Below are 288,358 nucleotides of genomic sequence, written 5' to 3' on the forward strand. Positions count from 1 at the left end.
ACCTTTAAAAACATAAAAACTCTGCACATTTGAATTTCAAAACTCTCGAAAATTTCATTTCAAATTTTTACAAATTTTTTCAATTTTTTTAAATATTTAGAATTCAAAAATTGTTGAATTTTGAATCCAAAAACATCTCAAATCCCCTCTAAAACACCCCACAAGCACACCAATCACAATTTTCCTTTCACTTTATGTTCATATTTATAATTTTTTTTTTCATATGAAATAGGAGGAAATAGAACAAGATAGAGACAGAAAAACTAGGAAATAAGACGAGAAATGAATTCTTTTTTTTTCGTAGAAACTCTAACATTAATAATTAATTCAATATTATGTGTGTATGTGTGTGTTTTTTTCTGTGTAATTACAATTAATTAAATATTATCAATAATATTAATATTATTATGTACTTAATGATGGAACGAAAAAAATTACAGTCTTTGGATATATTTTTTCTTTATATATTATTATTTCTTATTATATTATTTACTAATGAATAACATTAATTGCATTTCGATTAGAAAGATGGAATGATGATGTCGACAAGCGATTATTTTTTTGTTAATTGATAGACTTTTTTTTTTGCTTCTTTTTCGTCGTTTTGTAGTGGATGGGGGACTTGATTAGGGGTCTTTATATCTTTTCAATTGTAGCTTTTTTTTTGAATTGTTTGAAGATTTTTTGGATATTTGAAGATGTTGCAAATTGAAAATTTATTTTCTTAATGAATTGAAATTCTATTAAATTTAAAAAATTGAAGATTTTCAAACTTTGAAAATTCAAAAATTCTTCAATATTTAATTTAAAAATTTAAAAATCTTTAAAATTTCAAACATTTTTAAAATTTTAAAATTTAAAATTTCAAAACCTTTTTAAATTTTTAAAAGTAAATCTCTTAAATTTTCAAATTTTAAAAAATTCAAATATTTGAATTTAAAGTTCTTAAAAATTTAATTTTGAAAATTTCTTAAATTTAAAAATTTGAAATCCTTGAAAGTTTGAAAATTTAATGTTCGTCAACATTTGAAAATTATAAGATCTTAACTTTTTAAAAATATGAAAATTCAAATTTTGGTTAAATTTGAAAATTTTTAAATTTCAAAATTTCAAATTTGAAGTTATTTTAAACTTATAAATTCAAAGATTTTTAATTTTAAAAATTTAAAGTTTTTCAAATTTTGAAAAGTTAAAAAAATTTAAAAATCTCTTAATTTCAAAAGAAATAACTACAAAATTTGCAAAATCTACAAGAACCCCCAACAATCTACCCCAACCACTTCATAGTCACTTCCGACATCATCAAAACCTTCCACATTTTTGCCTTTCGTTTTTTTTTTCTTCATTTTTTTGTCATTATATTCATCTTATTAATAAAAATTAGATTAATTAGTTTCATATTTATTTTATTATTTATTTTCTTAATCATTTTTTCCTCTTTTATTTTGTGTCTGATTTTATGATTTTTTTTTTGCAACGTCAAAAAAGTTGTCACTTATGCATTTTTAGGTCATTTTTTTCACTTAATAATTTAAAGATTTCACCAATTAAATACAATGAATAAACATCGCGCAATTAGTTTTTTGTTTTGTTAAATTTATATCATTTTTCACTAGAAATGCCATTAAAAACTTTTACAATTAATTATAATTAATTAAATTAGTTTGATCGTAAAAAAGTTTCATTTTTTTTTTGTTTATTATTTTTCCTTATTTTTTTTTCATGACTAAAAATTTGATTTAATCTTTCTGTAAAATTTTCGCTAATTGTTCGATTTATCAATTAGATTTTTTTTAAGTTGTTGACGATTAATTTTATTTTATTTTTTTTTTTACTTAATTTAGCGATCGATGAATTGAGAAAGTTTTTCTTGTGGCTGTGAATTGTTTTTTTTTTTTAATTGGAATTTTTAATATTTTTTAAATATTTATGTTTTGTGAATTTTTTTGGACTTAAAATTTTACTTTTTTATGGGAATTTGGGTTGTGGACCGAGAAACACAGAATGATCAGATGACGCGACAGTGTTGCTCGGAGTTGGATTAATGAATTGAGATTTTTGTTGGGATTTGAGGATCTTTAACTGTTGCCTGATGTGCTCAAATATACGTTATGACTATTTAAAGGTCTAGTTGATGACTAGTTCTAGCCAGAGCTTGAAATGGACTCGAATTTTATTTGAAAAAGTCGACTCGACTTCATGCTCTGATTCTAACGATTTTTGGTCAACTAGGGCTGATTTTTGCGTTTTTTTGAAGAATTTGAAAATATTTCTTGACATTTTGGATTTATGAAGCTTTTCTAGATGATCCCCAAGCCCTCCTAACCCCCTTCTTTGAGGCAACTCTCAATTACCCTCAAACAACTGTCAAGAGATCGCCTAAGCTCAACCATATCACACCTTAGTGTCTGCATCATGTCACTAACGTCTCATACTCAAATATAGTCATTATTAAGACATTACACCATACTTAGTGACAAAATTCATCAAACATTCTCACCCAGCATGAATATTTCTATAATTAAACCCATTAATGAAGACATCCTCAGTCAACAAGTCCTTAAATCCTCAACATCTTCTTCAAAAATAAATTTCCTTTTAATTTAGAAAATTTTCTTATGTAAAGCATCCTTCAGATCTAAATTCTCAATTCGATACCTTCATCTAAAGCATCTCTAGAATTTCAACCTTAATTTACCAAACCACCCGTGCCGAAATGTCAAGTACGAGGATTCCTATGCAAAAATTTCGCAGTAAATTGATCGTTCAATTCCTCAACAAAAATCTCCTTATTCCTTCTTGCCTTCACACTCTCTCAACTCACGTAATTATCGCCATCACAAATTGACTAATAATTAATTTAATTTTTTTTTCCTTTTTAATCTCTTAATTTTTGTGTTGAGCGAACAATTAAGTATGTAATTAATTATCGTTATGTGAGGGACTTTTGAATGAAAAAAATTCATCGCAAACAGTAACAACAATTATAGCTTAATTTTTCATTCTAGTCATGTAGATTGGCAGGCTGAGTGATGTGGAATTGTGGGTTGATAGCAGAGCTTGAGGTTGAGTTGGATTTTGGATGGAAAATGTCGATTTAAGTTGAATCGAATCCTTCGATGAATTGACTTGAGTCGACTTTTGCATACAAATTCAAGTTGAATTGGAACTTTGCTTGACATGAAACATTGTAGCTGATTTTGTAGATGTCATCCAAAGAAGTCTTGGATAGAGACAGTTGAAAGAGTCATCAATTCATTTGGTATTGGTGATTGGCAAAGGTTAGGCATCGATAGAGTCAGTTTTAGGCACCATCTAAGGGAGTGTAGCGACCAATGGTCTATATGCGCATAATTAATGCTTTATACACTACAACTGACGTCAGAGAGCTCGGGAGCTTGTGATTATGCATCTTACTGCAATCGTAGTGAAAGTATTTCCTTTTCTATCAACTGTAAATGCCAACAATTTATACAAGCTAATGATTGCTGCTTGCTTCTTTCATAGTAGTCAACGAGCATGCTCTCACGAACAGAATAAGCTGAGAGCAACGCTCACGAGGATGCTTATTTAGTGTATTAAAGGAAAACAAGCTCTCAAGAACATTTGCGCCTGCTAGGGCTTGCTAAAATTCAAAAATCAGCGAAACGCTGGTCTGCTTCATATTGACTCTAGTGCAACCTAACGGCGAGATATTCACAGTATATGGACGCTACAGGGAATCATGGATTACAATTGATTTAAACAGCCAGCGAAGTAAGTAAATCAAGTGCGATTTGACGTCCAAGTAGCTTAAATTATTAATAGGCTATTTTGACAATTTAATTTTCAAAGCTTCAAGGACCTAAAATCCTTACAAATGTCACAAAATGATCACGGTTTATGACTCAATAGGCTTTCTCCTCGTTCTCCTCTATATTCCTCAATTCCACATCACTCAGATTGTCAATTAATCTCCTCTCCAATAATTTTCTTTTTTTGTCGCTCAAAAATGAACAATTCAGACTTTTTATCTATCAAGTGAGAGAGATGGAAAGTCAAGAAAAGAAAAAACTTTTGCGTCTTTTTTTGGGAAATACTTAAATTCTTCGTATGATAATAGTGAAATGTATAAGTATTATGGGATTAGCATGTAAAAAGAATTAATGGAGGTAATTAGTATAATTAAAAAGTCATGTCTTTTTTTGTTCTTGTTCTTAAATGCAATTCATGCAAATTTCTTTGTAGCTTTTTTTCCTTACGATTTAAAAGCGAGTGAATCTCAATGGATTCTTGACGTTCCTGTCTTTCAGTTCGAAATGGCTGAAAGGAGACAAAAATAACTTTCTCGTGGGAACTTTACCTCATTCATGCTTTAACATTTTTGCACTTTTGGAACTTAATATCATAAATGTTAATTCACATTGTTAATATCATATGATGATGATGATATTTGAGTACATTTATATGCAAAAAAAGGATAAAGGTACAGCACTCTTTTTTCTTTTGAAAGATTCAAAAATGAATCGGATGTAGACATGCATCAGAGCGTTGAAAAAACTTTAAAACAATATATATTAATGAGATCTTCAATGATGTCCATGCAATGGACTTTTTATGTGACTAATTTTTTTGGATATTAAGGGTGATTTTGAAGAGTGGGTTAGTGCTCGGATTATGGGGTTAGAGCAGAGAATAAAGTCAGTTTGGGGTTCTTATGAATATGTCGAGTTAAGTCAACTTGGCTTCATATGAAATTTGGATTGACTTTGAACTTAGTTTTGAGAGATGATGTGGGGGTTTGAGACAAGTTCAAACCATTTTATGAAAAATTGTTAAAATTGGGATTTTTTGCACAATTTTTCTAGTCAGAATTGCAATTTTCATGATTTTTTGACAGTTTCTTAGGGATTCTGGAACCCTAAAAAATTTGGAAAAAATTGAGATTTTTGGGGAAATTTTGACAATCTAAATCGTCAATTTTCTTTAGGCTGACTTAAATCTTTAAGTCTCAAATCTTATGATCAAAATGAGTGAAAATTCATTGCAAATCTCGAATTCGACTCAAATTTCATCCGTAGCAGAATAGACTTGCCCACACAAAAGTGTAAGTCGACTCTAACTTCTATTAAGAATTCTTCAATTTTCTTCTCATTTTTAAGAAGAATTTCATTGCCAGCATGCAACCATAAAACTCTTTAATTGAAATATTCTTATTCAACTTTCCCAACATACCCCTCAATGACCCTCAACATTTTAGAGGAAATTCCTTTAAAGAAAGTTTCATTTTTGCTTCTTTTTTTCTTCATTTTCTTTTAGACATTTTTTGTGTTCGGTGGTTGTGTTTTTTGTTAGTATTTTTTATGCATTTCTTCGTTCTTTTTGGTATCAAATCTTGTTCGCTTTTACAATAACAAATTTCTTCTTTGTATTAAATAAAGAAAAGAAATACTGGTAATAAGAGAATGGTTGCCCTCAAGATGATTTTGTGGGATAATTTTTTGAAAATACTGGGGAAGATTTTTAAGTTTTTTGGAGAAAAATTTAAAAGATTTTGTGAGGTTGAAGCATTTTGTTTCTGTTGGAGCAGTTCTGGGTTGCTTTAAAAGTTTATCTAGTTTGGTCTGATCTGATTTGGACAATCTTGTTCCAAATCGTTTAAAAATGCTTCATGAACCTTTGATCTTGTTCTAAAAGACTTTATTTTAGTTCCAACCCTTTCAAGCTCTTCAATAATGCTTCCAAAAACATTTGGTTTGCCCAATATAATTCTAATTGGTTCAAAAATGCTTCTTGGATTATCTTATACGTCCACTCTAGTTCTAATTTGTTTAAATTCATTAAGAATCCATCCTAAATCATCTGATTTGACTAATCTAGTTTCAAATGGGCCAAATAGTACTAAAATGCATCATCTAAGTCATTTGACTTGACTAATCTACTCACAAATGAATATAAATTCAAATTTGTTCCTTTTCTCAAGCCAAAAATCCCAAAATACGATTCTATCTCAGATTTCAAACCACTTTTTCCCCCATTAAGGTAATATACATAAAATACTCATTATGTCATCCCAATAAAGTCCCACAAAATCATCCTAATGACACCCACAGAATCAAGACCGAGAAAAAGAGCATCGAAAGACGTTTCACTAATTAAAAACTAATTAATTAAAATTTCTCCCTCGATGCATTCTTCTCCGACTTAAAAAAAATCTTTGATTTTGTATAAACGAACAAGTTTTTCCTTTTTGTGTGTCTTCAACATCTTTTTTTACATATTCATTGCCATGAGGAATTAAATCGTGTTCTTTTATAGTAGACAGAACAAAATTAAATTAGAGAGCATTAAAAAAAGTAGGAAAATTAATTTCTAAGAATATATATTTTTGTAAGAAAATGAGAACTGACGTCATCAAGAGGAAGATAATAAATTTCTACATGTCTGCTCATACGTACGCGACACAAAAAAAAACTTTTGTGGCGTCTTCAAACTTTTCTTCTTTAAATCATGACTTTAGAAAAAAAATAAAGCGGAAGAATTATTTTCGATATTTTTCCTCCTTTCGAGACTCATTTATGTTCTCAATTTCAATTCGTGCTCATCACTTGAGGGACTGTTTGGTGGAAATTGTGTGGGTTTTGAATTTTAAGCAATATTTTTTATTGGAAGCTCTTACTTCATACTTGATTTATTTCATTCAAATTTGGAGAATTTTGTGCTTTTTTTTTGAGCCTCAACTTTCAAGCTCAATATTGAATTTCAAATATGGAACTAAAATAGCCCACACAATTTCCAAGCCAAACGCCCTCACCTATACTTAAGAATCTCACTTCATTTTCAATTTTTTTTTATATTTTTTATAAAGCAAGTAAATAAAATTATTAATTTTTTATCGTAAGTGACTAAAAAATTCTTTGTCTTTCCTTTTTTTTATCTTTTCTTTTTGAATGCACATAAGTTTAGTTTTAACTTTATCTTATTTGATGATTGAAACGTATATATGATGATATAAAAAGCTTTTTTTTTTGTTCTACTTCACCATTCAACTACTTTATGCGAATTTATAATGCATCGAGATCTGTATGCTCACGCTCTGGACCATACATGTTGGCGAGTTTGTCAAATCGTGGACCCCATTGATTAAGGTATTCGTAGTCGTGTGCTTCGTCATCAGTGCCTGTTGGGTGTGGAGGAGAAAAAAGGGAAATTGATTAGATTTTGGTCAATAATTGTCTTAATTTTGTCATTAATCCCTCAAATTTGATCAAAATTCCTGAAATTTTTGTCATTTTCTCTTAACTTGTATCAAAATACTCATAAATTCAATCATAATTCCCATCAATTTAGTAATTAATCTCTACAATTTGATCATTATTCCCTTAATTTGGATCAAAATTCTTCTAAATTTCGACATAATTCCCTTAATTTTAGTCATCATTATTCCCTCAATTTGATCATTATTTGCTCAATTTTGATTGAAAATTTCCAGAGTTGTACTAAAATTTAATTAACAATCCCACAAATTTGATTAAAGTCCCCTCAATTTGATCATTGTTTCCTCAATTTCGATATGAATTCCCTCAAATTTGATCAAAATTCCTTACAAAATCCTTGAACTTTGATCATTTTTCTCTCAATTTTAATCAAAACTTTCAAAATTTAGACAAAAATCTCTCAAATTTTATTCAAAAAACCCACAATTTTTGCTATGAATCCCTCAGTACCCTCAAATTGATCCTAATTCTTTAAAATTTAGTCATTAATCCTTTCAATTTCGATCAATATTTCCTCAATTTTGGACAAAATTCTCCAAATTCCCTTGAATTTTGATCACAATTCCTTCAATTTCGACTAAACTCCCTCAATTTTAACTCCAATTCTATCAATTTGCTCATCATAATCCCCCTCAATAATGACTATACCAAAACCAATAATAATTCAATAATCCCCATGCTCAAACTCACCTGACTGTAAAGAGCTCAATGATCCAGCAGTTGAGCCGCCACCTTCATAAGCATAATTTCTTAAATCATCAAATGGTGGTGCATTTGGATCCGCATCGGCACGCTTTTTATGCTCTTCAATAAATAAGCCAACATTTGGCTCACCAGCTCCCATTGTCATCACAGGATCTGTAATGTAATTCAATTAAGAATAATTATTCAATTAATTACACACGAAAAAAGGAAGAATAAAATTTGCCAGGTGATTTTGTGGCAATAATTCACATGATAATGTAGTTGTCGATGAGTATAATGATGATGAGAATGGTTGTGGCTATCATAAAAAATTGACTAATTAATGACAATTTACTTCGACTCGTCTACATGTGCCATGGACCAGTAATATCGACGAGACTGTCATTTTGCTATAAAATAGCCATCAGCATCGACATCATCATTGTGTCGATGATCGATAAAAAATTAATTGAATTCAAATGGATGGACTATAAATTTAAAAAAAAAAAATGGCAATTGCTTTATTTGGTTACGTGTGTGTGTATTTGTATGAGAACAGCTGCTTTTGACTACCGAAACGATTATTGATTTCATCATTGCCATTAGTGTGCATTTCACATACATTTTATTGTCACCGATAAATTTTCTCTCTTTTTTCTCTTGTGTCCTTGTTTTGGGGATGAAAAAAAAGCAGTGTAAATGAGAAACGAGTGGATAATGAAATTTTTTTGTCTTCGTAATTGGTCGCGCTCGATTTTAATGATAATTGTCACGTAACTTCTATTGATACAATATTCACAAGAATTCAATATAAAAAGTATCATTTATTTGGAAAATGGATTTTTTTGGTGATGTGGATGTGCAATGAACCCAGTTAGGAATTCTTTTCGTGACTTTTGGGGAGTTTCTTGATTTGTCAAGTTATTGATGTAAATGATAGCTAATATGGTCAATTTTGAACAGAAAAGGAACTAGGCTCATAAGTAGGGCGGCCATCTGCTGTATTTTTGCCGGGACGCTGCTGTACTTTTAAACCTTGCTGCTGTGTCCTGTCGAAACCTCAAAATATCCCAGAACAATGCAACGAGCCTCATTGTTGGCTGTAAAAGTGGCTCGAAATCAGCCGTCGTGGATTCGTCGGTTCAACTTTGTGTTTTGTCGTTAAGACGGCAAAGGAGCAGCGCCGTAGCCACCTTTAAATAGAAAACCTTCGAATACACTCCTGATGGAAGCAAATGCGATGTGCTGTTCAAAATTGATTGAACATTCTTATCAACACGCTTATTTATGTAAGTATTGAGGATGTTCATTGTCTGTAAGACTCAGGCACATTGCTAGGAAGACGTAAGCATCTTGATCCTCCAAAAACCCCAGATCTTGGGCGAATTCAAAGGTTCGTTCAAAAGCTGCAAGCTCTGTAGAGTATATCCAACTTCTGTAGGCATATAAACCTTGAAAACATTCAAATTCCTCATGAATCTGACTAAAAATCAATTGAATTTCCATAAAAAACCTTCAACACAATTTAATTGACACCTCAAAAATTGACCTTCCCCACAAAATTATCACATGATTCACAACATAACAGCCTCAAAAAATTATACCCAATTGTCCTCTCCCAATAAAAATCCATTATCGTAAACCAAATAAATAAGTCGATAAAACGAGCTTATTAAAATTGTATCAACAACACAATGAATTTAAAACCGACATAATTAATAGTTTCCAATAAAACTATTAAAACTATCCAAAACCACATTCTCCCCATCCCGATAAGTGAGAGGTGTAGACACGGAACCAGAAAAAAATTTTTTTAATTTCCTCCTGGGGCAGATTTTTTTTAAATTATTTAAATTGTTTTTACATATTCGACATAAAAAATAACATATATTATGTGCATTGGCAATGAGGCACAATTGAAAATAAGCTATTCCAATTTTCGGCAATTTTGACAATTACTATTGCGAATGGTTGCCTGTAAATTATCCATTTTATGCGTAGTAGCTGCAATTATTATATTCGTGCGACGATCACAGAATGGAATGACAATAAAAAAAAGCACATTTTTTGTGTCTATGGTTCAGTGGTGGGCAAACTGTGTGCTGCGGCACTTTAAGAATGCCATGAACTGTATGCTGGTTGAGGCTTACTACCAAGGTGTGCCGTGACACAAAAACGAAGTTGCTAAAACAGTCGGCGCAACTTGTGTGTCGCGATACACTAGAAAATGCCATGAACCTTATGTCGTGTGTGGTTTTGGTCGATGCTTCCTCCCAAGATGTGCCGTCACACAAAAGAGATTGCCAATACAGTGATGAGCAGCTTGTTTGCCACAAAACACTAGAAAATGCCATAAACCGCATAATTTGCGATTTCAGTCGAGGCTTCCTCCAAAGATGTGCCGTCACACAACAAAGGTTACCCACCACTGGTCCATAACATGAGTAAGAAGATTGGCAACTGTTAAATATTTATTTTTATTAAAATTAATGTCCTCACAAAATGATTTTCCTTTTACAACATGCGACTCATGTCATTTAAAGCCCCTCCACACTTGACTGTGATTTAAATTTTAAATATTCAAATTACACCATTGTGAAGCAAATTCCTTTGCATGCCAGAAGGAAAAGAGAGAGAGAGTAAAAAAAATAATTTAATGATAAAATATGGCATGCAGTTTTCCCAAAGTAGCTTTAACATCGATTTATTGCCAACAAAGATTTTTCAAACCAGAATAACCACAATTTATGGTCCAACAAGTTTCAATGAAAAGGAATTTTTTTATTTTTATGCTGTTGGATAACATGGGGAGGAAGTGAATCTGACCAAAAAGTGTTTTTTATAGTCATCATCGTCGTTATAGCTGTCGTCAGTTTGTTTTTTTGAGAAAGCAGGGGTAAAGTTTTGTGAAATGTTTGAAGTTGGATAACAATTGGTATGGAAAAATCGGAAGAAGTCAGATTCACCTTTGTCTAATAGTCATTGAGGACAGTTAGGCGTAATGCTAGGTTGAATGTCTGATTTGTGCTTGAATCAAGCCATAAGCTGGTCAATTTGAACACTGACATCTTGATTCTGATTAGTTTATCTAGTTGATCTAACAGAACTAAGATAATTCTGAAGAATGGATCCCGAATGGACTCAAACCCACGTTTTCTGATTTCTAGTCGCATTCTCTTATCACTGAGCTATCGGACGCTATGGAACGTTATTCGACTATATTACAAAGTGCCATATTTAAGCTATACATCTTGTGTATCCTCTGTAACTTCAATACTTCCAATGATACACTGCGTTTACAGGCCATAACAGGAATTCTATTACAATATATTAATTCTGATCAGTTCCACACCCTTGATTCCATTTCACAAAATCAATCATCATTATACTCATCATCATAATCATCATCAACATTTTCATATAAAATTCATCAACATAAAAATCATCATCTACTTACACATGAGTGGTGGCATCTTGCACTGCGTCAACTCTGGCATCGGACCACCAATTGGAATTTGTAACGGTGTAATATCGAAAGCTGTCATATCATCCTCACCGCCACCTTCATCATCATAGTTGATGATATTTTCTCGCACGTCATCATCTGGTCCTGGATATTTAATGTGCGTATCACGACGACGACTGTATACAACAAACACTAGGACCAATACTGTTGTTTTTAAACAAAAAATTAATGAGAATAATATTAGAGATTTGTTATCACATGAACAGGCATAAGAGAGGCAAAATCAATCGCCGTTGACTTGAAATGTCGTTATTTTATTTATTGCTACTTTTCTTTCATTTCAGTGGATATAAATTTACTTTCCCATTCCCCATTCTATCGCATCCTACCTGATGGATGTGACTTTTTGTTGCATAAATTTTCATTTCGCTTTAAGTGTATTTTGGCTTAAAGCTATCGCTAGGAATATTGGGTATATTATGATAGAATCAAAAAAGGTTCTCGGAATTAATGATTTGTGTGCGCATTTGCTGTATGTATAGCACCATTGAAAAACATTTTGAATTCATATTTTTAGACTACTCTGTAGGATATTTTGGATTATTTGTTTATAAAACTATTCAAATAAAATTCATTTGGGGTTTTATTAAAAGCCAGTATGAAGGCTTTGATTTGTATTCATAGGCATCGTACGTATTCAACAAATTATGGATTTATTTAATTGTGATTTTGATGAAATGTGGACACAAAAGAATAAAAATCACGTCAAATAGAAATTTTTGAATTTTCAATATTCAGAAGTCATATTGGGAATAATGTTTATTGACAAAGGAGTCAATGTACAGTCCCTGAATGCATATGATGAAGAATTGATGTAATAACTTGAGTCAGATTGACGTTACTCGTGACTAGAATTAGATTCATGTTTGGTTCTTAAGGCCAGATTCGTGAAAATCCAGGTTAAGGCTAGGTTCACGCTTTTTAAGGGTCAGGTTCATGAAAATCTAGGTTAAAGCCAGTTTTAAGCTGCCTTGGGGCCAGATTCAGTAAAATCAGTTCTTAAACCAAACTTACTTCATCCTGGCTTAGATTTTTGTCCTTTATTCTGTCGTGTACCTTCTAAATAATCATTTCAAGGGAAACAAAGATTATTTTGGAAGTCTCATGGAGTTAGACCTCTTCCTACTTTTTGTAGCTCGTCTATGTACTCAAAATATTGTAACATGAACTAAATTCCATATCTAGAATTGAAAAAATAAAGCAAATTCAGCTCTAAAGTTTGAATTTCGAAATTATGGAAAGGATTAAACAGCTTAATTCAACTTGTAGTTCCTTTCAGAATTAAATTCAGTCTAACTCACATTAAATCTATTCATCGATAATCTAATACCCGAGAATATTCAGAAAATCTGCATCAACTTCCCTCAAAATTCTCAATAAACAGCTAAACACCTTCCATCCCGTCCCATTCCCCTCAAATATAATTCTATTTATCCCTTAGTACTTCAAAAGGTACGAAAGGAAAAAAAAAAAATTGATGAGAATCAAATCTGCCAGGCAATGAAATTGAGGAAGAAAGGAAAATTTATGTAAAATTACTTTTTCGAAAAGATACAAAGAATATTGAAGGTACGAGCATGCTTATCACTTCCTAATCTAAAATGAATTATACATTCAATTTCGCTGTTCAATATTAAATTTCCAATATTTTTTTCTTGCTGTTCTCTTTTTTGGATGTAATGAAAAAAATGAGACAGTTTTGAAGGATGCTTGGGATTGTCGTGAACTGTCTTTTAATAGGGATTTATTGATGCATCATTAAAGATGATTTTAGTTGAGGAAAGGAGCTAAGGGAGCTCAATTTCGAAACTAAGACTTCCAGGACTCGATTTCGAGATTTGTGGAGATCGAGACTCTGTTACTGTCTCGACTTTGGTGTCAAAAATTGGTTGAATCTGAATTCTCGGTCCAGTCTCGATTTCGTCGAATTTTGAGACCTTGGAATTAATTCGAGCAACACAATGCAGTCGCTAGGACATCATCATGTAGTTTCGTTGACAGCAAGACATAACAGCGCCCTCACTGCAATGTGACAGCAATTTTAAAAAATGCATAAAATTCTCATCAATTTAGAACTAAAATTTTTGTAATCTCTTTCATGCATATTTAATATCCATACTAATTTAAAGTCTATTACATTTAAATCCTTTTTAACATTGTCATTATTATAAACAATATTTTATAGCTTAAAATATTCACATTAAAAATAAATTGTAAGTGCATTTTAATGCAAATGTTTGAGGTAGTTTGGAATAATTTTTTTGTGCCATAAAACCATATACGTGTCCTATATAATAGTTGGATAGAAAATTTCAAATTAATTTGAAATAATGGTTTTGGAATTTGAAAATTTAGGAATTTTTTGAATTATTTTTCAATTTATATTGTATGAATTTATTAAATTTAGAATTAAATTGAATTTAGTTTAAATTTAAATGTTTAAACTATCAATTCTGCATTAATATCCTAAATAAGCAATCTTGAGAATTCTTAGACAGTTTAATTAAATATGCTCCATTTTTGGACCATAATCATGAACATGCTCTTCATCCGTTATGAATTGTATTTGATTCTCCAGTCCAAAATATCAAAATCGGTTGATTGATTTAGAATCGAGCACCAAACCTGTGTGACTCACTGTGTTCTGAAGCAGGATTCAATTTAAATCAGGAATCATTCCTGAATCACACCAGAATCACGCCACGGGAGTAGTCTCGAGTAGAAAATTTGTTAATCCACTTTGAGCCCAGGGAATTATTTTAGAATATTTCCTGATCTAATTGACTCAAATGAAGTAAAATTTGAACAAAATCCATTAGTAACTTTTAGTTACTAAGTTATGCTTAGATTCACTTCCCTACACAGAATAGAATATCCATTAGATTATATTTCGAAGTATTATTCCCCGAATTACTTGAAAAATCCTTTTTGTTAGCCTTTTTATAATCCTTTCTAATAACCTGGATGTAGTTGACGTATGTAGCTGAAGAATATCTAATGAACCTAAAAGCTTTTTGGCTTCTATTAAGTAAAATCCGATTTATGGTCGAGTACTTTATAATTGAAAGTGCTTTTCAATATATACCTCAATTCCCTATGCGATAACGTCACAAATATATCAATAGATTTTTTTTAAAATAATAAGAAAAATTACTCGGAAGGCACATGACGTGAAATGGCTGTCCTCACGGTCACTTGACTCTGGTTTGTGGCTGGATCACATTTCATTGAATCTGAGTGACATGAATGCATATAAAATTCAATGAAATCAAATTCAGACTCAGACTAGAGTCAAGTCGGCCTGAGGCTGAATTTTCGGACATTTCACCATGTACCTTCCGGGTTTAAAGCAATAAATTTCATGAAAAGTAACAAAAAATTGAATTATTGTGGATGACATTCAATCTAAAGTGCAAATTTTAAATAAAATGAAATTTTATATCTAAATCAGTCAATTGTTTATGCACGACTGTGTGAAATCTAATAATATCCCACCAGTAAATGCTTCATCTCAATTAACTCTAGTAACGGAACATTGCATAACATTTAAAATTCAATTAAAAAAAACTACACGATGTAAAATTAATTTAATTTTAAATAAAAAATAGTGGAAGGAAGTAGAAGTAAATTTCCATACTTACAAATGAGTGTACTGGCACAAGCAATTAATGTAATAATAAATGTAAATGATGGCACAAGAATAAATGAAGCTGAAAGTTCCAATTCACAATGCATTCCGGTGAATCCAAATGGACATATACATTCGTATCGTCGTGGCGGATGGTGATCACGACATCGTCCGCCATTTTGACATGGATGATGTAGACATTCATTATCATTTACACAACCATTTCGCTCTTGATTGCGTTTAAAACCAAGTGGACATCTACATGATGATTAATTTTTTGTGTATTTACAGCAATTCAATGTACCAATTTATAATTTTATATTATTGAATGAATTGTGCATGGATGAAAAATTTAAAATGATAATTGGATTTTTTTTGGTCATTTGAAAAAAAAAAAAGAAAAAAAAACATATAAATAAATACTGTGACATAATAGTTGTACTCACCAAGCACTGAGTTGATTAACAAAATACAATGAGATTTTTTTTTCATAAATTATGGACCAAAAAGGGGGGGAAATGACGACTTTATGTAAACAAAACTATTTTTTCGTGCTATTTAAACTTTTTTCCTTTTAAGGATATTGGATGTGAAAAGGGAAAATAATAACGATGAGAAGATACAATGTAAGGATATCGAATTATTGGTATGGAGTTGCTTTGGGGGTTCTTGAGGTGATTAGATTCTTTCTCCGGAAGGCACAGCGAGGAGAATTTGTCGAAAATCCAGTATAAGGCCAACATGACTCTGGTTTCAGGTCAGGCTTGAAGAAATTCAGCCTCAAATCAGTGTCAAGTCGTACTGAAGCTGGATTTTTGCTATTTTCTACGCCGAATACTTTCCAGGTTCATTTTTAGAGCTTCTAACAAACTTTTGATGTTAACTCCTTGACTCCCGAACTTGTCCCGAAAAGTACGAATTAGTAAATCGATCAAAAATCCTGCCACAGCCTAGCGTGACTCATGGGTGATGCCAGATTTGGTTTAAATCCGACTCGACATTATGCAAGAGTCACTGCAGCTCAAAGTTGGATTTCTGATCGATTAATCGACTTGTAGTATTCGGATGTGCAGATCAGGTTAGACAGGAGTAGTCAAAACATCCGATTTAATTTACACTGAGTGGAAATGACCAGAAATTCAACTTCCGACTTCTAACTCTGTGCTGAGGCCGAATTCAAAAGAATTTGATCAAAAACTAGAGTCATCCTGGCCTGAAACTGGATTTGTTGCCATTTTCACGCCTTGTCCTTTCCAAGCAAAACATTCTTAACCACCTTAGAACCCCCAAAGGCAAAACACATCCAACCAAGTATAAAAATATCCTCATATTTACTTACTTACAAATTACCGTACACACAAATATATATAAACATATATTGACGCAGGAGATACGAGAGAAAGGCAACGAGCAATATGAATGAAAGTGGATCATCATTATCACACACCATTTAAGATTAAATGGATCATTAATATTGGAGACGAAATTCACATAATAAATCCACGGATATAGCCTCCCCGAAGTTCACATTTCACATGAGAGAAGCTTCTGCTTCATTACAATGATACTTACAGATATGTGTGTAACGTGTGCGTTTATGTCTACTTTTTCCCATAACAGATATCCCGTGTATATAAATATAAATTTCATTGAATTGAAGCCTCTGTGACTGACAATAAAGTCAAATGTATACATAAACATGAAGCAAAGAATTTTTTTTTATTAGTGCCATAAAAAAAGGAGTTTCCATTTCTGTTGATGTTTATGAACGACAGATAATGAGAAAAGAAACAAGTTATTAATTTGTTGAAAAGAAATGAGGAAAAAGGGACGAAAAAGAAGGAACGACAAAGATGAAAAGTCTCATTAAAATTCAATAAAAGAAAAGTGTGTCTTGCGACAAATTGGTAAGGAAGAAGCAAGATTGGGTGGGTGAGGGGATGGTCGGAAGTTACGTGACGATTAGAGTTGCGGACCAGCCACTCCCACCTTCCCAGGTCTTCAATTTTGTCACAGAGTTCTAATGATTTTGTTATAATGCGTTACAGTGACAGGAGAGGGTTACGTAATTGCCGTACGCTCCCTAATTAGATAAAAAGGAATATTCAATTGTTTATGCTGAAATTAAATTGAATTTGGGGAAAATTGAGGCATCTTCTCTTTTCTATGAGACACGACAAATGTTTCAAATTTTAATGACTTCTTCTTGGAATTTTGTCATTATTTATTTGAGAATTGAACATTTTACGCGTGGGCTTTTTTAAGGTTTTAACATTAAATTTAGTTGTTGGGAAATTGTTAAGGTTGCAATTTTCATGGAAGAGCAATTAACGGTTTTAAATGATAGAAATGTGAATTTTGGGTGCTATTGCTGTTTCCGGGGCATGTATTGGGTCAAATAGCAACTGAAATTATTTGTTTAGGATTGATGTCTGGTAAGTTGTCATCTGAAGAATGAATGAAGTGAAGTCATGGCAATTTTTTGATAAATATCTTCGTCTTATACTTTCTTAATGGCTTTTAAATTGGAATTTAGTGTTCCTAGCTTTAATATTAAGGTTGGTGGACTGTTTGGATATTGGAACTTAGCATGGCTTTGCTAAAAGCAATTTCAAGTAACTTCTTGTAGTCACAAGAATGTCAGGATGTAAAACACAAGCTTAAACAGCACACAATGTTCGCTAAGCACTGCTACGTCGACTTATTTACAAATAGACTCAAAGTTGCTCTGACGGAACTTCAATGATGGATTTTAATTGTTTAAAATAAGTCAAAATCAGCAGTCAATGTGTCTTCAGGGCAATTTTGAATCTAACCGTTAATACAGCGACGTATAGATGCTCTAGCGAACTAACTGTGCTGTTCGGATGTATAATCAATTCCTTTCCTCAACTAAACCTAAATATCCTTCCCCTAAACATCCCCAATATTAACTTCATAAATTTAAAATTTTTCCCTTTCAACTTCAATATCCGTTACAACAGCCATCATAATCATTACGGTGAAATGTAGCAGAAATTACAAAAAATATATGAAAATTCAATTTCTTTAAAGCTCGTTGCTCCTCGTTTTATCGATCATGCGACAATTCAAAAAATATTGAGTGTATCGTAATCCTCTGTTGTTCTTCTCAATGCTTAAAGAATAAGACAACAAAAAAAGGGAAATCTTTTGGCATGCATAAAAGGAAGACAGGATGATAGGAATTTATTGATATTATTAGAAAAGATAGTTAATGTAAATATAAATGTATGTGCACAAATGCGTACCCAAAAAAAAAAAGAACTAGATAGATAGATGAAAAATTTTCATGCTTTAGTGAATATTTATCGATGGCACTAATCTATAGGCATGCATGCAGACTATTTTATTTTTTTGTTGCGTACGACTCAGTCGTGCTTGATATATTTTCGACATACATGCAAAAACCAAAAAAAATACCAAAAAACCAACATGCAAGCATAAATACAGACACAACACACACATATAGAGTGAGTGGAGCGCAAAGATAATAAATTTCAATAAAATTATATTAGAACTATTGTACTGTTAGTAAGACCGTAAGCAAATAATTCATTCAGGACAGTCAAAACAATGAATGAGATTGTATGGGATAGACTATAAAAAAATATACCATAAGAAACTACCTAAGCTGTAAGCCTTCCTGCATAAATATTTGTACTTGTGATTATGGTACATTGACATATATGCAGCAGTAGGCAGAACTCAAAACTATCCCCTTTAGTGACATTCCTTTTTGTTTGGCTTTCCTTAATTATGAATTACAGATGTAGACGAATAAATTTGAATATAAATTGACATTATTTATGAATTGTACCCTCAAGTTTTGTATTGTGAATGGTTTTAATGGACTTTAATTAGTTTAATGACTTTGGGTTGTTTGACCGAGTGATGGAGATGAAGATAAGTCTGGCTTGGAGCTGTAACAGGCAAAGACTGGTTTTAGGTACCTTAATATGCCAAAAAAGCATTTTTTTTTGCCAGTTCGGGTGGTTTTCAAGTTCCTCGACGATACAATCTAATGAAAGCAGGCATTTAAGGCTCATTTGACACATTAGGCATTCTCACGGATGTGCCATCCTTTTGATTTTAATAAAATTAACTTTCGAGCCTTGACGGAGACTTAATGGAGACTTTGTCACTTATGTCGCTCGGTGGGTAAGTCATTTTACGATTTTTCAAGTTTGTAAGGCTCCACTAAAGCTTTTTCAAATGATAGGCGTCTCCATAAGACAACCAAATGACTACCATATGATAAATGGCTGTCATGTGGGTTCTACATGAAGATGGTTTCTATTTAGTGCTAATAAGAGCTCAAAGTCGACTCGGAATTTGATTAGAAAAGTCAATTCGACTCCATACAAATTTCAAGTCGACTTCGAGCTCTAGTGTTAGTAAAAGAGCTTTAGTTGAGCCTTAAAAGCTCCTTGATAGACCCTTCTTCATTTATGTCACTTGGTATAACTTCCCAAAGAAATTGCCATTTACCAAGCAAATTTGACTTGTATCAACAAAAACTTCAACATCAAATCTCAAATATTTTTTCAAAAAAATATTATTCAGCATAATTTTTCCATCCCCAATCTTCAGTCTTTTTTCTATTAATTCCATTAAAAAACTTTGCATATGAATCAATTTAAACTGAAAATATTCATACAAGAAGTCTTTCATTCTTCACAAAAAATAAATACTTCCGTTTGCTTTCTGACTTTTTTTTTCCCATTATAACATAAGAATCCTTCAATCTACTCCAAAAAAAAAAAGTTTTTTAGATTCCCATGGTACACAATAAATGATTTTATATAAAAAATTCACTTAAAATGGAAATTTTTTTTTTTCATCCATTAGAAATTGAAAAGATGTAGCAATAAATTCCGACATTTCAAATAATTTTTGTAGATAAGAAAAAAAAATTGATGCTCACTTAAAATGATTAAAAGGCAAACGAGAATGGCAGCAAGAGCTCCCATTGAGAATTTGAGCACTTGACCCTCCTGAATGAGTTCACAATTTTCACCCCAATAGCCATCGGGACAGATGCAATGATACCGCAAACGCGGCTCCTTATTGACACATGTACCGCCATTTAGGCATGGCAAGTCGAGGCATTCATTACGATCCATACAACCTTTATTGTCTGGTGATGTTATTTGACCTTCGCCGCATCTAATTAGTAAAATTTTTGTTAATTTTAATTAAAAAAATGGTTTAAATTTTATACAATTTGTCAGCAATTCCAAAATATGTTCAATATTGTTAGGTCATTAATTTTAATTAAAATGTAAATTTTATTTCAATTAGCGTCATGTCTATTCATCAATTTTATGTCCAAATTGTGTAATTATGATATATGTTCAGCATAAAAAAGCTCTTCAACATATCGATAACAGAATTGCGATTTTCATTTTATTTTTCTGTGTTGTTAAATGTTATTTTTTATATAAATTTTGAAAATAGTGGTGTGAAGTGTTTATGGCAGTGAAAATTGTAGGTTTTTTCTCACCGCACATGTTCGTGTTTTATGTTTGATATGAAAAAATATATATTTTTTTACTCAAAAATCATGTTAGTGTTGTTGAATAATAAATTTAATTTAATGCACGGTATACAAATCATGTATTTGTGAGATGAATGGAGGTGTGAAGGAAAATTTTCATATTTTTCTCAATTTGTATGTTTTAGAAAAAGTTTTTTTTTAAAAATTTGAATTTATTTGAATTTTCTGATTTTTAAATGAATTTTTCAAGTGAACTGTTTTTGAATTCTTTAATTAAAATCACAAAATATTAATTTTATTAATTTCAAAATACTTTTTCAAACTTCAAATTTAAAATTTAATTCAATATTTAATTCATTTGAAATTTTAAATATTTTCAAATTACCACTTTTGTCTTCTTTTAATGATTAGAATCTCATTCAAAATTCAAAATGTCATCAAAAGTTTTAAACAATTTATTAATTTAATTCAATTTTTATTTTCCAACAACCTCCATTCATCACTTTGTAGATAAATGTAATTAGTGTCACTGATTATTGTCATTTGTTAGAGTAATTAAAGCAAAAATTGTACACAAAATATAATTCAAATCTACAAAATAAGCCACAAAAACCCAAAATAATAAATATTGTTAGTTAAAAATGATTAAAATAAATTCAATTTTTCTCACAAAATTGTCAAAAAACTTTTAAGAATTTCGAAGCAAATTCAAAAAATTTGTAAAATCCAAAAATTGGTCTTAAAAGTTGTTAAAATTTAATTCAAAGTTTGAAGTTAACTTAAATTTTATATGAAAAAGTAAACTAGAATCAATTTAATTTCATACAAAATTCAAGTATACTTTGAGTCAGAGTCGGATAATGTCGTGAAAATTGGTTAAAAATTTTAAATTTTACAGTTTTTTCAATTCAAAAATTGTTAAACTTTTGATTAAAATTGGATTTTTGATTTGAATAAAAATTGTATAGATTTAAATCTTTTTGGCAAATTTGATTAAAATCATAATTTTTCCAAATTTTGTGAAAGTGTCTGACCTTGACTTTAAACTTTGAATTAAAATTTAAGAAAAATCTCAAAAAAGTTTCGTAAAAATTTTGTAGAAATTCAAAAAAGTCTCAAAAAATCTTTAAAAAAATCTCAAAAATTATCAAAAAATCTCAAAAAATCTTCAAAAAAATCAAAATCAACAAAACAAAAGTTACAAGAAATTCCAACACAGGACCCAAAAACACCCTCAGTTAAATATACACAAAACCCAAAAGCAAAAGCATCAATAGAATTGAAAATCAACCGTACACAATAAAAATAAGAATATTTTAGATAGTTATAAGGATAAGAAAAACAGGATGAGAATGAAAATTAAGGATCTATTCTGTTTATATTCACAAAAATTGTTCAAGTGTTCCTTACAACAAATAGTTTGTAGATGTAGTAAATAAATTTTTATATTTTTTTCATGTTTAAGTTTTGTTGTTTTTCATGTTGGTTCTGTTCACTCAGTGCTTGTATATATATTTGGAATGTATTTTGATAATGTATGTCAGATAAGCATTTGTTGGTATTCTCATGAGTGTGAAAGGAAGATATTTATGCTAGTTGGGTGAAAAAAATGCGGAACAAGAAGAATTCACACTGGATGGACATGATGGAAATATTTTATGATGATGATAAAAAAAATTGTTTGGAAATTAAGAATTTAAAGTCAGCTAGCTTTTCAGGATTTTCATTTGACCAAATGGATGTTAAATAGAGGCTAGAAGTGTAGTTTTTGAGGTTATCTGGTGGGATTTAGCTTTTTTTAAGGTTATGTCCTAATTCATACGTCCTCAGTTGATTTAATTGCCGAAAATTTTGTATTTTGCAGTCATATTAGATCTAAAAATAGCCGCCGCAGCATGTTAGAGGCAACTTAATACCTGAATAGCACAAATCTTTTAATCGATCAAAAATCCGGGTTTAGGTAAGCGTAACTTTGACTTCATGCCAGATTTGAATCGAATCCAGTATCATTCCAGAGTCATGCTCATCTGTTGCAAAATTATGGATCGATTATTCGACTTATGCGATTCGGGACATCACTTGTCGACAAAATGATGACACATAGATGTCTAATCGACTATTTAGTGCCACTAAGGATTAATTAAGCATGTTAAACTAGATGTATGACAATATTAAGGACACAAGGACATGGTTCTTTTCTTGGGAAAATCCTTACTCACTTGAGATACAAGCTTTTGTGTCTATACAATACCCTAGAACATTAAATTGACTTTAGTGCTTTGAATCAGCTCTTAAATATATCAGGATAACTATCAAAGTTCATTAAGTTTGTAAGAATTGCTTTGAAGCATGGCTAGGATCATGGTTCCAGAAAGTAAGTGAGTAATGACTAGTTGTGGAACAAGTAAACCCAAAATCATGAATCTGACTTGAATTTACACTTGTTAAATAATAGAAAATTGTCCCAAAAATTCTAGAATTTATTTAAAGCTAAACCACAGCCAAATTACTTCCTCAACTCACATCAGGTCACATAAAGCTTCACTTTCAATGCTCTACAGCTTAAATTCTGAAGATTCTATCCAAAAGCTATCAGAAAAGTGACACAAGAAATTCCCACAAATGTCTCTTAAAATTCAAATCGAAAATTATTCAACTATCCAGCATTAACCACAACACCTTCTAAATATCCTGTCCATATGCTTCATAAATATCTCTATAACCCACAGTTTTATTAACTAGCACAACAATCTTCCTTCTATTCTCATAAAATAATTTGTAACATCATGTTTACAGGTCTATTCAGTCCTTTTACCGGATACAATAAGAAGTGCTTATCTGTTCTGCATATATATATGTATATGGACACACAAATATCGACCAAAAAAAGTAAAATAGTTCTTGTTCTACTTACGTGCACTCATATTCATTCCATAGATCGACACATTCGAATGGATCCGGGCAAATAACATTTGCACAAGGCTTGTTCGATGGACAATTACGTTCTAAATTACGAGCCATCGTTGCTTGTCCCCATTGTGTTCCATTCATTGCTGGCGGTAACGGTAAATGTTTTCCTTCCAATCTATTTAATGAAAAAAAATAAGAAGATATGATTGTGTATATGTATAGATATTTGCAGGTAGATGTAAAAAAAAAATTGGACATAGATGAGGACGACGAGGCGGAAAGTGAAAGTAGGCAGCATGATATATAAAAAATGTTAAATTGAAATGAAATTGAAAGGTACGATTTTTTTTTGACAAGGGTTTTTACTTGCTTGTAAATGGGAGAAAGGCGACTTAAGGGATGCAGCCTTATGAAGATGTTTTGGAAGTATTTTGAGTTAAGGCTTGATTCTTTTGAGCTATATCATCGTATTGATGAAAGGATATTGTGAAAAAGTAATGAGGATGCATCACTGAGGGGATGTTTTATTGGAACTGATTGAAATCTGGTCAGAGGGGGTAATTAGGTGATGTGTCTAGTTGCTGTCTAGTTATAAAGAGGACTGAACGAATTTGGATGACCAGATTTGATAAAACTAGACATAAACTTGCCGCCATCGCATTTTAGGGACTCTGAAGGACACACTGAGTAGGAAATGACTGACCCAAGGCTGAATTTCCCCAAATCCCCGTCCTCATGCCAGACAGACACAGGATTCATTGCCATTTCTATGATATGTACCTTCTGGTGTTTCCTTCAACTTACAATTTAATTTCGCTACTTCCGCCTCAAAACCTGCTTTATATTCTTTAAAAACCCATACAAAACCCAAAAACTCACCTTATATCATCCAAACAACTCTTTTGATAATCAGCATAAACTTCAAATGTCCTCACACCAGTATATTCAGCTTTACCACCAGCATAAACACCCTCTTGCTTATCAACCAATAACCATTGATGTCCATCGAATGTAAATGTCTCATTATATCTACGTCCTTCACCACCATCAAGCTCAAGCGTTGCTGCTGATCCGTGACGATTCACTCGTACTACGTGCCATTGTCCATCATCAACTGCAATTGCATTCAACCAAATGTCTCGTTCTTCTGTTCGTAGTGAATTGAGATTGTAACGGAAGCGAAGTCTTGCATCCTTAATTTCAAGTATTCCATATTCACGATTGTGTTGATCACTGACTCTGAACAATTCACCATGCTGCTCACGTGTTCTAAATCTGAGTTGAATTGTTGTACTGAATCTGTCAGGTTCAAAGCTGAGTGCATATTTGACATAACTTTGTTGCTTGAAGGTTGTTGGAGTTGTTGCGACATTACATGATGGACCTGTCCAGCCTGGTCGGCATTGACATCTAGCTTCGGAGAAGCTACCAACACAGTTGCCATGTTCCCAACATCTTGATGTTGATTCCGTTGATGTACAGACATCATCAGTTTGTGGACATCCAGCTGCGCTGTTTCTTGACAATCCAGGATGAGCAAGGTCATATAGCTTACTATTGTGGATCAAATTTTTAATACATCCATCAAATCCTTTACCCATTGGAACATATTGCCAATGGTATGCGACTGGATCGAATGGTTCACGATAAAAGCCACCGACTTGAAGTGGTGCATTGACATTAAGGTACTCATTAAATGGTGGAATAATTCCTTGAGCTTGACATGTTGTGTCATCAAATTCAACAGGTGATCCGTCCTCAAGTTCTGATACTTCAGCCGACTTACAGTAGTCAACGACCATACGTACATTTTCTGTATTCCAGAAGATATCAATTCTGTGCCATTCACCATCATCAAGTGTCTTTTTAGTCTTTACTCGTAGTTCCAATGTACCGGAACCAAAATCAATCAATAATCTTGGAAATCCTCGCTCAATTTCAAGTGATATAAAATCAGATATCAACATTTCGTCACTTTCTGGCGGAACTATGGGACCATTGTAGATCAACAGACCGTCTGACTTCCTTGTTATAAATTCTAAACTTAAATGTGAATCATCGCACATGTCAAGTGGCGGATACCAAGCCCATCCATTTCCACGGAAGCTTCTCGTTGTCTGTTGACATCTTGGACCTGTATAGCCTGACGGACATGAACATGATAATCCATAACGTGTCTCTGTACAGCGTCCACCATTGTGACATGGATTATTCCTACAACTTTCAGCCTTACTAAAGTTTCTGGCACCGCATGTACATTCAGCTAAAACATCGACACGAACACCAACAAGTGCTGTTTTATTGGCATTAACCATATATGGAAGTGAGCTTATATCCAATGTATTTGTACATGAACCTTCACAATTCTGATTCTCATACATGCACTCGTCAATTCCGACCATTGTAATGTTAATTCCAACAGTATTCTCAATATCCTCACGATGCATCAACACAATTCCATTCAGCCGAACAGGCTTATAATATGGTGAGCCATGTGCTGAAAATCGAATGTCTGTTAGTGGCGGATGCTTGCGCCTTAACTGGACACTAAACACGTCAATGTTTTCACGATCCGTTCCAAGCAGGTCAGACAGTTTGTCCTTAAACTTCTCTAGCTTACTATTTTGTAAGCTTTGTGTCTTATAATTCCATACTCGTATAAAGTCTTCATCAGTTATGCCTGACACTCGAATACTACCCGAGTTGATAATTGCTTCATTTGGTATTTCACGTACAGTTACTGTAACATTTGCTGGCACATCCGTTTGTGTATGCTTACGATCATAAACTTTAAATCTTAGATGATATTTGCCTTCACGTGTGCCTTGTCGCATTGTAACCATGCCTGTATCCTCGTCAAGCTTAAATCTTGGATGTTCTGAGCCTTCCCAATAGAACTTCTTATCAGGCAAGTCCCAATCGTCAAGATCGTAGACATAAACACGTCCAATTTGTGTATCTGGTGCTTGTCCTGCATAATTGTATACAAATATGTCTTTTGAGCCTGGCTGCATTTTATTGTCATTGACATCACCAATAACGACTGTAAGTGTACTTGTACCGGTCATAGCTGGATTTCCATGATCCTTAATGACAATTGGAATCAAATATTCCTTCTGTTGTTCACGATCAAATGACCTTAATGATGATACAATAGCCATACCGTCACCATTAGCACCTTTCTGATCCTGTTCGACTTTGAATGATGCACGAATAATATCATCAGCACCTGGATCAAGACGGAATTGGAATGGTGGTCCGTTGCTCTTTGATCGGTCATCATCGTCAGTGGCAAGAATCTCAACAACTTTACGTGGTGGAACATGTTCAGGTAAGACTGGTCGGTAGTCCTTCAAGAATTTCGGTGCATTGTCATTAATATCCTGTACAATAACTGTAAGTGTAGCTGTTGCTGTCTTTTGTGGAATTCCATCATCAATTGCAAGAATTTTGACTTGATGACGTGGTGTGACTTCACGATCCAATGATCGTTGAATTGCGACTGTTCCTTCTTGTGTGATTGAAAATTGTCGTTGTCTGTCGGATGTTCTGTCAATTGCGTATGAAACGCGACTCTTTCCGCCTTGATCTGGATCTGTGGCTTTGAATGTTTCGAGGGTCTTTCCAACATCAGCATTTTCGTAGACTGAGACTTCGATGTTTGGTCGTTCGAATTGTGGCTGTGGAAGGGATAGGGAAGATTGAGGTTAGAATTAAAATTTTTAAAAGCCGTTAAATTTTGAATTTTTGAAAACCGTTAAAATTTAAATATTTAGGAGTTGTTGAGATTTGAAATTTTTAAAGCCGTTAAAATTAAAATTCTGAAAATCGTTAAAATTTGAATAATTTGGAGTTGTTGAGATTTAAATTTTTCAATACCGTTAAAATTTGAATCATCTAAATCCGTTAAATTTAAGATATTTTATTTTTAACTCTTTTTAAGGACTTTAACCCCATAAAATTCTACATTTAGAGTTCCAACCAATTTTTTCCATCACATGAAATTTTATTCTGAATTTATTATGCTTTAAAATATTTTTATTTCCAGTTCATTAATTCCCTCCTCCACAACAACGTCATAAATATCTTGATAGACTCCATTAAATACAAATATGTGCTTCACATGTGACTTTATCTCAAAAAATATAAATTTATACATCATAACCCCTTACTGAATAATATCTCATATATTTTTTTTGTAGCTCCCACAGTGTCATTAAAAAGAACTTTCTCAACCATTAATTTGCTATTTTAGTCAAAATAAATAAAATCTCACCTTATTATCGTTAATATCGCGCAGCTTGACAACAACCCATGAGTATGCAACATGATATTTGTCATTGTCATTATCTTCACCCTTGTCATTCACCTGAATACGGAAACGGAAACCATTGCTCTGCAGTGTATCCTCATAATCAAGTGGCTGTACAATTTTTAAGCTACCCGTTCCGTCATTATTACGGACCATTGTAAATTTATCAGCACCATAACCACTGTTATCGATGACTTTATATTGAAATTTATTTGTCTCATCCTCATCATGTACAGTCACAGTTAAAATTGGCATTTCAGGTAGATTTGTTCCATCTGTTTCGTCAACTTCGGTAAACCATTCATCCTTTGTAAATGCCGGCGGCATATCATTGATATCCTTTACACGAATTGATGCCGTACCCGTACCTTTCAATCCACCGCCATCCATTGCAACAACTTGTATTGAATAATCCGGTGTACGTTCACGATCAAGACAGCATACGGCTGTTTTAATGACACCAGTTTCAGGCTCAATTTCAAATATTGGAGATCCAGTTTCTTCTTCAATGACATTCTTTTCAATGGAATATATAAGTTTTGCATTTGTGCCTTCATTTGGATCATCATAATCCACGGCTGTCATTGTCATGACAACCATACCAGCAGTTCCATTTTCAGTAACATTACCATAGTAGACGCCTTGAGGGAATATTGGTGCATTGTCGTTGATATCTTTGAGGTTAACTTGAACGTCAGCATAACCGACAAGTCCTTCGCCACCCTCATCCTGTGCAAAAACAGTAAAACGCCATTGTGGACGTCCGTTTGGTTGATCACGATCCAATGGCTGGAATATAGGAAAGGAATATTAAATAAACATTAATTTCCGAGTGTATTTTTACAATTTTTTTTGCAATTTAAGCAAATGGTTGTGAATGTAAGTAAAGTGAATTTATCTGTCAGCAGATTTGTTTGCATGCTGAAATAACTACAATTTTTTATTATTGTTTGTTGCTTTATATCGTCCTACTATACAAAAAACAATGAGGAAATGGAAAATCTGTTGCACGCTTTTTTAGTCATTTGACAAACAATCCAATTAAAAATGAATCAACTGCAGGAACTGGAATGATATTTTCTCTCTTATTTCAATGTTGTTAAGTGTTTAGTTGATGCAATCGTAGCACATTTTTGATGGATTTTTCATCTTCCTTGCTGCTGCTGCTGTATTTCGATCATCATTCGGGATTGGTAAGTAATAGGATTTCTAGATACCAGGAAGTCTGATGATATAACGAAATATAGAAGAAGAAAAAAATATTTCAAATCCGTAGAATTAGTCACGTACATGACTCGATACATGATCACAAATTTCTCTTTCTTGTGCAGTTCAAATAAAAAAAAAATTGGAAATTCGTTTTCATTTGGCGAATTAAATTGAATGTTCATGTTTGAGGAAATAAAAAAACTGGATGGGGATTTGGAATATAGCAATTGAAGAGGTTCTTGGATGTAGAGTTTTGAAATTTACCAAAGGCAAGGAAAGTAGGAGTTTGAGGGTCAATTCTATAACATCATTTAAGTATTCCAAAAAGTCATAAACTATAACTTGTGTTTATCAGGTCAATGTCACTCTAGGGACTCTTTTCTTTGACATGACCAATTTCAGAATTTGAATAGTTTATTGAATGACCAGAATTACGTGTATTAAGGATACTGTGGGTAAAGATACAGTCGAATATTAACAGAATTCATCCTTAATTCGGAAAGAAATTGAATTGAAATTTGATCGATCCATGAGGCACTCTTAACAGACATTTGGTGTACTTGGGATAGTTTAGGGATTTATATAGTGAAAGAGGGGGTTAGGGGATCAACCTTTTATCTCTCTGTTGGGTACAATTCTTCAATTTTCGTTTTATATGGCTCTGGTACCATATAAAGCATATTGTACCTTTAAAAGCGACACATCTTACAAAATGAGTCAAATCCCTGACCATGCCATACATATCTTGACTTTATAATCATCTAAGAGACCGCAATGGTCTTTCTGTTCCAAGAAAGCACCCTCTGTCATGTCTGTTAGAATATTCTACATGTTTTATACTTCCTAACTCAACTATCATCAAAAACATCTGAATTAATTCAAGTTGAAGCACCCAAAATGCAATCTAAATGCTGATGACACAGAAATATCATCCAAATCACATCCCTGCTACCACAAAATCCACTAAAACTGTATAAAATATCATAAAAAATTACATCAAATTGATTAAACTCGGAAGATAAATTAATAACCCCAAATTCAATTCACTTTAATTTCCTTCGTTAAGCACTTTTGTGTAAGCTTATTTTATCAATTTCCCTTGTACACGAAATGACGATAAAGCAATTTTTCAAAATACAAAAAAAAATCCTCGATGGTGGCAAAATTCATTTCCTGAATTGACGATACAAGCTAGATAGATTATTCTATACTATATATTCCAGCCAATACAAATTAAATTGATTGAAAAGGATTTAAATTTAATTTTATTTCCACTTCTCTTGACTCTTTTTTTATATTATATGTTATTGCATATATGGAGATTGAGGACATGATGCACACTAACGGATGGTTAATTGACCTTATAAATGCATATTAATTGCTTTTTACATTGAATAATCATCAAAATGCATATTCAGCTATGGCTTCATTATTCAGTACAACTACATACAATACTATGTCCATGAAAAATGTTATGCAATTTATAGATGCAGTTCCGTATAGACAGCAAATTAGAGCAAGATGATGAAAAAGAAAAAAAAAATTTTACATTGGAATTTTAATGGAAATTTTATGCAGCTGATGGAGATGAGATGATGATAATATTTTAAAAATATATATTTATTCACTTCCTTTATCAAAGTAATTTGCATTATTTGAAAAAAAAATTTCATGGTTGTTCAATGCTTTGTGAGTTAGATTGAGTTAAATGAAGGATAAATTTGAAATTTTGAAATGTTTTTCAATGTTTTACAGTGTTTTCTAATGCTTTAAATTGAAAAATTTGTGAAATTCAAGTTGAATGAACGAGAAATTTGAATTTTTTCAATGTTTTACAATGTTAAGCTATGTTTTTTAATGTTTTGCAATGTTTTCTAATGCTTTAAGCTGAAATATTTGACGAATTTATGTTGAATTGAGTTAAATTAAGGAAAATTTTTGAAATTTCCAATGTTTTTCAATGTTTTTCAATGTTTTTCAATGTTTTTCAATGTTTTTTCAATGCTTTTCAATGTTTTATTTCACTTTAAGCTGAAATTTTTGCGAAAATTAAGTTAAATTGAGTTAAATGGAAGAAACATTCGAAATATTCGCGATATTATCATAGAAGCTATAAATCTAAGACTAGTATTGTGTGTCAATCCACCCTCTTCCTACCTCTTCTTGAGAATTCGTAAAAAAAATTCTCAGAATTGCTACAATAATTAAGATTTTTGTTTCCTCAAATTCAAAAACTCCTTTTTCTCATCATTAATGCTATCATAGCCTCCACTTCCCCATCTTAAAGGATAACACAATCTCCATAAAATCTCATTAAACTCAAACAAAAAATTTTATCTTTTTTCAAACTATTTAAATATTTACAAAAATCAAAAGACTTCCTCCTCGTCGTCTCCAGAAGGCATTTTTCCTTAAGATTTATTTAAACTCTTTTCCTCGCACCACCAGCATTCTTGTCAATTACTCAAGATTGTCGAGATAATTAGTTTAATTATAAATTTAATTTTCAAGATATAGACACAGACGTGAGGCAATAATGAGTAAAAACTCCTTCAATTAAGCGATTATTTTTCTACTCTAGTGCCATAAATTCTTTTAGTGCCATTGAAACGTGCTTGAATGTTTGAATTTGTTCCTTTCATTTTGACAAGTTTTTTAAAAAAAATTAACTTTTATTCTGCAAATGACAAAAATTTCTCATTTCGACGAGGAAGCGAAATTCGAAATGAAAATGAGAGAAAAAAATTTTGTGTGTTGGAAGTCAATATTCCTCATGGACATTTTATCGAATGAATAAATAATATAAATTTCAACTCGGCACGTTTCAAAATGAGAAAAAAGAGAATTGCCGCTTGTGGGCTTCTTTGTAGCGCGCTAGCTTTTTATGATGATTTTTTTTTCTTTACTTAAAGCAATGACGGATTTATGTCGCGTATTAAATTCGATTTAAAGATGATTTAAGGAAAAGGAAATTTAAAGAATTTTGATGGAATTTTTTAAAGGGTTTGGATGGGATGTAGGAGGGATTGATGATGTCTTTTGGGGTATGTAGTGACATAAATCCAAAAAAGTCACATTTGGCTGAGTTATGCTGCTTTAAAGCGGTTTCAACCTGCTCAATCAGTTACAGGATCAAAAATCCGGCATCAGGCCGTCGTGACTTTAGCATGGCGCATGATTTAAGCCCAATACAGCGACCCAGAGTCACTCCAGTCTAAGCCGAAGCTAAAACTAAGTCAAAGCCACTCTAGGCTACTTGGAGGTGCTTTTGATTGAACTAAACCTGAACAAAAAAGGTTAGAATCAATTCCAAGAATTAAAATCGCTTAAAAATCAGTTCCTTACATTCACAACCTTAATATTCATCATAATATATCAAAACTAATTCCAAAAACTCACCTTCAGCACAAATATCTCTCCGGTTGTCCTATTAATGTCGAACTTACTATTCGATGGATTATCTGGATCAATACCCTGTCCGGTAAGGAAATAAACAATATTTTGTGGTCTATCCTTATCACCATCCGTTGCCGTCACCTGTATTTCAAACGTATATTATTCCCCAAAAAATATATACGAATGCGAATAAAAATAGAACGAAAATAAACATTAAAATTTTTGTTATGATTGAAAAATGTTTATTGAGCAGAAACATAAAAAAAAAAAAAAATGAAAAATTGGGTGGTAAAGCTTCATGCATAATTCATATTGCTAAATTGGTAAAAATTTGTTATTGTTAAGTGTATTTGTATGTAGTTTTTGGTGTGTTATGTGAGAAATAATAAAAAAATATTGCATGCAGAAAATAGAAACTATTTTTGTTGTTGAAAGATTGGAGGATTAGTCTGGCTGGATTTTAAAATAATCTTTGAATTTTTTGGATAGTTTTAAGATTTTTACTCATTAATGTGTTCTAAAATTGATCAGAAATCTTCAAATTTAAAAAAAAAAAAACCATCAAAAATTGATCAAAATTCATTAAAAATTTAAAATTCGTCTAAAATTAATCAAAAATCATCAACAAATAACCAAAAATTATAAAAAATTTAAAAAATTTGATTAATAAATTCCTCATCTTTCATTTTAAAGCATAAATATAGAATCAATACTGTAATAAAAATACCTTTAAAGTGAAATTTTCATACAATTCCTTTAAAAATTGAATTATTTTTTCACCGAAAAGTTATAAATAAGATTGATCCCCTATATCTCTTTGTAAACATCCTTAAGAACTTAGATTTCTGTATCGCTTGATTTATTGTTATATATGAAACCCAAAATGAGACAATTTGTTCAAATTGTCAACAATCTGGCTGTCTGAGGAGTTACTGAATAGCACATACAAGTTATTTGATCCAAAATTCGACTTCAGTTGGCGTGACTCTGACTTGATCACAAAATCCGGTTTAGATGTCAAAATCACGGTCATCTAGTTTCGGATTTTGGATTGATCATCAAATTTGTGTTACGTGGGTTTTACTTAATAATTTTTAAATTTAATTAACAAGAAGATAGACTAAATAAGCACAAAACCCGCCAAATTATGGTTTCAGCATGTAATCGCTGCAAGATCAGTCACAACCAACTCTAATTTCCAATAAACGATAGCAATTCCCAACAAAAAAGCTAGTCAATCCAACAGGAATCCCAAAAATTGCGCTCCATACCCAAACAACCCAAAAATTCCATCCCATTCCTTACTGACTTCAAAAATAACTCACATAGGAACAAAACAACATGAAAAAAAAATCCCGTACATATTTGTTTCGAAACATGAATGAATAAATAAAAAATCTAAAAATTGGAAGTATTAAGCCGGCATTTTTCTGTGATTTGTGCGAATAAAAAAATTCTCAAAAAATCGGATGCAAAAAAAGTTTAAGAGACAGAAAAATTTTATTATTTTGCCATGTTTTCGATAATGCTTACAATTCTATTAAAATTTCTTGCGGCTATATGCATGTGCAAACAAATTTTATGCACGGACATGAAAAAAAATTTCATTTATGCAACGAGCATCAAAATTATTTTCAAAAACTGAATAAATAATGCACAAAAAAAAAAATTTTAATTGAAAATTCGCTTCGTGCTTTTCGGACGGATTACGATGAGACCGCTTGAAAGGCACTCGACATTATTATTATTGGATATGCTAGAAAAAAGTCATATTGAGAATTTTTTTAATTAAATCACCAATCAATTGTGATTGTGGCAAGTTCCAATTACATAATTTCATCATAAAACTAAAATTTTCAATTATAAGTAATTGAATCAGCTTTCTGGGAACTACAAGACATTTAGATTTCAATAGAATTCACGAAGTCAAATTTGTAAATTTATCAATGAGCAAACAATGACGTCGATGATACTGTGGATTCAATGAATTTACACAAAAAAGTACTGAAAATTGAATATTTTTGTTTCTACTTTAAAAACCTCTTTTTTTGCTCAATTTAAATGTTTGCGTAGCTGCTTATCGTCATTCTCGGCCGCCATTGACGGTCTCGTAGATTTTGCCACATTTTGGCTTGACTTCACTATCTTTAAACAGCTTCATTGAGAGTTTTAATGAAATCAGACTTGAGTCCAGATTTGACCCAGAGCCAGGTTGCCCTAGGGCTCGATTTCGGCTATTTCTAACCCATGTCCTTAACGTGATTCTCATAATCGTTGCCTTTAGCATACCCTTTCACTGACTTTCCTATTCATCTTTCCCTCACTTAATTCAAAACCCTTTATTTCCCATCTACCTTACTTTCTTCAATTTAATTCAATAAAATTGATTGAATCTAGTAGAAATGTATAAAAAATGCACAACTTTAAGACAGATAAAATAATCTCAAACAGCCATTTATTTCATTTTTATCTTAACTATTTCAATCTTCTATGCTGCAACCTTCTTAAAAGATATTCTCACTTTTTATTAGCAAACATAAGTCAGCAAATAAGAAAAAATGCTTCAAAGAAGATTTGGAAATTCTTTTTCTGATGTGGCAGCACAAAAGGCACAAAAATAGAAAGTGGAAATAAGAAATTTGTGCCAAAAATGCTGCCTTGGGTTTTAAATATTGGGAATTTCTTGTGTTAAGAATGCTGAAAGGGTTGGAATGTTGGGGATTAAAGGGGGTTGATTCAAAATGATGTATAAGGAGATCTAGATGTGAAATTCTTGATCTTGGTCACTGTCTTGGAAGTATTTCAGGGTTGAGACTACTGGGAAGTTAAGGTACTACGATACTAATTTAATGGCAAGTCGTGAGGCATGGGTGCAGTCATAAAAGCGTCAAAACTCCATTTTTTGGACAAACACCTTCAATTTGGAAGCCCTGACGGCTGATGGAATTTGCAGCAACGTGTTGTTTGGGGTATCAGTGTGTTGGATTCAGTTTGTAGGAACAAACAACACTTGACTAGACCTATTCAATTACCTCGCCAATTTATATCAAAAATCACTTTTCCGCCCCCAAAAAAATATGAATTTCACCATTTATTTCCATTTTTCCTATGAATTTTCTAACAATCATTCAAAATAACAACCTCAGCCTATGCTAGCCAAACCAAGTATTCACAAAGCTTGCAGAATCTCATTAAAAATTCAAGCCATACTCAACAAGGTCAAATCTGATTCACGTTAATTGAAATTAAATCAACAATTCTTCTTACAGACTGTTTAGGAAATTTACAAGACTTTATCAAAGTTCGTCGAGTTCTTCTTTGCATTAAGATTAACGCAGCAAATTTACAAATTTTAATTTATGTTGCGTAAATATTTATTGAATTTTTCGAAAAGCCAAAAAGTTTTTGCGATTCTTCTTTGACCTTTTTTTTCGTGAATGAACAGCACACAAAAAGATCAGATTCACGTAAATTTAAATAATATAAAATGTCAAAAATTTTGTTGGAAAAAAGGACGAAAAAAAGGTTAATTTTATTGTAGTCTTCAAAAGAGGAAGCTGAACGTACGTTGAGATTGAATTGTTGTGATTTTCATTAGTTTTATTAAATTTCGATGTCAAATGTGAGTTCAAAGGGGACAGTCAGGTGTTAGGTAACGAGAAAAATCAACTTATTGACCCCCCTAACCTCTCTTTGTAACAAATTGGATAGAATGTCTTACAATGTATGATAATTAATGTCAAAAATCCCAATCAACCCTGCAACCCCTTGTAATAGTTGAACGACCCCAAGAACAAAATTGACTTTCCACCAATGCATTCAACTACAAATTCCATCGATTTCAAAATACAGGAAGCACTGCACGTGCTACATTTGTCATTGAATTACCTCTAATCTCACTTGATGTGAAGTCTTTGAAGGAATTTCAAGCTTAAAAATAAAATAAATACTTCTTTTGGATTTCATATCCACGTGTAGAGTTACTGAAAGGAGGATTATCACATATTTGCGCAATTTGCCCAGAAATTCAAAAGAATGTCTTAATTTGAAGGAGTAAAAATGCTTTGAAATCCTCAAAAAATAAGGAAGAGATTCTCGGAAGGAAAGTCGAGGCTGTCATTCAATGTCTTATCAATTTTAACAGATTCAAGTACCTGTAAAATACACAGCACGTGTGTGCTGTTTAGCTTCTTTTTGTTGAGTTTCTAATTAAATTCTTTTTTTTTTTGTGATTCCACACATGTATGCAAGGCGGTTGTGATGTGAAGAAGCAGAGAAAATGATGAGCTTGAGGCTTTAAATTGTGTGAAATTATAGAACGTTTGCTTGATGAATTAAAGGGAATTTTTGAAATTGTGTAACTAACTAGGATGTGTTTCTTTTTGGTAATAGCTTTTGCTCGTAGATTGCTCGTAGAGTAAAAGTCAAAGCTTAGACTTTCAGCTGCAGAGCTTGAAGTTGACAGGAATTTTGTATGGAAAATTCGGATTGAATCGACTGTCTGAAAGGTTTATGGCATCAAATAGTCATAAACTTGTGTTTTAGGTCGACATGACTCTGTTTTAGTATCAGATTCATCAAAATCAGTCTCAAGCTAGAGTCATGCATGTCAAGGGAGCGTATTGTACATTTTAAAGTCGAAAATCAGGAACCAGGCTGACGTCAGATCAGTTTGAAGTCATAATTTGGCATTAAACCAGCACTAAGTCAGCACAACGCTGCCAAAATGTCTCATTTGCTACGATAAAATTGAATTTGGTCCCAACTTCCTTTGGAGTGTCAAAAATCGAACAATGGTTGATATAATGAAACATATCACAATAATATAGCCATTTATAGCAACAAACTCTTCAAATACCCCCAAAAAAAGTTAATTAAATTATTTTTCCACACCACAATAAACTCAATTTAAAAGCCACAATGTTCCCTCCAATTTCAAAAGACTCAAAGTTAAAAACAAAGTTAAAACTTGAAAAGTCATTCAAAAAACAACTCCAATATTCTCAATTGACTGCTCCTTGGTATAAATTCATGAACGTGCCTCTCATTTTTGTTCCGCTTAGTTCCACATCCACCCTTAGCTTCTTTTTCCAATTTTCTCTGTTTCAAGTGGTAACATGAGAAAGAAAAACATTTAAATATTCAATTATCAAGGAAATTTTTGTGTCTACATCTCCCAACCATTCCACTTAGATTTGTGAGAATTATTCTTGTATTTTTGAGATGGAGGCAATGAATAGATTTGAATTCTACGAATAAAATGCTTTACTTTTTGTAAATATAAAAGGCGGTTTTACACAATTGTTGATCGAAAGTAAGAAGCAATGAAAAAATAAAACCAACAATTACCTTAGGAACTTAACATTTGAATTATTTTACAATTTTTGACGTCAATTCGGTGTAGAAAATGTTAAGCTTAAAGTGTTTTATTGTTTTCTGGGGATTTTAAATTGGAGGTTTTGATTGAAGACGTTGATGGAGTGTTCTATGAATTGGAACTTGACATTTGAGGACTTGTTTGAACCTTCTACGAGCAGTCAACCAGTTGCTAGTGATAAAATTGACGTTTATGGAAAGCGTCCTGGTTTAACAAGTTTAAAGCTAAAAATACGGTCGATTAATCGCAATTTTGGTCGAATTTTGATAAACATTGAGCCAGGGCTTAATTCAGAGCAGTTACATCCTAAATAAAATGTTTAAATATCTAAACTGAATTGAATCCTGATTTAAAAGTCATAATTTAAAAGTATTCGTGACCAAACAGGTGTTAAGTCAGATAAAAATCAAATTTAACAGTTAACTAGTGACCAAGCTGGCGCAAAATTGTCCTTAAGTCATGTTTTGTCTGATTTCAATCTGATATTCTCAATATCAACCCCATTCAGCCATCAAGCCTATTTTTCAAAGCCTCATTTCGACATCAGCAGCACTTTTGTGCTCCATTTATTCAAAGAAGTCAAATAATTTTGACAAACACCATATTTCATATTCTAACAAATTAATTTAAATTACCATAATTATAATCCTCATCAAATATTATTCATAACTAATTTCATAATGACTTTCTAATTAGTTTTCATAATTAAATCATTTTAATGAAACCCATAAATCTCTAATTCTTCTTACTATCTGACATTTAAGATTTTAATGGTTTTCTTTTGTCATACATTAATCGGATGTAATTTCTCATGACTAGGAAGCTTTATGTTAGCCACGGGAATGGCATTAGTTGGTTAATTGATCCAAAATCTGGCACCAGGTTGGGTTGACTTTAGTATGTTGGGGGATTTAAGCCGAATCCGGTCCTATGCCAGAGTTACGGTTTAAATCCCCCGCATGTTAGATTCACGGAGACCTGGTTTCAGATTTGGGATCAATCAATCAACTTGTGCTCTTCAGACCTCATATTGAGGTGTGTTCGGCGGAATTAGCTAGTCAATATGGAAAATTCCGCGAATTTTCAGATTTTTTCCCATTTTTATCCTAGATGACCTAATAAATAAATCACTATAATCCAGCATCCACTTCATTAAAATCTCCCATATTCCTCTAAACGAACTCAAATCTTCCATATTGTCATTATTCATTCAAGTTCTCTTCATCCAGGCAAAAGAGCAAGGATGAACGTGCAGAAAATAAATGAAAAAAGAAATTCGCGTCTCATCATTATGAAGAAGAAATGTGATTTTTTGTTACAGAAGGGAAATGATGGCACGACGGAACGAAAAGAATCAATTATTCAAGCTTCCTGCATTTTTTGGGAAGCTTGAATCATTTTTAGAATGTTAAAAAATTTATGTGATTTTTCAATTAGAACTTGATTCTTTTTATAATTTTTTAATTGAATATTGAGGCATTGAATTGCCTTAAACCTGGAATCAGCCTCCATACCAACCAAAAATAGTTCACTGCCACCATTCAGCAGCACAGAAAAATATGAAAATAACTACGCAATATTGATCGCAATACTTATGATTGAGATGGAGGTAAAAGTCAAAGCTTTGATTAATTCTCATTAATTTTGTGCTTTATGTATTGAATGCGAGCAAAAAAACTAGAGCGTGGCAAAATTGGGGATAAATTGTATTGAGTTGACATATTGCGAGCTATTTATCTTTACGTGAAAAGCCTTTCTGTTGGCTTTTTGTATTGATTATTGATTAAAATTGATTTTGATATTCTGTTGTGGGGTAATTTTGTTTATAGGCACGTGGTGGTGCTGTAGAGCAGAGATAGAGGGTACTATAAGTGCTATAGGGCAGAGCTAGTAGCTAACTAGAGTTTAAGACTAAAAGCCACAGTTTTTGACTTATTATACAATTTTAAATCATCTATTAAAGCTCCATTCCAACTCAAAATCATGAAAAATTGAAAACAATCTGTCACATTCAGTCTACCTCATTCTCAAGAGTTAAAAGTTATAATAAAGTCACAACTGCCACCAAGGTCGATCAAAAAATAGAACTACTCAACAAAGATTATTGCTGCATATTTCTTCATAAAGAATTAAAAGTAAATGTCACAGAAAATGAAACTTTGTTGACAATTGACGTCATGTTGATTACTATAGCAACCTGCTACTTGTTTTTGTCAACAACTTTATTTAAAAATATAGCACTGATAGTTTAGTTCATTCATAAGAAGTAAAAGTTGAGTAAAAGTAAGTAGACATGAGATTAGAATTTGAATTTCATTGGAAATTGCTGAATTTGTTGATAATTTGTTAGGGACTGGTGCTTATATTGGTACAGAATAACGTCATAACACCATTTGATGATGACGTCGTCTTAAGACATTGATCAAATAGCATCATGACGCCATGAAGCATTTAAACCGTCATTGACAAGATGTGTCGCTTGAGTCTTGTAGCAAATTCTGCTGACATATCAAGCAAACTTGAGGATATTATGAGAATCCCATGTGCTTCAGAGATGCGATGAAGACACCCAAAACCCCATCTTGACCAACCCCATCCATCAACCTGATGAAGACACCCAACTTCTTCCTAAATTCGATACATTCCCAATAATTTACCATAAAATACATTCAGATCAAAGCAATTTCAATACATCTCTGTCACCAGCTACAATAGTAATTTAATCAGATAATTTTGCATCTAATTTTTGTTAAACAATTGTTAATAACAGTCTGTACAACATATAAGATGAGATTATACATGAACATTAATTAATTCATGGAGGAGGAACATGAAGAGAAAATTGTTGTAAATTTTAGAAGCGACTAGGAACAAAACATGATAAAATTTTTGTGATTATTTCTTAGTAATTGATTCAAGCATGTTCAATATGTAGTTAACAAAATGCACAATATTGAATAACAAGTCAGACGACATCTAATTATGCTGAAAATGTACATCTATCTACATACAATTCCCCAGTCACCATAAATATTAGTTTAAGTTTTTTTTGCTATAAATATCAAATTAAAACAACCTGCATCATCATATATGGAGCATCCATTTCCTCATTTAATGTTTTCTCATATGACGTTTCAGGAAATGTTGGCGGTAAGTCGTTTACGTCTTTTATATTAATAACGATTGTCGTATGATTTTCATTTAAACTATCCGATGCAACCAATGTAAGTATGTACTAAAAATAAATTAAAAAAAATGGAAAAAAAATCATAAAATAATAATAAAAAATAATAATAAAAAATTCAAGTGAAATTTGATTCATTTTTGATGATAAAAATAATGCAGAATCGAATATCAAAAAATGAATTGTATTTTTGCTGGAAAATAAAAGTATAATTGAAGAGATATTTGAAGATATAAAATAAAATTGAAATTAAATTAATATCGTATAATTAAATACAAGGATGTGTACTTGATATTTATAGAGAATATAATAATGTATAAAGAATTAAGATTCATATAGATACGATAATTGGATGTATAAAAGTGTCTGACACTCTAAATTCTGTTCGAACAGCTTATAAGTAGTTATAAACTAGCTTGGGTAGGTGACAGTACCCGATTAAAAGCATTTTGTAACTAGTTAAAGATATTTTTTTGTCCGGAAAGCATACGGAGTAAAAATGACCAAAAATCCAAACTCAGACAAGCATGACTCTAGGTATTGTCCAGATTCAATGAAATCCAGGTTAAGACTAGAGTCAAATCGTCCTAGGATCAGATTTTTGGCCATTATAACGCCGTGTACTCTCCGGAATTGTAATTATGTAATTATGAGAGCTTTAGTATTGATCAGAGCGCGAAGTTGACTCAAATTTAGGATATAAAAGACCCCAAGTTGACAAAAATACGTTGTAACTAATTAATGGTAAGTTAATGTCCAATTGACGACTAGTTTTGACGTATTTTTGTCAATTTGGAGTAGATTTTATTCCCTATAAAATTCGAATCATCTTCCAGCACTGGTAGAATACATTCTGGGCGACATTAATGAAGAACGTTCCGCTACGGAGCTATAAAGGTTCCGTTAAACCTCTTTAATCATTACCAAATGGATGCAGTCTAATTTTAACGTCCATATGACTGATAAATGAGGTATCCTTGTTTAAGGATGTAATAAAATTGGCAGCATCATTTGAATAAGTTTAAAATACCTTTAAACCGATTCTGTAAGTTACAATTAACAATTTCCAACAATTATTCAGCTTATTCTGCCCGAAACCATCCGAAAAAATTGTTTCATCACCAAAAATATTCCCCTTTAATCTACAAACTGCAATTTTCGAATTGCTATAAAAAATTAATAAAATTAAATAACATAAAATATTTAAAATATCGAGTTGAAAGCACCCCAAAGGCATGTTGTTCAATTAAATTCATATTTTAACAACGTAACTAGCACTTGAAAAACTTTTTTTTTGTGTGTGTTGCACATTCATTGTTGGCTTTTTAATTTAATTTATATATGTATTTATTTATTTATTTATTTATGTGTTACTATTCTTCTTTTCATTATCTTTCACAGTGCCAAGTGCAAAATTTAATTCTCGTGGGATTTTTGTTTCCATTTTTCTGCTGAATACTTGAGGGTACAATGATAATGCTATTAATTTATTGTGAATTATTATCATTTTTTTTTTGTGTGCTAAAAAAAATATTTTACATTTAAATTAAAATGTTGAAGATTTTGAGGATTTTTTTTTATTGAGGTGCAGATGCTTTAGGAAAATAAATTACATCAAACGTTTAGAATGAGGAATTTTGAGGCTTAAATTGTGGAAAATGCTTTTTAGTATTTATGAGTAAAATGAAATATTTTTGACTATTTTTGAGTGAAAAATTGAAGAAAAATGCTTTCAGTTTGGGTGAAAAATTCTATAAACAAGAGTTAGACACATGCCGTAGTTATTGAAGCTTTCTGGCTTCATGACAATACTTGAAGCTTTATCTAGGAAAGCACACAATGTAGAACTAGCCGAAAATCCGTCCCAAACTGACTAGACTCTGACCTGAGATCGAATTTCATTTCATCGAACCTGGTCTAGGGTTAGAGTCACTTTAGACTGAGACCAGATTCACGCAGGCCTAAAGCTAGAGTCAGACAGGATTGATATTAAAGTCACGCTTATTTCTACACCATCTGCCTTCCGGATATCAAATATCAATTACATATTTCTGTCTTAATTACGTCTCATCATGTAAACTGAATGAAAGCCTCATCAAAGCTATCATCTTTCCTAGAATTTGTACTATATTAAGCCATAATAAGCCTCCACGTGGCAGATAAAATAATTATTGTCATAGTACGAACTACGATACGCATGTAGTTCGAAGTGTTTCCATGGAAATTAAATATTTGTGATTAAAGCTGTTGTTAAATTAATTATAAAATTAACCGCAAAATATGACGCTACTGAAGTTAGTTAGAGGGTGTTTAAGAGGAATTTTGTGATTTTGTGTATCAGCACTTGATGAACTTGTTCTTGAATGCCACATAATGTAGTAAAAATTAGGAAACGCTTGGATATTAAGAAACGGTTAATACATCATTTTTAGATCTTCCCACTTGAACGTAAAGCTTTGTAACAGAATCAGAAACCTAAATTTTGACTCTGTAGCAAAGTTGTGATCTTCTCCTGCCCTTCCTTCTTCCTCAACGTTAAGTAATTTCCTATTTGATTGCTAAAATTGCTTTATTTGGTCCCAATTCAGGCTCTATCTATACGTTCATAAAACTTAGAAGGGGAGGTGGAAGAAAGGGGGAATTGAGGCAGTCGAGAGGGGGATGATAAGGAGAAGAGAGGCGAAAAGAGGATGAATAAGTAGGGCTGATATAATTTTCAGAGTTCAAATTTGGGTTCAAGACTTCAAACTCAAATTTACTCTTGAAATTCCAAGTATTCCAAGTCGCAAAATATATTAATATTTTTCCTCATAAAACATAACATTTTTCACACGTAAATGAATTCACAAAAAAAAAGAAACCACAAAACATTATTTTGTAAAAAACCAATTTAAAAGAATTCCACGAACTCCACATGCATCTCAAATAAAATAAAAAACGCAAAGATAAAGAAAAAAATTGGTTTAATTTGTTCATGTGTAAGTGTTTTGGCATATTTGTTTGTAAAATAAAATTTGTGGCATAAAGCCACAGCAAACAAAAAACAAAAGCTCAGAAAAAAGGCATTAATTGATGGATATTTGACAAAGACCTGCAAAACACGTTTTGGTAAATTTCTATCATCTTCCTCTGTGATTTGTGTTCGATACGTTGGACGTTCAAAGACGGGTGGATTATCGTTGACGTCTTTAACATGAATAACGACTGTGGTGTAGTTTTCTTTCAAGTTATCAGATGCTGCCAAACGTAGTTCGTACTACGTATTTTTATTTTATTTTTTCGTGAGCATTAATTTAGTTTTTTTTTTTGGGGAAAAATAGAAATTTATTGATACATTTTGTTACCTTATTTGTGTCACACAGTTATATAAGTTAGAGATTATTTCATTTAGTCAATAAACAACTCAAAAATAAATCTATAAAATTATTGATGTTTTCAACATATATATTGTGTTGACTAGAATAGCACAAGTCGGTTAATTGATCCGAAATTCAGGTCGGCGTGACTCTGACTTGGTGTCGGATTTGGTTTAAAGTCCAGCATCATGTCAGAGTTACGTAGGCTCATAAATTAACCGATTAATGCTATTTAAGTAAGTAGTTTTCTGCCATGAAATAAATAAAAAGACTTCGAATTTTGCTTAGAATGCTGTAAAATATTGAGGTGTTACCCTCAACTCATCTCCCCATTTTGGGCAAAGGCTTCAATATTCTGAGGTTCTATGCAAGATTCAGCTAAGAATCGTTGTCCTGCAGCTTTTGATTGTACCTTATAGTTCATCTAAGGCTGTAAACCTGGAATTTAGAACAAACTCTAGGCTTTTTGTGAACAACCTCGACTCGAGCGTATACAGAGGGTGTAGGAGGATCAGGGTCTCTCTGTCCTGTCTCATTCACTATACCAAATATTCCTCGATCATATCCACTTATGCATTACTCCCAAAGAATGATACTTTCCATATTAATCGAATTAAGAATCATTCCATGAACAATATTTGAAATTAAATCCATGCTTTCTCCCAATTTCAATTGTTATCAATTCTTGTTGATCTTCCATTTGCAATATATTTTCCTCCTACCCATCTCACTTCTTCTACTCCATTCATATTTTCATTAAATAAAAAAATCCATAAAGTTGCTGCTGCAGTGGGAATTGCAGCACAAGACAATGCACATTATGAATCATCTAATCGACTTTCAGTATCGCTTCCTTTTTTTTGTGCTTCATAAAGTTCTTTTCAAGATTTCATGTATTTTGTTGCTCATTTTTTTGTCGGTTCTTTTTGTTTAAATATTTGAAAAATCAAGTTTCAATTTCAAGTCAATGGAATGTTCAATTCAATATTTGTATTTGCTTAAAAATCAATTTTTAAAGGAACGAGAACCGAAAAGAAAAAAATTCTTACGACTTTATTTTCCATCTGAATTAATCCTTATATGAAACTTGTATGAAAGACGCCAAGGCTAAAGCCAGCTAGTATCATAATCATATATCACATACCATATAGTTGAAATAAATGAAAGAAGGAAGTTTGAAAAGGGGAAATTGAAGAGATGGAAGTGGATTTGATGCGCTTTTTAAGGGATGTAGGCATTGTTTTGAGGATTTGATGCCAATTTAGGAACTTATTGACAGCTTGGCATTTCAAATGACCGGTTCTAGGATCTCAAGTTGCCTAATTCTTAGTTCACGTCATTTAAATGCTACTGGTATTTGAGCCCGAGAGTTCAACATCCACCCTAAGTTTTATGATCCACAAGGCTAAGCCCGAGCAACATAACTGAAGAAGGAAGCAGGAAAAGCCTTCAAGACTCAGTTAAAGCTTCTTTATCAACACTAAATGGAAGCGGCCTCTTTGTAGATCCCAAACGGAAGCCATATGAATGGATGGATCCTCGCCAGAGCCTATTTCATTTGGTTCACCCGGTCAGTGACCCACCAAGGCGCTTTTACTTCCCCAAAAAGCAACAAAAAGTTGATCATAATGTACTTTATTTTTGGCCTTCTTCTTCATCTCCTTCCCATTCTCACATCTCACTTAGTTCACCATCTAATTTACGAGATTAAAGGAAATATTTCACTTTTTTTCTCTTTCTCTATGAGACAGCAAGAAGCTGCTTTGAGCGAGCTTTATTCTTTTTTTGGCTTAAAAATTTTTTTTATTCTATCCTCTTTCATTAGGTGCCATTAATTAAAGCAGCAGCACAACTTTTTTTTTGTTCATATGTTTTATACATTTTTTTTTATCGCCCTTCGGCCATAAACTTGCTTAACATAGAGCAACGGAGAGTTTGTTCTTTGTGCTTCATGAAAAACATTTTCAGTGAAATAGTTTTTTATAGAGTTTTTTTGATAATATAGAATGGAAGTGGGGTGATAAGGGGTTGAAGATCTAGGTTAGTATGGACTTATTTTGAGCTGTATTCAATATAGTAGATGAATTGTGGACTGTTAAGTGCTGAATCTGGCATTTTTTCATTAGGATCGATCAAATGTGATCTCAAGATGACAGTTTGGCTTATGACTAAACATAGGTCTAGATGATGCCCAAGCCACAGAAAAAGCTTTTATGGCACTGCAAGTGACCTTTCTCAAAGAGTCTCAATTTGCCAAGCAACAGACAGCGAATGAGCAAATCACTGTCGAATCTATCTAGAGTCTTCATAAACTCCAAACACAAGTATGTCTCTAAATGTGCTAACTTCAATCTAAAATGAGAACCAAGCACTCGAACAGTACATAGTATTTGCTAGGGAGCCGAAGTATTGGCGGATCAACGTTTAGTTGTCCTGACAGCACCATGACGGCTGAATCGACACATTTTTAAGGCAATGAATACAGTTTACCACATTATGCTGCTAGTTACAGTCTTTTCCAAGCCCTAAACTCTTATATCCCTCATAAACGCAGTACAGCAGAACACTAACTTCATTAAAAGTCATCGTGCAACATTGCAATATTCTACTGCATGTAGATTTCCACTCAACACATTCCTCAGAATTTACAGCATCAATGTCCCAAAAAAATAGCCTTCAGCATTAGCAAAAGCACGCAAAAACATTTCAATACTCTTAATAGAAATGAACAAAAAAAAAATTCTTTTTATTTTCGTTACTTTCATGGCAGAAACTTTTTTACGACGATGTATATATGTTGTTAGCATAGTAAAAACGTAAAGACAATGTTACTTAATAATTGAATGGAAAAAGAAACTAAAAAAAAACTAGTGTATCGGGTAGAAACCCAATGCGGATATATTCACACCGTCCCATAAAAAGTCTCGCGGATAGGCCAAGCTTCGCTTGGCAAATGTTTGAGGGATCAAGCTCCAGCGGGTATCGCTTGGCGAATGTTTGAGGGATCAGGCTCCAGAACGTAGGCCAAGCTTCGCTTGGCGAATGTTTGAGGAATCAGGCTCCAGCGGGTAGGCCAAGCCTTGGCGAATGTTTGAGAATCAGGCTCCGGCGGATAGGCCAATCCTTGGCGAATGTTTGAAATCAGGCTCCAGCGGGTAGGCCAGGCGAATGTTTGAGGGTTCAGGCTCCAGCGGATAGGCCAAGCTTCGCTTGGCGAATGTTTGAGGGATCAAGCTCCAGCGGGTAGGCCAAGCTTCGCTTGGCGAATGTTTGAGGGTTCAGGCTTCAGCGGGTAGGCCAAGCTTCGCTTGCGAATGTTTTCAGGCTCCAGCGGGTAGGCAGCTTCGCTTGGCGAATGTTTGAGGGATCAAGCTCCAGCGGGTAGGCCAAGCTTCGCTTGGCGAATGTTTGAGGGTTCAGGCTTCAGCGGGTAGGCCAAGCTTCGCTTGGCGAATGTTTGAGGGATCAGGCTCCAGCGGGTAGGCCAAGCTTCGCTTGGCGAATGTTTGAGGGATCAGGCTCCAGCGGATAGGCCAAGCTTCGCTTCGAATGTTTGAGGGATCAAGCTCCAGCGGGTAGGCAAGCTTCGCTTGGCGAATGATTGAGGGATCAGGCTCCAGCGGGTAGGCCAAGCTTCGCTTGGCGAATGTTTGAGGGATCAGGCTCCAGCGGATAGGCCAAGCTTCGCTTGGCGAATGTTTGAGGGATCAAGCTCCAATAGGAAGCTTCGCTTGGCGAATGAGGGATCAGGCTCCAGCGGGTAGGCCAAGCTTCGCTTGGCGAATGTTTGAGGGATCAGGCTCCAAGGCCAAGCTTCGCTTGGCGAATGTTTGAGGGATTCCAGTGGATTGCTTCGCTTGGCGAATGTTTGAGGGATCAGGCTCCAGCGGATATTTCCAAGCTTCGCTTGGCGAATGTTTGAGGGATCAGGCTCCAGCGGATAGGCCAAGCTTCGCTTGGCGAATGTTTGAGGGATCAAGCTCCAGCGGGTAGGCCAAGCTTCGCTTGGCGAATGTTTGACAGGCTCCAGCTTGGTTACCAAGCTTCGCTTGGCGAATGTTTGAGGAATCAGGCTCCAGCGGGTAGGCCAAGCTTCGCTTGGCGAATGTTTGAGGATCAGGCTCCAAGGCCAAGCTTCGCTTGGCGAATGTTTGAGAGATCAGGCTTGCTTCGCTTGGCAAATGTTTGAGGAATCAGGCTCCAGCGGGTAGGCTGCTTCGCTTGGCGAATGTTTGAGGGATCAGGCTCCAGCGGGTAGGCCAAGCTTCGCTTGGCGAATGTTTGAGGAATCAGGCTCCAGCGGGTAGGCCAAGCTTCGCTTGGCGAATGTTTGAGGGATCAGGCTCCAGCGGATAGGCCGCTTCGCTTGGCGAATGTTTGAAATCAGGAGCAAGCTTCGCTTGGCGAATGTTTGAGAGATCAGGCTCCGGCGGATAGGCCAAGCTTCGCTTGGCGAATGTTTGAGGAATCAGGCTCCAGCGGGTAGGCCAAGCTTCGCTTGGCGAATGTTTGAGGGTTCAGGCTCCAGCGGATAGGCCAAGCTTCGCTTGGCGAATGTTTGAGGGATCAGACTCCAGCGGATAGGCCAAGCTTCGCTTGGCGAATGTTTGAGGGATCAAGCTCCAGCGGGTAGGCCAAGCTTCGCTTGGCGAATGTTTGAGGGTTCAGGCTTCAGCGGGTAGGCCAAGCTTCGCTTGGCGAATGTTTGAGGGATCAGGCTCCAGGTAGGCCAATTCGCTTGGCGAATGTTTGAGGGATCAAGCTCCAGCGGGTAGGCCAAGCAGAATGGCGAATGTTTGAGGGTTCAGGCTTCAGCGGGTAGGCCAAGCTTCGCTTGGCGAATGTTTGAGGGATCAGGCTCCAGCGGGTAGGCCAAGCTTCGCTTGGCGAATGATTGAGGGATCAGGCTCCAGCGGGTAGGCCAAGCTTCGCTTGGCGAATGTTTGAGGGATCAGGCTCCAGCGGATAGGCCAAGCTTCGCTTGGCGAATGTTTGAGGGATCAAGCTCCAGCGGGTAGGCCAAGCTTCGCTTGGCGAATGTTTGAGGGAATCCAGCGGGTAGGCCAAGCTTCGCTTGGCGAATGTTTGAGGGATCAGGCTCCAGCGGGTAGGCTGCTTCGCTTGGCGAATGTTTGAGGGATCAGGCTCCAGTGGATAGGCAAGCTTCGCTTGGCGAATGTTTGAGGGATCAGGCTCCAATGATAGGCAAGCTTCGCTTGGCGAATGTTTGAGGGATCAGGCTCCAGCGGATAGGCAAGCTTCGCTTGGCGAATGTTTGAGGGATCAAGCTCCAACAAGCTTCGCTTGGCGAATGTTTGAGGGATCAGGCTCCAGCGGGTAGGCCAAGCTTCGCTTGGCGAATGTTTGAGGGATCAGGCTCCAGCGGATAGGCCAAGCTTCGCTTGGCGAATGTTTGAGGGATCAAGCTCCAGCGGGTAGGCCAAGCTTCGCTTGGCGAATGTTTGAGGGATCAAGCTCCAGCGGGTAGGCCAAGCTTCGCTTGGCGAATGTTTGAGGGATCAGGCTCCAGCAAATATTTGAGGGATCAAAGTTGCAAAAAATCATAGAAAACATTGATTTTGAAATTTTGTATGAAACCGAAAGTTTTTTGCTTTTTTAGAAGCATTGGCTGTTCCTGCCATGCCCAAAATCTAATCAGTTCTTCCTTGGAATGGCACCTATCGATTGCAAAAAAGAAGTCTCTACGATGTCTAGTTTTTGAGTTATCGTGTACATTAACTTGCTTGCTTGCTTGCTTGCTTGCTTACAGAAAGCGAATTTTTCGATTTTCTCAGCAATGCCTTAACCAATTTCAAATCTGTTTTTTGCATATGATGTGGAATTCCAGGCACAAACTTTTTGCGATAGAACATAACTTGCCATTGTGCTTAGTTTTGCTGAAAAATCCAAAAAACTGATTTTTCAATCTGAACAAATTCAATACATTCACACGTGAAAACGGTGTGAATATAAAAAACTTTTCTTTCTTGTTTCTGGAAAAATGAAATTGAATTAGATTCGTTCTTCCTTCACTCACACTGACTGCTTCTAACTGCACACGGTTCAAATGAAAATTTAATTTTATGTGTTATGTTCTACAAGCCATCGTTTCCCTCTTTTTACTAAAAAATAAAGGAATTTTCTACTCTCTATCAACATTTAGTTGTGTGTTTTATGCATCATAGAGAATAGCGACGAGGATGTGCTGAAATGCTTTAGCATGATGATGATAGTCGGAGAGTAAAAATAAAGTTTTTTTTTTCACAAATTTTTATGTATTTTGCTGTTATATTTCTTTTTAGTATAGTACATAATAACAGCAGTTGATGAGGGTACATGAAGGTCAGAATGAAAATTCTTTGAGAATCTCTTGTTTCTTACTTTATTGAGTGGGAGAATGCAACAAAAGAATGAGAAGGAATTTTATGATCTGTCTTTGAGGATTTGTTAAAGTTATAGGAATTTTTTGTTGCATTTTTTGATGGATGGCTTGTTATGACTTTAGAAATTATGGTTTATGACACAGGAAAGCACATCATTTATAGGCAGAGGCCTAAATTTTGGAATTATGGTCCTTGATCGAGTCTATAATCGAGTTTTTGGAATCTGTACGACCAGCGAAGTAAATAAGTAAGTAAGCCGAAAATTTGATGAAATTCGGTTCCAAACTTGACTAACGCAAGCCTATAGTCCAGTTTTTATCCATATGTCTGCCGTGTGCTTTCCTGGGACTGTTTTAACAGTGGAAAATTAAATTTTTGTTGAGAATGAATGTAAATGATTCTAAAAGTCAAATCAAATTCCAGGAATTGACAATTTTTCAATTAAATTGAAAGTCATTTAGCATCCTCGAAGACATCCAACAAATTGTAAGCAAATTGCACAAATTCTCATCAAAAATGCACGAAAAATTGTGAAAAATGACACAAGAACATTCTATATTTAGCAACAATTTTCAAACTTGCAAAAAAAGCATGAATTTTCCTTCCTCTTTTAGAACTTTAAAAAACGGAACCGAAAAAATGAATTTTCCTTCCACTCATTATTTATTAATTTTTACTCTTTATTTAACGTCAAAAAAGACGGCAAACAGTAAAACGAAAAGAATGAAAAATTACGACGAAAAAAAGTTTGTTATTTTTTTACTGCTCCGAAATAAGAAATTTTCATCATCGCCAAAATGCTTCCTTTGGGTGAGATTTTTTTCAATAATTCATAACGAAAAGTTTATATTTTTATCATCAACTTTTTGTAAAAAATTACACAGTGCAAAAGCCAATTTTTACATTTGTCCGTGGCAAAAATTAATGTCAGCAGCAGCGAAGGAGCGAGGATTTCCAAAATAAAGTTTTTATCATCTATAAAATAAAAATTCAAACAAGAAATAATCAGAACTTGTACTTACTCGTTTACGGGTCTCATAATCCAATGCTCCAGCAACGTAAATGGCGCCAGTCATATTTTTTACAGCAAACGCACCTCCTATGTTACCGCTCGTGATCTCATATCGAATGCGAGACGCTATTTTGAGAAGAAAAAAAAAATAAGAAAAAACATGAGGAAAAATTGCTTTAACATAAATTTCAATTCTTATGCTCATTTTAACTCGACATGAGAATCAACAGAAGATTCTTCGTTCCTTTTTGTGTGTGTGGCAAAAAATGGACATCAATCATAGTTTATGTTCTTTTAGTATATATTATTTGTGTGGCACTTTAAAAAATGTATTTTTTTATCTCTGACAACATCATATAGGAAGATGTGGATGATTGAGGGTTCAAGGGATGGTAAAGGATGGTTGTAAGGATTTTGGAATGATTTAAGGAATTGAATGTGATTAACTTTATGATTTAATTCTGGTGAATTGTTCCCAAAACTTGGACTGAAAATTCTGGCAAATTTTCGTTAAAGTCAGGCGAATTTTGATAAATTATTGGCAAATTCTGGTTGATTTTTGATAAAATTTGCTAAAATTTGACGAATTCTTCCAAAGGTTCGATAATTTCCGACAAGAACATTACAAAATTTGTCAAAAATCTGATAAAATCAGACAATTTTTGTCAAAATTTGGGCAAATTCTTCTAATTTTCTTACAAACTTTGTGAAAATCTCACAAGATCTGCCTGAATTCTGACAAAACTACCCAAATTTAGACAATATCTACCAAAGTCTAGCAAAATTTGCCAAAAGTTTGAAATATTAATCTGAAAGTCTGATCAGTTCTGCCAAAGTGACAATTTTGCCTCAAAATTTATCAATTTTATGTCAAAAATGTAGCAGTTCATTCCACATCCATTATTAATGCCCAAAAATTTGATACACTTTACTCAAACATTTTAAAACAAACATCTCCATTTACCGCCTTTAGATGTCGAAATTCAATCCATTTACACGAATTAATCAACATAATTTTGAAACTTAAATAAACAATTGCTCCAAAAAAAAAAAAGAAATCCTTAATTAAACACCTCAAAGGCTAACAATACAATAAAGGTACGAAATATCAACAAATGTAACTTCAAACATAAATTTATATCCATGATGAAAACTATCAAATTTAGAAAATAAACAAATCATTAAATGAATTGAATCTGTTTTTTAGCCGAAAGGATGTAGATTAAAGGGGAATTGAGTTGTAAAGTTTACATAGGAAACCATAAAGTTGATTGTGATAGAAACATAAACGACACTTATGTGCTATTTTTATGCAAAACTAGTGTCGTTCTTTTTATTGACAATATAAATTTTCAAATGATGTAGAGTTTAGTTTATGAACATGAAAGAAGCATTATAAAATATGAGGGTTGTTGGATGTTGTATAGATGCTTTTAGGTTTATAGCAGAGCCTGAAGATGACTCCAATTTTGTATCAAGTCAAGCTGACTTTTCCATTCAAAATGCAAGTCGATTTCAAGCTCTGGTTTGAAGTTGAAGTCATTAGACAGTCGTCTAGATGCTGTTAAGGCACATTCACGCTATTTGAGTATATTGCCGTGTACACATCTACCTAACGTTGTCTAAACTACTATAAAGTCTCGCTTGAGCATTGCAGCATTAAATTATATCAAATTCATAAATTCACCATGGTTCCCATTCAGTTTAATCAATTCTAATCAATAGCTGACAACCCCTTTTCTTAAAATTTAATTCATCAAATCTCAGATGTAATCGATATCCTTCTGAAACACTCCTTAAGCCCTACAGGTTGTAAGTTAAGGATTTTATAAATTAATTAGTAAAATCTCTTCACAAATCCAAACCATCCTTCACAGAAAATCCAGATAAAGTCAAAACAGTCAGTTTAACCCAGGGTTTTACCTTGAATTCTTAAGAATTTAATCCAAGAAGTCCAAAAGCCTTCAATTAACCTTTCTCAGCATACTTCTTGGAATTTTTAATTCTCTAATCCTTAAGTCAGTAAAGTTCAATCCCATTCACATCAATTTCAGTTCCTGAATTCCAATTCTTTTGATTTCGGTTCCTAAAATCCATTTCCTTTCTATTTCAGTTCCAAAACTCCAATTCTGCTGATTTCGGTTCTTAAAATTCATTTTCTTTATATTTCAGTTCCTAAAATCCATTTCCCTTCTATTTCAGTTCCTAAATTCCATTCCTTTCAACTTCAGTTCCTCAATTCCATTCCAACTTCTATTTCAGTTCCTAAATTCCAGTAAATCTCAACAAAAAAACGCCCAATCTTTCCCCTCCAACATCATTATCAATAAATTACATCTCGAGCATGAGAAACCATAGACAATATACGAGACACAAACAATGTGGAGAAAAATTTAAGGAACGACAACACAAGCTAAAAAGTATAAAGGCAGCAGAAAAAAACTGATTTCAAGCCTCATTGTTCACAATTTTTATTAGCGTAACTTTTGTTGTTTACTCGCGTTGCTGGAAAAAATAAAGGAAAAACAAAAAATAATGACAGCATGAGGAGGAACATTCATATCTCAGAAAAAAGGAACAAAGAAAAAATTCTTATATTGAGAAATGAATTTGCGTGTACGAGACACGTACTTTTTTATGTGAAACTCAAACCCAACTCGTTGCTTCATCTCATGTTATCACTGGAATAATTTATGATATAAAAAGAAGCACTCAGCAATACATCTGCTTGTTGTTTTTTTTTTCTTTACATGTTCTTGTTATTGCTTCTTCTTCTTTTTTTACGCTTTGATGGATGAAGAAGAAGTGCTTTGGTATATTCGGTTTGGGTTTATTGGGTTATAATTGATATGGAACTGTTGGGCTTTGAGACTTTCGTTTTGTTGGAGGCTTTTTTTGATAAAATTGTGGGATTTTTAAAAATGAGAATGATTCAGGCATGTGTAGACTTGAAGTTGATTTGAAAATTGTGTACATTTTACAGTTTAATGGATGAGTTGATGTTTAATGCTGTGTATTCTTTGAAATTTTAGGTAATATTATGACTGTGTCATGCATTTGGATAAGAATATGAGTTAAGCTAGCTTGGAAGGCAGCTTTGGCAGCTCCATGTCCCAGGCTGACTTGATTCTGGCCAAAATTAAATTACACAAATGGAAAAATTTGGGATCTATGTCAATGTAATGCCGGATTGGACTTAAACCGACACCAAATCGACGCCTAACTGTCTTAAAATCACATGTTCAGCTTTTTAAGTGATATTTGCTGTCCACAATTGGATTATGAAGGCATTAGTTGTTCTTAGAGTTCTCCTCAATTCATTCTCAATTGTCAAACCTTACACAAAGTCAAGAAACTTCAAACCAACCCCAAAAATGCGCTCAAATCCCATCACAACCTGTCTTCCTTCATTTCCCCTTTCATTCTTCATATAAAACTGCTTACAACAAAGCACAATTCACTTGAACAACATCACACAAGCACGCTATACGCGTAAAAATTTAAGAACAATGAAGAAGAAAAACACCAGCACAAATACAAACAGATATGCTTTATTATGCGATGGTTATAGAAAGTAAGAATTGGTTGACGATGGCAATATTTTATGTCAAAAAAGCCGCGGCAAGCAAAACAAATTTGCCTCATTGTTGTGGAGCCAATTTTTTTTTTATGCTCTCACTTTAGATTGTCATTCGTCTGATAACGCATATTTTACGTTGTTATGTCCTTCAATTTCTATTGCTTGTTGTTGTTGTGATTTTGGCAGATTTTTGAGTTACTTTTTTCAATATTTTCAAGTCATTTTGCTTTTGTTTACGTTATGAATTATTAATTTTTAATAAATTTTCTTTGTCAATTTGAATGAATAAATATTTGGAGTTTGGAGATTAAAATGTGGGATGAGATTGTGGATGAAGGGAGTTTATTGGATTTGTTGAAATTTATGGTACTGTGAATAAAGTTGCAGATTTGGTTAAAGTAGCCCGGAAAGCATACGGCATAGAAATTGACGAAAATTCGACTTCAGTCAGATTTGACTCTGGTTTGAGGCCAGGTCTCATCGAATCTGGTTTGGCGATAGAGTAAAGCTTACTAGGAGCTCAATTGCGGATTTCGCCGTGTGTATTTCGGGTCGACAATCGTTAGCAGCACTTACTTTGACAATTGACAATGTTGAATTGCTTAACAACTACGCAACATTCGACCGAGTGACATAAATGACCATATGACAGCCAAATAGAAGCTTTTTTCAATTTAATGCTAACAAAAGAGCTCTAGCGGTGCCTCAATATCTCCTTGACAGAGCATTACAAGCTCCCCATCGAAGCCACCTTCATTTGCATCCCTCGGGTATTCATAACATAATTTCCACTCATCATAAATGCATAATGCATTCAACGCATTCAACATCAATTCAAATTCACGAATGCATTTTAAAAATCATTCCATCATTCGCAAACGCATAAAAGAGTTTCAAAGCTCTTGAAGAATATCAAACAGAAAAATCATCTCTTTTTTTACCCGCGATGCAAATATTCTTCAACACTTTTTTTTAAGTAAAGAACTAAATTGCAACATAAAAGCTTGTGTGAAATGTTTACATCATACTTAGTGTTATCATCGTCAAGGTTTTTTTTTATGCTGCATCTTTTTTTTTTGTGTGCTTCAAATGCTTTCAACTTTTAAATGGATATATTCTGTGTTGGATTTCTATTTATAGATCATTTTTTCTTTTGTTGCATTTTACTGCATTTATTTCAATTGAAATGCAAACATTGAAGGATGTTGGAGTGAATCCGAGTAGCATTAGTCGGTTAGTCGATCCAAATGCCGGTCTCAGGTCGATATGACTCTGACTTGGTGTTAGATTCGGTTTCGATTCGGTATCATGCTGGGGTTACGCCTGGAACCAGTTTTTGGATCGATTGACTATCAAGACATACTCATACCGGCACTGAGTCCGATTTTGGATCAATTAACCGACATGTGCTATTCGGAAATCATGCTGCAAGCATTGAAATATAGCTACTGATCTGGATCACTCCTGCTACCGCTTTAAGGTTTTTAACTTATTTGTTCAAGATTTCTCCAATTTTAGCTCAGACTCCGTACTAAGTTGTCTCAATCAATTCAACCATACCCCCCGATACAACCACATTTATTACCAAAACCCAATGCATCACATAAACTCGCAAACATTTCATAATTTCATGGATATATGAACATTGGTTTCTGTAAAATATGACATTTTTGTTTGATGCTGTTTGAATTTTTATGAATTTTTTTTTATTTATTTATTTTCTCATTTTGACTGAGAGCTTTTTTATGTATGTGCGATGGGTGTGTGAGAGCTAGCATGCTGTGTAGGATACACAGAGACAAAACAAAAATAAAAAATATTAATGGAAAATTCGTGATGTAATTTGATAAGCTGCTTGTGCAATTCTATGCAGTTTTTTTTTTTTGTGGAAATGGGGAGATAAAAATGTGGTTTTATGGCGGATAAATTATGGAGTTTGATATGGAAATTATAATGATTTTTTAAAGAGATTAAGGGGTTTATTATTCTGAGTGCATTTATTAATTCATTGTTGTGCATTTTAGATGAATTTTGGGGAAGGGAATTATTGCTGTCATGTTTATGGTTTGGTTGATTAAATTTTAAATTATTGGCATTATGTAAAAATAATCTGAGCTCATTAGTCAATTTATCTAAGCTTCGATTGGTTTTGATCGTTTTCGGCCAGTTTTGCTCATTCTCGATCAGTTTTGCTTATTATAGGCCAGTTTTGCTCTTTTTTTGGGCAGTTTTTTGAACATTTTTGGTCTGTTTTGTTCATTTCCGTTTAGTTTTGGTCAATTTTGTTCATTTTCGGTCAATTTTGCTCATTTTTGGTCAATTTTGCTCAATTTTCGGTCAGTTTAGTTTATTTTCGACCAGTTTTCTTCAACTTAGTTCATTTTCGGACAGTTTTGTAAGCCTTTGATCAAATTTGTTCATTTTTGGCAAGTTTTGTTCATTTTCGATCAGATTTGTCCAGTTTTGGCCAGTTTTACTCATTTTCGACTAGATGACTCAACCCTTTATTTTATACTTTCAGTCCCACAAACAACCTCTCTCAAAAATTTCAAATAGACCCTCAAACGCAATAATAAATCATGAAGGTAATAATGATGATCATGAGAAATTATCATTTGAATTTATTGTGTCAAATTGACTGCGATATTATAATCATTTATGTACATCCATCTCATACATATGTATGTAAATGTATTTTCATGAGATAAAAAAAGAGTAAAATTTCACATTAAAAATGTCTAATAAATTTATTTTTCCAACATTTGTCGCGTAAAAAAAACGGTGAAACTTTTACTCATGCTTGATAAATTGTTGAATAACTCTTTCATGATAGCGGAAACATTGTGTCGCGTATAAATTTTGATTATCGGTAGAAGCATCCGGAATGGAATTCAAATTCATCGCTTTTCCAGCTATGAAAAACCGCACATGCCATAGGGTAGATAGCGGAAGGGATATATGAACAGAACACAAAAAATAGTATTTATTATTTCATGAAATAACTCATTTGCAACATCATAATTGATTATTATCTCATCTACTATGTTTCATGTCTGTCTATCCACTCTACACTCTGTTTATGGTAAAACTCATTGAAATTTTTGCTTAGGGGCAGAAGATCTCCTTTTTTATTATTTTATTGCGTATGTGAGTTCACATAATTAGTTTTTATTTGTGAGGACATTCGCTTCTGATTGAGTGCAATGTTGATAAAATGAAAACATTATAGAACTAGATGACTAGCTTGATGGATTGGTTGAGAGTTGGCTTGACATTCATGATGTTGGTGACTTGTTTGAGATGTGGAAGCTTATCAGGGAAGCAGATGGGGTTGATATGGCTGAAATCTTGGTCTAGAGCGACTTGACTTTGGTCTGCAGTCTCTGGTTTGAACTTTATTGAATCTGGCTTATGACTAAGGTCATGCTGGACTGAAATTGGATTTACTGCCATTTTTACGACGCTGTGTGTCTTCCCGTGAGTTTTTTTAATCCAAAAAATTCAAATTTTAGTACATTTAGTAGCACAAACCCCAACAAATCATGTGACTTCTCCCTCTACCCCAGAACAACATCAAGCAATCTTCACACAAGTCTCCCCAATAAATAACTATTTTTTTCCTTATATCGTCACATACAGCACTAAAATTTCATAACATTTGAATTTTATTCACTGCTCCAATTTGCATAAATATAAATTATCATGAAATTTTGTATTTTTGAATTAATTTTTCCCTCGTTTTTGTTGCGTTTAATTAAATTGCAACTAATTGTGAAATTTTCTCGAGATGTGCAGTAGGAAATTTTGTCTGTTTGTGATTTTTGTTGAGTATTTTAATCAGGAACAATGAAAAGAAGTTGTAGAATTTTGGAAATTGGAGTTTTTAATCATTTTTTGGGGAATATTGATAGAATGAACTCAAATAATGTCAAAAGAAAGTCTAAATTTATTCAAAACTTATTATGCTTGAATTATACACTTGACTATACACTAGACTATGCATTGATGAAGTTCAATTGATAAATATTGCAAATTGAAAGTATTTTCATATTCATAGCGACAGTTTGGTTGAATAAACGTGCATATATGCTGAATTGATTGAAATTAATGATTCAGGTGTCAAGTATTTTGGTATGGCATTTATGTGACATATTTATTGATTATTTTGAAGAACTCTTAGCAGTCAATAGAGATTATTAGTGTCTAATTTTGCAATTATTGCTAAAAAAATGCATCAAAATCAGGTTCATCCACACAAAATCTTCATTTCCCGTAACAAAATTTGAAAAATCTCTCAAAAAATACACAAAATGCAGAATACTTCCAAAAAAGCATTGATTGGCTTATAGAATTAAATTGTAATGAAGTCTCCGAAAAATTTTGCTGATTCAAAAGGAGAAAATTTTAATTAGAAAACTTTTGATGACTTTACAAAAAAGACTTTTTTTTGTCATACAAAAGACTTGTTAGCTCAAAAACGGAAGCTTATGTGATATACTGCCACGGGTAATGACTTTACAGATACATCAAACATCGGAATATGATGTCAGATTCTTTTAAGGAAAATAAAAAGGGATCAGCTATACTTTCTGTAACAAATGAACTCTTTTTTGATGTTTTTTGAGATTATTTTAATTAAAATTATGGAACTGCGACGTTTGAGGTTCATAGGAACTGATTATTTGAAGATTTTAGAATTTTTAAAGATGTTAACCTCAAAAATCAAATAATTTTTTTATAAATCCATACAAAATTGTTTCAAAATTTGCAACTTAATTCAATTTTAGTTCCAAAAACTACATCCATCCCAAATTTGCCACACATCCTGCCACTTAATAATTAAATTATAAAATTATTCCATTGTACTCACATTCATCGTGATCCTTGGCTGTAACAGTCAAGACTGTATGTTGAATATCCTCATTTTCATCAACCTCTGCCTCATACAATGCTTTGTCGAAATACGGTGGATTGTCGTTCTTATCGGCAATTCCAATACGAATGAATTTTGTGACTGTAAAATGAAGAAGGAAATTGAAAAATTATTAAATTATTATTAATTGTATGAAAAATTAATTAAATATTTAAATAGGAAGTTCAACTGTGCAGCTTTTGTGTCTCATGGAGGTTTCGGAGGTTGTGTTGCGGTGTTCTAGGCTGAAATAAAATTATTCGAAGAGAATTCAGTCAAGATAGGAATTTACATTTGAGGTCCATTTTCTTCGTAGCTTAATTAATCATCCGTAAATATCCTGAATAGCAAAAATTGGTTAATTAGTTAGAAATTTGACCCTAGAGTGGCGTGGCTATGACTTGATGCCTGATTTGGTTTGAATCCAGCCTCAAGTTGACATGACTCTGAATTAATACATCATGATGGATTACCTCTGACTTGATACCCAATACTGGAACAGCTCAAACTTGATGCAACTCTTTTTCGGTTCAAATCCGTCACCAGACTGCCGTAGCTTTGATATGAAGCCAGATTTCCTTTAAATCCGACATCAAACTTGCATAATTCTTACATAGTCCCGGATTTTGAGCCAATACTCGACTTGCGCTACTCAGAACACATTAAACTCATCTATAATGTCTCCCTAAAAGCTCTACCTTAATTACCAACATAGAAATTTCTCCAAAATTCTCACAAACTCCAAAACATTTATTTTCCATTCATCTTAATCAGTATTTTGATACAATTTTAACTAAATTTTACAGACGCAAAGCTTTTGTGCTCGCTTCTCATTTAAAATTCTTTTCACTTCACAATTAAATTTAATTCCCTTATTTTCTGTTGTATCTTCATCATCTCGTACTTCCATTCCAGTTTTCCCTTAAAAAAACTTTTTGTCGATTCGTTACAAAATTTTTTTCCCTTTTGTATGAGCTGCATGATGCCGTCAGTTCTTGTGGAATACAACATACAAGAAGTACAAGACATGAAAAGGAAATCGCTAGAAGGATCTTGAAGAGCAACAGAGAATAAATAAACATTTTTTTATATTTCATGTGAAAGACAAGTCAGCAGGAGTGATGAGAAGACGAGAAGAATTATTTTAAAATGAAATGAAATTATAACAAATTAAATTGCAATTTTTTAAGAATGAAACAGAATGGAATTGAGTCATGTAAGATGGATGGAAAATTATGTGAAGTGCTTTGAGGGGCTTGTGATGAATTTTTTGGGTTCATGTTTTTGTGAATTTCAACATTTATTGAGTTTAAAGTTGAATGAAATTTATTGGGAAATTGCTGAGAAGTTTTTTGAGCTTTTTGGAGGATTTTTGGGAATGTTCATTTAGTGTGTGACTTTATGGAGAGCTGCTGTTGATGGATACAGCATAGAATTTGGTATTGGTAACTGACAGGCGGAAGCCAGCGATATTGTCAGCTTAAAGAGACGTCTAAGGATGGTTATGGATCGAAATTGACCTGTGAGACCAGCAAAGTAAGAAAATAAGCAAGTATGTGACTTCAGACGCACTACAGCATCAGAATCGCTTCTAATTCTTGATATTTCCGATCCAAGTCACTGTTTCCTACAATATGTGTTGATTTAGCAAGTCATCATCCATAATATTAAGTCAATAACCCAAAATCAACTATAAATCGTGTCATATTAATCACTATAAAGTCAATGACTCAATCAAGTTCCTTTAAGGACATCAATTTCCCAACAAATTTCCCTCTCATTTCATTGATCAACACAACAAATTTCAATTTCATTAAAAATAATCAACTTACGAATAGAACTATTAAAAGTGTACTTTTAACTTTATAGATGAAGGTGTCAAATGCAGTCACTATAGTTGAAAGTTTTAAGACTTGTTCAATTAAAAACTTTTCTTTTTCTGTATGAAATTAGTTTCATGAGAGCTTGTGGAAATTGTTTCAAGTTGATTATTATGACATACAAAGTTTTTCGTCGATTGATTTTTGTGACGTGATGTTCATGAGCAGGTGATGAGGAATTGAATGTTGGGGAGGTTTTGTTGTGAGAATGATGATGATTTGATTGGATGGAAGAGGTTAATGACTTTTTGTTGGTAAAATACAGTCTCGATAGGAGTCAAATTAGGCGAAATCGGGCTCCAAGACAGAGTCATGACGGTCTAAAAATGGATATGGAGTGCCTAAAGCTGGGATTGCTGTCACTAAGGTGCATTTGGAAGCGAAACTTCCTGTATTATGGTACCATTTCAATTTACCAAGACACCACCAAGAACTAAGCATATCAAGCCATAACCAAGAATGTCTAAGCATATCCAACAATAGCACCTATTTATAGACAGCTCAGACAACCCCCAAACATTCAATTGTATCCATTTCTTTTTAATAATTGTCAAAAAAAGGTTTAAGAATAAGACAAGATTGTTTACTTAATCTGACTAAATAAAGGCCATGTCTAACAAAAAAAGCCCTTCTGGGAAATTCTGCATTTTACTTGACAACTGTGAATTAAATCAGTTGCTGCAATTCAATGGAAGAGATTGTCATTTGATACTAAATGCTTCGTTTTCTTGACATAGCTTAAAGGTCAGCGTAGAATTTGTTCAATTCTAATGTAAATATTGCTTTTTACTGATTTGTACAATTATTCTTGAGTGGGTTTTTCATGATTTGATGAGATTTTATGGAAAGTTATTGTTATGGTTGTGTCTGGGATTGAGAATTTGAATTAAAGTATGGTAAATTGACCAAATTCTTAGTAATTTTGTGATTTGAGGGTAGAATGGTCATGCAATTAGGGATATAAATCATAAAATCGACATTAGTTGACTTCAGAGCTCTTTATGGAGTCGAGTCGACTTTATCATTCAAAATCTGAGTCGACTTCGAGCTCAGGTTGGCATTAATCGTCCTTAGAGCATGCTTTACAGTAAATCAAATTAAATCCTAGCTTCTGATGCTAAAGAACTGTTCTTAAGATTGCTTCATGCATCAGGCCAGCTGCCAACATCAGTTGACCTCTACATTCTGTTAATTCAACGTCCATCTGTGTCACAAGCCAAAAGAAAAGTCTTTTCTCAATGAGCTTTAAATAGAATGTCCTTTCGTGCTGACTGAATATTTCCTCTCCTTTAATTAAATTTACTTCCATCCATTAAGAAATCTTATAATTTTTTTCCATTCAACTCCAACAGAACAGAAGTAAAATCTGAAAGCTTTCATCTCAAAACGCGCTCCAATTTTTTTCGTTCAAAATGAAAACTTTTTCAGCATTAAACATTCTCTATCTTTATCATGTCTAACTCGTCCCTTTACGGTTGATGAATTTTCAACAGTTTTTTTTTATTTTTTTCGTGTAGAATTGCGAATGAGAATGAGAAAATGAAGCCATTGAAACAGCAACAAACGAGATTCTCACAACATCATCACTCACATAAAAATAACTTTACAGAATCGTTGATAAGAAGAAGTAAGATTCACAAAAAGTAAATAAAGAAATTCTTCAGCGTAACTGATAAAGTAATTCATGAGGTGAACAACCACGAAATAAGACATCACCAACTGATATTGTGACAGTGTGGGAACATTTCTATTTATTATACATTAGAAATGAGTGATAGATAACAATGGTAAACAGCCACAAAAAGCCATTTACGACAGGAATATCATCCATTAGCATCAGTCATTCGTTTTTACGTTAATTTTTTGGGCATTTAGTCAAATAATCATCTAATTGAGATGAGTACAAATGATGTCTGGGGATGTGTAATTTTATGATAAATTATGGCTGATATTTGGAGTTGAGGAAGCATGAATGGATGTGATGAGGCTTGGAAAGTATTTTTGGATTGACTTTTGTGGGCTGTGGATTGATTTTGATGGAAATTTTAGGAAAGTAAATTATTATGTTAATTAATTTTGAATTGTTTTGAAGGACATTGGACTGTAGATGGAGGAAGTCATTGCTGGAATAGATAATTTTGTTCCCCAAGGTTCATGGTGCAGAAATAACTGAAAATCCAGCAAAAGACCATCGTGACACTCATGTCAAGTCTACTTTTGGTCAGATTTTAGGCCATTCCAACGTCGTAGCTAAGCATAGAAGACCCTTTAGGTATCATCTAGGTTAGGTCATTGTTATCAAGAGTCAAACAGACGATCAGCAAGCCCTAAACTGCATTCAATCCCTTAGCACATCATCAACAATTACATAATTCCTTTCCCAACCAACTTCAATCCTTACCACTTATGCACGAGTTCAGATGCTCTCCATTATGTCCTAAAATACATCATCCACACATCAATCGACATGACAAAACTGCTTTATTGAAGAATATTTCTTATTCATCATTATTGTTGCTATTATTTCCCTTCATCCACAATTTACAAAAAAACACACACATAGGAACTTGTAGAGAATATAGTAAGTGGAATGCACTGAGTGATGAAGATGTGCGATAATAAAATATGAGATGATGTATCGTTAAGGTGGTTTATTAATATGAGGATATAAGTTGAGTAGCGTGTTATGAGGAAAATTGTGATAGATGATATGTTGATGGTTCTATCATATGCTTTAATGCATGATATCGATTTATTGATAATTTGTTAGTTGTTGAACAGCATATTAAGCTTTAAAACATTTTTTATGATAGAAAACTTGAGATTTATCGAGGCTTCACATCCAGAGCATTTAGAAGGTCTGTTGAGTTGTTATGGAAATTTAAGGTTTAGAATACATATTCACCTTCTCAGAAATTTCATTAAATAATACATATGATTTTGCCATACTTCCAAGAAATTCTTAAATATCATGTGTACCTTCCCATATTTAACAAGGTATGATTTATTGCTTGCCAAACTCAATTTTGCCTTTCTTCAAGGTTAAACTCAGTTTCATGAATGAAATGTAATTTTTTTCTGTTGCCACTTGAATCTATAATTCAATTCCTCAATTTAGGAACGGAAATAAGAAGAATTTCGAGCAGAGTTGCAAAACAGGCAAAAATCGTACAAATTCTTGATAATTTGTATAGTTTTGTAGGAAAAATTCTATAATTATCAAGAATTGGTACGGTTTTTGCCTGTACAAGAGTCCTGGATGCTTATTATGAAGATTGAGGGGAATAGTGATTTGATTTTGCAGTTGGTCGAGTCAGTTAAAGACAAGAACTTGAATTCTAGTCGGATTTTGTATGGAAAAGTCGACTCGACTCGATTCAAAGTTCAAGGCGACTTCCAGCTCCAGAAAAAGCTTAGTTCCTAACTTTTACAATAAGGTAACAAAGTAAAATAGCTCACAAATGAGTATGTTGCCAACCAGCCCTTCCTATTGAGCTCAAACTCATCAAAATTGAAACTTTCATCCATTTTTTACACTTTCAAAACACATCCAATAAAACCCCGAAGAAGTCAAAATTAAATTTGAAACTTTAACAATTTTACAACATACAACAACGACCGTAATTAAGGATCTGGCCGTGAAATTGAATTACATAATAATCCAGCCAAAACATTCAACGATAACATTGAAAATAAATTTTCAAAAAAATCCAAAAAAAACTTCGTGGAAAATTGTTTAACTTTGTCTTTTATGTCAAACGGAAGCCTTCACTTGATTTTATTGACTTGAAAATGTAGATAAAATTTAATAAAAAAATAAAAATTTTGTTCCTAGAAAATTGAGGCTAACTTTTTTGAACTCTTCTTGCTGTTTGTGTAAACAAAAAGGCAAACATATTTCATTATAAATTATTATTTTTTTCTTTCTTAGTTATTGTTAAATATTTCACAGACAAGAAAGTTTGTTTCTTCTTGCAACAATAGAGAATTGCTTCTTCGTTTCATAATTTATCTTTGAGAAATGGGTTAGCAACAATTTGTGGAACAAAATTGTTAGAATTGTTTTGGGGAAATTGTTGGAACATTGTTGATGATTTTGGACCTTGAGTGCACAATCCACTCCCCCATCCTCATCAAATTTCAAGCTACTTCCTGATGTGATACAATACAAATAAATTTTATCATAAAATGCTGTAAAATTGTTAAATATCCAGAAGCATTTGGTCCAATATTTACTATTGGAGAGGAAGTGATTGTCTCTATGAATCTCGATTGTCTCGACTTCGTACAGACTTACTTGCTTGCTTCTTTGGCTCTGAGGTGCACTAGGGCCCATTGCCGAGCGTAGGGAATGTCTAAAAACAGCTCTTAAGATGTTAAACTTCGTACAAAGATTGATTTAATTCAGAAGATCAAGACTAATGAAGAGACATTGCCAGAATATCACAATCTTGATCCCAACATGATATACCTTGATAATATTCCTCATTTTAGCACTATACTATGCAATATGAGTTGCTATACTTAACAAGTTAGGCGCATGGATGACGAACCTCATGCGACGCACCTTTAGAATTGATTGACGCCTTATAAGAGCCTCAACAAGCATCCAACTAGCAAATAAGCCCTAAATTACCAAAAACTGCGCTTACATTCCCAATCCCCAAATCTAATCCCTTACTCACCACTCACAACAATAGAAAATAAATAAATAAGGAAAGAAGAATAGAGAAGAAATCTTCTGAAAGTGATGTTAAGTCATTATTAACCCAAACATGAGAAATATGATTATGTTCAATAAATAAACACTCTGGCACTACCAGCAACATCAGCAGTGGAACTTTCTTTCTCTCTTAAACTTTCTTTTTTTTATTGAATTTATCGACACGAAAAATTGAAAATGAAAATGTTTTTTTTTTGTTGTTGTTGCTTCATATTCTATATCAGTTCCTTTTCTCATCTTTACGCCTTCAACATACGTCTTACTCACATCTTCTTTTTATTATATCAAATAACAATAAGGAAAATGGCTAAGTGAGTGATTCAATTCCACATATATTCCCTAATATATATATATATGGCTTTTGTGGTGGAATGAGCAGCAACAACAGAACATAAAATATTTTTTGTGTATGAGTTATTGATACTTTTGAGTGCGAGGATGGATGACAGTTGTGTCTTGTCATTGTCGATAATATAAGTTTATTTGAGTTTATTACATTTGGAAAAATGTCGTGGGAAATATTTTAACTGGAATATTGCGATTCTGGTGTTCTTGGAAGAGTGATTGGGGCATTTTTTAAGATTTTACTTGAATTGGACTCATACTGAGTGGTATAAGACACTGGTGCGTGATACAAGATGTTAGGGTGGCTTACAAAGTCGTTGCTGGAAATTTAGGGGGAGTTTTTGGAATTTCTACTCGAAAAACCATAAAAAATTGAAGAATTTGACCCATAAAGTGGAGTTATGACCCCCATCCCACTTAATACGTCCCTGACTTCATTAGTTTAGCTTCAGGCAACCAAAAGAAGGTCATGGATCACTTTTAATCTGTCCTGTCATCAAAATAAGAGTCTGGAAGTCAACCATAGCATTCAATTGCTCATCAGATACTCATTCCTTCAATTAAAGAGCACAAAGCTTCAAGAACGTCATCTAAATTGCAAAATACAGCAACAAAAGTCAATATTAACTCACAATACAACTCAATTCCCTAAATAAACATCTCAATAGCTTGAAATCTCCCCAAAAAATGATTTTCAGTCCACAAAACTTTGTCCGCAATTTTAAATTGAAATGGAAAAACTTGCAGAATTTTCAGAAAACTAATGTCATTGCAATTCAATCTACCGAATAAAGATAAACTAAATATCACTGCAATAACTTTATATCAAGCTACCAAAAAGTATTCTTAACAATTTATTTACATAAATTCTGCTAAACAATCTGGATTTCAAGCGAAAAAAAAAATAAAAAATTACAACGAACTTTGTCCATATTTTAAAATTCATAAATCCACATTGTAAAGTTGAAAATCAACTGTGTAAACTTTTTACTTTATTCCATTTTTATCAATTTCTTTAATGCTGCAACAAAAGCTGTTCTGTTCTTAGTGTGAAGAGAAATTTCTCTCAATTTATTTTGATTATATTGAACATTTTTCCAATTTTCTTTTAGTTTTTACAAAAAATTATGGGAAAGATATGAGGTAGAAATAAAAAGAGATACTGACTGCAACTGCATTGAAGTGAAGATACACGAGACATTACTGCACAATATTTCAATGAGATTTGAAGAAGAACTAGATTAGGGGTTGTTGAAATGCCGAAAGAAAAGTTAGAAATTCAAATAAAATTTCGTAATTTAGCATCAAATTTAAAAGTTAAAACTCAATTTAAGAAATCAAAATTTTTGAAAATTTGAAAAACTTTAAAAATTTGAAGGAATTCAAAAATTTGAAGAAATTCAAAAATTTGAAGAAATTCAAAAATTTGAAGAAGTTCAAATATTTAAAGAAATTCAAAGATTTGAAGAAATTTGAAGAAATTCAAAAGTTTCAAGAAATTCAAAAATTTGAAGAAATTCAAAAATTTGAAGAAATTCAAAAATTCGAAGAAATTCAAAAATTTGAACAAATTCAAAAATTTTAAGAAATTTAAAAATTTAAAAAAACTCAAAAATTTAAAATTTTGAAAAAATTTAAAAATTTGAAGATTTTAAAATTCTTAATTCGATCCACAACAACCCCCAAACTAAATACATTAGCAATGATATATGTGGTATAAAAAAGAGCAAGTAAATAAAATAATGGAAATGTCACATTTATTTTACTTCCTTTTATTTCTAACAAAAGCAAAAGAACAAATAAATACAATATTTTTTACCTAGATACGAGCTGTTTGTTAGTATCCAGAAAACTTTTAATGGATCGACCATTACTATCTTAACACATGTGTCATTTATAATTCGATTGCATTCGTGCACTTCCACTGCCAAGTTTTATCCATTTTTATCATATCACTTGCTGTACTCCAATATTCGATACTTTTTGTGGCTTACCTACACCGATACACAATTTGTGCACACGCACGTCTCAAAATTTTTTGCCAATAATCTCTTTTATAGTTCACAGGATTTTATGCCGATGTGATGCACTTGCACAAAATTTTTTTTGATATCTCAAAATGAGCTTGAAATAAATATTTAAGTTTACATGCATATTTGGCAGGCATTGTGGTGTTTAAATATTTGATTTCCAACTTGATGGTAATACAGGTCAACATAATGCCAGTGAAATGAGAGAAAATTCAGGGCATGTTGAAATTTAGTAAATACTGGAGAATATTATTTAACAAATAAATGTATTGATGTTGATTGGAATTGAATGAAATTGCAAGGGATGCATAGGTTGTGGATAGGAGACTATTTAGAGGGTTTTTTTGGAAATTTGTTGAAAATTAAGAAGATTGATTAAGTAGAATTGAGTTCTAAAATAGCACAAGTCGGTTAACTGAGCTCAAACCCTGCATCACCCTCTAAATACGTTCCTGTCGAAGAGATTCTGGGAAAATGAGACAGCCAAAGTCTGATTCCGATTAATACACCGCTGATTATCGAGTCATGTGCCGCGATAAGCACGTTAAATGATAAATTCTGAAGTGAGGCAGCCCGACAGTCAGATTAGGGATGGTAAGGCCTAGAACAGACCATTTTCGGAATCAACTTGTCCTAAGAAAGGATCTTAAGAGTAAGATGGCTCTGATATGGTGTCGAATCAGACACCAAGCCTGAGTTTCAACGACCTAAATCCTGATTCTTTGTCGATTTTCCAATTTGTGCTATTTGAGGTTACAACTTAATGAAATTAAATTTAAATCCAAATAAATAACTTCACAAATTGTTGAAAATTCTTCAATTGAAATTCACTTAAACCTCACCCAAATGTATATCAAAATATCTTAACACTAAAAACTTTCCTTACAAAAAAATCCATTAAACCTTTTTTCCATGTGGTATTATAAATCTCCACAAAATTTAGTATTAATACGAAATGAACATGTAAGGTAAAGTTGAAATTTAGTCCATATTTGCATTTAACAATACGAAAAACTTCTAAAAGCTTGCAAGTGACAGTCATTTTGGAATGGAAACATGAAGCAATTAAAACTTTGTGTATGAAAATATAAATCTGCAAAATTAGTAGGAATTAATGTAGAGTGAATTTTTGAAAAAAAGTTGAAATTTTCAACTGGTTTTTGAGTTTACTGGGGAAAATTTTTAATTGTTGCTACTATAGACTGTTATTACTGTCGAGTGTTGTTGAGAATTTTATACATAAGGGTGTTATAAAGTTTGAGTATTTATTATTGTAATGTGTTGAATAAATGGACTGAATTATTCAGGATTTTGAAGTAAAGTTGATTTTATAAAATTTGAAAAATAATAAAAATTATTAAAAATTTTTATCCTTTGAAAAATTTAGAAATTTTAATAAATTTTGAAAAATATTTATTCAACTTTTGAATAATTCGAGAATTTTTAAATTTTAAACAATTTTAAAAATTAATTTTTCGGAAATTTAATTTTTTTTTAAATTTTTTTCAAAAGTTTAAAATTGTTGAAACTTATTTCTAGACTAAAAAAAGATTAATTATTTAAATTGATTTTTTTTTTCAATTTTTAAATTTTTACTTTTAAAGAAAATAAAAAAATTTTAAAAAATTCTTAAAAATTTTAAAAATTTCTTAAAAATTTAAAAATGTTCTTAAAAATTGAATTTTTCTTTAATTTTGAAAATTCAAGTTTTTTAAAATCTTTTGAAGAAACTTAAGAATCATTTTTAAAAAAATTTAAAATAATATTTCCAGATACTCGAATTTATGTTTCCAGATACTCGAATTTACAAAATTATTAATTGTTGACTTCATTGTAAAATAAAACAAAATTCAATAAAAATACAACAATAAAGGCTTCCCACCCATTGCAATGGATTGCAATTTTATCAAAACTCAAATATTAATGACTTTTCTATGATTATAATTTTATTGATATTGCGTGCCATATGCCTCCTGCTATTATTATTATATAAACTCATCCATTATTCAGAGCAATTCACAATAATTTCAGTTTTCACCACTGAATAAATATTTCCTTTAATTGATACAATATTAAATTTCAATTGCCAATAAAAATTCATGCTTCATTTGATATTCAATAATAAAAAAACATAAAATTATGTAATTTACTCAATTAGAATTTATATTTTATCTTCTCACATCCAGCAAAAAAAAAAAAGTTAATCACAAGTGCAGGCAATTGTACACGTGCGCGAGATATAAAATTAACTGAGCTGGAATAAGGAAATCTCTCTCTGTGCATAAAATTTGTCCCCCAAAACGATGCATATGCATGTGTATACAGCATTTATGCTGAACAATTGCCCGCAATCGTCAACACTTCGTCATGAAGGCAAAAGTCTCTCAAAAAAAAATTTCTTTTGTTTCATTTCATTTTCATTTCTTTTTTACGCTAATCACAGTTAAAGAGATTTCCATAGGAATTGTTGGAACTAAACATAAAGTTTTACTTTTTTTTATCAATTCTGTTTTGAGTTACGAAATTTGTTCCTTTTGATCTTTTTCATGTGTATGCGTATTCATGCGCATTTTATGCAGTCAAAATAAATGCAATTCTTCATGCAAACTTATTTTTCTAAAGTTGTGATAAGAAAAACCGGCTAAAATGTGAGATGAGTTCTGTGTTTGGAGACTTTTTTGGGTTCGGGATGTGAGAGAACGATGAGTATTGAGTGGTGGGGATGCACGAAGGGATGTGACTCTCTTTAGCATGAGATAAAGCTCTTTTAGTCTCTTATGTTTGGGTATTTAGTCTCTTTTAAGAGTTGAATGCTCAATGTTGATGAAGAGTTGCTAAAATTCAAAAGTTTGCATAGTTTTGTCTCATTTTTTGGAGGAATGTGAGCAGTTTTACTCAAAAATAGTGAATTTTCTGCTAAAAAAGCTTTGCTGGAAATTACGAGAGCATTGAAATGAGCTTCTGCACTCTCTAGCTTATGCTAAAGAGCTAAATCTAGTCATAGAATAGTGCTTAAACTCTCAATTGTCGATCAAACCTTTGTATTTCTCTAGAATACTAAGAGCAACTTTATTAGCATGATTTAGCATGTTTCAGGGCATGTTTTAAATTATTAGAGCTTCAAATCGCGTCTTCATATCAAACATTCATGCATTAAAGGATATTTGGATTCAGACTTTGGAGTCTGACTACTGGAGTCCTACCACCCCTTCATAAAGGTATCCTCATGTCATTTAAATGCCTGAAAACTTACAGAGTGCCATGGAAAAAGCCTTGGTCTCTCAAATGACTGTGTTGTGTCAAGAAAATGCAACAAAGTCATCAATCCTTACTAATAATGTAAATCATTCCAAAAATCTAGATTTATTCTTCATTTTTGCATCAAAACAATCATCCATGCTTAAATATCTTCTCAATTGCACCATAAAGTCCTTAGTTCTACTCAAGCTCTACTCTCAAAAGCTCCAATTTCCCTACCAAATCTCTCAATTTTCCGATTTTCGAAAATCCCTTTCATTCTCATTTTTCAAACTCTCAAAAGCTCATTGCAATTCTCTCACAACATCCACAGCTCACCATTTCATCATAACAATTCACAATCTTTATTACTATACATTTTTTTTATCATCATCTCCCTCTACACCATCTCAATCAATGAACTTTATTGTCACATTTATATCATACCTTGAATGCCTTATTTTCCTTCTACTTCAATAACACATTTTACATCCATTGTCAGCATGTCGTCATGCATAAATTGCTTCTCGATTTGCATGTAAATTTACTTCCCAGCCCGAGATTGTAAAAAAAAAAAGTTTCATTTCGATGGTTTATTGCTAGACTCAGACAAATGACTTTGTTATTGCTATTGTGACTTTATGATTTGTGATGCTGACACATATACATGGAAATGAGCGCGAAGCTTTTGCTGGTTTTTATGGGAATTGAAAAATACGCGCGAAAGGATCTTTTGTTGATATTGAAAAAACAAGAGTTTATGTCCATGGTAATTTTAGTGCTTTGATACACGCAGGCAGACATGATGATCATTTTTTATGAGTTGATTGGAATTGGTGATGGATAAGAATGTGTTTTGATTAGTGGAGTGGTTTTTGGCGGTTTATGAATATTATGTGATCAGAAATTGACGACTTGGAAGCCATACTGCATAGAATTAGACTAAAATCCGGCATTTGGATCGGATTCCATCAAATTTGGCTTTAAGTCACAGTCCCGCTTGTCTGATGTTGGATTTTCTGCCATTTCTACGATGTGTGCTTTCATTGAACCGGAACTGTGTCAATTTCTGAAGTCAAATAAGACTTTAGTAAGGATTAGTCTAAGTTACAAGCAGAAAAGCAGATTATAGGACCCTAATTTAATACTATCATCGCTCGATCGTTGGTTTAGAAGTGTTTTCGACCATTTAAGCTGTATTGTATCCAATTCTATCCCTAAACATAAGCTTACACTTGATTAAACCCATAAAATTCCATAATATGTTCTAAACCCCCAAAAACACAGCCAATACCAATAAAATCCTCAATCTTTGACCTTAAAATATTCACAAAATAATCCTACAAGCAACAATCCCTCAAATATTTCTCGAAAAAGTCTCACAAAAAGCAAAACTTTTTCACCCTCATTTGAGAAAAAAAAAAAACTAAGCAAATAAATCAATCTTAAAGATGCAAGCATGAAGCCTACATCAAAGCTTGAATCTGTCAAAAGAAGCTTAGTGTTGAAAAATGATCTCGAAAAGTGTAATTTGTTGTGTTTCAGTGACCTGAATAGTCTTCAGAGAATTCCAAAAATATTCTCGAAAATGTCGTCCTTTAAATATTCATGAAAATTGCCTGTCTTAAAGATTCTTTGCAGCCAACACAAATTGAGTGATCGATAAAATGTTGATGTTTCATTGACGCACATAAAGTTGTAATTTTTTATGATTTTTGTGTCCACTTGGTGTACATTAAATCTATTTATTGTATTATATCATACTACGCCTATTTTGTAATGCTATTCATCCATCATATCCATCACCACTACTTTTGTTACTTCGACATTAATCTCAACATCTCAACTTTCATTATCATTATTCTTATTTGTGGTTTAGTTTTGTGGTTTGGATGAGGATAGGAAGCTAGTTATAGGGCAGTGTGATGAATGATTTGATGATGGATTTGGTTAAGATCCGGTAACAGAAGACGGACAACTCACATGACAAAGTTTGAGACTTTTGTCGCATTTTTGTAACGTTTTGTCGCCCAAGAAGGCACATGGCGTAGAAATGGTCAAAAATTATACTCAAGATTGACTTAACTCAGACTTTAGACTGGATTTCATCGAATCTGACCTGAAATCAGACCTAATCTGGCCAAAAAGAGCATTTCGGCGATTTCCACGACGTGTACTGCAAAGGCACTTGTCATCTAAGTTGTTTAGCTCTGATCAAGCACTATCTTAAAGTCACGTCAGTCTGTTGCCGTATTTTTGATCAAATACCCAACTTGTGCTAATAAGCTAATAGAAATCCATCATAATTGACCCCTACAATTCGCAATAACCCAGCATCCCATCCTTAATACCCCCACTATTTACTCTAATTCATCACCCAAAGAACACGTCAAATTGGAACTAAAAATCCCCTCATTAAAACACATCTTCAACATAACAATAAAGACGACGAAAAAAATATAAACGAAAAGCAATAAAAAAAAAAGATAACAAAAGCAACCAGCAAATTATCACCATTTCACATACACGCGCACATATATTGCCTTTATGTATTCCTTTTTTTGAAGAAACAAGAAGTAACAAAATTTTTATGTTCGAAGAATACCATCAAATTGAATCAGAAATGAAAGAATCGTAAATGTTTAAGCTTACAATAAAAATCAATGCAACAGGAACTGCTTTCCATTACATGTTTATTCGATGCTGTTTTTCTTCATCTTATTATTGTGTTGTTATTCGTCTTTTTTTTGAAATGTAACAGACGGTGGTTTAATGGATATTTTACTTGGTGGAGGGGAGGAAATATTGAAAGATGTTGGATAGGACTTGATTGTAGAAAAATCTAGGGGTTGAGATTGAGTTGAGTTTTTGAGTTTTGTGAGGCAGATGGCGTGGTTGTTAATAAGGATGTTTGTCTGATTTTGACAATATAATGTGCACAATAAGTCTTCTAGTTCGCATAATTGTCAATCTATAGAGATAGAGCCAGTTTCAGGAGCCGACTGAGGGAGGCCATGGATCACACTTGATCTGTAAGGCCTGCGAAGTAAGTAAGTATAAGTCTTCAAGTTCACAATAGAAGCTGAAGACATTTTGTATCTTCACTAAGAATTGTCAATTCAGCATTTAATTTCACTCGGGTATAAGTCTCATGATGCATTAGATACAAACAGAGTCGCAATGCATTCAGCTCCTTACTTCTTGTAAGAGAACATCGCTTAGCAGGAACGCTTCTTCCTTATGATTATAAGTATCGCAATATTTAGAAATGAGCATAGACTAATGCTTGTAATACAAACGTATAAAATGCAACACTAAGGAATAGTCTTTATTTCTTTCTACATTATAAGCAGCTGCACAATATTAGCATTGACACACAATTCACCCCTCTTATAAAACTCATTTTTTATACTGCTTATTGCCAACACCCTTGCTTTATACGATTTTGTGTTTCTGTGATGAAATTTCATGAGTTTTCCTAGCTGTGGCACTTTACTTTTCTGAAGGAACATTTTTAGTACTCAAGAACTTGTGTTCATGATTTTGTACTAGATCAAATATTTCACATCAATTTGTGTCTCAAATAAGCATTCCAACTGAGTAATATATAGAAAAAACTAATTCTCTTGTGATTCTAATCCAAATTTCTTATGAAAACCATAGGAAAGTATCCATATAACACTATAATTGTCATCAAAATCATTTAATGAATGAGAAAAGGCTTATTGTCTTACATATTCACAGTTTGACAGCTGTTCAACTAAATAATTACTAATATTAGTGTGAATAAGAGCAATTATCCCAATAGTTTCTAGGTTTTAGTGTTAAAATTGTCTTAATTTTTCAATTTTGAGGGAATTCTTTAGGAACTGATGACATGCCGTAGTGGCATTTAGCCATTCCAGATTAAAAACATCCATTCTTGCTCAAAACAATTCATTATTTGCAAATTAATAATCCCGCATTCAACCAAACAAAAGCTCAAAAATCCAATTCCAAAATAGCTTCAAATACTAACTCAAAATTCACAATAATGCATAAATATCTTCAAGCCATAGCTTAATGTGCTACTTTTAATCATTAAAATTCACAAATACAGTCGATTGTGTGCGGTATAAATAATAGTGCCAATTGATGTGCCTATAAGTATTTTAAAAAAAGTACTAAAATTAACACTTGATTATCAAATCATGCAGGCAGAGCCGCAAAATGCTGAATTTCCATTAATAATGAATAATAAAGAATCAACTCGGAGATTCGGTCTGTGCATTATGCAAAGTTATGGAAAATAAATCATATCATTGAAAGCTATAAAGCACTAATTTTTCATCAAAAGTGATAATTGATGTTGGCTCATTTATTCACTGCCATTTTTCTATCCCGTATACATCCTGTAGTCAGCTACAGAAACACATAAATAAATTATGAAGAATCGCCGATATTCGAATATAAATAACGATGTGTTTTATCATTTTTAATTAACTTTATATCAGGGATGCTTCCTTACGTCCACAAAGACGCAAATATTGGTCAAATGAGATTCAACAGCACAAATTACTTTATGATTAATCGACGCATAATTAAGGCAGAGATACTTAAAATATTTTTCCCACAAAGCCGCCTTTTACGATCGTTTGTGGATCATAAAAAAATTTTTCCCACCCCTCAACTGCCGCAGTTAAGCAAAAAAGAGATAATGTTCATCCCTTACCCCAAAACAATCAAAATTTTCCACTCACTGAATATTTTTGTATAACAATAAAAATAATATTTTTTTTGAATGAATTATCTCTAAATCTCGTGTTTTATCCATAGCCACAAAATTATTATATGCCATTAAAAAATTATATATATTTCAAATAAATTGTATTTATATCACTCGGCATATCTTTCCCTTTTTTATTTAGGATTTATGACATTTTAATTTTTATACATCAATTTTTAGTGATTTTAATGTTGAGTAATAAAGTTTAAAAATTGTTAAAATTATGAATTTTTTAATGGATTTTAGTGATTAAGGTGCTTGTGATTATTTGAAAAAGTTTTATGATGATAAAATTGTTGTCGAATTTTTTTAAGTTTTATGGGGAGATAATTTTGTAAGAAATTTTTATTGTTATGTTTTAGGGGGTTTTAGGCTTTTTATGGGGATTTGAAGTGTTTTGAGTATTAAGATTTTGAAATTATTGAAGAGAATCTGTAGATAGTCGCAAGGGCAAAGCTATTTTAAAGGGGATTTTGGGAGTTTTGTCATGGAAAGCATCCCTTCATCCCTTCATCCCTTCATCCCTTCATCCCTTCATCCCTTCATCCCTTCATCCCTTCATCCCTTCATGAGACATTGGACATCCCTTGATGCTTATTCAGACAGGCTTCATCCCTATCAAGGGATCAAGTCGATGATCTGACCCAAAATCTCCCTGAATGTGTCCCTATCCAGTGCTAATTTGAATTTACCTTCCAAAAAGACATTTATATTTATTTTCCATCACAATGAACCAGAATTGCCATTAAATAGAATTAATACATCAACCTTAAAAACTGACTTTTTAATTGTTTGCTCACTAGAGCCAGTAAACTCTCCAAAGAGAGCTTCCAGCAAAGCCTTACTTACAAAAAGTCTTCCAAATAACAAAAATTTCTCATTACTTAAGGGCCTTTCGTGTCTATAAATCCATAAAACAACAGAAAATGCAGAAGACACAAAAAATTTTTTATGACAAAATTTTTGTTTATCTTCAGGTGAGAAGACAAAATGTCTTTTTCGTCATGTCCTTGGGTGTAAAAATGAAAAAATTTCTCATCAATTTCTATTTTGTGTATAAAATATGAGAATATTAACTTGAGGCATTTAATGCACATTTTGTATTCATAATAAAATTTTTGAGAAATTTTGTGTGTAGTTGACGTAATTTTGTTGGAAATATTTTGATTTGAGAATTTTGTAGGAAACTGCTGAGCATGAAATTTTGAGGTTTTTGAGATATTTTCGACATTTTTCTCAGAATTGAACAAAGAAAAGATTCTTGAAAATCTCAATTTTTGAGCTTCAAATTGAGGATAGGCACTTGGGTGTTTTGTCATTGCCAACACTCCAAGAAGTCTCAAATTAGACTGCCTGATAAGTCATAATCTTCAATAATTAGCAAAATTTGAAGTCGACTCGGATTTTGTATGAAAAAGTTGATTTGATACGACTTAACTGGACTCAAATCGACTAAAATTGACTCAAATCGGCTCAATTCTATTCGACTCGACCCTACTCAACTCCATACAAGCTTCAAGTCGAATTCAAGCTCTGATACTCAGCAAAGAACCACTTAACATAGGATGGCCAGCCATTTTTTGAAAAATTGGGACATTTTGCGGCTTTGTCGGAACATAGCAGCAAGGTAGAACACGACTAATTCAACACGACTTTCCGGACGCATCCCTCTCTTCTAGTATGTCCAAATATTTACAATTTTTAAAAAATATGACTCATCAACCGTCAAGCCTCAACACTCATCAATACCACCTCCCCAATAACAATAACAACATCTCTCCCATCTTGTATCATAGATGAAAAGTCATAAAATATCGCGCGATAACCAAACGAGTGGGATGAACAGAGACAGTCCCGTAAAATTTTTTTTGTATGTTAGTCACATGTGTTGTGCTAATGAAAATGAAATGTTCCTTAAAATATATAGATCTATAATACTGGATCATCATCATCATCATCATCATAATCATTGCCAAGCTACGCATATTTTTTTTTATTATTCAAAGAAAGTCAAACAAGAAAGGAGATGCCTTGAAGTCGCCCAAAGGGACATAAAAGTAATAACAATATCATGGGGAAGTGCTCAAAAAAAATTAAATTGGATAATATTTTCTTTAAATTTCTCTGTGCACACCGGAAGTTCCATCATCCAATCATCTGAACCAAAAAAAATTATAAATGTTGAAAAAACATTCAAGACGAGGCAGGCATAAAACAATGAATGTGCATAATAATCCATAAAAACATTTCTTGCAGATCATCATAAAAGATATTTTTTTTTTGTTCCTTTATCCTCCATCTGTTTGCATTTGTCTTACAGTTGTTTACTTTCTTACATTAACATTATGGCATTTAATGGGGAGTGTGAGGAGGAACTAGAACACAAAGGAACAGAAAATATCCAGCACACAAAGAAAATGCCATTGGGTAAGCAATTGAATGAATGCCATCATCACTAATCCAGTTGATTGCGATAAAAATGAATTATTTATTACGAATTGATCATTTTTCACATCTTCCTTAATGCTTTCTGGATTGATTCTCGGAAATCGATATATGCGAGTATGAGTCAATGATGCGATGATATGAGTCTATTGATATGCGAATGGTATTTTATTGAAAGTTTATTATGTTGAGTTTAACGACATTAGTTCCTGGAAGTTTTTGTCTGATGGTAATTTATGGGGAATGTTTTGAATTGTTGGGAAGAGATGGGAAGGGGTCGTTGAAGGATACAGAGCAGATATGGCTGAAAATCTGGTTCAAGGCTGACTTGACTCTCGCCTGAGGCCGGAATCTATCGAATCTGAGTTTCGGGACGACTGCATTTAACCTTTTATACGTCGTATAGCTTCCAGGGGAGGGAGAGATGGTTAGAGGACTTTGGAGAGATCTGTCTAGAGTTTAGGAACTCCATGAACAGCAAAACTCACTTTTCCACCCTAAATCTACCAAAATTCCCAAACTTAAATGACATTACACCCAAAACAGCCAAGAACCCCCAATATATTCCACAATTAATGCCAAAACACATGAAAATATTCCCAAAAAACTCCAAAAGCCAAACTTCACTGTATACTGTGTTCGTGTGTAGGATGAAAATTTCATTCCAAATAAATAATCATTTTTATTGTCGATATGTCAGCCTAAGTCTAAGTGCGAAGACTAAATAGCGTGAGAAGTAATAATAATCTCATTTGTCTTTATCGAATCATCATTTAAGGAATTTTATTTATGAAGTGAATGATGTTGATGTGTTTATGAGACGGCGTGTAGATTTAAGGATATTGATGGTTGAGGGTAACATATGAGTAAGTAAAAATTGTGATTGATTGTACATTTTGACTATTTGAAATCTATCATTTTGCGTTGTACGCATTGCAGACAAAATATTTATTGTAATTTAGATCTGTTATAACCCACCATAAAGGATTGTTAATGCCTTCTTCATCATCTTCCATTTTTCCGCTTGATCCCTTTTTTTTGCTTCATTCGATGATGAAATGTATGAAGATGGATTTTTATGTTTTTTCTCATTCTCATCATACTTAAGCCTCAATAAAAATTGTGTTATTTTTGTGTGCTGGATATTGTGAGATGTTGGGGGATGCTGGAGGTTGTTTGTCTTATTTGGGGCTGTAAGGGGGGTATTTAGGGGTCAAGCGTTTAGGCAGAGACTCTTAAGATTAAGCTAAGATCCTGAATAAGCCAGGAGCATGCCAATGACGTACACGATCATTTAGGTGAGTATGCCCATTGTCTGTTAGGAAATTTAGTCAGAAACCTGACAAAACTCATCAAAACTATCCCAAAAATGCGCCCTAAACTCTTCCAAAAAAATCAACTTCCTTCCAACTCAAAAATTTCATGTTCAAAAATCTCCATTTCTGTCTATTTTCCCATCATTGAGCGTATTTTTTTATGTACAGCTGCAAGACATGAGGGATGAGGAAATATTATAAATAAAAAAACAATTCGGCAATAAAATAGAAAAAAATTTTGTTACCACAATACGCGACGACTTAGTGGCGTGGACAATAAATTATGTGATTTACTTGAAGTCATCAAGAATTTTTCGATTATTTTGCTTTGTTGCTGTGAGGATTTATTGGAGAATTGTGTTGTAAAATGGGTGATTTCTTAGTTATTGGAAGCATGGTTCGATTTGGAGCTTAGGTTGCTTCAAAAGTGCTTCCGTTTGACTCTATTGCTGGCAACATGAGCGCCCCATGCTGTCCCGTGCGCCCCAGCCAAGGAAGTAAGTAAGTAAATGCTGATTGATCAACAAGACTCAATTTTGAATGATTTTGATCATGAAAAGCCTCTAAAGACGCTCAAAAATCCTTGAAAAGTCAAAAATATCATTTTGACCATCATTTTTCAACAATTCCCATCATCCATAACCCAATTCCTATTTTTTCATCAACTAAAAAATTCCAATTTACGAGTCCATCAACAATGTATTTTTTTCTGTTCAATTTCAAACAAATTCCAATTCAAATTCCCATCTCATATGTTACGAAACAAGGCAAATCAATATACCAGAAGGTCATTACTCACTATTATGTAGAACATGTTATACGACTACATGAAAATTATTACCATTATTGCCATTTTTGACAAAGAAAAATATTTGACGTAAAAAATATTGAAATTTTGATTCCTTGTGATGTGACGTAAAAGCTTATGGCTGACAATTTTTCAACATTATTGCTGTGTTTGGATTTGTTGTGAATTATGATGGAATTACAGTTACATTTTTTTTTCTCCCATCAATATTGTTCATACATCAATATGTTATTCGATATATTACAAGGACTTAACTAGAAATGGATGGAAATGCCATAAATATTCCTCAATACATGAATGACTTTTTACATCAAACCTCTTTAATTCAATAAGACTATTATCCAAAAAAGAAGGATTTATAAGTGATCATTTCAATTACATTTAAAATCTCAATTTCCATAGCCATCGAGAAATTATTCTACCATTTTTAAATTGTAAAAAGGTTCGATCAAGACGATGGTAAAAGTTTCGTACACAAAACACACAAAAATACTTGAGAAAGCTTTTTTTTGTTAAAATTCAAGAATCAAAGGCTTTTAAGATCTTTAAATAAAATTATGTGAATGAAATGAACAAGACATTGAAGATTACTTGAAGATTTTTTATGTTCGTTAGCATCTAGTAGTTCTGTTGGGTATACAGTACTTAATAAGATGAAAAATAAGAAGATTTTCGATTTTCGAAGTGTTCTTAAAATGGAGTAAAATGGAAGGAATTGTAAGTTTTGACTAGGGATGGGAAGTATTTGAAGATTTTGATGTCGATTTTTGGAGAGATTTGGTTTATTTTTAGGGAAAATTGATAGAATTTCGATGAATTTTGATTAATTTTTTGAATTTTGTTTGAATTTTGTTCAATTAAATGAAATTCAATTTGAATAGCACGAGTTGGTTGGTTAATCCGGCTCGAGCTGGCGTAATTCTGGCATAATGTCGGATTTAAATCGACCAAGTTAGAGTCAAACCAGCCTAGAGCCTAGAGAGCCGGATTTTGAATCAATTAATTGACTTGTGTTACTCGAGTAATGACCTGACTAGAGTTTTGAGTGCTTATGATGCATTTTCTCAGTCTTACAATCTCACAACTTCAAGAATATGACTTGCAATGTACAATTTGGCTAGATCATTGCTCACTTTAATGACATTATGTCTCTATCTTGTAAATTTGAATTGTTTGTTCAATTTTGTTTAATTTTTCGATATTCTAAATTATTTTGACTAACTATTGACTGTTTACTCAATATAATGAGATGCTTACATGCTCATCGTGATATTACAACAATTTTAGACAATCTCTACCCAATCAAATCAAATTAACCACAACATTACACCTATTTCCACCATAGAACTACAAATGAACCAGACTAAAACCACATGACATCACTTTTAACTCAGAATAACCCAAAGAAGTCACCAAATCTTCCCAAAAACAACATTCCAATCCCACAAGAAGAAGGAACCAAAAAAATATATTCAAAATTATTCAACTCACATCGAATAACATCAAGTGCCATTGCAAAAAATTTCCATAACGATAGTTTTCAAGTACTTCCAATTTTCACACATGTGAAAATTTCCGAAAATGACTGTGTTTGTTAGAAAATATTTTTTTGCATCTGTTTACACGCTTTTAAATATCCAAAAAGGCGTGAAAAAGAAGAAAGCTCACAAATTTAGCTCGCACATATTTCAAACAACAGCAAAAACGTATCGCACTCAACAATGGCCATGTATGAGCCATTTTCATTGTTGAAAAACAGAATGCAAAAGCAAAAAAAAAAACTTTTAAGCGTGTATTGTGAAATAATAAAGCAGATGGCAATCAACAAGCAATTTTTCAGAATAAGGTATAGTCGGTAGTGGCAGCAACAAACCATTTAATGTGAATAGTGAATAATAAGGACATGTGTTCATATTGCGGACGAAACAGAACAAATTTTTGTAGTCTATAGAAAACTACAAAAATGCATTATGCATGAAAAGCTATGCTGGAACACACACTAAATGTTTGCTTAATTATTTACCAAAAAAAGCTGTTTTTTTTTCGGTACCAAATGGCACTGCTGCATCGCCAACTTTACAGACGAAAAAAAAAGAAAAAGTTTTTCGTGGAAATTAGACTCATGCGAATAAATGGCAGGGGAGGGGATGGGGGTTCATTATATATGTGTACGGGTATCTTCATCAAAGGAAGTTTATTAAAAATTATAAAAGCAACAGTATCAAGTATCGTCATCAGCAAGCTACCATAAATATTCCACTGAATATATTAAAAGAGCACCATGCGAATGAAATTTTTTTTTTATAAATTGACTGCAATTAGCATTCAATTACAACGCTATAAAATTTTTTTCGGTAGACATTGAATAATGAATGGTTTTTGAGCATGAACGGTAAGAATAGCATCAGTATGGGGAGTGAGAATGAGGTATTGATGGCCATTTAAAATCATTATCATATGCAAACAAGTACAAACATAAATTTCTTTCAAGCTGTTGATGGTTAATTTTATGTCGATATTCAAATTTATTGGGATGTATGTAGGAAAATTTTATTTTGAGTCAGGGATGGGGAACTTGTGTGTCGTGACGCGATGATGGTACTTTTTAGGACTTTCATTAAATGAAGTCGAAAAACAAACGTCACGCAAAGTTGACTGTGTATGGAAGCCGTAAATCATCGAATCTGACTATGAACCAGAGTCACGATGGCTTATAACTTGCTTATCGGTCATTTCAACGCCGTGAGCCTTCAGGGATTGTTACCCAATTGACACAAATGAAGAAGGCTCCACCACGGATTCGATTGTTAACATTAACAATAAGTTGCCCCTTTGGGAGAGCTAAGGGCTTTAATTTGATGCTAATAAATGTTTTCAGGGCGGATCCTTATTGATTTTAGCCGTTCGAGACTGTTATGTCTTAAACTTTAATTAGAAAAATCCACAATCACTCTTACTGTATTTTCACGAAGATATTCTATCAATATTGAATGAATTTATTTTGTTGCTTCAATATTCACGCACATAAGCTTACGTACCGACTTTTTATACCAAAAAAAAAAGTTTCAAAAAAACGTAGAAAATTGAAAAAGTTGAAAAAAGTATTCTTTAATAAAAAAATGAAAGTTCATGAGCTCTGTAAGATTATTTTGCCTTCTTTTTGCTTGCCTCGTTAAATTTGAAATGTATTTTCCTGTTCTATTGGACATGATTGATGAAATGAGAATTTAAAAAAAGTTTATCAGAAAAAAGTAACTTTAAGATGAAAAAAAATCCTCTTTTGGTATCAATAAGGAACACGTTCTAAGTTGGCAGGTATCTATTTCCATTGCATACAAAGTTTTGGCATTTTTCGTGTCTTAAAACTTTTAATATTGTGAATGAAATTAAAGGAATTTGATATTTTAAGAAGATTAAAGTTTGATGGAGTTTCGATGATTTCATTTGCATTAATTAATGCTTAAATTGGCTTATTTTAAGAGGTTTTTCAGATAATCTGATGGGTTAATGAACTGAGATTTGTAGAGACCGAGACTTTGAGGAATTCTTATTCAGTCTCATTATATTCTCTTTGTATCCAAATTGGTCTCATTCACGAGGCTTCGAAATAAGCTTAGAGCTTGAATCAGACATTTCCATACAAAATCTGAGTCGAGATCGAGCTCTGGGAGGTGAAATAAATTCGTATCTAGGGCTTTGAAACTATTTTGTATGCGTGATGTCTGAGTAAAGCTGAATCTAGAGTGTAGATCCATAAATAGGCCATTGAACCAGTTCGAGAGTAATGCAGCAGTTCCTGAGTGGCTCTTAATCAAATCAGATATCCATATAACAGTACAATTTCCAAAAATGAGGAAGATTGATCCCACACCATTGAAACAATCAAATAAGCCCCTGAAATGAGACTTCCAATGACAATAAATAACTCAATACATCAACTCAATCCCAAATTCTACGTAAAATCCTCATCTAAAATTAATAAAAAAACTTTCTTACAGTAATTTCATTCGATTGAGTTACACAAGTCCCATTTCCAAAAAAAATATTTTATTACTATTACTATTCAATATCAGCTCCAATGGCATGTAAATAATTCATTTCTGTGTCTTACACAAGAAAATGAGAAGGAAAAAAGAAAGTTCTCACAGGATAAAGCGGAGGTGAAATTTCTATGACAACAAATCATTTTCTACCTCAACATGAGAAATATTTTTTGGAATATATGTAACTTAATGTTCAATAGAATAAAGGAACAACTTTCTTTTTTCTGTTGTTTCACTCCAAATAGCATTGCCAATTTTCTCACGGCATTTGTCGTAAACTTTATCGTTCGACATTTACATGAGCTGAATAAACAGCACAACCCATAGAAGCACATGAAAATGTGTTTTAGGATATAGATGAAATAGTAACGAGAAGTCTCATAAATACAAAGCATGACAACTGTAGTAACACAATAAATCTGATCCTCGAAATTGAGTGACTTTTTACGCTACTTAAATATTTTTTTTTCCTACATTTTCATTGTTATGCTGACGAATTTTTTTGTTCTTTCCCGTCATGCAGTTCGTAAAGACAGTTGATTTGATTAAATTGTTGCCATGAGCAGCCGGGTTTATTGATTTTCTGATTATTTAGCTGTAACAGCGACTTTTTTGCGATGTTAAGCTGCTTTTGTTCACTTTTTTGGAGTTTGAATTGTTTGGGTAGGGAGAATGCAAGCTTTGGCGTCATTAGGAGGGCAGGGGTGAAGCCATAAGAATGTCATTTTGAAGTTTGACTCTGACTTGGTACCGAATTTGGTTTAAATGTTGATACAGCACTATTACAGAGCCACATCAGCTTGGTACTGGATTATGGATCGATTTCCCGACTTATGCTATTCAGGGATGTCTTTTAGAGCTTCATAGTCACCCAACATCCTTGCTGCATTAAAATTTAAATGCTCAATGCTTGAAAATCTTATGAATTTTGATTCTAAAGTGTCAAATCCCTGAAATCAATGAGCATACTCACTTAAATGAGCGTATTCATAAACATGCTGTTCGTCACATCCCTGTCTGTAAGGAAAATGCGCCCTAAAACTCTATCTAATTAAATTAACTTCCTATCTTGGATTTTCATCATCAACTCTTTCCCTTATTTTTTTGCTCAAAAAAAAACTTGATTAAATTTATTAGCTTGCCAATATTTTATCAAGCAACAGCGATTTCTGACATAAGAAGACGACAGCACACAAAAAAAAATGCATAACAAAAAAATTCTACGCTAGATTGCTAGTCATCGCATATCTTATGTATTATTTAATATAATCAACTACAATTTCTGATCATTAAATTTCAATTTTCATACAAGATTGGTTGCTCATAGTTATGAAGGAATGAATAAGATGAGAGGGAATGAGAAAAAAAAGGCAAAAGAAGATTGAGAAAATTTTACTCATTATGAAAGTTGAGTTTTGTGCTTACACTGCAATCTTTAAGCTTTGACATTTATGATGTCTTCTTCTTTTTGCTTCCTTTGAGTCTTTTTTATGTTTGAATAAATATTAAGTTATAACTAACTAACTAGTTGGTAATATTAATATTGTGACCTTATTGATTTTAATTTGAGCGCAGATTTCGCATTTTAATGGATAAATGGATGAAATTGGAATTAATAAATTTACTTCCGAGTATTTTAATTAAGCATGGCCAACAGAAAAGCTGGTTTACTGAAAGCTAATTTCTTGGAAAAATTATTAATCATTTTCATTAATGAAATGCTTCTCAGGGGTAGGGTGGCCAGAGGATTTTTGCAAAATATCGGAACACATTTGGAAAAAATCGGGAAATTACTAATTTTGGCACTTTTGGGATTCTTTTTAACAATTTTGAATATTGATATTCAAAGAACTATCTAAATTAGGTAAGAAACTTAGAAAATAAGTGCAGAAAATCATTGAAATTCTGATTGGTCACATCATCAGGTGATCGCATCGAGTAGTTTTAAGGCTAATGCTAGAAAATTGAACAATTTTTCCCAAAAAGCGGTCTATTCCCCTCAATACGACATCTGATGCACATTATAGTCAATTTAAAATCATCTACCTTTCCTCAGAAGTCTGTTAATCATGAAATATATTGAAGCCCGAGCGGTACAATTGAAAATGCTCCATTACAGAGCTTTAAAGGCTTCACTTAAGTTTATTTGCTAACAAAACTGAAAACCGCCTTCATGTGGATGCCATGAGGTAGCCATTTGAAAACCACACGGATACAGCTTATAATTTGGCTGCAATATGGCAGCCATTTGACCTATGGTGACAATATGGATGCCACATGGGTGATCTAGTGATGAGTATGCTCAATTTAGATCTGTATGTTCTTTGTCTGTTAAGTATAGAGACGGCTCTAATTTAGTATTAATAAAAGAGTCTAAGTAGAGCCTTACAAGCTCCATCCCTTAACAGCACTATTGCGGATCCCACTTCATTTACATCCCTCGGGAAGTCTTTCAAATAAAACAAAAAGGTAAACACATCAAAGGACTTGTGACAATAATCAAAAAAAATGAGAATCAATGCAAAAATTTTTTTCACCATTATCATTTCCATTTATTCAATAGCCATAAAATATGTAATGAGAGAAATGGAAATTTCAATAGAATAAAGAGAAAAAAAAACTGTTCGATAAAAAAAAGGAGGAAAGGAAAATTATTCATGAGAAAATCACCCTCAATAAGATCCTCATTACCACACAATTTTCTTTCCTTTTTTTTATCCCCATAATCAATGACATTTTACGGTTACGATCTTTACTGTCTCTCATTTTCTTCTTACTAAATATTATCATTTCGATTTTATTCAAAAAAAAAATCAGACACACATCCACAACTGTTGGTAAGAGAGAGGAAATACTTTAATTCGATTCTATTAAATGCTTATGGTACTATTCATCGAGTAGATAACGGCAGACATTCAACTATCGTTTTTCATTTCCCTTTTTTTTTGTGCTGTATGCCATCGAGTACGTTTGTGTTTGTTATAAGGCTTTGCGTCATGCCATCACCCCACCCATGAATATATATGCTATTGAGAAACGAATTGCCTCCCGAAAATGTCATCATTAGAATCTTGTTATGGGCGATAGTTTATCGTTACTTCCCTTCCGCCAATTTCATGCTGAGATTTTTTTTCTATGTCTTCAATCTTGTTATTTTTTTCTTTGGTTAAGTAATGATAAAGAAGAGGTTTCGGACACAAAAACAGAAAGTTTTCCTCGATTTTATTCTTCTTGTTGTCTTTACAAGAACGAGCTTTTTTTCGTGGAATGCATGTTGTTGGTATTATGACTATTTGTACTTCTGATTGTTCCTCTTTTTTGAGTGTGACTACATGAACATCTTTGGAATCTCTTAGTTCAGTGAACTCTTTGTCTGTTACTTTTGCGGATGTACTTCTTATTACTTTTAAGGATATTCAAATTCAGATTGTATATTCTGTATATTTTGCACGTGTGCTGGCAAATTTATGGGATGTGTTTTTTGGGTAGCAGAACTGGATTACTATCAAAAGTCTTATTTTTTTGTGTGAAGATCCTAACATTGAGTCATTCACGAGGTAACCCCCGAGGAGTTTAAGCGTTAGCATTTTTAAGAATTATTTAAGTCAAAAATTGGTCGGTAAATTAGCTTTAAGCAATAATATAGCCATTTTTGGTTACTGAGCTTATTGCCAACCTAAAGGTATCTTGACTGGCAATGCTCCTTTCAGCACCTTTTTAAGCATTCCTTAAACCCTAATCCTTAATTTTCAGGTGGTCAAACTGTGTGCAAAACATAATGTAATCGCTACAGAAGCATAAGTTGCCACTGGGAAAGACTACATCGGAAGGATACAAATGACCTTCAACCTCCCTCATTCATTGCCAACTAAACCAGACCTTCAAATAAATCTCAATCCATACGCTAAATCCAATTTAACATATCCAAAAATGCGCCCATAACAAACTCACTACAACAACAGTTTTCCAAACCTTTTTTATCCATCCATACGCTCAAAATCCATTATGGGAACAACGACGGTATCCTTAACCATCAAGGCATTCATTCATTTTGGATATCGGTAAACAAGCCTATAATTTTCCAAATTTATCGGTAATTTATACCTCAATATCAAGACAATATGGAGATGCAGTCATTGATTTCAGTGGTAAGGATAAACGTGGGGATGATGAAGTAAAAGAATAAGTAAAGAAAAGTCCGAAAAGAAGGAATGGATGGAGGTAAGGATGAGGCTAAAATTTACAAATCATTAACCATTATTGACTGTTTCTTGTGCTTTTCTATTTTATCATTTAGTCCTCACATAATGTGAGTTTTTATGCTGGTTAGTTACTTTTCGTGCATGTTCGACCTTTCCTTGATAAAACAACAGAGTCCAAGATGAAAAACCATTTGGACATTAATGTTATTTTGATTTTCAGATAAATTTTTCAATAAAATGCTTCCACATCTTTTATTTGTGCATGTATAGTGATCAAAATAAGCATGGAAATTTCCACAATTTTCCACTCATCCCTACCATCCTCATTTATGGAAGTGATAAGAATTATTCCAATTATTGGAATTTGGATGTGCGCATTGCAATGGAAATTCAAGCTTTTTTTTGTGCCTTCCCAAAAAGCTGGAAAAATGGAAGTAAAATTTAAAACATTTTCTTTTTTTGGCATTTAAAACTTTAATTTTTTTTTGTCTCGCACTCACTTCCTCGTTCTTCCTTCTTGTGTGTATAAATTTTTTCATTAAAATGTCAATGCCATTTTGCTGTGACCGTAGATATGAGTGCAGCACATATATAATTTTTTTTATTTCATTTCATTGTTGCTGCATGTTTTTATTGAATATTCAAATTACGTTATTGAAAAATAAAAAAAATTCTTTTTTTCCTGTTAACATTTTTTACCATATTAAAATAACATATATTCACACACATGACACATATTCTTGTGCATATATATCCACTCTTGCGTTCATTAATAATCAGTCAATTTAAAAATATATATATACAAGAATTTCTGCAGTTTGGAGTTGAATGAGGATGAGTGGTTGATTGGTGGTTGATTGTTTGACTTTATAAGGTTATTGTTTGTATGACTGGATTGATATGTGATTGTTTAAAGTATTAGACTGTAATAACAGGTGTCTGGGGTAATTTTAGAGATGTTAAGGAACATTCTATTTGCCTATGAATTTCTAATGATGTGTAACTTTGGACTTTTGGGAGATATCTGAAGAGCTATGGAGTAGCTAAGGAAGAGTTTTTGAGGCTAATACTCAATTTTAACAGAACGAGAAACTTAAAGACTGAATTTAGCACTCCAGACGTCTCTAAGGACAACATCCTTCCTATATTCATCACAAACTCTCCCAACTCCCATTCCAAACAACAGTAAGCATCGAAACTGCACTTCCCACCCTCATTTCCTCAATCTACTTCATCATCCACCCTTTATTTCCTCCTCAAACCCACATCCACCCTTCAATCAAATCTCCATCGACCACTTATATTAATTCCGGCAGGTCTTGTTTGTTTTCATTTGTCTGAGGTCGGTTAAATTGCTCACATTTTCTCTCACTGATTATTGATTGATTGATTGATTGACGAAAAAAAAAATAATAATATTATTTCTCTTAATATGACTTTTGCAATCTCTCACTGTATTTATTCATAGTCATTTATATCCCTTCCGGATGTTGATTGAACGACCGCACCAAATATTTTGCGGTGATTTGGTTATTAATAACCGGTACCCGCAATATCAATTATTCATATTCATTTGCGATATAAAAGTTGTGAAATTCTTTTTTCACACATCGTCATCATATTGCAGGTTTTTTGTGTATATCCTTACTCGTTGCAATTTGCAATAACGAGAAATTATTTTCTTTTTTTTTTTGCATCACAATAATTACTAATTTATAATAATTGAGGAAGGTAGTGAACAATCACACATGTGCTTGCACAATTTTTTTCCAACGTCATGAGACTTTCTCTTCATTACCGCAGAGACCGCACAATGACAATTAAAATTGTGACTGCGATTTTTATTTTTTTTTTGCAGTGTTCTGTGTCGTTTCTTTCTATAATTCTCGTTTTCTCGTATGTGTCATTATGGAGTGGTAAGAATGGTAGTATGGATGGGAAGTGGTGGTGAGTTGGAAGCGCATTTTTGGGGGTTATTGTACTGATGGGGATACTGTAATGGTCTATAATTTGTATATATATCATTGTGATACATAGAAAATGTATGATTTTTGCAGGACATTATTCAATATAGTCGAATATCCTCCGATGCCTCAATACATTAGAGCATGTGACCAGAAATCGTAGGAACAAAGATTCGAGTCCCACTCGTGAGCCGTTGTTTGAAATTTATACTTTTTCTATTTGATCATCAGATTTTGTGATATTTAAATTGACATTTGGATGGATTTTCATGGAAATATCAAGTTACAGAGTTGAATTGGAGCATCAACAATGTCTCTTTGACTTAATCGTCAACGATCTAGTCATGTCATTGATACTTGCTCGTAATTTTAGTATTGAGTGTGAGTTTCAGTTTTAAATTCGTATTAAGATCCGACATACTTGTCTAAGAGCCAGTTTTGATCAGAAACTGAAATAAACTGGCATTTGCGCTAACTAATCTACACAAAATCTTAATATACTCCAAATTCTGATTCCAACTCAGCTTCCCAGCCACTCAATAAGCTAATCTAATGCTTATCAGCTCATTTCAATCCACTCTTAAGTTCCTAACCCAAAAAACCACCAAACTCAAGTAAAAAACATAAAAACCTCTTTAATACCTCGAGGTTAGCAACAAAATAAGCTTTAAAATATATTAATATAAAAAATTACAAAAGTCCTCGTGTTATTGATCGAGGGACTTAAGCGCATTTTTGTCCCAGCGATCAGTAATTGATTAATAAGTCACTTCCAGACCTTAAAAACAAGATCCAGTAGGATTCTAGTCACTTCCTAGCCCACGAAATGAGATCCAGTAGGATTCAGTTCACTTCCAGACCTAAAACACAAGATCCAATAAGATCCAGATCACTTCTAGACCTAAAAAACAAGATCCAGTAAGATCCAATTCACTTTCAGACCTAAAACACAAGATCCAGTAAGATCCAGGTCACTTCCAGAACTAAAAACCAAGATCCAGTAAGATCCAGGTCACTTCCAGACCTAAAAACCAAGATCCAGTAAGATCCAGGTCACTTCTAGACCTAAAAACCAAGATCCAGTAAGATCCAGGTCACTTCCAGATCTTAAAAACAAGATCCATATAAAACTTCCACAAATTTAAGAACTTTATTTAACGAATTTTTCATAATTCAAACCTCATAACGGTCAAAAAAAATTCAAACATTGTTCAGTAAACACTGTGAAAACATCGACAAACATTGAAAAACACTGTAAAACAATGAAAAAACGTGTTGTTGTTTTTGTTGTTGTTGTATATGAAAATGAAAAACTGTTAATTATAGTATTTATGCGTTGATTTGAAACTTCTAAATGACCGATAACCCAATAACTTGATAGAACGAAGCTATTAAAACAAACCAGAGCTCTCTACGATGTCTAATTTTCGAGATCTCGCGTTCCAGCCGAACAGCCGAACAGCCGAACGAACGAACAAAGTGCATTATTAAGCTCCCTTTTGTAAACAAGTTTACAAAAATGCGCTAAAAAGTAGCAGAAAAATGTGAAAAATGACTTACGTTAATTACTCTTCAGCATTTTTATTGTCCCTATGCACTCATTTGTCGAGAAGAAAAAAAAGCATTCTCATATACAATATACTTGTACGTTGAGATGAGACACCGCACAGTTGAGGAACAATAAGAGTAATAAAAAAAAAGTTGAAACTCACCTATAAAGAGAAAAAAGAAAGAAAATTAAATAAATGGAAAGGAAATGAGAATGAAAATTGAAAATCATAAATTTCATTTTTTTTTTGTTTATGAGATTTAAGATTCGTTTATTTTGGTCAGAACTACTGCAATGAGGTTGTTCTGTAAATATTTCTTGAGAACTTTGCAGTTGTGGATACGGAAGTAAAATATGAACATTTTTATATTTATTCAATGTTTTCGATCAATAATTCATTTGATTGATGTACAGCTTTTAAACTGAACAGTTTTTCGAGAAATTTGTCTGGCAAACTTGATTTTGATGTGATGTTTAATATGAAATTTGGTAAAGAATGTAGAAGTTTTTTAAAATTTTAACACAATTATGCTATAAATTCAGGAATAAGTAGAGCATCTTTAGTAAAATCAATCAAAAATCGGAGTCGATTCAAAATTCTATGTGGAACATAGCCGAGATACACAAATGAAGCTTTAAGGCTCCATTAGATCTCTTTTATTAGTCACAAATGAAAGTCGGCTGAATTTGGCATCCATATGAATCCATTTTGTGTCAATAAGAAGCCCTGCGAAGCCTTCAAAGCATTTCTCAACTCCGTCGTCTTCAAGCGCTGCTATATAGGTCAGTGACGGAGCCTTTTTCAGTTATGCCACTCGGAACAGCTATTGCATACATAATCCAATCCTTCTTCAAACTCTTCAACTCATTGACTTTTCAAATTCTTTAAATCTCTCTTCTTACCATTCTAAATAAATTTTATAAATACGTAAATCGACAATCAAAAAAGTAAACAAATATGAAGTAATGCTTAAAGGCAATTGATTTCTTAATCTTTCCTTATAATTCCTTCTTCGAATTCTTAAATATATGATATTAATCCTGTTTAAGAGTTCTTAGAAGGATTTACAAGTGATCTCGTGTATGGAGGCAGTTTATAGAGACATACACTGTTGTTATAGCTAATTGACAAGGAGTAGGCAGCTTCACGTGTAATCAAATGGATCACAATTGATTTGTATAGTCAGAAAAGTTTGTAAATATTTACAAAATTTCGACAAAAACACCTTCAAGACAAGTTAAAGCTTCAAATTTTCGGAATTTTAGATTATTTAAGATGTGAACTGTTTCAAAAACTCAGCATGACTCAAGTATGCATCCGGATTTGCTCTAACCTAATCCATCTCGAAGCCAGAGTTCAATGACATCCTTAAATATTAATATGGTTCCATTTTGTCCAGCTATAATTCACATATTTTGACTAATAAGGTGATGATTAGACAGAATCTTAGAGGTTGACCTGAATCATCCATCATATCAAGTACCGTCATTTGTATTAATGTTTTCTTCATCACAGCCCGAAGCATAGTCTGAAGCATGTGACAAATGTACCTTTCAGAATATACTCAGTATTTCAACCTTGCATTTTCAGCCTTAAATTCATCAAAATAAAATTCTGTTTAATTTAAAAATTCACAAAACCTCTCCGAGCATGACATTCATAAGAAATTTGACCTTAAAACATTTTCAAGCATAAAAAAATTCTCAGAAAAGTCATCAAGATTTCTCGAACATCTTCTCATGCATATTAACCAATTTAGTCATCAACCCATAATAAAATTAAGAGCGATTCCTTCCTCAAGTTCTATTTTTGACATTAATTACTCTCAACAAATTGCAAGATGTACACAAACCATCCTTATTTTCCGTAATAAATTAGGCCAATTCATGCTTCTCTGGAATGACACTTGAATATCATAAATATAAAAAAAGAAGTAAACATTGAAGATCAAGTAATAATATCCATCGCAATAAAAATCTCCCCACAAAAAATAACAAACTTAATTGCCGTATAAGCGAGGATGTTTCATCAAAAAATAATAAAAATGAATGAAACAAGCATGCAGTACGAATAGGAAAAAGAAGCAAGTGTGAGTGTTTATGTAAGGTAAGAATAAAAATGTTATCGAAATCATTAAAATCACATCATTTTCAGCATCATTGCTTCTGTTGCCATGTGCAGTTAAGTACACAACATACATTCAATGAGTTTTATTAGGCTTTATTTCATTTCGGTTGGTCTATGTGGAGATTGTTGTCAGATTTCAAGGTTATTGTGGTGAATTTCGGTTGTTGGTGGTTGAGGACTGCAGGTTGTAGATGTTAGTGCTCGGAATTTGGTGTATAAGGTAGGTTTGGGTAGGATGTCAGTGGAATTCTGGCGAGAATTGTATTTTGGAATCAGATTAAACATTTAACAGCATCCAAATGCCCCAAAACTACATAATCCTCAACAGACTCTCAAATGATGACATCCACAGCCCTCTCATCTCCAACTATCAAGTGTATGACCTCACAAAAGCCAACAACCAACAAATCCAAAATCATTCTGACATTTGATATGATGATTTTATATTGTATTTGATCACACGAGAAGAAAAAAAGGTATTTACAGCAGCCAAAAGTTGCTTCCTTTTTTTATTACCATCAAATGCCGAGGCCAAACAATCTTTTTTTTCCTTCCTTTCGCAATCCTCAACATGAAATGCTTTTACTCATTTGTTCAGTTTTATTGCTTTCTGATCGTAAATTACATAACGACCACAGCAATATAACATTACTATGTGCTTGCTCTTTTCATGTTTCAGCAAACTAGACACTTGTCTCACTCACTCACTGGGATGCGTACTTGAATATAAAAAAAAATTGGAGATGGTATTTTATAGGAAAATCGATTGTCTGACGTAGATATATGCGGCAATGAGGCACAAAAAATTATTTTTTTGACTTTTATTTTGTTTCTTCTTTTATTATTAGAATTGGTGGGATTAACAGCTAGGCAATGATGGGAAGATGAAAGGGGTTTTGGCATTGAGGAGGTTTTAAGTGGAACGGTGACTTAATTGCTAGGATTTTGTGTAATTTTGAGATTATTTTTGGAAATTTTGATAAAAAAAATTTGAAAATTCAATTTAAACATTTTGAAAATTCTTGGAAAAATCTAAAAATCCATCAAAATTCATCAAAGATGTCCCCAACAGCACAACAGCGCTCAATATTTTATGTTCTTCAACGATTTGCGGCAGAAACGTGACGTTCGATGTAATTCCCTCTTGTTATTATTTGCTGAATATTTAGACATATTTCCGGCATAATTTAATGACAAAAAAGTCAAATGGCATGTAAAGAACTGGAGACAATGAAGTATAGTGACTTAAAAAAGCGTAAAAATTTCAATTTTTTTACAAACAACATCCTCAATTTCATCAATATTCCATACTGTATACACAGAATTGTAAAGTCAAATAGATTCAAATTTCCATTACTGCTCTATTCGCATTCTATTTATCATAATGTACTTTCTACACTCTATAAAGTGCTGCATGCAATTCCAAACAAAGTGCATAAAAACGAAGTGATATTAATGCTCTTCCCGACTAAAATATTAACATCCTACACGAACCACGCTATGCATATACACAATATATTGTATGGAACAATTTTTCAAACCACCGAAGAACGTTTAGTGCTCCTTTTTTTTTGTTACTGAATATTTCATGAATTTATGAACGACGGTGAATGAGAAATAATAAAAATGTAAACTGAATGAACAAAAAAAGCAAAAAAAAATCCCTTATGATTATGAAATTGAATGAAGTTTTTTTTTCTCGCGTTGAAAGAGAAATTTTGAGTTTAACTTTTTATTAAGGAGGGGACGTGAGATTGAATTAGAAAGTTTAAGAAGCTTTTTTTTTTGGAGAATTTAATTTTGGGCGAGGAAATTTTTGAATTTTTGCTTTAATTTGACTTTTGTTATTTTATTTTCTTAAAGTCTTAAGCAGTCTTTAGTTGTGTTGTCGAACAGCACAATTCAGTTAATTCATCTAAAATTAAGTATGCTGCACCATCCGAGAAGAACGCTTGAGACAAACATGACTCAAACATGATGCCAGATTCGATTTGAATCCAATTAAGAGTCAAACTGGTTTAAGACTGAATTTTTAATTGATAAATTGATTTTTTCTATTCAGAATTAACTGAAATTGGCACTTAAGGTTCTTTAGACATGATTAAGGCTGAGATGTAAAATTTGTCAAAGTCGAGGCATCAAAAAACCCTCAATCGTCGCTTTGATGCCTCAAATTTGAAGTAAATTGCCATTTTAGAGTAAAAACCTATCCAAAAGACCTTGTCTGAAGGATGACAACCTCACAATCAAGCTAGAGATGGTAAGGCTCACGAATTTTGATAGTTGAGCAGATACTCGATCCCCCTCTAACATTGTTACGTGACAAACAACTCAAAATCATCACTCATTTCAGCTCACAATTCTCATTTCCATTTCTCTTAAAACCTCCACCAACTTCCTGTTCTAGACAAAAAAAAATCCACCAACTATATTTACACAAATAAAAAAGGGATAAAAAAGAGGAAACATTCTCAAATAAAAGAAGAAAAAAAATGTAAATATTTGCATGAAATGAACATCTTGGCAAAAAACGGCTGGTTATGACTCCTCAGATGTGATGTAGTTAAAAGTAGAATTTTTTTGCACTCTATTTGCATGAGAAGAAAAGGCATCCATAGACAAGAAGTAAAATCTTGTGCAACTAGATATTGAAGATGTTAAAATCACTATTTGTAATTCTGAAATTTACCTTCGTAATCCGCTCTATTGAAATGTAAATTTACACAATTGCATTGCTGTTGGGAAAACGACTTCGTTTTTGTATGTGAGACAGATAAGGAAAAGGAACTAAGGTTTCTGGAGGATGAACATTTTGAGGATTTTAGTTTTCAATTGTTTGACTTTACAAAAGAAAAGTTTTTTGTTGAATTTTGAGCAGAGATGAATTTGGGTGAGTTGTAGACTTTTTTTGGGGGATTTATGGTGATTGTTGATGAAAAATTGATGATTTTTTGAGGTTGTAGTGATTTTTGGGGGTTGTAATTGATTGACTAGAGAGCGAATTGTGTCGTTTGTTGTAAAATGGATCAATTCACCCAATTTCAAGTGCGGGCATGCAGCCGGTGTAAGGATATTGACTATAGAAGTTTTGGATGCGTCGCATAGGGGTAGAGGAGGGATGGGACCGGTTCATGACCTTGTAACAAAGAATTCCGGTGGGTTAAGCTGTTTTGAATGTTACACAATTGCTTAACGTTCCCCTAGAAGCTTGTGAACCTAGTCATATTAATGAATTCACAATCAAATGGATTAAAACCGATTAAAAGTAATTTAAATAGCGAACTTCATTCAAACGCTAACAAATTCCTACAATTTAAGCAATTTCACGGATCACAAAATTCACTAAAAATCAAATCAACCTCATTTATAGCCACTTCCGTCTGTAATAACATCGAAATCTCATTAAAAAATAAAAACCTATCAAATCATTTCAAACATTTTTCCTTCAATTTAATTTTTCAATCCTCAAGCTTCAATTTGTACAAGAAAACTCAAACAGAATAGAAAGCAGAGCATCTGCAAATATCAATGTGATATCAAGCTTCACTTCCTCGATGACATAAACTTAAAAATGAGAAAAAGCGAAGAGAAAATTTAATTTTCATTAAAAATTTAAAATTTTTCAATTTTTTACTATAAAAATTAATTATTCTCATTTTGAGCATTGAGGAAAAACTTTTTAATTGCCTTAATGGAGCTTTTCATTTTCCTTTTTATGTCATTCTATTTTGTTCCTCTTTATTTGATGTTGAATTGCATAATAATATCAGTAAAATACTTTTTATTTGACTTTTTTCTGTGCCATTTTTTGGATGTTTTTGTATTTTATTTTGAATGGGGGAATTGGACGTTTGTAAAGGGAGGACCCGAGCGGCACAGAACGTCAAACGACGCTTTTGCAATTCGCAAGAATGGGACGAAATCAGCCGTCCTGGCGTCACTAGGCAACTTCGCGTATAGCTGTTAATATACGGCTTTTTACAGGCAACATAGCGATGCCCAAAAGAACAAACTGTGCTGCTCGGGTTAAAACAATTAGCAATGAAATCGAAAGACTCTTTCCAGTCCAAAAACATAGCAATTCTTTTAAATTTCTTCAATATTTGTCTCTAACTTAAATTTATTCTTCTAGATCTTATTAATGATTGCATCACAACTTATTAAATCCTATTTATAATTTCCAAATAGCACAATTTAAATTGTGCATTGAGCACCTACCTCCTACAAGGAAGCTCTACTTTTATATTTACATATGTAAGACGTTGTCATGGACTCGAGGAAGTATCAAGCTTGCTATTTTTAGCAATCATTCTGACATAATTTATGCGCATATGCGTAGCTGCTGTTTTTTTCCAAATGATTCAATTTCGCTTATTAAATTTGAATTTATAAAAAAGTTAACTCTGTGAAATTTGTTTTATTTTATTTTTGAAGTAAATGACTGAACATTTGATGTTATTAATGATGAAATTGATGTGAATTGAGGTGTAAATAGAATTTTCTTATAATTTGATCATGGAAGTTTGTAGCTTAGCTACAACTCCCGAGTGATACTAATGAGGAAGGCTTCGTCATGGAGCTATTAGGGCTTCACAAAAGCTGTTTTATTGACAAAAAATGGAAGCTGTCTATTTTGAGTGGATAACAAAGCGTTATAACTAGTTAAAGGCAAGTAAATGACTAGTTAGTGACTAGTTCTGACGATTTTTTGTCTTATCGAGAATATTAGACAGCAACATGACTGCCAAATTGAACCGACCTTCATATGAAATCCATAAAGGACCTTTTACAGAGCCCTTAAACCTCTGGCATCGCTCGGGATATGCACAAGCAAATCCCACAAATTAAAACTTCATCCTCAAAATTTTCTCAATAAAATTATGAATTTACTTCCATAATGATGTAAGTTTGATTAGTTTTTATGACTAAATTTAATTCATCTTTAACTACTCAAGTTAAAGAACAAGTTGAGGAACATGAATGGATGTTAGTTTTGAAATTATGAGTAAATTTTAACTTATTCTATGATGTAAAATAGTAAAATCATTTTGAAACTTTGGATATTCAACAATTATTGACTTTTAGAACCAATTATTGATCATTACACAAACTTTTCAGACTCAAAAAATTGATTTTAAATTTTTGTGATGTTGTGAGTGTTGAGTAGATCGTTGTCATATCGACAGGACTCTATTTAATGATTGAGAGTCCAGGTTCTAGTGGGAGTCGAACCCAAGTACGAGTAAGAGTACTAAAAGTAGCCAGTGTGCTGCCTTACAATTCGGCCACAGAGACCTAACTCTCGCACTGGCAGATTCGCCTATATACGACTCAATACTCCAGATTCTACTGATGAATCCATAACCTTCAAAAGGTCCCCATGACATTATAAAAACAATAAATTTTCCGCAGTCCACAAATGAGTTCTCAAGAAATTTTCTTTCAATTTCATCAAAATAAAAATTAAATTATTTTGCTCACCTGAATTTGGTTGACCGTTGCTATTGGGACGAGCTGATGGTGCACCGTCACGTGCCTCAACTTCTAAAGCATAAGCACCTTGCTTCTCACGATCAAAAACAATTTTTGTGAAAATTTCTCCGCTTTGTAAATTAATTTCGAAGAAATCTTTGCCTTCGTTGCGTGGTGAGTCGACAACATAGTAATAGACCTAAATTTATGTGAAATTTTGATGTTAAAGCTGTGGATTTTCTTGGATGTTGAATTTAATTTCTTACCCTGTGGATGAATTAGAAAATTTGTGATTAGTCAAATAAATTCAAATTTATTAAAAATCAACAAAAAACTCACTGATTATTAGGGAACGTTCCATCCTTATCAATAGCATTAACTTGTGTAACTTTCGTGCCAATTGGTTCACCTTCCAAGACTGTTTCCTGTTCACGTTCAGTAAATAATGGAATTTCATCATTCACATCTTCAAGCATAATATAAACTGTAGCTTCTGATGCAAGTTGTTGTGCTCCGTTATTCTATGTGTAAAAATTTCAATATATTAATTTTTTCTGAAAATATTCTTAAAGATGCTTTAATTCGTTCTCTTTTTGCGGTGATGTATTGACTGAAATAAAATTCAACTGAGCATGACGCTTCGCTTTTTATTGACAATCGTCGCGACTTTGATATGGAATGAAAAGGTCTAAGTATGACAGGGAAGGAGGCAGGAGATATGGTTCAAATTTGTATCGAAATTTAGAGGAATTTTGTAAGTTTTTTTTACGAGCAAAACTGAAAAATTGAAGAATTTTGTCGATAACGAGTGTTATGATTCCTTCAATCCAACCCCTCCCTCCCCTTTTCCCTAGAATCCCTAAATACACCCCAGAAACCATGAACAATACAAAATTTATTTATAGAACTAAAAGTCGTTGTAATTGAAATAAAGAATATGGAAGCAGAAACAATGACAGGATGATAACAAAAAAAAGTGAAATTCGAAAGTGTCATCATGATAATCCATAAGCTTCATCATACAATTTTTTTCTTCCTATATTGTCTCTTATTTCTACACCATTCATACATCATTTGAGTGGTTCTTGTTATCTTCATCTATCTTTTATGATAGCGAAAAATTGTGTTTTTATTCTAGCTTTTTTATTATTAAATATGGATATTTGATGTCTATTGGAAGGCTGTTGGTAGTTTTGTTGTTGATATTCTCGTGATTTGACTGATTTATAGGGGAAGTTAAGCTGATTTTACTTTAAAATGCTAGCATTCAAAGAGGGTACTCTTAAGAACAGGATAAGGTGTAAGCAGCGTTCATGAGCATTCTCGTCTGGGATATTAAAGGCGAGCAATTGTCGAAAGCATGCTCTTTGTCTGTTAGGCAAAGTTCCTTCATCTGACAGTTTTTTCATTATTTAAATCAACTTTAAAAGGCGGAAATCTGCCCGAATATCATAAATCTCTTAATCGTTCGAATATCCAGTTTCAGGAAGTCATGACTCTGACTTGGTTTGAATCAGATTGGATTCTAATTCGCGGAATTAGAATTTGATTTAAATCAGTCACAATTTGTAAACACTTCAGTAAAAAGCTTCAAGAAATCCATCTTTAAATTGTATAAACTATCTAGTTTCATATTCAACTATTTACAGTCTTATTGGTTGATTATCATCGATAAATTAAAACATTGATATGAATAGAAATGAGATGAAGATTGGCAATGAATGAAAGAATTCCATTCAAGAGATGATTATTGCATATTTTTGATGAATTATGATGCTTGAATTGTTGATTTTAATTAAAAATTCTTCATCAAGCATTGACTAAAGGAATGCTTTGCATTACAAACAAAACTGGATGAATTCAAGCTGTATGTCTTAAAAGATATTAATTAATCATTTTGGAATCCTCTAAAAATGGCAAAATAAATCATCCTTAACAAAAGTTTTTCGACCTTTTTTAGATCTTGGCTTAGACTCAAATTGAGCCAACGGTAATCAAATTAAACTTTTATAAAATTAATTAATAAAATAATTTTAATTCAATAAAATTAACTTTTTCCTTTTTCACATCCAACTTAATTTTCTCGAATTTCCACAAAAGTAAATAATTTTCAATTCAAAAGGTATCGCTACCTAACTGACGTTTGCTGGCTTGCCTTCATAATAAAGTACTTCCTTCCGTTGTAAATTTTTTCCTTTATTGTCGACGAGCAAAAGCTTTTGGTAAAATGCCCAAAATGGATGGTAGTCTTCATTTATTAAGGTAGAAATTAAGCTTCTTATGATGTTTTTTTATAGAAACGGACATGAATGCCAAATGTTGTGCATTAAGTATTATTAATTACAACTTTTTGGAAAGGTAATATTGTTTAAGATTTGAAGTATTTAGGGATTTTTTGGGAATTTTAATGGAAATTTTGAGATTTTTTGGTAATTTTTTGAGAACTTTAATTGAAATTTTCGGTTTTTTGACTTAATTTTTGACGGAATTTTGGATTTTTTGGGAGAAAACACACAACAGACCCTTAAATACCATCAAAATGCATCTCCAAAAGTCAAAAGAAAATCCTCAACAATTTCTCAAATTGAAACAATTTCTTCTCCCATAATTAGCAACACAAACTCATCATCATGATGAAAAACATTTTAATTTATCATAGTCTTAACTTTACATTATAAAATCATACAATACCTCTGCTTTTTCCCATTCATTTCTATTTTTATTACAGAAAAAAAAATTATTGTTTCTGTTGAGTTATTGTCGGATTTCTTAATTATTATTGCAATAGTAATGAAAGGAACAGACTTTAAGGAAATATTTTACTTTTTATTATTTATGAAAGGAAATAATTTATGAAATGATTCGGCTTCTTTAAAATCTCTCACACTAAATAATTAATCAATCTCAGTTAATGTAATTGAGGATTTTTTTTATCCAAAAGTATGTGCTGTATTACATGGAATGATATAATTAGAATTGGAGAGATGGTGATGGAAGTACAGTAGCGTCCAAAAATTTGCGGACAAGAAATATTTTTTCTTATTTTGATTATAAAATCCGTTTAAATGCATGAAATTGAATGCGGTTTTCAGTGTTTAATTCTTCTTTAAAAACTACATTAGAAAAAACATACATTTAGTCGGAAACATTTGTTAATTATACTATAAAAATTTTTTTGTATTAAATGTGACGGTCAAAAATTTGCGGACAAAGCTTTTTGTTGTGATATTTTTAACAGTTCTTATCAGATCAACAAGTTTTGATTCTTTTCTTGATCTTTGTTGATTGCTTTTAAAAAAAGGAAATCACTTTTCCGAATTGAGCATGCTGCATTCCAGCTACGGACCTTAAAATATTTTATGGTTAGGCCACGAGTTTTTCTCAAAAATTTTCACTTTTCTTGCAATTAAAATAAATGTTTTTATACTCATTTAATAGCATTTTTAATGCACTTTCTAACAATATACAACACATAAGGCTTTTGAGACATCAAATTATCATATGTGAAAAAAGCAAGATGGCGGCACATAATTATTCAATGATTAGGACTTTTTGTGTAGTTTTCTGAGTTTTAATCTTTAGATTAGAGCTGTTTCAACTTAAAACAATAAATTTCACTGGCGTTTTCCAGCTTTTCAAAGGGAAATAGGTCGTTCGAAAATGTCACATATAGAACTTTCAAAGGAGAAAAAAAAAATATTTTTAAGTTTATGCTTTAAGTTAATATCTGTTAAGCATTTATTTGTTATATTTTGAATGTTTAATGAAAAAAATCCATTTTGACCATCTTCAATAGTCTAAATAAGAAAAACTACAATTTTCTCTCCTTTGAAAGTTCTATATGTGACATTTTCGAACGAATTTCCCTTTGAAAAGCTGGAAAACGCCAGTGAAATTTATTGTTTTAAGTTGAAACAGCTCTAATCTAAAGATTAAAACTCAGAAAACTACACAAAAAGTCCTAATCATTGAATAATTTAAACTTTTGTAATCTTTGATGAGCCGCCATCTTGCTTTTTTCACATATTTTCTTTGAATTTGATGTCTGTTTTCAAGGAAGCCTTATGTGTTGTATATTGTTAGAAAGTGCATTAAAAATGCTATTAAATGAGTATAAAAACATTTATTTTAATTGCAAGAAAAGTGAAAATTTTTGAGAAAAACTCGTGGCCTAACCATAAAATATTTTAAGGTCCCAGAAAAGTGATTTCCTTTTTTTCAATCAACAAAGATCAAGGAATAGGAGATCTGATAAGAACTGTTAAAAATATCACAACAAAAAGCTTTGTCCGCAAATTTTTGACCGTCTAATTCACAAATGTTTCCACTAAATGTATGTTTTTTCTAATGTAGTTTTTAAAGAAGAATTAAACACTGAAAACCGCATTCAATTTCATGCATTTAAGCGGATTTTATAATCAAAATAAGAAAAAATATTTCTTGTCCGCAAATTTTTGGACGCTACTGTAGGGAGATTTGGGGTTTAAGGTGTGAATTTTGAAGCATTTTTTGGGAGATAGGTGCTTAGCAGGGACGTGATTAAGGGAATTAGGGCTGATTCATTAGAAATTGTCTTTGAGTTTTGATCCAAAAAAGACCCTTTCTCTATACAATGTAATGCGTCTAGCCACAATTTCTGAGTCTCGAGATGATAGCAATGATTTAATGAACTTTTGAGGAGACCCACACTTCATCACTTGACCACGGCTTATAAAGCCTCTACAATTCTCCAGCCAGAAACTCCTCTAAAAACCTTCAAAATTAAGAAAAAATCATCCCCATCCCCCCAATCCAATGTGATTTGTTGCAAAGTCATTTATGCGGAAAAATCTTCTCGTCTGTTTTCCTTTCTTTTTTCCTTATTTCTGTTTATGAGAAGAGAAAATGTCTTGATTAATTATCGCCATTTCACGATCAACTTCACATTTACACCCCTCTGATGTTAAGTATTAATTAGCAATTAATGACTCTTTGACCTCTCATTGTCCTTCCAAAAACTCACAACTACAAAATTTTTTGTCTATTCTAATTTTAAATCGACAATAATGATAATGATTGGGAAGCTAATCATTAAATCAGAGACGAGGGTTGCGTGATAAAGTCCCTTTTTTTTTAAATCTAGTTTATCATTATCGATTGTGATTTTGATTGCTATGGAGATGCCAACGACATTCCATCTCTTTTAAATCAAGACAATTTTTGCATCCGAAATTTTTGTTTTATTTTTCTGGTCAACAAAACGAAGGAAGGAATAAGAAAAAAAGGAATTTGGGATCCTTTTCATCGTCTATGTCTGGCATGTTGTTGAAAAGTTTTAGTCTCCAATTAAAATCAATTAATTTAGGATTTTTTTTCTTCTTTTTGGTAGTTGTTGGGTCAATGAGGGTCAACAATTTTTGTGTACGTTTAAATAAAAGCAATGATTTCAGTCTTTGTGATTCTTATTTTGATTGGGATTTAATTTGTTTACAATCAATTTGGTATTGGGGAGGTGATTAAACTGTGTTGGTGGTCTGGATGACATGAGGTTTGGTTTGGGAGTGTTTTTGGAAGCTTTAGGGGATTTAAGGTTCTTGTTAAAGATTCATATTGACTAAATTCTATAGATGGGATCGAGATTGAGACAATTGCGATAGGATAGCATCCAGGGAGCGATGAAGGAGGCTGCAGTGTTTGGCATTCTGTCTCAACTGTCTCAATCTTGAAACTGGGACGTCTGGTGTCAACCTCCTCCCTCCCCGCATCCTCTCCTTTTTGGAAAAGTCTCAAATTAACTAGGTTTCTTTGAGAACTCATCATAACCTCCCCCAATCACCATCTAAGGTTCCTGACTATGCCCTTAAATTGAAATAACCACTCTAAGTAATTTACCGAAGTCAAATATCCTTTTACCATCTTGAAAACTCTTCAAAATTATTACAAAATGAAAAATATTTTCCAAATTTTCAATCAATTTTTTCTTATTTTTTCCGACCAAACTCACATTATCGTAAACAAGAATCCTACACGTAAAATCAAATGTTTCTGAATCGTCAACATTCAAAATTAACAATGATCTATATCAATATCATCTCGACTCCCACAGTTGAACACTTTTAAGCGAAAAATATTTTTTTGGAACATATAATGCTGCTGGATATTTTTGTTATAAGCTTATATTGTTCTTTAAAGGTTCTTGGAATATATATTTTTGGAGATTTTAGCGAATTTGGTTAGAATTAAGGTGTATTATGTTGCATAATTAGCTTATTTTGGTGGTTTTAAGATTTAGAATTGATTTATGAAGAAGACTTCCTTTCAGACTCCAAATGGATTACGTATGGGATCCACATGAAGGTGACATTCAATTGATGTTAATAAATGAGACTTAACAGAGTCTTTAAAGCTCCCATAAAGAGACATAATCATTTATGTCACTTAAAATTACCATAAACTAGTCATAATCCCCAGCATCCATGTAAAAATCACTTCAAATTACTGACCTAATTTTAAATAATTCCATAAATCATTATCAAGTCAATTTTACTCATTACCCTCGCATACTTATCATTATTTCTCTTATAATATCCATCAACCTAATTATTCTCAACAATTTTCTTTCGTTAATCTTCATCCCATATGAGCATTTTATGCTATTAAGTAAATTTCAAGTATTTTCTCAGCAAATCATAACAAAATTATGAAACTTGAGCTTCCATTAATGTGAAAATAATCTCATTTTGATCAGTTTAATGCATTGATGAGTGAAAAATCTCTAATTGCATAGCTGCATTCTCAAGTTTTTTCCTGATATAATGGGATGGATATAAGTTTGTTCTCATTTACATCCACGTAGCTTGAAGGTAAACAAAAATGTAGATTATTTTCCTTTGTTTTAAAATTAGATTTGATGTGGTTTGGAAGCTTGAAAGTTATTATGAAATTTGGATATTAACCTGATTATTTAGAGGAAGTAAGGGTGTGCAGGTGACTTCTTAGCAGGGGGTGGCCAAAAATTTTGGGAATTTTGGATTTTTTTCACGAAAATCTTTAAAAAATTGAAGATTTGTTTCCAAAAACTGGGCAAAGGGTTTGACCACTACCTTCCTTACCTCCACGGAACACCCCTCAGCTTTTAAATTCACAATCAATACCCAATCATTCACTAGTCACCAAGCCACCATCCAAAAACCCAGCAATTCAATCTTAAAAGCCCGTTACAGTCATCATCCATCGAAATTACAAAATGGAACAAGAAACAGAAGTGATGAAATTTACAATCGCATTTCTACGAATGTCAAGAAGAAGCAAAAAAGCTTTTAAATGAATTAAAATAATTTTTAATTTCTCTCTTGAGCATTTCTTCATTTGTAATTTTCATCACACAATTTTCACATTTTGTCTCATTTCCCAACATCCACGGGTGAGTCACAAACAAGATTTTTTTTCTTACTTTTTCTTCAATATTGCATGTATAAAAATGTAATTTAGAAGTAAAGAAAAAATTGAATAGCGATTGTGTCCTGCTGATAATTTCTGACAATATAAAGTTAAATCTGAGCTGATTCTCATTTCTAATTTTTTATTCCGTATACATATTTACTTTTATTATAGCCATAGTCGGAATAGATAGAGCGAGAAAAGTGTGATAATAGCTTTTTATCATTCAAAAAATCCCAGTTGAAGGAGATATTCAATTGGAATGCAAATGAAAATTGAACGTCTTTTTCATTTAGAGAATGAGCAGAAAGACACGAAATTGAGCTTTGTTGTAAGTTCTTTGAGATGATTGTTGGGAATTTAGAGATCTTTGTGTGGTCTTGGAGTCACTAGAGATTATTGAGAATTTAGCAATATAAATAAATCAAACTAAAAATACGTTTGATGACCTACTTGATGAGGCATAGTCATGGCAGGGCTTTGAGGAGCTTGTGTTTCATAAGGGTGTATTAACAGAGGATATAGCTCCCTCCCAACTTTAAAACAGATCAGTCTACCCCCTGGGGCACACCTTATGTCCTTTATAATTCATCCAAAGCAACAGTCCTGCACTTTTAGACGAATCTTAGATTTAAGCCGCATTTAGAAGCAATTAGGACACCATTGTGAAGTTGACGACTTTCCATACATCCAATTTGAAACCTTAAAGCTGAACTTCAACATACAACCCAAAAAATGCGCCCTAATTCCTCAAAATATGTCTTCATATCTTCAACTTCAACCAAGAATAAAATGAAAAATTTTAAAATCCGCAATCAAGAAGATTTTCAATGGGACACGTGCTGAACAGTTTAAATTATTCCATTAATTCCGATATTATAAAACAACTTTAGCTACCTACGAATTCCGAGAAAATATTAAATAAATCTCATCTGTGTTCTTTTCCACGTTTTGCTGAATTTTCGAAAATAAAAGGGGGAAAATATTAAAATAATGACTACATTTATTCCTCCCTGACAAGCTCTGAGGCTCCTGGACGTTTTGACATCAAGAAAATTGATTGGCTGTTCAATTGAACATCCTAATTGCTTGTTAACTTGATATAAAACCTTCAAAAATCTCTTTTTTTGAGACTCAGCTTATTTTTTTTAACGTGAAAAAAGTTTTAAATATTTAAAATTTTTCTTTTTTGAATAACGTACTATTTATAAATTTTACGTTAATATTCTTCAAGTTCTTTAAGTCTCACCGTGGAGACAGCTTTAAGAAAGTATATAAAATTTCAACACAACTCCATAGTCAGCCGCCTCTTGATAGTTAAATGAATTTTTCACTTCTTGTTGTCGATTTTGCGAAGAATTTATATTACAGCCACTCGATGACAGAATGAGAATGAGAGCTTAGCTGTGCTACGTTAAAATAAGAAGCCAGGAAAATGGAATTTTTTCACACTTAATTTTTGTTGTAAGATATTTATAAGTCTGTATATTGTTAAAGTGGAATTGTTTGTTGGATATTTTGAATTTTTTGGGTATTTTAAGGTATAATTTGAATAATTAAAGAAGCCCCGAGCAGCATAGGGAAATCATTGAGGCGTTACTACGTTTTATCGTTGATTGCATGACGTGAGAGTGCCTTGATTGCTTTGTGACGTCTGATTTCGGACCATATTTAATGTTAAGTATTTTAAGCATTAAAACAGACTTAAATGAATGATTTTAAGCTAAATTCCCAAGCAGCACATTGCGACAAACTACATGAAAGTGCCCTGACGGCTGTATGACGCCTAATTTTGGATCATTTTAAATGTCCAGTATTTTTGACATCAAATCAGACTTGAAAATCGTCAATAAATGATCTGAAGCTCAATTCCCGAGCAGCACAATAAGGCAAATAGCATAAAACGTCACAAAACCATCAGAACAGCTTCGTATCTAGCAGTAAATACTACAACAAAGCGATGCCCTACCAAACACACTGTGCAGTCTGATTCGATCTAAATTCAAGCTATTCAATTTAATTCCAAGTCAATAAAATTCCAAATTGATTTTAAGCCCTTCAATTTACATCACCAAAAGCCCCACCTTCCTCTCAATAACAAATAGAACCATAAATTGAAATGATTATGGCCAACAAAATGGAGCAAAAAAGAGAACGAATATAAAAAAAAACAATTTTCATTTAACACATTGCACTTACCTCAACACGTATTGTCAAATTGTATTCCTTAATCGTCTCATAATCCAGTGGATGATTGACTTTTATATCGGCCCACGTATCCTGGCCATCTTGCCGCTGTTGCAAATAAAACGTATGATATTTGTTTGTTTGTGCTGTTGAGCCTGGCATTAGACGATAAAATACTGTCGGATTGCCTTCAATTCCCGAACTATAATTGTGTTTGTTTATCGGCAAACAGATGAGTTATTGGGGGATTGTGAGTTTTGGGAAAGAAATTGAAGTTAATATTAGCAAAATGTTCTTGAAAATGTTTTTTTGAAGCTAATTTAGAGAGAAATTTCATGCAATTTGTTATTTTATATACAAAATTAATAGTTTAAATTATATTGATAAAAATTGAATTATGAGAACTTATTGAGCACATAGATCTGAGTGGGGTCGTTCATTTATGCCCACCCTGTGCGTAATAGGGGTAATTCCAGTTTAAACAATGCCATTTAATTAATTAATATCCACAATTTTGTAATATAAAGTTCAAATATCAAATTGTGGTCTTCTTTGTAATTTCCACACAATTGACACAAAGCCTGTACTCAATAAAATTCATTTGACTTATCAAATAATCAATTTTCTAATTAACCATGTTCTGTTAATTATTTGTCAGAATCCTTTTGATATGAATTTTCTCATTACATGCTTAATTTTATGGTCATTTGAATCTGACTTGTGGCATTAATTTTGGACTATTCTTGTCGATTTTGATAATTAATTGCTGGTAAAATTTAAATTAAATTTACAATATTGGTTATTTTGAGAATTTTGATGTTTAATTTTCTGTGGAAAATTGTTACAGGAATGTTGTAATGTTGGCATTGAGGGATTGAAGGTCAGATACTAAGAAATGTTAAAAATTAAAATTTTTTGCAATTTTTTCGAATTTTATTTGAAAAATAGTAAAATTTGCAATTTTTTTTAAATTTTTTTTGAAAAATTATAAAATTTGCAACTTTTAAAATTTTCTAAAAATAACAAATTTTAATAATTTTTAAATTCGAAAAAATTTTAAAATTTGATTAAAAATTCTCAATTTTTAAGAATTTTTCGACTAAACCTAACCCTACCTCATCCTGAATATTATAATTTGGAAAAATATTAACTCTAAAGTTCTCATAATTCAACAATAATCTACAAAACATAAAAAAATATTAAAAATATCACCAAACTAAAATTATTACAAATTTTTAATAAAATACATCTAAAATCAACCACAAAACTAAAAATATTAATAAAATCCAAACTAAAAATAGAACCAACAAAACACCATAAATGATAATTTTAAAGGTGAGTGACTCATTGCCGTCAAAAAAATTATTGGCAATGTTCAAAAAACATTTTTTTATTATTTTCAATTTTAAAGCTTCAGCTTCAAAAAAAGATAGAAGAACAGAAGTCAATTGAATTCAAGTCCTCATGTTTGACTTTCCCACGCGTACCATTTTTTATTTCGTGAATACTTACTGCAATTTTAATGAATTTTACTTTTATTCTACGACATATTTTTTACTTTTTTTAAATTTTTTTTTATGTAAAACGCACATTTCCACGTGAGATGAGATTGACGAGTGGGACGATGTGAAGAAATAATTTAAATAATTTAAAATCCTTTTTTTCAGTATTTTAATATGCATTACAAGTCGTTAAAAACTTCTTCCGTGTGCATCATGAAGATTTAGTGTGAATTAATGTTGAACGATTATCACAAAAACTGAGCATCATTTACTATTAAAATGTAATAAAATGAAAAAACTTTTCCGTTTATCATCGCAGCTCATAACATCGTACGAGTGAAGTATGTACTCATAACTTAACATGACGTCTTAAAAATTTATGTAAATATCCTGATAATATCGTAATTGATTAAATATGATAATGTCATGCAAAATAATGGCAAAAATGTACATAAAATTAATAAAAAAGACTTTGGTGGGATGGATTCCATCTAGTCGAAGTTGCTGCTTCAATTAAACGACAAAAATTTTTTGTTAAACAATAAAAAGTTGTCGTGTAGAAGCAAAAATTGTTTTGAATGAAATTAATTGCTTGAAATTTATGAAAAATTATCTGTTTGTTATTGAATTAATGAGGAACGGAAAAGGAAGTAAAGAAGACAATTTTTTTTTTGAGAATTGTGAAAGATAAAGTAAGGAAATGAGGGTGATGAGGAGCAATCTGCTTTAGTGAATGAAGGAAAATAAGAATTGTGAAATTTTAGGAATTTTGTGGATTGTTGAAAAAGTTAAAAAATTTTCAACATTTTCAATTTAATTTTTTCTTTTTTAAATATGAAGATGTGCCTTTAAAACTTAGAATTGGATAATTAACTTAAGTGGATGGAACCAGCGATAGGACTAACTATATGCGATTCCATGGATCACAATTGATTTGTACAGTCATGAATACTTGTAAATAAATCAGATTGTGAATAAATTGCAGATTTTTGTACGATTTTTGACAATAATCTTCGAACAATCTAAGAGTTCTTGAGACTAATACTTTTCAGTCTCAATCTCAAGATTTGTAGAGACCGAGACTTCGAAGAACTTCAATAATTCTCTTATATTCTCAATTTCAGTCCCGATATCGACAATCGACCGACAAACTCCAAAAATTCAAGATTAAATGACCTTTAAACTCGTCAAAAATCAATTTGAAAAAATGAAAAATTTTAATTAAAAGTTGAATTTTTAAGACTTCATTAATCAAAAATCATGAAGCAGCACATATGCAAATTTTTCAATTATTCTTCAATCATTTCCTCAAAATCTGCGAATTTAATTGTTAATTAATTGTAAAAATTTCGCAAAATTTTTCAAGAAAATTCAATTAAAACATTTGAATATTAAAAATCAAAAAGATTCATTAAATCACGTATTATGCACACGAAAGAAGCTCTTCAATAAATGTAAAAATTTCAATATTTTTTAAAAATAAGCATAACATACTGAATTGTTCACAGGGAAACAATTAAAGCAATGTTGGCGGCATTATCATCTCAAACCTTTCTTTTTTAAACATCGACGTAATTTATTCTCGACTTTATAACAAAAAAATCATAAATTTTAATCAAAAAACGTAAAAATAAATGCGAAATCAAAAAAGAGACGAATTTTTTATAATGGAAATACTTTTTTTTTTGAAAAAATTTAATTTTTTTCAACATTCCATCGTGCTTAATTGTTTTTTTTTATGTCATTCATGGATGTTTCAACAGACCTGGCTTTAACCGATACAACTTTTCCGCCAACAGGCATGTTTTCCTTGACATAGATGGGACCATAAATTGTATGATCCCAAATTGGTGGATTATTGGCTCGATCAACAACATCAATTTGTACTTCCACGGTACGTGACAATGGCGGATAGCCTTTATCTTGGGCCATTGCTTCAAGCTTATACGTTTCACGCTACATTATTTTTTTATTTCAAAATTTTTTAGTTTATAGCCACACAAAAAAATGTTTGTTACGTAGTTGGGTAGGCAAAAATAATCAAAATACAAAAAATTTCAATTAGATACAAAAAAAAGTTTTTTTTAGTTGTTAGTGCCTGCAAATTATTTTGTTTTTTTATAGCAAAAATAAATGTAACTTAATTTCTTATATTCTGTTAGTTTATCAAAAATAATTTGTTAATTTGCTGCCATATATTTATAAAAAAAAACTATGTCATATAAATATCATATCTATGATGAAGATTTTGTTTGTTAGCAGAGCACCTTGAGCAAACCACAAAGTCAAAAAAGTTAGCAAAGACACCAAAAATCAAATATCTATTCAAAAAAGATTATTGTTAAGGGGTATTCAAGGATATTGTGCAAGTAGAAAATAGAAACTAAATATATTATATCAAAAAAATATATACGAGAATATCATACAAGTTCCAATACAATCAAAAAACTTTATATTAAAACTTGTACAATTTACTTGCATGCAAGCAACATCCAACATTGTATGAAAGACTTGCTTGCAATTACAATCTCGTATTTGGATTAATTTGTTAAAAAAATATACGTTATTTGAGTAGCGCAAGTAGCTTGAGTAGCTGATTTTTTTTTTTGAGTAGATTCATATTACAAACCTTGCTTTTACAGACGCTACAACGGTATTTATAGGGACATTTTCTTTTATATGTTTTGGGCCATACACAATACTATCCCAAATTGGCGGCTTATTTTTCTGATCCACAACATCCAATTCGACCTCGACGTCAGCATAAGTCGGTGGTTCGCCTTTATCTTCCGCACGAACTTTCAAGCGATATCTCTCTCGCTGTGGATTTTTTTTTTTATATATTTTCATAATTTTTTTTATCAATTTTTAAATTTGTACAACATTATATGGCGGTTTATAATAATTCAAAAAAATAAAAAAAAAAAATGAAAAGAAAAAAGAAAAGAAAAATTAAAAAATTGTAAATTAAAAATGACATCCTGCTTACGCACGGAAGTTAAATAATAAGATTTATATAAAATTAATAAAAATAAAGAAAAATTTCAAAAGCACAAAAATATTTTTTTAGTAATTTTCATGATAAAAAAGTGAAATTTTTATCAAATTCCAATAAATGGCAAGTCGAAGGCACAAAAATTTATATAACTAAATTAAAGTTGATGTAAATAGCTGAAGGACATATCCAACTGTCTAGATACAAGGAATAATTTATGGCGAGACTGTCAATTTAGTTACTTTTTTATCTCAAATTTTTGGCATCATTTCGGTAATAATTGGCGATTTAATTTCAGCACTGACGATTTTCTTTAAATGTAAATTAAAGACAATTTTTGCTAAAAATCAATTTCAATTAATTCCAATTTTGTTGATCATTTTATGTAAATATGTTGTCCATATGCTCGATGTTCAGCCTTCTTGGAATATAATTAATGAAATTTTCTTTAAAAAGAAAATGAGTGACACAAAATAGACAAAGAAATTCATCCAAAATCTATAAAGAATATACTGTACTCCGAAAGCAGAGTTCAAAACTGAGTTGAGTCGAAATTCATATCCAGTCGACTTGAGCTGACTCTTATATACAAAATTTGAGCACAAATCGGTTAATTGATCTAAAATCCTGCTCTATTCTGCTTCGAACGCTGACTGGCTTTCAAATGGAGCCTTGCATCACTCATGATAGTCTAAATTTTGGAGATTCTCTAATAATATGGTAAAAATGAAGCATAAATTTCACAATAAACTCTGATATTGATCTTTTATTGAAATAAAAATGAGAAATGCAACTTACCCGGAAACGACACGACGTAGAAAAGTCGGAAAATAATGTTTCCATGCTGGCTTGATTCTCACCTGAAGCCAGATTTAGATGAATATGCCATGGTCTAGAATCACGCTGGCATGGATCAATATTTTCATCCTTTTTCTACACCGTGTTCATTTTGGGTAGCTGAAAAGGACAAAATTGGTTCCATTTGACTCGTTTAGTCTGTTTTATACTCTAGTGGACAAAATATGTTGTAACTATCTATAAAAGGCGTAGATTAAGCTCTTGATATCTAAATAAATATACTTAAATATACTAGTTGAGCAACCTCATCCTACCCTTTTCTAGGATTTGATTGACAATACGAGTTTGTAGACTTAAAAATACGGAAAGTCTAATTGATCAGGATATTAATTGAGTCTACTAAACAATCTCGTGATTTTTAATTATTAATCTCTTATGATGAATTTGATTTAAAGCCGTTTGAGGCTAACTTAAAAATAATTTTAAATTATGTTAAATCAGGAATAGTAATTGATCGATTACATATTGGAATTAATTGAAAATTGATGAACACTACTTTAACCAGCAGATTTAATAACTTGATTATCAATTTAATTAAACCGCATAGCATAAGTAGCTTAGAATTATTAACTAGCATGAGAATCTAGCAATTCTAGCATCCTTAAAATAGATCATTATTTATATTCAATTATTAACGCAAAATCCCAAACTTCCGTAGTCAAGAAAATAATGCTTTAAAATAGTCAGCACATTTTCTCAACAACAAAACTGACAATTTTGCGTCAAAAAGAACATCAATTTGTAAGTTAGACAAAGAATTTAATGTAAATTTTGTTTCCTTTTTGGAAAATAAACAAACACAAAATTAATTATTCAAAAAAAAATAGAAAAAGCAAGAAAATTTAAGCGAAAAAGAGTCTTAATTGAAAGATGAAAGAAGGTCAAAAAACACGAGTGAATATTTAAAGGAAGTGAAATGTTTTTCTTTAAATATTCAATGAGAAATGATGGAAGCAAGAAAAATGTGAAAAGAGGAAGAAAAATTTATTAATTTTTCTCAATATTAGCAAATTGTTGACTTTGTAAGTTATTGAACTTGCTATTCCAATAGTAAGTTATTGGGAAAGATAGAGTAAATTTCAATTTCTCGATAGTTAAACAGAAGATAAAATTAATTAAAAGATTTTTAGATTTTTCAATATTTTTAAATAAATTACTTTTCTTATTTTGATTCAAAAACTGATATTGGATTTGAAGTTATGAAGAATTATAGGATTGGCATAGTTAAGCAAATTTGATCAATTCAAATGAAATTTTCGATTTTAAAATGTGGTTTTCTATAAAAAGAATTGGAATGTAAAATTATAGTGCTAGTTTTGTTTGAATTAGAGCTTGAGATTACTAGGAAAATTTGAGAAATTTATATCGAGTTGAGCAGCACAATTTAGTTGCCTACGAGTCGGTAAATTGTCGCAAGAAGTAAGGCTGTCCAAACTAAAACGTTCCAGCACTCAGCGACGCATCCAAGAGACAAAAAATTAAGATTCTCAGTCACAACTTCGTCAATGCTACGTCATGTACACAATTAGTAACGCCAATTGAAAGTTTCTTCCTTTTGTTTCTAAATGGAGGCGATTTGTCGTTAATAATTGTGTCCTTGGTATTAGCATGTTGATAAAATCATGTCAAAGTCGTGTTGAAGCTATTTTCATTTGTGTCACTCGGGTCAACAAGACCTTATCATTTAAAAAGAGCACCATATTAACGGTAAGATGCATAGTTGGCCTGACCAAACCATGAAGGATGATTTATACTCATTAATATGAGGTGAAATTAGGTTCGCTGGAATGTGCTGCTCGGGTAACTAAAGAACATTCAAAATACTTATTTAAGATGAAATATGACTTAGGATTAAACTAGAAACTTTCAATTTAATTCTCAAAATTCAAATGAAATTCTAGACAATTATAAATCGTCCTAATAATTTTAATCCTATCCAAAAAAATAGCAATAAAACCTAATTAATATTATTCGTATCCAGCAGAACAAGTAACTACATCCATACTCGTAAAACTGTTCAAAATTAATATATATATTTCGTAAATGAATAACGTTAAATATTGAAATAAAGCAAATATATTCATTATCGTAGAAGCATAATAATTTTCAGCACAACACACACGACTGAATTTTCATGAAAGTTTATGAATTTATTGATATTATGTATAATATGCATAATGTATATTATTAGAAGTGGCTACCACAGATTTTCTCTCTGTGCAATTTTGAATATACACTCATTTTTAATTAAAAAGGAAGTGGATTTCATTTCGGTATGCATCTACATGTTATATATGAGCAGTACAACAACAACAAATAGCATAAAGGAGTCCTTTTATTTTATAATTTTATTATTTTATGAGTTGTTAATTTTAATGACTGAGTGGAGGGAATGGCGAGCTCTAATTAAAATATATTTTCTACAATCAACGATTCATTCTGACTTACAGGACATCCCTTTATTGTTGATGACATCATTGAAAATTTTCAGTTGATTTCAGTTAAATTTTTAAATGTATAAATTGTGGAGAAAAAAAATATAAAAAAATAATGAAAATAAGAATTTTTGCAATTTTTTTTGTAAGATAAACTGAGGTAATAATTGAATTTTGGGGGACTTTTTTGGGTTTTATGTGCGAATTATTCAAGAAAAATTGTTGAAAAAATTTGAAAATTAATTTAAGTTTCAAATTTTCTAAATTGTCAATTTTTAGAAAAAGAAACTTTTAAATCTTAAAAATTCATAAATTTTAAAACTCTACAATTCTAACTTATTAAAATTCTCAATTAAAAAAATTTCAAATTCAAAAATTATGAAAATTTCATATTGAAAAATTATGAATTTTTCAAATTTAATAATTATGAATATTTCAAAATTGAAATTCATATTTTTTTAAATTTCAAAAAATATGAATTTTTAAATTTCAAAAATCTTAACTTCTAAATTTTAAGAACTCTTAATTTTAAATTTAAACTTCTAAAATTTACAAATTCAAATTGAGAATTTTTAAATTTCAAAAAATATAAAATATTCGCTTTAAATTTTTGAAATTTAATTATTTTTAAATTCAACAGTTTTAAAAAATTCAAAACTTCGTTTAACTTTTCACATTAAACCCAAAAAATTTCTCAATTCCCAGAATAAATATATAAATATATTTCAATGTGCATTATAACCATAAGACATTGAATATTGCAAAGATTATATCAAATGTTCAAATGCAATTTCACTCGAAAAAAAATAAAAGAAAAAATTCAATTCCATGCAATTTAATTTGCAATGTTTTTCTTGACATTATCAGTGCATAAACAGATATAAACACATAAAATAGTTGTGAAGACTCAAAAATTGTGCAAATAGAATTGGTTGTATCATGTGTGTGCTGAACAGTAGATTTATGTGCATTTACAGTTATCAGTAGATTCGATCAATATATAAATAAGAATATTGATTTTTATTTCAACAAGGAAAGATTGTAAGGAAGTGAAATTTATGCTTGACTGATTAATTGCTTCCTTAAACTTTATGTTTAGTTGATCTTGTTGAATTTTGGTTAAATTTATTGTTTTTTGAAGTAAATGTTGGGTTTTCGAATTTATAAGTGTTGATTAAGCAATTTTTGGTGAAAAATTCACAATTTTAATTTAAAAAATAGTCAAAAAATCATGAATTGGTCACTAAATCGCCATATCAACTCAAATAAATCAAAAAAATTGCAACTTGAAGCTTTTGTTAGTCGAAAAAACCTTAAAATTTCCAAAAATACATGGACAACTTTTCATTCATGCTTCAAAAAAATTGTTCAGCAAAAAATCAAAAAAAATCTTTTATTTCAGCTGAAAAATTTCATATTCATCATGAAAAGCCACCCACATACTCCCAAATTATTGCCTTTTCAAGTATTTATTTTAAAATTCTCAACCAAAAAAAAGAAAAAAATTAAATCAGTGCAGTGCTTTTCATCAGTGCTTCATTTCAATCAATTGTGCCAACACGACATGCAAGTTGAAACTCAAAATGTGCCATTTAATGAAATTAATGTGCGTCATAAAATCGGATTTTGTGCTTTTGTGAAAAATTAATTTGGTTCTATTTGGTAAATTACTGTTACATGTTGTAGTCGAAAAAGAGAGGAATTAATGTACAAAAAACGTTGTTAAAGCAACGAGTGGTTGCTAGGGTGATGCGATGCTGGGTCTAGTCATATTGAAAGTTTATTGTATTTTATGTATTTTGGATGAAAATTGGAGTTTGGGAGAGGATTGTCGTTGAAAAACTAGTCATGGCTAGTCTTAAGATAGTTAGACATCCAAATTGATCTATGCTAAGCTTCAGGGACAGACATTACTGTGAAAGTCATAAAAATAGTGATTTTCGATAGTGTCTGTCCCTTAACTAGTCTAAAATCTGCATGGGTATCTATAGATCTGTACAAATCAGCTCCTTTGCCAATCTGAGATTTAATACCAAAAATCACTTTTTACACCAAATTCCCGTCACCAGACCGTAGTCAAGCCAGTATAAAAACAGATTCTGACTGGACTTGAAAGAAATCAGCACAAAGCTGCTCCTAAGCCACACATTTTTGGCATTTTCACCAAAATTCTATTAAATAAGCCAACATCAGTAATTTACCAAATGGAAAAACACTCAAAAAAATTATTTAAATAATATACAGCATAAAGTGAAGTGAAAAAAATAACTGAAAATATTTATTTTCGTATTAAAAAATTTCAAAAATATTTTTTTTTAACAAAAATTCATCACCAAAAAAAAAAAAAAAATAATCAATCAACCGCCATTTAAGGTCTCATTTTTATCAATCAAAAAATTATTATTAAATTCGGTCAATCAACTGTCAGAACGATGCTCAAAAATTCAGGTTGATCGTTCGGCAGTTGTCATGAAAAAAAATTTAAGCTTTCAATTTGTATCAAAAAAACCGTTGAGAGGCCCATCGACATATAAAATAGTAGAAAATGTCACTTATTGTCATTTTTATTTCAATCAAAAAAATCGAGGGAAAAAAAATTCAAAAATAAAGTTTTGTGGGAACAAAAATTGCACATAAAAGCTGTTCATGTTGCTTGTGATTGCAACAATGAACAGGAAAAAATATATTTTTGGGTGTGAATCAACAGCTTTTAAAATCTGTGTCCACAAAAAAAAATTTATGTTTTCGAAAAAAGAATTGTACTTTAAAAGAATTGGAGCAAAAAATAATCATGCGGTGGATATAAAAATTGAGAAAAAATTTAATTAAATTTGATTTTTAAAATCATTTTAAAAAATTCTGGAGTTTTCAAATTTAAATTTAAAGTTTTTCACTTTTAATTTTTAAAAAAGTTTCAAGAAAATGAAATTTTAAATTTTTAATAACTTTCAAATTTTCACAAAAATTTAAGTTTTTTTAAAAAATTTAAAAAATTTAAATTTTCAAAAAGTTTAAATTTAAAAATTTAAAATTTTAAAATTTTTTTTCAAATTTTCAAAAAATAAAAGTTACGATTTCAAAAAATTCTCCAAATTGTTCACTTCCATCAAAAATCTCAAAATTTTGGAAGTATAAAAAACTAAAAAAGTGACGGTTAAAATTTAAATAATAATTGCAAGGTGGTGCCGAAGATAAAATTCATCATCACATCATATTTACACAATAAAACTAAATCATCACTTAGTAATAATATTCATAATTGGTGCTCTTTAAATTGTCTTTTTATATATTTTTAAAATAAATTCTGCTCAAAACGTCATAAAGAAAAATATTTTAAATTTTTCTCGCAAATTAAAATTTTAAAAATTGTGCAAAAAAGTTAAGAAAAACATTGAATAGGCTAAAATTGTAATTTACGAATTAAAACTTAAAAAATGAGTAAAATTTATAAATTAAAATGTTCAATTTTTTTATAGAAAAAAATTGGAGTCAAGCAGAAGAGTTCTTTGTATTTATGGCAGAAGATTTGATTTTTTATGAATAATACATAAAGAAATATGAACTTTAATAATTGAAGAATTGAAGACTTTTGAAGAATTATGTTCAATTTGAAAAGGTTTTAAAAGTGCAAAGAGTTAAATTGGATGGAAAATTTGATCAATTTTTGAATTTTCAAATTAAAACCTTTAAAAATTATTAATTATATTTCAATAAAAATTGGATTGAATTCATTAATTTGGAATATTTTAAGTTTTATGTCAAAAAATTAGATTTTATAAGAAAATGCCCATAAATTGCAGTTCAAGTCCCCAGAAAACCAGCTGAATATCAGAAATCAGCTAAAAACTTCCCAGACAAGCTGTTAAAAATAGAACAAAGCCCCATTCAGCTCCACTGAATCTTAAAAAATTCCAAAATCTCCTTAAAATTGACTTTAGTCTTCTTATGTCTCCAGTTCTCAAAACTTTTTTCCAGACACAAACCATCCTTCATCCTGCACTTTTTAAAACGCAATTTGACACAATTTTCCACAAGTCTTCAATTTTCTTTTATATATTTTTTAAAAAATTTCCTTCTTTTTCCTGTCAAAAAAGTTTTTCATTTCTTGTCTTGCTCTAATTCTTCTTGTTCTTATTTTGCAGCAGCAAAAGATCATGAAAAACTTTTTTTCCAAAAAAAAAGGAGCGGAAACCTCTTTGAGAGCATCATGCCATTATATTGACATTAATTTAATATGAAAAGCAATTAGTCAGCAATCCATAATTAAAAAATTTTTCTTTTTTGTTTCTGCGGCAGCCATAGAAAAATTAAAAAGTTTTAGTGCTGACATTTTGGTGCCTTCAGATAAGATTTTGTCTTTAAAATTGTCCAATAGTTGTCGAAATTATTACCAATTCAGTTTTTGTTCACTTAGAATATAAGAAATCGAGCATGGAACTAAAATAATTGGGGATATTTGTTCATTGATATTTGATGGGGAATAAAAAAAATTATTGGAAGTGATTTTTTTTTTTGCAAAAGGGTGTTTTTGAGGAGGTAAAAAAAATTTATGAATTAGCAGTAATTTTTTCTTTTTTTTTTCATATTCAGCATGTTTAAAAATTTCGAGACAATAACTTACATCGAGTGGCTTCTTAAGCACGATCCATCCTGATTCGGGTTGAATTTCAAAGTATTCCAAGTCATTTGGATTGTAGGGTGCACTCAACGTGTACACAATAGCACCATTGTTGTCTGCATCTTCATCACTTGCTGATACACGAAGTATATTCGTTCCTATGCTAGCATCTTGCTTCACATTCTCAACGTATTTCTGTATGATTAAAGTAAAAAGAAGGAGGAAAGTAATGAGATGTAAATTTATGTAGGTGTAGATAATCGCTTGGAAACTGATGTTATTTTTGACAAAGAGCTTCTGTGCTTGAAATACTTTTTTTTCCAGGTCTTTATCGGTAAGAAGATCAAAGTCATAATTCAGAAAGCTTCTTTTTCAGGTCAATAAAATTCAAATCTTTTTTGCATTGATGAATACTTTAAAGATATTAAATTTCTTTTTTTGGGGATTGTTCGTTAGTTACGTAACACTAAACAATCACTTTTAGGGACCCTTAGCCTCTACTTCCCCTTCCTGTACTGCTTTATATCAATATCATGAGCCAAAATGTGAAATCCGTAAATTGGACAAGACTGGATCACAATTGATCTGTACGGCCAGCAAAGGAAGTAGCCCCTGACTCCCTCCTCCTCCCCTAAGTATTACGTAACTTACAAACCCTCCCCATTTCATCCTTTGAGCCTTTTCTTTCTTGTTATGAAAGAGCTCATTGAGAAAGAAAGCAAAAATCTCTGATTTAGACATGGATGAAAATGGAACAAACAATCTGATGTGGGTCTGCTTACCTGTCGATCAAACAGAGGTGGCTATAAAAAGGAAGAGAAAAAAAATTAATTAAAATATTCAGTAAACATCAAAAAAATCAATTCCTTACATTGTCATTGACATCAGTAATTTCAACGGTAAATGAGCAAACGCCCTCCAAACTCGGTTCACCTTGATCGGTAGCTTTAACTGTGACTGACACAAATTTACCATCATCGCCTTCACGATCAAAGACTTTATTTGTTGAGACTTCACCAGTTTCCTCATCGACAGTGAATTTTGTTCCTTTTTGATTCGGTTGCTGTACAATTGAGTATTTGACTTGTCCATTAACACCTTTGTCCTCATCAGTAGCTTGTACTTTGATGACAGGACTTCCATTTGGTGCACCTTCTTCAACTTTCGGATAATATGTACCGCAATCTTTAAAAACTGGCTTATTGTCATTAACGTCAGTAATGAAAACAACAACAACAGCTGTTGACGTGTGGATTGTCTGATCGCCGTTGACACAACACGACCCATCATCCAAAGCTGTAACATTTAACTCATATTTGTCACGATCTAATGTAATTGCTTTATTATGAAGTCGAATGACACCAGTTATCTCCTCAATAACGAATTGTCCACTACTAGTTCCACCGCCAACAAAACCAAACCGAACATTGTCACCATCCTTATCAGACGCCACAACAGTCGTAACGAGGGTATTTGCACCTGCATTTTCATCGACATTTGGCGTATAGACTTGCTGTGAGAATTTTGGTTCCTCATCGTTCTTATTCTTTGTATAAATACGAACAGTTGCTGTTCCTGTACGTGGTGGTTCACCCTTATCTTTTGCTGTCACAACGAATTCATAGTATGCATTATTATTATCAGCATCGAGTTGCTTATTATTCACAATGGCGCCATTTGAATCAACTGCAAAATGATCATCTGATACAAGATATTCAATTTCTGCATTTGCACCGGAATCGGAATCCATTGCTTTAACTTTTAATATACTCGTGCCAAGTGGAATATCTTCGTCGACATTGTGTGCTTGATAATCAGGCAATTCGAATTTCGGCTGAAAAAAGGAATGAAATTCATCAGTTTGACTTTAGTGCCTCTACAATTTTTTTTGTAAACTTACCGCATTGTCATTGACATCAGTCACTCGAATTGTTAACTGTTGGTGGGAGGAAGAATAAAAAAAAAAAGGCACAAAATAAGTGAGATTGAATGAATAAGGCAGTGAGGATATAAAAAAAAATGTCAAAAGCTTCTCTCGACTGCTGTGACATAGAAATTCAGTACAGTGAATGATGTATTCAAAATAAGTTTAAAGGAATGAATTAGCTTGAGAGAGAGAGTTTGGTATGTTGGCACAGTTTCTATTTATAGAACTGAAAGGATATGCTTTAGAATTTGTGATTCAATGGAAAGTAGGAATTGGAGCTTTTATGATGTATTCATAGAATGACATGATGGGGGTTGATCTATGGCAGTGGTGGGTTAACTGTGGGCTGCGGTTCATTAGTGTGTATGCCATTGAATCATGTGCTGTGTGAGGTTCCTGACGTGGCTTTTCACGCGGATTACCATCAAATTCTGACACGGAACACTCAAATTCATGGAAATGCTGTGGAATGTATGCCGTGGCACAAAGGTTTAGACAACACTGATCCATGGCATACTTGGCAGCCATCAATATAAAAGCACAAGCTATGCTGTAATTTGTATCAATTTGTATAAAGCATCCTCTAATTAATGACCATCAAGACCTGACCTTGATGGTTGCTTAAATAATCAGCAACAATCTTTATCTATGACCATGACTTCCTACATCATTTCCACAAAGCAGAACAAACTCGATTAACTGCTAAAATCCAATAAAAATTCCTCTCAGTGCCTCAATTTCCTCTCAATTCTTCATACCCTCATCATTCAGTACCAAAAGTCAAATTAAATTTCCAAAAAACTTCTTCACATTTTATGTCAACAGAAGCTAGAAATAAAAAAGTTGTCGAATTTTCTTCCATCCATTCATACCTCAACAGATGTCGAGAAGCCACCCGAGTCTTCAGTTGCAGTGACCACAAGTGAATAGACATGCGGTTGTCGTAAATCTTCAAAATCAAGTTCTTTGGCAAGCTTAACAATTCCCGATGTGGGACCAATGTTGAATGTTCCAGCACCTTGTCCTTGTGCTTTCAATGTATAACGAATTTCTCGATCAGCAAATGATTTTGCCTTAACGGAGATGATGCTGTGGATATGAGAAATGACATTATTAAGTTAGTAATTTAATTTTTTATTTTGAAATGGACATGACATGTAATGAACTTACTCAGAGTCCTTCTTTTGATTTTCTGGAATTTCAGCTTCATAGCTTGGCATGTAAAATTGCGGTGCACGTTTTCCACCAACAATTGACAGACGTTCCTCAGGCGTGCTCTGGAATTTTCTATCATCTACTTTACCATTTTGATCCTCAGCCTTTACATACAATACATATTCCATATCAAGTTGAAACAGATCAGTACCACGTGTACGTACGACACCGGACCTCTCGTCAACTTCAAAACGTCCACCAGTTCTGTCACGTACAATAAAATAGTGAATATTATGATCTGTATCCGGATCACGAGCTTGCAATGTAAATACAGGCGTATTTGGTGGTGCATTTAATTGAACGACAGCCTGCATTGGCAATGGACGATTGATGAAATATGGTGGCTCATCGTTAACATCCTTCACATGAATAATCACTCGTTGATTGTCCGTATCTGTTGGATATGAGGATGAACAAAAAATAAAAATTGAGTTAGTTATAAATTGAAAATGACATTATGTCAATTATGTAAAGTTTACTGGACAGATACTTACATTTCATTCCACCTGAATATTACATTAATGGACAGACACATGGATGCAGTCGATGGATTCAGGTCAGATGAAAATTTTCATCATTAAATATGAAAATAAAGAGAGAAAAGAGATGATATTAATTAAAAAATTTGCTTGTATGAGATTTTTTGAGATGGTATGACGTCTGTGTTGGGTAGATTGCTATTGGGATTGACTTGATGATTGGTTGAACTTGAGGATAATGGATATTTTTGATTACTTTTGGTAATTTATTGATTAATTTGATTAAAAATGTGGATTTTGGATTTTAAAATGGTTTCTTTGATTAATCTTGTCGACACGAGGCTTAATTGGCAATTTTGACAAGATTCAGAGTTCATATTCTGAGCAACCACACGACAGTTGCATGCTAACTCTGTAAAGAACTCCTTCATCTAATTTGTGTCGCCAAATCCAAAAATAACTCAAAATTCCTCAAAATCAATCCAAATTTCCAAAAAATGCGCTCTATCCACACAACCCAGTCATCTCCCCAACTCAATTTTTATATACAAAGTTTCACATATCGAGGAATAAAAATTGCACATCGAGCATCATCCACGTAATGTAATACCATTTTTATGCTCCACACATTGATGCTACATGGAAGTAAATTCATGTCGTTCAGTTGACACAATAAAAATTTTAAGGTAAACATTTCCACTTCCTGTGATGTGATGAGAAACAGATACAAGAGACAAAAAAAAGGAAAATTTTAATGTTCACTTTCCTTCCGCTCTTCCCTATCTCGTCCTTAACTCTCTCTTGTTTCTGTTCTACTTATTTTTTCTGAAGCTTTTTTTTTTGTGTGTGACAGAAATGACAAGACAAAGTTTTTTAATTGTCAGCTGGAGTAATGAAAATTGCAAACATTAATTAGCATTCACGATGAGTGATAGTGTGAAATGGATGGGAAAACAATGTTATGTTTGAGGGGGTTAAAAAGGAGGTTTTGTTTGACATGTTTCAGTCATCTTTTTTATGTCTGACGTGGCTTGCTTTTTAGATTTTTAATAATTGTGAAAATTCCTGTTTAAGGTTTAAAGGCACGCGGCGTGGAAAAATCAGAAATGGTGACTTTAAGCCTCATTTCGCTGAATCCAACTCAACGTCCAAGTGAATCCAGAGTCACGATGGCTTGGCACTCTATTTTCCGACCTTTATACGATGTGTATAGTTTGAGTAAGTTCTGAATAGTCAGTAGACACTCAACCCATCCCAAAGTGGACTGCTTTAAATTTGACTAGTTGTATTCTAGTTGTAAGCATGACATATCGTATTATTAGATGTATTCTAGCATATTCTAGTTTAAAGGACGATATAGCGAATTACTAACTGTATGTCTAATTCTAAGCATAGCAGATAATGTGACGAGGATCATTACTAGAACTTAGCATTCAAATTTTCAGATAAAAGCCTATTCACTCGTCCGAAAGGCACACAGTGAAGAGAAAGCAAAAAATTACGATTCAGCCAAGAACCAAAAATCTGAATTTTTTGGCATCTAAGATGCGCAGGCCTGCTGTCTTTGGAATTCAGTTTTCGTCTGTAACTTATAATTAGCAGAGATGCAAAACAGGCATCTCTTTTGGTAAAATCGTACAAATCCTTGATAATTTGTATGGTTTTGTGAGAAAAACTAAACAAATTCCTATGAAATTGTACGATTTTTGCCTGTAAGATGTGCCTGTTTGGCAACTCTGATAATGAGTTCAAGGCTACTGGTCTGCTTATTTTGTCTGGAAGACTGCAGTTTTGGAGGAACCCTTCAAATTAAAAATCCAGCCAAGAATTTAGCCTGAAGTCAGATTTAACTGAAGACAGTATCACCACAGCTACAATAGCTGGCTGACGAATTTTGTGACATTTCCACATCATATCCCTTCCAGGTCAAGAGCACTTCCATCAGCAAACATATATCCAATTACAAATCATCTAACATCTTCTTCAGCATCTTCTCAATGCTCATTAGACATTATTCCTTCTTCTTTCATTTTAACAAACTTCCTGACTCAATCGCACCAATTTCTTAATCTCAGCATCATCAAATCATGGAAGTAAAGTAAACTGCAATTTTCCATTTCGATGGAAGTCGTTATAGAAGCTCTCAAATCAATACAATCTCATTCTATTACAATTCCTTCTTCTTTTTGTCGCTCTTGTTCGTCTCATTGATATTATTTATTCCTTTTTTTTTGTTATTTCAATTATTTTGTAATTTAATTTTTTTTATTCTTGAGCTTCTTGTCAAGCTCTTTTTCTATTTCTTTTTGTCCTCGTATACATTGAATGAGAAGCTTTTCTTTTTGCTTTCTATTGAAATGACAAATATAATTGAATTTTTTAAACTTTTTTGCTTATGGAAGCATGGAAGCAAAACAAGGACAGACATAAAAAAGCAGAAAATACAGAAATGGCTGAAGAAATGTTATTTACTATTTACTTTGTCTGTTTGCATTTGTGATTCTTATTTTAAGGGATGATTTACATTTTTTTCGGGGGAATTTGATTTACCTGCGCGAGACAGCAGTGAGTGGTGTGTCTTTTGAGAATTGAGATTTGTTTTTCGCTTTCTCTTTTGTTTATGGAATCTGAGATTTTTTGGCTGTGTTAGGCAATATTCCTTTAAGGAATTGTCTGTTTTGGAATTTTGGCTTAGACTTTGAGACATGATTATGTGTAAGTGAATTCAGCATAAGTATCTTGAACAAAGAAGAATGTCTTACGTTTCTATTCTGAAATACAGACATCGAAATACAGGGATTGAGACAATTCTAAAGCTTGAATATTGCTTTATGGAACTGGAGTCAAATAAGAGCCGTTTAAGCGAATTAGGGACAATATTCCATCAACAGGGCAATGAAGCTTTTGGACAATGAATCTTATTTGAAGTATCCCACGTCTATTTCGATGGCTGAAGCTAAAGACCTTGCTAAAATATCAAGTCATTGTTGAAATGGCTGAAAATCCGGCGACAGACCGACTTAACTTGGATCTATGACGGGTTTTAATCGAATCTGGCTGAGAACTAGAGACAAGCTTCTCTGAAGCTACATTTTCGAGCTTTAATGCATCGAGTGCTTTTTGGAATTGTTTGCCAGACTTGGAAATTGACCAACTTGATTCCAGTTCATATTCAAGTTTGTAAACTTCGTTGGCAAGATACTATCCAAATAATAATAGTGAATCTGAATTGAATACGATGCCAAGACAAGTTTATTCAATCGAGATTGTCAGCATAAAGTCGGATTGCATCAAACAAACTTAAAAAAGCTTGAACTCGACATTGGGAGTCTGGCATTGTTGTGGAACGTAAAAGACAAACGGAGTGTTGGCTAAAGCAACAGAATCCAGTTCATCAGCTTTAATAATGTCCTAAAATTCACATCTCATCAGTTTTAGGAACTCCGCTCCTCACTCCACCTTCCAACCCATTAAAACCAACAAAAGTTTCCATTTCCCCAAACTTTAAATGAGTTTATGCTAATAAAAAATTATCTCAACAAGAACGACTCAAGCAGACATTAACATTTTCCTGTAAATGCAGTTGTTCCACATATGTTTATCAACAAAAGTGACTGCCTTGAAAACTCTATCTTTACAGTATTAAGACTGCACATTTTCTCAACTTCATCCTTCCTTCCGAATCTTCTTTTCCATTTTTTCTTATGTATTTTATTCTTTTTTATAATACAAAAAAATCTCAGGAAGTCAAACGAGATGCAGTTGTCAAATGATATATTTTTCTTAAAGAAATAGACGAAAGCTTTTTGCCTTTTTAAGACTCAATAGCATAAGAAGAAAATGAAAATTGAAATACAAAACTAAACAAAACTAAACTTGATGCTGAATCCTATCAACAACACTTGAAATTGAACAAATAAACAGAGCAAAAAAGGGAGCAAAATGGAAATTCCTTCGGGTGCTTGTCGTTTGTTGAGCTTTCAATGTTGACTTGTTTTCGTTTGTGAATGTAATGGAATTAGTAAAATGTTTGGATGGGATTGGTGAATTTACAGGACATTTTGGTGAGGGAATTTTGTGTTGAAATTAGCAATTTCAATTTTGGAACTACAATGGGATTTATTTAGGATTTTAAAGAGGTTTTGGAACTGAATTTTGGATTTTAGCGAAAATTGTTCCAAATTCTCCAAAAACTAACCCAAAACTGCATTCAAATCTCAAATTTCCCTTCACCAAAAAGCTGCAAATTCTCACAACAGCCACAACACTCACTCCACTAAGTAACGACAATTAACCCATCAACAATTTTGCGCAATTCACATTATCGTCAGTGTCTCATGCAGATTTTAATTACAAGTTTGCTAAAATGACTAAAAGCCACAGCATAAATTTATACATGAGTGAATTTTAAACTCGCTGTCTTCCTATTCATTAAGTCTATGAATGGAATGAAGAGTTGAGACTAACAATGTTGTAAAGTTTTGTGGCTTATTGAAAATTGTGAAATTAAATCAAGAAGAAAATTGAAAAGTTTTTGAAGCTTTTGATGTTTGGAATTGAATATTATGGTTTATTTTTAGGTTTTAGGAATGGGATTTAAAGGCTTGAATGTTATGACAAGTGTGAATGGAGCTATCCTGAGTAGCACGAGCTGTTTAGTCAATCCGAAAATCCAATACCAGTCTAGTGTGACTCTGGCGTATTTGCAGCTAGCTGTGATTACATCAAGTCACAATTAATGAACACAATATTATATAAAGAAGCCATTAATGTGCATGTTATATCCTTTTATATCTAACAAATGCGACACATGCAGTGTCAATGACTGCAGTTGACACAAGAGCCACGTGACAAGATCTCGAAGTCGAATCGGATTTTGTATGGAAAAGTCGACTCAAGTTGACTCGATTGCATGTAAAATTCGAGTCGACTATGAGTTCTGCTCGTGACTAAATCCGTAAAATGAACAAATATCTTCGAACTAACCAAATTTTTAATATTGAGCCCAGGATCTTTATTTAGGCATATAAACTCAGTGTATGATTTTAGATAATTCCTGCATAACCTCAACACATTCCCTAAAATCACAAACTTATATCACATTTTCAGTACAATAAACTTTCAGTGCTGACAAGAAAAATGACGCGTATGCTGTAAGTTATTTGAGAATATACACGAGTAAGCTAAGAATAGAAGTTTCTCATTTCATATTATTTCCATCTTAAACAATATAACTAAAGGTTATATAAATCATTGTCGGTTAGCAACTGTATCCTTTGATAATATTTTGTTATGCTTAATATTTTGTCATAGTGAATAATTAATTATGAAAGCTTAGAAATATTTGTGTGAAAATCATCTGAAGTTAGTGATTTTTGGTTTAGTTCCGGGCAGTACAATGACATTGCTAGGGTACCATCATGTGGCTGAGATGACGGCTAGACGTGAGAGTAACTTGATGACAATATTATGGCATTTTAAGCACAAAAACTCGTATATTTTTAAGACTAAGCCTAAAATAACTTCAAAATTCCCAAAAAAACCTCCAAACATTTCCAAAATCCACCTCGTCTACATCAATACATAGCAAATATCAACTTCAATTTCTACCAAATTGAGATTAATTTTATATATATTTATTTTCACAAAAAATTCTTTTATTCAATTCACTTTTTATCGAATAAAATTTATCCTCATGACGCAGTATTTTGTCTTCATTTTTTGTTCTTACGAAATTTTGTTGATAGAAAGAAGAAAAACGAAAAATTTTATCAGAAAAAGCCCACGCGCAACAGAATGAAAACAAAAATTATTTTTGGCTTATCATCAAGCTTTAAATTTTCTTGGTTATGATGATCATGACATAAATGCCTTTATTTTTATGGATTAATGAGCTTTAATCGTTGAACTTTAGTTGGATTTGTGGGTTATAAAGTTGAAATTATGTCAATTATTTGGCTTAAATGCTAGGATATGATTAGTAAGTCATTACCGAGTAGGACAAATCGGTTAATTGGATCAAAAATCCTACCCAAGGCTGGTGTGGGTCTGGCATGGATGTTGGCAGATTTAAGACAAATTCGGCTTGTGCTATTCGTGTGAACACTACATTTGGAGTAGCTATAAAAGGAACTCTTAAGTCCCTAATGTCCCAAACCTGCAGAATCCTTCTACGAATCGTAGAAACCTGCTTCAGACACTCTCTATACCCAGCAACAAGCTCACACGCACCATCCCCAAGAAAGTGCGTAAAAAGTACCCAAATCTCAACTCAAAATCAACCAAACACTCCTAAATAATTCCCAGAAAATCTCACCATCATCAATTTTATCAAATTATGACATTTAATGAGGTCAAACAACAATAAGAAATTTCCTGCAAGTCACCATGTGCCGTGTCGTGATATACACCATAAACAAATTCTTATTCCTTCTTCTTATTCGCTTAATAAATGAGCGTTTAGCAAAATTACACTTAAATGGAGCGTTTAGATTTGAAATCACAGCATATTTTTTATCGCACATAAGCGAAAAGAAATGACATGACTGCCAAGATCTCATAATATTACTGACGATGTTAATTTAAATCATGTTTTTATATGTTCTCATTCGCTTATTAAAATGAGCAACTGACCGTACGCAGCTGGAGGCTGATGTTTCCTATTGTAATTTTAATTGAGGAATATTATTTCGGTATGTATATATGCTTTTATAATTTCATTTATTATAAAGATGAATATACCAACTAGACACAATAAATTGCTACAATTTTTTGGACGGAATTGTATGATATTGAAGAAATTATTTTGTGAAAGAGAATTTTAATGATGCTGTTGCGAGAAAGAGATTTATTGGAATTGCTAGTTGTTTACAAAAATGAGAAGCTTTAAACGTTTAATTGTGTAATTTATTTTTTAAGGTTCTTTGAGGTGGTGCGGTATAATTTTTTTTTTGAATAATTGATTGTCGGTCGTTTGCATATGAGGAAATGTGAAGTAATTGTTGTGGTAATTGATGGTTTTTGATCAGTTTGATTTGAGTGATATTTAGAGATATCTTAGGAAGCTAACGGAAGGTGAGAAAAAGGTTAAATGAGGGATTTAAGTCAGGTTTTTGGGAATTTAGTGACAAAACTATCAAAAAGAGATCTAATCATCTTGATTTGTGATTTAATTGGTCACAGAAGCTGAATTTGAGGAATATTGAATATCTTAGAGTTAAAATCAGACGTCATGGTGTCGTTAGGGAGGAAAACAAGTTTGCTATGCCTCTCTTGGATGGAATTTACAAGGAAATTGGCAGGAGCTCCAAAATCTACTTGGCGCAGAACAATGTTGAATGAATGACAGCTCAACGTCCGAACATTGAAATTGTACAAACTAGATGACAAAGCCTGCAATTTGGCATCTTACTGTCAATACAGCGACATAGTGCAAACCTAACCAACACTGTAGGCTGTTTGAGTTAGCTAAACTCATAATTAATTCCTCACAATATTCAATTATTGAACCTACAATCTACAATCTGTCGACAATATCAAATCCAATTTCCTCATCACTACATTTCTACTCAGCATAAGCATCTCATTAACTAATGAAATATCATCCTCATTATCATTATGATCTCATGATGAAGAAGAAAAAAAATTGAATCAGATCCCTTAAGAAAATAATCTTGTACTTTCATCGTATTAATGCTATTCACAACTTCTTATTATTTTTATAATCACACAATCCTCCTTTTCATTATCATCATCATCATCATCATTACTTTATCATCATCATTGTATCTTTTTTAGTTTACAACTTATTTTATGCAAAAAAAAGTATAAAGTTTATGAAAATAATACTCAGTTCTCGTTTAAATTGTACAACTTATTGTGATGACACTCACTTGTCAGACGAACGAGATGCAGAGAGAGAAGGAACGTAGAGAAATAAAGAGTTTACATTCAAAATGATTACGATCACAAACTGTGAAATTTTATGATTTAAATGCAAACTTCAGTAATCACAACCATCTGCGTGTGTATAGCGTAATCGGAATGAAGTTTTTTTACTCTTTATGCATTTTGAAGCACCGATTGAGTGCTGAGTCAACAAAGAGTCTTTATTTGTGCAGCTTATAGCATAAGGATGAGGATATAGTGAATGAATGACTCAATTTGAGTGACTGGATTGATGTGTTAATTCTTGGAATTTTTATATGATTTATTGGTGATTTGTGGAGGATGTCAAATTGGTAAAATTGGATTTTTGGCAAGAAACATGGCCAGTCGCAGGGTTAGTCGAATTTTAATGTGGATATACATTTTAAATGATTCAGAAAATTGGCAACTTGAAGATTCTAGAGCATATTTAAGGGTTCAGAGGTAGTTTGAAGAGTTATTGACCCAACAAAGTACCTAAGCAAAGCGATAGCCCATCATATGAGGCTGTATCTAACTAGGAGCACACTAGGCCTGCTTTAAACCCTTCTTCTATTTACAAACCTCAATAAATCCCTAAAAAATCCCACAAACCCTCCAAAACATCGCTCTACTCTCCATCAACCCAAAATTCCTTCAAAACTCACTCAATATCAGATTTTTAAAGTTGCAAATGACGAACATTTAGTGTAAAAAAGATGAAAAGATAATGATGATACTGAATATTGACTCATGCTGTGTTTGCATAGCAAACAGTTCTCTCATTTTACGTTTTGCATGCATTAATGATGAAAGGATGGAAAGAGAAGTGAAAAAAAATTGTGACTTAAATGAGACAAAAGCGTGGATTATGAATAAAAATAAGATAAATGATCAAATTAAGCGACTATAATGAATGCAAATTTCAATTTCGTCATGGCAATTGGAAGTAATTATTTGATAGCTCAATTGATGGAAATATCAAGCAGATGGATACGATTTTATGCAAAATTTATGAGATTTTATCTATCAGATTTTTATAAAAATCAACTGAATTGAATTCTGCTATGAGAATTGAATGACTTTTTATCCATTCTAATTGGAATATTTTATTGATATTACATCCGGCTTAATGGCAATCCTGTTGATAGCGTGATATGCTCTCGAACATTTTTTCAGTCCAATTAGTAGTGCTGCATAGTGTCAACTTTGTTTTTAATCCATTGCTAGAGTTGTGTTGGATTGTTTTAATCTTTAAATTTAAAAATTCATTTGAAAAACTGTTGGAATTTTGAGTTATTGAGTAGAAGCTTAGTCTTTACAAAATTGGTCAATTGTTCCTCAATATTAATGCTCACTAAGAGTCAATTAATGACTTTCAATTTCATAACAAAGAAAAATCAACAAAAAATACCAAAAAACCCAATTTTCACTGTCCAAACAGCCAATTTGAGCCGCTTTAAATTGCCTCCAATTTATACCAACAACAGCATTTCTTCACACAAAACTTCACAGTTTATAAATAAAGCGATTTGCATGCAATCAACACATTTTGGGTGGTCATTGAATCTGTCTCATGAATTTTTACTTCCATTTAAATTTTCATTGTTGCATTCCCATTTTAATAACAAATGTTTTGTCGCTAACAAGACGTATATACAAAAATTTTGTTTTATTAAATGTTTTTTGGATATAAAAAAGATAATTTAATGATTTTTTTTATTTTATTTATTTATTTTCTTGAGATGTTTAATGTTTGGAGTTTGTGTATTTTGGAATTGGATTTTTACTGTCAAGGGGTTGATGCTTTGTGTCAATTTTGTTGGAGATTAGAGGCATTTTGAAGCTTTAAGGCAGGAGTGAGCAACCTTTTATTTTTCGGGGCACACAGGTTGCCCATCACTGCTTTAAGGTGGCTTAGAATAGCGTTCGTCGATTGATCAGTCTTCAGACAGGTCGGCATGGGGCAATTGGGTCACTTTTTCACAAAAAATTAAGCAATCCTAAATTTTTGACACCCAAGTTCGCCTAAATGCGTCACTGTCGATGTGGCTTTGGCATGATACCGGATTAAAATAGAATCCGACACTAGCTTAGAGTCACGCTAACATGAGAACCCATGTGATCAATTAACCAATTTGTGCTATTTTGACTATATTCAGGGTCAATTCATCTTCTGGGGAGGGGGGGCTAAATCTGATTCTGCAATGAAAATTCTGAGAATTAAACTGTTCAATTTTAAAAAAGGCTCGTCATTCTGTCACATAACAAATAAACAGTCCCCATGGTTATCACACAACATCCCATTGTAAACAACCCAATCAACAATTCATGAAAATGAAAATAAAAACTTTTTTTAGTTCCAAAATGTTTTCCTCTCCAAACAATCTCAAGAAAGAAACTTTTGAATAAATCAGAGAGACCCCAACCGGAATTTCATTATGATAACAAAAAACATTTTACATTAAATTCCAAAACTCTCATGCCTAACAAGAGTCAGACGACGCAAACATCTGGCTTGATACAGAAAAGTGTAAACAACAGACGAGTTGAAGTAAATTTTTATTTCAAATTTCTTCTTTTTCTTCCATCCATTGTGCGTCTTTAAGAGTTTCCATAATAACAAAAGAACAAGATGAATCACGTCGCATTGGTGAGATATGGAAACATACTTTTTTCCACCAAAAAAACTTCTCATTTCTTTACGTCTGTCGTGTTAAATGTCAATCATTAATTTAATATGTATCTCATCTAAACAGCACAAGAAGGTGACGGAGGACGTAAAAATACTTAAAAAAATAATCAAGAAAAAAAAGGTGCGATGGTATAATTAATTATAATGACACTTATCTGATGAATTTCTCATGGAAATAAAATGTTTACTTTTTATTTATAAGAATTTCTTCTTAGAATTTTTTCGGAAGGAACACACATTTTATTTTTGGTGAATTTCGTTGATTTCCCTTGTGCTTAATGAAACGGAAAATGAGATTCATGCTAAGTGGAAAATTTGGAGCAGTTGCGATGGTGCTTGTTTAAAGGAAAGGTGGCTCTAATTTGATGTTGTGTAAATAAAGTTTGTGTGATAAATGGAAGACGTTTTTGAGTTAATTAAGGGCAAGTGGTTGGCATCCTTTTCTGTATCACGGCAGACTTTGGTGTTAAGCTATAACTGCTACGACACAGAGATTGCCCATCACTGATTTTGTCAGAGAATTTAAAGGGTTTTATCGATTTTGAGGTCAATTTTTGTCATTTTCAGCAACAGTTAAAGGTAGCTAAGGCTTATTATTGAGTAAATAGCTTTAATTCTCTCTATATTGAGCAACAGGACCATATTCAGATTTTGACTCTCCAAACCCCACACTACTAAAGCTTATCATTGAGCAATCAACTCTATATTCAGCTATAGGCACGGATTTAGATTTTGACTCACAAAGCACCTCTCTACTGAAGCTTATCACTCAGTAAACATCTCTAATTCCCTCAAAATGAAGCTACAGATGCGTATTCATGGCTTGACCCCCCAAATCCCCCCTTCTGATTAAACCTCTGTAGACCTAAGTAAATATCACTCAATTCCATTTCATTTATGCTACTTAAAATCCACCAAAACATCAATTCACTTCCATTTATCTATTTATAGCCACAAACACACATCTCAAATGTGCCATAACAAATCTCTTCTTAGTGCTGATTTTGCAATGTGCAAATTACTATAGAAAATATGCTACTGTATGCCAATAAATTATGGAGAGTCCTCATTTATTTTTATGAGATGTTTCATTTCATTTGTTGAAGTATCTGATGTATCTAATAAAATAAATGTGCGTCATATATTTATGGATATTCATAGAAATTATATTTTAGGATTATGGCTTTTTTGTGGCGATATTGAAAATTATTGCGGACAAAATCGTTGAAATTTGCTGAATTTTGTGACAATTTGACATATTTTATCAGCATATCCACAAAATTTAACATCAACCAGATCTGACAAATCATTTTTCTAATAAATATCCAATCATAAAACCAGAAAATTGTTGACCCGATACAGTATTAATTTGTATGCAAATCCCACAAGCTATTGATGTTACATGAATTTCTATTATATCCAATATACATAAACCAATGCTCGACATTGTCCCAAAGTCAATAAATTCAAATTTTCCAATTTATTGAATAAAAAAAATATAAAAAATAATAAACTACAAAGATTAAGCTTTAAAAATGGCAGCAATTTTCAAAACAATAAAATGAATGATTTTTTTCTACTGACTATTAGTCACATCGTAATCTGAGAGAGTCTTTAAGCTGCCGATTGATTACACAAAAGAGTCAAAGGTGTGGCGTTTAAAGAAAAATTTTAATATGAATAAAGTGAGTCAAGAAGTCGTGAAAAGAAAATTGATATTTTTTAGGGTTTTATTGTTTAGGAAGCTTAGTGGGGATTGAATTTATTAGGTGGAGAGAGAATGTTGGAAGTGGAAAGAGAATTGAGTGACTTTAAAGTTATTTTAAATGTTTAAATGCAGATTTGCTGACATAAAACGCTGATTTGCAGTCTTGGACGAACTATAAGGTAAATCCTAATACTGAAGGAATGTGCATCTAAAATGCAGGAAATACAGGGCCGTAGTTCTTGGTCGAACCCTTGCTTAACATCCTAACAGGCAAAGAGATCGCTTTTAGGTACCGTAGTCGTGACTCAGTGCCATGAAACCGTAAAACTGCTCGAATCCCTTCAAAATTGAGCTTATTCATGTTTTGACAACCAAATCCCTCTTTCTGATTCCTCCTCTGTAGACCTAAATAAATATCACTCAATTCCATTTGATTTATGCTACTTAAAATCCACCAAAACATGCTTTATGCTTGCTAGCTCTATTTGTGCATCATTTCAACTTTAATTCATCCAAATCTATTCATTTCCCTAACCTTTATCCACAAAACATTAACAAGCACGTCCATAAACTACCACAATAACATCCTCGTGATCTAACAATCATTCCAGTCAACTTTGTCATCATCGACAATGTCATAGATGTAACATTAAATAAAACAAATGATATCAGTTGAAAAAATAGAACTAAGATAAATTGTTAATGCTTTCACATATTCGGCATAGATGGGGAGGAAGATACACTCATGAACTAGAAAGCGCGTCATTGAGAAGTAAATGAAAAATGTAAGATTGTTGAAGAAACTGTCACATGATTGATAAAGATCATCAGTCATATGCTTCTTCTTGACTACATTCTTTATCTTATTTTTTATTCATATTGTTGCTGACTGACTGCATTGCATAATGGATGATTTATTCATTGAGATATAGAGGATGAAAATGAAATTTATGTGCATGGTTAATGTTGTCGTTGTTAGCTATGACTTGAAGATATTTTTATGATGATTTAGTCCTGTTTTAAAGATGTAATGATGTAGGTTGGATATTTATTGTTGTTGTGCTGAATTCAGAATTCTACATAATCAAATTGACGACAAGATTCCCGCCATTTCACAGCATCTTCTTCTTTCACACCCGACAATTGTGAACAAACTTATGTTGATTAATCTTAATACTGCACAATCATCAATCAAAGGCAAACCGCTATTTTTTTGGCTATTGCCTTAAATTCATCTCAATTTATGAACGTTTTTCTTCTTGAGTCTCGAAGCTGTGCGAGATTCAATAATGATGCTATCGCATAAATTGCAGAAATTGGAATTTATTTTGAGTACAACGAATATTTTTATTATAATAGAACCCGCAAAATGATTAATAAATTCCACGAATGGCAAGGTAAAGCCGCAATGATGATTTCAATTGTGAGTCATAAAAATGAAAATTTCGTGTCTCACGTTTAACATGACAAAAAAGAGCATTGACGACAAATGGATGACAAATGAAAAAATAAAAAAGAGTTTTGGAAGGGAGATTAAAAGTAAGCGATAAACCACAGATTCTTTAAAATAGCGCTCGCTTATTTCACTTTTAATGACAAACAAACACAGACATAGACTCATAAAATACGATTTTTTTTTGGAATCTTTTGTTCTTGCGCCTTTCTTTCGTTCCTCTTTTTTATATTTTCATTCACCGCAGTTTTAAAGCTACATCGTCGAGATGACGTGCAATCATAATCATAACAACATGTGTTATAACTCATTTTGATTCTTTTTCTTTCTATCAAAATAAATTTGTAAATATAGGGAGATGAATTGGGGATTTGTTGGGTGTCTAAGGCGCATTTTTGGGACATACAATTGCTTTAAGATGAATTTTTGCAAAGCCTTTAGATTCGCCTTATTAGAGCAATAAGACTGATTCATTCAAAGTTCTAAGACAGACTCATTACGAGCCCTAAGACGGACTCATTTTGAGCTCTAAGACGGACTCATTCAGAGCCCTAAGACGGACTCATTCAGAGCCCTAAGACGGACTCATTCAGAGCCCTAAGACGGACTCATTCAGAGCCCTAAGACGGACTCATTCAGAGCCCTAAGACGGACTCATTCAAAGCCCTAAGACGGACTCATTCAGAGCCCTAAAACGGACTCATTCAAAGCCCTAATACGGACTCATTCAGAGCCCTAAGACAAACTCATTCAAAGCCCTAATACGGACTCATTCAGAGCCCTAATACGGACTCATTCAGAACCCCAAGACGCAATATGAATCTCCACCAAAATGATGCACAAGCCACTCTAATCTCCCCAAATAATGCTCTGACCAGCTTAAACATTAAAACTTTGTTGATATAAAGAAATTTAAAAAAAAATATTTTCATAAAACTATTAAAAACATTACTTTATTGGGCCTTAACGAAAAGTAAAGGCTTTATTTATGATGCAATACAATCATCTTTCCATAGTAATGTTGCCATGACGAAGAGCCTCAATGTTATCATCATTTTTGAAACAATATTGTGTCAATCTAATGCTCTTACGGTGGAATTATCTTACAACAGTTGAATGCGAGGTATTAATGGATTTTTGAGGAGTATAAAAGGTGGAAATGCTCATAAATTCATAGACTAAGCTTGATAGTATCTCCATATGAGCTCAATATGGAATATGAATTGCAAAATGGGAAATAGTTTTGTAAGCATTAAAAGCTTTATAACTAAATCTTAAGTTACTGTATGAGAATCTGCGATGAATTTTATTTGTCATAAACCATAATAAAGTGAGGCTTAAAACTACCAAAAATTATTTTAATTAGATTCTCACCTGAGAGCTTTTTGGCAATTTTATGACAATGATCTGGAGTGCTTTTAAAGGCTCAAGGAATATAATTATGTGCTGGCATTAAAATGAGGTGGTCTTGATGATAAAATATTCACTAATATTCACTTAAGAAGCCATAAAGTTGATAGTTTATGTGAGCTTATTATTAAGATAAATTTATCCAGCAATAAAATGGAATTAAATCGCGTAAAAGGAGTTTTTTAGAGCATCATCTGGTACTTTCATAAAATTTGCGTCTCAGTCACCTCCTAAACTTATTCACAACTTCTCTTCTCTATTTCCCAATTCAATTCAATTCAAAGAACAGCAAAGAACAAAATAAAAAATATTTTTTTGCTTATCACAATCATAAGATCTGTATTCAAACAACAAAAGCAACGGAAAAGTATATAAAACATTTAATATTTACACGAAAGATTTCATTTAATTCCCTTGTTTTGTTTCGTTCAAATCTGAAGGATTTTTTCTTCATTTTTTCGCAGTTTTTGCTTTCATATTTTGTTCTCGTGTGATTTCGTGAGATATCATGCAAATTAAATGTCTGAGATTTTTTTCTTTCTTGTTTGAGCTGTTCTGTATTGAAATCTGTGTATTTTTTAATGTAGGGTGACTATTAGGTTGTGGACTAGTTTTGATGTTTTTCAGGTCAAATTGTTGAATTTAGACTAGATAGAGATCGTATCAACTCCACATCAACTCATGCAGATCGAGGCACAAGGAGATGGAAATTTATCGGTCGTACGTAAGAAATTCCAGACTCACATCGGCCGAAAGCTGGATTTTTCGCCATTTCTACATGGTGTGCCTTCCTGGAGTATTGCACTTGAAATTGATTATTAACCATTGGTAGCCAGAGATAGACTTAACTTCAAGCCTCATAGAAAGGAAATTGTAGATCAAAATTGAACTCTACGGCCACCAAAGAAAGCTACTTAGTATCAGAACTTGGAGTCAACTCAAATTTTGTATGGAAAAGTTGAATCAGGTCGACTCGACTTGATGCTATGACTATGCTTTCTTGCTATCGAGATCGGGATCGGGATATCCCGGGATTTCAAAAAAGCATAGCTATGACTGGACGGTAAAAGAGCCCGTGGATGCCCAAAGAACTCTTGGAAGGAAGCTGTCGATAGCGATAGCAATGCACTTGGTATCAGAAATTGGCAAGTGGTAGCCAGCGATAGAGCCAGCTTCAGGCGATTCCTGAGGGAGGTCATGGATTACAACTGATCTGTACGACTAGCGAATTAAGTAAGTAATAGCTATGATTCGAGCTTTATGGTCACCCAAACGCTCTAATTTCTTTAAAAAAATATATTCTGTGATTATTTTCATCATTCGCAGGAGATTAAAAAGTAGAAAATGCGAAAAGAATTTCTTGAATAGGAAATTAATTGGTTTATAATAAGACTGATTAGAAGGTGATATGATTTCAAAATTTAACTGTATTAAAAAATTAGTTTGTTCTAGAAATGAAGCTAGATAAGAATTAGTATTAATAGCCTCAAGACTTAAATTCTGATTTTTGTAGCTTTTCTATACCTTTAAGCCATTTAATCTCATTAAACAAAAAGTAACAAAACGCCCAACAACTAGAAAAAAAGTAAATTCAATTCAGAAGTTACTTTGCATACAAATCTTACTGACTAGACTAGAATTTGCATTTAATTTGCATCTTGTTGTCATGTTCCAGAGAAAAACTATTAAAAACTTTAACTCTACAATCCAGTAGCTGAGAAGAAAATCTGTTTAATTAAAATATCGAAACATTTTAAGCCTTCTTAATTCCATCAAATTTGCAAGTATTGGTCATGATAATTTAAATACGATAAATATTTTAATACTCTGATAAGGTTTTTGACTTCTGTGAATGGCTGAATAGCTTCTATTTATAGAATTAAGCAATCCTCGACAATTCAAGCAATTAAAATTAAATTAAATCAGTTCCACAAAGGATTAATTTACAGCAAAATCCAATTCATCATAATCTTCTCGGAATTCCCACAGAACTTAATCTCATTACATGTTAAAACAATTAAACACGTCATCAAACCCAAAATTATGATTGAATTATTAAGATCAGCAAGGTCTCCTATACGCTTTAAATTCACATCACAAAAGCCTTTAAATCGTACCGAATAAGTTAAGAAAGAGCCTCATGACAAATTGATTGTTGTCTTCATTGTGTCCAATTTTACATAATGAATCATAATTGTGGCAAATTTACTTGCTCAATTTAATGGAACCGCAACGACCACAGGAATTATTGTTATTAATTTCATGCAATTCAATCATTATAATTATTGTTGTATTTTTATATACAAATTCTTTGATGTTATAGAAGATTGAGGAGATAGTTTGGAAGTTTGATGGATTTTTGGGTAAGGTTGAGACGAAGTTGAAGGAATTTTAAGGTTTTAGTCTAAAAAGGACAACTTGGTCGCTAGGGGACCGTTTTGTAGCCATTTTAACGTTAGAACGTGAATATGCCTGCCTAGTGTAGAGTCTGAAGGTGGTTCTATTGCTCACAATCGCTTGTTAATTACCCTTACCAATGCTAATAGCAATGCTGTCTTTATTAACAGTTAATTCTTGCTACTAGACCCAAAAACATTTGAATTTTGCATTCTTCGCTCTAAAAATGGGTCAAAACAGTCGTCACGATACCGTCAGGACAATTTGCGCGGCTCAAAATTAATATGATGACGATCCGGAGTCCAAGTGAACAATGAGCCATTTCTCTCACATCTATACCCAAAATGACCAAATTTACATCCCAACATCCACAAAAATCAGTTTCTCAATACAAATTCTTTATTAAAACATTTCAATTCAACAATTTAAATAAAAAAATTGATTTGTCTATAAATCAATAATAAATTTTAACTGCAGACATAAAAAGAAGTCATAAGAGAATGTCATAAGCAATTGAAAGGAGATGGAAGCAAATTTAAATTGCCATTGAACATATACAGACATTAAATTGATTGCGTAATTTATCTCAATTAAATGGCAACAATATTTTACTGAATAATATTCTCATATGGATCTACTGGGCTTTATATTTTTTGTAAAACAACATAATTCTCCATCTAGTTTCGGGTTCTTTATGTCGAAATTTTTTCTTCATATTCTCAATTTTATTGATTTTTTTCTTCTCTTCGTGTGTATCTTACTAGACATGAAAGAAGCCCATGCTAGTTAAATCATATTGTCATGATATAGGCAAATTCATCAATAGTCATAACAATGGTTTCCCATTTATGTCTAATTCTATTGACTACATTTGTTAAAAAGTCTTTTTTAACTATCAATACAAATGAAATCTTTAGAAGCCATCATTGAACATACAAAATGGTTGGAGATAAAGATAAATCAAGTCAAGTGTGGATGATTAATTGAATTTGCTTTCATCTTAATTCTTTAAATTAAGTAATTTAATATGACTAAGTGATTCTTGTGCGGCACTCACTTATGGTAATAAAAGGTCAAATGGCGCTAAATATTAAGAAGAATTGATTGAATATGTTTTGAGATGTTTTGGATAGGTTGGGTCATTTGAATGGTTGAATTGTGGATTTATAAGGTTAATTTGAAGATTAAAATGTGGATTGTGTTTGAGAATTCTGAATTTTATAGCTATAGACATGACTATTGGGCAGAATTTGAAGTTGAGTTGGGTATTGCAAGGAAAAATCGACTCGGATCAGCTTGGCACAATGAAATACTCGAGTTGACTTCAATCTCTGCTATTAAGTTCTACTCAAATATCACAAATCGGTTAATCGATCATAAATCCTGCCCTAAACCGACGTGACTCTATTCACGGTAGTCTGATGCTGAATTTTAGATCGTTTTTCCAAATTTTATTGCTTAATTCTATGAAGTCTCTAAGGTCAAACCACAAAATGATCAAAATACGCAAAACTTCTTAAATTTCCCATTAAAATGTCTACCTAGACTTGAACCAAATCCATTTTCTCAACATCTAATCTCATTTTCCACTAATTAATTTAATTAATTTTAATCCCAAAATTCCCCAGAAGTCTAACAGCCTCAAACACATCTGTCCTCATTTTCAACAAAAATTAACATTAAAAGCATCCAAAAAAATTAAAACAAATTGCTTAAAGGAATTGTCATCTGACCTTTAAACTTCATCTTCCACTTGAAATTATTCACAGCATACATAAATCTCCATCAATTCCTATCCACAACAATTTTTGTTAGTGAGGGTAGAGAAAATCTCTCAAATTAAATAAATTGAAACTGTCGGATGGCATGGATTGAGACCAAAAAGTCATTGAAATCAATCTTTTGCCAGTAATTTTCTACGACACTACAGATTCTTTTCACTTCCATTTCTACCTTTACAACAGCAAAAAAAAATTATTTCTGCACTTCGTTGTCATGGCAAAATTTTATTTCTGCAATATTTCGTTCATCCTGTCGTGTCTCACTTGATACTTGAAAGAACCCCTCTTACACTTTTTTTTAATACTGTGACGTGAAAATTAAAATATATTGCTTGCTATAACAGCACTCAAGTGGGATTATTATTTGTAAGAATGAATAAGAAACTTTTCAATCTTGAAACGACCAGGAAAAAAAAAGGAATTTTACTGATGCAAGTTTCAATTCACATTATTTACGTTATTTTTATATGAAAAGAAAAATATGAAATAAAAGTTTTTATCTTCGTGATTTTGTTTGAGGGTGGTTCTAGACACTTGATGGAAGATGAGTTGAGAAACGTGGATGAAGTGGAGTTTAATGAAACATATTTTTAGTCATTACTTGAGGAATTTTGAGCAGATTTTTTATATTTTGTTGTTTTTTGCATTTTTGTGAACAGTTTGAAGTTAGACTAAAGTTGACTTGATTTTATATGAAATTTGAGCCAATTTCAGGCTGTTATATTGTATCAAGGATTGCAAAATCTGTATTCAAACAAGCAAACTTAAATGTGTCCCGTCCTGTAACTACATTAGATGAGATTAGTATCGACCAAATCGCAACATGACAACCAATCCCCGTACCTCAAGATCCAGACCAACTAAATCGTCGGAGTATCAACCAAAAACAACCCTGCCCTCCGAATTTTCTCAATTACCTATTAAATGTAAAACGATTTGTGGTTGAAATTATCAAGCAGCAAATTTGTATTGATTTTTGTCTGATACTTTGATAGAAAATCAGTGAAGTACAATACTTAATTGAGTAATTGAATATGTAGTACTTACTGCTAAGGATATGTATTATCTGGACTAATGACTAAGGACGCACTTTATATAAGAAAACTGATGTATAAAGCTAAGTCATATAGGTAAGCTTTCAATTAGCTTCTAGCTGATTTTTAACAGTTGTGGTTATTAAGAAAATTGAGGAAAGCCTTCCGAGTGGAAGAGCTATACACTCAAGAACGAGTGATTTTTCATAAAATATTCAACAAAATTCAGATCCTAATAATATCAACCAAAAACAACCCAATGAGGCCAAATTCGGCTTTTCCGAGTGATTTTTCATCCCTGCAAATTTTTTTCAACATATTCGGCTTTTCCAAATGATTTTTCATTTAAGAAAACCGAGGCCAAACCCTATTAAATGTAAAACGTCATTTGTGGCTGCATATTTACCTCAAAACACTTCAAATTACAATCCCTACACCCTCCAAATCATCATCATCACTCAAAATATCAAGCAGTCTTCCAACAAATCGTCTCAAATTGAAGTTTGACCCTTGTTTATTTTCCACAAAATACTCATTGATTGCAAAACATAAATTATATAAAAGAAGAAGTTGAGTACAGAACAGAATAAGAAGAAGCAATTTGAAATGAAAAACTTTTTTCATGTAGTAAAATATTAACAAAATACAGAATGAAATTTTTTCTCGGTTATTCTTCATATTCCCCCTTTTTTTGTACGATTAATATACAGTGGATGAGTCATCATCATCATTATTGATCGGTAAACTTTCATCTCACGGGATTTTTTTAAGAAATATTGCAGTTTTTTCTGCTTTACTTTTTTCACCCTCAAAGATATATTTTTGGAACGTACAACACACGTCTGTTATGCTTTATCTCCATGAAATATTAATTTCTGTGATATTTTAGTTTAGCAAGACAAACTAAAAATTTATTTGGTCTCAGGAGGGATGTTTTATGTGATATTGACCAGCATGAAGGAATATTCTACACATGTTAATCCCATTAAAAAGTTTGGAATTAAATTAAGAAGAGGGTAAGAATTTTATCATTCTTCTAGAAGGAATTTCAATAAGAAATGGACGAAAAGAATATTTTGCAGATAATGGACCGGAATTGCATTAATCATGACGATGAATTTTTGTGATTAAGGGTTGATTAGAAGATAGTTTGTAGGGGGATATTTTGGAAATTGACAAGGACAAAGAAAACAGATCTAATTTTTACAGTAGATTTCATAAAATGATTCGGCATTGTCGATAGTTGTGAGTCATTGACTACTTTTTCACTAGAAATTAGAATTGATTCTCGAACAGATCAAAAATTATTAAAAACCCTCACAACTTGCGTGCACTATTCAAATGTTCTAAGTTCATTCGACAGCTGTATAATAAAAATGCTTTAACTGGAAGGCATGTTGTCGTAAATGACAAAAAAGTTGAATCCTAAATCAAAGTGAGGCTTGTTAGCGCGAGATCCAAGAAATCCGATCCTTTAGAAACATGCCTTAAACACAGATTGTTCCAAAAATCTTAAGAATTGTCAAAGTTCAACTTAGAAACCAGACTCTGGCATCTTAAATTCATTAAAATTGCTTACTTATTGACAGATTAATGCATATTGATCCGCATTCATCAAAAGGAAAACCGAGAATGTTGACAAGGACGCTAGAGTTCTCAATATCCCTAATTGGCAGAAGTTATCGAAAGATAGAGCTGTCTACAGACGTTCTTTAAATGCGGCAATGGGCCCCCGTGCGCCCCAGCCAAGGAAGTAAGTAAGTAAGTAAGTAAGATCCGCAATTCGAGATTTGTAAATAAAATAGTTCTAAAACTCATATAATTCCCTCTAAAATCTGCAAAACTTCTTGTCTATTTCCTTCACATCCATCCAAAACTCTTTCAATTATCCACAAAACTACTTAATTAACTCCTACAATAGATAATCTATATTACCTCCTACTCAGCCCATTAATTTATCTACAATCTTAACATCCAACTTTAAACCTTGTATTAACTCCTTCTAGTTCTCATTTGCTACACGCCATATTTCACAATTATTAATCCCCAAAATCAAGATAACATACAATAAATTAAAACATTAATTACATCTCTCATTGTGGTTTGATTAAAAAAATTCCTTTTTAATTCCAAACTGGAGGAAACGCTGAAAAAAATGTTCTTTCCGCACCCAATTTCATCCATTTCTGTTCTATCGCATGTAAAATTCTCATTTACCTTTTTTTCTGTGCCAATAACAACTTCTTACAAATTTTTTCATAAGTTGGCGGTTAATTGATGTTTCATGATAAAAATCTTTTAAGAATCATAAATTTCATACACTCTATGGAGTGCTCAGTCTTTTGTGCAATTTTATCCTCCTCATTGGATCCGTTTGTGGATGAGATTTTAAAGAGCATATGTATAGCTTACCTAGAAATAGATTAAAGAGAGTAACATGAGTATAAAGGTATGTAATGATTATTATTAGCTACTCGAGCTAACTTTTTCACAATTTCATTTAATGAAAATTGCACAATTGCAAGTTTCATGTGAAAAAGTTAATGAAGAAAAGAAGATTCTTGAATCATGTCTGACTGTTATGAAGTGTTTGAAGATTAATGATGCTTTTGTGCTTTCTGATTCCCACTAGTGTGATTGCTCTTAATTTTCATTGCATTTTTGAGGTTAGAAATTAGTTTTTGATTAGATTCGACCTGATTTTACTCAGGAACAGCTTATTATGCAATAATATTCCACGAACAATCAATTACACTCATCCAAACACCTTCCAGCAATATAGTCAATCAAAATAATTCCAAGAACTACCAATTAACTAGATTCCTGTTGCAATATTCACTTCCATTTGCACAAAAACATCATATCATGTTACCAACGCAACAGAATAGCTGATTTAATTCCATGTCATGATAAAATATTCATTTACAATTCCTAGAAATATTTTCCATACATGAACACATGAAAAGCTTCATCAACAAAGCACAAATGAGTATAAATAGCTGAAAGGCATAAAAAAAACTTTTTTTGAAACAGAACAGAACAAAAAATCTTCAAAATTCTTTTAGTGCAGAAAGTTAAAATAAATGACAAAAGTTTTATGAAGATGTGAAAGGCAGAAAAGCTTCACAATTCAACATGAAGTTCAACCATTAGTTAATTTATTGTTAGATAAAATTTTGTCGATTATTTTTTTTCGGGGGAAATTTTGGTGAGAATAGCAACAATGAAGGTTGGTTTTGGCAAGTTTATTGATAAATGCTGAGTTAATTAAGTATTTTTGTAAGTATTTTGTTGCATAATGTTTGTTATTTTGGAACTTTGGCAATTAATAATGAAATTATCAATATAAATTCTAGTGGTCGTGCTGAATGGAATCAGTTTTGGTTAATTTTACAGATCTATGCTGTAATAATAATAAAGAATGACTTTAGAAGTGCTTAGAACTCTAAAAAGTAATATAAGAATGTTAACGTCCGCAGTGCGACCTAAATTGAGTTCCAGCTCTTAAAATTTCACTACCATTCATCATTTTACAGCCTTTAAAATCATGAAAATAACGACATCGTCTCCATCAACATCACAAAAATATCCATCTTTAACAGCATATTCTAAATTCTATCCTCAGGACCAGACTCTTCTTTTATCATCATCATGAAATCCCCCCTAAAAGAGGACTTCATATAAGATGCCTTCAAGCAAAATGTATACAACTTTTTTATGCATCTTCTCGTCTATTTTTATGCTCGTAAAATCATCCAAGAAAAAGTTCAATGAACTGTGCAATTTTTTTTTATGGAGCGAGCCACCCTTCGTTTATTGCTTGCTGTGTCTCCTCTTTTTTTTGTGTGCACATTAAAATGCTGTACAATGTCAATTTGTATGCAAAGAGGAGCTTATGAATGGAATTTTAAAGTAGATTCTAGGGTGCTTACAAACTTTCTTTTTTTGCATGTGAATTTGAGGTTATGAAATGAATTTTTAAATGATGATTATTTATGTTGTCTACGCAAATTGAAAGAGGAATAGAATAGTGCATTCTGGAATAAATTGAATAAGTTTGAATTTCTTCGAGGCTAATTTGGGTCATATTGGATATTAAGGAGTTTAAAGAGCCTCATTCGACCCTACAAAGCCTCATTCGACCCTATAGAGAGCCTCATTCGACCATAATTCAGCCTCATTCGAGAGCCTCATTCGATCCTAAAGAGCCTCATTCGACCCTAAAGAGCCTCATTCGACAATAGAAAGCCTCATTCGACCTTAAAGAGCCTCATTCGACCCTAAAGAGCCTCATTCGACCCTAAAGAGCCTCATTCGATCCTAAAGAGCCTCATTCGACTCTAAAGAGCCTCATTCGTCCCCAGAGAGCCTCATTCTACTCTAAAACGCATCATTCGACTCTAAAACGCATCATTCGACTCTTAATAGCCTCATTTGACTTTAAGGTGCCTAATATGATCCCAATGAGCCTCTTTAGACACTATTGAGCTAAAATCAACTCAGAATAGCCTCATTTGACCTCTATAGACCATTCTGTATCATTAAAATGCGCTAGACAAGCCAAAATCTATGCCTTAATATCCATACGCATCACATTCTCGCTATTATTCTTTATCAAATTCGATTTTGATATCTTGACATTTTTTAAGGTCTTCTTGTTGTTACTTCTATCCGTATATAATCCAAAATAAAGCAAAGAAGAGAGTAGAAAAAATGCACAGCTTGTTATATCAGCATGAGAGCACATGATAGCGGTTCTTTAACTCCAATAATCTTTCGCAATTTTTTTTCCTACGGATGAGGACTAAAGACACAAGATTAATATAATTTGGACAGAATCGTGACACAATTATAGGTGATAATAAAGTCTGATGGATAAAGACATTGTTTGAATTGTGATGAGACGATCGATTTTTTGTAAATTGAAAAAATTGGTGTGAATGACATGAACAATGTTGAGATGATGAGAGAAAGTAATAAAAATGGAATCAAAAAATATTATTATTGCTTTATTTGCTGTTTGTTTATTCAATAAAAATGTTTCAGGCATGAGACTAAAATAAAAAATCGATCGAACGCCTCAAACTAAGTCGACAAGAAATGTCCATAATTTAGAATTGTTATTTCATGTCATTTGAAATTCAACACATCAGTGATTCGATTTTATTTGATGACATTCCATTTTGTTGGATGTCTCATTTTACACTTTCAAAAATCGCATTCTTTTTTCAGGAAGAAATTTCGATTTTTTTGTTTTTTTCTGAATTGATTTTTATTGGTTTTTGAATTTTTTATTTGGCGTGCGCAAGACTGGATTTTTTTTATGGAAATATTATTCAGCTGTCGATATTTTAAAGAGGAAATCTTGCAGTGATGAAAGATATTTTTGCAAATAAAAATATTGAATTTTTTGGTGGAATTCATTCATAAATTTTTGAGAATATGTTATTGTTGATGGAAGAATTTGAAGGAATTTAAGCGTTGTTATGAGATGCTGGGGAGGATTTGAATATTTTTGGATCAAATGTTGAAATATTTACTGCGGCATTAGGTTGGCATCAGGATGGTGTACTGGCAGATTTGGAATGGAATCAGCACAAAGCTGACACAATAAAGAGTCTACGGGCAGGTTTTTCGATGTGAGCCTACTTCTACACCAGCACTTGGTACCAGAGCTCAAAGTCGACTTGAATTTTCTAAGAAGTCGGCACGACTCGACTCTTACTTCTTGGAATACACCATATTGCTTACATTTAGTGTTTAGATTGGATATGGAAACTGACCTCAACTTCTTTTTGGCATGGATTGCCATTTAAGTAACAGAATTACCCTTTGTAGTCATTAATGGAATCCTGTTTGGCCGCTTAATCATTTCCCTACAATTTTAAGTCAGTCAACAGCAACTAATCCTCATCATTATCATCACATTTAAGAATATCTCACATAAAGCATATCAAATGAATGATTTACCAATTCAACGACACATAAACGCATCACTTAAAGAATTTCCCAACAAAACATTTCCAAAAATAATTGATTTCCAGATCAGTAATCAATATTCATCAATTTTCCTTCTTCATAAGCTTTTCCAGATCGATTTTCATCCCATCCATCACTCAACATTTCAAAATTTAATATTCTTGACAGTTCAACAAACCCTTTTCTATGAAAAATTTGCAAAAAATTCCATTATTTCTTCTTATTTTTAGTAGATTCTCAATTTCCATTAGAATATCTAGAATTTGTATTTTCAATTTACTTTTTCTATTTTATCTTGAAAAGTAAAATCGATTCCAAAAAAGAAATGAAAATTGTCAGCAATAAGACACATCCACAAACTCGTACGAATCATGAGAATGAGACAAAAAAAAAGACAGAAAACGATAAGAAGAACACGCGTTAAATGATTCAATGATTCACACGCCATTCACAGTAACATAAAGAGAAACAACAACAACAACGACAAAAATTCTATCGCACCTGGTACATTAAGAATTGATGTTGCTGCTGTTGCTTCTTTTCATTGATATGTGTATTTGTAGGAGGTGAAAGAAGATGAAGTAAGAAAATACATTTTTTATCAATAATATATTGTTTATTTCCAAAGTCGATGCTGTTGTTATGAATATATCTTGTGATCAACACACACACATCGATTGCCGCGAGTCAGATAATATTTCCATGCTCATCATCAAACAATTTTTTTGTTCTGTATATAATAAGACACGACACATGATATTTTGCCATTTATATATCGATTATTTCTGATCTACTCAATTTCTCCTCTAATCAGATTTCATTTCATGTTGACGGTTTGTTTAATGAGATGAATTAGCAATTGGCAATCAATATTAAAACTGACAAGAAATGTATTTTTGGATGCCGGCGATGATGATGATGATGATGGTGATTGGAGTGTGCCAAAAAGTATTGAGTTTTTAACGACTTGATTTTATGAGACGTACTTAAATATTTTATTTCTCCAAATGACTGTGAAATTGGTGGAAAATTGGATGCATGCGATTTTTGTTTTAATGACTTTGAATAAGTTGTTGCTGAATGTTTCTCATGAGAATAAAGAGAGATTGTAGTCTAGTAGCACTATATAGTGATTTTTCAATACTTTCTAGTAACCCTCGGTAGCTCAGTAGATAAGAGCACTTGACGTGTAATTTAGAGGATGCAGGTTTGAGTAATACCAAAGGCAATGCTGTCTTTATCGACAGCTTCCTTCCAGGAGTTCTTCGGTCTACCACGAGCTCTCTTACCATCCATAAAGTCTGATTTAAAGACCTTATTTAGTGGAGCTTCTACAGGTCTTCTAATAACGTGTCCAGCCCATCGGAGTCTGTTTAGACTCCCAATCCGGCAATATTGTCACCAAATGTGCTATTTTCTCTAGAGCCTTAGTTATAATAACCTTCCAAACACAAACATAAACCACAATTCCCATCCAATCAGTCACCTCAGGCTAGACTCTATTTTCACACATCCACTCTATTTCCACATCACCAGTTTATGTATTTTGTGCTCATGTCACTTAAATTCATGTCGCATTATTTTGCACATCACAAAAAATCATCTAAATAATTCATTTGATCCTACTCACTGCATTTATTCATGAGTAAATATTCACCTAAACATAAATATATATTTTATAACAACGAATCACAGCCATGACAGTCATAAATAATGCAGTTATAAAATATCGCTGAATAACAAAATCATTTCAAAAAATTATTTTTATAGCTTAATACAGGCCATGACTCTTTTGGTGGGCTGATGTCGTATCATATGAGACTATATATCATGATAACTGTCTATGGAATACAATACGATGATTGTAAAGAGTCTTCTGGATCGCCAAATAAATTAATTATGTATGCATTTTGTTAAAATAGAAAATCTATTCTCAAGTTTTATTTTTTATGATTTTATTGGTCATTGATCTACGTCTTTTTATTGTAAGCAAAAGTTTATAAATCAATGGGAAACTCGAGTAATTTATTGGATAAATATTTGGGTATGCCGTGGGTATCCAGACATATTAGTGTTTAGAGGTGTATTCAGGGGGTATTAAGAGGCTCAATCTTGGAGAATTTTCAATTTTCTAGTGATTTTGAGGAAAAATGTGAGTTGTTCGCCATGCTTTGACTTCTCACTATTATAATCTAGCTTAGTCTGAAGGCAAAAAATGCTGAAAGTGTAAAAATACATAAATTTGGGTCTTAAACTTGACTCAAACCAAATTAGGTCCTGTATCTTTCGGAAAAGGTCAGATACTACAATAAAAATCCAAATTCCCAGCCCTTGATCACATCCTACCCAGCATAAAACTTCCAACAAACCAAGTCAATCGTCATATAAATTAAATTGCGTGCGAGACACGCAAAAGTAAAATTCGATAATTAGGTGTTCAAGGTACTGTTGAATGAAATGAAATTAATCAGCAGGAATGCTGGAATCTTCTGAACTGTGCAACAATTCTTACTTATTTAGATTATTGGATTATGATTTAATGACTTTAAAGCCAATGAAATTTTGCGAGACATGAGAAAAAGTGTAATAAAAATTTAGATTTTAATGATTATTCTCTCGCCATAAAGCTACGGGGATGCTTGAAGTAGAAGAGGTAATTATAATTACGAGAATGTTTTATGTGCTTAAGATTTTGTGAATGAATGGGAAGTTAATGAGTGTGTTGCTAATTTTGGAATTTGATTGAGAATATTTTGATGGGAAATTGATGAATTTTGCTTGATATTTTCAATTAAAAATTACTTTGTGAATTTATATTTGGATACAACTTACATCTTGTATAATAGGTTAAGTATATCAACAGCAGACTTCCCACAATGGCAATATTCCCATTAGCGAAAATAATCAATTAATATTTAATCAGATCTGAACTTTAATATCCATCAAATCTTATTACTACTTCCTCTAACAACTTTTTCAATAATTTATGATTATTTGAAATAAAAATGACTTTAATATACTCAACAGAAGGAACAACAGCAGGAGCTTCCTACATGATGAAGAATTATTGACATGAATTTTTTTGGATGAAAATAAATGAATTTTTGATGTATTACGACGTTGATGATTTTTTTTCTCTTGATTTATGAAGCGTTACTATTGACAACGAATGTTGAAGAATTTTATTTGCGCAATAAATGTGGTGCTGAATGTGGAAAATAGGCAAACACAAAAAATTTTTCATCAAAAATGAATTTTTCTTCTTTCTTGGAAAGTTTTGTCGTATTTGTTCTTAAAATACTTTTGGAATTCTTACTCGGTTAGATAAGGAAGTTGGATTTGGTAAACAAAAAAAGGCTAAAAATATGTCAATTACTTTAATGGAAGATATTTCAATATTTATGCTTAAATTTACAAAAAATACTCAAAATTGGCTCATCTTTCATTTGTTTGGCGCTTAAAATCTCAATTATGTATAATTTGGTATTAAGGAGGTGTGGTACAAGCTTGTAACTGGATTCGATTGCATCTGTGGTTCTAAGCTGGAGATACACTAGCCCTATTTATCCTTACAACGCTCAAAATGAATATTTTGTCATTAATTCTAAGTAGTTCTAATTTAAAGCTCGATTTCATCTCCACCAGCCTCAATGTAGCATTATTCAATTTTTCAGCTCTTCGTGCTAGAATTCTTCTCCAAAATGATCATATAACCTCAAAAACCATAACTATACACATCCCTAACTCACAATTATGAAGGAAACTTGTAAACAACCTTTGACATGGTTTGACACATTCGAACAAATTTTGAGAATTTGAATATTAAAAATCCCTCAAGCATGATCCAAAACATCACCCCACTTTCCCCACATCATCTCATAAATTCAAACAAATTCATTTTAAAAATGTCACTTCCAATAAATCACACCGAATAAAAAAGATGTCCCAACTATACTGAAAATTTACAATCATCTTATCTTTTGTCATCAGGTGCATGACGAAAAAAAAACTTTACTGCAAATTTGTTAGTCACATATGCATCATCAATTCATTCCTCTATAATATATTATTTTATTAAATTTTCATCGCATTGAAAATCTTTGCGATAAATTTTCATTTTTTATCTTGCACATATGTGTGATTCTAGAATGTATGACTGCAAGTTTTGTGACATTATTTATGATATTGAATGTGCACTTTGGAGATTGAATTGAGGAGTGTGATAAATGGAATGGATATAGACATTAAATATGTGAATATTATGAAAATTGGTTATTTTTTGGATGTTAACTTAGTAGATTGAGGTTGTCATGATGTGGTCTGTGGTTTGACTGCAACTAGTCAAATGAAAAGCAATCTAATCGAATTTTAGGAGCAAAAAGCAGTCAAAATTGAATTTTTAAAGCATTTCAACTTATTTAAACATTGAAAAATTCAAAAAATTGCTCAAAACACAAAGCCGCTCTAATTAACCTACACAGCAGGGGAATCTAACACGTCGATATCTCTTACATCTAATATAAATAATTATGACACAGAAAAATGCTTCCTTATTCAAAATTAATTACACGTGACGAAAGGTTTCGACAAATTAACAAAAATTTTCATAAAAAGAAACTTGTTAAAAATATAAAAATTGTTATTGCACACCCGAAAAGGCTAAAGAAGACAATGAATGAAAACAACACGGTAGTTAAAATTTTACGTATAGAAAGTTCATATTACGATATAAAGGATGTTCTAACATGTTTTACAAAAAATATATTGTTGCGGTTGACTGATTTTTATAGTGTGGATTGTTGTCTGCCAACCCAGTTGGAAATTTTTAGATTAAAATTTATAGCTTAATTGAGAGTTTTTGAAAATTTTATGGATTTGCTGATAGGAAATTGGGAAAAAGTTAATAAAATTGAATTGTTTTTGGAGGTTTTTGGGATGATTTAATTTTTGTTGGCAATTACATGAACAGCTTGTTGTAAATTGACAGTAAAATGCTTTAAAATTCAACTGTATCTGCTTTAACCATATTTATTAAAAATTCAACATTTTCAACCTCATCCTCCAAAATTAAATCTATTTCCAAAAGTCAAAACTCAAAGTTCATCAATATCATCCCATCCAACATTGTACACAACTCAATTATTCATCACCTCAAGGCCTCAAAGTCAAAAACACATAAATTGCTAAATTTTTAATAACATTTGAATTTCCAACAGGTCATTCACACATTTCTATTTGAATGGGTGTCCAAAGCAATTACTGCAGAGTGTGCATTAAATTTTTTAGTTTTTCTGTCTATTTCCCTTACTTTGTTTAATGACGCATAGCAATTCCATATTTTTCTTGCATATTTTATGCATCAGACGGTAAACCTTATTGCCTTTAATTATAATGATATATAGTTTTTTACTCAGAATACGTTAGTGTGCAATCATTCATTATATTTCAGTGTCACTGATTACATGGCAGTAAATTATAATTTTTTTCGGGATGTGGTTACACACAACGTGGATATATGCTGACAATTTAATTCGAATGTGAAGAAAAAATGTATTTTCGTGTTTATAGTGGACAGTAGCGGATGTTATTGAGATTGGTTGAAGAATATGGCATTTTATCGTGGAAATTTGGATGTAGATCTGAGTTTTGGGTAGATTTGAGTAGTTAAGGATGAAAAACATTGTTTTAAATCAAGAATACAGCCTGAATTGAGGAATTCTGAATTTTTTTACATTTCTAAGTATTGAATTCCTAATAAAATCCCAAAAAAATCCAATTACGCCACTAATCGCATTCCCCCCAAAGCAATAAATATAAATTATCCATCTGACTGCCTTCCATGATGATCATGTGTCATGAATATAATAATTTAGACGAGTCCAAAATGTAAATGACGGAATGTCAAATTATTATTGTTAAAGGTATCAATTATCGTGTCGAAAAAGTGCTTTTAATGACCTTGAGATATGCAGCGAGTGTCTCATTAAAGAGTCTAAGTATCAACATAGATGTAGATGCGGGCATCTCAAATTATCCACGAATAATAAATTATTTATTTGAATTAATAAATCTGTAGCTTGTGCTTCTAGGTATTTGATTCTAAAGTCGACTTCTTTATGTCCATAAACAACATTTCTTTGTTGTCTTTTTGAAATTTGAGCAATTATTTTGTTGTAATTCAAAGCGCAAAGCATTTCTGTGCAAGTCTAAACTCGACATGTTAGAAATTCAATATCACGCAAATTATATCATCCGTAAAATTTGAGAATAATGAAGAAATAAAGGCGAGAGATCAAGAATTCTGTTTTTTATATTATTGCTGTTATAAATAGATGGGAAGTATTTGATATCACATTACACAAAGCCATTCGATTGTGTATTTATTTGACGTCGAGAAACGCAGAATTTTTAATGAAACGATTTTTTTTTCGAGGCAGTGAAATGAAAAGAATTGATTTTGATGGAATTTTTTTAGGATGTTTTGATATTAAGAGCTCTTAACAGAACTTAGAATATTGCCACAAATAACACAAGTCGGTTAGTTGGTACAATATGCAGTCCCAGACCAGCGTGACTCTGACTTTCCGAATCTAATTTGAATTTGACGCCATGCTTGAGTTACGCCGTCTGGAACCAGATTTTGTGCTATTTTGATTGCTGCTTTATGCTCCAAACCTTTAAAAAGTCCCCAATTCTCCCTACTAAATATTAAGTCTAATTCAATATCACATCTGAATTTCCTAAATTTCTTCTACATTGACCCCCTTTTAATCAACAATAAAACTAACGTCAAGTCATCAGACCAGTCTACTAATCCCATTCAAACACTTCCTTCTCAATCTACTAATTTCATTTGTCCAACTCCCTTTGCCAAAATAATAATAAAGAGAATTCTGTTCCCTTCACTTACTTTTCATTATTGTGATTAAGACGATTTTATACATATTGTGTAGCAAAAGAAATAACAACAAAGTCACCTGGTCAATATTTAATCGAATGACTGTGTATAAACTGAGACATACGCACATTCAAGCAAGTAAAATGCAATTTAATGTGGGGGGAATTTCTTACGTTATGTTTCATTAGAACGTGAAATTGTGCCTGAAACCTTAGAAAAGAAATTTGATGATGAATTTTTTTAGCATGGATGTTAGAATAAGATGGATGCTGAAGATGTCAGTTTGGGTTGTTTTCCATGAAATTATTGATTTTGAGTTATTTTACTGGTTATGACAAAGCGGGCAGAATAAGCTCGAATAGCACAAAATGGTTAAATCCGACGTCAGGTCGGCTATTCGGAAGGCAACAGAGTTTGTAGGTCATTCAAATCTGTATCGCTCAGGCTTTGGTTCTCAGTACATTTGCTCAAATCTGACAACATTTCCTGCAGACCCTAAACTCATTCACAATCAAGAACTGCGCTTCCAAATCCCTAAATCCTACAACTAAGCATTCCATCTCTTAATTTTTCATTCATTCATTAATTCTTTTGTATTTCTCCTCGCCATGCCTCAAAGAATATTATTTTTTCATCCATCCAGTGTATAAAGGCATAGAAGTTTGTAATCCCGAGCATCAAAGAGATCACGCTATTGTTTATTGTTTGTGCCTTTATACACAAAAATAATTTAATTCAATTGAATCGAGCATTAAAGACACACACAAGACAAAAATGAAAGAGAGATGGATGATTTTGAAGGCATCAATGGGGGAGGAGGAGATTGAAAATCAATAAAAAATCAATTATTATTTATTCTGCCTTCAATGTCCATTCGGTTTTGTCGAAGCGAGAGAACAATTTGTTATGGATATCGTTACGGATTGTAATTTCTCTTTTTTTTTCATTTACTTTATATGCTGCGATTTACTTTAGATCTGCTTAATGTAATGATATTTCTCTTCCATTCTCTTAGCATTCGCCTAGATCTATATTTCAATTTACGCAAATATTTGATTTCTGTTGTGTATTTTAATTTATTCAATCTTTTGTTCTATGACCGAGCTGTATATTGAGAATTGTGGGTTCGCTTGAGGTTACTTGATGTTTAGTCAGACGGAAACTCTTGAAGCAAGCATCAAAGCTGAATCTACACCTCGGGACGTTTTCAATTCGAATTATGTGTATCTATAGTAAATTGATCTCGATATACGTGGTGGATGAGGTGAAGATTCGAGTACTTAAATGTAAGTTTATTCGTGATGTTTTGCTTCAGGCTATTCTGTGATTTTTTATTGAATGTGATGGAGTATTTGATAGATTTTATTGAGAATTGATGAGACAGTTGATAAAAAAATTACATGAGTTTTGAATAGTTGTGGAGTCATATTTTGGAGTTGTAATCAAGTGTCGTCTGTTAATCTACTTGGGCTCTGTGTCACGTAGGCCAACGCTCTACTATTTAGGCCACTGATGCCATTTCACCGATTCATATCTAAGCTATAATATCCAAGAATGTCTAACCTTTACAACATGAACCTCCAAACATTCATCAAGCTTCCATACCAAAAAGCAGACCAACATCCAAATCTAACTCATTAAAATTGTATATTCTTGATGATTGCTGCCTTAATTATTTCCAGTACCTCAAATTCAACCCGTAATAAATTACTCAAATACATTTGTTAGATTCGCACTGCAAAATCTCATTTTTCACATTTTAAGGCTTGAAAATCCAATTCGGATTGTGCAATTAATTTCAATAAAAATGTTTATAAAATTCGCGAGCTCATTCTCACCTTAAATAGACTTAATCATTATCAATGTTGTAGAAGTTTAACAGCAACAACAAAATAGTTTAACTGGAAATGTGAATTAACGAATTCTCTGGAAAAACAGCACTTTCTGACATGTGAATACGAAGCACAAAAGCCTTTTTCATATGCACAGCAGTGGAAAAACTTTAGCAACAACTGCGGAAAGCAGAGTTAAAGATGTAATACAACTTAATCCGTTTGTGGCAATGAAATGGATAACAATAATAGTAAAAGAAGTAGAGCAGTGAGATGCAATGGATATATTAAATAAAATTTTTGTTTCAATTTGTTGGCAGAAGCCACAAAAGTTTATTTTTACTAATTTTAAAAAAGTTAACGTTTGGTATTACATGAAATGGTTTCTGTTGGACTTCTTTTAGTAATGAAAATAAATCAAATTGAGAAAAAAACTGGAAACTTTGTAAAAAAAAGTGGTTAAAATGCAGATGTTTGGGATTATGGTACATCTAGATACGGTTATTGTAGAGAAATTTAGATAAAATTGCTGATGTGGTTGAAGTTTAATAAGTTTGAGGAGTTTTTGAATAATTGAATTGAATAAAATGATAGGATTTAGGTATGAGCTGAGACATTGAACCTTAGACTGAGCTAATAGGTCAAGCCGATCGATTAAGTCTTCACTAAAAGTCACTAAATTGGTCAATAATACTAAATTGGTCAATAATATAACATTAACGTAGTATCGTCTCAAAAGTATATCAACCATCAGCTTTAAATCGTTGAAGCTCTCAAAATGGTCGAATGTTCAGGATAAGTCACAACTATGGATTTTCAAGCCGGAATCGAGATATTTTGAACTTGTCTCGATCTTGTTCTCGTCCCCGACTCCTCTGAATTCTGATAATTTGACAAATCAAGAATTCCAAGTCACAATTACTCATAAAACACCAAAAGATGCACCAAAACGCTCCAAGCAACCACAACAAAACATCCTACCATCTTTCACATCCAATTCTACCTTTAACATCACCAAAATCTTTCATTCCATCCTGCATTCATCTCACAATAAAAATAATTAAATTGTAAATCCAGTGAATGTAACACAAAAAATTTTTTAATTTCATAATTGAATGCACTACAAAGTGCTTAGTGCAAGAAATTTAATTACATAAGCACATTGATGCAGTAGCAGCTGTAGCTGAACAAGTAACAGCAACAAAAAAGTATGTTTGAAATACGAGGAAATAAATTTCACACACAAAATGTTGCAAAAATTAAATTTTTACTGTATGAGTGAGAAATGTAGAGCACATTATGGCTTCAGATTCCCAAAATTGAGTGTAGAATAAGTTATATGCTCTACCTTCGCTTCCGTTCGTGCAAAATTATATTTCATAAAACCGAAAAAAAAGGTACGCATTACGTCACGACGTGCAGCATAATCTAACAACATAATTTTTTGTCGTTACAGCCGCATGTGCTCGATATAAATAACATCACATCCCAATTTCAATATAATACACACATCCATGCCCTCTTTTTAATAATTTTTATTATTGATGTACTTCTGTAGTTTTTCATTCTTTTAATTCTTTTGCCATGCCATAACTCATATGAGTTAATATATTATATTCTGCGTTTTATACACAAAAACCGGAAGCAGATAATATAAAATTGCTCTCGCTTTTCAAAAACCATTTCTTCTTTCCGAATGTAATCATCGTCTGTACTATAACAATAATAATAATTTACGATATGTTTGTATTAAGGATCAACGTGCGTAAATGTGAGAAATTCTCTTTCAATTCTTCTTCTTTTTTACATTTTATTATCGTTCATGTATGTGAATAATTTTTTTCTATTTTTATATCTATGTGTTGTTGTGTTTTGGAATGAAAGCAAAACAGCTTTATTACTTTATGTGACATTCTTCACTAATGTCGTAATGGATAGCATATTTGGTAAGGGGATTGTTCTTGGGTATTTGGTGGATGATGTCTATATTTTGTCTAGGTTGGTTTGGAATTTGTGGTGGAAATTTGTGTATTTTACTATTTATGGTACAATGGATTATATGTCCAGCAGGATTGTGGTGCTGCTAGATTGTTGCTTGGCTAGGAGTTGCTAATGCTTTAAGCATGATTGATTTGATGGGTTTGATGGGATTGAGCGATAGAGCCAGCTTCAGGCGACTCCTGTGGAAGGTCATGGATCACAACTGATGTGTACGACCAGCGAAGTAAGTAAGTAAGTTTTGATGGTCCGTATATCAAATAATATTGCAAAATTCTAAGAAATTTCAGGAAATTTCATCAAAAACCCCTAAAGAAATGCGCTTTAAACCCCCTTAACCCCTCAAAATTCCAACTTTTCATTTCATTATTCATCAAAAATGTTTAAAATGAATTTCTCATTATTTTCGATAGAACAATGAAGAAGGTAAAAAAATGTCATTTGTTTAATTTCTATTTTAATTCGTTTTATACTCTGTCATATAACTTTATGCTACATAATATTTAATTTTTGAGGTTATAAATTGAATTATATTTCTGACTTTTCTCATCATTAGAATTTGTTGTTGAAGCCACATAACTGTCATGAATCTCATTGTATTCTTCTTAGCATTTTCTGTTCTAGTTTTTTTTTTTTTTAGGGTTATAGTTGACAAATTAATTTGAGTTTTGTTATGTAATATTTTGTTTGAATTAAGTTTTCATGGCTAATGGTTATGAGTTTTTGTGTATCTTTAAATTATTTTTTTAAATTCAAAGTTTTTGAGACCCAAAATAATGAAACAATCCAACTTCTAAATTAATTTGTTATGCATCATTTTAAAAAATTCTTATTAAAAATTGTTTTGAAAATTCCACAGCATATTTACATGCCGCTACACAAAATATACAAAATAATAAATGCAAATTCAAATTACATATGAAAATCTGATAAACATCTATTTATTTTGAACCCTAACCTCAAATGTCCATTTAATTATTCCATAATAAAGCAAACAAAGTGTCTTTAAAGTCAGCATAAATATGCATATTCAGACCAAAATCATGCAATTGCATAAAATTGAATTCTGAACCCCAAAAAAAGAAAAATTTGCAATTCACTGAGAAATGTTTGCAGTGAAATTTTTGTGCATTTTTATTATATGTTCAGTGATTTATGTTTGAACGAATTTTATGACTATTCATGAGGAGCATGTATGGGTATTGCATTGAAAAATAGAGTTTTAGATTAATTTATGTTTTGTGACATTAGAAGGATTTTGTGAGAAATTGAAAGGAATTTTGGGAAATACAAAAGAATTTCGAGGGTTTAATTGAATTTAACTTTGTTTTGAATTTTTTAAGATTTTAATTTTTAATATTAAACATCCAAAATTTATTATTTTTGATATCAAAATTGGAAGGATCAAAATTTGCTAGAAATTAAAAAATTTGAAAATTTGAGATTTTTAAAACTAAAAAATTTGAAAATTTGAGATTTTTAAAATTAAAAAATTTTTAAATTTGAGATTTTTACACATAAAAAATTTGAGATTTTCAAAATTAAAAAATTTGAGATTTTTAAGATTAAAAAATTTGGAAATTTGAGATTTTTAAAATTAACAAATTTGAAAATTTGAAATTTTTAAAATCAAAAAATTTGAAAATTTGAGATTTTTAAAATTAAAAATTTTGTAAATTTGAGATTTTTTAAATTAAAAAATTTGACATTTTTAAAATTAATAAATTTGAGATTTTTTAAAATTAAAAAATTTAAAAATTCAAAAATATCCAAATTTAAAGATTTAAAATTTTAAAAAAAACTTTAAAAAAGAGTAAAAGTGAATCAAGATTCAGTCCAAAATCCACCTACCCCCAACATCCACAAATTTAAAACCACTAGCTTTAGTTTTATTTATGCGAATAACAAGAAGAAAAGTAAAAAAAAAACTTTTTTTTATTGCTTGTCGCATGACTGAATGAAATGTTTGGCTCTCTTTTTCATTTATTCCATGTTCTATTCTTTTTTTTTCACTACATGAATTGTAACGACGAAGCGCAAAAAATGAGCAGAGAATGAATAATAAAAAAAAGCGACAAAAATTGCTATTGATAAGTAAATGGTCGTGGGAACTTTTTCATTTCTGTTCTTTTGTGCCATTCAAAAAAAAAAAAAACATGAATTTATTTTCATATTAAAGAAATACAGTAAATTCCATAACATTTATCATGACAATGACAATGTGTGGAAGAAAGCAGCAAAAAAAAAAACAGAAGCATGATGGGATTTGCTGTGGCTTCTGTTTTCATTTCATTTCTGTTTCATGTTTCTGATTTAAATTAATGATATACATCGAATGACTTGAGATTATAAGTAATGAGGGACAATTGTTAATGCAATTAGAATTTTAAATTTGTGTGCATGTGGACATGAATTGATACTTTGTATCAGAATGGTGTAGAGGTTGGAGTCGATTTAACCCGGGGCTGCACAATCTAACGGAGAAGACATAGTTCTATAGCTGTATTGACAGTAGGGGTGTCGATTACAAATCCCAAGTATTTGGGATTTGGGGTATTTTGTAAGGATTTGGGGTACCCCAAATACTTGGGTTTTGTACCCAGGTACTTGTACAAATCTTTATAAAATAGAATTTTTCCTATGTTATTATATATTTTCATATTATTATTTTTTTAGTTCTTCAAAATTTTATTATTCATTAATATTTTCATAAATATTTGGTAAGAAAAATATAGGGTTGGCCAAAAAAAACTACCAATTGGCATTTTTTTCCCGGCCCGTAGTTGAAAATGCATCCAAGTGAATTTTTACTACATTTGAAAATTTGTTTTGGTTAATTATAAGTAAATCAAAGTGAAAATTCCATTTACGAGACTTTTTCAATTTAGTGTAGGAAAGTTCAGTCAAAAACTTTTCTATAAATTTTCTATAAATTTTCACTTTGATAAAAGAAGCTTGAGCCATAATTTTCAAGGATTTTTCAAATTTTTAAGAAAATGTTGGCCAAAATTGCCATTTTTTGCAATTAAAAAAAAATAAGATAAAGGTTCACGTTTTCGAAAGTTCTTTAATCTAATTGAGAAAATTCAAGTGAAAAATCGCAGTTTTAATGATTTTAAACAAGATTTACAATAGTATATAACAATATATGGTTAAAATCTGACTTGCATCTAGATGCGTTGGCCTAAAATCCTAGAAAATACGCCTATTTATAATGACATTTTGTTTTTATTTGGGATTTGGGATTTGTACAAGTACTTGGGGTCCTGGGATTTGGGTATTTGGGATTTGTATAAATCCTAAAAACCCAAATAATCGACACCCCTAATTGACAGCAACACTTAAGGGTGCACAGATGGCTATATGACTAATGATCTAAGCCTTTTTAAGCTGTGAAGAATGAAATTTACCGAATTGTGCTGTTCTGTATAATTCTAGTCTATATTGACAAAATTTCCAGCAAATTCTACAATTATCACCAAGAAGATCAACACATTCTCAGAAAGTCAAACCCAAAGGACATAAAAAATCATTTTAAAAAATATTTTGACATATTTCGACCCCATAATTCCTTGTATTAAATCAATTCATCATTTTACCAAATTCAATCAATTCAATTTAAGGGAATATAAATCTTAAAAAAAGGAAGAACAAGAATTCAAAAAAGAATCTCTATGGATCCATTGAGAGTGTGTATGCGGTTCACATAATGAAAGAAAAGGTGAAACATCTGATCCTTGTTTATTTGTTTGTCTGCTGCTGTACTTTTCGTATCCCTTTTCAAAAAAAGATTTTTTGTCGTTGCTTTGCTTTTTTTTTGTTTTGTTCTGTTTGTACGCAGCTCCATAAAAAATGATTATGCTTAACATTCTCTTTTTTTGTATTTGACATCAAAACGCAATTATCACTGTAGATGTGAGTTTCAACAACTTCCTTTGGGGGTTGTACAGATGTGATGTCTATTGAGTGGAGCAAATGGGGCAAATTTCATTGTTTGATGGAATAATAGGTAGAAAATAGCTGTCAAGGAGTCTTTAGGACGACTTCTTGTCTTACCGTAAGCACGGGAGCCCTAGTGACTACGATTTCCCACTCTGCTGTGTATGGCCTGCATGACAATAGCCTCAAAGGATTAAATAGTCAAATTTATCCACTCGACGTCATTTATGAACAACCTCAACACGTAAATTCAATATTTTTTCCCTGTCGTTCCACCTTCAATATGAATTAAAGCAGACAATGCGCACACGTGAAGTCTTTCTTCTATTTCTATTGAATTTTTATTTTGTTTTTTTTTTTCTTGTCTTTTGATATCCGAGAAGTAAAAGAGCATTCTGAATAAATGCTTAGATTCTTCATAAATTTTTAATCTCATGTTTACATCATTTAACAATTTTTTATGGTTTTTATTAATGACTTTGATCTTAAATCTCATTTTCACTTTCTATCTCACCAACCACGACTAAATACAAAACTTTTGTAGGGTTAATGACGAAATTTGCCTCATAAATTTTAATGAAATAGTTTTGAACATGAATTCTAAATTTAAAGTTTTTTTTGATTAAAATATAAAATATTTAAAATTCATGAATGTTTTATTAGAATTTTATTATTGTGACGAGACTGCAGTGATCCCACACCGCACATCTACGCCTGAAACTTAATTTTTTTAAATTTATTTTCTCGAAATGCGAAACTGTCAAAGTGTGCAAATGCTGAACCGAACAGAATGAATTAGCAAATGGTTTTCATAAACAAATGCACTTAGTGTCACCTTCAATCGCTTAAGCTTCTTAAAATAATTTTACAGCCAATTAAAAAAGGTTTTAAATATTTTTAAGTTGAAAATGGGATTTTGAGGCTTTTGTTATTAGATATGGGAGGACTTTGTTGTTGTTTTGCTAATGTGGATGACTTTTGTGGATGTGAGAATTTGCTGTGTTTTAAAGTTTTGCATTTTGGATTTAATCTGCATTTGCTGGGCTTGTTTTAGAGTGATTTTTTGGGTTGAATTATTAGATTTTGGATTTAAAAGGTCCAAAAACCTAATTTTTGTATGCCAGGTATTCAAATCAAGCAATTATGATAGACTGTTAAGTGTTCTCTGTGTAAATTTAAGGAGTAATCATCAAAATACTCTCATGCTCTCGAATTACGCACTAATCTTTAATTTTTGGCGCCAAATATCAACATCACACCAACTAAACTGTTTATCCTACTTAAATTTAAATCATTCTGTCTCAGCAATGACTTCATGAACTTTTTTATATCCCACATTACCATTTTTCTAAAGCTAATGACTTCACTTGATCATCAATTTTCACAGAATTCAAACATTGAGGCCAAAAAAAAGAAGCTGAAACGTCATTACAAAATGAAAACATCCACAAATACCCCAGAAAGTTTGATAAAAACAGACGATAGCAGCACAAAAAAAAGAGAAAAAATTGTCATTCAACCACAGTTTTTTTGCTTCCTTTTTTTATGCTTCTTATTTTGAATCAGATACAAAAAGAAGGTTCAGAAAAATTATTTAACCCAACAAAAAAAGTCGCTGTTATTTCCTTTGAATAAGCACACTGACACATAAAATAAATCATGTGGAATGCAAAACCTTTTTTCCTCATCTGGTACTTCCACGGAAGCCAACCCGCTGTCAGTTAATTCATTTTTGCGGAAGTTGTTGATATTATTATTATGAGATAGACATTTAATAAGGCATCAATTCAACGGTAATGCTTCAAGAATATTTCCAATGAGGCGCACATATGGACGAAACAAAAGAATTGAATTGGAATCTGGTTATTGACCTCATCGCACCAATCGAATATAAATTTATGAAATAAAAATGTTTTTTATCGATTTTTTTTACTTCTCTTTTTTCTCATTTTCTTCGCCGCAGTAAAATATTTCATGATGTGCCCTTTTTCTGATGCTGACTGTCGAATTTTTTTGTTAGATTCTAAAACATAAGGTATGAATTTGAACTCAATTTTGTTCTATGCTGAATTTAATTCATCTATTTTTTCAATAAGAATAGCAAATCGGAAATGTTGATTTAAGATTGGCATGAACAGCGAGAAATATGATTTTTGTCTAGTTTTTTGATGATAAATGATGAATGATTTTTGTATATCAAGAATTGAAAAGGATGCTCATTAAAAATTCATCGATTCATTTTATTGGGATAAGAAGAATGCTTTGAGGCTTTACAAAAGATTTGAACCATTAACGACCTATCTCAAAAGTAGAGGATCCAAAAGTATAGGATTACGTGCAAATAATTAAGGTATTGTTTAAATAACATTTCAACATCATCATTAACAAGTAAATGACGTGAGTTGAGGATGGATTTTAGTTTATTTTGATGGATATTTTTAAAATGTGTAATTTGATATTAGAAAGTTTTAGGAAAAGGATTTTGACAAGGTTTATTGTGATTTTTAGTGACGAGGACAGATTCTGATAATATTTTGTGGAATTATGGAGTTAAATTGCAATCAAATTGGCTAATAGAGCGCCATATAAGGCAATTTTCTTTATATGCTAAGCATTAAAGTTTTAACTGTAACTAAACAGAGAGTCAGCCCATCTATAGGAACATAACCTGCCAGTTGAAGCTCTTAAACAAAGCCAACTGTTAGCTAGAGTCAACTCTAATCGACTTCATCTTCTACAACTAATTTAATTTGATCCAAAAACGATTAAAATCTAAATTAAAATAAAGTAAAACTGACAAATTTCAATCTCTGCCATTTAAAACTCTATACAGAGTTCAGTAACAATTTTACATTGTTGTGTACTTAACCACCGCGAAGCACATAAGATTATTTTGGCATATAATCAACAGAATCCCCTCTTCGTACTTTATATAAGATTTGTTTACGCATAAAATTGTGATGAAGATGGCAATAATGATAATGAGATGAAAAAAGAAGAGTTTAAGGTTCTTAACTTCTTGCTATGGCTGTATTTGCATTTTTTATGTTATTTCTCTAAAACCGCGATGCGACCTTTTACTAAAAGGATAATTAACATTTTTATAAGACATTATGCATAATTATAGATGAATGTAATGTATCCTAAGGAGTCAAATTGATGAGACTTTTATGATAGGGTTGTTGGATATTCTAATTCTATTAACTAGTGGTTGACTAAAATAGAAGAAGTAAGTTATGACGCAAATGACAGCAGGTGGATGTTGATGACAAAAATATTCTAAAACTTAAGAAATAATTTTCAAGAAAAACCAAAATTTCAACGTCTTAAAAAGTCACAAACTCAACAACATTCACTTCAAGAGGCAGTCATAAAATTGTTTGTGGTTGTCAACGTCCATGGATAATCGATTAAAACTAATACCCCTTTCGTTTCTGTCGACAGTCAACACACCGGCAACAAAAACATAAAATTACAAATTTTTTACGTTTAATTTAGAATCAAGCTTCATATAATTAACTTTGTTGAGGATTAATGAAATAAAATTAATTCAAAAATCTTAAAGAAATTTTTTAAAATTCAATTACACGTGTTTATACTTAGTCATGCACGAACTTCCAGCACACCCCAGATTTTAAAAGTAATTAATTGAAATAATTTGCTACAGTTTCAGTTTTTTTTTTTTCAATAAAATAGGAAGAAGGAAAATGGCAGGAATAAATTTCCGTAGCTGGAACTGCTATTGTGTATTTAACATAATTAATTTTTTTCTGTGCTCTAGTTTTTTCTGGCTGTGATTTAAAGCTTATTTAAGAGGAGAAAAGTGAATTTATTAGCAATTTTTAAAATGCATTGGAAACAAGGGATGAATATGTTTGAGATTTAGGTGTAAATTAGTCGGACGTAGTTGTTGATTAGTTAGTTCAGTGGTCGTACAGATCAATTGTAATCCATGGACTCTGATGGGTGTCACCTGAAGCTTGGGGACGCAGGTGGGTACACCAAAATGCTTAAGAATTAGACATGGACTAGGCAATAACTTGCATAACAAACTCTCAAACCCCGCCAACCACTTCTTTCCCTAAGATCGCTATGTAATGAGTACACTGCTCCTGAATGCAACAACACGACTATTAGCTACATCTGCAGCTACAACTCTCCTCAAAAAAATAAGCACTCCAGCAAATATAAAACAATCCACAACAATATTTATTTGCGAAAGCATCTTGCAAACTATAAAATTTAATACATTGCAGAAATAGTTCTTACATAAACAATAAAGCTGCTATAGACAGTTTTATTTACACAATAGAACAAATATAAAAGAGAGCATTTAAGTTAATAAAAGAAAAGTTTATGGTAACATATCCCTGTATATGAATGTATATCCCATAAAGTATCATTATTCCTGTACTCCATTTCCTTCAATTAATTACTCATACATTTTATTCTCATGGCTTTTCCCCAGTAATAATGAAGGAATTAAAAGTTTCGCATTAAAATCAACTGGATTACAGCATAAATCTAGGTCACAGTTTTATATTCATCGATGTTTTCAGAAATTAAATAAAAAATAACCAGCTTTTCTTCCCTATTTAAACTTTTGTTCTGTTCCAATTAAAAAAGGACATAATTTTCTGTGTCATATTACTTTATGTGTCACAAAAAAAAATATATGACCTATAGCTAATGGGGAAGTCATTAATCATTTATATTTAATATTTCATAATTATCGTACAGACATTTTTCTGTTGTTCATAAACCTCTGGGGGAAATTCATATGATTTTACATTGTTGGGGTGTGAATGTTGAGAATTTTTTGGGGAGGTTTGGGGGTTTCTGTGATTTGAATTCAATTGAATCTTTTAGGCTTTTAAAGAAATTAGGTGCTATAAACGCGATTGGAACACGATTGTTCAGTTTTAATTGAAGTTCAGAAGCTCCAACAAAGCCCGCCAATTGTAAAACTCGAAGTCGGCTCACATTTTGAATCCAAAAATTGGTTCAAAGCGACTCAACTCCATATAAAGTTCATATCAACTCCGAGTTCTGTCTAATTGTCTCCTGATAGTTCACAATGTTCTTTCAGGAAGCTAATTTATCAGATTAATAGGAACAAGCGTCCTTTTGGATATACTTTGACTCTTTAGCATCTTCCTATTGTTAGTCTAAGCCCAAATATGTTTAACATAGAAAAATGGCAATTCTTTTGCGAATATAAAATATGTTCAATTAAGTTTCCTAATTTTGAGGCATTCTCAATGTTAGTACTGTAAATACCATCAGGAATATCCATCCTATTTACCATAAATCTCATTAAAATGCTAGAAAAACTTCGTATGTTTCACAAATTAAATCCCAGTATTTGAAAAACTAACAATCATGTTGAAAATTTTTTAACTATAAAATTTACATATTTTCCCATTTCAAAAAACTCATAAATTCATCCAATTGTGTAAAAAAAAAATGGAATTCAGCATAATTTATGAACATTACAGGCATAAAACTCATGTTAGTTATGCTATCGTATATGTTGTAAGCGTTATTCACACACAAACCAAAAAGCCATAGACGTTGCACAGGACTCACTTTCTGGTGAATTATGAGCGTAATACTAAGCACAATATAGGCATAGACATGAAGAAAAAACTAAACTATGAACGTTTCGCATGCAAATTTAGTTTGATTTTTTTTTTTTGTATTCCACAAACAAAAGGCACGAAAAGTGTTCATGCTGCTGCTGCTTTTGAATGAATGTGAATTTTGATTAGAGTTGAATAAAAAGTAGTGTCAGAAAATGTGTGGAAATGGAAATTTCGAGAGCTCAAAGGTACGTTTAGATTTAAGGATTCTCAGGAATTTTGAAGCAGTTGTATCAATTAAGGTACGGTACTCGAGTCGTATCGATTAGCTTTGTGCTGGTCACAACTTGTTATTTAGTTTGTGGCTATATAAAGTGATTTGTGAAGTAAATTTTTAATTTTTACAGTGAAAAGTCACATCTGGATGCGATTGGTCGTCCATATTGCTGGGCATAGCATCTAAGTTGTCTATTAAAGTACTCTTTGGCAATAAAAGTTGAGAATAAACATAAAAAACGTGTTTATATGTTTAGAATATTCTGCATTTGAAGTCAGGAAAGCTTTAAATCCTCTTTAAACTTGTAAACCACAGCCACAAATAAAATGCATTCAATTTGACACAATTCATTCACATATAAATGTACAGAATTTCTATGTCAATTTCATGCCTCCATGCAAACATGAAAGATTAAAATCCAATATACATGAATATATAAAAAAAATAACTTTCTCTAAACCCACACAGCAAACAATTCAATGTCCTCAAATTTTTCTTCCTCATTGTTGTTGCTTTAATTTTTCTATTTGAAGGAAACTTTTTATGGCCATTTTACGATACCAGCATTGTGATTTTACATCTCGTCATGTTGCTGTTTTTCTGCTTGTTGTAAATATATTTTCTTTGTGTACTGACAATGGAATGCTTGCATGAGCATTAGCTGGACATCTCTTGATATCATGCTGACAGAATTGAGATGGAAAAACAGGAAGAATTTTCTCGTAAACAGTCTTTTTTGTGTTGAATTTTTCATCTATTTGTTTGAAATTGACCTAAATACTCGTCATGCATCATGAATTTGGATGCAGTTTAAGATGGTATTTAATATTTTACAGAATATTGGCAATTGAGAAATTTAACAGAATTGAGTAACAGCTCTACAAAAGAGAGCAACAATTTGAGCACATTTACCAAAAATGGGCATGAAGTTGACCAAAATATTGGCAATTGAGCAATTTAACAAAATTGAGCAACAGCTTTTCGAAAGTGAGCAGCAATCTAAGCAATTTAGTAAAAATTGAGCATCAAAGTTGAGCAAAATATTGGAAATTGAACAATTTAACAGAATTGAGCAACAGCTCTACGAAAGTGAGCAACAATTTTGAGCAATTTAGTGAAAATTGAGCATCGATTCAAATAATTTTATAAAAATTGAGCAACATTTTGAGCAAATTTAGTCAATTTGAGCAACTCAGCTAAAAATGCTTTAAATCAGGTCAATATTCTCCCTTTTAAACTGCACATTTATCATTATTTCATCCTTACAAAGCAACTAACGAGTTAGTTTCATTCACATTATACAAATTCAACAACCTTACAAAGCAAAAATTGTCTTTAATTAAATTAATGCACTCTAGAAAATCTTCATAATGCTCATCTTCAAAGAAGTGCATCAAAAACAGATCCCAAACAATCTTTTTCACAAAAAAAAGAGAGATGTAGAATGAAAAAGAATGCAAAACAAAAATATACAGAGCATAAAAGGAATGACTCTGTTTTGTAGCATCAAATAATATAATGTTACCAAGAAAATCTCATAAAATTCAACATTTGCTGGGCTAGAAGAAGGAATGCGCACATGTTTTGGCGCACATGTGTTCTACATCTACATTTCTCTAGAATGGATACAGTTCTTCTTTTTTGCAGCAGAATAGAAACAGAACCCACGAAAAAAAAAATGTTATTTCCATTTCATGTCTTGTTTCTATTTTGTTCCACAGGGTGACTCTAAATATTTATGGAAAATTTGTCTGATTTCTTCTTGTTTTTATCACCAAAAATACCGTAATTGAACTTTTGACTCTTCACAGCTTCAACAGACACTTTCTAGTGTTTTGATAAGACATATGAATGAAAATTAAATATGATAGAGTCATGTAGCTACAGAAAACTATACCATAACAGTGAATATTGTCTCAAATTTCTTCTTATAAGGTTTCAACCTTTTTCGAATGACATTCGTGGCATGCTGAGACATACTGAGTCAATATTATCATTTTGGATGAAGTGAAATTTATGAAAAAAAAATAATTTTTGCTTATGATGCTTAATAAGTTATTAGTTAGTGATGCCATTATATTAAGTCAATGTGGTTTAATTAATTGATGCTTAACAGCTTGATTTGGAGAGTTTGAATGTCTTGCTTACATTGGTTTAATATAGGAATCTTGGCACGAATCTTTGGTGATAGCTTCATAAATTGACTATCTTGAGATGCACTTCTTCAGAGCATTACAACCCCGATTCGAACATTCTGTAGTCAATATGGCAATGATCCCGATCGGCACATATTGACATGTTGCCACCACGGCGACGAGGTGGCAGTATACTTAGGCCAAGTGGCAGCCACTTGGCAAATCCGGTTGTTTTCGCCAAGTGGCTCTAAGTATACTGCCACCTCGTCGCCGTGGTGGCAACATTTCAATATGTGCCGATCGGGAACATTGCCATATTGACTACAGAACATTATCCAGTGATGATTGTCTGATAACCCTGACTTGACGCTCAAAAATGTACATTAAAGCAATATTCGGTAGCTAATGTAAATCACATTCAGACTGTACATCCCACAGTCTTGATTCTCATCTAATTAAATTCTTACTGATAAGCATTTCTTTAATTATCTTCTATTACTTGAAGAAACTAAGTTGTTACTAATTGCATGACAATATTAAAGGCAGGCAAAGTCTATAAATTTGTTCTCAATAAACTTTTCATTTTCACCTAAAGGCACGAAAAAAAAAATCATCAACAGAACTTCTGCAATTATCGAAGTACTTGCAATTATAACTTTTACGCTGCATCGATTGGCTCAAATTTTTATTCCTTTTTTTCCTTCCATTCTTCTACAATTGTTGAAACTTTAAATTGATGCTGTACTATAGATCTGATAACGTGGCAAACGACAAAGTTTGAAATATACCAGCGAGGAACAAAAATGGGTTACAAAAAAAGTTTTTAATAGTAAATTTATTGTCATTGATTCAACGATTCAGTTCCCTGGAGAGCTTAAAAAAATTTCTATAGTTTTTTGACGTATCAAGGCAAGTTAGTATTTATGGTTTCGATGAAGTGTATTGACGTGAGATCAAGGTGTTGAGGTTATGTTTGAAAGTTGTTCGATGCTTTAAGGATTAATTTTTAATTAACTGGATTTTAATCAAAAGTTTTGCGCTTTTTACATGAACATCGCTGCTGGTCGATTCAAAATATATCAATGCAATGTACCTAAGCCACAATGTGTGTACCTAAGACTACTCAAGCGATAGAGTCAGCATCAGGAGCCGACGATTCAAAATATATCAATGCAATGTACCCAAGCCACAATTTGTGTTATATCTAAGACTGCTCAAGCGATAGAGCCAGCTTCAGGAACCGACTGAGGATCACACTTGATACGACTCTGAACGGATAATCAAATAAGTAAGTAAATAAGACTACTGAAGCCTGTCCTCGATTCAAAAACATCCAACACAACCAAATGACAAGATCAAAACAACATTAATCGCATTTCAATGAATTCTAGGTAAACAATCCGTTCAAGTCAACAAAATTATTACAAAATGGAATGAGAGATGTATTTATAACAGGCATTACGTCAGCAAAATTTAGTTATATATCTATGACATGAATCTCTAGTCAGACATTTCATTACAAAACTCCCACAATTTATGGTCATCGACTTTTCTAAAAAAATGTCATTTTTCATTCTATCCATCAGCCAACATCCATTTAACTGTGTTTTTACATTCCTAGAGTCATTTAATTGATAATTATTGAACTTCAACTCACGTCCCAATGACTATTGATGCAGCTTTACGCATATATTCCCAAATAATCTATAAGCTACACAACGTACACAAACAACGACAGGAAGAGAATAATAATGATAATAATGAATTTTAAAGTCATGTCCATGTCAATCCAATGAACCCCTTTTTGTTAAGTGAGAAAAATAGCAATTAAATTATTCAACTGCATCAGCACGCACTCACATATATATAAAAAAAATTTCCAGTTAATTAGATTCAAATTCATTTAACGAGTGTAAAATAGCTATTGACTATTCATAAATGTTTGGTATGTACTCACATGGTGTCCTGGATGGTGTATATTATAAAATGGGGGAAAAATAGATGTGTCAAATGGATATTTATGATTATCGTTATCTCAGATCGCATATATATATTGCCATCATATCGTCATGGTGGTAAGGTCTACTCATGTGTCATACAAAAATGTGTGAAATGAGATTTATGCAGTGGACGTCCCCTTTTTTATGCGGTTTTTGTGGTTGCTCTTTTTATTCCGCATACAACGACCAATTTACAAGCTATGGTAAATAATAATTTTTTCTATCACACAATATTTTTTTGATGGATGGGATGTAATATTTATGTGATGGAATTCTTGTGCCTGAATTGGACGGTCATGCAAAAAGGAATATTCATTTATGACAGCAATAAAATATAATCCTATTATCTTAATAAAAACTTTCTTTTGCTACTACATTAACACGTGTGATTCCAGGCAATTTTTTTTGCCTGTGTTTATGTCTTTTGGAGATGGAATTAAATTGTCATCAAGTTTTAGTGAGGCTTAACAGACTTTTTTTTGTTTTAGTCAATTTTTTTGCGGTCGATTTAGGTCTATTTGGTGATTTTTGGTGGCTACAGTTTGTCTGCGATACTTTACAATCCATAGGCAATTAACTAAGACAGTATTGCTCCAGAACCAGCTTTAGACGTCATCTGAGGAAGTTCATGTATCACAGTTGATCTCTACGGATTAAGTAAGGCACTTAACTGCTGATATTAGTGAAAGTTGGACACAAAAGGCGACAAAGGCACTAAAATCTTAAATATTTCCAAATTTCTCATCAACTATCCAGCATAATCCATCAAAAAACATCCATTTCCATTTCAAAATCAACAATAACTCTTTGTTGACTAATTTCTCCTTTAATAGACTATTTTGATATCATTTTAATTCCCATTTTGTGATCTTGACTCATTTTTATGATCCACAAAAAAATAGAAAATTCATCATTTCGAATTTCAAGTTTTAAAGCTCATTTCGTGACTCAGAATGTCTTCAATAAATCATCAACAATTTGTAATTTCATTTTTTTATGTATAATTTGTGTCTAATACATGATGCATAGACGCAGACGAGTGAACATCAAAAGGTAGATTAAAAGCCCTTTTTTATATTCATTTTCTTTATAAAAATGACTCAAATGAAGAATGATTACAGTATATCTCACATTATTTTATTTGTAGATGATAAGTAATAACTTTTCTATAGAATTTCTTATTTTTTTGCCTTTTTTGGATGTTATTCATGCGCAGACCACGTTTAACAGAGAGCATCATAATAAAATAAAAAAAAAATAGTCAGCTAGGTAGAATGGAGAATAATAGAGACGAAATGAAGTAGACGAGAAGAACATGTCTGTATGTATCGTATGTACATGATTGAAATAAGCAATAACTCACAAAGTGATGAATCATTTTACTGCTTTCCATCAAATTTTATATGTTTTCTTCTTGCTCTGACTTTTATGCTGTTCTGTTGGAATGCTAACATAAGTTTTTGATGGAATTGTCGATAGCTTAGAACGTTTTGGATTATTAGAAGGAATTCTAGGTAATTTTGGACTTTAACGGTTTTAATTAATTTGAATTTTTATAGGAAATTCACCAAATTTGAATCTAAATTTAACGGAAATATTATCAATTTTATAGCAGAAATAACGTTTAAAATAATTTTGAATTTTTATAGGAATTCAAAATTTTTAAATCTCTATAATACGTTAAATAACAAACTAAAAGTCAAAAATTTCATCACTTTAACAGTCTAAGCTAAGCATATGAATGAAGAATCTGCGCCTAAATCACCCAATTAATCATAATCAACCTTAAACTTTCACAATTTAACTCAACAATGTTCATACAAGAGCCTAAATTGATTCAACAGAACCACACACGTGTATATACAAAAAATCACTTTATGTAATCCTTCAATAGGAAAGAAATTAGATAATTAAGTCGATTTTGGTGATCAATAAATCACATTTATGTCGAATCATAGTCAGTATATAAAATGATTGAATACATACAATATATTCAATAAATCTATTTTAATAGGAGATTAGACGCATGTGAGGATGGGAACTGAAGACTTAGTCGGAATGATGAAAAATATTTAAAAAATTATAACTAAATTTTTCAATCAGATTATGAGAGAATTAATTAAAAGATCGCTGCAATCAGCTTACGTTGGGGATTTTCAAATGAAATTAAGCTATTGGAATACCTAAATTATGCTATAACTTTTTAACGAACTTTTGAAATTCAAATAATTATTTGCTATAATTTTGTTTCTGGATGCCAATTTCCATATCCAACAACTCACGAATAACCCATAAATTCCCAACAGTTTCATGTTCCTCTTGACATTTCCATTATCATACTTATTGCCTTATTTATCTTTTTCCTCAACGTCCTTCAACCATTAAAAAAAAATAAATTTTTAACATCCAGACATCGAGATACAGGAAGAAAGCAATAAAACGAAGCATATGGCACAGTATAGTGCGCCTTGCAAAAAGAGATATCTTGTAATTTATGCAGAAAAAATAAATTTTATGCAGTCGTAGCTTAAAAAAATCTTTTCAGAAAAATCTTAAAATTATTTCAACACATGGAGTTTATGGTTGTATTGTTTTTGTTCAATGGAAGTGCCAAGAATTTATTGGCATTTTTATGGACTTAAATTACTCCTTAAAATTAGTTAATTTCTAAAAACTTTTCCAGTTCTGGATGTTGTGATAAAATTTATCACTAAATTTTGATTTTATATTGAAATTAACCTTTAAATACCTTTATTTAACATTCACAGCCACAATAAATACGTTCACAGTGGACACAACGTAGAAATGACACTTTTTTGCATGCAAAACACAATGATGACTAAAAATTTCTTAAAAAGCGATAATTTCCATGAAATTTGATGAAAATTCAATTCAATGTCGTTCCTTTACCTGCTCTCTTCTAATTCCCATATTTGTTACTTAATTAATGACACAATAAACTAGTAAAATTAAATTTTTTTGTCTTCACACTAAAGCGTTGTCGTTTTCCCGCCAAAAACTGCTGAATAGATTAGTTGAATTTAAAATTTCCGGTAAAAGTTGCTGAATTACAATTTTTAAATTTCAAATGACCGTTAAATTGTTCTTCAACTTCACGCATCAATTTCTTTGAAATGTTTAGATGCAGCACCTCAAACATATTACTTTCTGAAGTAAATCCAACTCTTTTTATTACTCAACATTAAACACTTTCATAAAAAAGAATTTACAACCTGAACGCTTATTGTATTGACTTTTATACTTCATTCTTTTCATATTAACAGGATATTTCACACATTAATGCTTATAAAAAAAAAACTTCGATAAATGCTTTTTTTCTGTTACAAAGTAAAAGGGTTTGATATCATTTTTATTTATTCTTACAATGACTGTGATGTTTTGAGATTTCTTGAAGACATGAAGGTATTTATGAAAGATTTTAACGTAATTTAGGATTTCAAAAATTTTAACGGATTTGTCAATTTTAAATTTTATGAACTGATTCAAATCTTATTTCGGCGTTATAAAAAATTTATAACAAATTTGAATTATTCACAAATTTTTATAGCAAATTTAAATTTTTTTAAAAAATTTTATAGAAAATTTGAAAATTTCTAGACCGTTGCAATTTTTTATAGCAAATTCAAAATTGAATTTGTCACGATTGTTGAATATTTTTATAGCAATTGGTTTGCAATGATATTTAAATTTTTATAAACCGCTATAAATTTTTATAGCAAACTTGAATTTACCAAATTTTTGTCAATTTTAGAGAAGTTTTCGTCTGCATATTTTGAATCAAATTTAACAACTTCCTCTATCATAAAGAAGAATCAAAGAAAAATGAAAGCAAGACAACGACAAGACGTGTTGAAAGAGTTATAAAATTGTCTATAACACGAAGTATAAAATGCTCGAAAGGATTTTTATTAAGCCAATAAAAACTAATCAAGGTTTTGGAAGTGCTTTAAATATTCACAAAAAGACGTTTAACGACACTCTTAAAAAATTAGACCACACTAGTTGAAGCACAAAATTGACAAAAATCTCGAAAGAATTTCCATTTTGATTAATTTGAGTCATCCACAACATCCAATCCTTCCCACAGCATGAAGTTAAAAAGCATCTTCATGTAGAACATTTTAAAACGATATTCTCATTCATTTCCCATATGAGACGCTACTTGAGTGTCTACTGAATGCAGAAAAATGACAAAAGAAGAAGCATTTAATGCTCAAGCGAGTCTCATCATGAAGAATGAACAAAAAAAATCTTCCATTATGATGAAAAAACATAATAATGACAATAATAATATATACGCTGCTTGATATCGCTCATATAAGTACATTATGAGAGGATGCTAGTGTTTTTCATCATTATTTTTATTATTATTCATAAGTGCCTTTTTCCTTCCTTAAATTCATCTCTTTTTTTTTGTGTGTGTCTCTAGTTTATCATAGAAAATCTTCTCATATCTCAAAAAGATGTTGTGTACATGATCGTGTGAAGATGTAAGGATGTATATCATGAATAGTAAGATGGGAAAAAAGATACCAAAATGAGATTTTGCTTTGGTATTGTTGTGATGATGGATATTTAGTCAAAATATTATGATGTACTGCAAAATTGTTGCTTAATTCCTTAGTCATTCTGATTATTGATCTTGAAAATATCGTTAAAATTCAAATTCACTAATTTTAAATTTGTAGATTTATGAAAGGCATAAAAATTCAGAAATTAACGATTTTTTGCTATAAAATTTTAAATTTTGACGGGTTTATACTATAAATTTTCAAATTATTCCAATCTTTAATATTAATTTTCAAATTTTGGCAGCTTTTTGCTATAAAAAAATGAATGTAACCGACTTGCTATAAGATTTGAATTTTTTTATAAAAAAATCAAATTTAGCTGACTCTTTACTATAAAGTTCAAATTTTTAACGGTTTTTTGTTATAAAATTTCAAAATTGGTGCATTTTTCTGCTATAAAATTCAAATTTTTACCAGTTATTTGCTATAAAACTTCAAATTTGTTCAATATTTTGTTATAAAACTTTCAAAATATCCGTTAAAATTCTCAAAATCTTAAAATCTTTTCAACATTCACAAAATCCTAAAAATTCAAAAAATTTTGCACAATTTTCTTTAAAATCACAAACTTTAAGGCATGAAGCAGAGCGAAAAAAGGATTCAAATTGTTTCCATTTTTCACAATCTTCATTTTCTAAAGAATAAAAAAAGTTTCTAACTCTTTTGTTGCTCTTATGCTCCACATATCCCGAATTGTTTTATCTCCGTAGGCGGTAAATCATAAGAAATGTCTTGAATAAATTTAGATTACGACAAAGACTGAAAATGTATTCAGAGAAAATTTAAAATTTTGCAGAAATTTTGGCATCAAAACGTCATTTATGAACGACTCCAAAATTTGTCGCTAAAATTTGAATTTTAAGCTAATTTTTTTAATGAAAATTGACATCTCAAAAATTATTTATCAAGATTTTAAGGTTGTCGTGACTGAAAAAGAATTCACAGCAGTTAAATGAGAAAGATTATCAGCAACTAATTCATACCGAAAGAAACTTAAAATAGAAAAAAGATAAACATATCATATTTCACAATCTACGCTATTTAATTTGCAAATTCTTTCAAAGACTTTTGTCTGTTATTCATTAAAAAAAATCCAGCATAAATAGCTGGGATGAATGTAATTTAAATAAGAAGAAGATTAAAAAATTTATATTCAATAAAATTTATCAAAATATTGGCATATTTGATTGTTTTAAGCCAGTTTAAGTCGCTTGATACAAATTTTCGAGTCACACGATCTTTCAACACCGCGTATCTAATGCGTAAAAGGAGGAAATGATAAAAGAAGATTAAATTTAATGTGTGAAATGAAGGATTAGACGCTCTTCTTTGTGACTGTCACAAATGTGTGATTTTTAAGCTTCTTAGTTGAGATTTTATGAATTGTTGGACTTAAATGAATAGTAACTGAGCGGCACAATCCAAAATACTGCATTATTAACTGCGTAAATTGATTAAAATCAAACAATAAATTGCGTAATGGCAATTTAGCGTCTTATCGTTAATACATCGACATAGTAATGTCTTAGCGAACATGTTGTGCTGTTTAGGGTTAAAAGCATTTATTGACAGCACATTGCATCAAAGAAATGACCGTTGGTGTTGATTAAGAGCTGAATCTGGCTCTTCAACAATCCTACAAGTCGATTTGTGCATTTCGGGAATGTCGCAAATGTTCAGCTATCTGAACAGAGAAAGAGCATGATTGTAAGTTTGCCCACAACATTGAGTATGTTCTATTATGTATACTGATCATAAGCACGATAATTTACATAAGTATCCAAAAATTCTATTAGAGCTACTTCACTAAGAATTCTAAGTTACTCCTTTAGTTACCTCTTAGATCAAATTTGACTATACATCTGAACTACTTCATTGACATCATTGACATCATTCACAAAAAAGACAATTTCCAGATAAATACCCAAGTTTCCCATCCCTAAAGCTGTTACATTAATCCAATAAAAATAATCTAACTCATTTCTTTACATTTAAACACTTTCCTCATCGTTTCCACTCATTCATTCATGATAGACATATACATAAAAATATATGAAATGTAAAAATATTAAAGATTAGAATATGATAAGAAGAAATGGTCTCAAAAATAATATTTAGATAGCAAAAATAAAATTTAAATAATCCAATCGTATCCAATTTGACATAAATTATTTTAATAGACTTCAGCAGTTAAAAGATATAGCAGGTCTGTAAGGAATTGTAAATCGTTCGCGCAATAAATTTGCCAGTCAGTGGCAGGCAAGAAATAAAAGATTGTGCATGTATACATAAAAAAATTTATATCTAGTAGTTAATAGATGGTAAACAAATTCCCTCCTTATTCTTCTTCTTTTAATATTCATTGGCGGACAAATTAATTATGGAATTATGGAAATTTATGTTCTCTTGATTTAGACCGTTAAGGAGTTGTTTGGAAGTGATGTCTGGTGTTTCAGAGAATGAAGAGATGTTGGGGGAATGTGACTAACATTTCCAAAAGGCACAAAATGAAGAAAATTAGTTCCAGAGCGATGTTAAGCCAAATTTAGAGTGGATCAGAAGCATATGAAGTTCTAAAGCAATTCCGAGTTACTATTGAGCAATCAAATGATGCCGACAATGTTCCATAAAGTTAACACAATGTCCCTGATCAGGCAGAATGCGTTAAACCACAATAAATAGCGACAGACTTAGCGATGCTTTAACAAACACGTTCTGCTGCTCGAGGTCAGCTCTAAACACCTTTATTCAAGACATACAGCAAAAAAATTGGTATAAATCGCTAAAATTGCATCGAATCTGGTCTGAAGGAAGACATACTCTGGTCTAGAACCGAATATTCAGCAATTTCTACTTCGTATGCTTTCCAGGTGTGAAGCATTCTTTGGACAATTTCAAAATTCATCAACAAGATTCACTTTTTCACATCATTTATCCACAAATCCCCCTCAAAAGTAAAGAAGAAGCATAAGAAGAGATAATGAGAATAATCATAAGAGAAGTGAATGAAGAAGAACATGTCGTAGTTAGCAAGTTAAAATTGTAAAAAGGAATTAGCTTATAAATATTTCAATTATCAATTAACCTAGTTTTGTGTCTTTATGAAAATGCTAATTTATTAAGGATATTCAGCTATTGTTGATTCTGGAATTGTAAATTTGCTGATATAAGCAGAGAACTTTTTTTTATTATTTGGGGAAAAAATTGGAATTTATTGTCGCGATGTGGATGCTGAATGCTAATTTTTTATGGATATAAATTCTTGAAGAATATGCTGAGGGTGTCTAATGGATTGGTATGAAGTTTTTGTGTAGAATGGATGAGAAATATCGAAAAACAGAAGCTTGACGTCGACTATTATTTTGTAAGGTCTTAAAATGACTTTTAGATGACTTCAAACTTACTCCTGAATAGCACAAGTCGGGTAAATGATCCAAAATCCGGCACTAGATCAACATGATGTCAGACTTAATCCGTATCTGACACCAAGTCAAAGATTTGGTACAAATTCAGCCACAAGCCAGAGTTATGCTGGTCTAGTGTCAGATTCAAACCGAATCTGGCACCAAATCTGAGTCACCCCATCCTGGAACTGGATTGATCATCGATCAACCGACTTGTGCTACTCAAAACAGTTCAAACCTCATCCATACAAGATAAAGCATTTCCATAACTTTACAAACATAAAAATTCAACTATATTCCATCCAGTTTATTTAAGCATCAATTCATATGTAAAGTTTATTCTCATTTCTCGCTCAATATTCAGCTTGCTTTTTTTGTGTAAACTAAGAAATTCCGATAAGCTTGATGTATTGATTTCAGTTCAATATGTTAAAGATAAAATGGCTTATTTGAAATTCATAAATGTTTTGTTCTATTTACTTTGAAATTGAATATTATTCTCTACTGTTCGAGTTATGTCTTATCTTTAGAGGTTGTTTGGATATACTATAAAGTCTGAAGACATAGATCAGTTTGAATCTACTTTAAGATTCACTAAAATCAGTCAAACTTTTGTCCTTGAATTATAGCCAAAATTCTATCGAGTATTAAAATCCCATCCTACACATAGCAAGCTATCACATTCGGAATGTGACAAATCCACGTACATAATTAAAGATTGTCCCTTCTGGGAATCAAATGTCATGTTGAATTTACGTCAATATTAGATTCAAGAATCCATTTTCCTATAAAAAGTACCAAAAATAATGCTTGACTCACCGTTATGTCCTTGATTCGTGATTATAACCCAAAAATCAATAGTCTTTTCAGGTCCGAGCTCCTCATAGTCCCACTTCTTTTTAACACGAACAGCTCCATTTGTTTCAACTGTAACCCACGGATTTTCATCGCGTATTTTAAAAGTTTCACGTTCCGTTTCCTTTTCTAATTGAAAAACACTTCGACCTTCTGTATCACCGTCCGATTCAGCAAATTCAATACGTTTTGTTGGTCGTACAGCGCGCGTTACACGACGTTTCTCACGATGATGACCATGTTGCTTGTCGTGAGCTTGTACATGCTGTATATTTATTGCAGCCGCGTCAGGTGGCGCAAATTCAATTAAGACTTTTGCTGGATGAGCACTCGTTAAACTTGGCGTACGTAAATCATGTGCTTCAACTTCCAATAACAATTCATGCTTATCAGGTTCACCAGCAAGCATCAATTCACCGGTTTGTGGTACAATAATGACATAGTTACTTGGTGCTGTCAATTTATATGCAACTTTATCACCATCAGCATCTTTTGCCTGAACTTTTCCAATTTTCGTAAATCTCTCATACGTGACTGTCGCATTACCATCAGCATCAACGGATTTCTTTCCAGCAACAACAAAACGATAATGTGATTCAACAAATTCAGGCCGATTATCGTTGTCATCGAGTATGTGTATTGTAACTTTAGCATCAACTTTATTAATGTTTTCATCATCACTGCCTTCAATTACCAAATTATATTCGCTCTTGGTTTCACGATCCAATGGTTTTGCTGTTACAAGCCAGACGCCAGCACTTTTTGTATCCTTAATTTTAATCTCATCATTAATCTCATTTGTCTTGCTGTTTTGTAGAGCAAATGCACGATTATCATTGCCGCTGACAATTTTATAGATTATTTCCTTTGAAGGCTTAACTGAATTGGCTTGTAGTAATGGAACATTCTTAATCTTTGTACCACGCTTTAAATTCTCCCGGACATCACCGACTGCTTCAAGTAATGAGCCTGGAAAACGTAACATATCCTTACGATCCATAACATGTAACTGTAAATGATGTGTCGTTGTCGATAATGGCGTCTCCTCCAACACAACAAGATGTACAGGACGATTGACTAGTGGCGTTAAATCGGCAGTTGTCATAACCATACCATCCTCTAAGACGGTAAAGAATTTTGAGAATCCCGTCTCTAAAAGTCGATAATTAATCGGCTTTGATGCATATGATGTTAATGATGAATATGGCGAATCAGGTGATGTAAAATTTGCCGTAAATTTCTTAATACTATAACCAGGATATGTATCATGTGGCAATACTAATGATAATACATTATTTGCTGTACCATCAAATGCCTTCTCACGATGATAATGATGGTGATGATGCGATGAATTTTTATTATGAACATTATTGTATGCTAAACATTGATTAAAATTACTGATTAGAAGCACAAAAAATAAACCTAATGCACTGACTATAATCGCATGATGCGATGATTTACGCGATAATCGTTCACTCGATTGCCGCATTTTTACAGCGGCACCGAGGTTATACATTGTCTTAAACAGAAAATTATGCACTAAATTTTTTCTTTTATTTTTCACTATTTTTTAAGCACTTATATGTTCACTATGATTATTATTATTAGTCTTAATTTATGAACATGTAAAACACTCAATTATGTAACTTTTATTATTTCGTTGTATTTTTATTTCACTGACTTATGAATCTCTTGGGGTAGTTCAGCGACGGAGTCTAAATTGAGTCATAACCTGTAACGAGAAAGAAAATACATAAATCGTTAATAAATTGCTATATGTGTATTTATGTCAGAAGCAATAAAAGGCGCGTGAATGAGTAAAATGATGAAAGTATTGGATATTAGGGATATAAGGTGCATATTTGATGGATATTTGCTAAATAATTTAATAATTCCTGATGTTAATGTTGAAAATTGAACATTTTAGCTGCTGTTCAGCTAGTTAGAGATGATACGAAGACCACATGCTGGACTTCAATGTCTGCAAGACCCAGCACAGCTTACCCTTGCATCACAGTCAAGTCTAGTAATAGTTAACACTATTTTGCTTAGTTATTAACATTAAAGATGGTTACTGTCGATAGAGACAGCTATGCACTTAGAATTGGCATTAGACAAGCGGTAGCTAGTCCCAGTTTTAAGCTACATGGATCACATTTGATTGTAAGGTCGGCGAAGGCATAAAAATGCACCTTTTGATTGATATTTCCTCTATACAATTCCAAAATCCAAACCTAGCCACAATCCACACCCAAACCGCTCATACCTCAACCCATCCATCCTCCAAAACCTTGCATTTCCTTTTAAAATGTGCGAAAAAGAAATGCCGACAATAAAAGACTTTTTTTCTCGACAATTTATCGCTCAACAATATCAATAAATATGAGAGAACAAATGAACGTTAGCATGAGGACGTAGACAAACACGAAAGTCTGCAATATAATTCATGTACATAGTTTGTATGATGATCTACTTGGTGTGAATTGAAGGTTGATTAAAAAATTATTATTTGATTTATATATCAAGTTAGAATGAAGTGTTTCGGATATTGTTGGATGTAATTTATGGACTTGGTGGTGAGGAAATTGGGTTTAGGATGGGCATGGAGTGGTGTTGGTGGTGCTGATGGTCTTGTTGAGCTGGAAAAATGAGTTGTTGGGCAGTAAATCAGAATTTTAGGACGTAATAATATGTGAGAAATGATATAAGAGTGCTGAAAGTTGCTTAACATCAGAAATTGATAAGATTTGTCCAAAACAGCAGCAAACTGTCGATAAATTCCAGGGAAAACTCTCATTGGTCCTCAAAATGTATGTAATTCAATCAAATAGACACCAAACGTCAATCCAGACAGTATCCTCATCAATTAAACATTTTCAGACTCTTTCCATAATTCCAACAATTTTAAAACATCCAAAAATCCCCCAAAAACCAAAAATCAAAGTCAACGACTGTCCCAGAATCCATTTAATCCGCAAACATTCTATCATAATCTGCCTTAATTTGTGCTATACCGAATTTTATTGCTCATCGACAAAGAAGAATTCTCATCTCCCATGACACTCAACAAAAAGCCGACAACAACTTGAATTTTAATCCATTCATGATTACTAATCCGATGCTAATCTACTATAAAGTCCTCTTTTTATCATATAAATTTTGATCCATTAAATTTCCATAAATCTCTATCTATCGATTTAAATTATCAAAAGCTTTTAGTCGAGGTTTTATTGGGTGTTGGTTCTGTTTTTTTATTTCACGTTCACGTTTGTTTGTTTGTGGTGTTTTTTTTGATGTGAATTGTAAATATTTTGATGACGGTAATGTAGATAAGGTAATTTATTGAATTTTTTTACAATTTAAAATGAATAAAAATTGAGCAAAAAAATTAAATCAGATGGAATTGACGTGAATTTGTCAAAATATTCACAGAATAAGAATTAAAATGCGTCATTTTGAGGTTGGATTTGTTAAGGTATGATGTCGGTTGATTGAGGAGTCGTGGAGGGGAAGTAGGTTCATATTGTTCAATATACAGAAGTACCTAGAGCTCCTAAAATGATTTTCCACACTCTACTGGACAACTTGCTGATAATTCTAGGTATAAGGACAACCAAATACATCCTAACGGCTTACTAGTCGTCTCATCAACTAGATGACGTCTGTATAAGGTCTAATCATCGCTGTAACTAGCAATAACCAGACAAATCAACAATCTGTGTCCTCGCAAGCGATAGTCAGCGATAGAACTGATTTTAGGCGACATCAAAGGGAGTAAACGGATCAAAATTGATCTAAATGGTAAGGAAGCCCACTCGAGACATCATTTGCGATCAACCACCTTCAAATGCTGATCAATTCCATCCATCCTCACTATTTTAAAAGTAAAATTCTGTCGCATAATCCAACAACACTTAATCATGCATGCGCTCAGTATAATTATCGAGAATTGAGAGAAAATTTAAATTTGTTCCATGAATATTTTTCCTATTACATTTACATAACCGCATCAGATACTTCAAAGAGACACCAGAATGGAGATGAAAGTGACAAAAAAATTCAGTATTTCTGTATTTTAATAATTTACTGTGCCATAACTTCTTTTTTTCTCTCTTATTTCATGAGCCGACGATACATGTATTTAAAATTAAAATTGAAATTGGCTATAAATATTTGCGATGTGTCTGATCGTTTAGCGCTTTAAAAAATGCAGGACATTAAATGAAATGAGAATTGTGAAAATTTATTTCAATATGACAACATTATAAACTTCCACATTTTCAGCCAATAACATTCCATTGCCAATTTGATTTATCTTTTATTTATTTATTTTGAAGCAACGGGCTCAGCATAACAATAATAACGACAAGCGTAAAAAATTCATCACACAAAAGAGATGAAAAAAATTATTTAAACAAGAAATATTCAACAAAAAACATCGCAACTGGAGGGTTGGAGGAGATGCGAGGGGTTGGGACTCTTGTTTGGCAACTGAAAATCAAAATTTAAAGGATTAAGATCAAATTTTGAACAACAAAAATTAAGTTTGAAATTTTAAGATCAAATTTTGAAATTTGTACATAAAATTTTGAGTTTCAAGATCAAATTTGGAATTTTAGGATCAAATTTTCAACTTTGTAGATTAAATTTTGAACTTTGTAGATCAAATATTGAACTTTGTAGATCAAATTTTGAATTTTAAGATCAAATTTTGAACTTTGTAGATCAAATTTTGAATTTTAAGATCAAATATTGAACTTTGTAGATCAAATTTTGAATTTTAAGATCAAACATTGAAATTTGTAGATCAAATTTTGAATTTCAAGATCAAACTTTGAACTTTGTAGATTGTATTTCGAATTTTGACTCAAATATTCAATTTAACCAGAGTCACAAACCCCTTCAAACCAATAACCGCGCACAATAGAGGCTTTTTATACCGACTCGCAGCATGCGGTGTGCTATGCATTAATAGCCTGCCATCGTTTAAATGGACACAACAGAATATATGGGAAAAACATTCAATTAGACACTTTAGGCTCAAGTCAAGATAGCGAGAAACAAGATTATTAATTGCCAAACACCTAATTATCATGCATTCACGATTAATAAATTCATTTAATTAAGAAATAGATAGATAGGCATGATCATTAGATCAAATAGCTGTTATTTTCATAAATTATGCATCTTTAAATGACCTAAGCAATTTGTTAATTAATTAATATGAAATTTCATTTATCAAAATTGATCGACAGTCCATGCGAGTAGCATAAAATTCCTCAAAAAATACAAAAATCAAAAATTCCAGCTTGAAAAATTTCCAATAAAATATTTAAAGACATTTTTATGTCTTAAGCTTCTTTAACCTCAGCAAATTTATGTATACGATTTTGACACGGTTGTTGCGGGACATAAACATCATTTACTATTAAGCTGATAGAGTCATTATTATTATTATTATTATTGCTATTATGAGAAAATGTATAATATGAGTGTGCATGATTTCATTCCATTGACTTGAGTGTCGCCTGCGGCGAATAGCATGATTATTTACGTTGATGTCTCTCATAACACCACATTTGCCATCCGAGTATGATTTTTCTTATTTCTTATTTTTTTTCGACGAAATTTGATTCCATCAACAAAATTGTATAAAATAATAATCGGACATGTCATAATTATTTAAAAGATTTTCTATTCATATTATTTATTTCATTTCTATTGCGATGATGAGGTCTTCTGGTGAGTCATAGATTTTTGTTTGTGGTTCTAGCTGGTTTTTGGGAGTTGTTTGATTATTTGGAGACTTGGCAGAGGTGTATCAAGGATGGAGGCTTGGGAGTCGACCTCCTTATCCCCTTAAACCAAGTCAACTAGGTTTGAGTCTAGTAGATTGAACTCAAGTCGACTTCAAGTGAGTCAACTCAAGTCAGCTTCAATTGTGAGCTCTCCTCTGGACTACTAACTCCACCAAACAATCTAGTCCCACCAACATTAACTACAACTCCCTAAAATAACCCAAAAAATTATAAAAATTCCAAATAAATTAAATTCCAATTCAAAATTGCACTCAATTTTCAATAGAAAAATTCATAGATAATTAAATATGAAAATTGTTTTTCAATAATTATTATTGGTTCATTAACTACAGTTGGAATCTATCATAAATTTAATATGTATATGCATTGTATTAATCGCCCTATTTACGATCTCTGAATATTGTTTCACATAAATTAAAATTAACTTAAATTAAAATATATTTGACTAAATTAAAATTTGAATTCTCGTCAAAGGGGTGATTCACAAATTAGGTAATGCTCTTGGGGATTGAGTCCAGGCCCTGGTCGACAGTTTGTCATGGCTCGAAACTCGAATTATAAAATTACTTTTAATTGACATTCTATTACGGAATTGGCCGGATCATGATGTAAATTCCTCACGTTACGTAATAGCTGAACAGCCCCCCAAAATTCACACTTCAATATTCATTTGAATTCCACACTAATGAGAATAATGAAGTTTCTCATTTTGCCTTCAAATGATTAATTTGAATTAAATTAAACCCAAAAACAGCTAATTCCTGTTATTCTTCATATTAGTCATTTATCAAAAAGTTAATCCTAGAAAAATCCGACTAATTTAGATTCATTCCCAAGAAATATGCTGACAACTTGTGAATTTGTTGCTTCCATAAACTCAATTTAATTCTGATCTCAATTTTCATCTTTCATAAATGTCTGACTAAATTACCAAACTAATAGTTAGTTCCAGTTAGAACATTTAAACAGCAATAAACATTAACACATGTTATATCCACTTGCAATATGTTAATATATCCAACAAAATAGTCTTCATCATCGCAGATATTGAAGATGAAAAATTACTTAAATTCTCGCTTTTAAATGGCTAAATTATACCAAATGTTTTAATTCCTTTACGGCATCTTCTTTCCATCTTGTGTCAGAAAATTGAAATTGGATACGAGAATGAATCATTTTTATTCAAGACATTACGGACACAAAATTTAATTATCGTCGATAGTATCAAAATATTTGACAAGAAATTACGTGATTGATGTTATTTGATGTGATACATTTTTGAGGGATGTGGGAGGGAAAGTCAAGATATGATCGAGATTGGACTAAATTGCGGGTATTAAAGACTAATGTAGAATTTGGATGGAGAGGTTGTATTTGACTAATTTGGATTGAGTTCCAGTCGGGTCTTAGGGCTCTTGATTGGCACATATTGAAATGTTGACAACAAGCCATTGTGCTGTTCGAATCTACAATTAATAGTGGAATCAGAATCAATTCTTTGATAAAATTGCTCCTTATACCTTAAAAAGGCAGGATGTGAATCGCATTTCAATTTCAAATGGTTCTGAAAAGGACAGGATCGGTGTTACAATATCTAGGTACCGAAGTACCAAACCATACTGCCATCGAGCCACTCCCGACTCACCGAAAACAGAGATCGACCTCAATTGCATCGCTTAAATCTCCATCCATTTGTTAATTGCCAATTTAAAAAGCAGTTCCACCGAAAAAATCACTAAATCAGTCCCAAATTGATGAACAAAATCTTCCAAAAAATTACAGTGTACAGCATAATTAACATGTTCCGACCAGAGAAATATTTATTGCTTTTTAAGTGGCACTCTTTCAACTATCCAGCGACTCTTGATTGAAAAATACACACAATCAAGATATAAAATATGATATCGCAATCGAATCTTTTGCTGCTTTCAAAGACATTCTCCATTTAGCCTTAATGTATTAATTTTCTTCATTGACTCGCACTCACAGTTAATTCTCAAACTATAAAAGACATTTTAATGTCAACAAATTGCAGCTTCATATTTTCTTTCTATCATAATAAATCATTCATCATACGATACATTTCAATTATGACTGTAGACACTTGTGAGAGAGCAGAAATGGAATTTAGATAGCGAAAGAGATAGAGGAAATGTAATGGAATAACTAAAACACTTCAATATGTGCGTAAAGTATCAAATTTCTTTACAAATGTTTCATTTATGAGCGTCGAGGCATAAAATTCATGTCTTTTTGGTCTAGTTCTTCTTGATAGAATTTTTGGAAATGTTTTATTTGCTGTTTTTAGGGAATTATGTGTTACTGGATCTTAGTTATGTGTGGTAAAAAATATTTGAAAATTTTCCTGTAAATGACGTAATAAGCAAGTGAGTTTAGCTCCAAATTAGCATTAAAAATGACTTTACGCTGGCCTGGCTCTGGGCTAACTCAAAAATTGATGATTCCTTCAAGAATTTGACTTCAGGCTAGCTTGAATTTGACTTGATGTGACACTGGACAATCCTAGAGTCACTCTAGAGTCTAAAATCCATCAACCAACTTCTATTAATCGAGTTTTGCTTGACCATACCTCTGAGAATCTCTAAAGTCACTAGCAACTCACATCAAATATTCAATTACACAATAATCAAGTCATCAACTGGAATTAAAATTCTCTACATTCAATATTACAATGGATTGAATTGCATTACAACAGAAAACTATACAGTCGATTATTAATATTCCATTCGTAAACTATTGAAAGATTAATTGCATCCACATTACCATTGTCAGGCTGTATATTTCTCTCGATGAGAACGAGACAGAGATGAAGAATTTTATATTAATTATTATTAATTATGTCTCTTTTTCTCTCCTGAGCTTAAGAAAATTATTTAATAATAATGAAGCGATACCTTCCGTTGTGTCTACATTACATTTCACTTCATCAGCGACTTAATGAATTTTTATATCCATTATTTCGAGTATGAATAGAGAATTCCCATAATTATTTTGTGCTGGTTATATTCAAATTGATATAATCCCTCGACGTCAGTTCTACATCACTGATGATGATCCAAAAATGATGATGATGATGGCAGTAGCTAGCTGTGGCATTAACACATCTTTCAAATCATATTTTTTGTGTGCCTGTGTCTGACTATAGAAATCTAAATCACTACTTCTGTCAATCCATTTATCACATGCTGAAGATCTACGAGGAATGAACTTCTTTTTTTGTGTGTGTTCCCGTTAGTGACTTTTCGGTTTTGTAATAAAAATCCATTAATGTTAACATAAAAAACTATTAACTGTCAATTAGACGACTCATCTCTTTTTTTGTTTTATTCGGGATTTTAGGGGTATGGGATTGAGATTGTGTTAGTAGAGTTTGGTGGATTTTGTGGATTGATTCTTTGAATAATGAGGCATCAACTTTGGAACTTGTTTAGTTGCTTGGAATGATGTAGGACTGGAATATTACTTGCAGTTTCTATAAAGTTTATATGGAGTCGAATCTACCTCACATTTCGTTATAAATTCTGGGTTAATCTTGAGTTTGAAGTTCAGGATTACGAATTTTCGAGTCTAGTAGAGTCCGAAACTGCGAGAGCTGCCAACTCTGTTTGAGAATAGCTTGGCTTTTTCGTAGCATCTTACTTAGCCGTATTCCGAATGCACTCTTCGTTAGCTCTGAGTAGTATCGGCCAAAAATCCGACTCCAGAACAGCATGATTGTGAATTCAGGCTTGATTCAATCAAATCATGCGTCAGGCTTGATTAAGTCACTTTGGGGCTGGATGATCGGACATTTCTACTTCATTTGCTTTCCGAGATTAAGTCACTTCAGTACAGAAATCAATTTAATTAATTTGAAGTCAAAAATTGGAACAGAAGTGCATTGGAAGCCTTGAATTTCAGTCACTGATCATCTTCGTCTGTTAACAGAGACACTATAGCATTTGGTATTGGAAATAGGCAAGCACAAACCAACAATTGGGCCAGTTTCGTGCGACATCTGAAGGAAGCCGTGATTTCCATTTGATCTGTCCAACCAGCGAAGTAAACAACCAAGCATCATCTCCGCACATCAATTCCACCGACTACACTCATCTTTAACCCAATTACTTCCAACATCCCTCCATCTAACTTAACTTCTCATCTCCCATCTCATTTAATTAATCAACTAATCATTGACCTTTAAAGTATACCCTTTTTTACTCATCCATTCACTTCCTCAAAGTTCTTTTTAATTGATATAAAAAAAAGAATAATTATTTTTTTTGGGTTGCCGAAAAGACTAAGAAGAGGGAAGTAAAAAAATATTCTGTACTCGATAAATTAAGCTGATTAACTTTATAATAATCGATTCACAACGTCTCTTTTGTTTCGTACATAAAGAAAAAAAAAAATTCAAAATATTTTTTATCTTTAAAAAAATCCCATTAGTTCGATGAGCATTAAAGCCCTTTTAGTGCCATGTCAAATTGTATCCATTAACTCTATCGACGAAATAAATCAATTAAGACGATAGAGAGAGATGGGATAAGTGTTGGTGAATGTGTGTGCGCATCGAGAGAGAATATGAAGAAGAAATGATAGAGGAAAGGAATTGATCGCAATCTATAATTCATGTGTTTACATCTCGCTGGATGATTATGAGTTGAAATATACATGAAGTGAGTTTTAGGTTATGTGTTGGGTTTTATCAATTGTTTGGGTGATTTATTGGATCTAAATTCATGATATTTGTAGTGATACTGGTTTTTAGGGATGTATGTGGTCAATCCTTAATTTTATGGCACATTGTTAGGTTGCCGGATGAATCTCCCATTAATAAAAGTCTTTATGGCACGCAAAAGAACGCAAGGGCGGCCAAAAGATCGACTCAGACTCAATTTGACTCGAATTTTGTATGAAATCGAGCTATTTAGAGTTGAATTCGAGTTCTGAAGCGGACCAACAACTCTTAGACATAGGCACAGCCTATTTCAGATAAAGACAGTTGGTATTGGAAATTGGCAGAAGGCAACCAGCGATAGAACTGAAATTCGAGTCAATATCGAGTTTTGGGAGTGCAAAAGAACTCTTGGATAGAGGCTGCGAATAGAAACAATGCAGCATTTGGTATTGGTAATTGACAGAATGCAGTCAGTGACAGAACCAACTTCATACGCCAACTAAGAGTGACACTCATGGATCTGAGTTGATCTATTCAGCCAAAATACGTAACTAAGCGAGTAAGTCATTCCAAAGTCATATCCAGGGATACACGTAATACTAACGATACCATAGAACCTCATAATCACAAGCATATCAAGCTGGATGGATGTAAAGAAAACAAACATATAAAAAAGAAATTCTTCAAGAACCAACATCCGGTAATGAGAAATCTTTTCGAGAAACGAAATTCTTCTTTCTGTTCTTGATTATATTATTGATTGAAAAATGTGTTACACAATTGAGTTAAGAACGAGAAGAAAATAAGACGAGATGAAGAAAAAATTTTGTGTAAACATTATACTCGAAATTGATGATGCGTAAAATGCTGATTATGGATTTAAATTATGTAAAAAAAGAGCATCTGATGAAATTATACTTTTTTTTTTCAGGAAATTTCATTCGATTGGAGCATTAGACTTGAAAGTTTCGATTACATGATACAAGATTATGTGAAGGATATTGAATTTAAATTGGATGTGGAAAATCGAATTAATTGAGTAGCAAGTTATGTACATTTAAAGATGAGTTGTTAAGGAACTTGAAATTTTTAGTAAATCTTGCGATTTTCTACAGAACTGTCAAGTTAGAACATCATCAGACTATCTTCAAATGTCATTCAGTCCTAAAATAGCATCTTTAACTATCTTTGTGAGTAACAGTGAGTCACAGTGAGTCTGCACGCATGAAAACAAATATCATTCATTAAATGTCAATTCTGGCAAATAGAAATAACAGAAAATCCGGCACTAAAGTGACTTGAATCTGGCCTGAGACTGGATCTCATTGAATCTGGCCTAAGACTAGAGTTATACTGTTCTGGGACCGGATTTTCAGCGATTTCCGTGCCAAGCAATCTTATTGATACATAACCATACAAAATTAGTACAAACCACTTATTCTCAACCATTCTTAAATCATTCATGTCCCAATTTCCCCTTAATTAGAGCTAGTCAAATTAAATACATAGAAAGTACCTAATTATGCATTTGTAAATTTTGTTTATTTATTGTACAAAGACCTGTGATGTTAATTGATTGCCATGAATTAATTATGATAAGGATGTAAAGACGTAATTTGTGAATTTAAAATTAATTGGTCTGCTGCCATGTGAGTAAGAGGATGCTGATGATTTTAGGGGTGTATTCAGGGTGATCCTTATGATCATCATGCTATTGATAGAGGAAACCAGATGTCTCGACATCTATAAATTCTAGACTCAGCGGTAATGCTCAAAATATCAACCAAAAATGACCAAAAATCCGACTTCGGGCAGACATGACTCTGGATTGAAGCGAAAGTTATAAAATACTAGCCTGTACCGGCAACACACTGACCTGGTGTCGAGTTTTAGTCCAATTCTACGCCATCCCCTTTCCAAGTCAACAATCCATCCACACCGTTCCCAACATTTCCCCATTAAACAACCCCAACCAAAAAATTTAACAATCCCCACGATTTGCTGACATAATTAATTTTTATGACCATAACTCAAGGTGTGTTTAGTTCCGTAGTCATCAATAAAATCTTATTACCATTCTCCATCATTTTGTCAGTGAGACAATAAGAAGTTCACAGGTCAACATTCTACGACAATAGAACAGGGCGAAAATACATATTGATCGAAGCCACGCAATGACAAAAAAGGCACAAAAAATATTTTTCAATGCATAGTCGTAGGATTCTTTATGATCGTCATCAACATAAATATTAATTATAATTCCATTTCGAAAAATATGCTGATTGAGACCCACCCTTAACCTTATTGCTTTTTCATATCTTCTCCTATGGTGTGTTAGTGCTCTCCGTTATTTATGGACACCTTCATTTTTGGAAGTGAAATTGGAATTTTGAGTTATTTTTGTTGAGGGCGGGAATTCAAAAATTTTAGAATTTTTTGTCTGTCCTAGAGCTAAATATGCACAGCATATAGACTCAAAACTTACTCATCATAACATCGTTAATAATGCATGAAAATATGAACGAGTTGATTAATTAAATTAGACGTTCTGTACATCAAAAAAAGAAGAATTTATCAACTAAATTATAGAGCTTCATAGGGGTGAAAAGTAAGCAGTAATTCAAGGAGTTTTACTTCCTCTAATGCAGGTAGAAATGACTCGTAAGAAATTTTAAAACCAGCATAATAATATATTTCTTAATCTTGGATACAACTGATTGAAAACTTTTGTGTGGATAACCTAATAAATATTAATTAACTGTCTATGATTTGGTATACTTATGCATGAGGAAGCACTCCACGTGAGGGATTAACTGTTTGAAATACTTTACATGATAATTATTTTTGAAATGAGGTAGTTGTTGGATGTGAGATTGAAATTTCAGTTTCATAATGTTTCAATTGAGTTGGAACTTGACTGAAAATGGAGCATAGTTGGTTTACTGCTCATATGCTGACCAGACGTTCTCCCGAACAGACAAGGAGCATGAACATTATTATTCACACAAAATTGAGCATGTTTAATTATATTGACCGAGTATACTCATGTATAGGCTCACTCAGGTGAGATTCTCACTGTCTGTTAGAGTCAATTTGTATATTCTACAATATCCAAGAGATTGAGGCTTAAAACAAGACTATTTTCAAGTCTAGTTCGGCAAACATGCATTAAAATGTTGTCAAAACATTCGCGAACAATGATATTGATGGATATTGAGAAGCAACTGAAGCTTGTCTCATTAGTAACTTTTAAATGACTTCTAACTGACTTCCATTGCTAATTAGCACCGTTTAGTTATAACTATACTATCATCTTGACTGCCGTATGGTCATAATTTCAACATGTGTCGATCGGATAAGAATTAATTTACCAGAAGGTAAATCACAAAGGTTCAACCCAATATTCCTTAATCTTCTTTTGTTGACCTCTTCTAAATAGTAAAAATAAAGTAAAAAGTAAATAAAATTGAATCCGGCACCAAGACAGCGTCACTTCGGACTTTAGCTGGATTCTTTGATCAACTAACCGATTTATGCTATTTAGGTCCTCAATCAATGCTTCCAAAACCAGTATTCTGGTCTTTTACTTCACAATTCACATAAATCCCTAACAGACTGAGAACATTGTCAAAAAGTGCAGTAATGCCATCAGTATCCAAATGAACCTATGTACGCATGTGTATATGCTCCTTTGTCTGTTATGACAACCATTCAAAACTTTTCTCCAATTTCCAAAACATAATCACAAACGTTTATTTCCACATATCATATTTATCCAGTAAAAATAACAAAAAAGAGCGGAAAAATGCATTCAATACAAAAACAAAATTTCACGGTGTTGAAGTCTCATGCAACAACCCTACTTAATACCCATTTATTTCCCTATTCCAACTGCCTACTAATATAATAAATAATATTTTCTAAATGCCTCGTTTCTGCAATAATTGATTCGATTTGTTATGCAGCTTAAAATATTCTTTATATCTATTCTGGCTTATTTGACCGAAAATATTTATCTTCAATTTGATTATTTCCATTTCCATAGAACTGGATGGATGCGAACGGAGTTAGAAATGATGAATGATTTATGAGAAATAATTAATTGGCCGAAAGAAGAAAATGAAAATTGGTCATCGACTAAAAATTTCTAAGCAGATATGATGATTATTACATAGTGCTGCTCTCATTCTTGTTTCTATTTCTGATGCCTTTTTTTTAAATCGATACATACTTGCTATGGATGATTATAATGATGATGATGAGGCATTATTGAATAATATTTCATTCTCTCAATTTCTCGAGTTAAGCGGAACATGAGTCCATAATAGCCATCATTTCATAATTGATTTCCGAAACTTTATTAAAAATTTATATTGGACTGTAGATTTGGACAGGGTTGACAATGAGGTATTGGCGGTTTTAATGGGAAGGTAGAATGGGGATTGGGAGTTGTATGAGAGTCTTTAGTGAAAGTTAGGGTTGACAGTCAATTCTGGGAAAGAAAAATAATATTGGAGCACTGTCCTTGGCTCGAATCCACAAGGGAATAGAAGTCCTGGAGCTCCAAAACCCTAATAGGTAAAAAGGCTACTTTTAGGTACCGTAGTGATCTTTCTGAAACATTAAAGTATGCTCTTTGTCTGCTTGAGTGATGAAAGAATGTCAGGTCAACGTGCTAACAGAGAATTCGTGCAAAATAGGTGGAAAAGCCTGCAACAGAGTCAGATGGAAGACATTTTGTGGTAACTTAAGTCCCAAATAGAAGCATGAATAACATTAACCAGTACATAAGCACCTGAGTGATACATAGAGTGACATAACATAGACTGTAACATCAAAATGACGTGACATCTGTGTTTGTCTCAATTTAGAGCCGCTTTACTCGGCAGATATCTTAAAACCATAGTTAAGAACTGAAGGACTGCATTTAATATACGCAGTCCTGCAGGTTTCAGCTGTATCTTATAGTTCGTCCAAGGCTGCAGACCTGCAATTTTTGTCTGTATTCCTGCAATTTTGAACCAACTCTACTCAATACCCCATTCATATATAAGTAGCATCAAGATCACAACTCTGCATCCAAGTAAGGATCATGGCCACAAATAATATTTTTGAGGTGAAAAGGAGAAGCAAAAAAAAAAAAGTAATCGAAATAAACAAATTATTAACGCTTTATTGGTTCTTGTTAATTTTATTCGTTGCCATTTTTTTGTGTGTTTCTTTCATCTTCTTTAATTCTCTTTTTCCTTTTCATTATTTTGGCCCATAACAAGAATGAATAATAACCTATTGAATTTGACTAAAAAGACATTAAAGAACTCACTCATGTGGATTTTTTTTTGGATTTAATTTAATTTATAGAAATTCGGGTCTATTTTTTATGAATTTTTAACAAATTGCTGGATATAATAGGTATTTATTTAATTGTGTGGATTGAAGTGTCTTGTGTGAATTATTGCTGGATGTGTGGCTTGAATTTAGAATTTTATTTCCTGTCTAAAATGATAAATTATCAATTTTTCTTGATAAACTCATTAATTAATATCAAAATTGATACCCGAATATCCAACAAGCCTCTCATGAAACTTAACAAATCCAAATCTGAATGAAAATTGATCTTTCAAAACTTTAGCACAAAAACTTCTCATTTTACCCAAATCAAATTTCATTTCCATATTAATCCAAAAATAGAAAACTTCTTAATTGCTTCAAATATCTCATGAAAAGTTATAATTAAAGCAACTCGAGAACCTGCGCAAAAATGAAACTTTTTGTACCCTCCCCACAGAGGAACAGAACAAAAAAAAATTCAATTTATTTTCAAATCGATCAGCCCATAATAAATATCAACAATCATAGTAAGAAGAATATCGATTATTGTTTTTCATCTCACTGAAAACAAAAGGATGAAGAATTGAGAGTGTGTAGTCATGACAATATGGGAGGATAAATTGCACAAAACAGAAGAAGCAGAACAGTGTTGGGAAACGAGATGGCTTGGGTAGATACTGAGAGTTCCACTGTATTTCTTTGAAGTTCTAGACACTAGACTTGGATCCATACGAGGGTATTTGGGGTTCTGGAATGTAAACTTTATAAAATATTACAGTTTTTGGTTATAAATTGGTCTTTTGGGTCAGAGAACTAGTCAAAGAAAGACATTTTTGTTCAGAAAATCGAGGATTGTGATTTAATTTATTGTCCTAGCTGAATGATGTCTATTTTTGGATACCTAAACTGAATATCAGCTTAGACTAATGGCAAACTACAGCAAATTGCGTCAATTTGAGTAAAGTGATGCTAATGATTGAATAAAATAAAGGAAGCCAAAATCTTACTTTAAATCTGACAAAGTGTCAAGTCTCTATTTTCTTGTGGTATACTCTTAAATGAACAGATAAGAACCGATCTATATGCCAAGAAATGTGCTTTTGAGGATAAAGCTACCTTGTCTGCCAAGCCCCCAAGTCTGAAGGTAAAGACACTCAAAAAGACTAAGGATCGTCAATCGATCAAAGTTATGTCGTGACTCTGACTTGGTGCAAGATCCGGTTTAAGTCCGAATACATGCCAGAGTCACACTGAACTAGTGCTGAATTACAGAACGATTAACCGACTTGTATTACTCAGAATTACAGTATCTGAACGATTAGTCTGGATTTAGGCTTCATGCATACCAACGACACATCCTATTTAGTTATTCACACATTCTGTAAAGCCATAAAACAACACTGACAACCACATATCCACAACAAAAAAAAAAAAAGAAAAAATTATTCACAGACTCATCATCGCAATCATCAAATGCCATCATATAAAAAGGTGATGATAGCTGTATCAAAATAGAGATGAAAAAAAGAGTAAATAACTGAAAGACAGCAGTCATGGCAAAAAAAAAGTATTGAAAGGAAAGAAAAGAGAGAATAAATTTATGGGATGGAAGTGAAAACCACAAAAGGCAGGTAACGATGATGTTTTGGAAAATAGCAATACAATATTGTGTACTTCTCCGATACCTTTTCATTCCAAGCAAATATCTATAGTCCATATAAAGCATGATTCAACAAAAAACCAGACATACACAAAAAAAAAATATGTACATGCATCAGTTAATCCATGAGCATATTTTGTATATGTGTGTTTACACAATGACAATGCAATTTTCAATTGTTTGGACGTAATTCTGTGATCCATGGATTAAAAAAATGAAAAAAATTCTCTTTTTTGTGGAATCCAATGGGAAACATTTTTGAACGTTCAAATGGCACCTTGGAGGTATTTTGTTTTGTGGACTGATTGTTTATCACACAAATTGATGAGATGGAAGAATTTTGATGGGATTTTGGGATGCTTTGAGAAGCTTTGGAGAGTTTTGATGGGAAAATTGGGGGATTTTTGATGGGTTTTTGAATGGTGTTGGGCTGTTTGAGAGATATTGTTGCTGTTAAGTGATAGAGAAATATTTTAGAAATGCTAGATATGGCTGGAAAGGATATCAAGTGGTTTATGTTGTCATTAAGCACTAGCTTCAATTTATTGGAACTTAAACTCGAGTACACAAAAGTTTAAATTAGCAGACAAGTCAACAGAGCTATTTTATATCCGGTCGTTGACTTATTACCCTAATTTTAGACTTAAGTCAATTCATAAAGGGACCTGATGTCTCAAATTTAACAAATTACTGAAATTTAGATTGGATTTTGAACTTTAAATGCAATCACAGCACAACTTAGTTCTATTTATTGAATAATAATGCTGTACTTAGGTTTAAATAATGAACAGCACAATACGTTCGCTAGGATGCTATGTCGATGTGTCTCCAAATTGACGGTATGACGAGAAGTTGCCCTAATGGCTCTTTGATGGCTAATTTCGATCCATTTTTATGCTCAAAAATGCAATAGCCGCATTGTGCAGCTTGGTATTCAATGTAAGCATCAACAATATCCTCAAGACAATCATATTCCAAAGAAAACTTCAAGATATCCTCAAGCATCTTCCCAATAGATTTCCTCAACAAACAAACAATTTAAGTATTAATGTCAAAGAATATTATTTCCAAAACTTGAGTGTGTCATGCATGAAATTTCATAACATAAACATCTACTCAATATATTTACGGATATTAATGCTTGACTACCTGATTAATACACAAACAAAAATTCTCTTCATGATGAGCTAGAAGATGAAATTCAATGAAAAGATGTGCTTAAGAAGGAAATCAATTTAGATTTTCGAGTATCACATTTGAATGAGAACAAGATAAAAAAAAAATCCTTTCATTCAAAATCTATGGATGAATGTAATAAAAACCCCATCGAATTGGATGAAAATTCTATGTAATCTATGGATTCATATTTTGGTTTCATTGTCGGACGGACGTAACTTTGTTGGATTAATTTATTGAACAATAATAATAGATTGATTGGGGAGCTTATATTATGACATAATGGACTTTATTTCTGATGGTTTTTTGGTCTTCTTTGTGGATTTATTGATGTTGGATGGACGAGAGGTAGTCACGACTTTAAGTTGAGGATTTGAGAGTATTTTGCTCATTGTAGAGAGGACTTTGAGTTGTGGATGAGATTTTGATTGGTTTTATAGATATTAAATGGAAAATTAGGTAAATTTCGAGGCATATCCTAGCCTAGCAGGCAACAAGCGTGCTCTACAGAGTAGAACAAGCTGAAGGTCCCGTTCTCGAGTGTGCTCAACTAGTGCATTTATGTTCTTGACATCATGTTCTTCACCCTTAGAATTATAAACTGCAAACTTGACTCTCAGCTTCCTTTTTTGTAGACTAAAGGCAGTAATGCTGTCAAATGAAGAATTTGGAATATACAATAAGCTGTAAATTTGGGTTTTTGCACATTGGTCTAGGAACCTTCACTAATTGACCTACAAAATGGTCAATTGATCCCAAACCGAAGATTTAAACCGAATCCGGCAACTCAGAGTCAATTCCGCCTATAACTAGATTTTCGACCTTTTATCTGACTTGTGCTTTACGGATATGATTATCATTCAGACCAATGAATTGTTCATTTATGGATTTTGACTCGAATTTGACTCGAATTTTGTAAAGAGTCGAATCGACTTGAGTTGATTAGAGTCCACTTTTCCATCCAAAATCCGAGTGGACTTCAAAATCTGGTTACAGGCCTTACCACACCCATCAAACCCATATCCATAAAAAACCCAACATTCTTGCAAAATTAATCTTCATATTGTTTCTTCTTAAAACCAGAAGAAGACACTTTACACCTTTATTCATTACCCAGTCATAATTTATCGTCCATTCTAGCTTCCACCTAATATTCATAATAAATTTTTCATCAACTATAGTTCTAGACAATAACAAAAATTTCTCATCAGCATGTTAAAAGTTGTTAACACCTTAGAATGTCAAAAACTAAATGCTTATAGTCATCATCATTAGCCACTATGTTCGTAACAAATCTCATCAATGAGTGCTGTTTTGGCCAGAAATACTCATGAGATTTGGTAGGCGATTAATGGTGCGCGATATGAAAGGAAAAATGCTTGAATACATTGTTTTAACGACACCTTTGCTACCACACAAATTTTTTATTGCTGCTTAACATTTTTTATCGCATTTTGTGGGCAAAACTGAGACTTCACAAGAACACAAAAACAATGGATCTGTCGACTGTGAATGGAAGAATTTTAATAAAATTTCATTAAGCATCTACAGCTTTCTATTGTGCCTTTTTCTCATCGACACCAACGAGAAACATGAAAAAAATAGCATAAATAAGAAGAATAATCAGAAAAAGGCAAAAAATGGGCAGTTGCTCTTGCCCTTTTTTACTCCGAAAATTCAACTATTCTTATTCGTATGGGAATTGGATGTACTACAATTATTGTAAGCCAAATATAGCACATACTGATATTAACAATGAATATCACTGTAGCTGAAAACGATATCATTAAGATGCTATAGACATTCCATAGATGGAACTGTTCTCTTGGCTATATTGTATACCATTAGTGTTGATGATTCTTGAAATGATTACAATAGGGAAGAGAAATTGATGATAAAGTAAAGAAGAAGCAGTAGCTGTTTAAAAAAAAAATTGTCTGGAAAGTTGGTATTGAATGTCTGAAGGTTGTTAAAATTGTAGTGCTGAGGATAGATATATTGTGGTTTTGGAATTGGAATTTCTTTTTCGATGGGTGTTTTGTGGTTGAAATTGAATGGATCTGGAATGTTGGGAGGATTGTGAGATATTTTGAAATTTTAAGATTGGTTGACTCTAGCATGCAAAGAACGTGCTCTCAAGAGCTGATAAAACTGAGGAAACGCATGCATGGTTATCTAGCATATTCAAGGTGAGTATGCTCTTAATCAGTAAGTGTAATATATAGAATTTTGGATCAGCCTCTAACTTCGCTGGTTGTTTGGATCTAATGTGATCCATTGGTTCATGCCAGAACCGAAAGAACAACTTGACATAATGTCCAGATGATAATTTGACATATTTTATGGAATATTCTAGAAAACATGTCATTAGTCGACCGTAGTTCTAGTTATTAACTAGATTTTATGTCAAGTTGTCCTCTTGATAGAATCTAGGTGGCTTGGGATGGGATTTAAGACTATTTCTGCCTCGTGAGCTATTTGGGGGATCTCCTTGAGATGACACAATAGCCGACTGGACAAAAATACGTTAGAACTAGTCATGAATCGGACATTAAATTGCCTTCATCTAGTTATAGTCGACTAGATGCTCGCAAGTGCTTCGAAATGTCAAATACCTAGTGAAATACTCCTTTATGATCAATTTCTTTAAATACACTCCAAAAAGTAGGGTTTGTGGGTTTATCCCCTAACTTTACTCCTCCTGAATAAGCCCCTGATTCATCGAAATCCCACAAAATCCTCATCAAATCCACGGATCCATTCAATTTTCACTCTAACTCCCTCAAAATCATGAAAATATTTCATTGTCATGAATAATTGAACAAGCATGCAGCAGCAGCAGAAAGAAATGCAGTAAGGATAATCGCACAAAAAAATTTCTTATTTTCTCGTTTATTAAAATTTTTTTTATGCTTTCTTCGTTGGCTAAAAATACGCATGTACATTATAACATCCATAAGGCACATAATAAAACATATTTTAAGGTCAATAACCCAGCACATCATTAGAGAAGATCCAAACAAAAAGAAAAAGAATAAATAAATTTTTGCTACCTGGATTGCCGTACGTAAACAATTTTTTTTTGTTGCTCTCACACATATTATGTCTTGTTCAATAAATGTTCAACTTAATTAGGTAACATTAGTGTGCGGCTATTTAGATGTTCCTTTACATCACACTTCAATTGAATGTGAGTAATGGCATTCAATAATGACACAAAGGAAGGTGTTTATGCCTTTATTTTTCTCCTATGTACGAGTATAATAATTACAAGCACAAATGAGCAAAAGGGCAGCACTGACTGACTGAGGCAGCAATATACATTTTTACAGCAACAATAGTCAATATGAATTAAATTGAATGGAGAATTTCTATTGATGCAACATTATTACAAGTTGTCAAAATGAAATAAGAAAAAAAGAAATCCAATTTCAGCTTTCATGTGAGTGTATTGCTGTATACAGCTCATAAATGCACTTAGTAATTTCGATTGAAATGTAGTTTTACAAAATCATGATTTCCTTTGTGGGATTTTGTTGTGAGAAATCTGTTTGATGGTCATTGATGGACGATACAGGAGGGAATCTAACTCAATGGCCATCGATGGACACTTTAGGTGGGTTAAAGTAAGTCTGGATAGTTCGGTGAAATTCGGTATCAGGTCAGACTCGTGTTGGTATATTGCCTTAACAGATAAAGAAAGCAATTTTGAAACTATTTAGGCCTTTCTGTGTCATAAAGGAATGCTCATTGTCAGCTAAAGACCTTTAACCTCCTTTTTATGCCATGCTGAGCTTTTTATGCCTTACTGAATTGCTTTGGCAAATTTAAATTTGTATTTATTCGCTTAATTTTGAATTCTTGATTCTAAACTTGATTATTGCTAACTGACTTGCAATTTCAAATTGATATAGAGCCCGCAAATTGATAGATCCAGTTTCAGGCGGTAACTGACTGAGGCTATGGATCATAATTGATCTGTAAGACCAGGAAAGTAAGTGAACAATTGCAGTTCTTGACTGTTATAGCTAGTCAGGGGAGTATACTCATGAAAAAGACGGGTGTTTGGTTCCTGTAACCAATTAAATGCCTACTTAATCTCCTCATTTGGACATCGTTGGTTTTATCAAGGACATAGGTATTTTATAGAGAATTTAGGATAGTACAATAAATTATCGATCGCAGTGCCGTTGCTTTAAGCAAACCCAACATTATATTCTATTCTATTGTAATCTTCTCAGAGCTCGAAGTCGAATCGGATTTAAAATGGAAAAATCAACTTAAATCGTCTTAAATCCATACAAAATTTGAATCAGTTTCCAGTTTGTGCCTCAAATTGTTGAATGAAACCCAAAGAAATTCTGACAAAATCTCCTCAAAAACATCACACACAAAAAAAAATATTAAAATAAACCAGCATGGTGCAAATAATGCATTAAATTGAGCTCATTGAATCAATGCTCTTTGTAATTCATAAGGCTTCACAATGTGAATTCCACTCGACACATTGAAAACAAAAAAATAGCATTTTATGCAGCGAATAAATGAGAAGCTTTTGAAGTCAACGACGATTACAATTCATGACGATGTGAAATTGTAATTTGAAGAATGTTTGAATGAAGTATGAAAAGCTGTTGAGCGTAAATGTTATGTCGATGACTTTTGATTGACATTCATTTTTCATAAATGCTGAATAGTTTTTCCTGTTGGAAGTACTGAATTTTGATCAATAATTACAATTTTCAGAAGTAGCTTTAAAAAATCACATCCGCCTAGAATTTTAGCAACAATTGAACCTCCCATCTTTCTAGAAATTTCAAAATTAAATTGAATTCTCTTTAGAGTCAAGTGACAGGAAACTTGCAGTTAGTCGTAATTACTATTATCGTCACTGTATGACCCCTTAATTCGATTTACTGTATAATTATAGTAATCACATGTCTTATTTTAAGAGGGAAAAATATTTACTCATAAGTTGAGGAATATTTCTGATTTAATTCAATTAATGTGACATTCTACAATGAACAGCTTTCCCGAGTAGCACATATTGTTCGGTGGGGCACTGCTCCAGAGTCGAATCAACTGAAAGACGCCGTGCTACTCTCAAGAATCTGATTCTGATCCCACTATAAACTGTAAATGGTGTGGTACAACAGATTAAGAATCGCAGTGCTTCTAGCTCATTAGGATGGGCCCATCAAGCATTTTATACACTGATGTCGCTGTGTCCTAACAGGCAATGAGCGTGATCTTCCTTAAATATACCAGATGAGCATCCTGGTAAGCATTGCTTCGAGCTTACTCAGCTCTTGAAAGCATGATATTGGTCTGCTAGAGGTGACGACTGCTTCCGACCCATTTAACCTCGAATACTCGATCCCCTGCATTGTGCTGCTCGGCTATGACATTGTCAATTTAAATATAATACAAAACATGTATTTTCTAGTGATGTAAATGCATTCTGGACATAGAAAAGAAATGAGGGCGAGGTCAGGGATGAAAGATGTTGTGGAAACTTAATAATCTATCATTTCACTCTACTTCCATCCACCCTCGATATAATTCAGAACATTTTCCAATCTAAGAAATTCGAGAACTCAATCAACCCTGACCTAAATCTACTTCGATGCTCGAAAGACGGAAGAGAATGAAAATGAGATGATGATAAAGTTTTTGCCATCGTTGAAGCTCTCTGCTGTACTCCTTGGAAGTAGAACAAGTACATTACCTTTTATTTTTGATGGTAATGTAGTTGGAATGATGAAAATAAATGGAATTTTCATCGAGCTTAAGAACTGATGTTTATATGAGTAAATTTATTTTGGTGCATCTGCTCATAAATTTTTTATAGATGAATTGTCTTATTTTAGGATATAAAATTTTGATGGTGTTTTTATGAGTTCCTGGGGAGATTCGGATGGTTTATGTATGAATTTTGGATGTAGTTGGATGGAATGGGAAATGGGTTTGGTGTTTTTTGGAAGTTTAGTCTTTAATTTAAATGCAGGTTTTGAAGTTTTGGGGAATTTGTGTTAAATTTGGGTTGGAAGTAGCTGTATTTATGTAGAAAGAACAATTTTGAGTATTTTTGGACAATTTTGAATATCTTTGTGAGTTTCAAACCTCAATAGACTCTATTTTGTCTTCTCTGAATTACTTTGAAGCCTTTCACGACTCCCTTAAGTCAAATAGGATTCTTTTGAGTCATATCAGAACCATTAGAACTTCTCAATTGAGTCTTCTAAGTCTTATGTAATTCTTATGCGCCTTATCAGACATTTTGAACCCTTAGAAATCCTGAATTAAGTCTTTTCAGTATAATTAAAGGGTTTTTCGATGCCGAAACCGAGAATGAGTCTTCCCGTATAGTCTCAACATCAAAAAACATACTCAAATTCAAGAAATCTTCGTCTTATGACACATCTGAAGTTCCTTGTAACGTATTTCAGGCGGAACTATCAAGTTACTACGACTGCCAAGCAATCTTCTTCTAAATTTAATTACAACATTCAATTGACAGTCTATTGAACACTGTCAGAAAGCTACAAGGCTAAAAAATGCAAAAATAGTGCTCTCAGGCTGGTAGAGTCACGTATGAACTAGATTTCATCAAGTTTAACTACATTTATTTCCTATCCGGATATAATTTAACGTAAGCTGCTTAATTTTCCATAATTCTAAGCAACTCCAACCCTACTTAGCAGTTCCAAGCCGAAATAAATTCACAATTTATTCCCGACCCTCGAAAAAATACACAAAAAAAAATCTAAAAATTCAACAAACATTTCAAATGTCAAATTTTGACGGCTATGACTAACAACTTCTCAGCTAAAACTTACTCATTCATGTCATAAACATGAATATAGTAAGTAAATACGCAACCAAATAACCCTCCAGACATCCAAAAATAAACACGAAGGATTAAAAAAATTTCAATTTAAATAAATTTAATCATGAATAAGAAGTCTGGATCAAGTAGAGCATAAAATTCTAATTCATCAATTTTCGTCTTCAACAGCAACAAATTCTCATGGCAGACTGAACATTACCGTTTCACACATTTATGGATCCAAACCCACTCGATATGTTGGAACTGAATTTCGAGCACGAAAAAAAATGAGAGCGGATTAATATTATGACTATTGTTATTGTTATCGCATTTCTATATCCATAAATTCATAACTAATATTGAATGCAGCTGTTGTTGCATCTTCTCCTTTCTACCATTTCCATTCTATATATATGAATATTGGAACTATAATAAAAATAAGATTAATCCTGTAGATATTTCTCTCGTTTTCATTTTTGACATAATAACTACTGGTGGCGTACGTACGTTTAAGCTATAAAAATCAATTTTTTTGTTGTTCACGTATTCCTGCCTCAATTATCATTGTGTACCCTATCGACTGCAGTCTCACATGCAGTCATATGAGAAAAAATAACTAATAAGAATAACTTTTATGAACGTTCATAAAGTTCCTAATTTAGTCGGTCGTACACGAGGACAAAGTAAAATGTATGAAAATTAATCTTTATTATGTAAGGCAGTGGTGGGCAACCTGTGGGTCGCGGCACACTAACCCAGAGTCATACTCAAGCTAGTGTGCAGCAGCACTGGAATTTCTTGGAAATGCTTTGAATCAGTCGAGGCTTAAAAAAATGATGTGCCATAAAACAAAAGGTTGCACATCCCTGGAACCTTTTCATTCTGAATCGCAAAAAAAAAGAAATTTTTTTCGGATAATTGGAAATGGTAAATTGTTTGCAAACAGATTAGGTCGAGGGGTTGTTCCCTGCTTGTGCTCCCTTTATTCAATATGTGCATCGATTTAAAAACTCATCAATTGATCTGAATAAGCCGGAATGAAACACAAAAAGAGAGATGAGATAAAGGAACAAAAAACTGTAAATTTTTTTGAGTGAGAGAAAAATCGAAACGACTAGACTGGAAACAATTTCCTCTTAATATTTGATTTATGCTGTATATGGCTATTTCTTATTCCTTTCAATGTCATACTCACTCGATAATGCACGAGAACTTTTTTATACCCAAAAACTTTATTCCGTTTTCATTATCAAGTGCACATTTAAATATTATGTATAAGTATGTGTTAATCCCCTTCCGTATGTCTAATTTTAATATTTCAACCCCTCAGCCATCAGTCTAGAAAATTCTGGTCCTGTGAATTTGATATTTTAAGCACTTAATGACACCATAAAATAGAGAGAAAATTTTACCCCGACTTTCACTAGAATTTGTTGTTGTTGTACTCTCGATGACTGCTCGTGGTTACTGCCTGTCTCTAAATTTATGCAAGAGTATGAAAAAAAAGGAATTAAATAAATTTCATTTCCTCGTAGCCTTCATTACCTCCCTGATTTTTTTGTGTATGTGCTGGAGAAGTCAGGGGGATATTCAGGGATGAACTCAACCCAGCACCTTCCCCTTCCTGCTTTTTAGACGATTTTAGATCAAATTCTTCAATGTTGCAAGAATCGGTGCTGGATGTTACCATTCCAGAGTCAAGCAAGGTCAATCATGCCACAGTCAACCAAGGTCTGTCATGCAATAGTCAAGCAAGGTTTGGCTTGCTAAGGTATATTTCGTCCATTTCGTCCATAGACATGGTCATGCTGATCTAGTTCCGGATTTTGAATTGATTAACTAATATGTGCTATTCATGTCTATCCCCTCAAAAACCCCTGACTACACCCCTGTCTAAAAGTTGAATAAATTGTACATGTCTCACTCAATTTGTGTATGTGTGCACTACACAATTCCTTGCTAAAGGGAAATCAACTTTCCAATTTTCACTCCCTTAAATGTGCTTTATATTAAATTTAGTTCTACATAGTTACTCTTTATATATTTTTTTTTGCAACATAAAAGCGAGAGACATGTTTATGTTGTTCGTGCTTCATGCTATTCAATTCACAGGATTTTTTTTTTGAAAAAAGGGAAATTATATCAAATTTTATTTGATAAGATTTAATTAAACTGGCATTAAAACATTCTGGATTTTTATGGTACTGAAATATTTATTGGAATTGCTCATATGTTTATTTTTTGGATTTATGCTGGGATTAAAGTTTGTTTTATTGATTTTTTTAGAATTTTGTGTGGATTTGAGGGTCGAATTACAGTTTTAGTGGATTTAAAAGGATTGATTGTGTTTGGCGGCAGAGTTGGATCGACAGCACACCGTGTTTGGTAGGGAGCAGCTGCATCACCGTATTAACATTATGACCAGCAGTTACCCTGACGGGATCGTTAAGTCGCATTTTGATTCATTTTCACCGTATTATGCCACTCGGGTTTGTAAAGTCTACTATTTTGCCCAATTCTGCTTAATGCCTTCAATTCTACACAATTGTAGGAACTTAAGGACTTAAGGTCCAAATCTACTATTTTGTCTCATAGGAACTGTAGGTTTCAAGTACTAATATCGTAACTAGATTCAAGAAACATGTCCATTTTGTCTAAAGTCTCCATCATCCTCGATTTATGGATTTAAATCGAATCTCGGACCAAGTTAGAGTCATGTTGATCTGTGACTGGATTTTTCATTGATTATCCAATTTGTACTATTCTTGATTCAGAGCAAGTCAATCGATTTGTGCTATTTAGGATTCAAAGCCAAGATTGACTGACAAAAATCGGATAATCGATCAATAATCCGATCCCAAGTCGGTGTGACTCTAACTTGCAAATGCTAAACCATTGTTCATTTCCTTACTGCTTGAATAAATCCCAACATAATCACCAACAACTTCAATCCTACATTCAAAAACCAATTAAAATCTCAAAACAGAATTGACATCAAAAACTAGGTATCAATTAAAAATATCCTGCAAAATTCCCTCAATTCATACACATCCACATCCATGACTTTACTATTATTATTTTTCACTTTACAATTTCTGTTCATTCCTTTTCCATTTTTTTTTCAATCTTTCAATAGCAACATTTCATTATACACAGCAATTCTAAAAAAAGGGCAAGAGGCATAAACGAAAGAAACATTAAAATACGTAGCAGACATACAGCACATATACAGCATAAATCTCTCCCCTAGTTTTCAATTAAAACATTTTTTTTTCCTTCTTTCTTCTTCTCCTGTTTCCATATTTCAATGCATTTGTATACACACATATAATTTTTTTTTTGTTGTTGTTGTGCCTTTTATGCACCATCATCGTAATGACGATGTACAAAACATATGAAGCTGCTTTGAATTTTTTTTTTGAGGATTGTAACAGATGAGCTATCGAGTGTTGCTCGCAAATGCATTCATTTTTTTGTGTATATTATTCTTCTTGCCTTTTCATCTTCAAGTGCAGAAGGAAGGAGAATCCAGAAGCGGATTATTTTTTTGAGTGAAATATGAGTTTGCTACTCTAATTGCTGAGACATAGAATGTAAAGTACGGCATTTCATTATTCATTTCTGCTTCAATATTGTGAAATAAATGTGAATTTTACGTGAAAAATTTTGATGTACAAAAAGGAATGGAAGTGCTGCAGACATAGTCATGCAGACATAACAATAATGAATTGGAAGTGCACATGAAATAATAACGCGAAATATTCATGCATTTTTAAAAATAAATATATTGATGCTGCCTGCACACAACGTGTCATGTCTAACTAACGAGCCGATGAATTTATTGCCTTTGCGTTACTTCAATACACGTGCCGTACCCATTTAACAACATTCAACCTGCATACCCGCATTCTTGCATTTCCATTATTAATGCAATTAATTCATGTGTCTGTGGATGAAGATCTGCAGATGAGACAAATTTTTTTATTGGAAGGACTCTTTTTTTTATTAATAGGAATGGCCGACGAGGGGATGACTGAGATAATAAGCATGAATATTGGCAATAAAAAATTATTGTATTGTGTGAGAAAAAAAAAAAATTATGTGTGAATTTATTGGATGTGGGATGTACTGCATGCAATTCATTCATTTTTTTGAGGTTTTTTAATAATTTAATCTCGACAATAAAATGAAAATGTAAAAAGAATGGATTAATATTTTTTCATTATCCCCTTTTTATGTTAATTAATGAATAAATGAGCAAATTGAGTAATGCTCAAGAGGGTAGAGCTGTGGTAATCAATGTCTGTATCACACCTTATTTAATTTAATTTTAATTTTATTAATGAAGTAATTTTAATTATTGAAAAAATGAATTACAATTTTGCATTTGTGGGGAATTGTGTCAGGTACAATGCCTTTAAAAATAGGCATACAATTAGTCAAGAGAAACCTTTCTAGCTGCTAGCTGAAGTAATTTTACGACACAAATGCTCCAAATCCCAATTTTCTGACTCAATTCCTAATTTATGACTCAAGTCTCAATTGAAATGAATTTTAAAGCAAATTTAGACTATAATATGAAACATCCAGTTCTAAGAAGCAATTCTACTTTTAAGGAATCGAGTATGACATCCCATAAATTCTAGTTTTCGTTAATTTTTGATTTTTGTAGCTATAAGTTGACTGTTTTGAATTATAGAATGACATTAAATTGAGATTTACATACAAAAACGCATGAAAAGAAGCTGTCGATAGACATAGTGTCACAATTGAAACTGGTAATTGCCAAGCGTTAGCCAGCGATAGAGCCAGCTTCAGGAGCCGACTGAGGAAGGCCATGAATCACACTTGATCTGTACGGTCAGCGAAGAATGTAAGTATACAAAAAACGCTGGCTAGCAGACTTGGACAAACTCTAAGCATGCCTGAGAATCTAAAATTCTTTGGCCGAGCAAGACCTGCAGACTCTGCACCTAAAATGTAAAAAATGCTGGCTTCTTGGACGAACCTTAGTATTTTACATATGGATTTAAATAATAAATTCCAAATTTATCAATCTACAAATTTACTCCCTAAAATCGAAATGTCCCTAAAATCCCACAAAATAATTAAAAAAAATCTTTCCAAACTGCCACACTTTTGAATTTGCATTTTACAATTTCCATATTTTTTGTCATCACCCATCCACAAAAATAGAATTTTAAACAGCTAATTTCTCGAAAATATTACCATAATTTCACAAAAAATCTCCTCCTCTTTTCTGTCTGAATAGAACATATGTGTAGCACAGTCATAAAAAATGATTGTACTAAAATTATCCCTTCAATTGCGCCTCATGAGAAGTCATTTAAGAATATATTTTTAAATGCGTTTTAAAATAACAATTCTGAACGGAAAAATCATAAAAAAGGGAAATTTATGCAGCACATCCATGAATATTAGCAATGTCATAAAAACATTAATGGCTTTTATCCTGTCTATTTCTTCCTATTTATAATATGGCACCAATATTTGCATTTTAAAATCTTTCATCAGCAGTCGACTTATCGGAACGGAACCGAAAGGGGTGCCCACAACATAAAATAAACAGAAATTGTAAAATTTAATTGAATAAACAGCAAGCCTAAAGGGGTTGAATATGTTTAACAGAAATCACTGCTGTTCAACTGACAATTTAAATATTTTGGCTACAATTTCCCCTTGTTTGTTAAATCTGCTGATGTAATGAATATCACTACAAAGTGTGGGAAGTGGTTGTTTAATTGATAGATTTACGAGTGCGGGAGTTCAAGCTTGTTTAGATAAGACACAGATACAAAATGAATTAAATTGCGTTCATTATAACTCAATTTTCGGAGATTAAATATGAGTTTAAGTTTTGTTGGATGTGTTAACGTCCCTTCTGGCATTTTCATGCTTGAGAAAATTGAAAGCAATTAAGTCATAACGCACATGACCTCCGTCTACATTAGTGTAGATAGCTTGTGGGATATTTGATACCATTAAACTTTTCTTTCCTGCTTTAATGCCTTCTCACATTCATGCTAAAGTAAAAAAATTGCATTTAAATATCAAGTATCAGGTTTAGTAAATTTTCAGCATGATGGATATGAATTTAATATGAGCTGTTAAAAGACGATTAGAGAAAATTTACGAATTTACTTGAAATAAAATTGCTTTTCTTGGAAATTTAGGTCATCAATATGAATTATGGAATTAATAGGCAATCTATCCGAACTAGTAAGTAGTTCAAGTGCTTTATCTTTTAATACTTTACAGTATTTGAGTTTTTCTTGGGATACAATTGAAGATTATTGTAATTTGAAGCTGTTTGGAGCTAGTTGTGATATTGTTTATGGTTTTTATATCGTTTTGATAATATTAAATGATTTTTAGTGGATATTACTCCATATTAAGTATAAATTTATATAGAAATGCCTGAAAATCCGGCTCCAGATCAGCATGTCTCTGATTCCTGGCAAGATTCGATGAAGTCTTGCCTCAGGCTAAAGTCAACTGGACTTGGCATCGGATTTTCGGCTTTTCTACATTTTGTGTCTTCCGGGAAAGCTCGTAAGTGGATAAACTCAGTGCCTGAGTGGACAAAACTGTGTTATAACTGGTTAATGGCAAGTTAATTTCCAGTAAGTGACTTCTTCTAACTAGGATTTGCCCAAGAATCACTGCCCTGCATTTTCTGCATTTTATTTGAACATTCCTGCAGTTTTAAGCTGTACTTTATAGTTTGTTAAACGCTGCGTGACTGATGTTACCAATTTAAGTCTCCTCGATGAGCATCCTCTTTGTCTGTTAGAGATCAAGTGAATTTAACTGCTTGGAGTTGAGTTATAGCTAATTTTAAAAGTTGGATAAAGTCATGAAACCTAATAAAGAGCATCTAAATAGTATATTCTTCATTAATACAACAAACTCAACATCCCAAGTGCCTTAAAAGTGTTTAAAATCCATTTAAATCATTCATCTTCATCTTGTCTTCATCAGCATCTTACTTCCAAGTAGTTACATTGTATCTTATAGTAGAATAAAAACCAATAACTATCAATATCTCTTCTACTTTTTATTGCTGATCCGACAAAAGACTTCAAGCATCTATTCATTCGCAGTAATTCACTCTTAACAGCAATTTTACAACTTTGTTGACGCTTTGAATTATATTCCTGTTAACAATTTGACCTCACAACATCATCACGGACAGTAAAATGTACAGCAAGAAGAATAAAAAAAGTGCACAACAGAAACACGATTGTAAGCAAGATTTTAATGCTTTAAGTGCACGATCTTTATGTACTTAAGTACGAAAAAAAAAGAGAGAATTCTGTGTCTTGTAAATTGATAGTTCCCCCATCCATAAATGCATATTCACTGGGTCATTCAGCACATACAAAATGTCGTTCTCATTTGCCTCTCACTCTTAAAGTGCTTCAAGTTTTCAAGTATTATGCAAGCTCGAGTATGAAATTTTATACTGACATGTTAAAGATGATGCGAAGGAAATGCTTTAAGAGATTAAATTTATCGTGTTATGAGAAAAATAAACAATAAAAAAGGCACTTGGCTGTTGAAGCTTGAGAGAATCTCATGAGATTGTCTTACTTCTTCTTAGAATTTGCTCACTTTTTTTGTTAGTGTTGCTTCATTTCAGCTCCAAAAAAATAATGAAATTTTAAAGAAATACCTTCAAAAATCCGGTAGATCAGCTAAACTTTACACTAACTCCATCAAATTTTTACAACTCCAAACAAGCCCTCGAACCTTCCAACCTTAATTCTCTTCTCACATCAATTTTATTGCTAATAATATCAAAAAGAATTTCATCCTCTTAAACAATACATAATTCATTTTGATCGCAAATAACAAGCAGAAGGAAGCGATAATCAGCACAAAAAAAATTTGTCACTTTGAGTGAAATTTTTTTGTTATTTTGTTCGATATTTACGACAACAAAACGAGCACAGAATATAAACAAGAGATACTGTTCGTGCTTAATGGCCCTTAAGTCATAATTCATAACAATCTCAATCGATGATTCAACAAAATTACCGAAAATGATGATTAAATTCGTGGAAAAAGAAAGAGATGTGTGTGTTGGAAGTGAGAATGAGATTTATGGACGGAATAATGTGAGAATTATTTAGCAAATATGCAAATTATGAATTATTGAGATATTAACTGGTCGAAAAATTATAATTTTAAATTTTTTACAAACCTGCTAAGGAATTAAGCAGCTCTGACATAAGCAACATAATCCTAAAATTTATTTATAATCCAAATATTTCTTTTATGTCCAAATCCAATTTTATTATTTTTTAAAATATCTGAAATGAGAAAAAAAAGTAAAATTTGTTAGATTTCCAGTCATAGATCAAACGATTCTGTGCATTTTGCTCACAGTCTTAATATCTAAATTCAATTTGGTAAGCAACATGATATCGATTAGAAATAAAAAGTTACATCCACGCATCTTTCATCTTTTTTTTCTCACTGGCATGCGAAGAGATTTTTATTCGATGATAAATTGAATTTCTGGAGAGATATTAGGCTCCTATGAAGCAAATGACCGGTCATTAATAAAGTATTGAATAGATTGAGAAAAAAGTGAGATTTTTTTTTTGTAATAAATTCTTACGCAATCGCATTAAATACAGAATTATGTAGTGTTTTGGAGATAATTGAGAGGATTGTAGTGCGTGGGTAAGAAGGTCTTATGGATGCAGATGTGGGGAATTGATTTAATAACTGAATTCTTCTAGAAATTAGATTCATATTTTGTAAAATTATCCAAAAAGTATGAATTTAAAGTAAATTTGAAGATTTCCTGATGATAACCAACGTAAGAATCTGTAAGGCACACGATATAGAAAAAGATGGACAAAAATGTCTCTAGACAAGCATGACAAAAGCGTTAGACCGTATATGACTTGAATCCAGAGTCATGTCAGCTTGATGACACTATTTTGACGCCTTATATACTTAGACGCCTTGTAGAACTTAGAACTAAACATACTCGGAAAGAAATGTCCGAAAATTGGGTTCCTGACCATTTTGACTGTAGCTTGGCCAAATTAAGGAACATATTAGTATTTCAAACGCTTTTTTGGGGACTCCGTCTGATTTTAGACTTCTTATTAAGCAACCAGTTAATAGCTTTAGCCACATACATTTAATCAATCCACTGAGTTCTAATTACAAACCAATTTATTCAACAAAAACTCAAAAATTTCCATAAAAACATCCAAATAATCACTCAGCATCTGAAATGAGAAAAAAAGTAAAAAATTGTTGCATTTTCCATTTAAACAACACAATTTCAAACATTCAATATCATAATTTCAAATTAGTAGGGTTTTCAATACCGAACCGAATTTTCAATACCGGTATTTCGGTATTGAAAAATCTCAATACCGGTATACCGGTATCATACCGGTATCCGAAATTCAGACCAAATTGCTGTCTAAAGTCACAAAATTGTTAAAATTTTGCATTTTTGATATTTTTCCGTTTACTAAAATTTTTAATAAATCAATTTAATTGTGTACTATCAAGTAAAAAACCTTAAAAAAATTAAAGTTTTCCAAATAAAAAACTATGCTTTCTTGAAATCCCGGTCTTGATTCATTTTTGGGATCGGGATTGAAATTTTCGGGATTTCCCGGGAAATCCCGATCCCGATCCCGATAGCGAGAAAGCATATAAAAAACTATAAATTTTTCATTATTGGAACTATTTTTCATATGTTTTTATGGGTTAATAAATGCAAAATAGTTAAATAACCCTAAGAAGACGAAAATACGTTTTAACTAACTAATGGGAAGATAATGTCCACTCGATGATTAATTTTTACGTGTTTATGTAAACTCAGAAACATTATTGTGCATATCATTTTTTAATAATGAAAACTAAAATCAGTTAAAACAATTTCCCAACTAATGGTTCAATATAAAATTCATATGTTAAGTTTAACACGTAATTTGACATTAATTTGGTTATGTTTAATGAACACCAAATTCTCAGCGTTTCATTTAATAGAAAAAATTTAAAATTTCCCTTATATTTTTCCATACCGAAAATACCGGTATTCGAAAATCTTCAATACCGGTATTTCGGTTTTCAAATAATTTCGGTATACCGGTATTTCGATACCGGTATTGAAAACCCTACAAATTACCCCTCCAAAAAAATCGCTCAAATTTACATCAATTATCGCAACAAATAAACGAATCATTTTCCATTAAATGGATATAATTGCAAAAAGTTCTCCATACGTACAAACAGTTACCAAACGTATAATAATAAAAATTCTTCAATAATATCTGAAAGTATGTGTATGCCTGAATACGCGCATCAAAAATTTATAATTTCATCGAAAATGGGAACAATGTAATCGAGTGAGAATGAAGTAGGAAGAAGAAGAAGACCAAAAAAAAGAGATTTTTAGAACTACACACAGAAGAGTTCAAAGAACGCGCACGAAATGTAATCAAAATGTGGTTCTTTCACTGCCGAAAATAATAGAATGAAGAAGAAGTTGAATGAAAATTCTTTATCTGCTGACGGTAATCAATAACATCAACGGGTAATGATGAAGAAACGTGCAATAAAATCAGAATCGATATATTAAAAAAAAGAATATCCAATAAAACCATCTGCGGCCTTTACACATCCATAAAAAAATATTTGTATCAGAATGTACAGCACATAAAGTTCAGCATTTATTTGGAGCAGATGTGGGCAACCTGTGTGTGGCGGGACACTTTCTTGGGGAACCTAGACTGAAGTCGGACACGGCATGCAAATCATGGCGTTTCCAATTGACACTAGCGTGCCTCAGCACTCAAGTTGCCCACAACTGTTTCAATTCCTCAATGCTCTGCAGTTCTCATTCCATTTGCAACCGTGCTGGATAGATGAACGTGTGGATAAATCGATGGATCATTACTGGTCAAAGATCGTAATTAGTTTCGCATAAAATATCTCCCTAATGACTATTTATGGATTATTGTAAATTCATGTATGAAATTAAAGTTGACTGATGTATGTGGATATAAGTTCGAGGCTGTATAAATGTTTCTAACTCGACATAAATTGAACCTAACATTGCGACTCAAATTAATGTTTTATGGGACGATATTTATGTCTTTAGGAAATCCCATTGATAGATGAATGTATTTATTGAGCAACAATCTCATCTTCTTCTTCTTCTTGTAATCTTCTTTCCAGATACTAAGCCATTATTAAAAAAAAATCTCATTTAATTCAATTTCAATTTTGCTTATCTTAAATTGAGATTAAAATGATGCTCAATTCTTATGAAAAATTCAAAAGTCTTCAACTTCCATATTAGGAGGATTAAGCGTTGAACATTTAATTAAAATTTATTATAGTGCACAAAAAGGAGAATACGAAGATGCAATTATTGTGGCTTATAAATGGAATTCGCTCAGAGTTGTGGCTTTTGTGAGTTGGATTTTACTGCTATATGATTGCATTTAGAGCAAATTATTTTGCTATTTATTTGCCGGCTGTAATTCAGTTCAAATAACTCTAAATTAGATTCAATTTTGCATCAAATTAGTAAAAATTGGTTTAAATTCAGTTCACATTTGCCTCAGTTCAGCACAAAGTCGAGTTAGTTCAGCTCAAATTTGCTTCAATTTGGTTCAATTCAGCACTAAACTGCCTCATTTTAGTACATTTTAGCAAATTTGCCTCAATGCAGCACAAGCTTGTCTTGATTCAGCTTAAATTCGTCTCAATTTAGAGCCTCAAATTAGTACAAATTTGCTTTAATTCAGGACAAATTCAGCTCAAGTTTGTCTCGATTCTGCTCAAATTGGTCTAAATTCAGCACAAATTTGCTTAAATTTCAGCTCAAATTTGCCTCAATTCAGCATATTTTGCATCACTAAACTGCTTGATTTTAGCATAATTTGCCTTAACTCAGCGGATATTTTCCCTAAATCAACACAGAATTCAGTTCAGCATAAATTGACCAAAATTACTAAAAATTAATCACAAACTCCCATTCAACTCTGCATAACCACAAAAGCATGAAGAATATCATCCAACAAAGAAGAAAAAATAATAAAAATCACGTAAATTCTCTAAAACAATAACGAGCAGCCATCGTTTTGTTTATATCAAAACAATAATTAAATAAATTATGCGATCAATATGAGATTGTGAATCTGAAGATATTTCGCATTCTCTTTTGATGATTCATTCATTTAATATGCTTCTTATGGAGGATTATTCTACTTTATTTGAGGAATTTTCGGATGAATTTGGGTATGGAAATGTAATGAATAATTTAAATGGGTTGAATGTTGGATGATTTTTGGTAATTTTGATGGATTCTTGATATAAAATAGATTGGATATTGTAATTTAAATTGAGGCTGATTTGAAGCAATTCTGGACCGCATTGATGTTTTTTTAATCGACAAAACCCAAAAACACATTCAAATGACTCACAAAAATCCCCCAAAAACTTGCAAATTCCTCACAAAATTGCACCTAAAAACCATCAATTTCATCATAATTTACTAATAATTCCCACACAAAATTACAATCATTAACCAATTGCTGTATTATTAATTCTCATTTCTCATTTACCAAAGAAAACATACCCGTGAGCATATACAGCATGAAAGAAGAAAATGTATTGCTCATATCAATATGTTCCTCTTATGCATGTAAAAAGGTTGAAATATTCCCGTTCATCCCGTCACGTTTTATGAATAAAAATGTCCAAAACAGAATATTTCTTTCTCTCTTGTGTGTTATGGATGTACTGTGAAGGGATGGAAGCTTGTTTGAATTTGGTATGAATGGATTTGAAGTTTGTGGGATCTTAATTCATTCGGATTTGGAATTCTTGGAAGAAGGCTGTTGATAGAGACTGTTTAGTACTTGATATTGGCAATTGGCAGAGGGCAGTCAACGATAGAGCCAGTTTTAGACGCCAGGAGCTTTTAAGGCTCTATTAGAGCTCTTTCTTCAAGACCAAATAGAAGGCACCTCCATGTGGACTTCTTATGACTGCCTTACTAGCTACATCATTCGAAGAACTCATCCACATCACTCAAAATACACTCAACTTCCAAATGCCATATTCACACCTAATTCCCAAAGAAACCAAGTTCCAAACCCCTTTTTTCAGCAGATTACATTCACACTCTAATTTGTGTAGATTTTTCAGCTCTTCGTTTTTCTTCTTAACTTATTTCTCAGATATGTTGTGAATTACATGGATTCTTCTTCATTGTATAATATATTTCATTTTGTACAACATTTTTTTTCATGTTGGATGTAACATGAAGAAGAGGTATATGAATGAATGAACTTGCAAATGAATGAATAGCTTGTGAGATAAAGGACTAACATGCTTAATATTTATAGGAGATGGGGGGAATGTGGAGGAATCATTTAGTAATTTGAGGGAGTTTTGGGTTATGGGGGACATGAAGATAGGAGCTACAAACTGAGTCGCAGGCATTTAGAGGCTTTGTCGGGACACAGCAGCAAAGAAAAAAAGTACAGCAGTGCCGGCAAAAATACAGCCGATGGCTAACCTAGCTACGAATCTATAGAACATCAGAAGCAACATGCCTTAGGACGGTTCTAGAGTCAAATGGCCTTTTAGAGTAACCTAGACTCTACATCAGAGCATGGTTCCAGTAAATAAGTAGGCAAGTATTGAACGTCAGGAAGGTTGACTGCTTTGTTGCCATTATAGTCTAAATTATGATCTTAATGTACTGAAAATTGTCAATCCTTCTTCACATAATTATAAATGTACCACGACTGATCATGCCAAAATATGTCTAAATCAAAGGTTCAAATCCTAATATATATCCAGCAACTAAAGTTGTATTACTCCCTTTCTAAACAGCTTGTATTTTGCTACTCAAACCTCCAACTATTCACAAACTACTTTTTAATCCACATATCCAAGAATTTTCTCACGATCTTCCCATAACATTTCTTCTCCATTCTCTGTGCCTTTTTTTACTGCAACCTGACTTCAATTTGCTCTTCTTTTCATTTCATTATAATCCAAAAACACAATGATTCATGGCACATTAAGCTGTGCACCATCATTCTCATTTCTTAGCGAAACGATAATAATTTATTGACAATTCGCGGGTATGGAATGCTGTGCAGGCAATAACAAAAAAAATAGAATAGTAAATTGAATGAAGAAGAAAAAATGAGCATTAAAACAGCCGTCAGATCAAATGTACATTCATAAATTACATTTTTAGAAACAAGCTATCGCGAATTGTAATGTAAAATAAATAAATTTTTTTGTTTTGTTTTGTGTCTCTTCCACTTCTTCTTCATCGTCTTACATGTTGTGAATATATAAATTAATGTTTGTTGTTCCTGTACATTTCCTTACTATTGTAGCTCGTATCTTACTATAAACAGCAATAGCAGTAATGATTTTAGTGAGTTGGGGTCGTGTGGATGTTGTGTCAATGAGGTTTGTAAGCTTTAAGGACGTGCTTCCTTAAAGACACCTGCTCTTATGTCCAATAAGTGTCCCAGGTCACCTATTAACTCCTTAAGCCTGTCTAGACTTCTCTTGACACACCTTGGTGTAAGAATCGACCGAAACCGCAAGCCATACGATTCATGGCCCATTCAAACATCGTTGGCAATCCCGCAGTTTTACTAAACACTTGACATCATCACCAATCCCACCCCAACAATTCAAATAAGCGAAGCTTAACTTCAAATGACAAATATTTATGGTAAACTATTTACGTACGTCTCTTAATGAGCACATAAATGGGAGGAAAACGATGCTACTTGCTCTGCATTCATAAATAAGAATTTAAAGTCAACTACATCTCCTGTTTTGTGTGGATTTTTGTAGTTATTTATAGAGTTTTGCTGCAGTGCTCAAAAAAGGAAGTTGGAGAAATAGTTTTGAAATGTTTGGGGACATTGGGATGTGCTGTGAAGGTTTAAGTGTTGCAAAGTTTTGGCTGTATCTTAAAGCTTGTCCAAGGCTGCAGACCTGCTATTGAAGACAAATTCCAGTTTCAGGATTTAAAATTGGACAGAATTAAGGCTACAATACCGAAAATTTCCTAAATGTCACTTCTTCACGACCATCGCAACCCAAATTAATCCACAAGACCTTCATCATGACTTCCACCAAAATAAAAAAAGTCGTGCAAATCTTCAAGAATTTCCCACAAAATGCCATTCATGTGAAGCATCTTCTCACGATTTGCCTTCTTTTTCCTTCTCATCCACAGCACAAAAAAATGGAATGTAAAGTGAATCTCAAGAAACAAGCACTTAAAGTCAACTACATAAGCAGCATATCGATCTGCTTTCATTCTAAAATAAATATAAATTTACTTTCTACAGCACAAAAAAATAAGTAAAGCAGGAAAAGAGAATTCGCGAAGCATAAATTTATGCTTGTTTCAATGCCTGTGTTATCTTTTGCCGCATGGCAACCGCCTTTCACATTATAAAATCCCAAAAACTTGATCGCTAACATATTTGTTCGTCTTCCTTACTTCGGTAAATATATATAAATTCGATATACAGCACATACGATAATTCAGTAAGCTGTCAAACATCTCTACATGTTAAGATGTAAAGAAATGTACAAATAAGTAAAGAAGATTCTAAGCAGTAAGGTGAGAAGGAAGAGAGAAATTCATGTTAGGCATGATAATATAATCACAAGTTCCACTTCCTTTCCACATTATATGCGCGGTATATGAAGGGATATGAGATGAATAGAACCATCGCGATAAAGATTTTTGGAAATGGAAAGGAAATAAATTTAAAAAGGAAGTGCTTTTGATGTTTGCGCGCGACCATTGAAATTTGAATTATTTATTGAAGTTAGTTAGGATGTGGAAGTACTTGGTGAATTTTGTGTAGAAATTAAAGAGGTTTGAAGAGGATTTTATAGAGGAATGAAGCCTTTGTTATTGAATAGTAAAGGGCTATAAACTTAAAGATTCGGAGCTCAAATTGGAGTGAGATTTCATGTACATACATAGATTCGAGCAACATAAATGAAGAAATCACAACTACGGAGTAAAGGCTCAACTATCAACACCTAAAAGTTGCCAGCTTCATGGACTACATGTGACAAAAGACAGTAACATGAACGCAAAATGCAGGTAACTTCCATTTGAACTGGATAAAAGGCTTTAACTCTTTGGGGAATTCAAGTTAACTTCAATTGAATTTCCCACACAAAGTCCTAGTCAACTTTGAAATATTTTTCATCAATTTTCAAGTCCTTTAAAGTAAAGTCAATATTCATCTACATTATCGTGCGTGAATAGTCGTTTATTAAAAAATTTTCCAGTGCTTAAGATGAATGAAAGAAGTGCGGATGAATATTCATTAAAATTTAATGAATCTGATATCAATTGAGGGAAATCTTGATGGAAGTAGAAGACAGGACGTAAATATTGTGTAGATATATAAGAATAAGGTGGTCGTGTTTGATGTTAAAGATGACAAGAGATTACGTGGATGGTTGAAAAGGTCTTGGAAGGTAGTTGTTGATGGTGATAGTGCTTCACTTGATATTAACATGTTGATTGAGATAGAATTGGGCTTGAAATCGAGAGTTGGCACATGGAGGCCATTTTTAAGCAATATCTATGGACAGTCATGGATCACAATTGATTTACATGGCTAGTGAAATTAGAAAATAATCAGCCTGCACCTGTCAGCAAATAAACAAGCTTCTATTATCAGACAAGGGTTTTTAAGATGAGAATAGATCTGTGTGGCCAGTTAAGTAAGTAACTAAGCATATTTTAGTACAATTTGTTTGAAAATTCCTCCAATTCCTCAGAACAGATGCGTAGTCAGAAATTCTTAATACAGAACACACACAGTTTGGGAAAATTTTGGATTTTCATCTGAAAAATCCCAGGCGTATAGAAGAATTCAGTCCAAAAACGGAAGTGAGGGGATTGACCCACAAATCCTCAATGCGCACTTGCTTCTAAAAGCTGCAATTTTCATCTCAAAATAAACTAAACTTCATAAAATTAAGTACCAAAAATCCTCCAAAAAATTCCCAATAATGAGCGTCTTTAAATCCACTCCAAAAATTTTCCACAATTTAAAAGTTATAAAGCCTCAACATCATGAAGTAAAGGAAAAACATTTTCATTTACTTTTTCTATCACTGAAAAAAAAAATCATTTATTCCATCCATTTCCATCTATTTATCTATCTATGTATCTATTGCGCAACGCGATATTTTAGGTTAAAGGAACATTAAAGACGGATAGAATGAGACGTGAAGATGGCTGTTTGCGGTATTGTAGGGATGGGGGAAAAAAGGATGGCAATGAAGGAGACACGAAAGCTTTTTAAAATTTTATCGTCAACGTTCATTTAAGTAATTTTAGTTTATGGCAGTGCTACATTCACATACTGACAAAAACTTACTGTCGCTTCCGTCATTTAATAATGCCTGTTAATAAACTTAAAGTGTGCTTCTTTATCGATTTTCTTGAGGATCTCTGTCATAACTTCTAAACTCAGCTATACCCAATAATGCTGGTCTTTTTTTGTCATCAACAGCCAAACAAGACAAGAGTAATGGAATGAAGCACAAAACTTTTTTTTTCCATTGAATTTTTTATCAAAAGAACCAGCGAAAAAAGGACTTTTTCATCCACAATAACATTCATGATAAAAAATGGAATGAAACTTTTTATGACCTTTTTGGGACGCAACATTAATGTTCATTCCCTTATTTTCGATACACAACCACATAAATATTCAAATTAATGAAAATGTTTTGGCTTTTATTGATTTCTTGGGAAATTTGGTTTGGTTCCTTTTTTGATTATTTTCAAGTTTAACGCATTTTGTATGGAAATTGACAATTAACTAATCGATATGAATTGGGAGATGACAGGGGGAATGAATTGGAAATTGATTGAATGGATAAATGATTGGTGATGTTTGGTGATGATTTGAGAATTTTTGGGATTGGGAACTTTAGCTTTTGAATGGATTTTTAGTTTGTTAGTCAAAAATTAGCTAGCTTAAGGAGCTATGTCTAATATACTCTTAAATATCAATATATTTTGATCTTTTCATAGACAATAATGCCTTAATATCCAAAAAATTTAATTTAATACAGTTAATCTTAGTAGTGCAGATCTGGATGAGCTTCAGATACCATTTAAGAGCCACCCTTAACTTACTGTCAATTAAGTATAAATTAGATATATCCATGGATAGCAGAACTCAATGTGAACGTAGATAAATATGAAATAGACTCAAATTGATACGAATCTTGTCATTTTTCTATCAAATTCCAGTTAATTCAAAGTCTACATTAAGCACTGTCCGATAATACACAAAATACTCAAATACACTAACAAAGCATCATGACTCTGGCTTAGGATCGGATTTTATTGAATTCAATTTCATGCAGATTTTGAATGCGACTTCTCAGGAATCACGAAGGCTCAAAATCACCGTTTATAGCCTATTTTACGCCATATGTCTTTTTTCAGACGACATATATAGGATTTCATGGATCAAAATTGATCTGTATGGCAAACATAGCTAGGAGTGCATTTTGAGCACCTCATCCAAATTAACCTAAACCTTATACAGTATCTCCCATTCCTTCCTTACAAACTAGATTTATTCAACTTCTTCTTCTTCATCATAGTTCACTCCATCTGGACTTCATCACACGTTTATTTTTTTCTAAGTAATTTATGTAAACGACGAGCAATATTCAAAAAAATCATTAAAAAATCAAAATAAGAATAAGGCATAAGAAAAATATTTTTCTTAAAATAAAAAAAAGCTAGAATCGAAAGAAATAAAATTGACCATTTTTATGTCGATTTTAATAGTCATTGATGAGTTTTATGTGATTACGGTTTGGACATTTCTGAATGGTGAGAAAAAAAGAAGAAGAAGATGAAGTTGGAGATTGAATTTTTTTGTCAGGTGGATCTAGAATTTGATAATAATAATAATAAAGAATGGATGTTGAGATGATGGGGGGAATGAGTGTTGGATGGACATGTGTTTTTGGGCTGTTTGTACCTTTTTGGGAGGTTTGGAAGTGCTTGGGGAGTCGAATTTGATAAGAATTAAAATTTGTTGAGATTTATGTAGTTTAAGGTCCTCTAAAGCTGCCTAAATACAATAAGTCAGTTAATAGACCCAAAATCCGACATCAGACCGACGTGACTATGGCATGGCACCAGATTTGAACCGAATTGTGCCGGGATTTTGATCAAATTATCGAAATATGCTATCCATGTCGATTTATAACAGGTTTAGGCTCATAATCAGTCATTAACACTCTAGTCATCCTCAATACTCAACACTCGACCCCTAGAATACCGAAAAAGCACCAATCCCTGCTCACATTCCTCCTCCATCCCCGAAAATTCCACCAAAAACATCCTCAAAAACTCGTGAATTTTCCACCTTGACATTGCAAACTTCTTCATCCCACTCTATAAAATCTAATTTATTCTTTAAAAACTTTTCCATTTCCTTTTTCCTGTTTTTGCGTCTCATTCTACTAGATCAAACAGAAAAAACTTTTGTTTACTTCCTGCGAACTTCCAAAAAATAATTTATAACTTTTTGCTGAAAATATGCAAGTTAATGAATATCATTTGCTGTATGTGTGTGCGGAGGCACCAAAAATTGTCGTTCAATAATGAAAATGAAATGTATTAGGAAGTTCACAGAACAGTGAATAGAATCATTTCCGCTAAATTCAGTAGTCAGGCTGTGTTAAGTAACAAATGTGACTATTGCCTCATAATCCGATGAGATAAAAGATATACAACAATGTATATTATTGGTAAGTCCATGTTAGTCATAAATTATCCAGCAAAAGAATGTATGGAAATGGAAACAAAAGATTATCTGTACAACGGCAGCCCACACGACCACGAGCGGCAATGAAAGAATAAAAAAAAAAATTTATGACAGAATTGTAATTAATTCTTCTATTCTTTTTGGTTCCTTTCGTTCGTTGAGACTAAGTAATGTTTATGTTACGGCGGTGTCTCTTACTGTAAATAGAACTAACAAGAAAACAAAGCATAATCTGCCTAATGACCAGCTCATTTCATTAAATTCTAAAATTATCGACAAAAATCTTTTCTCTTTTTTGATCGCCGAACATCTAGGAACATGCGACTCATTCTGTGCATATTTACATGCCATGGAAATTATTCTTTTTAATTAACATCTCTGCATGTCATTTGACATGCGTGCGCTTTTTGTTACGCATAAATGTTTAAAATAATTTTTGGATATCTTGTTTACTTTACAAATTGTGCGGCTGAAAAGAACTTGAGACTTGCTATGGCAATTGTTCTTTTTTGTTGAAAATGTTTGTTAAATATTTAATGAAATGGCAGTTCTTGGCAGTTCTTTTGGGTGAAGTTCTTCAAGAATGAGATTTGAAAATTAAAAATTAAGGAAGTGCAAATAGGAATGGGTTTTTGGGATTGAATGAGTATACGACTAGCACAAGTCGATTAACCGTAAAACCAAAAGGACAGCGGGAGGACATAACTCTAGTATGGTTCCAAATTCGCTCAAATATCTCCAATTATCTCTTCTCAATTCACCAGCAATCTCTCAAAATTGCAAACAAATCATTTCTCATTAAATCGAGTCGATCTTATCAAGCTGCAAACTTTAATGAAAATTATTGAACTTCAATCAACCTTTTTATCCAGACATTCCATCTACTTCGTATTTACCTTTGATTATATTATATGTACTTAAACTTTATAACCCTTTCAATCATTTTTCAACAATCTACCTTATCATCTGCGCTTACTCCACTTTATTTCCATCACAAAAAGATGGGAGGTAATTTTACTTCACAAAAGGTCGCTGGTGCCTTAAATTACTTTTTAATTTTCGTAATTATTATTCTTTCTTCATAAGCAGATCTGATATCAATGGATATAAGTTCTGGGTTGTGAAGCTGAGATCTTATTTCATTTGAGTTTGCGATTAATGAAAATTGTGAGAAAAAATGATTATTCAGGTCATCGTGATGGAGGGGAATGGAGGTGCTTTATAATTGGGAGAATAGAAAGGTTTGTTGTGTTCCCGAGCAAAGCAGATGAAGAAAGTTTCGTTAAGGAGCATTTCGGAGTCCACAGAAGTTCTTTTATTAGCATTAAATAGAAGCTGGACGCTAGAAGTCTCAACATCCCGAACTGGTAGAAGTTATCGAAAGCTTTGGTAGTTTAGTGGTGTCATCCCTGCCCCTTCGGCTCTGCTCCATATTCCCTCCCATCCCATAACTATCCCATTATTCCTCATGATCTCAAAAGCCAAACCAATTTAAAAATTTAATCAATTCGTTATCATTTATTATTCTATCAATCTACAATATACCGTAGATTTATTCACATTTACTTCAATTGTTCTAGTTTCAATAGACTTAAGCTTAACCATCGATCAAAAATTGGAACAAAGAAGGAAATTCAATTTACTTAAATTTTTTTGCCACATTCTGTGGAAAATGTTGTTCTTATTCTTGCAGTTTTGGAAGTTTTGTCTGTTACATTGTTGCATTCTTAAAAGTATTAAGTCTTGGGAAGAAGAATGGAAAATTTTTGGTTTTTGAAACAGTTTTGGCATTCGGAGAATTTTGTCTGAGAATCTTGAATTAAATTCTTTTGTTTAATGGATCTGTGGGTGTTTAAACTGCAGAAGGTTTAAAAAAGCGTGTTGGAAATTAATTTTACATATTTTGGTATTTGGTGGAAGAAAACAAGTGATAGAGCAGCTTGAGATGCTAGCTAAGAGAGGTCATGGATCAAAGTTGATCTATACAGTCAGCGAAGTAAGTCAGTAAGTTGAAAATTAAGAACTTAATGAATTTTTTCATGAGGACGTCTAAGGAAGTTATTGGAAGAGACAATATGGCGTTTGGTGTTGGAAATTGATAAAAGGGAGCTAGCTATAAGGGATAGTATCAGGCAGCATCTGAAGGAGGCCTAGGATCACCTTGGAGCACAATCAAGTAAGTAAGTAATGAATTATATAGGTTCGGGCCAAGAGCTGTGAGGCCGCATTTTTGATGCGTAAATCTGTATTTCCTGCAATTTCAAGTTTCTAAGCCTGCATTTATGGACAAACCCTAAATTGTTCAAATGAATCTTAAAATGCGCCACTAAATCCCCTTCAATACTTCCCCATAAATTCCAATATCCATAAAGAATTTGCGATCTTTTGAACTTGATTTCAAATTACCAATAATGCAGTAGACTCGAAAAAAGAAGAAAGAAACAACAAAAGAAGGCAGAAGAAAAATTGATTTTTCACTGATTGAAATATTCACTTTGTATGTACTACAAAAGGCATATACACATCTGTGGAAGTCAATGAAAGAAAGATCAATAGAACATGAGAAAAAAAAATCGGATAAAATTGATTTTTTTTTCTTCGCACGTAACATAATTTGCAATTTATAAACACACGTGATTGTGAATTGGTCATGAGCCACTGGCCACTGCCTCACATATGGTAAATGGTCTTTTGGTTATTACCGAAAGTAGGAATTTTTATGATTCGACGCGTTCGCTTTCCCATCCGTATCAAATGAGATTCAGAAGAAACAACATTTATTGTAATTATTGATTTTTATGGATGTTTGAAAAATTAATTGAAATTAATTAAATATTCATTTTATGCTTAGTCCTCAATATTTTGTTTTTTTCTATTAACATTCAACTGCTTTGGTGCTTCTTTCTGTCGTCTTGTCCAATATCGATAGTAAATAAATTGTATTTTCATGTGACAGCGCTAACTATGTGATCTGTGAGTTCTGTTCAAAGGCAGAGTTGGGATGCAGGTTGTCATCTTCTGCCGATGACCCCTTCTACAGGCTGACACCGTCTATTAATAGAACGACCCAAAGAGGCCATCTATAAACTGTCAATTTCAAGGGACCATCTTCAAACACCCAACTTACACCGTTGGGACATCCTTAAGAGAACATCGACGGATGGTGGACTGATTGACACCAAACCCTAACTTATGCCACCTCTGGCCCCAAAAAAACAGAAAAATTTTCTTTAGATAATTCGACAACAAAATGAAAATAAAAGACAAAAGACGTGTCTCATTTTGTAAGATGTGAGTGAATTTTTAATTTTTTTTGTTCCTTTCCTACTCGTCATTTATGTGAATAAGACGAAAAAAATTTTAATGAGAAAAATATCTTAGACGAGCGCGTTTTATCGCATTTTTTAATTTTTAATATGTAAATTATATTTTAGTATTAAAAATTCAGTAGCTGAGTATGTAATAATTTAGAATTTTTTATACGAGAAAGAACTTTTTTTTGGCTGTTGATAAGCTAATGAGGGGTCATGAGTCATGAGTGATAAAATTTTATAGTTTATTAATCAGGTGTTGTGTGGATGTTTGTAAGTGATGGGTTTGTTTGGGTTTGATGGGTGTCTGTGGGTAGTTGGAGAGTAGAATCTTAGTTAACAAGCATCAGGGACTATGATTCTAGTCTGTAGAACTCATTGGTCAGCTATTGCCGCAAAAATTGTGAATTTGAGACATTTTACGCAATGATATGCACAAAAATCCGGCTCTAGATTGACTTCACTCTGGTTTGAAGACGAATTTAATTGAATTTGGTTTGGAGCTTATGTTAAGCTTGTATAGGACAGGATTTTCTGCTATTTCTGAGCCTTATGCTTTCCGTGTGATGAAATGGTTTGGTTAAGAACTGAAAAAGGTTATTAGAAGTCAAACTTAGTCATTTTAGACCTCATCAACGTACAGTCCACCTTAAGAATTGTTAAATAATTTAATTTAATTCAAACTTAATTTAAAAATCCCACATTTAATTCACTTCGATCAAAATAATTCCAGTACTTAATATCAAATATTAATGTGAAAATCTTAATCCACATTTTAATTATCTATATTGAAAAATAATTAAATATTATCGACAACAAAGCGTCCCCACCAAAATCAAAAATTCTCCAAAATAATTCAGTCAGATTAAATACTTAAAATAAACCTTAATTGCTCTAATCCGATTAACTTTAATTATTTTATTGTCCATAAGCAGGAGATAAGCACGCTCAAAATAACAACAACAAATAATAACAACTCCAAAAAAATAATATGAGAAGAACCGACGACAAGAAAAAGAGTAGAAATGTTGACAATATTTAAGCAGATATTTTTCAACACATTTTTATTCTTCTTATTTCTTGCTGATTCTCTTCCTGCATATTAAATACACAACAAAAAAAATGTATTTTCGATAAAAAGCGACTTTTTTTGTTTTATTTATAAACTTCTTATGATTACTAATTAATTTCATTGGATGATAAATATTTAGATAAGTATGTATGTATGGTGAGATTAGAGGTTGTTGGTCAAGATTTTGGGAATTTGGAAGGGAATTAAGATGCTGATAGTTTTGGGTATTACTGTATTTTATAGAAGTGGACAACCTGTGTGCTATACTAGTGTGCCGCAAAGGAAATGCCATGAACCGTATTTCGTGCGTCTTATCACTAAGAAAGTCGCGAAAAATTAAAGGTTACAAAGTAATGGCCTATTAGATGTAAAAACTAGCTATATGGTTCAGAATCATGGAATATGACTGCTGCAGACGAACATACTGCAATTGATGTTTTTGAGAGGAGCATCTTTAGAGTCATCCTTGGACCCAAAAGAGAATCAGATTAGTATAAGCATAGAAGTAACTCAGAATTGTATAAGCTTTATAGAGATGCCTCTATAAGTAACCTAACTGTAAGATAGGTCAAAATGAACAGAATTGGATTGATTAAGTATGTACTATAAGAAGACCTGCAGAAGCTCTTTAAAATAATGTCTTTAATTCTGAATTTGGAGATGATAAAAATCACGTAGACGACTAAAAAAATTCTTGGAAGGAGACTGTTGATGCAGACAGTATTGTATTTGGTATTGGAAATTGGCAGACGATAGTTAGTAATAGAACTAGCTTTAGGCGTCATTTGAAGAGGGCTATGGATAGGCAACTGCATCTGAATAGCACAAGTCGGTTAATTGAAACAAAATTGTGTACCAGGCCAGCGTGGCTCGGACTTAAACCGAATTTGAGACTAAATGAGACGCATTCCAGTCAAAAACTGAATTTTCGATCGATTGACCGATTTATGCTATTTGGGTAAATGAATCCTCAAAAGCCACACGAAAATTTCATAAAATTCACTCCAAAAAATCTCACAAAAATTAAAATCCATTCCACATAATTTCAACATATCGATTTTTTGCCAATGCTATATTTATCCACTCTAATCTGCGTATATCTACGCATAATACATACTAAACAATCATCATGATGCTAGATATATTTTTCGTATAAAATAAAATAAAATTCCTAAATGTAAATATTTTTCCAAGCAATTAATATTCATATAATAATTCATCAAAATGGCAACGAAGCGGCGAAACATCATTAGATTAATTTACAATCATAATGAACTTTTTTTTTCTTCTCATCTTCTTCTCTTCCTTCACAGAAAACGATGGCAACGAGACTTCACCACATGATACATGACAAGCGAACGAGGAGCTAGAAATTAAGAAGAATTCAAAATGATCACGTCATTTTTCTCTTTTTTCATCATCATTATTAATATTCAACTTTTTTTGGTGACAAAGCGCACTAAAGAGCCATTATATGTTCCATAAGATTTTAGATTACCTCAATTTACAGAATATTTTTCTTTTTTCTCGTGTGGCATTTACAGCCTTAAGATAAACGATTGATGGCTAGAGATAATCAAAGACATGTTACCGAAAAAAGAATCTGAGAGCATATAAGCGGGATTGTAGGAAATTGAGGTGATATTTTTGGAATATAGGAGCTTTTTTGGGAATTAGATGAGAGTTTTGATTATTTTTGGGTATTTATAGGTATTTTATGTTTGATTTTGTTGACTAAGATGGTATCAAGCGTCAAAAGTCTGAAAATGTGAGCTGAGGATAGCATCATGATGGTGCAGAACCATATTAAAGTCAAATTCAGCTCCACATCAGTTATGAGTGAGATTTCGTCCACTTATGCTATCTGGAGAGTCTTCGAATCAATTATGAGCGAAATTTGGTCTACTTATGCAATCTGGAGGGTTTTCATACAAGTCAAGGACGAGTAGACGGTCTAAAATGATCAAATGGTGGTTGAATGATCAGTTACAGAGTGAAAAACTTGACATAATGTCTAATTATGGTCGACCAATGACATTTTCTCTGGTACGTTTCACAAAATAAGTCATGAGACGACTGTAGGTCTAGTTATTAACTGGATATTATGTCAAGTTATCCTAGGTTGCTTTAAACCTTGGTTCTAAGTCGGAGCATGATTCCAGTAAGTAGGTAAGTATACCAAGTTGTCCACTAAGTGGTTTTATGTTCTTAAAAGCAATTAAGATTCTCAAAACTTAAAATTAAGTTCAAAATAGGACAAATGAGCAGTGAGAACCGATAAAATCTGAATTTTCAATATTCCAACATCCACATCACTAACCAAACGACCCCAAATCATCACCATCCAATAAAAAAATTTATGTAAAATAAATAAATTTTCAGTTGCTTTGTAACATGTCATCACATCTCGCGTTTAAAGACAAAAGATTGAATTGATAAATGAGCCACAACATACATACTCAGTAAAAATTTATCGATTTTTCACATCGCTAGACAAAACCAAAATTGAAATTTATCGTTTGTATCAATTATCATGTTTCCATTTAGTAGACACACTCTAATGACAATGTGAAAAATTTACTTGGACACGAAAGAGTTTTTTTGTCACTGCTTCTTGTTGTGCTAATTGTGAATAATGTCACATTACGAAGAGAGATAATTCATCACGCAATGTAGCATCTTGTTATGCCTATGCGTCTCTATGTGGAGTAAATGAGTAATTAATTTTAAAAACTTTTTTCTATGCTTTTTGGTGCGAAGATTAATTTAATTTATTATGGATGGAAAAATGTGAGATAAATCCATTAATTGTTGATGTTATTTTTGGGGGGAATTTTTGAGGCTTCTGTGCTTTGTGGGGAGACTTTGGTTGCTGCTCTGGGTTGGTGACAATTATATGAAGAATAATTAAAGATTTCTTGGAATTTGGAGTGGAAATTGAGCTAGAAAGCTGGATAATTGGACTAAATGCCTCAAATTAGGTTCGCTTCCTTGCAAATAAGGCTCAGCCATGATTCACAGGCCTGCAGTTGTCTTCTGTACTTTATAGTTCGTCCAAGACTGCAGACCTTCAATTTTGGTCAAATTCTACTTAAAAATCACAGAAATTACTCGGCAATTTTGACTTCTTCAGCAATTTTGCTACCTAACTTGATCCCCAACATCCTCAATCCCCCCAATCACCCCAAAAATTCAACATTAAACCTTCATTTAAATTTTTTGCAATCCCATTTTTAATTCACAATAAATTGAGCATTGATAATCCCACTCAGAATTATATCCTATCGATATTCCATAGCATGGAAAGTATTGTTTAATAATATAAAGCTTATCTACAACTTACATTAAACTTTATTGTCATTGAATCGATAAAAAATGTTCATGCTTGAATCGATACCAACGAGGATAATTTTAAATATTTGCAGCAATGATGCTGAACAAATTGATTGGAACACAATTTTTTCCAGAACTGTATTATGTAAAGAAATCTTATCAATTGATTGGATAGTTGGATGGGTGATGTGGAGTGGCTGTGGTGACTATTATGTGGGATGTTGAGGTTTATTATAGTTGAGAATAGAGAACTTGCTGATTATGTCAATTGTTAGGTGCTGCAAAGGGTTGATTTGAAGGAATGAAGGTGTAGAATGATAGACTAGCCGACAGTCAAGTACTCAAGCAAGCTTATCAGATCTACAAGCACTTTATACGTCCAAATCACCCCATGACCTCAATATCCATCAGAAGTCGTTCAATTCCTCCCAAAAAAACCATAAAAAATTCTTTTGCGACTTTTACCTAAACTTTAAAAAAGTTCAACCTTCACAGCCACGACTTGCACGTGCAAGTCAAACAAAAGAAGCATAAAAATCCACACGAAGTAAATTATCACGTACAGTCTTAGAACCTTCTTACTGAATACTTTCACCTTAACACTGTTTAATTATTAACTCATTCATATTTCTACCCACAACTTGTTAATAATTCAGAACTTAAACTTCACACAGTTATCAAAATAATGACAATGTGCGCACCAATAATGTCCAATAAATAGATTTTATGTCTCTATATTTTTCGATAACAAGTTACAATTATTTTTGATGAACTTTCCGTAAATGTAAGTCAAACAGAACCAAAAAAAATCAATATGTCCATTTAGGTCAGTCATGGAGTGGAACTGAACTTGTTGAAATGTATGATAAATGTCAGGACATTAAAAAGAGACAGTTGATTGAGTATCAATAAATATGTAATGCATAAACAGGTAGTTTTTTACTTGTCAATAGCTTGGTATGTGTGGTATTGGGAGTTTTTGGGTTGAGTTGGTGTGGGAGGAGAAGAAGTTGAAATTTTTGGAGCTTTAAGGTTGTTTAAACATTGTCGTGGGATTTAGGAGGAAGGACCAATCATATTGGTAATGTAAATTTGTAATTTTAAGGAACTAGGCCTGATTTGACCCAAAAAGATGGGATTTTTTTACATTATCGATGAAATTATGCATTTTTTGGATGTATGACGAACAGATGCTATACTTAGACTACTAATTGAGTTGATAGAGCTGCTGCAGTAATGATCTATAAAGTGTCAATCTCAATAGAACCTTGAAAGTCAAGACAAACCAGAATTGAGCAATTTTTGACTATATTTTGGCATTTTGAGCATGTAACTGCACTGAAATTGTCCCAAAAGCTCAAATAATGAGCAATTCAACTCTCAAATCTCTCCAAATAGATGCTAATTCCTCTAATCACTCAAATCCATCCATCACAAAGCTTCAAATAGCATTTCAACTCATCAAAACCTTCAATGACATAATCTACCCTTCTATAATCTCCAAGTCATCAAGAATACCCCAACTTAATCAGCATTTTCCTACTTCTTCCTCAAATCCACACAACGAGCACCTCAATTTACCTTAAAAACCAGAAAAAAAATATGATTAGAGTCGTTAATTCCGCAATGAATTACGTTTTGCTCTTTACGAAATGAACATTTTAATGCAAAATGACAATAAAGGCATTGCGAGCGCTACACATTCGTGATTTTTGTACAAAATGAGACTCAGACTGACGACGAAATGCATTAGGGTCGATTATAGCAATCATGATGATAATTACAAAGTCTCAGAATAGACAGCAAAAGGAAGCACATCGAAAAAAATCAATAAGAAATTAATTTTTACATGCTTATTGCAGTTTTGTACACGAAGTGTCATGGATGGATTCGTCGAAATGAAAACTCATTTTCCCTTAATGAGTTTCTGTTCGCCATTGAGACATGAGATAAGAAATTAGATCGCACTGTACAGCATATGGACTGAAAAAAAAGGGACTGAAATGAACATTTTAATTGGAATTAAGGCACTGTTGTTGGAATCGCTTGTAGATAAAGTAGCTAAATTACTTAGTAGGAAGTGAAGAAGAAAACTTTTTCAAATAATCGTAGCCAGCCAGTTAGAAAGTAAGCAGCAGGTTCATAAACTCTTATCAGTTGAGTAAAATCGCTGTCTGAATCGCGTAAAATATCGCAAAAAAATAGAAGAATGGAATTAGTAAATGAATGAAGCAAGGCTTTGTTTTTGTGTACATGAAGGCAGTAGTAAAGGCTGGTGGAAGGAGATGGAAATGGAGCGTATTTAGAGTGGATTTGAAAGGGTTTATCAAAAATTGCAGTTCTGGAGACAGAAAATGCAAGACTGCAGCATTAGAATGACTGTAAAGTAATTCAGGCGCATCTTAAATGCGATACTTGACAAGTTCCTGGTTTGGCATTGGGGGAGGATTTAGGGATGTAGCTAGAAGAGGGAATTTGACCCCCAAATTCTCAACCTGAATCAAATGCATGAATTTTTCAATTTTTATACTTTTTTGTCCTGGAATTTTTTGGATATTTGAAATTTTGACCAATAAATCCTAAGTATCCACACATTGTCTGATCCAATCCTTAATCCTCCTTACCCTACATCATTTATACACATCCCCAACAATCAAAGCATTCCACCAAACCCCCCAAAAATACGCACTCACTACAAACATTTTCCATGTACACAACAATCATGTTTAATCCACAAAAATAATATTGCATGTTTGTACATCAACACAGCATGTCGACTACATATTTCGTGGGGACCAGTAAAAGAAAAAATTTTTTGAGTCACTAATTATGGCCAATTTTCTTGTCATTTCGTGCATTCGAGAATTATTTGTACTGTTTTGGGGTTCGAGACTGCATGAAAATGTGTCCAATTTTAAGGAACATAAAGGAACAAAAAAAAATTGTTATTGTCTAGCTGTGTAGGCTTGTTTTACACACATACACACACAGCACATTGCCTTCATGCTTCCTTTTTGACCATTTTCTTTTCTTTTTTCCTTTTCTGTGAAGAAGAAACATCCACAAAACATTTTCATTTTCTCGGCACCCCGACAGCCATATTTGTTTTTTTTTTCATCGACTATGAAAATTTTCAGTTCTTTTTTTCATCGCCGCAAGTAAAAAATATCAAATTTTTAGTCAATTGAATTGAAAAGGAATGACTTCTTTTATGGCTCAATGGGCTTGGTGAAAGGAACCTCTTTCGCATGCTTTTTGTGGATATATATTTATTTATCGACGATCCTTTAAGCTGCGCCCACTCATAATAATGCAGTGTGGAGGAACAAAAAAAAAAAGATTTTTTTTTTAATGGAGTTTAGACACAAAGGTTGGAATTTTCATGATCATACCTTCACTAAAAATTGAAATATATCCAAATGAGCTGTTGATTAATCCACAAAATGTTTGATTTAATGCACAAATTTTAAAGGAATTTTTTCACATTCCAAATTTCACTTTTTTTTTCATCCACAAAAAATTTTTTTTTATTTTATTTTAATTTTTTTTCATTAAAATTCACTAAAATCGAGGATTTTTGTGATTAAATCCACAACTAGGCAATTAGTTCTAACGAATTAATGCAAATTTACTATTAATTTAATTGATTAATTAGTTAAAACTGATTATTTTCTTCGCGAGCAGTGCCTTTGCACATCCGATTTCACGAAAAATTTTCTTTCAGCTAAAAATTTCCTTTTTCACTGCCTCGCTTGTGTAAAATCAATATTTTAACTATCCTTCGTTCACCAATACAGCCATAAACTTAACGAAAATCATAGCTGTATATGTGATTTGTTTTTGTTTCGACTTGTGCATTTTCCACATACTTTTTCCCTCATCATCCCTTGCCAAAATCGCATTCGAGGGGTGAACAGCCTGACTATACGTCAAATTATATCATTGTGTGTGTGCCTTTCCACCCCAACATTATCAGTCACTCAACACAGACTTGATATTTTGTAATTGTCTGCGTTTGTTCCTCTCACAAAATTTTGTGAATTAAATGTTTCAAGTGAGCTTGCGTACCATTGCGACGTGTGTAAGATTTTTTTTACTCCTTTTTTTTGGATACACATACACGTGCATATGCTACGTCTGCTTGCTATACACATGCACAAGTCGATAGTAAATCATGTGAAGAGCATGGAATAAAGACAGAAGAAAAATTGGAACGAGGGTGAGGGATGGAAAAATCATTTTTACTATTATGTACAGGATATATAAAGTATAGAAGAAGTAAAGGAGAGAGAAATAAATGACATAATGTACGCCGTGTCGGCGATGACTCTTTTTTATCCTTACTGATGATGATGATGATTTCCAAAAAACTGAGAGAAACGCACACACGTAATAGTACAAAGCAGCACAAGTGTGCTACATTAAAATGCAAATCAGTACTCGAGTAAGCACATGGGCGATGTTTGTGTCTAGTGTGACATTTAAAAGGCTGGGATTATGTTTTCCATATATGGATTTACTTTGTAATGTATACAAGGTGCTTTGTACTCACTGTAATCATCATTTTGTCGACACTATTGTAATAACAATAGATTAATATCATTTTGCTGTTTATAATCCACAATTTCACATTTTTTGCTCATGTCATGTCATGTTACTAATATTTTTTTGAGTGTAGGATATGCATTGACTATTTGTTGTTTTGTGTTTATCTAAAATAAAAAGGGGTTCGTGTTGAATTTTAATGACATTGCAAAACTACAGCACAATGAGTTGTGATGAGATTGCAGGATTTTTTGAGCAGTTATTGGCTTAATTGTTTGTTAGAAGTTTATTAACATGAATTTGAGGTTTTGTGCTGATTAACTTTGGTGATGGTTCTTAGAAAAATTTACTACAAAGCTTGAATTGACTCGAATTTCATGTGGATCCGAGTCATCTTTAGTTGAATTTTCCATACAAAATCAGTACCGACTTTGAGCTCTGATTTATAATAAATATTTGAGATTTAGTTTGTAACTTTTGGAGCAGAATTTCTATATTCTCATAGAATAGGGAAGAATTGGCAGGACTCTTATCTTGAGGTACCACCAACTGCAGCCCGGATTCTCCAAAATACCTGCAAACTCTGGGGTAAACACCATAAAAATTGTAAAATTGGCGACTTTCTAGAAATATATGCTATTTTTTTGTGAAAAAACTTAGCAAAATGAAGAATTTTTTCTGAGTAATGAGGTCCTTAAGCTCATTGTTCCCCCTTCTGAATAAACAGGTCCTTCTGTCTTGGCCACGTCCCTGTGCTTAACGAATTCTTAGTCTCGAGTCTGAATGCTTCAATTCAGAGAACTCAAAGCTACCTGATTCACGACTAGCAATTGTTTAACAAATTAGGATGCGCGAGACCTTTTCACTCAGTTTTGCATTCAGTATATCTACAATTTATAGTTGATCAGAATCAATCCTTTGAATAGTTTACTACAGAATCAGCAGAACTCTAGTAAAGGCTCACAAAGTTAACTTAAAGCCAAGTGTGCAATATTGCCTGTAGCTACACATCGTAAGGCTGTGAGCCGTGTTTCCACATCATATGATTTGAAAAAGGATAAATGCAAAATGTCTCTAGTTGAGTCTCGAACAAAAGACTACAGGGTCTGTATTAAATTGCAATAATTATGCACCAAAGTCCTAACCCATTCCACCATCGACCCACTCGATCAATTCAGTTTGAACGCTAAGGACAAATCCTTACCACAACCCACACAACACTCACCTCTTCACCCCTCAAGGACATAAAAAAAAATATTAATAATTTTAAAACAAGCCACGCGATAAAAAAAAATCCCATTCATAATTCTCAAGGCATTAAAAATATCAACAATTATAATTTACATTTCATGTCCCAAATCAGTTTGATTCATCGATTTTTTTTTTATTTTCTTCTTGGAATCCATTCAACTTGTAGCTTTTAAATATTCATACAATTTAATAATAGCGTGCATAATATGCTTTGTCAAGTTGATCCCTCATTTTATAAATGCACACAAGAGAGGACATGAAAATTTGTTTGATGATTTGAGAATGTATAGAACAAAAAAAAATAAAGTTACACATGAATTTTCCATAATTAAATGTTTGAAGTGATTGAATGTCATGAGGACGTGAGGTTTTGCAACTGCTTTTTGACCTACTTTGGACATGTTTTATTTGAATAAATATTTCGGAATTAATTAAAATGGTGAAAAAATATTCTAGAAATCACATTTTATGCAAATGAGTGTGTGAGGGAAATGAGGGGTGATAAAAATGGAGCTGTTAAATTTTGTACTAATTTTTATTGCTTCGTGCATGGATTTTGTGGCTTTATGATAAGTTATGGTCGATATTTTGTTGTTTTTTGGGTGAATTTTTGTATGTTTATGGATTTTTCAATTTTCTTGCTTATTTAACTGGCAGTAATGATCAATTGTAATCCATGACCTCTCTGAAGCTGGCATCTGAGCCAGGTTCTATCCCCTGGCTACCCTCTGACAATTGACAATACCAAATGCTGCAGAACAGCGTGTGGACACAGAATTTGTACAAATTAAGTCAAAGAGCCAGCAACAGAGTCAAATGAGAGTCTTATGCTGTAACCTAAGCTCCAAATAGGAACATGGTTGCAGTAAGTAAGTCACCAATACCAAATGCTAAGAATCCATCAATAATTCCCCATCTTATCCCCAGATCCTCATCCCAAACTCATCAAATCTCCAACAACCCCATTCCCACCAATCAACCACCAATTCATATCTCAATCAAGTTCCTCATTATTCTCAAAAGAGTCTCGAAACTTCCACATAACAATTAAATCCAACAATTCAACGACTTATGACTTGTAACGAAGCACTTACATTGATTCATATCCAAACAAACTTTATCTTGACAGAAAACTTTTTTCTTTTTCTACAATTTTGAAATGGATGAAGTCATTGCGCAACGAATAAACTTTATCACCAGTGCACATTTTGATGTCAAACACAGGTATGCAATTTCGGTTTGGTGGGGGGGAGGAACGGAAAGGAAGAAGAAGCATTTGCAGCTCAGAGTTTGCGATTTTTATTTTTAGAATATAATAAAGTTTTTTATAAATTTCATTTTAATAGCATAAAGAAGATAATTTATCATTTTTTTTTTAGGGGAAGGTAGGATGGCGGGAAAGTTTTTCTTCTTTTTTGGAAGGCTTTTGGTTGGGCAGGTGAATATGAAATTGAATGTGAAAGAGGTTGGGGAAGTTTGTGGATATTTTAGACATTTTTAAAGGTTGTTGGTGAGTTTAAGGTCTGATATTCATGTATGGGGCTTCTGTGTCTGTTCTGACTTATCTAGGACTCCTGTTTATTCCTTATTCTTGAAGTTACTGTCCAGAGACGCAACTAGAACATATTTGAGGCGGGATTTTGAATTTCTTGCAATGCAATATGCAATATTAAGTGGAAATATTAAATTTTGTCACGAAAAATCGAATTAAATTGAAGAATTTTGCTTATAAAGTCACAATTTTTGAGGTTATGATGATGAAAATGACTAGAACTGTGTGCTGAGATAATGAAAACAATCAGAATAATGTGCTGGACACTTGATTTGAGTAGAAAGTTCCCGATACCGAGACAGTGACTCGGTCTCTAGAATTTGACTTCGGAAACCTTACTTTTGAGGTTATGATACTAAAAATGACCAAAACAGACACTCAACTGTCAATTGCCATCCTCAAATTCACTCAAAACTCCTCGAATCTCATCATTTAATTAACAAGATTCCATACCAAATTTACTACACAATCTCAAACCCTTTCAATTCTCCCGCATCAATCACCCCTCACCAGGTGCCATGACAGCTAATTTCATCAAACATAAACCTTTTTTGTTAGCATTTTTGTTCCCATCATAAAAATGATAATTGAGAGCAGCCAGCACTAGCTGCAGTAAAACTAGCTGCTGAAAGGACTGATTTATGAATTATGACTTTTATAACCTCCATAAAATGCTTCTGCAACCGACATCACATGTTAATATACCCAAATGCTATTATTTTAACATGGAATTGGAAGAAAATGAGCCATTTGCGTGGATTCTATAGTTCCTTTTATGATGAATACAATTTTATTTAATATTTTTTGATGAATTGAGTGGCTGAACAAAGGAGAATAAAAATATTGAGGGCGAATTTCTATTGTTCGACGAAATACAAAAATCCATTTAGTATGTAAACCGAATAAAAAGTAATTTACAACCCTAAAAAATATATTAAAGCACAATTCGAAATTGAAAGGATTATTTTTTTTTTGCTACAGCTGAACAATATCGAGGAATTAACTTTATTTGACATTTTTATTTTTATCATCATCCTCGCTTCCAATTTCTGCTTGCTTTCAATTATTATTTCCATTTTTACAATCAATGTCTGAAATAACGAAGAGATATGTAGAATTATGGAAATATGCTTATGGATATCGATGGACATGTGTAATGATAATATTTGGATTTGAATTACAATAAAGCGCGCGTGTTGGAATTGCAAATAAATGAAAATTAAATAAACAAAAAATGGAATTATGATAATATTGTGTTTTTTTGCCTCGCGGTTCCATTACAATTTGTTGTTGGCTATTGAAGTGGAATTGAATAAATTGTTGAATTTAATTGTTTTGTTTTGGGGGTTGAGGGAATGTTTTTGAGGTCAGCATAAGTTTGTGAAGTTCAGTTTTGTTGCTGGGCGACTATTGGGGGTTAATGACATTGAATCATAGCCTAACAGGGAAATGGAGTGCTTTTAGGTACCGAAGTGGCCTTCTTGAACCAGGAAAGCATGTTTGTTGCCTTCTAGGTCTAATGGATGAGCAAATGCTTAATGTGCATCTTAGGATCAATTTTAATGAGATGTTAGACTGGATGTCTGACAATATGGATAGGGTATACGCGAGAAATTGGCTACAGACTCGATAAACACATGATTTTTTGCGATCTTAATCAATTAAGTGTCGCAGTCACTGTCATGATGTCGAATTGCCGCTTGACACAGCATACCCACTAAGTACCGTAAGATGCACATTGAGGCATCTCATGACAACCAATCAGACACCATCCAATGTCAACCATTTCCATCACCATAACTTTTATTTAATAAATTTTGCTCCTTTTATTTGTAATTAAAAACTTTTCATGAATAGCAATAAAAATGCTTCATTTTTGCATATTTTTCGTACTTAAAAAATATTATTATTTTTCCATTTTCCCAAAAGATTAAATTATGCTGTATAATAGCCATGAAAAAAACATCCATTCTGTATGATAATATGCTCAATATGCTGATATAAAACCTTTTCTGCCTGAAGTAATTTTTCTCAATTATTCATTAATGTTAACGTTTCAATTTGGGGCAGGGTTGGGGGTGTTGAATTGATAATAAAAAAATGGGATCCCTGTTCCACCGGGAAGTTTGAAACTTATCTCAATCCTTAATATAATCCAAAAAGTGCCATCCATGTTCCACGCGGAAGTTCAAAATCGTCTCAATTTCTAAAAGAATCGAAAAAATTCCATCCCTGATTCACTTAGAAGTTCATAATTGATTTCAATTCTTAAATTAATCAAAAAATTCATGTCCCTGTTCCACGCGGAAGTTTACAACCTTTCTCAATTCCCAAAACAACAACCCTGAATAAATCCACATAGAGATAAATGATAATTTTTTCACATTTATTTTTCTTAAATTTAAAAATTTTTTGCATTAAAATACAACAGGGAGTAAAAAGCCTTGATGATAAATTTGGGAATTAAAGCTAAACGATTCCATTCAAAACCGAAATAATAATAAACTGCTCATTTAATGATAAGCGCGTAAAATAAATGAATATTAAACAAGATAGAGGTGTCGTTCCTATAAATCAGAATTAATTCGCTTTTGTAAGGATTCAAATCAATTTTACTTAGCATGAATATTTTAGTGAATTTAAGTAAAGTAAGTGCATTTGAATGAAATTCATTAATTTAAGCTTCATGTGGCTTCATATGATATTTAGTGAAATATTGCTTTGATGTTGGGGTTGTCAGCATGTTGCGTGGTTCAAAAATATGAGTTTTTCTTGAGATTTGATAGAATTTACGGGTCTGCAGATTTGGACCAGCTATAAGGTACAGCCTTAAACTGTAGGGTTGTAGCCTTAAATGAACTAAAAGGCATAGCTCGAATCTGCAAGTCTGCGCATCTAAAATGCAGGAAATACAGGCCTGTGGCTCCAAATCCTGGTTTTTATACAGTTTACATCAATAGTGTCCAACAGGTCGGATTTTGGGTTGAGCAAAATTTCAGGAGTCAAATCCTGACCTCGTCCCCTACATTTTGGCAGTCCATACATGAGCATTCCATCCCCAACAGCCCAACAAACCCTTCCTTCAAATAAACCATCATCACTCCAAAACATCAACATCCATGATTTAACATCCATAACTCCTAAATTATGCAAAGCATTACATCAACATTATCTCACACAACAGTTTTTTTGAATTTTCATTTTTGCGAATTGCTACGCTGATGATGATGATGTTACAGTCGAAAATAACTGGCAGCTCGTGTGATGAAGGAATAATGTCAGAAACAAATATCTCGACATGGAATTAGATTAAATATTTTAAATTATTTAAAGGAAAAGATTTTTTTCAAGTTAAATGAACTTTTTCTTCTTCGTTGGCTGTATTTATATCGAGCAACAGAAGCTTTACATATACATCAACAGAAATGGAACATTATGGGGAAATTGATGAAATGTTGCCGAGCAGCACAATTTGTTGAATTGTCAAAATCAGCCGTCATTGTGCTTTTAATGTTATTTCTTGTGTTATCCTTGACTCATCCAGCGATCAGAGCTTGAAGTCGACTTGAATTTTGTACGGAATCGAGTCAACTTGACTCAACATTTTCATACAAAATTCGACTGAACTTGAAAAATCGACTCGATTCCATACAAAATCCGAGTCCTCCTTCAAGCTCTGACGACGTCTTACCAATAGTAGAATAGAACAACATGTTCTACTCGGATCCTCAGCAAACATTTCAGTAAAAGATAAAAATAATTTATGGATCAAGAAGAAGGAAGAAAATGATGGAGGAAATATGCTCTTGTTGTTTTTCAGGTGTAAACATTATTTTTTTACCATGCAAAAAACAAGGCTGAAGATGAAGGAAAAAAATTTAATTTGAAATCTTATGTTGAGAATTTAGGTCAAAAATTATATAAATGTAAATTGAAAAATGTTGAAAATGCGCAATTGAGATAACTGATAAAATTGATTGTTTTGTAATCTTTAGAGGAGGTAGAGGAATGTTGAGGTGTTGAAATTTTAATAGTTCAATTTGGAATGGAATGTTAATAATTTACTCTAATCAACAGATCTGATGAGATCAATTCCGAGCTGCACAGTGTGTTCGCATCGATATGTCACCGTATTAAAGATAGGACGCCCGAATTGAGTGATTTAAGTGACATATCTTCAACAAATATTGGCAATTTGTAAAAATCTTAACATTTTGATCGAAATTCTTAATATTTTTGAATGTTTAAAGCCATTTTACTTCCGAGTAGTCGGTAGTAGTTCCAATAATGCCGGAAAATCATGACTAAGTCACTTAAAAGGTTGTTTAATGTCTCTTTTCAACTATATTGACATTTGCTGCAGTGCGAAGCTCAATTTTTGACTATAAACTGTCAAAAGTAGATATCGTCTGACACAAAATGAGCATACTCATCCAAATGAGCATACTCATGAGTATACTAAATCAAGATAATTGAGAATGTTCAATTTTGTAAGCATATTCATGAACAAACTCCTTGTCATTCGACAACCAAGTCCAAAAGTCACAGAAATAAATCAAATTTTAACCTTTTCAATCCAAACTTCAATCCAGCATCAAGAATTCTTTTAATCAAATCTATATCATATCACACAAACCAAATACAGCAGCTGAAGTATCCATGAGATATAATAAGAGCATATCCCTTTACAAAATCTCAATATTCTCCAAATAGAATGATTTAAACATGAAAAAAATTCAATTTTCTCAATCACAAATAAAAAATCTTCTTTCCATTTCTAATCCTCTTAAATCTTCAAATATTACTTCCAATAAAAATGTGTAATTCGATGAATTTTTCATGACTTATTCAAGACTTCTCAATCATCAATTTCATGATTTTTCATTCGAATTAAGTTAACATATGAAGGAATGAGAGAAGTATGAAAATGTAATTTTGTGGTTTGAGATGTAATCCAAATACTTGCTTATAAACGTAAGTAATATCAATACATAATAACACATTATGATACAGAAAAAAAGGTTAAATTATAGAGGTTCATCTCAAAAACTAGTATAGACGTGGGTACTCGTGACCGACAGTAGCGCATTTTTCTCGTACAGAATCAAAGAAACTGCATCAAAACAGGTTGAACTGGAAGGGGTGGTTAAGTGCCCAACGGAGAACAGATAGACAGAAAGACAGATAGACAGATAGACAGATAGACAGATAGACAGATAGACAGATAGACAGACTAACAGACAGACTAACAGACAGACTAACAGACAGACTAACAGACAGACTAACAGACAGACTAACAGACAGACTAACAGACAGACTAACAGACAGACTAACAGACAGACTAACAGACAGACTAACAGACAGACTAACAGACAGACTAACAGACAGACTAACAGACAGACTAACAGACAGACTAACAGACAGACTAACAGACAGACTAACAGACAGACTAACAGACAGACTAACAGACAGACTAACAGACAGACTAACAGACAGACTAACAGACAGACTAACAGACAGACTAACAGACAGACTAACAGACAGACTGACAGACAGACTGACTGACATTAAGACAGACAAAACGCGGACAGAAGCGTCTTTTACCTTTGGAAAAACGGCACAAAAAAATCCAGCAGCTCACCTCAAAATGCGGCTTTTAATATATCTCTATCTTCACTAAATTACTTCATGCCCTCGAGGTGAACGCGCTTGCAAAAAAAGTAATCATAAATGCTTAGAATTCCGTTCAGAATTTAACAAAACAATATTTCAGTTAAACGCCATATGTGAAGCGTCGAGATTTTTTTGGTGCTTCTTATTCATACTTTAGTGTATTACGCTAATTTAAATTTTAATATTATTGTTGTTATTACTTGTTAGGCACATGTTATACTGGTTTTGATCGATGTTAATATGTATGTACATGAGTATATTTTCGGGTAATCGATGAGCAGCTGCGGACAAGTAGATAAATCGTTTTATTTTATGTTTTTTGATACTTTCTAAATTGATGTGTGTTTGGTGTCGGTAAATTTTGTATTTTATGATGTTTATTGGGTTTGTAGGAAGGATTTTGATTGCGCGATGCTGTGAGTTAAGGACGTAGTTAGGAACGTAGCCAGAGACGTGTTTAGTGGCATTTTCAAGGGGTTGAGGATGGATTTGAGAGTCAAAACTATTTGAGGAGCCAGGGAAGTAAGGATAGAGTGAGGAGAGTAGACAGAAGATAGTCAATAGCAAGGCAGATTGAAGGGAACCTGGAGGGTAACCGGTAAGGCGATAAGAATAGTCAACGGTTTTAAAACCCAACAATGAGTCAAGGGAACAGTGTCAAGTCAGCATGTTGACGATAGCATGCCAAATCCAGCCAAGTGTTCAAGTAATCCAATACCTGACATCATCTTAGTTCCATTTGTGATTTCAGGTCCAGTTCATCGAAAATCGGTCAATTTCACCAGCCAATTTCACTGTCACTGAGCATAGTTGAAACAGGGCTATTATTACTAAAAATCATCAAAAAACCCAAAAAATCCACAGTTACAGGCAATGACCTACAAAAAATCTAGTCATCCAACATCCTCCTCACATCAAGCTCGTCAGCAATCAATATGTTTATATACTTCAAAATTTAATTTCCCATACAGTGCTTCCAACAATATTTCACCAAATATTTGCTAGCATCCATTACAACGTTAACCACATCCTCATCAATTCCTCAAGCTTCTCAATTATACGCAGAATTCTATCATACATACATCTATGTACCTCCATACATGTGGCAGTTTCTCATGATTATGTAAACATAGAGGAAATAAAATAATTTGCTTTTTTTTCGCATGGTAATGCAATTCAGTTCCAACAAAAATGATTCTATAAAGGCAAACAAAACTTTTTTCAGCACATATGCCAGCACATAGGAGCATAATGTAGCTGTACAGATTGAAAATAATTTTTCTAATGGAATTTTTTACAGCCAAAAAAATATAGTAGAATGAAACTTCCTCCTTTTGAAGTATCTAACAGTTTTGCAAAACGGAAATTAAATTTCGTGATGAAAATCCTCTCCAAAAAATAAGAAATTCTTTCAATAGTTTTTTATTTGTGTAATGAGAAAAAAAAGTGGATTTTGGCGATTGAAAGTTTTTGAGGAAGAAATTTATTATTCGATATTCAATTATTGTATGAAGTTTTTGAGTCCGAGCTGCACATGAACTCTAAATGTTAAGTCAAATGCTAATTTTCCTATTAGTTCTAATGTATTCATGTCCACTTTGGGGTATGATGTCAAAATAAGGGTACGTTGAAAGGAAACTGGCATAATAAAAGAGAAAATTTTGCTAAAACAGCGCATACGTTTATAGATTCATAAGAAGGATCGATCATACTCGAACAGCCCACCGGGTTCACTTAGTCAACGCTCTGATGCTGTATTAACGATAAGACGCGAAGTTACCTTAAAGGTATCGTTACGAGGGACTTCAACTTATTCGAGTAGAAATTATAAAGACTTTCTAGAATCGCCAAAGTAAATGAATCGATCATGCCTTGAAGAGCTAAGAAGCATTTTGATGAATATGCTTCTAAATTGAGCATACTCATTTAAATGGATCGACTATATTCATCCAAAGAATTCATGGAAAGAAGCTGTCGAAAGAGATAGTGTCACACTTGGAATTGGTAACTGGCAAGCGGTAGACCTAGTAATAAAGTCAGCTTCAGGAGCCAACTGAGGGAGGCCATGGATCACAATTGATCTATACGGCCAGCGAAATAAGTAAGTAAGAGTATGTACATGAGCACATTCACTTAGGTGAGTTTGAGCATTGTCTGATACTAAGTCCCAGTAAATCCTGTATTACCCGGGATCCATAAGTAAACTAAAAACTTTCAACGATAAAAATTTAACCAACATAAGGAAATAAATACATTTTTATTATTTTTGAAAAGTAAAATAAAGTTGAAGTTTACATTGTTTGCGGTTCTTATGGTTTTTATTCAATGTTCTATACTTTTATTGCCTTTTAGATATTGTCGATTTCTTTACTCACATAATGTATGTCTGTAAAGTTTCAACAAAAAAATAAGTTGAAGCTCTGAGTATAAAAATAATCGAGTCTAGTGGTAAAAATTAGCAGTAAACTTTAATGATCCTGAGGAAATAACAGCATGAGTTTGGAGATATGTGGTCATGAATATGTTGAAAGCAGTGATTTTTTGATGGAGGAAATTAAAAATTTTATGAAAATATTTTACAGAATTTTCTAATGCATACAGCTACAGCATTTAGTACATGAACAAATTCAGTGAGCTTTTCTACATCAAATATGAAAATTTATTCACATGATTTCATAATTTTATGCATAAAAATACTAAACAGATTTATTGAGTCTCGGAGATAAGTGCATTGAAATGAAAAACATTTTAGCCTTTTTTAGACTAAAATTTAGGTTAATGCAGTGGAATATTTTGTGGAAAAGTATACTTCATTGAGCTTTTAGGGCGGTGGATAGAGACGTTAACTTAATATTGACTTGAAAGTGGATAAGTTGGGAACATCAAAGGATATAGCTTTGAATTAAGCTAGGTTTTGATTTGACTAGTTTTAAGGACTATTTGAATGACTTAGCTTTTACCCTAGTTTTTCCAACCGAACAACCCCAATCATGAAATTTTTACCATTCAATAAACATTTCATTTTTCCAAGAATCCTTCAGTAAATTGCAGCATCTGATTTAATATTCAACAAAAGCTTAAAACTCATAAATAATATTTTTATGTTTCTCTCATAAAATGCTGCATTTATGTTCAGTTCTTTCATCTCCTTAAACAATTCACATTAAATACAGTAAAAAGAAGTGAATAATCATCCCATCCTTATTCAGTGGGTAAAAAATATGTAATTTAATGGAAAATAATTTTTTTTAGTGGCGTTTCTTTTATTATCGGTAAGAAAAGTAATAAAAAAGTAGTTAATGCTTAACCAGAACTAGTTGCATTGTTCCTGTTTTTATTATGTGTACAGCTACATAGTTATGCATAGAAATTTTATACCGTGCTGATTTTATAATTCTTGCCGTATTTTTTGGCATGAAATGTTGTAAAAATATTTTTATTGCCAGATGAAAAAAAATTTTTTTGTGCTTCTTAAATGTAAATTTTTATTTCATGCACAAAAAGGGCAATGGAAATAAATTTATGGCGGTTGAAGAATTCACATAAAGTTCAGCGTTATTGAAATTTTACAAAACTAAAAAGGATGAAAAATGCAAGAGAAAAGCTTTAGTTTGAGTTTTTATGGAAGTTTATTGCTATTTTACTAAATATTGAAATTCTCAGACTAAGTATCCGAGTGGTACATCAAGTCTAGGAGCCATGACAGAAGCACATCGACTTTGTGCCAGTATTTCGATCGATTAACTGACTTGTGCTGATTTAAGGACGTTATAAAGTTAAAACTAGCTGTAGATCCATTCATCATAGCAGCATGACGATTTTTCGACAAATATCAATCATTTGACGTTGCCAAGATGTCATGATGGATGCATCATCGACATCATGTTGTAAGAGCATATCATGAAAGAAGCATAAAGTCCATTTTTTGAAGATAATCTTCAATTTCTCAGATTTCAACACGAATTTTTGTGAAAAAATTCTAAACAAGCCCCAAAACCCCTTCTTTCAGATAATCTCCGGCTACACCCTTAACTGGAGTTGTCAATAATGGAAGGAAGCTTTCGATAGAGACAGTACTGTACTTAGAATCAAGAATAGGCAAGCGGTAACCAGCGATAGAGCTAGTTTAAGGTAACATCTATGTTATAAGGGCATGATGCACAAGTGGTCAGTCCGGTCGGTGAAGTAAGTAGTTAAGCAAGTAGCTAAGGAAGCAAGAAACTCAAACTTGACACCATGTGTTGCTCGGGCTTAAAGAAAATCTCAAATTTATTCATTTAAATTCAAATAAAAAACTTCAATCTCATTGAATGTAAAAAAACATTTCAATTCCTTTCATGCTTCGAAATTTTCCTTTTGAACCCTTTCTATTTCACTTCCTGCACAGTTCTCTTTCATCTTAATAAGTAAAAGTGTCGACGGAAAAGGCAATTGTTCTCTTTATACTCTCAATTTTCTATCAAATTAACGAAGAAGGAAAAATTTTCCACTTTGATGTTCAGCGGAGGGAAAACACTTATTTAGTTAACACTTTTATAAGTGGTTGATGTTGCTGTTGCTTCTTTTTATGTTTTGATGGAAGTATTGAGTAAGTATTTTGAATGAATAAGAGGATGAGAGTGAACGGATGCGTCAAATTTCATGGTTTTTCGTGAAAATTGGCTGAAAGTAGCTATTACCCTGGACAGCACATACGCTACATTGATAAAACACGAAGTTGCTCTGACTGCAATATGACAGCCGATTTTTAGAATGAAATTTGCTGGTCGCCGCATTGTGCCGCTCGGATACATTACCAACGGGGCTTTTACATGTCTTGTCATCGATTTTGCGATCTAGCTGTGCTCCAGTGCCTGTTCAGATGAGGCTGGATGGATTTTGAAGACAATTTAATCAGAAATAATGCAAAAAATGAACCTTTAATGCCATTTGATGCAAAATTTGAAGCAAAAACTCTAATAATCTCAAAATTAATCATCATGTCTTCATTATGAACCATTCCACCACACAATACCCATCATCAATAGCTCCTCAACCACCACACCTTTACTTCATCCAAAAATAACTTCTCACAACCATAAAAACCACTCCACATCTCCTGATATCTCCACTCCATCACACAAGAGCAAGACCAATGTAAAAAAAAGTAACGTGCCATTTTGTCAATACTTGGGATTTTTATATGTAAGTCTCATGATGATAAATTTCGATAGCGTCTGCCATGTACTCAAAAATTCTTTTCATGTCTAACATCGACACAACCATCGAATATGACATTGGAATTAGGAAATAAGAAAAGAGCTTTTTACAGCTTTTTTTATTTCTTCTTTTTCATCATGTGCTTGAGAGATTTTTGAACTTCTTTTTTGCCTTCTTATTTGATTGAAGAATTTTTTTTTGGTTTGTTGCTCCTTTAAAGGATTCTTGTGGATGATGAAAAAGTTTTGCTTCTTTTCTTTCTTTTGTGACAAACTTTTTAGACACGACATGAGGGAATAAAAGGAAAATTGGAGATTCTTGAGTGTAGATTCTTGAGTGTTATTGTGTGTAGATGCTGATTAAATATTTTATGGGCGGATTTTTTGGGGGTTTTGAGGATTTTTGGTGATATTTGAGGATTAAAGTCATCAGAATTGATGGAAATTCAAGAAAATTAAGGGATTCTTGGGATTGGCCAAGAACTGCAGGTCTGCAGTTTATGACTGTGCCTTATAGATCGTCTAAGGATGTAGGCCTGCTGTTTTGGAAGAATTGTGACTTTACTGGAGCCTAGAAAGCTTCTTGGCTGAGTCTTCGTCATTTGTGTCGCTCGGGGTCTCTTTAACGTCTAAAAAATGCTGCCATTGATCGTGTCCTGGTTGGTTCTACCTTCAAACGCGATCAACATCCCCTAACATCACCTCCAACTCAAAAACCTCACAATCAAATCAAGAACAACCACCACCAAAAAAATGCCAATTGACTTCAACTTTTTTTGCTCATTTCATCTACATTTCCATTCCTTTTCTCATAGTCATAGTCAAAGTATAAAGCTACATAATGAAATTTCAAGTGTACAGGCAAAAGAAACGAAATGAAAATTTAAATATTTTTTCATCCTCATTCGACTTCTTTGTTGTGGCATTGCTGTGAAAATGCATGAATTTTTCCATTCATGTTGCTAGTTTTGCAATGAGTTTGCTATGTTTTTGTATGGCAACAGACGGTATTCTATGGACCAACATATCTGACAAGAAAGGAAGGAACAAACTTAATGATTGGGAGACAGTTTTGATGGATCTCTGGGATTTCATAGCTCATGACTTTTGATGAAGCTACAAAAAATAAATAAAAATTCAGTCCGTACCAAAAAAAATGAGATTCTGATTTAAATGAGGTTCTTTTTGTGCCATTTCTTACATAATTTCATATTTTTTTTTGTGTGCCATGTCCCACACGAATGCTTGATTTAAATTTTATTTATTTCATGCTCTAATTTCAATTGCAAAAAAGAACCTTTAAAGCACTAAAAAAAACTGTGCTCGTGAATTTAATTCAGAGATTTTTTTCTGTATATTAATATGGAAATTGCATTCAAAATCTGCCATTGTTGTTGCTGTAAATCATGATATGGTAAATCATACTCACATAAAAAAAATAACTAAGTCGCAAGAAGAAAGCAGCACAAAAAACACATTGTAAATTTATGAGCGTTGAGAGTTGAAAAAAGTAGTGCTCAGAGAATGTACAGAGTGCGATATAAAGGATGAATTAATGTGAAGATTGTGTTTTTAGTATTTATTTGTGAGAATTTAAAGGAGTTGTGGGGGAACTTGAAGGTTTGTGATTTATTTGAGATTGTTGAATTGAAATTGATGCATATGAGGAGTCTGTTGAGCAGCACAAGTCGGTTGATTAATCCAGAATCCGACACTAGACTAGCATGGCTAGCATTGATTGTTATTACTCTGAATTTGAATCGAATTCGACACTAAGTCTGAGCAATGACAATTTAGAATGAATTTAGTGATTTGTGCTTTTCAGGTCACTAAATAGCTCAAATTCCAGAAATAGGATTGCCAAAAAAAACTCTTGGAAAGAGGCTGTTGATAGAGACAGTGCAGCATTTTGTATTGGCAATTGGCAAAGGGCTGTCAGCAACATAACAAGCTTCAGGTACAATTTAAGAGATTCTATGAATCAAAATTGATCTCTACGACCAACAAACTAGGTAAGCAACCTGTTATTCTCCTAAAATACTGTACTAGACTTCCGCCACCATCTAAAACATCAATTAATTATCATGCCTCATCTTAATCATCCACAAAAGCTCTTTCCCAAAACATTACAGCTCCCATAATCGCATCACACCCCACTAAACCTTTCATTCTTAATCACATAACTTGCGACAAAGCATCACATGTTAAGCAACTTGAAAAAATGCCTCGTGAATGCACAGCATGAATACATAAGCTGAAAAAGTCTTCAACTCATTAAATTCTTAACTTTTTCATTCTTTTTAATTTATTAGACTTTATCTCACAACGTGAGGTCGTTATGTTGATGACATTTGATGGTTGTATGCTAAAAATGTCAGCATTGTTGTAATGTTACATCCAGTTGAGAATTTAAAAAAAATTCTATTGTGTGACCATAAAAAAACTCATTTGCGTGGGTCTGACATTTTACACGCAATTTTCAATTAAACGTCAATCGTATAGCACTAAACTGAATGCTTTTAACGGGAAACTAAACAATAATTTTTTTTTTCTTAAAAGTTATGTCGTGTATAAATGAGTAGCGTGTTGGATGATTAAAAACTGTTACAATAAAATTGGATGAATAAGGTGCCGGTTTATGGCGTGTCAAATGTTATGGGAAAAGGTGATATATGAAAAATATTTATGATATAGTTAGGAACCTTGAGACTTCTTTATGGTTCGGTGGTAAAAAGAGTTTGTTGAGTGGTTATCGAATGGCTGCTAGACTAAGACGAAGCTAGACAGGTGGGGTAAAAAGTGAATTTTCTTAGGAATTTTGGGATTTTTTCATGAAAAATCCTAAAAAGCTTGAGAATTTTCCAAAAAAGAGGAACCAAGCCGCCCTTCTCTCGATCCCTGTACCCTTCCATCCATCCACTGCACCACATGCCCTTAACAACAACCTCACAACTTCAGTCATCAACCATTAATCCGCTAAGCTTTAACTCATAACTAAATTCACAGCAAAAACTAAATCATAACTCAATTTCCATTTAATCTCATAATATTCATAATGCAATCATGCACGAGAAAATAATTATGAGTCCGGATAAAGCTTAATCACTACACGAGAATTAATTCGTTCATTGTTTGTATCGACATAATTAATTGAGAAGTCTCGCACTTTTATTTTATAATTGAATGAGTCGATAGAAAGCTGTTGGATATAGAAATAAGAATTGTTAGCATGTGCAGACGTTAATGGGGTGGGAATGAGAATTTATGTCGATATTTGTGTGAATTGTTGGTGGATTTAAGGTTGGAACTAGTTTGTTGAGTGATTTTGATGAAAATTCATTAAATTTGACACTTCAGGCTTGTCGTCAGCTACAGTCTTTATCTATGGACATCTAAAAATAGATTCTGGCTTCTGCATAGACATGCATAAGCCTAGATGATGCCATACCATTGACCAAACCTCCCATGATTCAATTAAGCTTCCATCTGACAACTCTTTCCCAAATATTTATGGATATACACAAGACTAATTTACAAATGAACCAATGTTATCATCAAAAACATCACCTGCACATGTAGTGACATTATTCATTAGCATAAGATAACATAATACAAAATTAAAGCCTGTCAGTCGTTATTATTGACTACATTATGAATTATTTAATGGCATTCATGTTCAACAACGAATATCATTAAATATTAATGCAAGAAAAATTAAACAAAGTGCATTGGATTTGAAAATTTTCATGCAATTTAACATTAATCTGAGGATTATAATGTTAATTTTGTGGAATTGATTGGATTTGAATCTTATTAAAAAGATTGGCTTTATGATGTGGATTTAGAGGAGGTATTGTGGACGATTAAGGCTTGCTAAAGGTGGTGAATGGGTAATTTAGGTGGCTTTATGCTGCGACTTTAAGTGACTGTATGTATCTTAGCTTATCTCCGCCATAAACCAACTTTCTTTCTCGCAGTGGAGACCGTCAATCAAAACACATAGTAAGGTAAAGACCGTCCATGCAAGCCACGTTCTGGGGTGAAAGCCGTCAATTCAAGCTATATAGTAGGACGAAGTCAATGCAGAGTCAAACGAGGCACTGGTTAATATAAGATGATTTGAACAAAAACCCGACCTCCTTAAATACAAGCCAAGAGAGTTTAGAAGAGGCTCAGACTGGATTTTGCATATATAAGGTTTGGTATGAGTCTTAATGAACCTACTTTCCATCATTTCTCAACCAAATCATCACAAACATCCATACCTAATCACTTAACCCCACCCAAGTAGTCATTTTTAATCAATAAATTGATATAAACGTAAAATTATTATTTATCCTCATCAAACAAATTGAGAGATATGTAAATAACGATAATACAGTCTAATTGTAACTAAAATATTAGAAAAAAAAAACGAAGAGAAAACAAAGAAGTTAATTACAGAAATCACGCACAAGCTATATTATTATATTGTTAATTGTCATAAATTGGCTCAACGTTACAAATCAATTTGTGTATATCAGCTTTGTGGCTGTTTATGTAATAAAAAAAATATTGGATTATTGTTGAAAATTGTGGATTTTTTTGTTTTTGGATCGATATTTTTGTGGTCGATTAAGTTGGAATTTAGGAGAAAATTGAATGGAAATTTGAGGAATTTTGGATGAATTTGTTCGGTTATTTGAAGCTTGTGAGCAGCAAAATTGGGTTCAGAGCTTGTTGCCGATTCAAGACATTGACAGAATCCAGAGCCATAGATCAGTACAGAGGTGTACTTTGTTGGACAACCCTATCTCAATGTACCATATTCTGAAGCAAAGCTTGAAGTCTTTTGGATGATTTTATGAATTTCAGTCTACTCAAATCGCCTTTTACATGCCAAATTCGAGTCTACCCGATAAATTTCGAGCATTGTCATCTGAAGTAAGCATTATGACTTCAATGAAATTATCAAGACATCAAAACTTAGTTCCAGCAATTCAGCATCTCAGTTTCAAATTTCAACAGCATAATCTGACCCCAAACTCAAGATTCAGAGTTGATTTTGCCTTTAAGATTACAAACTCAAGCATTTCTAGAACAAACCAATTTCAGCATTCTCTTCGTTAATCCACAAGATTGCATTCTTCTAACATTTCATGCATTTAAATCGAGTCAATCTTTCGTCTTTTTTGAATTTAATTTACAGTTTCTCCACAGTTAAAATTGATCTCAAAACCTCTAACAACTCTGCATGACAAAATTACTTCTAAATTCTTTCTTAACAGAGATAATCTCTTCAATAACCGCTACTTCAAATCATCAGCTCAAAGAACCATTTACAACATCTAATTTCAGTGAAAATTTGTCACTTATTCCTCTTCTTAAGTCACTAAAATTTTTGTATGACATGTGTGCGTGTTTTTAGAATTTTAGATGACAAAAACAAGACACGGAAGAACTAATTGGAAGAAGAAATTCTGCTTTTTATTGTCATGCGTGTATGGATGAGAGTTATTAACAACTGGTGCCACTAGAATTACTTCAGTTATGTCTGTACTTCTTCATATATATATTTTTATCGTTATAAGTTCCCACTTGAGGGAATTGGAAATAAATGATTTTTTTGAGAGTCATTAGCGATAATTTCTAAATGGATGAATGAGAAGCACGAGATGAAAATTCATTTAGATGAGTTTATTTAGTCAATGGCAGATGTACGGTGAACAATTATCGATTTGTGAACTTGAAAGTGAGCTGTAAAATGGGAATTTTATTGATTTTGAGGCTGCATAGAGCAAAACTATTGAAAAATCCAGCCGTAAGACAATATGAGCCTCGTCGATTCCCAATTTGACTGAATCAAACATGTCTTCAACCCACTCCACCATCCAGCATAACAGCATCATCAAATATTCATATTTTAATTCCAAAATAATTGAAATTCACACATTAGCCGCATCGCACGATTGAAAACAATTTTATTCGTTCCATACCAAAAACTTTACACATCTGTGTGGCTATAAAAATTCAAATATTCAGCATAAAATATGAAAAAGCAACAGTGATGATGATTGAAATACATAAAAAAGACTTAAACTGTTGAAGACTATTGTTGAGGCTCTCCATACGACATCGATTCATTGAAGTGTTACATTGTGACATCTATAACAGTAAATCATTTGGAAATTCTATTGGATGCGCGATGGGAAGTAATGAAAAATTATCAAAAACCGTTTAAAATCTCAATTGGCATATCTGAAATATTATTTCGTCTAATATCCAATTTGCAATAAATTTTTTCTCACCGTATCGTGCTTGTGGCTGAACAACAATCATAAATATACCAAATATGAAGGAATAAATGCTCTATCAACTAAAAAATTGACATATTAATATGAAATTAACAATTTAATTACAGTTTTATGAATAATCAAAAATCATCATCATATCCAACAGCGAGCTTCTTCTTCCTATTTTTACATATTTGGATATAATCGATTCCGCATAGACTATAAAAATTGTAAACTTTTTAATAAACTATCAAAGAATTTTTTATCAATAAACTATGTGGTGAGTTTGGAAGATGTTTGAGGTTGTAGGGTGATTAGAGAGTATTTTAGGTTTGGGATGTGCCTAGAAGAAGCTTAGACGAGGTGCAAATCATAATCAGAAAGGGTTTAGATCAAACCTAGGCTGTCCATTAGGTGGCTGATTTTTGAGATATTGATATGATGTAGTACGGGAGAACCACATCACTGGAACAGTCCTGGAAAGCATATGACATCGAAATAAAGACTAGATGTGGTGAAATTTGGCTACCAGGTTGGGCTCGCTAACATGGCTTCGTATTTTTGCCAATTTCTGAATCACGTGTCTTGCGAAAGACTTTTTGGCCCACTTAGTATGGCAAACTAAACCGTATTGTATGCTACATACGCAAATCTGGCTTAGAATCTGCAAGATCTGATTTAAATTTGCAAGTAATCTAATTCACATGAAGCACATTATGCCGTCTAGTACTGGTTTTGTCTGATTATAGTTATGTTAATCACCAAAGCTCTTTCATGATAGGCACAGATTTTTTAATTGTGACTTGATTGGATAAGTAAGGCGACCAACTGAATTTGACAAATGCAAAACTGTGTATACAGGTGAGTAGGGTTTGGGTGCCAGATTGAGTACAAACATGAGTTTATATGAAGCTAATCTCAGTTCTACCAACTTTTATCGATTTCTTTAAGTAAAATTCAATTCTTTTTCCTGAATTGCAATGCTTTAAACTCTTCATAAATTCATAAACCCAATGAAGAAAGCCTACAACTTGCCAAGCAGCCAATAATCTTACCACATTCCAAAGAAGCTCCACAAAACAAGCTAATCTATGAATTTTTCATTAAGAAAAACCACCTCAAAAATAGTTTTTATTCAACAATCTATCACCCGTAAGAGATATACAGCAACAATATCTATAAACGCCACACATAAAAGGAATGAAGATGGAGAAAAAGAAAAAAAAATATCATAAAAATTGTCAAATTTTTATTGGCATAATAATTTTTTGTGCTATTTTTTTTATTGCCAGACTCCCGACTGTCAGTGCCTTCTTTTCTACATATTTTGGCTCTTGTTTCACATCAAAAAAAATTGAATTTTTTTGTGGATTGATAATTATTTTCACGTGTGTGCGGACGTGATTGATGATGCAAAAATATGCAATAAAACTCATTATTTGAGTATGTTTTGTTTCCGGATGGCAAATTATGTCTTAGTCTTTCGGTTCATTTCATTCAGTCATTAATATTCCATTAAGATGTAAATTTCCTATAACTTGTCTTGCCTCATTGAAATCAATGCATGAATCTATTGATTGAAATTTTTTCTTCTTCTTTCTTCCGAATCTACACAAAAAAATTCATGTACATTGATGAAAAATGGAAGTAAGACTTCATGCTGTGCCTTTATTCGATGCGACTTTAAGATTCAAATCGACATGAAATTCTTTTCTTTATTTCGATGACTTTTGTTCGATTTAATAATTCTTATGTTGTTACATGAACGAAAATTTGTTCATAAAATAACAGAAGAGCATGAGAAATAGATCAGCTATAAAAATAATTGAGGAACAGAAAAAATTTATATTGCGATTGATTTGGAAATTGGATTTTTATGACTTGCGGATGTTGGAAGAAATGTTGGACGTTAAATTATGTTTATTTTTGAAATTATCTGTGATTTATTGATTGATGATTAGATTTAGACTAGATATATATTTTGCAGAATGGCACAATGAGGTAAAGCACATTTATTCTCGTAAAATTGAGGAATATCAAAAGAATACAATTTCAGATTTCCGAGTTTACACAAAACCGTCAGAATTAGTCATTAACTTGACTTTATCTAGTTATTACAGTTGTGGGCAACCTGTGTGTCGCGACACAATCAAAATAATCAATAAAGCGGAACTGATCAGTTCAGCAATTTTAAAAATCATGACAAAATTCTCAAAATTTAAACCAAAAACCAGAGCTTGAAGTCAACTTGAACTTTGTATAGAATCAAGTTGATTTGGGACAAAATTAGAGTAAATTGAGGCTCTTTAAATAACCATTGAAGAATTCTAAATTTCAAATAATTAAAAATCAATTTAAATTCCACCACATAATTAAATAGTCAAACTGAATCAAACTAAGTCTATAAAAAATTAGAAAATCCAATTTGAAACTTTATTTTCAAACATTTTCACCGCACATATCAACAATATTAATTTCCACAAATTGAATTATTATTATTTTCACGTTTTTAATTTAAATAAAACAATTTAATGCAGAATTTTTCAATTCAATTTTCATTTTCAATTAAACATATTTTTCATTTGCATGCAACAATAATATTATTCTTCTTTTTTGTGCATAAATGTTGTGAAATTTCATTTGTCAATTTTCAATTAATTGATGTATACAATTATTTAAGAATGAAAACACAGAGAGCTGCAAAAAATGTAGTTAATTGAAAATATACAAAAAAAAAAAAGAAATGCTGAACGTCATGTTCAAAATAAACATTTAAAAGAGAAGAAGTTAGGAGTGATGTTGGATGTGGGGATGGATGGAATGCATTTTATGGTACATTAAGGTTCAATGGGATCAAATGGATGAGTTTTAAAGTCAATTGGAAGATACTAGAGTCAGTATTGGGCACCATCTAAGATAACAGTGACCAACTAATGTCACGCGGTACCCTGACTCCTAATATCCATCTCCAGGCCAGCTAACCCTGGATCCTGGCTAAATTAGAAGAAATTCGACTTCAGGCCAGACTCAAGCTAGTCTAAGGACGGATTTTCGGACATTTATGTGCCATGTGCTTCCCTAGACAGTCTACAATACCTCTAAATCCACTCTATGTTTGCCTTCATCCATAAAAAAATCATCAAAATTATTAATTTATCCGAAAAAATCATAAAAATTTCAAATTTATTCCAAAATTTCTTCAAAAAATATCATCGAAAATAAAATTAGACATAAAAAGTTATTAACCATAAAAAGAATCGAATCCCAAAAAGTCCATCAGGTCAAAATATCTCCAATTCCACAATATTCATGCTTCATTATCATATCCATGCACATATTCATGACGACTTCAGTTCGTCACTAATGAGACACACATTTTCGCATTTCAATTTTCGTTGTTGCCTGCCATAAGAATGCAGAACACACAGGCACAACACAAAATTTTTCCAGACCACTCGAAATGAAAACAAAAACACAGAAAGAAAAAAAAGATTTGTGTACATCAATAAAAAGATGCAGACAAGCTTCCATGTCTTCTTGAAGACGAAACTCTAAAAATAAACAAGATTGTAAGGCAGAAGTGGAAGCACAAAGCAACGACACACATGTGTGTGCCAGATCGTTTTTAGAGAATGCCGCGCGGGAAGTTTCTTGTTCTTCTTCTTCTTTTGCCTTGTTCCTTCTTCTTCTTCTTAATTCTCGATTTTTGTCGATGAGTAAAATACAAAATTTCACTGCTTCTTCTTGCTGTTCTGCATTATGTTAAGCATAAAAAAAAACGTTTTGTTTTTCTGTCTCTCCGCTTTATCTTCACTTCTCATTTCATATGTGATTGCAATACGTAACAAAAAATTATTTTAATGAGAAAATTGAATTCAATTAAATTTCATCGTCAGCATACACATCATATGGGATATGGCTAGAGATGAGGAATTGAATGAGTAAGAAGAAATTATTGTGAATTTTCAAATGAGAATGATGAATCAAAATTACTGTAAATTTGGATTTTTTTTTGAAAAATTCTTAGTTGATATTGTCATAGTCATGATGATTGTTTTAGTGAGTATGGATAGTTTGGATGTTCATCAATCATAATGCATTAGGAAAGGTTTTAAAAGTCAAATCTTCTAAAAATTCTTGAAGTTTCCAAAAATTTTTTAAAATTCGATGAACTTGTGAAAAATTAGATGCTTACATTTCCTCATTTAAAATGCGGAGTAAAGCTATCGGCTGTCCAAGGACAGTGCAGTTTCGACTTAAAAAACTAATTGATTTGTGGACAGTGTAGAATATGCTTTCCCGAAATCCCGGTATCGGAAGATTTTCGGAACCATGACGGGATTTCTCGGTTCCGATATCGAAAAAGCATGTTGTAGGCCTTTGCTGTTTATGTGATTTTACTTGGATACTCTAGTATAGAATTGAATCCAGAATATCAACTCAAATACTGCCTCCAAATCCAAAAATTCCAACAAAAATCTAAATTTCATCTCAACAGTTGTTCAAGCACCCAATAAAAATTAATTCCTCCTATGATAAGAATGCATCAAAATGCATGAATGATTCACTTAAATGCCTATAAATAACATCATCGCCACACGCATCCACAACGAGTGAGAAGAATTTTTTCATTCTTTCACTTTTCCTATTCTTCTTCGTCTTCTCAGTTCCTCTAATGTGCAATATGAAATCCATAAAAAGTCAAGTTTCTCGTTGTTGGATTAAAAATTGGAATTGCTTCCAAAAAAAGATTATTTATATTTTATCTTAAAACTTGTGAAAGACTTCTGGTTTGAATTACAAGAAACTGTTAAATAAACATTCAATTAATCATGAGATTTAAGATAAACAAAAAAATAAATAAAATATTATTTAAAGTGACACTACTGACAATTGTTGAGATGATTTTTCAGTGCTGTTTGAAGACTTTTGACTTTTTTTTGAGAGATTTAAAAAAAATATTTAAAAATTTTATTGTTGAAGGAAGTTTGAATTTTGATTGATTTATGTGAGTGTTAATGGATGATTTTAATTTTTGTGGGAAAAATTGATGGAAATATTTTGACTTTTTTGTGTCAGATTTTTGATTTAATTTAGAAATTTAACTTATTGTGCGGTGATAAAAGTCTATTTATATTGGAATTATGGAGAGGAGCATGTGAAATGTGTGACCTTATTGTTTGAGTTTTGACCCCAGAAATGTGGAAATTTGGATTAAGCAGGAAGAGAAGTTGAAATTCTTAAATAAATATTGATTTTAAAGAAATCATAAATTTATGTTTTTTTGTTAAAGTTGGGGTGAAAAATTGAAACAAAAATGTTCTGTCTTTATTTTCTTATTTCAGGATTGGAATAGTTTTGAAATTGTTCAAATTTAAATAAAATTTGATTTTTTTTCAAAATTTTTTGGAACTTTAAATCAATTTTTTTATATTTTTAAAATTTTTAACAAAGTTAAAATTTTTTGATTTGACAATAAAAATTGATATTTTTGAATTTTAAAAAATTCGAAATTTTTAAAAAAATTTAAACAAATGAATTTTTATTTTTTGAATTTTAACAAAATTTTAAAATTTCTGAATTAAATAAAAATTTGATTTTTTTATGATCTTGACAAAATTTAAACTGTTTTGAATTTTAGAAAAAGTTGAAATTTTTTTTATTTTGAAAAAATTTAAATTGTTTGAATTTTGATAACATTTTGAACTTTTCAAATTTAAATAAAACTTGAAACATTTTTTATTTAGGAGAATTTTTATTTTTAAAGATTAAATTTTAATGGATTTTGACTCGGAATTTGTTTGAAAATGTCGAATTTTTAAAAATTTTGAAATGATTTAAAATTTAAAATACTAACATTTAAAATTTCAAAACACAAATTCAAATTTTTTCACAATTTTTTAAAACAAAACCAAAATAATTATGAATTCAAGTTTCAGTTCTCAATCCAATTAAAAGAAGACAAAGCATAATAAATATCAAAACCAGAGCATTCAACAGAAATTAAAAATAATTTCCACTTCTATTTATTTTCAAAGCTGCATCTTCTCAAATTAATTGCACCAAAATCCCATCATTTTCTCTTTAATTGCTGTAATTCAAGCTTGTTTCAAATTTTAGAACAATTTTGGATTAGAAATCAACAAGAAATGTTCAGCACATTTGAAATTTCTTCAAGTTTAAATTTAGAAATAGAAAAATTGAATTAATAAAAAATTCCAGAATTTCCACAATTTTCTTTATGGATATTCAAGCATAAATCCAGAAAACTCGCGCAAAAAATCATGTTTTTCTTTGCATTTTTCCTCTTTTTTCAGCTGAGTGTAAACGAATCAGCAGTAAAAAAAATTTCTCACTTCCGCACATTTTTAGTGTTAAAAATAATTCAGGCGGCTAATATACTACTGGACGATTGTAAACAATCTATAAAGTTCATCAACACATTCTAAAGATCTCATCGGATACAAGATAAACAACAACAATAATTTTCCGATTTATTTAGATTTTTTAATACGAATAAATGAAGCCTTTTTCATTGGAATTTCTCTTAATAAAGAATTTTTCCGTTCCAGTTCTGTTTTGCATCAATCAAATATAGCAAAAAGCAAATAAAACGCTGAGGAATGAATTTTGCTTTAGAAGTGATTGAGCTTGATTAATTTGATTTGATTTGGATTTTTTTGAGGCATTCTTGCTGAATGAGTCAGTTTGGAAATAATTGGAAAATGAGTTTTTAGGTCAGAAGGAAATTGGGAATTAGGCAGTCAATTTAGTGAATGATTTGTGAATTTTATGAGCATTTTTTAGTCCAAAATTTGAAGTCGACTTGCAATTTGCAGATTTTGACGTCGACACACTTGAAGTCAACTTGAATCGACCTTAAATGACTTGAGTCGACCATACTCGACTTGAATCAAAATGACTCGATTTGATTCAACTTCGAGCTTTCGAGTTTTTGTTGGAAAAAGTCGACTCGAATAGATTTAAAATTCAGACTGAAATTCACAATTTTTCCTAATTTTTATGGCATTCGGAATGAATTTAAGTTCGATTTCAGGTCAATTTTGTCTGTTCCTTTGAATAATGCTTCAAATTTCAACCCAAAAATCAGATCCAAATCGCTCATCCAAACGCTACTTAGCTTGTCTTTTAATTAGACCAATGATGGGCAATCTGTGTACCGTAGCAGTACAAAGTGCCGTAAAGAAATGTCATAAACGGTATGACGTGTGGGGATTTGATCGAGTCTTACTACTAAGTCATGCCGCAAAAAATAAAAGGTTGCCCATCACTGAATTACACAAAGTCACACAATTTATTCAGATTTTCTACAATTTTCTAACGAACTATCTTCAACAAAAATCCCTAAAAAAACATTTCAAATTGTCATTAAAAATTCACAGTGTAAAAATCTCATAAAAACAACACAAAAAGTCCCTCTTGAACGTTCTAATTATTCAAAAACAAATTAATTTGAATTTTTTTCATCTTAATTTTTGTTTAGAAAAATTTTCTTCGTCACTTTTTCTATTTTCAGGTCAACAACCTGAATCACTCGAAATCAAGTTCAAACATTTTCTTTCTCCCTGAAAATGTGACCCAAAAAAAGATTTATTTTTGTCAAAAATTCTCTTCACACTACAGCATCTAATCATGACAATTCTAATTAAAATCATCCAAAGCATCCATCACTACCCGAGTGACATAAATGAGGAAGGCTTCGTAATGGAGTCTTTAAGGGCTTCGGTATGACTCTTTTTGGCAGTTACATGGAATTCAAAAAGAGAGAAATTCCATTTTTTGTTAAAAAATGAGTAATGTCGGAAACTGCTTCCATTTGTCGTCCATGTAACAAGCAAAAGTATGCTACGCGGAGTCTTAAATGCTCCATAGCGGAGCCTTACTCACATGTATCGTTCGGGCTAAACGCTTGCGTACAAAAAAGCAATTTTCAATCGTGACTTATTAGCTTTCAATTAGTAATGATGACAAAGAATGCAGCATCATCCCGAACGACACATGTATATCATGTCAGCAGCTAGGTAGTGACCTTTTCTTGGGTGTTGATATTTGGTATTGGTATTGGTCATTTGCAAAGGACAACCAGCGATATTGCCAGTTTTAGGCGCCAACTGAGAGAAGTCGTGGGAATCACAGCTGATCACTGCGGACAGTAAGGAAGCATCCAAATGACATTGTTTATGGAAGTCGAATCGGATTGACTTCAAGCTCTAATGGTAATTAACATGGGAAATGTTACTTGAACGTCACTCGGATGCCATGAATAATTTATCCCGATCGGGTCAATGTAAAAGGAACTCAAATCTATATTTAGCCACAAAACTAGCAATGCCAGACAACGATACGTGTGTCATCATTTACATTTTTTCTTAAGATTCACGAAAGAGTATTTAAGTACTTAAGATTTAAACATAAATCGCTCGCATGTCACTCGTGTTTATTTTTACCGGCATTCAATATTTTTAGTTTTTGTTGTTGACGGCAGTCGAGAGGAACCAAAAAACACTACTACTTAATTTGCTCCGCTCTAATGACAGGTATTGACTTACCAATTTAACCATCCGCTTGACATTGAAAATAAATAATCCAATGAATGATTTTTTAATATTTTTGTATTTTTGCACTCAGCTGACTTTTCAGCTCTTTTTTTTGGATTTTTCCCACTAATCACTTGTCTACTGCTTATTTTATTTTCATTTCCACTCATTTATTTTGCATTTTTTTTCCTTCATTTTTTTTCATAAATTTTTCTCTCTTTTTTTTTCAAATATTTTGCAAATTTTTTTCGCTTTAATTCTTTTGATACACAATATTAGTTGCTATTCTCAAAAAAAGACCGATCGCGTTGAGTAACGACCTCGTCTAACGAAGTTCAAAATAAAACTAAGGAGTTGTGTGGAATAAAAATTGTGAAATGAAACACACAAAATATCATGTTTTGTACCAATAAGAATATTTGTTTGTTGTTATTGATGATAGTGGAACTGGATGGAATGTGGAACGTGAGAATGACAACAAATAACATGTGACTGGGATGGATTGAGAGAGAAAGTTGGAATTGAGAGAGGAACTGAAGCGTTGCTGTAAATTTGAAAATGTGTCTTGGATAAGAATTGTTGTGAGTGATTTGAAATCATTTTGGAGGTTGACTTCAAGCTTGACATCAATAAAATATTTAGGCTGTTCACACTAGAACCAGAAATGAAATTTTTATATGAAAATATGAATTTAATAGCCTTAATTGCTCATTTATGCTTCATCACTTAAGCAAACATTTAATAATGTGATTGTTTTGTCCATAATAATCAGTTCTTTTCAAGCATTTGATGGATAACGAAAGCCTGTTAGCGCCGGAATGGATTTTCAAATATTTTCAATTTCTCGGAATTCATTTAGTAGAAAATGACAGCAAAAGTCGATGGATTATTTATCAGATGATGTGTGTTCTTGCTTTAATCAGTAGTTGTGTCATTGGGTTTGCATTTAGAACATTTTTGGCACAATTTTCTGCAACATCTGGAATTGTGTCGATTATTGAATGTAAGTTCTTATAGAAAAGACGCATCCAGGGGGATAAAATGGGGTTGGAGTCTCTCCTGATCGAGAAAATTTTTGTATGCTCACATCCGCACTATTTTTAATCTCTTATTTGATTTTTCAGTAACATTTTACACAACAAGTGCTTCATCATGCTTCATTACAACCATACTGAACCACCCAAAAAAGCAAAACTTACTCAACTTGATCTATGAACATGACAAACTAATAATGGATAATTACAATATTTTACTGAATTACGAACAAATTCACAAAACTACAAAATACAGCTTCATATTTTTCTGGATACTTGCAACTGGAAGTGCTTTAAGTTTTTACTACTCCATATTAATTTCATATCCAGAATATTTAATTTACACAACACAAATTCAAATCCCAAATCACATTATTTACATGCAAGCATTTCAAATATTCATTTTCTTGCGAGGAATCGAGTTACGACTGCAACTACTTAGGTCTTGTGACTTTGAGGATGTAAAGATTAAGCAGTGTTTGCAGAACATTTTTGACATTTATAAGGAACTTTATAAGTGCTTAGGAATGACGTGCTTTTTGTGCTGTTCAAATATTTTTATGATTATTCTTATCAATGCATACTGGTTGTTCCTGATGTGCTTTAATTTTAGTCAATCATCTTTGCTGGGTGAGTATCTAAGAAGCACTTCTTACGCTGCACAAGTCGGACAATCGATCCTAAATCAGGCCGTCTTAATTCTGACTTGGTGCCGGATTCAGTTGAAAGCCGATGCCTTTCTCAATCAAGTCAAGCTCTCAATTCCTAACAACTTTCAGACTCACTTCCGATGATCATTCCATCAGCATTCATAATTTTCATGCTATCACTAATGCACGAGCGAATTAAAACAGAAACAAGAAAAGTGATTTCAAAGATAATTGCAGCTGAACATAATGATGGAAAAGAGGAACTTCTTACAATGATGCTCCATCTGAGACAATTCCCGAAAATCCTTGGATTCTTTCAAATTGATTTTGAAACTTCTAAACAAGTAAAAGTTCCTTTTTTGTCTGATTTGAGATGGAAAACTTTAAATTGAATTTATTTCTTGTAGATTGTCAACCAAATGCTGCAATTTTTGGTGATTCTGTTCCAGTTTAGGTTTAGTGAAGAGAATGGAAAGTAATAAATTTGAGTAATTGAATAAAAATTGCAATTTATTGACCAAAAGTGTAGGAAAGTTTTACAATGCATTATATAGGCGTGGAACTCACTTTTTGCAGCTTAATTAATCCTTAGAACTAAGCAAGAGTTGCAACCGATTCATTTTTGGACGGTTTATGTCGATTTTGACTTTTGGAACCAAGAGACATCCTCAATTCCCATCAAAAATCAATTAACCCCACCACACAATGATTATCATTGAACATTCTACTTCCTATAAGTACCTACACATCTCATATTTCCCATTAACAAAAGCACATCTAAATGTTGTGGCATATCCAACAAAAGAGTCCATTAAGAGTTCAAATATCGATTTATGAAAAACGAGAAGCAAATCCATTCAGATTCCAAAAATAACAGATTGATTTTTATGATAATCAGCATGTAACAAAGAGTCAATGAACTTGCTTCTTCTATGTTCTAATTTCTGTGGCTTAACAAACAAAAAATGAATTTAGTTTTTCATTTCCTTGCGGCGCCATTTAGAATGGATTTTTTGTGCCTTTATGTTTGCTTGCTAATATATCCATCAAGTTTGTTCTTTTACGCATCAAATGATCCTTTTTTGCTAAGTCTGATTCGTGGGAAGATATGGACGTTTTTGGAATTTTAAAGTGGTGTTTTTGGATGAATCAGAATTAAGAGAACTGAAAATTCGAGATTCTTTGGAAGGATTTCAATTTTATTTTTCGGATGATTTGATTCCGAGCAGCACAAACTGAACAAGGCTGCGTCTAGAATCCGTCAAAGTTGAAAATGGATTTATATGGCTTTTACTTGTCTGTCACATAATGGCTACTTTTTAATGTTAATAAAAGCATCAATGACAACACCAAACATCAAAAGTCTTTTAGTTGATCCAAAAACCAGAACATGACCAGTGTGACTCTAACTTGTCCCCGGATTCGATTTAAAACCCGGTATATTAATTCTTGACTGTGTATCTCGATGATGATACACTTGATAGCTGATAGATTACCAGTCAAATTTTTCGGGAATCTGGCATGGAGCCGGTTTTAAATTGAATCTGGTACCAAGTCAGAGTCAAGTCTGTTTAAGACTAGATTCGATTTAAAACCAGCTTTTTGCCAGAGTCAAGCCGGACAATGGCTAGATTTTTGATCGATTAACCAATTAGTGCTTTTCTGGAAAGCCTTGTTCGATTGTGTTGCTCGGGAATTCAAAGTATGCCTAGTTACATTTCTATCAGTTGAACGGTCTATCACCCTCAGGATACACCTTCATAAATTAGCATATCCTACTTTTTACATACAAATCTAGTTCTTTCCTTCAATTTCCCCCAAAATAAAGTTCTAGTTCCTTCAATTTCATTCTCAAACATATCAGCAACTTACAGCAATAAGAAAATAGTATCTGCAACATTGTTTGTTTCCTTCTTCTGCAATCTCCCAATTGACTCATAAATATTGAATATTTAAACGCTTTCAGAATTTTTAATGAGCTTCAAAGTGATAGTGATGTTGATGCATTTGGCAACTTTACATTTACATGGCAGAGAACAGAAAGGAAGTGAGATAGAATGTGATAAGTGACAATCCGATAATGGTCTCACGTCCTTCCAATTAATTAGTTTAGTTGAGTGAAGGAATGGAGTATTGATGGAGATAGCAGGGATGGAGTTGGTGAGGTTGGGGATTTGGTGTTTTTTATGGAAGTAAGTTCTCAAAAAGCTCTAGAAAATTGAAAAATTGATTTAAAAATGGGAACTTAACCCTTAGCGTCACCGCTGGCGTGTAACATGATGATATAATTTAGTATGTAGATTCAATAGTAATGCAAATTTAATTTGATTCTATATTGCTTCAGTTCAATAGATAACAACTATATGGACTAAACCAGTGGTGCACAACCTTTTATTTTTCGTGGCCCATCTTGTTGGTATGTCCCGATAGAAATCGCATACTGCATGCGATTCACGATATTTTCAAAAAAACAGGGCCGCGACACACAGGTTGCCCACCCCTGCACCATACTAATCAGCAAAAATTCATCACCCATACAAGCTTTATCAATCAAAATCTCATCAAATTTATTCAAACTCTCACGATGACCTACTTGAAATTGTTGGTCAATTTATTCATATGATAAATGCATTAAAAGCTATTTCCAAATCAACATGATGAAAAGTACTTTCGCCGACATCATTAACATAAAAATACAATTTATCATTCTACGCATATCAACCCCATTCCGAGAATATTTTACGATCAAGTGCCTTTACCCGAAAAAATAAACTTTCGCGGTAGCACATTGTAAACAATGTTTGAATGTGTTAAACTGTCCATCATTATCGTTGTTCATTAATTTGGCTATGTTGTTAAGTACCAAAAAAGGCATTTCGTAATGACTTGATGCGTCAATCAACAGTAAAGTGGTTATGGGAGGGCAATGATAGATGTCGGGCCCCTTTATCTGACAAACTTTTACGTGTATACATAGGATTTTAATTAAAATGAGTTCTTTTTTTACATCCACTTCCTTTTTAACTTTCCGGGTTGTTTTTTATATCATTTCCGATATTCTCTCACACAATTCGTATCCTGGGAGGCAATGAGCGTGCTTTTGAGAGGAGAGTAAGGTGAGATCGACGTTTATGAGCCCGAGCAGGCAAAGAGGATGCTTTCGTGGAACAGGAAAACCACTTTGGAACCTAAAAACGGACTCCTTGTCTGTTAATGAAGCATGCTCAGCTACAAATGCTCACGAGTCCTAACAAGCAACGTGCATGCTTCTATGGTACAGAATTGACTACGGTACCTAAAAGCGGTCTCTTTGCTTATTAGAGGAACAAGCTCATCTAGTATATTTAAGGAAAATAAGCTTTCAAGAGCATGTTCGCTGCCTGTTAGCGAAGCGTACTCATTTAGTACATTTAAGGCTAGCAAGTCATCTAGAACATGTTCTCTGCCTATAAAAAAAGGATGCTCATCAAGTACATTCAAAGACAGCTAGCTATCAATTCATACTCTTTTCCTGTTAAGGATACACCAACTCACATCACAAACGACTTACTTCCCCTAAAGCATTCACATTTGAAACAGAAAAAAATAAAAAAAAAAGTTTCAATACGTAAATAACGATGATTATGTAGATATAGGATGAGAATTTACAAAATGTATATATAACCATTATCTTCTACTACATCTCCGTATTAGCAACAATGAAAAGCCAATTTCAATTGTGACTACTTCTTGTTATACGACACAGTATAATGGTCATAAAAAATTACGCACAATAAGTAAGTCATAAAGTAATCCATTCTGTATTTTTTTATGTGATGGAGAGACTTGGAATAAAATGTGAATTAAGGAATGGCTGGAAATATTGTTAAATGAAAATTAAGGAATAAAATATTAAAAGACTGGTTTATGGATCGTATGAAGAAAATGGGGATTTAAGTGCTGGAGAGTTTGATGGATGAATCAGGATTTTGTGTGTGGTTGTTTGAGGGTTTTGAGGGTTATAGCACTCAGGAGCATTAAGCACAAGATTTTAGCATTTGGGGGATTTAGAAAGTTGAAGTCTGAGAGCGGAGCTGACCAAATGTCAAGTGTATGGCTTCTTGTGGTATCCCTTGTTACTACCAGAGCTCTAAATCGACTTGAATTCTATATGAAGTAGTGTCGACTCGAGTCGAATTTTCCATACAAAATCCGAGTAAAGTTCAAGTTTTGGTTCCTACTAAATGCACAGTTAAATGCGCCAAAGCTCTCTTCCTCCTTCCCCTTTAAAGCATTTTTGACTACAGTCATGTATAGCACCCAGGATGAATTTTGAAACCCCTTCCAAATTATTGACCAAAAACTCAAATTTAGGTCAATTCTCCTGATCTAGTTGCATCACATTTGCCTCCCGGACCTTACTTCCAAAAACTACAATTCCTCCTACACTTAAAGACATTTTCTCTCAATTTCCAATTCTATATTAATGCTTAAATGCATCACTTTATTTAAAAGTACAAAAGTACTCTAACAAATGCATCATAAATCATAAAGTTTTTTTGTTTAAATTCAAAAGCAATTGAGCTATCAATCATTGAAACTTTTAAAGTTTTCTCTTCTTCTTGCTTCTATAAAATTGATCAATTTATCTTCATCAGAACTTTTGTGAAAACTTGAAATTTGTTTTAGTTTTGTAATTCAATACTTGTACATGTATGATGAAAATTAGTTGGTGATCAAAAGTTATGGAAAATTTGAGGATTGACGGTGATGTCTAAAAGTTGGGTAGACAGTGAATGGCATATGAGTGCACTGAGGGCTGTTTTGGGTCATTTTGAGGTCAATAAATGATATTTTTTTGGGATATTGACTTACTAACGTCGCTGGTCGTACAGACTAGCTGTTATCTCTCAATTGACATCTAAAACTGGCTCTGACGCTGGCTTCCCTGTACCGATTGTCAATACCAAATGACTTGTCTGGAAAGCGTCTTTAAAATAAATGATATTTGCTGACATTTTCATTAGAGCTCGATGTAGACTCGGATATTGTATGGAAAAATTGAATCAAGTTGACTTCGATATCCGACTTTCTTAAACTTCTTAATGGACGACCCTAAAAATAGTGACTTTTAAAATATCTTAATCTGTGGCTTTTTGTGGCATACCAAGAATCAGGGACACATCCAAAAGATTGTACAAAATACAATAAATTTAGAGAATATTTTGAGATTTCTTCCAAAAAAACCCCAGCAAATTAAAGAATTTTGTTCAAAAGTTTAGAGTTGGAATCTCTAAACCAAGAATACACACATTAAAGTCACTCAAAAACAATTACAATATATAGAACATCCTATAAATCCAACAACAAATTCATCTTCCTACACAAAATCCCCTAAAAATAATGTTCCTTCATCGCATCGATTTAACTGTCCATTTAGCTCAATATTTTATTGATTTCGTGCTGCTTACAATCTCTAGAAGAATGTTAAGGATAGAAAAAATGAAAAATTCCATGAATAGCACTAAATAAAAAGAATAAAAACACATCGGACGACATCGTTGAGGCGTTAAGAATGAAATGGGAAAGAATATGCGAGAAATAGGTCAACAACTTTCCTTTCTTGATATAAATTTATATCATATAATAAAACACTTAGTTAAAGTGTACGGATTTATTCTTCGTTTCCGCTGATTTAGCGTCATTCTTTCATGAATTTTATTTTGCAATATTTTCGTCATCTGGTTGGATTTTTGTTGAGGAATGTACGGATAGCTGGTTTTTGTGAGGATAGTTTTGGAATTGCTTTGGTTTGTCTTATAAATATGCTTCAAAATTGCAATTTAGTCTATAATGTAGACCTAATATGTACCACAAGTTGAATACTTCGCTGGCCGTACAGATCAAGTGTGATTTATTCAGTCAGTGCATCAAAAGTTGATTATCGACCCAAAATCCGACACCAAATTAGAATTACGCCGGTTAATGAATCCAAAATCAGACAGTAGGCCGGCGTGACACTGGCATGGTGTCGTATTCGGTCTAAAATCAAGCTTGGTCCAGATTAGTTTAAATTTCTTCAAAATCTGGCTCCAGGTCGACGTGACTCTAATTTGGTGTCGAATTTTGGACCGAATACGACACCATGCCAGAGTCACGCCGATCTAGTACCTGATTTTCGATTGATAAACTGGCTTGCGATATTCATGTAAGCTACCATGAGAATTGAGACATCATCTTCAATTATAGATTGAGTCGAGTCGACTCGTGTCGACTTTTCCATACAAAATCCCAGTTGAATTCGAAATATGATTCAAAAAACGTGACCAAGAAGGTAGATGTAGATGAAAATTTGCTTTTTATTTTTTGTTAGTTTTTGGAGAAATACTTATAAATTTAAAAGTTTGAAGCAGTTGTAGGCAAAAACTGCTTTATTTTTTATTAAAAATTCTCAACAAGTTTCAAGTTTTTGCCATGTTTATTAAGAAAAATTCTTGACAAACAAGGCAAATTCGGATTTAAGAAAGTTTATAAAAATTATATCCTCAAAAGCTCTGAATCCAACTGTAGGGGAAGTTAAGAATTTCTATGGAAATTTTCAAGCAAGTCTTCAAAGATTTTATTTAATGAATTGAAAAAAAAATTAAAATTCCAAAAAAATCACTCATAAGCTAACCATTAAGGAGCATGTTCGCTTATTACGTAACTCGATAAATTGACTGATTCCCCCTCCCCTCTCCGTAACAAAATCTCCATTGAAACAAATTAGCATTGTTTGGGGCATAACAAAACATCAACCCTCAACCCTCATTTCAACTTCTCCTAAGAGCATTGTTACGCAACAATGAACAGCCCCAATAAGCATATCCCCTCAAAAAACTACTTAATCTTCAATGGATCAGTATTTACTTAGTTACTGACTAACTTACTTACTTACTGACAATATTGTAGCATCAATAAAATGCAGAGCTTACAATACAGACATTTAACTTTATGACAATTGCATTAACGACTATGATGAGATGTCTGCAAAATTATATTTTTTTTTTGAAGAGCAACAAAGCAGTTAAATTTAATTAGAGGATGCAATGACTTTACCAAGACTTTCTAGAGTGCAGATGGCTTTTGGAATTGACAATGAACTATGGTGAAGAGTTAAAGGCTTTTGACTTGAGATTATGATTCAATTTGTGTGTCTAAAGTAAGATGTTACTGAATCGGAAGTAGATACAGACTGGGGTTCGGTCAAGAAGCTGCAAGTCTGCATTTCCAGCATTTTATTTGCAATTGCCTTCATTTTTCCGCATTTTTTCGGCTACATCTTATGGTTCATTCAAATCTGCAGGTCTCGCAATTTTTGGCTGAATTCCCTCATTTCTGGATAAACCTTACTAATGACTAGATCGATACATTCAGTTGCATGCAAGTTTCTAACTCTAAAATGCTGTTTCTATAGCAAAGTCAATCAAAAACTCAATAAAAAGCGCTAAAAGCTTCCCAATTCATAACTTCCACAAGAACTAATATCTAAATACTTACTTCTTCATCCATTCTCATCTTCAAGTAATTTTCACATTCACATCAACCAAGCAGAAAGATAAAACGTAATATATCCTTATATTGTAAGCTTTTATAAACATACCACATGTTCATAGATTCCATCAATATTTGCAATGGATGTAACTAAATGCGCATTTTTATTACTCTCACCATAATCCACGCCCAGTGTTTTAAAGCAAACTCCCCATTTTAAGTCATTCGATACAGAATAAGATGACAATTTTAATTGTTCAGTGAACAATTGCTGTGTAAACAAGCTTTTAATGTGTTTGACAAATCTTTCATTGCTTTTCAATAAAAAAAATGCTAGTTGTAAATAAGAAGGATTGAAGGCAGAATAGAAAACATCTGCAAATATTCTCATGAGACATAAATGTTCAATTTAATGCAAGTCCAGTTTGCTTTTGAGGATTGAGAGAGGCTTGAGTGTTGTGTTGGAAGTTCATATGCTGATAATGATGATGATTGGTTTTAAAGAGGCGATTAAAGCTCTAGAAATACAGGACTTCAATTTACAGCCATTTGGAGGTCATTCGAAGTTCAGAATTCATTTTGAATCCATATAGAGCAGTTAGACATCTACTGGTGTCAAGAAGAATCTCAAAATTGACCAAAAAAGTCTTTTTAAGGCGCTGATAAGCCTAAATGAGCTGTAGGACTTAAAGTCATGTAAGATAACTTCCTCAAACGGGAGGACAGATCGATTGAGAGTCTTGTTCTTCCTTTTATGAGGCCTGAAGTTGAGTCCTTCATTGTTATCTCGGAGTGGACAGCTAACTGATTTCTCAAGCTTATTCCTAACTAAAATAACGGCTCATGACATTAGTATGCGATTAGTCATCCATGTCATCCCTATAACTAGCCACTAACCACATAAAACTATATCCAGGCTCAATCCTCCCTCTAATTCTAATAAAAAGCAATTTCCTTTTTAATTCTCCATGTCCACATCCATAAAATAATCCATCGATGGCAGATAGAACTGCTTTTTGTGTCCAACACATGCAACATTCTCAGTCGTGCATGTAAAAGCTTTTAAAATTAAATTTGACACATTTATTTAATCCCTCTCTATGTGTGCATGTACAGGCAAACCATATCGAACATATGATTTCAAACCTTCTTTGTCACATGGCATTTTCCAGACTTTCCATCATGGAAAGTCACATTCCTCTCACAATTTTCGAATGAGAGTCAAATTGAATATTTTCGAAAATTGTATGAAAATTGCGTTTGTTAAGGATCAGATCTGCTGATGAACTTGAATGAGAGTTCAGTGCTCGCGGAATTCTCTTGCAATTTGCACACGAAATAATAAAAAATTGTTCAAGTGAGATGAAATGTTTAAGTGCTGTGGATTTAAATTCTTGTGAATGAACTCATTGATGGGATTTTTGTAGACGCTTTTTTGAAGGTTTGGAAGGATTTGGCGGAAGTTTTGTGAATTTTTGAGATGAACTTTAATGGGATGTGAATTGTTGAGTTGGTGATTTATGGTTAAAATTGTTAATTTTGTTCCTGAACGTTATTGTGAATTTAAATGCTGGAAATTGATCAAAATTGTGAATTATGTCTTAAAATGCAACTTAAACTCATTCAAATTAATGAAAATTAATCAAATTAGCCTTGAATTACCATAATTTAATCATAGTGAGCATTTCCTTTGAAATTCAAATCAAACATTTTCAAGGTTAACAAGACATTTTGTGAATAATTTAAAAAGATCTCAATAAAAGACACAAAAGTTGCGAACTAAGGACTTTCTATAGACACTTGAGTTTAGAATAAATCAATAACTTAATAAGCTGTTAACATTGAACATTATTAATAAGGAAATTTGAATAAAATTGTGAATTAAGTGAAGTGATTTAACAAATGTTGATGATGTGAACATTTTTGTACAAATGAGGGAAGTCTTACACGATAAGCTTAGGATTTTGTGATTTATGAGAGTCAATTTAGAGTGTTAACTGTGGAAAAAAATGTAAAATGGAACAATTTTGTGAAAATTTAGTGAAAATTTCAAACAATTTTAGTTGAAAATTAATCAAAATTAATGAAAATAGATCTAAATTAAAGTGAAAATCCTCAAAATCAAGAATCTCAAGTCATGAATTAAACATCTACAACCAAAAAGAATTCAAATTAAAACCATTTTCAGGTAAGTCATCTTAAATTCCAATTCAAAAACGAAAAATGTCTCATGAAAGTTCAGCCGGATGATCATAAATTATTCGTGAGGTTGTCAGACCGTCCTTGACAAATCTTCACCGTTTTAAAAATTGCTTTTCACTGTATCTTAATGAAACGTAGACACTTATTGTGTCATTTAAGATTTTGCCTTTTTTGTGAATTAAATATGAATGATTTTAACAATGTGTGGGAGGTTCGAAGGGATTTATGTCTGTAGCCGTTCACTTATCATGCTCTTTGTCTGTTAGGGTGTGGAACTTAGGTTACAACCACAGGCTTTCAATTTAACTATTTTGCTGGATTTGTCACTAAGTTTGTAGAAATTCTATGGTTTTTGAAGCTTATGGAGCTTTTGGACAACGTTTCGACTCAGCTTCCTACAAAATTCGAGTCAACTTTGAGCTCTGCATGTCTATATCTCCTAAATCATGTTTTACTGATCAACAGAAGCTTGACTTTCGCAAATAACCCTTTAAAGTTGCTCATTTGAAGTCAAATTTACACAAAATTCAAAAAACTGACTCTCATTACCTCCTATAAACAAGCCATACTTTTGCATTGACCAGTCAATTAAAAAACTGCAATTCAACTCAATTAAAAATGCACAGAATATTAATTTAAATCCATGAAATTAACACAATTAAATCCTGTGGGAATTGCAATTTGAATTTAACAAGTTAAAAAATCATGCAAATTCATTAAATGACGAGATAAACTTAATAGTCATCGAAACAATCAGCACGAATTCATTTCCAATGTTGATACTTTTTTTATTGATATATTCACAAGTTCTGTTGATGCATTAATGACATATTTTTCATCATAACACATGCTGTTATGCACAGCATGACACTCGTGCAGATCCAGCCAATTTACGTTTCATTGTCATTTAATTATTCAGCATATGATGATGGAACCGCATGAACAATTTTATTTTATAGTTTGATAATTTAATTTAATAAACTTTGAAACTATTTGTCGGGCATGTGCAATATTATTATGCTGCCTTTTTTCCAAGGTAGAATTGCAGCATAAAACATAATTAAATTATGTTGGCAATAATAGCTACGCAAGAGGTTGATGCAATGAAACAATGAGAAATAATTAATTTAAAAAATTTATATAATTTATTATATTATATAAAATATTGCATGCAAGAGTCAATTGCATTAAAGCGAGGCTATTAATCCTTTGCATCCTTTGCATTCTTGAAGTGATAATAAAATTTAAAGCAATTTCATGAAATTATATAAAATATTTCATTTTGTAAGATGCTATAGATATTTTTAAGCATGTAATGTCTTTGAACCTTAACTTGAAGTCCTACATAGATTGAAATGCTTCGCAATTCAAGAATTGTGTACGTAATTTTTGACATAATAGGAACATAATGCAAATTATTTCATTTTCATTAAGGTTATTTACATTGAGTTTGGAACATAATATTGAATGGGAATTAGTAGTGTCGTGAGTATTGGGCAAATTCTTGTCTTATCGACAAAACTATGAATTTCAATCCTGGAGTCCAAATTCACTAAATTCCGATATTCATCCCTGAATTACATACAAATCAATCTCGTTAGGAAAAAGTCTAGACAATACTCTGTATAATGATTAAAATATAGGGTTCGGCCATATTCAGTTACCTACAGTTATCTACACTTATATTCAGTTATCTACAGTTTACTAACTGTAGATAACTAACTGAATATATTTTTTGAATTTAAAATGACCGTTTAAATTGAACTGCGTAAATTTCCTTCTTTGGGATCTTCTTTTATGACTTAGGGCAGCCATCTGCTGTCTTTTTGCCGGGACACTGCTGTACGTTTCACCCTTGCTGATGTGTCCCGACAAAGCCCCAAAATATCCCGATTTTTTAACAAATCGAAAACTCCATACAAATATTGGAATTTTTGACAAATTTCGAACATTTTCGTTTTGAAGATGCGGGTTCAAACCCAGGACTGAACATATTTTTTTACAGAATTTCAATTAATTTCTGCACTTTTTTGCCAGCTCCTAACGTATTTTAATTAGTTCTTTCAATATTAAGACTCAAAATAGTAAAAAAGAACCCCAATAGTGCCAAGTTCAGAAATGCCCAGAAATACTCAATTTGAAATTAACGGAATTTTTGTATTCAAAAAATTTATCTACAGTTAGTAAACTGTAGATAACTGAATATATTCTGAATATTATCTACATGTTAGTAACTGTATATATTCAGTTAGTATTTTTCCGAACCCTATTAAAATATCGATTGAATAACGATAAGAATTGCTCATACAGCATTACTCTTGCACTGGCAGATTCTCCAATACATGGTTCGATACTTCAGAATGTCGATTGTCGTCTAGACTTCAAGAATCCAAATCTAGCCGAAAATGATACGAAAAGGACAAGTAAAGCATACCTTGAAGGCAAAAAACGTAAAAATGTCTGAAATCCCGCCTTAAGTAAACTTAACTCTGGTCTGAGCTTAGCTGAAGACCAATCTTATCGCATCTAGCATTAATAAAGAGTTATGCTGACCTAATTCCGTATTTACAGCAATTTATACACATTGTGCCTTCAAAAACAGTTAAGAAAACTAAAACAAAGCAATTAAGTAATTGAACACAAAAGCACCTTTGGGATCTAAACATCCACGTGTCTGTAACTTTCATCTTATTAGTTATTTTCTCGAAACAATCATCCTTTTGATCAATATCTTCTTTCATTATTTTCTTCTCCTCAATTAATCAGCCAATCGATGTGAAAAAGTTATCCTTCTTTTTTAATAATTGCTTGACTAAATGTTTTTAAACACAAAACGAACAGCAATACATAATGTATGAATGTAACATCAAAAGCAGCTTATAAGCTTCGACAAAAAGGATACTTTGTCTGTCTTTTTATTTTTATATTTTATTCTCAGATGCTGCAAAGAAGTTTTTATGTTCTTCTATTTCTTGTAATTTATTCTCTATCTTTTCATTTAATTTCTTTGTCTTGTTTGTCGATGGACATTAAAGAACACAAAGAAAAAAAATTAAAGACATGGTTGTGAGTTTGGAGAAAATATTTTTATTGGACATTTTGGGGTTTCTTTGATGAGTTTTCGGGCAGCATACGACGGAAAAATTGGTTAAAATGCGGATAGGTTGACTTGACTCTTGTCTGATGCCAGATTTCATTGAGTCTGGGAAGGAACCAAAGTTTCGCTGGTCTGGAGTCGGATATTAGGCTTTTTTGTCACCGTGTGCCATTCGGGGGTCTTACAGCTTATGAAATGCTGAAATGCTCTTTCCATTTTCAAGTTTAGAGTCAATCTGGAGTCTCATTTTTTGGTATTATGGCTTTGACCAGACACATTCGTGACTAGAGTTGCTCTATTAGCCTAGTTTCAGGCATCGTTGGTAATTATTCTGCAATACAAGCGGCACGCTGTAGTAAATTTCATTTATTATCATAAAAACAGCTGTTATTGAATAGTAAAACCATCTGCGCGATGGCATAGCGACTGTGTTGCACCCAGGGGTTGTTTTAGGGAAGAGGTATGGAGTTAAGTATCAAACTGTCTCAAATCTCTTCATTAAACTCAAATCTCCTCTAAATTTGATCAATCTATACAACAATAATTCAAACCAACCCCCACATCCTCCTCAATATATTCCTGAATGCGTTCCTAATTGTGTCGATCGAAAGAATATTCCATATTCATTGCTACATTTGACAATCGACAGCTTATAGCAACACATCACCACCTGGAAAATACAGCCTTCTTAACAAGACATCTCGTTTCTCATTCTTTTCTCAGTCTTATCTGTTAATGACTATACACATTCTTCTCTAATGGATATGAAATTATATGTTCAATTTGCTACGGCAAGTCACTTCTTTCCCTTTTTCATCACCGATGTTTAATAAACATCATATAAAATAGAGTGTCATATTACCTATGGCATGTGTGCTATGTCTGATAATTTAATGAGGCACAAAATGTTTTCGTTAGATACACAAAATGTGAATATTTTTACAGCACATGTGTTGGTATTATTGATTATCAGCGATGTTAATGGCTTTAAGCATTCAATTTTGTTGAATTTAATTAGATGCAAATAATGTTAATGGATATTTTAATCAAT

General features: G+C 32.4%; 2 protein-coding genes across 2 annotated transcripts; both read right to left on the reverse strand.

Moving 5' to 3' along the window:
• Positions 1 to 3,844: 3,844 nt before the first annotated feature.
• On the reverse strand, positions 3,845 to 126,694 carry CadN (neural cadherin). The gene is given in 21 exon segments (XM_070638485.1): positions 3,845 to 7,159; positions 7,947 to 8,114; positions 11,398 to 11,610; positions 20,040 to 20,281; positions 23,527 to 23,697; positions 24,402 to 27,202; positions 27,799 to 28,623; positions 32,443 to 32,580; positions 44,092 to 44,256; positions 51,762 to 51,877; positions 60,202 to 60,345; positions 101,160 to 101,349; positions 101,486 to 101,671; positions 110,769 to 110,958; positions 114,888 to 115,078; positions 123,168 to 123,359; positions 123,947 to 123,967; positions 124,036 to 124,998; positions 125,065 to 125,100; positions 125,964 to 126,180; positions 126,262 to 126,694. Coding segments are annotated over 21 exon segments (7,644 nt in total). The 5' UTR covers positions 126,621 to 126,694; the 3' UTR covers positions 3,845 to 7,043.
• A 56,448-nt stretch (positions 126,695 to 183,142) lies between these two features.
• LOC139089072 (neural-cadherin-like) lies at positions 183,143 to 272,858 on the reverse strand. Its single transcript, XM_070638501.1, has 4 exons — positions 272,825 to 272,858; positions 220,383 to 220,491; positions 186,624 to 188,391; positions 183,143 to 183,159 (listed from the first exon to the last, which is right to left on the reverse strand). Exons 3-4 carry the CDS (start codon positions 188,173 to 188,175, stop codon positions 183,143 to 183,145), a joined length of 1,569 nt encoding a protein of 522 aa, XP_070494602.1. The 5' UTR covers positions 188,176 to 188,391; positions 220,383 to 220,491; positions 272,825 to 272,858.
• Between the last annotated feature and the right edge of the window lie 15,500 nt (positions 272,859 to 288,358).

This window comes from Chironomus tepperi, unplaced genomic scaffold, assembly GCF_022539635.2.
Source record: "Chironomus tepperi strain 1889 unplaced genomic scaffold, CSIRO-AGI_Ctep_v1 contig_174, whole genome shotgun sequence".
NCBI classification, from domain to species: domain Eukaryota; kingdom Metazoa; phylum Arthropoda; class Insecta; order Diptera; family Chironomidae; genus Chironomus; species Chironomus tepperi.

Excerpts from the sequence above, each read along its gene's own strand:
- LOC139089072 (XM_070638501.1), bottom strand. The coding sequence starts at position 188,175 with ATGTATAACCTCGGTGCCGCTGTAAAAATGCGGCAATCGAGTGAACGA.